General features: G+C 37.8%; 5 protein-coding genes across 10 annotated transcripts; 3 read left to right on the forward strand and 2 right to left on the reverse strand.

Annotated features, from left to right (window-relative positions):
- Window positions 1-19,423: 19,423 nt before the first annotated feature.
- Window positions 19,424-90,169, forward strand: Fam169a (family with sequence similarity 169 member A). Of its 4 annotated transcripts, none has more exons than XM_046427025.2 (14): window positions 19,424-19,608; window positions 33,611-33,723; window positions 39,768-39,902; window positions 41,865-41,964; window positions 42,285-42,370; window positions 46,032-46,203; window positions 65,352-65,531; window positions 73,268-73,396; window positions 73,899-74,011; window positions 76,972-77,011; window positions 77,498-77,648; window positions 81,098-81,254; window positions 84,738-84,941; window positions 85,928-90,169. In XM_046427025.2, exons 3-14 carry the CDS (start codon window positions 39,771-39,773, stop codon window positions 86,474-86,476), a joined length of 2,013 nt encoding a protein of 670 aa, XP_046282981.1. In that variant the 5' UTR covers window positions 19,424-19,608; window positions 33,611-33,723; window positions 39,768-39,770; the 3' UTR covers window positions 86,477-90,169. The 4 variants fall into 4 exon arrangements, with proteins under 4 accessions (XP_046282981.1, XP_046282988.1, XP_058430086.1 ...); XM_046427032.2 differs by lacking the exon at window positions 19,424-19,608 and adding an exon at window positions 19,872-20,053; XM_058574103.1 differs by lacking the exon at window positions 19,424-19,608 and adding an exon at window positions 20,128-20,152.
- A 73-nt stretch (window positions 90,170-90,242) lies between these two features.
- On the reverse strand, window positions 90,243-98,119 carry Nsa2 (NSA2 ribosome biogenesis factor). Its single transcript, XM_046427059.2, has 6 exons — window positions 97,972-98,119; window positions 96,157-96,344; window positions 95,913-96,063; window positions 94,431-94,610; window positions 91,699-91,891; window positions 90,243-90,915 (listed from the first exon to the last, which is right to left on the reverse strand). The coding sequence occupies exons 1-6, from the start codon at window positions 97,972-97,974 to the stop codon at window positions 90,848-90,850; spliced, it is 783 nt and encodes a 260-aa protein (XP_046283015.1). The 5' UTR covers window positions 97,975-98,119; the 3' UTR covers window positions 90,243-90,847.
- A 74-nt stretch (window positions 98,120-98,193) lies between these two features.
- Window positions 98,194-158,872, forward strand: Gfm2 (GTP dependent ribosome recycling factor mitochondrial 2). 3 transcript variants are annotated; one of them, XM_046427005.2, is made up of 22 exons: window positions 98,194-98,390; window positions 102,916-102,997; window positions 104,849-104,933; window positions 108,602-108,659; window positions 109,527-109,624; window positions 111,510-111,635; window positions 112,579-112,667; window positions 117,280-117,368; window positions 119,092-119,152; window positions 119,401-119,580; window positions 122,838-122,918; window positions 124,162-124,310; window positions 125,695-125,835; window positions 125,918-126,017; window positions 127,288-127,477; window positions 132,364-132,440; window positions 134,631-134,769; window positions 137,006-137,185; window positions 137,488-137,603; window positions 141,860-142,042; window positions 142,987-143,143; window positions 158,521-158,872. In XM_046427005.2, the coding sequence occupies exons 2-21, from the start codon at window positions 102,935-102,937 to the stop codon at window positions 143,113-143,115; spliced, it is 2,334 nt and encodes a 777-aa protein (XP_046282961.1). In that variant the 5' UTR covers window positions 98,194-98,390; window positions 102,916-102,934; the 3' UTR covers window positions 143,116-143,143; window positions 158,521-158,872. The 3 variants fall into 3 exon arrangements, with proteins under 3 accessions (XP_046282961.1, XP_058430081.1, XP_046282969.1); XM_058574098.1 differs by lacking the exon at window positions 158,521-158,872 and having other exon boundaries at window positions 142,987-143,604; XM_046427013.2 differs by lacking the exons at window positions 98,194-98,390; window positions 102,916-102,997; window positions 104,849-104,933; window positions 158,521-158,872 and having other exon boundaries at window positions 108,609-108,659; window positions 109,527-109,759; window positions 142,987-143,604.
- On the reverse strand, window positions 143,385-168,728 carry Hexb (hexosaminidase subunit beta). Its single transcript, XM_046427050.2, is given in 15 exon segments — window positions 143,385-143,524; window positions 143,526-143,565; window positions 143,867-143,971; window positions 144,116-144,206; window positions 145,078-145,252; window positions 147,870-147,942; window positions 149,143-149,229; window positions 149,916-150,096; window positions 152,381-152,510; window positions 155,052-155,153; window positions 158,723-158,833; window positions 159,099-159,145; window positions 160,929-160,994; window positions 164,385-164,530; window positions 168,399-168,728. Coding segments are annotated over 15 exon segments (1,632 nt in total). The 5' UTR covers window positions 168,656-168,728; the 3' UTR covers window positions 143,385-143,503.
- A 57,855-nt stretch (window positions 168,729-226,583) lies between these two features.
- Window positions 226,584-238,849, forward strand: Enc1 (ectodermal-neural cortex 1). Its single transcript, XM_046427065.2, has 3 exons — window positions 226,584-226,720; window positions 230,178-231,980; window positions 236,238-238,849. Exon 2 carries the CDS (start codon window positions 230,191-230,193, stop codon window positions 231,958-231,960), a length of 1,770 nt encoding a protein of 589 aa, XP_046283021.1. The 5' UTR covers window positions 226,584-226,720; window positions 230,178-230,190; the 3' UTR covers window positions 231,961-231,980; window positions 236,238-238,849.
- The last annotated feature ends 49,509 nt before the right edge of the window (window positions 238,850-288,358 follow it).

Consider the following 288,358-nt stretch of genomic DNA (forward strand, 5'->3'; position numbering starts at 1 on the left):
GAGTCTCAAGCATGCTAGATCAGGACTTTACACTGAGCTACACCCCCAGCCCTAAGCACTATTTTGAGTTATATATACTTGTATGTGTATGTGTATGTGCAAGCACACACATACTTTGATAATGTATCTTCATTCTACTCATAAGGAAATTGAGAAAGTAAGAATAAGCAAGCCATGGACCAGGAAAACATATCCTCTCCCCCAACACACAGAATTCTGGCAAAATAATACATAGAATACTATGAACTCAATAGAAAAATGGGTAAGGTATATGAAAAGAAGAGGAAACTCAAGTGGCCAATAAACATTAAAAAAATGGGAAATCTTACTGCTAATCACAGAAATAAAAAGTGAAATGATAATGAGATAGTATTTCTTTTGCATCTCTCAAATATTTAAGTCTGACAATATCAAGTGTTGGTAAGAATGCAGAACAACTATCACATTGGTGGTGGCTGTATTAATTGCCACAACCACTTTGAGGAGCAATTTGCCCTTCTCTAGTAATGTTGAATGGACTCACACTTTATGTTTCAGTAATCCCACTCCTAAACATACACCTAGAAAACATGAGCTTGTGAGTACAAGGACACCTGGACAAGAATGCCCATAGAGCCTGTTTATGATGGATAGCTAACGGGTAATTTGTACTAATAGAAGACAAATTATAATTGATTCACATGTTAGGATAATTTATAATAATGGCAAAAATTAATGATGGGTAATTTTTCAACCTGCCAACCTTTGCCTCTATGTTCCCACCCATCCTCCATCCCACTCCCTATGGCCCTTGGGTTTCCTGGACGAATTGTATATGGTCTTACTGTAAATACGCCAATGTAATTAATTATGTGTCTGTTTGCTAAATTACAGTTATTTTCATTCCTGTTCCTAAGATTACCCAATATCACTCTCTCTTTTTAATTTGAGAGCTACTATATGATTCAATCACATATTTATACACAATTGCTTGGTTTTCTTCTCCAGAGGACTAATTCCACTAAACCATGGCCCATGGTTTATTGCTACATCTATATCACTGCGTGACATTTTACTGTGATCTCCATAGAGAAAAAACAGTTTTGGAAGCTGGGCGTGGTGGTTCATGCCTATAACTTCAGCAGTTCAAGGAGGCTGAGGCAAGAGGATTGCGAGTTCAAACCCAGCCTCAGCAACTGTAAGGCTAAGCTACTCAGTGAGAACCTGTCTCTAAATAAAATACAAAATAGAGCTGGGGATGTAGCTCAGTGGTTGAGCGCTCCTGAGTTCAATACCTGGTACCAAAAAAAAAAAAAAAAAAAAGAAAAGAAAAGAAAGAAACAGAAGGAGAGAATAAACAGTTTTTGCACAACCCCAGTTTTGAAAGACAATTAGAGTTTGCCTAGCAGATCCTGGCAGTTAACACCTAACCAGCCTGAGCAATGAAAATATCTAAAAGCACAGAGATGTGAAACCACTGGACTTGTGTAAGGACAACTGAGCCATTTGTAAAGCTCTCAATGACTGCAGCAGGGTTAAAGCAACAGGAGGGAGTCAACCTGGGAGGGGTGGTCTCAATCTCTGGGTAGTGGGGGAGGGAGAACTGACCTTTGATTCCCTCTCAGCATGGTTACACTCTTGCTTTTACATTGCTCCCCTACTGTCTTTTTGCTATCACCCTGAGGAGAGTCAAGTTGACATATCAATCTTAAATAATAATAATAATACTGAAAGGACTCCAGTTTGTAGAAAAGTGTGCAGGAAGAGCATGCTTTCTCTGGCTCCCCCTATTGCAGGCCCTTCTGAAAAATGGCCAGAGTGGCTGAAAAGGCTGCCAGAGATGGAGGTAAGTAGAGGCCTGAGCATAGGGGTTTGTACAGCAGGTGAAAAGCTCGCACCTAACGTGGAATGTGATGCAGAGGAAGCAAAAGGTGCTATTCAAGGTGCACTTCAATTTATGAACAAAACAGCATGTTTGAGAGCAAACACACAGCCCCCCAATAGACATATATGTTCATGTATAGCTAATAGACACACTGTGTATTTAGAGATTATATAGAAATATTTTCAAACCTACACATAAACAATTGCTTAGATCACTCCTCTGAGCTGAGTGTATATATATTATATATGTGTGTGTGTATATATATGTATATATATGTGTGTGTGTGTGTGTGTGTGCATATATATATATATATATATATACAGACATGCATACCTACAATATAATATATGTATATACAAACACACATGCATATATGAATATATATATGTACAGTCTGGTGAGTATGTATATACAAAAATGTGATATACATGCATGTGTATACATATGTGTGTTTGCCTATAATATACATATATATGCTGTTATAGAGAGAAATCACCACAGAGAAACAGAGAGATAAAAACCCTGAATGGATACTTCCCCAAACTAAATCTGATACAAGAGTGCACATTAATTTTATAATATAAAAAACAGCCAGATTTAGTAGCATGGAAGGCCAAGGCAGGAGAATTGCAAGATCAAAGACATCCTTAGCAATTTAGCAAGTTAGCAAGACTCTATCTCAAAATAAAAAATAAAAAGGACTAGGGAAGTGGCTTGGTGGTAAAGTGCTTCTGGATTCAGTCCCTTGTACCAACAAAAAAAAAAAAAAACCAAAAAACTCAGAAGCATAAAAATTTAGGGACTGTTATGCAGATTCAGGCTTAATAAATTCTGTAATCTTAATGAAATGTCCAATGTTTTATGGAAATCTGGGAGCCATGGCAGCAGTCTAGGACTGAGAATGGCAGCCAGGGGCTGGCCTGCAGGAAGGTGGAGCGGGGTACAAGCTGGAGATCAGGCTGGAGTTCCTTTCAGTAAATCCAGGAGAAAATACTGTTTGGATTGTATGCACTCTTTCTTTGCTGAGCCTTTGCGCAAACCTGGAATCTGCCCACTGCCTCAACTTCTTCACCTACTGAAATATTGCTCATCCTTCAAGGCTGAGTCTGAATCCTGGTTTCTCCATAAAGCCTCCCCATTCCTGGCCTCTGCTAGAGTTAGCTTCTCAGTGTTCCCAAACCACTTTGTTTCAGGGATGGCATTTCTTTTTGACCTGTTCTATCCTTTGTCAATTACATTTCTTAACTGGACTGAACAACTTTGAGGGTAAAAGCCCCTTTTTAAAAAAATCTCACAATTTTAGCACAAGACTACTCTTTCATGGTATATATAGATTCTTTTTCTTTCTTTCTTTCTTTTTTTTTTTGTACCAGAGATTGAACCCAGGGGCGCTTAACCACTGAGCCACATGCCCAACCCTTTTTTTCAGGGTCTCACTGAGTTGCTTAGGGCCTGGCTAAATTGCTGAAGATGGCTTTAAATTTGCAATCCTTCTGCCTCAGCCTCCAGAGTTGCTGAGATTATAGGTGTGTGCCACGGCGTCCAGTTTATAGATTCGTAATAAATGAACACTGAATGAAAATCATTCAGAGAATCTCATTGTGGGATAGATAGCTTTTTAGAGCTATAATTGCTGAAAATAGTGGGGTAGGCATGTAGTCCCAGCTACTACTTAAGAAGCTGGGGTGGGAAGGTTGGTTGAGTCCAGTAGTTCCAAGGCCAGCCTGGGCAACGTTGGGAGAATCTGTCTCAAAACAAACAAACAAAAATAAACCCAACAAAACAAAAAACCAAACAAACAGAAACCTGTAATTCATTTTTCCCCTCTGTTGATATCACTTGTCATAAATCTATAACTTTTCCCTAATTTCATCATGCTTAATTTTTTAAAAAATGACTGCCTGCCCAAAACAAAGACAAAAACAAAAACAAAAAAACAATCAAAAAACTTATTTTCCTAAATAGTCTTATTTGATGTTCTGTACTACTTTGGGGGATTTCAACTTAATCTGCTTATAAGAATCACCTAGAGAATTAAAAACAAAACAAAACAAAAACAATTCTCACAGCCACTTCCAGAGATGTTCACTCAATTGGTTTGAAGTGGAACCCAGCTGTACTTATTTTTATTGGTAAAGTTCCTCAGGTGTTGTTAGCAGGCAGCTAGGATAGAAGATTTACTGATGGAGTTCACTGACTTACGCCCCAGGGGCATTTCCTTTGATCTTTCTTTTAACAGGAAGATCAAGATTTCCTAGGGATTCATTGGTAATCAATCTCTTTTGGCCATCTGGCTGCCTCCCTGGGTCTTCCTCAATTCCACCAAAATTCTAGCAATATATAAATGTCTCCACCACCCCCCCACACACACACACACCGAGAATTTTACCCTTCACTTTCATCACTTTTTAAAAAACTATCCTTAAAGTTTTACAAATAATAATTTTTTTGTAATTTTGCCTTTATGGCTTACTATAAACAATCTTTCCAAATTTACTGTTTAATATTAAATATATATTTATATTATACATATAAACACACATATTGAATGATGAAAATCATTCAAAGAATCTTATTGTGGGATAGATAGCTTTTATTACATATTGCAAATATATAAGGGCGCACACACACACACACACACACACAAGAAATTGACAGCTGATATATAGAAGCATAAACCCAAATGGCCAATTAACATACGAAAATATTCTTAATCTCATGGTAATTAGAGAAATACACACTAAAATAAAAGTAAAAGTGTATCTTGCATCTTTTGTCAGAAGTCTGACAAAGGACCATGAAAGCTATGGGAATGTTCAAACACTGCTGATTTGAGGATAAGTTGGTACGATCACTGTTGAGAACAAGTTGGCAGCACTGAGTGTATTAGTTAGCCACTGCCATAATAATGGTGTGTAAAAATCATGCCAAGGAAGCAAAGATTTCTTAAATAGGACACAAGAGGGGGGAAAGAAAAGGAATGAAAGAAAACTTAATGAAAGAAAGCTCTAATAAATTAAACATCATTAAGTATTCATTAACGCCATTAAAGAAATGAAAAGACTCTTCAGACTAGTGAAAACATGAACAATACTATATTGTACATAGGACTTGTATCCAGATAAAGAACTTCTACAAATCAATAAGAAAAAGATAAAAAGAAAAGAAAAATGTGAACAGGTGCTTCAAAAAAGAGGATACTCAAATGTCTAATAAGTATATAAAAAAGATATGCTATTAAATACAAAAATAAAAGTAAAGGATTAAAAAAGATACTATACAAACAACAAAAGGGAACAAGAATGGCTTAAATGTCAAAGTAGACTTTCATATAAAAACATTACTAGAGGGGCTGGGGTTGTAGCTCAGTGGTAGAGCACTTCCCTAGCACATTTGAGGCACTGGGTTCGATTCTCAGCACCACATAAAAATAAATAATAAAGGTATTGTGTCTACAATAATCTACAACTAATTTTTTTAATTAAAAAAATTACTAGAGATAAACAGACAATTTTTAATGATAAAATGGTCAATCAGTCAGAAAACTATAACAGCTATATACATACATCCCTAAAACGGAATCCTAAAATATAAGAAACAAAACCTGACAGAATTGAGTAAAGAAATAGACAAGACAACGACCATGGATTTAAATCTTCCACATTCAATAATCCAACAACAGAAAAATACACATTATTCTCACGTGCACATGCAACATTCTAAGATAGACTATGTTTTACGCCATGAAACTCATTTCAATAAATTTTAAAAGATCAAAATCATGCAAACTATATTCTCTGATGACAATGGAATGAAATTAGAAAAATAATGTACAAAAATTCTGAAAATTTGTGAATATATAAAAATTAAACAGGCTCCTAAATAAATAAGGAGAGAGACATTACTATTGTTCTTACAGAAATGAAATGGACTATGAAGGGATACTATGAATAATTGTACACCAATAAGTTAGATAAACAGATATTTTTAATGATAAAATGGTTCATTGTTCAGAAAGACACAATTATATACCCCTAAAACTAAGTCCCAAGATACAAGAAGCAAAACCTGTTAAAACAGAAAAATTTCTAAAAACACACAAACCAGCAATAAATAAAATAAAGATCTATCAACAACTAAAAACATATTTTTAAAAAACTAGTAATCAAAACTACTTGCAAAATAGCCCAGGCACAGATGACTCTACCTCTGAATTCTGCCCTGCTTAAAGAAAAATTAACACTAGATCTTAAACTAGTGTTAATTTAAACTGCCAAAAAACAGAAGAGGGAATACTTCTAGAATCATTCTCTGAGGCCAGTTTTGCTCTGATAACAAAGCCAAAGACACCACAAGGAAAGAAAGCTTTATAAAATAGGTGCAAAAATGCTCAGCAAATACTGGAAAACCAGTATTTCTCTCTGTACTGGGGAATGAACACAGGGTACTTTAAGAGTGAGCTATATCCCCAGACCTTTGTATTTTTTCCTTTGAGGTAGGGTCTCACTTAGTTGCTCAGGACTTCATTAACTTACTGAGGCTGGCTTTGAACATTTGATCCTCCTGCCTCAGCCTCCTGAGTCACTGGGATTACAGATGTGTACCACCACACCCTGCTGGAAAAACAAATTTCTGTATCATATAAAAAGCATCATATGGGGGCTGGGGATATAGCTCAGTTGGTAGAGTGCTTGCCTCATATGCACAAGGCCCTGGGTTCAATCCCCAGCACCAAAAAAAAAAAAAAAAAGAGCATTATACACTGTGATCAAGTGGAATTTATCCCACAAGTACAAGGTTAGTTTAGACACTTAAGTTAATATCGTTTATGAATAGAGTAAAAGAAAACTACAAAATAATAGACAGAAAAATCCTTGACAAAATCCAACACACTTTCATGATTAAAAACACACAACAAATGTTATAGGAGGGAACTTACTTAGCCTACTAAAAGAATCTGTTAAAAACCCAGAGCTAACATCATAGTGAAAAACTGAAAGCTTTTCCCCTAAAATCAGGAACAAAATAAAGATGTTTGCTCTCATCATTTCTATTAAACTTTGTACTAGATATTCTAGTCAGAGCAAATAGGCATAAAAAAGAAAAGGAATCAAAATTGCAAAGGAGAGCCAGGTGCACACCTATAATCCCTGTGACTCAGGAGGCTGAAGGAGGAAGATTGCAAGTTCAAAATCAGCTTCACCAATTTAGCAAATCTGTAAGCAAAATAAAATATAAAAAGAGCTGGGCTGGGCGTGGTGGCACACACCTGTAATCCTAGCAACTTGGGAGTCTGAGGCAGGAGGACCATGAGTTCAAAGCCATCCTCAGCAGATTAGTGAGGCACTTAGCAACTCCGCAAGACCCTGTCTCTAAACAAAATATAAAAAGGGCTGGGGATGAGGCTCAGTGGTTAAGTACCCCTGATTCAATTCCTGGTACCAAAAAAAAAAAGATTGCAAAGAAGGAAATAAAATTTATATTGGCAAGTGCAATGACCTTGTACATAGAAAATTCTAAGGAACAACACACACAAATTTTTTCTGAGGTAATAAATAATCAAAAATTTGAAATAAGAGATCAATATTTGCCAAATATGGTGGTGCACATTTGTTATGCCAGGGACTAGGGAGGCTGAGGCAGGAGGATCCCAAGTTCAAAGCCAGCGTCAGCAAAAGTGAGGCACTAAGCAACTCAGTAAGTCCCTTCTCTAAATAAAATACAAAATAGGATTGAGGATATTGCTCAGTGGTTGAGTGCCTCTGGGTTCAATCCCTGGCACAAAAAAAAAAAAAAAAACACAAAGAAAAGAGAAATCAATATTCAAAAATCAGTTGCGTTTTTATAGACCAGCAGCAATAAACACTCTGACAATTAGACTTAGAAAACAATGTCACATACAATAGCCTCAAAAGGATCAAAAGACTTAGAAATAACCTGAAGGAATTTGCACACTAAAAACTATAAAACTTAAAAAATAAGTAAAATGCAGATTTTTCATATGTATTCTAGATCTCTTGGTTTGGAATCTTTAGAGGGAGAAGATATAAAATTCTGAATTTTAATTATTAATACATACTAATTATAGAAATTAATGGGTTTATTGTGACATTTCAGTATCACACTTTCAACACATCAAGACTCTGAATTTTCCCCCCCCAGTACTGGGGAATGAACCCAGTGTTAAGTGATCTACCACTGAGCTACATCTACAGTACTTTCTGCAATTTTATTTTGAGACAGAGCCTTGCTAAGTTGCAATGGCTGGCTCCTAACTTGTGAACCTCTTGCCTCAGCCTCCTAAGTAGCTGGGATTTACAGGAGTGTGGCAGGAGTCTGAATTTTTAATACTGAAGTTTGCAATGTGTCTGGAGAGGCCATGGAGGCAGGCCCCTCAACGAAAGCCTCTTTCCACTCCATCCCCCACCCCAGCTCTAATCAGTTCTCTGGGAGCATTTTCAGAACAAGGACAGGCTGAAAAATTGAAAGGCATTGTGCATTGTTTCAGCCTTGGTGTGGGGGAACCCTTGACAGGACAGGCCTTTCTCAGTGGGGTGTGTTTTGTTTTCCTTGAAAGTTCATTTCTGTTCTTGTCTATCCTTTTTGCGCCTTTCCAGTATAAAATGATTCAAATGTGTTGCTTGATGTTTTTTCTCCCCACTAGTCATCCTTGTAGAGCTGGAGAATTCAGTTTCACGAGTTTTTGTGTGTCTGATTTTGTAATTGAAGTCAGAGTAAATGAGTCTTTGCTTTGTTTTTTATTGATTATAGCATCTATTGCTTCTGTATGCAGATTTTTTACTTTGAAAGCATGTTATATTAGCTACAGGACAAATTTGTCTGTTAATCTAATCCTTTGTTTGGGAAACTAAGTGACTTGAAGGAGGTCAGCCAGTAATGTCGCTCCCTTCTGCATTGCAATATTTTTTAAGTTAGTAAATGAAGCTGGTGCAGGGAATGTTGCCCAAAGCTTGGTTCTTGTCCCTGATGCCAATTCAATAATGAGGACACGGTTTTGAGAAAAAGGAAAAAGACGGTTTATTGCTTGACTAACAAAGGAGAAGCACAAGGGATTCCTGTCTCAGAGGTTGTGATTCTGCCCATCAGGGGGAACGGGATTTTTAAAGAGTGATTCAAAGGCAACATTCCACGTGTTCTCTGTCCTGAGTTGTAATTCACATGGTCATTTCTGAGATCTTCTGGTGCTATCCCCAAGCCCGAATTACTTTTTCCTGTAGTGGGTATGTGTTCAAAGACAGATAACTCTGCCTAGGATGCCAAAGAAAGGTAATCTTGTTTCCTCTGGGATTAGGGAGAGGGAGAGATTAGGGAGGAGGAGAAAGTGAGAGAAAACAACATGCCCTTTTTAACAAAAGTCTCAGTGGAAGGGCTATATTTAAAGTATAGGGCTGAGGATATAGCTCAGTTGGTAGAGTGCTTGCTTTACATGCACAAGGCCCTGGGTTCAATTCCCAGCACCACAAAACAAACAAAAAAATAAAGTATAAAGTAGCCCACTGTTTCAGGGGCATTAGAGGGATAGGGAGAAGGATGAATGGGGGAGGGGTGGGATTATAATGTCTTTCAAACATTAGTAAACACAGGTGTTTATAGTACATATGCTTTGGTTAAAGGGGTACTTGTATAAAACTTTCTATAACAATGTTATAGCACATTTTTTTCCAGGTTGATATCTAGTTTCCTTTAAATATAATAAGTAATCATTGCATATTATGCGTTACATACCATAAGTTTCTTAAATTAAAAAAATTACAATTTTTCTTATTAAAAAAAGTATAACAGTGACCCAGCTATCCCATTCCTTGGTCTATATCCCAAAAACTTAAAATCAGCATACTATAGTAATGCAGCCACATCAATGTTCGTAACAGGCCAATTCACAATGGCTAAACTGTGGAAGCAACCTAGATGCCCTTCAATAAGTGAATGGATATAGAAACGTGATATATATATATATATATATATATATATATATATATATATATATATACATATACATATATGTATATATATATATATACATACACACAATGGACTATTACTCAGCATTAAAAGAGAATAAAATTATGGCATTTTGCAGGTAAATGGATGGAGTTAGAGAATATCATGCTAAGCAAAGTAAGCCAACCCCTAAAAACCAAGCCTAATGTTCTCTCTAATAAGTGGATGCTGTTCCATAATGGGGGAGGGGGGGAAATGAAGGAACTTTGGGCAAAGGGAGGAAGGATAGGGAGAGTGCATGGGGGCAGGAATGATGGTAGAATGAGATAGACATCATTACCTTAGGTACATGTATGACTGCACATATGGCATGATGCTACATTGTGTACAACCAGAGAATGTAAAGTTGTGCTGCATTGTGTACAATGAATCAAAATGAATTCTGCTGTCACATATACTTAATTAAAATAAATAAATTAATTTTTTAAAAAATATTTATTTTTTAGTTTTAGGTGGACACAATTTTATGTGGTGCTGAGAATCGAACCCAGTGCCTCACGCATGCTAGGCAAGCGCACTACCACTTGAGCTACATCCCCAGCCCTTAATTTTTTAAAAAAGTATAACAGTGGTCCACTTTGCCTTTAGAATATAGCCCTTGCTATTAGATATAGAAATAACAAACCCCAAAATAGTGAGGCCTGGGAAAAGAGTGTGAGAAAGAAAGCCATACAATGAGGGCATTGATCCTCTCCCAATACATTCTTTCCCAGTGATACAGTGATAAACCAAATCCTGGGGAGGAGTCCATCAAACCTAGAAGGGCAGTCTCTGGGAAGAGGCCAAAGCATTGATCCTTCCCTAAACAAATTCTTTCTGGATATCAACCACTGATCCCAGGCCCTCCATCTAGTCTTGAATAAAAGGCTGAGATGATCCCAGAAGTTTGTATGGGGCCAGTACTTACATGCTAACACTTGCTGCTTATTTTGAAAGGGACTTGTTTTATTCTCTTCCTTTTGAAGCCAGATTTTTTTTGGGGGGGGAGGGCAGTTCTGGGGATTGAACCTTGTGCATGTGAAGCAAGGACTCTACCAACTGAGCTATATCCCTAGCACTTGAAGTCAGATTTAAAGGCAGGTTGTCAGTGTAGCCAGGTAAAACGGGTCTGATGGAGAAAATGGAGTCCAATTACAGTCCAGGAAATTGGAAACAGCCCCTGGGAGAATGGAATATAATACCTCTCCCCAAAACTTTGTTAATGAAGCAACTCCTGAGCAGACTGGGAGCTGCTAATCTATACCCCCTGGGCTGCGGAGCATTCATTCCACCTAGGCCCCTCCAGCCCACCTGCTCACCCCCTGGCCATTCCACCAACATTCCCCAGTCATTAAGCAGGATGAGGGGAAATGAACCAGATAAAGGAGAAGAATGCAAGAGACTAAGGGAAACTTTACATGTAAAAAAGGACAGGACTTCCTCATCCCAGGATTCTGCCTGTGGGTCCCCTTCTTCCACCTGGGGGAAGTCTGGTTTACTAGCCTTTAATAAAGCTTCTTTTTTTTAATATTTATTTTTTAGTTTTCGGCAGACACAACATCTTTGTTTGTATGTGGTGCTGAGGATCGAACCTGGGCCGCACGCATGCCAGGAAAGCGCACTACTGCTTGAGCCACATCCCCAGCCCAAGCTTCTTATTTTCTACTCCACACTTGCCTTAGTGTGCTTCCCTGGTGTTATACTTCAAAACTTGAGGAAGCAGGACAAGGTACTGCACTGTTCCCCTCCCTAACCTGGGAGTGGGGAACAAGACAACCTTGAGTTATCCGTTCTCCATAGGAAGGAGATGTCACCAGAACAAGGAAATGACTCTGTCCCAAATTAACAAGTTAATTTCAACACACCATCAGGGTACACCTGGGACACCCTGCCAGAGCACACCTGAAATGTAGACTTTGAAGAGCTTCTTTAAAAGCCCTCAGGTTTTTCTGATGGGTAGAATCACGGCCTCTAGGACAGGAGTCCCCTGTGTTTCTCCTTTGCTAGCAAAACAATAAAACTTCTTTTTCCCTTTTCTCAAAATCCTATCTTCTTATTGGATTGATGTTGTGGACAAGGACTGAGATTTCAATAACAAAAGGACAATATAGAAAAAGGAGAAAAATCTAATAAACAAAATACCATCATCCACCCAGCAACTCACTACCCTATCTTGCTTGTTTCTAATCCATCTCCAACTTCTGATGTTAAGATTTTTATATAAATCTTTGTGATCTAAATATTCTGTGAATATATCTGCATAATTAAGCATAATTTTAAAGGCAAAAGTGGAATCATTATTTTTAAATGGATGCCTTTTCTACTTAACATTTTCCCATGTCATTCTTCAGAAATATGATTTAAAGACTGTATAACATTCTATGATATGGATGTTCCAACATTTATTTAACAACTGTCTTATCATTTGGTTTTCCCTTCCTTTCCTTGCCATGAATGTTTTCTCATTACAAACAATATTGAAATAGTCTTGCAGGCAAATCTTTGTGTTTATCCTTAATTAGTTCTTTGGACAAATTCTAAAAGGAGCATTTTACTCCATTGAGGACTTTGTCCCTCTTCATGTATTCCTTCATTGGGCCCTTTTAGATTTTGCTTGGGTCTGTGTTTTCTCCTCCTTCCTCTCTAAGCAAGGTCCTCAATGGACCTTCAGTTACCATCCCTGTACTGATGACTCCCTTTCTGTATGCTTTAGTCTGGCATCACCCTTGAGTGAGGTCCTAAAGACTTCACTATATTGGATGTCCCACCCAGATGTCCCATAAGTACATAAAATTCTACATAAACAAAAGGGAATTCATGAATTTAACTCCCCTCCCATTCTCCTTCTAAAGGGATTCTTATTTCAATAAATAACAACACTATGTATCCAGTGGCTGGAGCCAGAAATGTAGCAGGCTTCCCTGTTACATTGAACATCCTGCCAAGTCCTTGATTTGACCTTCTACTTTTGAGCTCTTTACTTTTCTCCATCCTCACTGTCACTTCTAGACCACACTGCCATTTCTTTGCTAACATACAAATGTGGTCCTATCACTCTGAAATTTAAATTCCTTAAATGGCTCCCTATTGTCTTGGACTTATGTCCATGTTCCTTACCATGGCCTACCAGGACTTTTTAAAAAAAGATAACTGGTCTTACTGGTCATGGTTGCTCACTCCTGTAATCCCAGTAGCTCAGGAGGCTGAGGCAAGAGGATTTCGAGTTCAAAGCCAGCCTCAGCAAAAGCAAGGCACTAAGCAACTCAGTGAGACCATGTCTCTAAATAAAATACAAAATAGGGGTGGGGATGTGGCTCAGTGCTCAAGTGCCCCTGAGTTCAATCCCTGGTACTGAGAAACTGATGTGACTCCATTTTTGAGAAACCAGCTTCTACCTCAAGGCCTGTCCTAAGGAACGGGCATGACTCTTGTCCTGGGAAAAACCCACAGAGCACTCCTAAGCACATACCCACCCTGCTGAGTTGTTTGTCTGTAAATAACAGGAGAGATCTGCTGTGCCAGGTGTCACTGAATCAGTTAAGCTAGGTGAGGACCCATAGCAACCCCCTAGCAACCTCCAATCAGCATAAGACAGGGAAAATACCTGGGATGTCAAATGACCCCCCAGTAGTTTATGGTGGTTGATAACATGTTTGGAAACCATGTAGTTTAGCACGTACACCCCTTGTGGCCTAAACCAATCAGTTCAAAGGAATCCCCCTCTTGAACTAACCAATCACCCCTACCCAACTTGTTTCCGCCAGTGAATGTGCTAATCAATGTTAAGAGTTGTTGTTTGATTTTCCTGTGGTATGGGATGATTTGCTGTGTGATGTATGATGCATAGAGTATCCCCCCAAAACCTATAAAATCTCACTGAATAAAGGACCAGGACTCACTCCCTGGGACCCTTGTGAATCCAGGCTGGAACTTGCAATAAAGACTCTTGTGTGATTGCATCGGATTTGGCTCCTGGAGGTCTATTGGGGTCCCCCAAATCTGTCATTACAGTACCAAAAAAAAAAAAAAAAACAGATAGATAATTGGTCTCGCCTGTTTCTCCAGCTTCATTTCTTGACATCCCACACTCTGCTATAAGCCATTATTCCACCGGCCAAGTTCTTATTGGCTCTACCCATCCTGTTCATCACATTATCCTAGCACAGGATCTATCCATCTAGCATAGTGTCTGGCATAACAGACATTTCAAAAGACGTGTGTTTAAAAAAGCAGAAATATTGTATGGCAATGTTTTAATATACTTTCTAGAAGCTGGATATGCAATGATTGAGAAACTGTATAGTTAAGCCAATAATCCAGTCTCTAAAAGTGTAGAGTAATTCAGAACAAGAGTCAAATTCCTTCTCCACAAACTTAGGTCAAATTCTTTACCTCTCTAAATCTGTTTCCTCACCTGTGAAATGAGGATAATATACTCTACCTTAAATTAGACATTTTGAAGATCAACTAAGATCCCTAACCTAAGTGCAATAATTAGAACCTCTGGTATAAAAGTGTTTGATAAATGTAGTCCAGTGATCATGACAATGGTGATCAGGCTACATCACCTCCATACAGGGGTTCTGCTTTACATACCAAACTGTTACAGGGTACATAGCTTTTTCAATAAGACTTGCAGTTTGCTATTAGCAATTTTTAAAATGCCTCTGGTTGCATGCAATAAGATAGGTGAAATTTTTTATTTCTTTGATTAATAGCAGTATACCTAATATAATATATTCAAGGTATTTGCACATTTTGACTTTCTTTTGAAAAAAGTTCCAGTGATATCTTTGTGCACTTAACATTTTTTCTTCTGACAAGATTCCTTTGAATAAATTTACAGGAGTGATATGATAGGTAATATATTTGCATTTTCATCACTTTTCACATGTATTGCCAGGTTTCTGTCTATAATATAGACTACGTAATTTTAGAATCCAGTCTACATTCTGATTCTTTGTCTTGCTTTTAATTAAAACATGAAAGGTGTAGCTGGGTGCAGTGGTACATACCTGTAATCCCAGTGGCTTGGGAGTCTGAGGCAGGAGGATCATGAGTTCAAAGCCAGGCTCAGCAATTTAGTGAGGTCCTAAGCAACTCAGTGAGACTCTGTCTCTAAATAAAATGTAAAAAAAGGGTAGGCTGGGGTACTGGGTCAGTGACAGAGCACATGCCTACTATGTCTGAGGCACTGGGTTCAATTCCCAGCACCACATATAAATAAATGAATAAAATAAAGGTCCATCAACATCTAAAAAATATTTTTTAAAAAATGGGGGGCTGGGGATGTGGCTCAAGCAGTAGCGTGCTTGCCTGGCATGCGTGCGGCCTGGGTTCGATCCTCAGCACCACATACAAACAAAGATGTTGTGTCCACTGAAAACTAAAAATAAATATTAAAATTTCAAAAAAAAGGGGGGGGGGCTGGGGATGTGGCTCAGTGGTTCAGTGCCTCTGGGTTTAATCCCCAGTACCAAAATAAATAAATAAAGGTATAATTACATTTTTTTTTGGTTTATTCTTTATCTACTTGGTATGGTGATGACTTATAGTAACTTGTTCTGGACTCTTGCAGTCATTTGAAATCCTTTCTCCCAGTAATATTGGAGACTAACTGAAGCAATGTCTGAGATGAATAATGTGAAATGCACTATTCGAAGAACTAGAAGATATTCTTTTCATAGACAGGGATCTGTATGTCTTCATCAAACCCCTAGGTAGGTGAGGCAAAGGGCAGTTGTCTAACATAAGAGCAAAACCAAAGGATACTATGTGTGTAGGACATAGATAACTACAGAAGGGTGCTTTTTTCCCCCCTTAGCTATATGAAGAAACAGTTTTAAACTTTGAATATTAGCTAGGATTGCAATTGCTGGCAAGCAACAAATAGGACAGCAGCTCCATGATATCATTATTGTCCCAGGTTCCCATCTCTGGCCTCCAGCATGCTTAGTAGATAAATTTCATTCTCAGGATCACAAAATGGTCACTCTGCTCCCAGACCCGGTAGGAAGGAGGAGAAAGTACAAAAGGCAGTTATATGCCACTTGAGTCCTTCCATCCATCCTTCCTTCTTTCTTTCCTTTCTTTCCAGGAAAGCAAAAACTTTCTTGGAATCCATTCTAATCACCCTTTGCTTACATCTCATTGGCTAAAATGACCATATTGCTATCACAGTTGCAAGAGGAGCCTGGGGAGGAAAACAGTCTCTAAGTGGGGCACATTGCCACACTGAATGAAATTGAGTGTCTTAAAAAAGGGGAGAAGAGATAACTAGATAATTTGTAGTATATATAGTGGATGTAAATCTGAATGTAATTTTTTATTAGTAACGTGGAACGTACCATGTTCTTTCTCTTCAACCCCAACTAAACTTATCAAGGACTCTGTCCTTAAACTTTCTTCAAAGGCAAAAGAAATAAATGCAGCTGGGCTTCTCAAACCTGTTATTTTTCTTGTTCTTCAGATTCTTCTTCTCCCATGCATAGTATTACTCAGGAATTTGAAATCTGAAGATATTAATAATTTACAGAGAAAACCAAGTCAGAAAACTGCTTTGAATCCTGAAAGTATTACTGTTTCCTTATACAATAGGGGAAGATATAAAGCATTCTTCTTTTAATGCCAGGAGAAATGATTGTTTTCTCAGTTTCTCATTACCACCACTGAGAGTATTATTAGTTCATTAGTTGGTTGATTGGCAAATAACATAGATCTAGAAGTCTCTGGGCTGCCTCAGTCATCAAAACTTTCTTAATGTGATTTTAAGAATTTATTTTTATTTATTTATTTATTTATTAAAAGCATACTATCATTTTATTTTTTTAAAATTTTATTGTGTGTTTTTAACATTGTAGGAAACTAGAGGGTTTTTTTTTTTTAAGAGAGAGAGAGAGAGAATTTTTTAATATTTATTTTTTAGTTCTCGGTGTATCTTTGTATGTGGTGCTGAGGATTGAACCCGAGCCACAAGCATGCCAGCAGGAGCACGCTACCGCTTGAGCCACAACCACAGCCCGATTTTAAGAATTTAAAACATATATAAAGGATCCCAATTCTACCTTATTATGTTTCAAAATAATAAGTAAATAAATAAATAAATAAATAGGCTGAGGATGTAGCTCAGTGGTTAAAAGTGCCTCTGGGTTCAATTCCCAGATTCCTCCCCCTCAAAAAAATTAACCATGATTTTAGTTATCAGGAATTCCTCATCCCCAGTACAACTAAAGGGCTCTTTTTTGAATTATCTGTAAAACATCAAAATCCAGTGTTGTGACAAACTTCTCTTATTTAAGATGGTTCCATTCTTAAACATATAATAAAAATGCAATGAAAATTCTTAACATGTTTCCTTCTGCTTACACCATAACAATTAAAGCAAGCATATGCAAAAACAAACAAAAAAGCAATAACCTTTTTCATCCTTTACAAACTTTTCAGATGAAAGTCTCAAAGCATTTTTCATAATATTTAGGAGCTGGGGATGTGGCTCAAGCGGTAGTGCACTCGCCTGGCATGCGTGCGGCCCAGGTTCGAGCCTCAGCACCACATACAAACAAGAATGTTGTGTCCGCTGAAACACTAAAAAATAAATATTAAAAAATTCATTCTCTCTCTTAAGAAAAGAATTTAGGTAGTGATTTACAGCATGTATTCAGCTGATAAAGACCCATTTTTTAGCCCCCCCCCAACTAAGATTTAATATATCTCAGCCAAAGAGGGAAGTAAACGGTGACTTTTTTTTTTTTTTAAACTCTTAAAGCAGAGTCATGTTACAAGCAGAGAAAAGAGGATTCAGACAGTGTCTTAATGGAAGCTGCTGGGTCCTTGATCCACATAGGCAAGAGACAGAACTTCTTGAGTAGGTCTAAACAGGATGGTTGCTCTAGGAAAGGGGCTGGGTTTAGCTACCCTGACATGTGCTGTTGGACCCACTCTTTTGTCTAGCTGGGTGAACTAGTTCTGAGTCCTACTAGAGGGACCAGACATTTGGGAGCAAGGTCTGCAGGGGACAAATTAACAAAGGTTTCTAAAAGAATGGCTAAAAGCCAACCACATATTGGCATTTCAAACTTTATAAACAAGGCACATTGGCTAGCTTTACACTAAGACCTGAGGTTTCAAAACCCACAGGGAATAGTTTACCTGCCAAAAAACCATTATCTTTCCAAAATGGCAATTGTTTGGGATTACCCAGTGAACTCCTTACATACAGCTTTAGAAATATGTTCAGAAATTATGTAACTTCATTCTTCCATGATTAGCTGTGGATAGAACTATTCAAAATTCTTGTTCAATTATGTCTAGCTCATTGTTACGCTACACTAAAAATGGTAAATGTTTGATGTGTAACATTCAAGATCTCTAATTAAATATTACACTTTAAACACAATAGCTATAAGGTTGATTCTTACGTGCAACTAGGGGCAGAAAGCCCATTTATAACAACAACAACAACAAAATTGGAGACAAATATGTCAAAAAGTATTTTTGAGGTATTTATTGATCTTACTGATTAGTAAATTTGTGAAACTTTGGCGTTGTGATTGCTAAATATATCCTGAGAATGATAAGCCATTTAAAACTTTTATATGGATGAACTGAAAATAACTCCATGGCCCTTGGACGATTAATTTTTTTTCCCCAGAGTTTATGTGTAAGAAGTCTTAAGATTATTCAAATAGAATACTTTTTCTCAGCACATTTATTAAGTGTAGTTAAACCATGCGTTCATTGCTTAAAGAAAATTGACCATGCTTTCAATGCTTGCCAGCTTATTTTTCCTCAGTGGGAGTGTAATTAGCAAAAAGGCCCTGGACCTCGTTGTGAAGTGAGGTGGGAGGATTAGGGGAGTAAAGGAAAGAGTGGAGCCCTTTCTCCAGTCTAAGTTTCGTTTTATATTCAGTAGATTCTGAAATAGGAAAGGTCAACGTCGAAATTGATGGCTCCTTATCTCAAGATGAAGCCAGGGGTGTAGGACTTCTCCAGATTGTGACTGGAGTCCATGATATATTTACTCTCTCTCTTGAGAGTTGCTAGGTGGCAGTGGGATGTGTAGGAGGGAGGTGGTGGGGCGGAGGTCCGCGTTCCCGGGCCCGAATCAGGCCCAGATGGCCGCGCCCACCCTGAGGAAATTTCTCGAGGTCCCGCTCGGGGCTGGAGACGAACTCTGGCAGGGCTGTGCAAACGGGATTCTACAAAGGCTGACAATAAAGAAATACGCAAATTCAGCACCGTATCGCCCGCGGCTTATCGCATCTATTTTTATATAAGAGCCAAGGTCATTCTTTAACGCCAGGCCGTAGCCCTGAGGGGTAGCGCTGCCAGGTGACTGCGCCCGACGCGGGGAGGGGGTCACCTACTCGTTCCCCGGCCGGTCTGGCGCACACCTGCCGGGCGGGCGCCTGACAGCGGGCCCGGAGGGAGGCAGGGCGGCGTCCCCGGCGCCAAGGAGGGGCCTCGTCGCGCGGGCTGACGGGGGGGATTCGCGGTGGGCGCGGCTGCAAGGGCTGGAGGCGCTGCGGCGCGAGTGCGTCACGCCGGCGGAGGGCACGGTGGGCTGCGGCCGACCCGCGACGAGGAGCCCGGCGTCGCGGGCTACGGGCGGAAGGCGCCATCCCCGCCCTGGCAGCGCGGCCGGGAATCGTCCGGGGGTCGCCAGCGAGTAGCCGCAGGCTCCATTCATTCGCGCGGCTCCGCCTCCTTGCTCGGGCACCGGCGGCTCGCAGGACGCGTCAGAGGTGAGTGCGCTACCCGTTCCGGACGGGGGCCGCGAGCGAGGCCGAGTCTCCCGCGCCAACCCCACGTCCCCGTCCGCACCCGACCCCGCGCCCCCCGGGCGGCGACTCAGGCCGCGAGCTGCGGGCGCCTCGCGGACTCGGCCCGGCGCAGGCCCGCGCGGCCGCCCCGGCCTGGGGCGCTCGTCCAGCTAGTGGCTGCCGGCGGGGGCCCGCAGGGGCGCGTGGGGCCCGCAGGGGCGCGTGGCGCCCCCAGGTGCGCCGGCGTCCGCGTCGACGCCACCATTTTGTGTGAGGGAATGCCTCCCTCGCCTGCCTTCGCTCGGCGGCTGTCGCATTCCGTGTCGCAGCTGCTGCTGGCGGAGCCCCCTCCCCTCCTACGCTCCCCACCTGGAACCCGTGCGTTTTCGCTGACTGCCTGGGCCGGGTGGAACGCAGAGCTGGTGAGGTGCGGAGCTTAGGCGTGTGGTCTCGGGGTCTGCCGCGCAGGTGGCCTCCCAGGATGCTCTGACCACCCCCTTACCTTTAACTACTCTGCCCTACCGAGGTATTGTATGGAATCTGCCCCCTCTGGAATTCGGGTCACTGCAATCTTGTACTAATTTCGTTCTCAGCGGTCCGGCCCGTTATGCAGTTTTTGCAGAGGCCTGTACCTCTGGAAATGGAAGGATGAAACCTTGAGCCCTGGATGGTTTATGGCCCAGGGGTCTGGATTAGATTTGATCCCAGTATTGTCCTTGGGGAGAAATGATGAGACATTTCATCATTTCAGCTTCAAGAGGTTGGTTTGGGTATATTACCAGTAGATTCTAAGATAACCACCTGATGCAGGCCCCCTCCCCCTCTGGGAAATCCTTTCGAAGCCCAAATTTAAACGCTTCTTGTGGATGTTTGAGGGGGTTGGGAAGTGCTGAACGGGCTCCTAGAGGAAAAGTTTGGTGGTGCTCCCAACTGTTACACGATCGTCATTGTCAAGATTTCTGAGAATTTGGTAATTCTTGTTTTGGTTCGTTGTTTCCTTGTGAACGTATTACTTAAGTACTTAGTGGATTATGTCTTCCCCATTGATATTTTATCTCTGCATCACAGACTGGGATTAACATTTGGAATGGAGGCTGTTGCGTAATACCTAGATTTGAGCTCTGGAAGGAATTGTCCAAAATGAATTTGGATTTGGTGTACCATGTTTTTATTAAATATATATATATTTTTTTGCGCATTGTAGGATGTAAAGGTAATCTTGGCGAACTCTGTTATTTTACAATGAAGTATTTACAAGAGGAAAGACTTTTAATGACTAATGTAGGATGGACCACACTCATTTGTATTTTTTTTTTTTAAACCTTGTTTGGGGTTGGAGTCAAGGAATGAGAAGCACCTGGAAAAGCCCATTTGTAATAAGACTTTCAGTACAAACAGAGATAACAGTCTTTCACAGGAAGCTTGTAGTTGTTATAGTGTATTGTTTTTAAAATATATGAGCTCATCAGTTTGGGAACTTAGAAATAGCTTATTTGAGTATCGACATGGATTTTCCACGTGAATGATCATAAATTAGGATGTTTTGCCCATGGATTTTAGATTTTCAAAGGTTTCCTGTTAGTCTGACCTTCGAAATAGTATTCAAATTGTTACAAGTAGTATCATTTCTTTAATAAATATATATTTTAAAAATATGTATTATTGTATATTGTTATTATTTAATAAGTATATATTAGAAAACTCTGAGTTGGAGAAAACAAAATATTTAATAATTGAATGCTTTTGAGTAAAATTATCACATTACTCCCCTTATAAAATTATCTTAACCTTTTTTTTTTTCCTGTTCACTCAGGCACCCTCCCATTAATTCTGTCTACAAACAAGTGATTGCATATCCTTTATCATACATGGCATAATAAATACCATGCTTCCTATTAATGATATGTTTGCTCCATAGGGAGGATTACTGACTGTGGAAGGGTCCTTGACATTTAGTGATGTCTTGATTTAGGGAATTTAAATAAGCAAAGACTACCTGCTCCAGATTCCCAGTGATCTGTCTGGACCTACTGTAGGTCCTTGGGGAATGGGTTGTTCTGGCAAAGGCAGCTTGGAGTCAAACACAACTCTTACACTTTCACAGTGATTCTGTTACTATGGAAGTCAGAGAGGTTCATTGACTTGGAACAATTGTATTTCATTGACTTGGAATTTGGAAATGATGTTGGTGTGCTTATTATTTTTAAAGTAGGTTGAGATTTTCAGCATTATTTTACTACTTGAGAAATTGGAAGAAAAAAAAATCTAATATATTTCTCCATAAGCTCCTACCTATATAGTTCTTCAAGTCTTGATATGTTCAGTCCTCTGCCTAAAAATACAAAAAAGATTTACTTTAAAAAAAAGTAATTTGAGTATAAAATAATTAAATATTCAGGTGGAGGTTGAGAAATCTGTCAGTGATTCTGTAGAAAGGATTGTTGGTTGGGTAGGAAGTTAAATGAGTATTCATATTCTGTCTTTTTCTTTTATGAAAGTGAAAAAAAGGAATGGAGTGATGATTATTGTGTTCTCTTCACACACCATTAGGCTTCTGCTTTGTTTATCTGGCCTTGAAATTTAAATTCTAAATTTGGTATGCCTCATTGGTAGAGGGATATTTCACAGTTCCTTCAAAGACAACAACTTAATGTAGAATTCCATGAAGGGAAATATGTGCTTTAAAGATACTCAGGGAAAAACTGACGACTTACTAAAGACATAAAATAATCATCAGACAGATGGAGTTTTAGAGCTGGTATATGAGGGCAGGGGTTGTGGCTCAATGGTAGAGTGCTCGCCTCCCATGTGTGAGGCCCTGGGTTCGATCCTCAGCACCACATAAAAATAAATAAGTAAAATAGAGCTGGTATATGATACCTTAAGGTTAATGTACTGTAAATAAAGGATCTTTTATTCATCTAGCTTAAGGTATTACAAAATTTGTGACTACCTGGGTTTCATTCACATGGACTTTTTTTTTTTTTTGTACTGGGGATTCACAAATGCCGGGCAAGTGCTGAGCTACATCCTCAGCCTCTGTATGTTTTTTTTTTTTTTTTAATAGTTTTTTAGTTGTAGATGGAGACAGTACCTTTATTTTATTTATTTTGATATGGTGCTGAGAATCGAACTCAGTGCCTCACTTGCTAGGCAAGCGCTCTACCACTGAGCTACAACCCCAGTCCATGTACATTTTTTTAAGACTCATTTTGTTTAGTTTTATGCTAAGCCAAAGGTTGTATTTATTTATTCAACAAACATATGTTATAGGACACAAAGAAATAGGCCTTTCTATCATGGCTGTTGTTTAGAGAAGTAGTGTGGATTAAAATGTTAGAGATTTTCTTAAAATTGAAATGTACAAAGAATTTTGAAAAAATGAATGGGAACAAATCAGTTTTGTAAATTTCATTTTTAAAAAAAGTGTCAAGTTGTATGTTGTTGTACTTTGTTACTTGTGAGGTATGAAAAGAGTTTAATTTGGAAAATTCATTCTAGTAAGATTTTTTTCTTTTTTGGTATTGGGGATTGAACCCAGGGGCACTCAACCACTGAGCCACATCCCCAGCCCTTTTTTGTATTTTATTTACGGACAGGGTTTCCTGAGTTGCTTAGGGCCTAGCTAAATAGCTGAGGCTGGCTCTGAATCTCTACCTGCTCCCTTAGCCTCCTGAACCACTGGGATTACAGGTGGGCACCACTGCACCGGCCTCAAGTAAGATTTTAACGTGAGCCAGACACTCTTGGTCTGGGGATCAAATCCTGAATGTGCTAGGTAATCTAGAAATTTGCTCTTATATGTGGGACATGCATTCAACACTCTCTCCTGTGAATGAACTTATCAAAGTGATATGGACATGGAGAAAATGGGTGCATTAATTCTGTCTGAATGAGTCCGGAAGTTACAAAATAACAGTTGAATTTGGTCTTGAACAATAGAAGAATGAGAATTTTCCAGAAGTTTTTGGAGGTGTGGGACATGATGGTCCCAGCAAACACCAGCAAACACCGCAGCAGTTACAACTGGTTTCCTTCCACAGCATTGAGGTTAGTTGAACTGACCCATGTCCAATGGTGGGTTGGAGCCTGCTTGTGAATAGATGTGTGTGACCTTATGAGTTTTGCTCAGCGATGATGGGAACGACTGATGGATTTTAGAAGAGTTGACAGGATTTTTTCTTTTTTAAAAAAATCATTCCAACAGCAATTGAAAGGCTAGATTGTAATGAAGAAACCAGTTAGGAATTCTTGTGATCTCTGTAAGGCTCTGAAACAAGGCAGTGGCAGTGATAACAGGAGGGGCTAGTTCTAAGAGACATTTGCTGAAGTAGGAAGGCAGCATATTTGATGGAAAGGGCTGTGCTTAGGTGTCAGAAAAATTGGTTTCAAATCAGGGCATCAGGGTCCTGCTACTTTATGGTTGTATAAATGTGGGACAGTTAGCTATGCTTTTTTGAGACTTGACTTTAGCTATAAAATGAGTGTGAGACATCCCTTGTAAGCATTTTCTAAAAAACTTTCTTTTATACTTGCAGATGGACAGAATGCCTTTATTTTATTTGTTTATTTTTATGTGGTGCTAAGTATTGAACTCAGTGCCGTACACATGCTAGGCAAGCGCTCTGTTACTGAGCTACAGCCCCTATCCCCCACCCCACTTTTCTTTTCCTTTTTCCTCTTTTTCACATATGAGAGAAAATATGTGACTCTTGACTTCTGAGTTTGGCTTATTTTGCTTAACATAATGTTCTCAAATTCCATACATTTTCCTGCATATGACATAATTACATTTTTCTTATTACTGAATAAAACTCCATTGCGTACATACACCACATTTTCTTTCATCCATTTGTTCTTGGACACCTAGGCTGATTCTATAATTTGGCTGTTTCGAATTGTGCTATTATAAACATGGATATGTATCACTGTAGTATGAATACTAATTCAGTAGAATAAATACTGAGGAGTAGTATAGCTGGGTCATATGGTGGTTCCATGTCTTTTGAGGAACCTCCATACTGATTTCCATAGTGGCTGTACTAATTTACAGTCCCTCCAACAGTGCAAAAGTGTTCCTTTTGTCTCTACAGTCTATCATTTATTATTGTTTGTATTTTTTTTTTTTTTTTGGGGGGGGGGGTTATTGGGCATTGAACTCAGTGGCCAAGTGTCTCTGAGCCACATCCCAGCCCTATTTTTTTGTATTTTATTTAAAGACAGGGTCTCTCTGAGTTGCTTAGCACCTTGCTGAGTTGCTGAGGCTGACTTTGAACTTGTGTTCCTCCTTCCTCAGCCTTCCCAGCTGCTGGGATTACAGGCATGCACCACAGTGTCCAGCAATAGGCAATAGCTTATTTCTTTTATGCACGGAGTATTATTATTTATCCATTAACTGAAGGACATTTTAAGCAACTATGAGTAAAGCTTCTATAGATAACTTGTTCTTTGGCTCTTTTAATGAACAAACTTTATTTTGATTCAGGGTATGCTGTCTTTTATATGAAAGTATGGCTAATGAGCTACTCTTAGCAGTGAAGTGGACATTTGGACTGCTTATCAATACACATTCTTTTACATAATTCACTTTGGAAACATGGTCTATATGTTTTTATCATGTAGTGGCTAGAGATGTGGTTTCATGGTGTTTCAATGGTTTATCTGTAATTCTGAAATCCAAAAAGTTCTCGAAATTGTAAGCAACAAGTGATCCTCCTCCCAAGCCACTGGGATTATAGGCATGAGCCAGGATTCGTGGCTATTGTTTATATTTTTAATGATTGCCGTTCTGACTAGATTGAGATGAAATCTCAGTGTAGTTCTGATTTGCATTTCCCTAATTGCTAATGATGTTGGACATTTGCTGGTTATTTGTATTTCTTCTTTTAAGAAGTGCCTGTTTAGTTCAGTTGCTCATTTATTAATTGGATTTTTAAAAAAAGTGTTTTGAGTTCTTTATATATTCTGGATATTAGTCCTCTATCAGAAGATCAAGTATATTGAAATGATTAGAAATAACATAATAACTCACTGCCTGACATCTGTGATCTGTATGTAATAATAATGTCATCAAATTTTGTTTATGGTGATGATAAATGGTTATGGTCATAAAGGAAAGGAATGATTGAGTGTAGGATGATTCCAACAGGTCTTAGCATACAGTAGGGTCAATATATGTTTAGTTAACATAGATTGTGGAAAGGGGAAGAAGAATTAAGTTTAGAGAGGGAGAGATTCAACTTTGACATTATTTAGCATTTTCTGAGGAAGAATCTAGGTAGAAGTATGGAGTGAGCTGTTGCAAATAGAATAACTTCTGCCTGATTTATCTTTCTGGGTCTCAGTTTTCTCATGTGTAAAAGAATAGTTAGAATCTATCTGAAAATGTTATTGACAGAATTAAATGTGATGACATATCTAAAGGAGAAGCTAGTATTATCTGACATTAGGCTAGTTCTTAGAATCTAGTTCAGTGGTTCTCATCTATTTTTCTCCCTTTTATTAAAAAAATATTTTTTAGTTGTCAATGGATCTTTATTTTATTTATTTATATGTGGTGTTGAGAATCTAACCCAGTGCCTCACACATGCTAGGTATGCGCTGTACCACTGAGCCACAACCCCAGCCTCTTTTTCTCCCTTTTGTTATCTCCTCACTACCACCCCATGCACAACATTTTGTTGAGGTACATTTCTAAGTAGTATTTTACTTTCTCATTTTAAAAATTAAGCTTTTGATGTGCATGAGAATGAAGTGTGGGGATATAGCTCAGTTGGTAGAGTGCTTGCCTTGCATGCACAAGGCCCTGGGTTCATTCCCCAGCACCACCACCAAAAAAAAAAAAATAAAAATAAAAAAAATTAAGAAAACCTTTAGTCATTGCTATTGTTTATGTAATGTAGGGGAAATGTACTTTATTTGAAAAATTGAAATAATTCATGTTAGTCCCTTAATATGTATCCTCAGATAAACAGCCAATCTTATGTTAGATTTGGTACTGTTTTTTTTTTTTCACTATTTCTATTCACGAATGGAAAATATACGCAAAGTAGCAAAAAGCACTGAAATTTTGGGTGTTTTAATATTTGGCTTTGGAACATATAAAAATATTGACATTAATTTCATGAGAGAAGAAATTAAAACAATTCTGGAAAAATTTTGTCTGGACATACTAACTTTTTGTATCAGAGTGGCTTTTAAGAGTGGGGGAAAAAGCACATTTTATTTTATAATATGATTCATATAGTTTTATAGTTTCATGTACAAGTGACCTCAGTTGAAGTCTAGGGATTCTTGATTCTTGGTCCTGCTTTTCAGAACTGTCTCATATTGGCTTGGATGGAGTCAAGAGAAGTTCTTGTGCTTTTGAGAATACTGATCCTAGTTGGAAACAAACCAGCTATAACCAATAGTATTTCTTGACTAGCTACTGGTTGGTCCATGTTTTTATGTAGTGTGATTCATTTGTGGGTGAAATCAGTTGTTGGGAAGTGCTAGTTCTCTTATGTTTTAAAGATTGGTAGAATATACTTTTTTTCATTTGCATATTAATTCTTCAGATATTTGAAGGGTAGCTTTCTTGCTACCCTTCAGCAAGAATTGTTTTTCCCAATTTCTGTTCTTCATCTATAGTGCCATGGTTTAGAGCTTCTTGGCCACCTTGGTGTTTTCCATTGGAGGCATTCCAGTTTTTCAGTGTTGAGTTCTCTCCTAATGTATCCTTGAGAAGGGGGTAAATACTGCAGAACTGGATCATCATAACACTGATAATGAAGCTCAATTCTGTATTTATTTTTCCTTAATTTAAAAAAAATTTGGTTATGTTTCATAATGAATCTAGTATCACTAGATATCAAGGTCTTCTTATTTGTATCCTTTAGTAGTGGACAATTAAAAGACCAAATAAGGTCCTATGATGGATGCCTGTAATCCCAGCGACTCAGAAGGCCGAGATAAGGATTGTATTTTCAAGATGAACCTCAACAACATATTGAGGCCCTAAGGAGTTAGTGAGACCCTGTCTCAAAATAAAACATTAGGGCTAGGGATATAGCTCAGCTGGTAGAGTGCTTGCCTAGCATGCATAAAGCCCTGGGTTCCAGTTCCCAGCACCACAAAAAACAAACAAACAAACAAAAAAAGCAATAAAAAAGGACTGGGAGGGGAGCATGGGGCAGAGGCTTGGGGAGCTGAGGCAGGAGGATTGTGAGTTCAAACCCATCCTCAGGAATTTAACAAGGCCCTAGGCAATTTAGGTAGCTCCTGTCTCTAAATAAAATATAAAAAGGGCTGGGTATGTGGTTCAGTGGTTAAGCACTCTCCTGTTCAATCCCTAGTTACACCACCCCCAAAACAAAAACAAAAACAAAAAAGCAAACCAAAAAGAAGCTACAAGAATTATAGTGAATTCTATTGTTTTCCTTAGCTCTTTTTATTTTTTTGTTTTTTGGGGGGGGGCTACTGGGGATTGAACTCTGAGGCACTTGACCACTGAGCCACAACCTCAGCCCTATTTTGTATTTTATTTTAGAGATAGGGTCTTGCAGAGTTGCTTAGTGCCTCACAGTTGCTGAGGCTGGCTTTGAACTCGTAATCCTCAGCCTCCTGAGCTGCTGGGATTATAGGTGTGCACCACTGTGCTGGCTCTTTAGCTCTATTTTGAAGTAACTTGTTACGTATTTGGTAGGCATTTTGCTTTCTCAGATTTTATGTTCCCCTTCGTTTTTTAAGTTTAAGGGTTAAGATACTTGGCCTTGTTTTTGGTTGCCAGCTTGGGAGGTGGAGGTAGGAAGATTGCCAAGTTCAAAGTCAGCCAGCCTCAGCAACTCAAGGCCCTAAGCAATTTAGTGAGACTCTTTCACAAAATAAAAAAAGGGTGGAAATGGGGCTCAATGGTTAAGCATCCTTGGGTCAATCCCTGGTACAAAATAAATAAATAAATAAATAAATAAATAAAAATAAAAAAACCCCTCAGGAAATGTATCTAGTGATTAGACTGATCAACAGTAGAAAGTCTGAAGAAATTATTGCAAGGTTTTAAAAATCTTAACTCCTCAGGAGTTAGATTGGTTGTCTTCTATAATAATTGTATTTCACTTAGATACATTATGGTTCATATGACTTTTGGTTTTTACGGGGGAACCTGCACATCAGGTTAAAACCTACTGGAGATAGGTTTCTTAGGTTCGGAGCCTGCCTCTGCCCCTTAGGCAGGGTGCTTAAGTGCTCATCATCTGGAAAATGAGCATAGGAATGCCTGTCTCATAGGATTGTTTTGAGGAATAAGTGAGATATGTAGGATGTTCAACCCTATACAAGGTAAGCAATCAGTAAATGGTGGTTCTCTTATCATCAGAACATACCTTCTGAGTTTAAAAAAAATCCTTACAAATGAAATTTTGGCCCTTTGTAAATTAAGACCTTTCTTCCCAGCTTCGGTCTCTAAATAAGCTATAAGTGCTTTGAAGGAATGTAATCAAGTGTAGAACTCTGTTATTAATTAGAAAGGAAATCAAAGATCATTCCTACTTTTTACACGTGTGGAAAAAATGGTTTTGCTTTCCTGGAGTTTGAGCTTTGTAGAATAGACAAAAATGAATCACAGTTTTGTGTGTTAAGTATTGGTACATGATAAGTATATTAAAAGAAGTGTAGTCCACCCTCTTTTTCTATGGGTTCTGCATCTGCCCATTCAACCAAACTCCAGTCAGCAATATTTTGGGAAAAAATTTTGTCTATTGAACATGTACAGACTTTTTTCTTGTCATTTCCTAAACAGTATAATAAAACGACTATTTACATAGCTTTTAAATTGTATTCAGTATTTTATAATTTTTGTGGTGCTGGGAATTGAACCCAGGACCTCACAAGTGCTAGGCAAGCGCTTTGCCACTGAGCTACACCCTGGTTCTTTATTTGGTATTACAAGTAATCTAGGGATGATTTAAAGTGTATCAGAGGATGTACATAATTATAAGCAAATACCGTGCCATTTTATGTAAGGGACATAAGCATCTGATATTTGGGATGGGATTGGGTCTGTGAACTAATTGACTGGACACTGAGGGATAAGTAAGTGTGGAGGGTCCTTAATGCCATTCAGTTCTTTCTGTCCATCTATGCTATACATGACTGCTACATAAATTGTCTTAAAGCATACTCTTGAATGTTTCTTCCCTTCTCAAGTTCCATTAACAGCCTTTTGCTCGTATAGCAAATAAAACCCAGATTTTTTTTTTGGTACCTGGGATTGAACCTAGGGGTATTCAATCACTGAGCCACATCCCTAGCCCTTTTTAAAAAATATTTCATTTTTAGATGGGGGCTCACTAAATTGTTTAGGGCCTTGCTGAGTTGCTAAGGCTGACTTCAAACTTGCTATCCTCCTGCCTCAGCCTCCCAATCTGCTTGGATTACAGGTGTGCTCCACTATGCCCCAAAAGCCCAGACTCTTTTAGTCTGGTATTCTTGATCTGCTGTCTTCTGTCCTCAATTTATTTTCCTTTTATTTCTGCTACTATTTGTCTTTTTGTAAATCCAATGACTAACCATTCTCAGTATGCTTTCTGGGTTTCATTTAGCATCTTCCCTCCTTCTCTCCTTTTAAAGGGCTTCCCCACTGTTGAAAAGCCATCTGTTGCTATTTATCTAACAGAAAATCTTTGTTCATATGTAGCAGCTCTTCTCCTAGTACCAGAATGGTTTATTTATTACAAAATTTTATTTGTTCATTCGTTCATTCATTCATTTTTCTCAGCATATATGTTTGGAATTTAGGAAATCTAGCTCTCCTTTTGTTTTGTACCAAGGATTGAACCTAGGGGCACTTTACCACTGGGCTACAACCCCATTCCCAGCCCTTTTTATTTTTATTTTGTGACAGGTCTTGCTAAGTTGTTTAAGGCTTCACTAAGTTACTGAGGCTGGCCTCCAACTTGTAATCCTCCTGCCTCAGCCTCTGAGTTGCTGGGATTACAGGTGTGTACAGAGTTGGAGAGGTTTGGAAAGGAAAGAGAAATGACAAAGCTGTGCTTCAGAGATTGCTGTTTTTCCAAATTGGTGTTGTACTCTGCAGATAGTAGTAACCCTGGTTGCATTTCTTAGTTAATGTGTTAAGTAGCTTTGTATTGTTGTGACAAAATGCCTGAGATAATCAACTTAAAAAGAAGAAAGGTTTATTTTGACACACAGATTCAGTGGTTTCATTCCATGGTTGCTGGCTCCCTTGCTTTTCACTTGAGGTGGTATATCATGGTGAGAACTAGCAGAACAAAGCTGCTCACCTCATGTGAGGTTAGGAAGCAAAGAGAGAGGAAGGAGTTGGGCTCTAATGCCCTCTTCAAGAACTGCTTCAAGTGACTTAACTTCCTCTCAAATAGGCCATACCTTTCAATTCCAGCACTGCCCCCATATCACCATAGGCTGGCAACCAAGCCTTTAACACTTGGGCTTTTGGGGGAAATTATCCACACCATAACAGTTACCCAGTAGAAATGGTAGAAATGAGGAATGCAGTCCAGTGGTGGTGATTGTGACTAAACAGATTCTATCTTTTTTTTTTTTTTGGTTTGAGGGATTGAACCATTGAGCCACATCCCCAGCCCTATTTTATATTTGTTAGAGACAGGGTCTCACTGAGTTGCTTAGTGCCTCGCTTTTGCTAAGGTTGGCTTTGAACTCGATCCTTCTGTCTCAGCCTCCCAAGCTATTGGTATTATAGGCATTTGTCATCATGCCCAGCTCTTTTTTTTTTTTTGAGGCAAGATCTCACCACATTGCCTGGGCTGGTTTTAAACTCCTGGGCTCAAGGGATCCTTCTGTCTCAGCCTCCTGAATAGCTAGGACTATAGGCAATGAGTGCTATCATGCCCATCACAAATGCAAACTTTTTTAAAAATATTTTTTTAGTTGTTGATTTTTAAATTTTGTTTATTTATATATGCGGTGTTGAGAATTGAACCCACTGCCTCACACATGCCAGGCAAGTGCACTACTGCTGAGCCACAGCCCCTAGCCGCAAACACTTTTAATATATATTAGCAATTAGTTGCAGTTTACTTCTTTCTCAATCTGAAATCTTAGCTTCTACTTAAAAAAATTTTTTTATTCGTTCTTTTTAGTTATACATCACAGTAGAATGTATTTTGACATACATACAGGGAGTATAATTTCCTGTTTTTGTGATTGTACATGATATGGAGTTATACTGATCGTATATTCATTTATGAACATAGGAATGTTATGTTCGATTTATTTTATTGTCTTTCCCATTCCTGTCTCCCCTCCTTTCCCTCCACTCCCCACCCCCATTGTGAGTCAGCATCTGCATATCAGAGAGAACTTTCAGTCTTTGGTGTTTTGGGATTGGCTTATTTCACTTAGCATGATAGTCTCCAGTTCCATCCATTTACTGGCAAATTCCTTAATTTTAATCTTCATGGCTGAGTAATATTCGACTGCATATATGTACCACATTTTCTTTATCATTTGTCTGTTGAAGGGCACCTAGGTTGGTATCATAGCTTAGCTATTGCCTCCACTTGTTCTTGTATTGTCCAGTAATTTGCCCACAATCACAAAACTAGTAATCCTGTCAATTTGGCTCAAGAGCACACAACCTTTTTTTTTTTTTAATTTTTTATTGTTGGCTGTTCAAAACATTACATAGTTCTTGATATATCATATTTCACACTTTGATTCAAGTGGGTTATGAGCTCCCATTTTTACCCCATATACAGATTGCAGAATTACATCAGTTACACATCCATTGATTTACATATTGCCATACTAGTGTCTGTTGTGTTCTGCTGCCTTTCCTATCCTCTACTACCCCCCCTCCCCTCCCCTCCCCTCTTCTCTCTCTGCCCCCTCTACTGACATTCATTTGTCCCCCTTGTATTATTTTTCCCTTTCCCCTCACTTCCTCTTGTATGTAATTTTGTATAACCCTGAGGGTCTCCTTCCATTTCCATGCAATTTCCCTTCTCTCTCCCTTTCCCTCCCACCTTTCATCCCTGTTTAATATTAATCTTCTTCTCATGCTCTTCGACCCTACTCTGTTCTTAGTTACTCTCCTTATATCAAAGAAGACATTTGGCATTTGTTTTTTAGGGATGAGCACACAACCTTTTATTTTTATTTTTTTTTACTTTGAAAATAATATAATTTATAAAAGTTATTTTGTAAATCACATTTGCTTACAAATTTCAGAATGTTAATTATGACAAGTTTCAAAGACTTTTTAAAAAGCTGTTAAAACTGAGTAAATAAGACATTTTCTTAACAGTTGATATTTTGGGCACTAATTATTTTAGAAGGAAGGCTCTTTGTGAGGGCTTGTAGTTCATCATGAAGAGCACACACACCCTTAATGAGCATTTTATACTACCTTCACACCTACAAAATCCTATGTCATACGTCTCTGGATTTTGTTTTTGAAGCTCTATAACATCAAATGCTCAGTACATATATATTTAAATGGTTTCTTATCTTAAAGTGTTTATCTGGACACGAAGAGAGAATTAAAGCTTTAGTTAGAAAAATCACCTGCAAATGCCCTTTGAGAAATATTAAGCAATCTTTAGCCATCCTAGGGCTTCTAAAAAGCTATGCTTTTAGTTGTACCATTGTATCAACAGAATAGATATTGGAGTTAAATACTAGCTCCACTGCTTACTAGTTTTGTACAAGTTATTCAACTGCTTTGTGTCTTAGTTTCCTTGTCTGACAAGCGAAAATAATTAAATTACCCACCTCATGGAATTGCAATAAAAATTATATCAAGGAATTCATATCAAATGTTTACAGTCTGACACATAGTCCACTATTGGATTAGTGATTATTACTTCAAAAGATGGTTTTGCTTCCTACTTGAATAAAAGAAGCAACCTTTTTTTTTTGAACCTTGTGTAACTTTCCCATCTTTTACCTACAAACTTATAGACAGTTCTCAGCTATATATAATTAAATCTTTTTCCCTTCACAGAGAGCAGAAAGAGATTGCTGAACGAGGTTGAGACCTTCCTGAAATTTGGATAGTTGTAGCAGTCTGTTCAGTTACTTCATTTTGGTCATACTCAACCTCAGCTCAGAGTGGAGGTGAGTGGTTGGATGAACCTAAGATTTGGGGCCTTTTATCTGATAAGAGGGCTAGATGAATAAGAGGTAAGTAAGATGAAGAGATGAATTGATATATTGTAGGGCCTACATTATAGAAGAAAATGTTAGGGGGGGGAAAGGAGAGGAATTATAGTAAAGGTTCAGAAACAGGCTTTCTGTATAAAGCTTGAGTGTTGCTGATTGTGTTGCCTGAATACCTAGCTTGTCCCCCACAGTGGAGTAATAGTCCTTAGAGGTAGGATCACGGCTTGAATTGGTCAAGATCATTATATTTTTTCCAAGAATCCTTTCAGCTCTCCAATATTCACACGTTTGTTTTGGATCTGTTCCTCCCCTTAAATAATCCCAGACAATAACCTAGGGAATTGTGCAGGAATTTAAGAACTGAACATATAAATAGATTTCTCTTTTTAGAATACAGTTGACAACTAGTAATCAACAAAAAAATAAGGAAAAAATAAAAAAAAATAGCAATTTATTTCCCAACTCTTTTTCATGTTATTTTTAGAGCATTCTTTTTTTTTCAAATAGTTATAATTCCTGGGCAAAAGGGGTGAAATTATTAAAAGATGGATACAATCAGCTGGTGCTAGTGGTGCTGTCAAGTTCTTATATAAGAGGTCTGCTTATTACGTTTTTATACAGGTTAACCAGGATTTAATGAGCATACCATTTGCTTAATTTATAAATTAATTTGGACACTTTTTACACTTCGTTGTCCATTCTGTGTCAATTTTTTGATGAATTAGGTGGCTTAAGGCTATATTAAGCTTTCTCAGCTATGTAGAATGTAGTTAGGCCTTTTGGTTTATCTCAGGGGCAGAGTATACAGTACTTGACAAAATTTGATCTGACAGCTTTATAGTTACATAACCTAGAAGAGAAGTTTAAAAACAACAAAAAGAGGAAGAATTGGGAATTTATCTTGGCAGCGGTATCTAGAGAGAGATCTAGACTTTATACCCTTCCCTTGCCTCTCTAAACTAGGGCAAAACCATCATAAGTCTAATAATTTACATAGTCTTAAGTTCACCAAGATTTAAAGAACCAATTATCCTAAAGAGGTGAAAAGGTCTTTAGGATAATCCTGTCCAGTTGCATCACCTTACCAATGAGAATACAGAAGCCTAAAGAGTAAGGAGGGTAAGTAATTTGACTGCAGTCATAAAGCTGGTTAGTGGCAGAGCAGACCCAGGACCAAGGTCACAGAATTCTAGTTCTAGTGTTCTTTCAGGTAATATGTGAATAGAAGATCTGTTAATAAGATAATTATTAGAATATTTTACAAAAATAAATTTTATATAACCATAACAAAATACAATAATGTTTGATTTTGCATATTGAATAAAAATATTTATATTAGAAAATGTATCTGACTACCTAGGTTCATATTCTTGCTTCACTAGTGGTATGATATGGGTCAACTTTCTTAAACTCTAAAGCTGAATTTCTTCATCAATATAATAGAGCTAATCAAAGTATTTTGTTATATGTTAAATGTAAAAATCTCCTTAAAGCGTGGCATATGGACAATTCTCAGTAAATGTTTCCTGATGTTGCTACTGATACATAATCATTTCTAGTTCTTTCAACATTTCTTTAAATTTAATAAAATTTAGCATTGAGAATGACTGGTAAAGAAAATAATGGTGGATATAAGGACAGATTTACCTTTTTTCCTTCTAAAATATTTTAGAAGGTAGGAGGTAGGTGTGTGTGGGGGTGGATTTAGACTTGAAATTAGGGAAATATTTTTTTGTATTAAGAACTTAGGATGGATTTTTTTTTTTAAGAGGGAAAAAGAGAGAGAATTTTTTTAATATTTATTTTTTAGTTTTCGGTGGACACAACATCTTTGTATGTGGTGCTGAGGATCGAACCCGAGCCGCACGCATGCTAGGTGAGCGTGCTACCGCTTGAGCCACATCCCCAGCCCGGATTTTTTTTTTTTTTTTTTTTGTACTAGGGATTGAACCTGGGGTACTTTGCCACTGAGCTATACACCTACCCTTGTTTCTTTAAAAATTTTTTGAGTGAATGATCTGTGTTGCTTAGGGACTTGCTAAACTTTTGGGGCTGGCCTTGAGCTTGTGATCCTCTTGTTTCAGCCTCCCGAATTGCTGGATTACAGGTGTGCACCACTGTGCCCTGTGATATGGTTGTTTTTATGTATTCATAACTTTTGTTTTTTCCCCCAGTGCTCTTCTGTATGAGAATTGAGGGTATCTAAATTCCAGACTCAAGAAATAAGTTATTTTTCTGTCTAAAAACAAGTTATTTTTCTACTTTAAAACCTTAATCTAGGGCTGGGATTATAGCTCAATGCTACTAGCACATGTATGGCATTGATTCAATCCCCAGCACCACATTAAAAATATAAATAAATAAAACAAAGGTATTGTGTCCATCTGCAAACAACTAATATATATTAATATATATAATAAACGATTAATCTACAAAGATTTAAGAATGAAGGATAATGAGTTGTGTTTTCACACTTGAGTCACGGTTCACTTACTTTTGACCTGTGGGAAAGTGGAGGGAGAGAGCTGACTTGTGATGAGCAACCCCATAGGGACAGGGCATTGTTTTCTAAAGTGTGCTGTTACTCACATTATGTAGTGGTTTAGGAGGTGTTTATAAATGGTATTTGAGTGACCATTTAAGTTATGATTAGGTCTTTTAATGCCAGTTAGGAAAGTTTATAATATATCAAATTGGTTGTCATAGGTCTTAATATTTAAGGAGCATACAATGTTTCCAAAAAAAGCAAATTGAAACTCTGATACACAATATCACATAGATGGACCTTGAAAGTGTTATGCCAAGTGAAAAAAGTGTGTCCTTTTCACTTTTTGTATGATTCCACTTGAAAGGTTCTTAGAATAGTCAGATTCATAGAAGCAGGTTATCAGAGGCTAAAGAGAGGGAGGAATGGGAAGTTACTGTTTAATGAGCACAGATTTTCTATGTGAGGTAATAAAAAAGTTCTGGAAATGGATAGTTCACTTACTTTTGAACTTACTTTTGGTGGTTGCAAACATTGTGAATGTACTTTCTGTGAATGAATTGAACACTTTAAATTGGCTAAAATGATACATTTTGTTATGTATACTTTACCACAAGGGAGACAGCATTATGATGAGATGTATATGTGTGTATAGATTATTAAAATAAGTGGTTAAGAAGAATATTAAATAGTGACATAGGCACTTGGCAATAGAAAAAGGTTGAGGTAGTACGGAAATTATCGAAGTTTGGGCAGCACTGGGATAGAGATCAGTGGACTGGGGAGACCTGTAGCCTATGTCTCCAGTCTTCCCCTTGCCATGAACTAGGAAGGTGGGCCTATACATGACTTACATACACCATATTAGTGAGAAGCCAAGACCTCTGAGATTGCTTGGTATCCTGAAGTTCTCTGATTTTTGAGTTATGTCATTGAGTTCTTTATTCAGAATTCCTATTTTACCCATATCATAGAATTTTGTCCTTTTTAATAAAATTTAAGAAAGAAATGCATATTTAGAACTTTAAATGTGGCATTAGCATTTAATCTCTTAAGAACCATAATATTAAAGCAAAACATGAAAAAGAGAAAAATCATGTAAACTTGTTTGATTGCACTTTTTTTTAAAAAAAACTTTGTTTATTAATTTATTTTTCATGTTGTGCTGAGGATGGAACCCGTGCCTCACATATGCTAGGCAAGTGCTCTGCTGCTAAGCTACAGACCCAGCCCCCTTGATTGCACACTTGTTACAGTGGGTCCATCTTGTATTTCTTGCTTAGGCTGCCATATTGTTATTGATTTTTTTTTTTAAATTTATTTTTTAGTTTTAGGTGGACACAGTATCTTCATTTTTTATTTTTATGTGTTGCTGAGGATCTAACCCAGTGCCTCATGCAAGCTAGGCGAGCACTCTACCACTAAGCCACAACCCCAGCCCCCCCATATTTTTTTTTAAAATATATATTTAGTTGTAGATGGACACAATATTTTTATTTTATTTATTTTTATGTGGTGCTGAGGATTGGACCCAGTGCCTTACGCATGAGAGGCAAGCACTCTACCACTGAGCTACAACCCAAGCCCATGCCATATTGTTTTTATGTGGTGTAATCAACTTTGCTTTTTAGACTTTGGTCTGCAAATATTAATTTACAGTTCACCCTTTAGATTATAATCACTCTTAGCAAATGAAAATCTTAAATGTGTTTAAAATTTAAAATTTAAAATTTTTAAGTAAAATTTTTAATTTTAAACATGTACCTTATTTTGGTAGGTGTTATTCAAGTGAATCTTGTGAATTGTTTTAATATTAATCCTCTTGTGCTTTATGTAGTCAATATCGCATATTAAATGCCTCAGTATTTTACTAGGATATTTGGATCTTTGTTATAAATATTTAGGCAGTTGGATATTTGATATTTGGAATCCCATCTATAAGAGGGGAGAAACACATAATAACATTCTCTTAACTAGGGTCCTAAACAGTGCTTCTTTTTATCTGCTATTGGCCATTTGTTCTGTGTTTATGCTTTCATCTAAAATTTCAGTCAATTGCTGGATCTGACTCTGGAACATAATGTGTTTCCTTAGTTTGCTTTCACATATTGAATTTATTTTTAACCTTCTTTTTAGTTGTAGATGGACACAATACCTTTATTTTATTTATTTAGTTTTATGTGTGCTGAGGATTGAACCCAGTCAAGACTGAGGTACAACCCCAGCCCCACATGTTGAATTTATGATTCAGATATGAAAGAGTTGCCCAGGCTAACACTTAAGTTTCTTTTACCACGGACCTACTATTTCATTTTGTGTCCTTTCCGAACTGTAACATCTTACCTTATCCACGCTTCTGCCATGCTCCTGCTCTCTCTTGAAATTCATTGGTGTTTTCCTTTTCCCTCTTCTTAAAATTTGGCTAGAAATCTTGTTTCATAGGGATTTCCACAATCATTTCATAAATTTTTTTGTTTGTTTCCCCTAAAAGGGAAAATTTAGACATTTACATTTATTAACAGCTGGACTGAATTTGGGTATTTTGACTTTACGTTTTTATATCAAGGTAATTTAGCAAATGGTTTCCAATTTAGTATATTTGCAAATAGTAATGATAATTCCTTCTTCCCTGCTGCCCCACCCTATCCCATTCCATCAATCAGTACTAATTGCTTTCCCTGGTTGCATTGGCCAATACCTACATAATGTTCTGTAGTGGCAGGGGGGTCTGTATTTTTCTTAAATTTATAATTTTCTTTATCGTAGTGCAAAAGCCTATAGTGTTTCCTCATAAAACTAAACTATAAAACATTCCAAAATGAAATAAAAGAATAACAGGTTGGTTTTGTGTGTGCATGTTTTTACACATATTTATGAGATATAATTTTCATACAATATTTATCCACTGCACTGTACAATATAATTAATTTTTTAGTACATTTATGGGGTTGATTTTTTAAAAAATATATATTTTAGTAGATGAAAACAGTATTTTTATTTTATTTTTATGTGGTGCTAAGAATTGAACCTAGTACCTCACACATGCTAGGCATGTGCTCTAATAACTGAACTATAACCCCAGCTGTGAGTTTTTTAAAGTAAGTTTGTAGGTTGTGTAACTATCACCACAGTCTAGTTGTGGAGCATTTGCATCATTCCAAAAAGTTTCCATGTGTCCTTTTACATTGACTTATGTTGAGGGGTATATGAGGATATATTTACATGGATATTTTTGTGTGTATCTGCATATTGTATGTTTTATACCTGTGTAAATCATTTATTTTTATCATTTAAGGTAGTGTCCAATAATTTCTCTTTCATTGCCTGCTTTTAGTTAAAAGGAATAACATTAGAAAGTTTTCTTTTTGACATACATGGTTAAGTCATGTGTATCTTGTTATAGTGAAATAGGAGGGTTTTGTTACAATAAAATGTGGCAGTATTACAATAGAATTTGTAAAGGAAAGTCGCATTTTATATTCTGAAATGTGTTGTTCCATGTTGTTTGTTAAAGAGGATGGCATTCCCTGTGGATTTACTGAATAATTGCAGTCATGAGGAATTGGAAAACGCTGCTGAAGATTACATGTCAGATTTAAGGTGTGGGGACCCTGAAAATCCAGAGTATTTTTCTTTTCTCAATATTACGGTAAGGCATTTTGCAGTGATGTTTTTTTAAATCAGTCTTTTCAGTCCAGTTTTTACATGAACTCAATATCCTTTTTAAAAAGATCATTTAAGAGTTTTAACCATTCAGTTTTGTCCAGTAAAATGTATTAATATTGGTTGATTAATAGAGCATCATGATCAATTTTGGCTTTTTTTTTTTTCCTTTGATACTAGACACTGAACCCAGGAGTGCCCAGCCACTGAGCTACATCTCCAGCCTTTTTATATTTTATTTTGAAACAGGGTGTTGCTAAGTTGTTTAAAGCCTCACTTAGTTCCTGAGGCTTGCCTCAAACTTGGGATTCTTCCACCTTAGCCCTCCTAAATTGCTGGGATTACAGGTATACACTACTCAAGTCCAGTGATGATCAGTTTTTTTGGTACCGGGGATTAAATCTTTGGGTGCTTAACCACTGAGCCAGAACCCCAGCCCTTTTTTTATGTTTTATTTAGTGACAGGGTCTTGCTGAGTTGCTTAGTGCCTCATTAAGTTGATGAGGCTGGCTTTAACTTGAGATCCTCCTGCCTCAGCCTCCCTAGCCATTGGGATTACAGGTATGCGCCACTGTGCCTGGCTATGATCAGTTTTTAAGACAAAATCCTCAGGTTTTCACAGGTTATTGCTTAATGTTTTTCTTTTGATCTTTAAAATCAATTGTAAGAAGTTTATCAATTTTGCTTAGACTGGTTATCATATTGGAGCTGACTCAATTAAATTTACTTTAGATTTAGAATTTGTGAGTTTAGACATTTGTTTATAATTAAAAGAATCAGCAAAGTCAGCAGTGGTGATAAATACCTGTAATTCTAGCGAATAAGGAGGCTGAGGCAAGAGATCACAAGTCCAAGGCCAGCATTAGTAGAAGAGAGACCCAGTCTCAAAGTTGTAGATAAAATTCCCAGTACAATAAAACAAAAGAAGACTGAAAAAAAAAAATCAGGAAAATACTACATTACATTATTGTGTAATGAATCTTTTCTTCCTCTTTTGAAAAATAGTAAAATCAGATTTTCTTGTCAGTAAGCCATGGTACATTATGACACAAAGATCATTAGACTTTGAATCATTTGAATTCCATTGTGAACTGAGGTAAGCAGATTCCTTTAATCTCTGCACCCCAGTTTTTCCTTCTGGAAATAATGTTGATTTAAAGGATTTGTAATTCTTCACTACCATCATAATGATCAACATTGAGATATTGACTTTAAGTGAAGAATTAGTGTTAGATTAATGCAAACAGAAAAAATGTAATTATATGTAACTTGCTGAAAAATGAATTACCAAACTGGTTTATTTTACTAGAAAATGAAATGTATCCCCCTGATGTAGTCTATTTTGATTTTTATCTTGATTTTCAGTGACTTTTGGGGGCCTGTTGTATATGGCTTTTGTTTTTATTCAGTGATATGACTAGAGCCTAGTAATATTTATTGAAATAAATTTTTGTTTTTATTCCCCCAAGACAATATAATTCTTTCAAAAGGTATTGATTTTACTTTTTTTTTTTTTTTAAATAAGAGACTAGGAGGGGCTGGGGCTGTGACCCAGTGGTAGAGCGCTCGCCTAGCATGCATGAGGCACTGGGTTCGATCCTCAGCACTACATAAATGTAAAATAAAGATATTGTGTCCACTTAAAACTAAAAAAATAATGTTAAAAAAAATAAGAGACTAGGAATATTGTCTTCTGTCAAATGAAATTATATAATTAAAATTAATATAAGAAAAGTTTGATACTTTGATAAACACTTTGGTGTTTTTGTCATGTATTTTCCTAACAGACTTTAAAAAAAAATTCTTTTCAGTTATACATGACAGTAAAAGATATTTTAATGAATTATACATACATGGAATACAACTTCCCATTTTTCTGGTTGTGCATCTTGTGGAATTACATTGGTTAACAAACTCTTCACTAATCTTCTCTCAATTGTCATTTCAGATACCTATTAGCCTGTCAAACGTAGGCTTTGTACCTCTTTATGGTGGAAATCAGACCCAGAAAATTCTTGCTCTTTTTGCACCTGAAGATTCACTCACAGGTCACTCTTTTGCTTCATTTTTGTAAATCGAGGAGTTTTTCAACAAACTATTAGAAATTTATAAATATGATAGTGTCATGAAGGAATTTGTTTTTGAAAACTTGTTTCAAATTTTAATTTTAGAAAAATGTAACTCTTAATTTCTTATAATTAAATAAGTGTTTAATGGATGAAATAAAATAAATGGCATAAATTCGACCGTATTATGTTATAAAGTAGAATGTATGGTTCTATTTAAGAGTATAAACCTTATCAGATAATAATATTATAGACTTTAACACTTAAAAATTAAATGTTCATGATTGTTTATTCTGTTTTAGCTGTGGCACTTTACCTTGCTGATCAGTGGTGGGCTATTGATGATATTGTGAAAACATCTCTCCCTTCTAGAGAGGGTCTTAAGCAGGTAATGATCCTGTAAATCAATATTTTCTGTAAACAGTGCTTGTTTTTGAAGTTATGGAACTCTTTCCCATTTTAATATAATCTGGTTATATTAAGACCTTAGTTTTATTTTATGATCAAACCAGCACTCAGGTTGGGTTTCTTCTATTTTATGTGATTCTGAAAATTTTTGTGAATTGGGTTAGGGAGACTGAATACCTGTGGGTTAGTTGAGCTGTGGCATTCTTTATCCACTTTAGCTTCTGATTTTCTTATTTGGAAGAGGAAAGCCTAATTCTTTTCGTGTGGTTACTTAACTTCTCTGCCTCTAGGAGACACTGACCAGGAAACTTTTTCTATTAGTTGGGCCTCCTCTAGTGACCTGTTTCGGGTTCTGAACAGTGGAGTAACCAGGCTCTGGTGAGAACAAGCTTCAAAAGCCTCTGTGGGGTGTGGAGTATAGGCCAGCCAGAAGCCATCCACTGCAGTGTTTGTTACAGAAGGAACCCTGGCTTGCATGCTGGTGTTGAAAAGGTTTAAGAGACATTTCAGGTACTATGGTTTTTAGAAGATAACTAGGGCAGGAGGGGAAAGTCCACAGACACCAGTTGTAAAATATTTGAGGAATCAAGGTCAAAGATTGTAGACATGTTTGGTGGCTGGAAGAGTGCCATTTACAATGAAAGAGAATAGGCCCCTTCACTGGCTAAGGTACATCAGACCCTTCTTACTTAAGGAGAATACTGACTTTATAGGTAAGTACTACTATTCAATAATAGGTACAGAGATCCTTGTTAATTATGCCTAAGAGGAAGAGAGTTTTGCTGAGAGGAATGAAGTTAACATATACAAATATGTATCCTGATAATTCTTCCTTTAGAAGGTTTTTAGGATAGGCCAAGTGTCTAAAAACTTGTCAAATCTGGAAGGTGTCAGCTATTTCTGTTTACTTTTGTGGGATCATTGGACTATTCAGAAGTAACAAGGAAAGCATGAAAGCATGTCAAGAAACTTCAAAATCTGGGAAAAGAAAGCAAGAATCTTGCAGGTTACTGAGGTGTTCTCATTTCTTCCTTTTGGGTTTAAAAGTTGTTTTTTTTTTTTTCTTTTCTTTTCAATATTGTGGATTGAACCCAGGGGTACAGTACTACTTTACTACATTCCCAACCCTTTTTATTTATTTATTTAGAATTTTGAGATAAGGTCTTTCGAAGTTGCCTGGGCTAGCCTTGAACTTGTGACCCTCCTGCCTTGGCATCCTGCTTAGCTGGGATCATAGACATGCACCGCTGCATCTGGCTTGAGATTACAGCTTTGAAAGTGATCACGCTTGTGATTGTAGGAGGAGTATAATACAGTCAGCATTTATCCTTTTGGATATTAATTTTTGAATTTGCCTTGAAATTTCAGAGCAATAGGCACCTCTCACAAAAGCTGGGAGAATGTGTATACCTGGGCATCTGCCAGTCTGATAAAGAACTTTGAACCAAAAATGAAGGGAAGGAGGGAATTCATAACCTGCATAAAGCCATCAGATGGAAGGAGTAGATAGTAATAGAGGAGAATAATTTCTTCTCAGGAATAGCCCTGATAGATAGAGGAAATGTACATGTTAAGAAAGGTATATAAAAACTTGACTGAAGTTTGACATATTATACAGGAATGTTAAAGGCTGGAGAAGGGGAAATCTTAACGCAGACCATGTAGCCTCTCCTACACAAGTAAAGAAACTATGAAACCTTCAGGTATGAATTGGATTCCTACAGTAGGTTTCCTCTAACCTAATTACTTTATGACAGCAGCATCTTTTGAGAAAGTAGGAACATGAGTGAAGTAGCACTGCTGCTGTTGCCAAATCCTGACCACTATGGAAAAATAGGTTGGTAAAGTCACAGGAGGGCATAATCGTTGTTTTTAATGAACTCATGACCTCAAGTAAATGACTTTACTTGAAAACTAGGAACCTCATTTCCCTCTGTTTCATATATTGTGGTAAAATTAAATGGGATAATAAAGATCATAACTCTGTTCCTAAAACTAAGTGCTCATTTATATGAAAAGGAAGTCTTCAGTTACATACTGCAAAAGTTTGTCCCTTTTTCTCTCCTGGTCACCATTGCTGGGAGGAAGACATAGGTGGCATACTTATCAATTCTGCCTGTCACAGCACCCGATAGGGGATCTAACCTTTGAAAGGTAGCATTAAGAAACACAGAGAAGGAGCTAACATGATGAAATTAAACAGGAAAATATGTAAAGAAATACTTTAGTTTTAAAAAAATAAGCTATATATACACACCATGAATACCAGATTGAAACAGCAGCTCATGTGAAAAAGACTTTGGCTTTAGTTAATTAGTAAAATGAAGCTAGCAGAAACCTTAAATCCTATTGCCTCATTGGCATCTTCAGTATTTATTTCTACAGTTCCTGTGTGCCAAACATGAAGAGAGATTTAGGGATATGGAGCACTTCCAAGAGAGGACTAGAATGGCAGAAGTACCACACATTGTATTAGATTAGCTTTTTCCTTTAGTTGTTCCATTGCGTAGCTTTGGTGTGAAATTTAGGGGAATATCATGGCCATCTTTAAATATTGGTGGTCTGTATGGCTGCAGAATAACAAAGTATAGTCTTTGGGAGCTAGATTTCAGCTTAGTATGGGAAAGAATTTTGATCAGAGCTGGGCAAGGAAAGAACAGGTTGCTGACTATGTTAGTGTTAGTCAATGCTGTCATTTCTTGTTGTTTGGTATGGGAGCTCTCCTGCCAGGGATATTTTTGAAAGTAGTGTGTGCATATGGTTAATCCTTTCTTCTCTTCAATTGACTAATCAGAGGATGAACTTGTTCTTATTTAAGGAGACTTAAGGGAAAATAGACTTTATGTAGAGAACTCTTTTGTTTTTAGCATGAAGTTCTATGAGGGGTGGTGAGAAACTGACTCCTTTATGTTAGAAGGTTGTTGGTATTATTGGGATACCTGTGACCATGTGGTCCTGTGTGTATGAGGTGAGGCTGTTTCCATTCTGTCTTTGCCCCAAGAATGTTTCACTGGACGTTTTTGGTGTTAGTGTCCTCACTCATCTGGTCTAGGAGAGGGACATGGGGAGTGGTATGGAATATTCTTACAGTTACAGTAAGAAGAACTGTTAAATGAACATTCACCTGGAAAAGGTGGGACAGATGTCTTTCCCAAGAGCTTAATTATGGCTTCCTTCATCAAATGAGGTAATTGTTCTTAAAATCTTTAGGGAATAACACTCCCCCCCCCCTTTTTTTTCGTTTTTCCTCATTTTTATGTGGAGGATGGAATGGGGTAAAAGGGTTGAAGCAGGATATATTGGGGGAGGGGGCTGCAGTTAGGGCTGGGAGACCGTGGATCTGCGTGGCTGGAAGCATAAAGACAACACTGAGCCCTGAAAGAGATGCTGGGTGTTTGGTGTGTTGGGAACCTGTTTTGCCTGTTTTAGAATTTGCTAAGAGGCTGTATTCCATGCATAAAATGTGTTTATGAAAATAGATTGTCTCATCTCTGTGATATAAAATGTTTTATAAATTATTTTAAATGTATTTGAGGTGCTCTGGATACCAGTGTGAGATGTGGGAGCAGGAGCAAGGTGACTAGCCGTACTAATGGCTGCATATTGTAACTGCTGTGCCTGCTGTTTGACTTTCTTTGTAGGTGAGCACTCTTGGGGAGAGAGTGGTTCTATATGTTCTGAATCGAATTATTTATAGAAAACAGGAAATGGAGAGAAATGAGATCCCATTCCTGTGTCATAGCAGTACTGATTATGCTAAGATTCTGTGGAAGAAAGGAGAGGCCATTGGGTTTTATTCTGTTAAGCCTACAGGTGAGTCTTTATAAGTTATTTAAATGTATATAATGGAAATCTCCATTTTAGAACCCTACTGTGTCAGTACTGTTAAATTAGTTTCTACAGTGTGAATTGAGGTGATTTTATTTAGTATTTATTTCTTGGGAGTGCTTTGATTCTACTATCCCATGAAAGTGAAAGTTATTGGAAAAGTCTTTTGGAAAAATAAATAAATAAAAATAAACATTTGGTAAAGGAGGGACAGTTTTTCCACATACACAGAGAAAGGGGTGTAGTTGAGCCTCAAATTTTTCTTTCTTACCCTTGCACTTCCTTTCTTTCACAGGTGGTTTTTTACTTTGATTTCTGCTGCTGTGACTATTACTGGCTCCTTCTAAAACCCCTGGGACCTAACTAAATGCATTGTTCATTTCTGCTTAGAATGATTCATTCAGTCTGACATATTACTGAACACCCTAATTGTCAAGAGAAACATAGGGTTTTAAAATATATAGAGGATATAAACAGCTTCAAAGTTGTCAGTCTCCTAAAACCCAGCTCTTCCCTGCTATTGAAAGCCTAGTGTGGCTTCACACTTGTTCATTCAGTTCCCTCCAGCCCCTGAGCAGGAAGGTTGAGTCTGTTTCCTCTATGTGCATGTACACCCATGCTTTCTTACCTCCAAGTCACCCAATCTGCCTTGTTCTGTCTGCACCTTGATCAAAAGACTGTTTGCAGAGATCAGTTGTTAGTTTCTTTCTTTGTTTCATTACCAATATTCCAAATAGAGCTCTTCTGGTCAGATCCAGTCTAAAGATCATACTGAATTAACTGCTGAGTTGAAGGACAGTTGTGACTAATACCTTAATCCCATAATCGCTACACATGTGTGACTAGAGTTAACATTTAAAGCAAGGCCACTTTTTTCCAATAATAAACTATTGTGATTATAATTTTAAATGTTCTTTGCTTTATAGTAAATACTTTGAGTCTCTTTTATATGTTATATTATTCTTGTGTACCTTTGAAATAAAACCAAGGATTTGTGGAACTTCAAAATAATATTGAGTATGCACGAGGAAACAAGAATGTTGAATGGAAGTATAGTGCTCTTTTGGATAAAAGGCATCGGTTTAAATATTTTAATGGTTAGAGTTGAGGTGTCATTTAATTGCTTTATGTTTTATTTTATGTGAGGTAATTCCTATGGGAATTGGAGGGTTTTTTTTTTTTTTTTTTTTTCCTCCTTTGCCCCTAATAGTGGCTCTAGGAGTTTCCTACCTGAAATCAGCTAATAGACATTTGGAACACAGATTAGTTTATACCCTTTTTTATTGAGAACTTGCTTTCTATGCAAAACACACAATTAACTAGTATTTCTGATCAGTATTTGACTCCAGAAGTGTGTTTCTCTTTGTTTCATGTGAATATTGGGCTCCTTCTCTTTTGGGATCTGACCTCTGTTCCATGTTATGATAGTTTACTCCATTTTATATCCTGGAGCTTCCAAGCATTTTCCATGCTTTCTTCTAATTGCCTTATATTCTTAGTTTTGTCTCTCTGGACCAGGTAACAATAGAATTAGGTATGCTTGTATTAGTCTTTGAATCATTTTCCTAAGACTGATTTGTTTTCTATTTGTTGCCAAATGTACATTGTATTCATTAAGTCATATACTACTGGTACAAAGGAAAGTAACAACGAGATTCCCCTCCTTAAATAGACAACTAAAATGACTTTCTAAAAGATAACCTAAGTCAGGCGTGGTGGCACATGCCTGTAATCCCAGTGACTCAGGAGGCCGAGACGGGGGATCGAGTGTTCAAACTCAGTGTCCGCAACTTAGCAAGGCCATAAGCAACTCAACAAAACCCTGTCTCTAATAAAATATAAAAAAAGATGTGGATCATTGGTTAAGAAATTGTCTTTTTATAAAAATCAAGATTTAACATGTAGAACACTTGATTAGTTTCCAATAGATTTTGGGTTTAGTTGTATTGCTGCTATTTTGTAAGTTGTTATAGTCTATTTGCCTTTCAGTTTTATCCTTTAAGATATCTGGATTGACCAGGCTCTGAAGTTCTTTGAATTTGCAGTTAGAAGTTGGAATATCTATGGGCAGAAATCCATGGACTCAGGGCTGCCTTTAAATGAAAAAGCTGAATTTAAAAGAAATATAGTTCAGACCTTAAAGTTGAAAAGACTGTGTTGGGAAAGGGTGAGTTATTTCCTGTAGTCTTGTGAAGAGAAGGCTCATCAAGAATAAATGAAGAGCTGGGCATGGTGGTGCACGCCTATAATCCCAGCTTCAGGAGGCTGAGACAGGAGGATCTCAAGTTCTAAAGCCAATCCCAGCAAAAGCAAGGTGCTAAGCAACTCAGTGAGACTGTGTCTCTAAATAAAATACAAAGTAAGGCTGGCGATGTGGCTCAGTGGCTGAGTGCTCCTGAGTGCAATCCCTGGTTACCTGTGCCCCCCCGCCCCCCCCCCCCCAAAAAAAAAAAAAAGGAAATGAAGAGTGGAAGAGTGTTTCATCATCTAAGCTCCAGGGCTTGACTGTGAGGCCATTCTAGGGTGAAGGTTACTTCTCAGTGGGCAAAGTTATGAGAACAGCCTTAAAGCTTTTCACCTACTCAGATTAACATTTAGAGTCAAGTGCTTTCTTTAACTCATTTCATTTTCTTATATTTTATTCTCAGTAGTTAAAACTCAGAAGTTAGGGCATTCTCTTGGTTTTACTTCCTATATGTAGACTGACCAAAGTCTAGATTCCCAGACATTAAAAAAGAAAAAGAAGTAAAATAGGTCTGTAGTGGGAACCCAGTCTGTGTCAAACTGGGATATATACATTGTTTTTTGAGTAACATTTCCATGGCTAAGTTAATTATTAAGCCTAATAATAAGCAGCAGTTTTTCATGTACTTTACATAATCTTCTATGTCCATTGGCACAGCCCTTACAGACCACTTGGATAGTATTTGTTTTCTTTCTGTATCTGTCATTATTACTTATTGGGATAGATCACATCTTCACAGCGTCTATAGTTATCAGTGCCCTCTGTTAAGTTTGGTTTTGATTATGCTTGTCTTGTTTTTAAGCCTCTAACAACAGATCATGAATAGCAGTAAAAGGTATTTATCGAGCTCTGGACTAGGCACTTGGGAATTAATTTCTTTCATAGCTGCACTATAGCATACATCCACATCACAAAGGAATTCTTTTTCTCTTCTCATGCTATCTTGTGGGAGGGGTTCTTATCTTGGTAAATGGAATTATTTAATTTTTATAATATTGTGCTTTTACCTTTTTTCAAAGGGCCCAATACATACCAAGTTGCTCCAGCATTTACCATGGTATTAGAATACTCATAGTGCTTTCTCCTCAGAGATTAACCATCAGACCATCTTCATTTTCTTTCTTAATGGCTGACAGTGTGTCTTTGGAAATTCTAAAAGGACCAATTCCTCTTTCTTTCTGGTTATCAGCAATAGATTTTAATATGTAGTTTACTCTGGTTTTACTGCAGGGTCTCTCGTGTGCCCTTTAGAGTGCTCTGAATAAAGTTACTGTGATGTAAAAGCTACAGTGCCATAGACTCCCATCATCATCTTAATGATTGTGAATTTTTTAAAAGCACATGTTCTGTTTCCTTACCTTCCAGTTTCCGGAGCAAATTCAAAACAGGCGGGCATTTATTTCAGTGTTAAATCCAACACCACTGATTTCTTTTGTCTTAGAATAGGTGTTTATAGGGGTTTCTTCATGAGGTTTAGTACTCTTACTTTGAAAGTTTAATTTTAAACCATGCGTTATCAAAGTAAGCATATTTGCAATTTATCATATTAAAACTTACATTATATTTTAAAATCCTAAATTCTTAGAAACCTTATTTTCCCACTAACACCAGTCTAGCTATATGCACAGACCTTATATTTAATAGGTAATGATATTAGCAATAATGATAATATTTCAGGGCATAGATGTTGCCACTATGTAAATGGTCTTAATTTCTTGATGTTTCACAGTTTGACATTTTTGTTCATAAATAATAATTTTGTCAGTCTCTTGTTTTAGTTTTTTAAGTATGATTCCATTGTATATCTGTAAGTACCATATTTTTTAAGGTACAATTCCAAATTTTTGGAAGTCATCTATTTATAAAATAATGTACCTAAGGAGCAAGAAGAAATTTAATTTAGAATTAACTAGAAAGAGTAAGAATTGCTCAAGAGAATAAGAGAAGTTAAACTATTTTTCTTTATTTGGTACCAGGGATTGAGCCAGGGGCACTTAACCACTGAGTCACATCCCCAGCCCCTATTTTTATTTTTTATTTTGAGACAGGATCTTGCTTAGTTACTTAGGGCCTCGCTAAGTTGCTGAGGCTGGCTTTGAATTTCAGCCTCCTGCTTTAGCCTCTCAAATTGCTGGGATTATAGTTGTGTGCCACCACACCTGGCTACAGAGGCTATTTCTTTTTTTAAAAAATATTTATTTTATTTATTTATTTTTAATTGTAGGTGAACACAATATCTTTACTTCATTTTTATGTGATGCTGAGGATCGAACCCAGGACCTCACGTGTGCTAGGCAAGCACTCTACCACTGAGCCACAACCCCAGCCCCAGAGGCTATTTCTTAAGTTAGAAAATTTTATATCCTTCTTTTGAGGATTCAGAAGGAAAATAGTGTATCTCTATTTTAAATGTTGGTATCAACATTTAAGTGGAAATTTAGAAAAATAAATATGGAAAAATAGGCTAAGAAAGATGATTACATATAGTGGATCTATGAATATTTAGCTTTCTTTTTTCAAATATAAATATATTTGAGGTTGGTGTTGTGGCTCAGTGAGGGAGCATGTGTGAGGCACTGGGTTTGATCCTCAGCACCACAACTAAAAATATTAGTATATTAGTATATTAGTATATGTTTTAGTATTTTTAGTTGTAGATAGACATTATTTTATATGTCTATATTTGGAAACTTAATTCTATTAAAAGAATTATTATTCCACGTTTAAAAAAAATTATGGTTTGGTGGACAAGTTTGTTTACTTAATAATATTATTAAAGGAATTATTATTACACATTTTAAAAAAAATTATGGCTTGATTTTATTTCTATTTTATTGCATAATTCCCAACCAGCTTTTTATCATTGTGAGGATTATTATTAACTTTAATTTTTAATTAGTAGACTGTAACCTGTAATTATATCACTGAAATATATTATGGTTGTTTTGTTTTCAGTCAGTTGTAGGGCTCACAGACTAAAATTATATTTCTTTCTTTTTTTTAAACAAAACAACAAGCAGATTGGTCAAAAATAGCAGTTTACCAAGTTTACTCTTTTGTTTTTAGAGATAAATATATTAGTAATATCTTCCAAGTTTAAAAATGTTTCTTATAATAGAGGATCCTTTTAAAAGGACAGACACCCCCCTAACATTAAGAAAAATATTGCTTCCAAATGAAGAGCAACAAAACATATTTTCTACATTTCAAGTCAAAATCTGTGATTGACTTGAAATGTAGAAAACAAAACAAAAAACAAAACTGCAGACTAATTTAAGCTTGTAACTTTTTTTGGGGGGGGCGGGGGTACCGTTGCAGGGATTGAACTCAGGAACACTCGACCAGTGAGCCACATCCCCAGCCTTATTTTGTATTTTATTTAGATACAAGGTCTCACTGAGTTGCTTATTAATGCCTCACTATTTCCTGAGGCTGACTTTGAACTCAAGATCCTTCTGTCTCACCTCCTGAGTCCCTGGGATTACAGGCATGCGCCACTGCCTTCGGCTTAATGTATTTTTAAGATAATAATTTTTACAAGGATTCATTCATGATTAAAAACATTCCACTGCAAAATATTAGTAAAGTCTTCAGGAAGCTAGACCAAACACTTGTTCTCTGACTTCATATCTTCCCCAGATGCCTACAAGATTTTATTTAAACAGTTTTGAGGGACAGTAAGTTTTCCTGTCTCTGTTTAGATATATTACAAATTTGTATTTAGGTTATCTTTTATATTTTTTCCAATTTTATTTATTTATTTACTTTTGGTACCAGGATTGAACCCAGGGACACTTAACCACTGATCCACATCTTTTTTAAAATATTTTTTTTAGAGATAGGGTTTTGCTGAGTTGCTTATGGCCTCGCCAAGTTGCTGAGGCTGGGTTTGAACACTCGATCCTCCTGTCTAGGTCTCCTGAGTATTTTTCATGGGTATTAACTTTCGCTGGGATTACAGGTGTGTGCCACCCACGCCTGACTTAGGTTACCTTTTAGAAAGTCATTTTAGTTGTCTATTTAAGGGGAGGAATCTCATTCTTACTTTCCTTTGTACCAGTAGTATATAACTTAATGAATACAATGTACATTTGGCAACAAATGGAAAACAAATCTGTTTAGGAAAATTAGATTACTACCTTTCCTGAACCAGTACGTTCCCTGGTATTCACAGTAACCATAGATGCTAAAGCCACAGGTAACATTTGTCTTGGACTTGTCTTTGGCATAGCACTGAAGAGTTAAAAGAAGGCACTTAATGAAAAGTAATTGGAAATGCTCCTGCTTGCAAAATCACACACTTTGTAATCTTTCCATTTGGGGGTTTGTTATGTAATAAAAATTTGTCTGCAACAATAGTTTACAAAAGGATAAAAATTGCAGAAAAAGGTTTCTTATGCCAAAGAAAGAGTAAAAGAATTCTAGATCAATGTTAATATTTTTAGCTCATGCATGATACCATTCAAAATTCATTCACATGAGGGACAGAACTTTGTATTCAAAGTTTCCATCCAAGTTGCATTTATAACTGGGAGTTGAGACACATATCTTAGTCATATTCTGTTGATAATAATACCATACTGCAGAATGAGTAAATTTTAAAGAAAAGATGTTTTTTTTTTTTGGCTCACAGTTCTGTTCCAGGGGTTACATCAGGTGATGGAATAATCCCAAGGTGGCACAGGCATCACATGGTGAGAAACAGGGAGCATGAGAGACTTATCCTGACTGGCTTTTTTGTTTGTTTTTTAAGCAGACGCAACTCTCAACCCATTAATCCATTCATGAGGATAGAGCCCTGATCACCTCTTAAAGGGTCCATCTGGTTCCACCTCTTAGTATCTCATGGGTATTGAGTTTTGGATGAGACACATCATCCTCAAACCATTGCAACCTCCTTTTTTTTTTTTTTTTTTTTTTTAACAAACTCTTCTCAGAAGAGTTTTATAGTTAAAATTTATATGCTGGCCCAGTAGTAGAGCTTATGCCTTGCATGTATGAGGCCCTGGGTTCAATCCCCAGTACCACAGAATCAAATCAAAATCAAATCAAAACAAATAAAAAAAAATTGGGTGGCATGTTGAAGAACTTTGATTGGCAGGGCATTGGGTCAAGATATGGCTATAGTGATGATGCTTTGGTTAAAGCTGAGGATTGGTTCTTCATAGAACCAAGTCTTAAAATTCACTAGGAACATTAAAAGACACAGAACAGTGAAAGCAGTACTGAGCAAGAAGAGCAGTGGTGGAGGCATCACAATTCCTGATTTCAAAATAATAGTAATACAAAAAAAATTAAAACAATATAAAAATGTTAAAATATATAAATACAGTAACAGAGCTATAGTAACAAAAACAGCATGGTATTGACAGCAAAACAGACATAAAGACCAATGAGGGATAGAATAGAAGACAGAGACCCACATGCTTACAGTCATCTGATACTCAACAAAGGTGCCAGAAATATATGTTGGAGAAAATATAGCCCTTTAAACAAATGGTTCTGGGAAAACTTGATATCCATGTGTTAGAAGAATTAAACTAAACCTTATCTTTGACCCTGTACAGAAGTCAAATCAAAGTGGATCAAAGTACCTAGTAATTGAGCCAGAAACTATTGAAATGCTAGAAGAAAACAGGGCCAACATTCCCATCATATTGACTCAGGCACCAACTTCCTTAACAAGACATCTAAACCTCAAGAAATAAAAACAAGAATCAGTAAGTGGGGTGATATCATATTAAAAAGATTATGCAAAGGAAATAGTTTAGAGCATAAAGGGAGAGTCTACAGAGTATAAGGAAAATCTTTGCCAGCTGTTCCTCTCATAGGAGATTAATATCCAGAATACATGAAGAACTCAACACCAAAACAAACAAACAAAACAAAACAAAACCTCCTCATCTAATTAATAAATGGGTAAAAGAGATAAAGAGACATTTTCTCAAAAGAAGAAATAAAAACAGCCAACAAATACATGAAAAAATGTTCAACATCCTTAGCAGTCGTGAAATGCAAATGAATACTGCATTGAGATTTCATCTCCAGTTAGAGTGACAGTGATAAAAATACAAATAGTAAATGCTGGCACGGATGTCGGATGGGAGGGAAAAGTAATACTCATACATTGTTGTTGGGACTACAAATTAGTAGGATCACTTTTTTTTTTTTTTAAAAGAGAGAGACTTTTTTTTTTTTTAATATTTATTTTTCAGTTTTCGGCAGACACAACATCTTTGTTTGTATGTGGTGCTGAGGATCGAACCTGGGTCGCATGCATGCCAGGCGAGCGCGCTACCGCTTGAGCCACATCCCCAGCCCCATAGTAGGATCACTTTGGAAAGCAGTTTATAGATTCTTCAGAAGACTAGGAATAGAACCACTGTATGACCCAGCTATCCTACTTCTTAGTGTTTATCCAAAAGAACTAAAATTAGCATACTTCTGTGATACAGGCACATCAGTGTTTGTAGCAGCACAACTAATAATAGCCAAGTTATGGCACCATCCTAGGTGTCTGTCTAGATGAATGGATAAAGAAAATGTGGCATATATACACAAGAGAGTTTATCCATAAAGAATAATGAAAGTAAGACATTTGCTGGGAAATGTGGACCTAGCAAACATCGTGCTAAGTGAAATAATCCTGATTCATTTAAGGGTCAAATGTCTTCTCATGTGGAAGCTAGAGAAAAATAAGGAGAAAAATGCATGTGTGTGTGGGGGGGTATACTGTGAATATAGGTGAGAGATCAGTACTAGAGGAAGGGTATTATGGGGGGAGGTAGGAGGGTCAGGAGAAGGAAGGAATTGTGGAATGAAATTGACCAAATTATTCTGTTGTACATATATGAATATTCCATAGTGAATTCCATCTTTGTGTATCTGTAAAACACCACTTTTAAAAACAATATATTTGAAGGAAAACCAGTAGAGGAGAGAAGTAAACAGGGGGAGGTTGGAGGGTAGGAAAAGAAGAAGTACTAGAGACTGAAATGGAGCAAATTACATTCCATGCAGGTATGATCATGTCAAAATGAGCCCCACATTATATATAACTATAAAATAAGCAAAAAAAAAAAAAAAAAGGATGGTGTTTTGAACACATGCACCATCCTCTGTTCCCATTTTCATTACCACTAAAGAGACAACAAAAACATAAAGGAATATTCATTGAGGGCTGTGTTACTTTACTTGAAGGAATTATCAAACTGAACTCTGTAGTGCAGTGTATTTTCATGGTTCTTTATTGCCCTTTGTTATCAATGCCTTTAAATTCTATTAAAAGGAGTTTACATGGACATCTTGAAACATGATTCTGAGACTCTTCAAAAATAGAACATAAACAACATAAATCCAAAATGGCATAGTGAAAAAGAGGGTAGGTGTAACAGCAAATATTATAGTCTGGGAAAAGGTTAAACTTGTGGAAATGGAATGCTGAAATCTGAATCTGGAAGTCCGGAAGCAACCAAACTTAAAAAGGTTTCTGCAACAAAAAAAGGACATTAGTGGAAAATTTGTTGAAATTCAAATAAAGTCCATAGTAAATGGTTTAATATCAGCTTTCTGGTTTTGATAATAGTATTTGGCTATGGAAGATGTTAATATTAGGGGAAGTTTGGTAACAGAGGTCTTTGTAATAGTTTTGTAATTTTTGTGAGTTTAAAATTATCTTAAATATATTTTCAAAAAGTTAATATTGACAATATGCAAAAATTGACATCCTTTGTAATCATTGAAACTTAAGATGGAAATGTTAGATGTGTGAATATGTGATATTTCAAAATTATTTTAATGGTTACATGACCAAAAAACTTTTTTTTTTTTTGAGAAATTTGACAAGGTTAAGAAGAAAATAAAAGTCTAAAAATATTAAGTGCTTCTGTTGGGAAAGGCCCCAGGGCCAGATTAGCCTGCCTTGGTGCTCATGGTCAGTACGCCCCACTATACATTTCATGAAAATGAAAACAATATATATTAAAAGGATGTTCATTGACCTCTTGGATATTAAAATTTAATGCAAAAATCAGGTGCACTGGTGCAAGCCTGTAATCACACCAGCTTGGGAAGCTGAGGAAAGGAGGATAGGGAGTTCAAAGCAGCCCCAGCAATGGTGATGTGCTAAGCAACTCAATGAGACCCTGTTTCTAAATAAAATACAAAATAGGGCTAGGGATGTGGCTTAGGGGTTGAGTACCCCTGAGTTCAAATCTTGTTATCAAAAAAAAAAAAAAAAAAATCAGTACAAGGAAGATAAAATTGAGCAATTAAGTAGAACGGAGAGCAAAACAACAATAAAGCCCTAAATGACGGATCATACAAAAGAAAAAAATAGAGGAACAATGTGAATAATAGATGTTTGAAGAAGAGAACAGAGAAACTAAAAGAAATTACCAATGAAATAATTTAAGAAAATTTCTCAGCACTATAGATCATTAGAACATTTCCAGATTGAGCATCCATCATGATGAAGAGCAGTAGACCTATACTAAGATTATTATAAAATTTCCAAAGATTTGGGATAAAGAAAAGACAGTGGGTTTCCAGAGAGTGAAAGATTTATATGAAAGATCTAAAATCATAATAATAATAATTTCTCAAGTGCAGCACTTTAAGATATTGAGAAAAAATATTTCTAGGGTAATTCTGTGCCTCAAGTTTCAGTGAAGTGTGAAAGTAAAAAATTTCTAGTTGACCTTCTCAATAATTTAGCCTTCATGCATTTTTCTTTTAGAAATGAGTAGAGTTTGTGCTCTACCAAAATAAGAAAGCAATAAAGAAAAATAGAAAGATTAGGAAACTAAGGAGAGAAAAGGGACCCCCAGATCCAGAGCTGTGTCATAATTCTGGACCTATTGTTTCCATTGTGGCCAAATGCAGCTTTACATGGCAAATGCAGAAAGGAAGAAACAACTACAACACATGGCTTAGTTGTCTAAAGTATTTACATAGATATGACTAACTAAAATTAGAAATTACTATTTTGGAATGACTGTATAGGGGCATGTATAGGAGGTATGTTTATGGTAGAGCTGAGATCAGGGTCTGTGAATCTATTTAAGAGTTAAGTTCTCTTCCATACTGGGAAGTCAGTTGATTTTGCTTAAAATGAAAGAAGTAGCAGCAAGTCATTGGGAGGGGTTGATGTAAATAAGAGAAAGACCAGGTAAGTATCTGGAGGATACGAAGTATATTTAGGAATCTGGATCAGAGAGGGGGTTGGGTCACAGAACAGCTTTTTTTCCTAAAAAGTGTTCTAGGGCTATTGTACCTGTGTAACTTTAATTAAAATAAGACCTAAATATTTTCTTTTTAAAATTTGTTCTTTTTAGTTATACATGACAGTAGAATCTGTTTTGATATTTATGCAAGTATGGAAAACCAAAATCTTTCAAAAGATGGAACTATACCCAGAGTCTAATCAATGTCTACCACAAAACTAGCTGAACTTTAATAATAATCTTCAGCCATCCCATTAATTACGAGGACTGTTAAAAGGGCTATGCTGACTAGAAAACAATGAAAGTCTTATATTGTTATTAATAATAAAAATCTCACTTTTGAGATGGCCTTAATATTCTCTTTGAGTGCATAATTCTTGCTTTCCTAATTTTTACGACATTTTGCCTTGTCAGGAAATGTATAAATATATACATTCATATAAGCTGACACCACACTTTAATGTAGACAAGCTGAGAGAAACAAACAAAATCCCCAAAACCAAAATTAGCATTTTGGAAATTCACTTGATTATTTGGCTTCAACTGAACCATTTGGATCTACTCTGAAGACCCATACTTTGGGGAAGCACAATTCAAACAACTACTGTAAGGTTAATTCACTAAAGGGATTTGTAATTGGAACTACGGGGTGTACTTGTTCATTTTTTGCCAGTTTTTAAAAATATGTTTTTAGTTGTCAGCAGATTATCTGTCTATCTATCTGTCTATCTATGTATCTATGTATCTATCTATCTATCTATTTGAGGTGCTGGGGATTGAACCCAGGGCTTCACACATGCCAGGCAGGTGCTTTACCACTGAACAGCAGCTCCAGCCCCATACGTTTTTTAAATAGTTTTTTTGTAGTTGGGCACAACACCTCCATTTTATTATTTTTATGTGGTGCTGAGGATCGAATCCAGCGCCTTGCACATGCAAGGCAAGCACTCTACCACGGAGCCACAACCCCATCCCCAACCCCTTATTTGCTTTTTGTAGTCTCCATTTGAAATACCAAATATAATGGAAGTGCTTTTCCCCCTCCTCATCTGAGAGTCAGTTTTCCTTATGACTTTTGGTCTTTTTTGAGGGAGATTTCCCGTCTTCCTATATTTTTAGACACATTACTTACTTTCTGTTTACTAAAATTAAGATTTCTGGTCTATTTTAAGATTATTTTTATATTGAATGATAAAGACTGATGATACAGCTAAAGGCAAAATGTAGCTGAAGTTTTTTGGTGGTTATATGTTAGGGACTTAGCATCTTCCCAGGTCATAGTCATTTTCCTAGGGAATAGAGCAAGCCAAGTGGGAGTCTGGGGCTCCTGAAATGTGCTGTTAGAAATGAGATAGGTTTTTTATTCAGGTAAAGATCTAGCTATCTAAAAAGCATACTTCCTTTAAGGGCTTTGTTTATTGAGGAGATAGTATTGAGACACAAAGATGACCAACTGGTATGGGTTCATCCCTCAAAGTACCAAATATCTAGTGAGCGAGGCAGAAAACTTTAGTCAGTAAACATCTAATTACAGTCCAGTTTGTTAAGTGGTGTGTTTGAGGTGTCAATAATAGCATTCATTGAAGAGTTAATTCTAGCTGGAGAAATGTGTCACTGAGAAAATGATATTTAAAAGTGTCTTTGGAGGGATAACTATCCCTAGTTAGAGAAGATAGAAAGGGAAAGAATAGTCTTATTAAATAAACACTTACAGGCTATTTCTATATAAAGTCATGAAAGTTTAGGGTGTATCTGGGCTACACCCTGAATAAGCTGTGAGACTGAAAAGTAAGGGAGGTATAGATGAAGATTTCATTGTGTACAGTCCTAAATGCTCTAAGATGTTTGGCATTTTATTGGCCAGCAACCTCTCAAAGAATTTTATATATGGAGAAACATGATGGAATATTTTAGGGACATAATTTGTGTAGGCCTTGGATGATGAGTTGAAAAATTGTCTTTGGAAGTCAAGGCTGTCATTAGCTGTAGGAATAGAGATGGAAACAGATTTTTCAATGGACAGTGCAGTGACTCCATTGCCTGTGTGTGGGGAGGGAGTGGTGGAGCAGGGTTATCTAGTTGATTTGGCGTGGGTACCTAGGTATTGGCCATTGACTAAGACTGGGAGTACAAAAGGAGGAGCAGTTTTGGTGATAGTCTGACATGGAAAGGTCAGTGTTCCTGTGGGACATGCAAGTAGACATACATACTTGGAAATGTAAACTGGTGGATGTGGGAGAGGCATGCATATGTATGTGGACCCCAGAACTCAGTATAATATTTTCAGTGTGGATGAGCTCAGTCAAAACTATTGTTTAAAGGGCTGGGACTGTAGCTCAGTGGTAGAGCACCTGCCTCACATGTGTGAGGCACTGGGTTCGATCCTCAGCATCACAAAAAATAAATAAATAAAGATATTGTGTCCATCTACAACTAAAAAAAAAATATATTAAAAAAACACTATTGTTTAAAGAGTGTGTAAGTGTGAATATTGATGTAGGGATGTCAGTTACTGAAAACAGCCTAAGGTTAGCAGACATAACCAGGAAATGGGCTGGCAAAAAGGTACTCCCCTCAGATGTGATCATTGATTTTCTGAAAGTTTAAAAGGAAATGTTAATCTGCTGACAGAGAAAAGTCACCTCAGGCTGACAGGAAGTTAGGAGAGAGAGCTAAGAGGGAGAAATTGAGAGATAGTAAAAATTTCATAAACTCTGTCCTTAGGAAATTTTAGATTTTAGAGGTGATAGCAATGAATGCACAAGCCGATGATATTCTGTCAGGTGCTATGAAGAAAAGTCTAGTGGATTAAAAGATTAGATTGTGTATGAGTGGATATCATTTTTAAAATAATGGCTAGGGAAGCCTTTCTGAAGGAAGGAAGTGACAGAATAATGAAATGTGTGAAATTTCAGAAGAGACTTGCAGGCAAGAACTAATGAAGAAGCCCTGAGGCAGAGATAAGTTTGGAGTGCTTCAGTAATAGGGAGAAGGCTGGTGTGGTTAGAGTACAGGGAATGAATGACAGGGAGTTGGAGAGAGTCAGGAGCTGTATCCTGAAAGGTCTCTAGGCCAAAGAAGGAGTTTGAAAACTGTCCTGTGGATGATGGGAAACCATGAAGAGTTCTAAGAATGGGGGTGGAATTATCTTATAATCCCAGCCCCCAAAAGGTCCCTGGTTGGGGGCTGGGGTTATGGCTCAGTTGTAGAGGCACTGGGTTCAATCCTTAGCACCACACAAAAATAAATAAATAAGGGTATTGTGTCCAACTGCAACTAAATATATATATTTATTAAACAAGGTCCCTGGCTGCTGTGTGGGAAACCAGGTGAAGGCATGCAGAGATACGGCAGGGTTGAAAATTCTGTTGGTTGTTGTGGAAACCCTTAGTGAATGGTGATGGTGAGCTTGGGCAAAAGGAGTTAGGATAGGAGTATTGTTATTACTGCCTCAGACTTTCTGATAGATGTACATGGACTGGAAAGGAGTCAAGGATGGGTTCTAAACTTTTTGCTCTGGGTAACTAGGCAAATGGTGGTGAGGTTTTCTGAGAAATTGGTGAACTGGTGGAGGAACTGTTTTTAGAACAGTCTATGAAAAATCTGACTAAAGGGTTTATTGGAGTCATGTGTATAAATTGCTATTTTGTTTTATTAACATTTATGATGGCTTTTGAGACATTCATATATGGCACCATTTGCCCATTTAAGGTGTATGATTCAATTTTTTTAGTGCATTTACACAATCGTGCAACTGCTACCACAACCAATTCTAGGTAGTTTTCATCACCCCAAAAGAAACTTTGTACTATTTAGAACATTTCAAATAAATGAAATAATATAATATGAGCCTAGTTGGGTCTGAATTCTTTTACTTAGCATAATGTTTTCAAGTCTCATTTGCATTGCAGCATGTATCAGCACTTCATTCCTTTTCATGATTAAATAATATTCTCTTATATGATTCAACAGTTTTGTCTTTCATTAGTTGATTAACTTTGATTTTAAAGCTATTTTGAATGATGCTGCTATGATGTTTAAGGATGTGTACATGTCTTCATTTCTCATTCTATTTTCAGTTACTATCTAATTCCAGAGCATTTTCTTTCTTCCTTTTTTTTTTTTTTTAAATCCTTAATGGGGATCCAATCCAGAATCACGGGCCGCATTCACTCACTCACTCACTCATTTATTTATTTATTTATTTGGTGCTGGGGATCGAACCAGGGCCTTGTGCTTACATGGCAAGCACTCTGCCAACTGAGCTATATCCCCAGCCCCCAGAACATTTTCATTACTTGAAAAAAAGAAAAAAAGAGAATCCTTGTGTTCATTAGCAGTCATTCCCTTTTCTCGTACACACAGTCCCTGGAAATAGCTAATCTAGTTGTTGTCTTTGAGTTGTAAGAGTTCTTTAAGTATTTGGAATACAGTTATTCTGATATGTAATTTGGAAGTAATTTTTCCCATTCTGTGGGTTGTGTTTTTATTTTCTGGATGGTTTTCTTTGAACCATTTAAGTTTTTCATCTTGATATGGTCCATTGTATCTACTTTTTCTTTTGTCATTTGTACTTTTAGTGTTCTGAGAAGACTTTGTCTAACTCAAGATGATGAAGGCTTACACCTTTGCTTTCTTCTAAGATATTTATAGTTTAGCTCATTAATTTAAATTTATGGTCTGTTTGCTGTTATGATTTGTATATGGTACAAGGAAGGGTCTAACATCATTCTTTTGAGTTTGTGAACATTCAGTCGTTCTGGCACTGTTCATTGGAAAGACTTCCCCCTATAAAATTGTCTTGTTCCTCTATAGGAATATTAATTGACCATGAAAGAGTGTTTGTTTCTGTACCCTCACTTCTGTTCTGTTGAACCCTGTATCTATATTCCTACCATCAGTGCACTGTCTTGATGACCATAGATTTATAGTATGTTTTGAAATTGGGAAGTTTTTTGCCATAATTGTTCTGGTATTTAGGATCTTTTTTATGTCCATGTGAATTTTTGGATTAGCAAGTTAGTTTTGCAAAGAAATCTAGCTCAGAGTTTAAACCTATAGGTCAGTTTGGGAAATTTATTTTTTATTTTTTAATTTTTTTTTTTTTAGTTGTAGATGGACACATTACCTTTATTTTTTACTTATTTCTTTTTATATGGTGCTGAGGCATGAACCCAGTGCTTTATGCGTGCTAGGCAAGCACTCCACCACTGAGCTACAACCCTAGCCCAGTTTGGGAAATTTTGACATTTTAATGTCAAAATTTCTTTTCAGCTCCATGTACATAGAATCACTTTTCTTTTACTTAGGTGTTTTTGATTTCTTTTAACAATGTTTGTAGTTTTTTAGTTTTCATAGTTTATTAATGGATTCCTTAATATTTTTGCTCAAACAAAATTATATCATGTACATGTAGGTAGTAAGAGTGACCATCCTTGTCTCATTCCTGATTAGGCAGAAATATCTAGTCTTTTACTATTTACTATGATGTTAGCAGTATATTTTTTGTAGGTTATTGTTATCATGGTTATTGGGCTTTGTCATGTTTTTTTCTCTGGCTGTAGAAATGTTCATGTGACTTTTGATTTCTTTACATTTATCCTGCATTGTAGAAGTTAAAGATAGACATTAGTGTTTGCATAAATGGCAGAAACCTTGGGAATGGATAAGATTACCCATAGAGAGCATTTGTAGAGAGGAGCTCAAAGATGGAATTTTGAGGAATACAAATATTCAGTTTATCATATGTGCTATGAAATTTGATTTAAGTTAATAATTTCAATGAAATCTTCACCTGGTGCCACAGGTTGTGGGTTTTTTTTTTTTTTTTAAACTAGGTAATTATGCTTTCTGCAACTGTTGATATTTCTGGTAACATGTACATTGAACCCTGGAGAGGTTTAAGTATTTAAAGTATAGGCAAGTAAAGAGAACCAGAATGCTATTTTTAAGATGAACATGTATGTGATGAGTTGATAGTAGTAAGAACTTTAAACTTCATGAACACTATTCCATAAGTGAGCATTTTAGATTGAAGAATTTACCTTTTCTCACCTAGAAGTAATATTACTGTGAAATAAGACAACTTATAGGAAAGTTCCTTCATGTAATTAGTATTCTCTTGTAAGAAACTCAAGGCATACACAATTAACAATTATAGATCTTTGGGTTTTGTATTGAAAACCAGGTAGATAGTGCCTTTTCTTATTTGTCCTTCTTGTGTACTTTGAACTTGAACTGCTACTAATAATAATGTCTCTTTTGCTATGAGAAAACTCTGTTTTCAAGGCATTAAAAACTAGTAATGGTCATTTAAGCGTGTTGATGGAACTACTTTTAGGTTAATGTGAGATATTTAGTCTCCTAGAAACATTCTAAGTCCATGTTGGTAATTAAGATCTAAGTATATTATAAAATATTCATTATGTATTCTAAATTTATTTATTGTTTATTTAGTTTAAAAAATTTTTTTTAGTTGTAGATGGACATAGTACCTTTATTTTATTTGTTTATTTTTTTATGGAGTGCCAGGGATCGAATCCAGGGCCACACGCATCCCAGGCAAGCGCTCTACCAATGAGCCACAACCCCAGTCCTCTAAATTTACATTAATTGATTGTCTTGGAGATTGTTATAAGAAGTTATTGAAATTCTCCAATTAAATCATAAATCATAAATTAAATCATAAATAATTCAATATTATTTGGTTGAACTGTAAAGTCTTGTTTTATCAGTCAACTCATCAAATGATATGATTGGTAGAAGTCAGTGAGATATTATCTGACATTTTGCTTCTTATTGGAATTACATTGTTAGAATTTTCCAAAATACTATGAATTAGTTTATTTGAGGCAAGAGGGAGAATATTGATTTTTTAATTATGAATTCTAAAAGTAATGGAAAGTGGGAAACCCTGTCATCTGTCCTCAACTTGGCAGACTGTCTTCATGCATATTAAAGGAGTTCAGATATCCATTTGGGGTGGTAAGAACCCAAATATATATACCAGGATTCTTAAAAGAAATCAGCCATACTTTACAATAGAGACATACTTGGAGACCACAAATTATTTCCTGACATATAAAATGTATTTAGAAATATATTCACAGAAAAAGTTTGCCTACTTAGCCATTTCTAATGTCCCCAATTAGTCAGAGTTCTTAAAAGTTTGAGAACTGAATACTTTCTATCATTAACAAATAGATCAAATGAGATGATACTCATTAGGGAGAAAGTGAAGGGCAATGTTGAATGTTCAGGTTCTAAGGTTTGAAGTAAATACTTAAGGTTACAAAATCATCAAATACTGTTTTGAATTTGAAATTTTGATATTTGAGTTTGAAAGTTGTATGTCTATAGACAATGATAGTACATATAGTACATATAGTCAAGTATACTGTTGACTATATGTATACTGTTTACATGTCAGTAAACAGTATTTGTCCTATGTTACATAATGCTGTTGGCAAAGAAAATACATAGTTCTCCTTGTATGTATGCATTGTGATAAGTAGTAAAAGCTGGAAAACACGTTATAAAATTCATAACCTTCTTGATGTAGAAAAAAATAAATGTTTTTGGGAAGATTGTTAACTCAGTTTCACTAAATATATATGTACTTTTTAATGTGAAAAATTGTTGGGTTTCTGTTCTTACTACCACAGGAAGCATATGTGCCTCATTTCTTACCCAAAGTTACCAACTGCCAGTTCTTGATACAATGTTCATAAGAAAGAAATTCAGAGGCAAAGATTTTGGGCTTCATATGCTGGAGGACTTCGTAGATTCCTTCACAGAAGATGCACTTGGTTTGCGGTATCCACTGTCTTCTCTCATGTATACAGGTCAGTGGAGTAAGTTGAAAAGGGTGAGCTGGTCTTATTGTCACTTCCAGCTTGTTTCTCCTGAATTGTTATATAAGTGTATATTAGCAATATTAAATAAATTTGGAATTTTTTACTCTTTTAATTTTATAAATGTGCCTTGATCTCAGATATATGACTTTCGGGGATTATGGTGGCTCATACCATAAAATTCACCCTGTTAACATGTACAATTCAGTGATTGTTCACGGCTGTGCAGCTTTAAGTACTAACTCTAGAACATTCTCATCACCCCAAAAGAAACCTTGTACCAATTAGAAGCCATGCTGTATTCCCCTCAACCCCCTTTTTTTAACATCCCATGATAGGCAACCTCTTATCTATTTTCTGTCTCTGGATTTAGCCATTCTAGAGATTTCATATAAATGAAATCACGTAGTATATGACCTTTTGTATTTGGCTTTTTCTTAGTATAATGCTTTCAGAGTTCATCCATGTTGTAGCCTGAATTAATACTTCATTTCTTTTTATGGCTGAATAATATTCCATTGTATAGATATACAACATTTTGATCCAGAATGATTGCAGTATTTTGTATTTCCATAAACAGTATGTGAGTGTTTTAGTCAGCTTTTTCATCACTGTGACCAAAAGACCTGACAAGAACAATTTTAAGGAGGAAAAGTTAATTTGGGGGTTCATGGTTTTAAAAGATTGTCAATCCATAGAAGGCTGACTCCATTCTTCATGGCCTGAGGTGAGGCAGAACATCATGGTGGAAGGGTGTGGTGGAGGGAAGCGCCTGGGAACATGACACCTGGAAGTAGAGAGAGAGAGATACTGACAGAGACAGACATAGACAGAGAGATATCACTTGCTCTGCTCAACTAGGACAAAATATATACCTTAAAGGCACACAACCTATCTACCTTCCATTACCACTCCAGTTAATCCCTGTCTGGTGATTAATTCACTGATTGGATTAATGCTCTCATGCCCCAATCATTTCACCTCTAAATTTTCTTACATTGTCCCATATATGAGCTTTTGGGGAATATTTCATATCCACATCATAACAATAGGATTGCGTACATTCTCTACCCTCTTGCCAACATTTGTTATCTGTTTTTATTACAGTCAGCCTAGTGAATATGAAATGGCATTTTATTGTTTTGATTTATGTTGAGCATCTTTTCATGTTAGCATTGACCATTTATATGTCATTTTTGGAGAAATGTTTATTGAGATCTTTTGACCATTTTTTTTCCCATTGGGTTATTTGTCTGTGGTATCTTTAAAAAAAAAATTTTTTTTAGGTGTAGTTTGACACAATACTTTTATTTTATTTATTTTTATGTGGTGCTGAGGATTGAACCTCAAACCTGCAAGGCAAGCGCTCTACCACTGAGCTACAGCCCTAGCCCCTGTCTGTGGTAACTTTTTAATGAACAAAAACAAAATTCCAGACATAAAAAGGTATAAAGAGAGCTGGGGTTTGGCTCAGTGGCAGAGTGCTTGCCTCACATATTATGAGGCACTGGGTTCAATCCTGAACACCACGTAAAATAAATAAATAAAGGTACTGTGTCCATCAAAACTAAAAAAAAAATTAAAAAAGTATAAAGAATGAGGTAACAAGTACTCATACACCTTTCAGCATGTACCTTTCATGAGAAATGCATTGTTGCTACTACACTTGAAGCCTCTTGTTCACTCAGTTGAACACATTCCCTTTCGTGAGACAGGTGCTATTCTCAGTTTAGCATTTACTTTTTCCATGCATTTCTTAGACCTTTAATACATATGTGTGTATTATCAGACAATATATTATATTGTTTTACGTATTTTAAGACTTTATATAAATATATATTCTGTGAATTCTTCTGAAATTTACTTCCTTATTCATTGTGGAAGTCATTAATGTGGATTCATTATAACTGTAATAATTTTCAATATTGTTTAGTTTATATTGAATAAATATACCATTTGGTGATGTTTTAAAAACCATTAGGTGATTTAAGCCCATACAGCTCCTTTTTTTTTTTTAATGATGTAAGATTTAATCCTGGAAAATAATTAATTTAGAAATATAAAATATTATTTATTACTGATTTTTGTCAGTCCAACATCCGATGTTTATTTCCACTGAAGACCTTTTTATTCCAAGTCCTCCCTCCCACTCTAATATCAAAAGTGATCCAAAAAGCTGGATGTTACCTGCCCATTTTGAATCATTTTCTCTCTAGCTCCATTCGGGGGAGTAATATGGGCATTGCATGCCCTAGGATAATTCTGAATTAGATTATTTTAATTACCCCTTTACTGAATTTGGGAGAGGAATGCAAAGACATCCCCTGCAGGTAGATTACCTTCTTAGTATTAGTCTTTTCTATGATTTTGTAATGACAAGAAGAATGAATTATAGATGAGTATTTGCTGATTTCTGTCTTTGTGAAGTCTTGATGAGCTTGAGCTCTTCATTTTTCCTTCAGTTTAAATAAGAGAGTTTCTCACAGTGTTTTATTGATATCATCTATATAATTTTGTAAGAATTTGAAATCTGAAAATAATTAAAAGTATAAATTTTATTGGCACATTTTAATTATACAGAAGAGTAGTATTCATCGTGACATATTTGTACATATTCATAACATAATTTGGTCATTTTCATTCCCCATTGTCTCCCTTTTCCCTTCCCTTCTCCTCCTTCCTTGTCCTCTCTATGTCTTCTTTTTGGTCTTCCTTCTAATACTCCTATTTTAATCTATGTGGTCCCTGCATCACTATATTTCTCTTTCTGACTCTGTTGGAAGAAACAGCGCTTACTACATTTGAAAAGGTAGATTTCATTCAATTTTTAAACTTTATTAGTAGTTCCTTGATGTTGCAGTTATGTCCAGTAGTTCTTTGGTGATTTCCAGTTGCTTCCAGTAATACTTTTGGATGTTTTAGGAATATTGAAGTATTTTACATTGCAAGTTTTTTTTTTTTGTACCAGGGTGCTTAACCCCTGGGGCCACATCCCCAGCCCTTTTTTGTATTTTATTTGGGGACAGGGTCTCACTGAGTTGCTAAGTGCCTTGCTAAGTTGCTGAGGCTGGCTTTGAACTAAGATCTCCTGCCTTTGCTTCCTGAGTCACTGGGATTACAGGTGTGTTGTGCCTGGCTACATTGCAGGTTTTTAAAGAAAGAGATAAATTTGTTCACTCTCCAAATAGGTAGTGAGTGCCAGGTGTGGGAGGGGGAGTTGATCTAGAGTAGATGATCACCTTCGTATATGAAATTGGTTTGCATAGTACTGTAGATACATGAAATAAATAGGCCAAGATTTTCTACAACTTAGTTAATGTATGATTTTTAAAAAATTTGGAACTATTTCTGCTGCCAAATAGAGTCTCTGACTTTTCACCAATTAAAAGAAGTTTTGTGGGCTGGGGAGGCTCAAGCGGTAGCGCGCTCGCCTGGCATGCGTGCGGCCTGGGTTCGATCCTCAGCACCACATACAAACAAAGATGTTGTGTCTGCCAAAAACTAAAAAAAAAAGAAATAAACATTAAAAAAAGAGATTCTCTCTCTCTCTCTCTCTTTCTCTCTCTCTCTCTCTCTCAAAAAAAAAAGAAGTTTTGTAAATACTTATTGAGATTATTACTAATTGAACATCCCTAATCTGAAAATCTAGAATCTGAATTACTCTAATATTTGAAATTTTTAAAGAATTGATATAATGCCACAAGGTGAAAATTCTACACCATGAAATTGTTTCATGCACAAAATTATCTAAAATATTGTGTAAAATTACCTTCAGGTTATGTGCATAAGGAGTGTATATAAAACATAAATGAATTTTGCATTTTGACTTGGGTCATATCCAAGATATCTCATTATGTATATGAAATATTTCTACCTCTTTGTTCTCCCAATATCTGAAATTGGAATCACTCTGGTCCCTAGCATTTTGGAAAAAGGATACTCAACTTGTAACTTAAATTTTTCCTTGAGTGACATAATGCAAATTGAAATAGCTGTCAAGAACAACAACAAAACAAGGTAAAAATACTTTGAATAAATCTAAGGGTTATTAAGATTAGAATGTTACATATCCAAAATCTACCTTAGTTCATCTTATCCTATTTTTATTTTATTTTTTTGTCCTGTCAGTTTTTTAAAATATTTTTTATTCTAATTAGTTAAACAAGACAGTAGAATGCATTTTGACACATCATACATAAATGGAGTATAACTTCTCATTCATCTGGTTTTACAAGACACAGATCATATAATCATGTATACACATATGGTAATAGTGTCCGATTCATTCTGCTGTCATTCCTACCTCTTTGCCCCCTCCTCTCCCTTCATTTCCCTCTGTCTAGTCTAAAATACCTCTATTCTCCCCCCCACCCCATTTTGAATTAGCATCTGCATATCAGAGAAAACCTTTGGCCTTTGGTTCTTTAGGATTGGCTTATCCTATTTTTAATTTAACAATAATTTTTATATTTATGTTAATTTGTTAAAATTTTTTGTTTTAAATATTTATTTTGGTCACATTTTATAACTTAATAACTGAATTATTTCCACTAAATAGGAAGTACAGTCAGAAAATGTAAGATATGAACGGTATTTCAGTAAGAAGTTTACCATTTTGTCCTCTCAATCATCATTTCTGCTCCTGAGGCAAATAATATTGCCAGTTTCTTATGCATCTTTGCAGACATACTTCTGTGTTTATAAACTGTGTACCTGCATAAATGTTAGACTTCATACAGCAAACCTTATTTAAGCAACCTTATTAAGCAAATACATTATTTACATAATGTATTTTATTTCATATGAGTGATAAAGGGCGTCCTCTCTCTAGAGAATGGGGAGTGGGGCTGAAATCTCCAAGCTTATTTCTATCATGGCTTTACTTTCTGGTGACCAGTCTCCACCAAGAGTTGCTGTTTTGGAACAGAAAACACTCTTAACACCCAGGAAATTCCAAGGAATTTAGGAGCTCTCTGTCAGAAACAGAGGTCAGAGACCAAATATTAGATCAAAGGATTCTCTGGTCACCTTTATTCACAAGGGTGTTAGGAGCTGTGTTTCAGGAACCAGGGCAGAAACCAAAAGGTTTTTTTTTTTTTTTTTTAAATTTTTTTCAATATTTATTTTTTAGTTGTAGTTAGACAAAATACCTTTATTTTTTATTTTTTTTTTGAGAGAGAGAGAATTTTTTAATATTTATTTTTTAGTTTTTGGTGGACACAACATCTTTATTTTACTTTCAAAAGGTTTTCTTAATAATCACATCACTCAGGAAATTACAAGAGTTTTAGGGGCTTTGTATCAAAAGACTGGAGTCAGATATTATAATTTGTTTCGTATGTTGCTTGTTTCTATACTGTGCTATGGTTAACTGCCCCCCCCCAAAAAAAAAACCCCCAAAACAAAAACAACAACAAAAACAAAAAAACAAAACCAAAAAGAAACCCAGGGGATAGAAATCAGAGGTTGCTTTCTTCCTTATCGTATATGTCCATCAGTAACCATCGTTGTCTTCCTTACCCTAGGTGACTGAGCAGTTACAGCTTGATATCCCTAATCAGAAAACCTGAAATTTGAAATGCTCTAAAATCTGAAATTTGCTGAGCATTGACATGATGCCACAAGTGGAAAATTCCACATCCAATTTCATGTGATGGATTGTAGTCAAGATATAGTTCACTAAGAATATTGAATAAAATTGCCTTCAGGCTAAGTATATAGGATAGGCATGAAACATAAACAAGTGTTGTGTTTAGACTTGGGTCCCAACCCCAAGATATCTCAGTGTGCGTGTGCAAATGTTCCAAAATATGAAGCAAAGCCTGGAATCCAGAATACTTCTGTCTGAAGCATTGCAGATAAGGGGTATTAGATCTGTAATACCCAGAACATTGCCAGTGAGTGTGTACAGGTGTATGTGTGAGCTTCCCTCACTCAAAAGTCCGTTGCCCCATAGAAACCTCTCTTGTAACAATCTATGGGCACCCTCTTTGTGGCTTGAAAAGAGGAACAGGAAAATGCCCAGTTACATGTTAAGCTGAACTTGGGGAGGCCTACAAATATGAATTTCCACTAGATGTTTATAACTTATTCATATAATAGAATAGTATACTAGGGTCCATTCATCCAAGTATACAGATTTTTAAAATATTAAGATTTTGCCTAGTTGTTTTAGTTTATTTTTAGAGAACTAAATACAAGTTGAGCATCCTTAATCTGAAATAAATAATGCTCTGACATCTAAAACTTTTTTGAGTAGCTTTGGGCTCTAGAAGTTTTGAATTTGGAATTTTTAGTTGAGGGATGCTTAACCAGATCAAATATTTTAAATTGCAGATAGCTCTGAAATCTGGAACATGTCAAGCATTTTAGATTAGGGATACTCAATCTGTTCAACATCTGTTGTAGACGCCATTGATTTTCTCTTTGAAGCCTTCCCTCCCTCTTTCTCCTTTTCTTCCAAGAGGTAATTGTACTCCTGAAGTTGGTATGTATCCTTTCTGCTCATGGTTTCATATTTATGTTCAAATATTGTTTTTTTTTTTTTTTCAACCAAGAGATTTTATTGGCGGGCTGCCCGAAGAAAAGGAGAGGCAAAGAACAGAGAGAGGAGAGGAGGAGGGCAGAGAGAAAGAAGGGAAGAGTCAAATATTGTTTATTGTAATTTTATTTTTTAGTTATAGTTGGACACAATACCTTTATTTATTTATTTATTTATTTATTCATTATGTGGTGCTGAGGATCGAACCCAGGACCTCACACGTGCTAGGCGAGCGCTCTACCACTGAGCCACAATCCCAGCCCCATTTATTGTACTTTTTAAATTTTTTTTTTTTTTTTTTTTGGTGGTGCTGGGGATTTAACCCAGGGCCTTGTGCTTGCGAGACAAACACTCTACCAACTGAGCTATATCTTCAGCCTCTTTTGAATTTTTTTCCTCCCAAGTTTTTTTGTTGTGTTAAATATATGTGTAAAATAAAATTTAACATTTCTTTCCTCCCTCTTTCTTTTGGTACTGGGGATTTAACCCAGGGGTGCTTAACCACGGAAACCATATTCCCAGACTTTTTTATATTTTATTTTGAGACAGGGTTTTACTAAGTTGCTTAGGGCCTTGCTAAATTGCTGAGGCTGGCTTTGAACTGCCTCACTCTGCAGTTTTCTCTTCCTTGTGGTTATTGTGTATATTGTTGTTTTGAACATTTGTTTACAAATATCTGAGTTTCTGTTTTCAGTTCTTTTGGATATATATACCTGAGAATGAAATTTCTAGGTCATATGTTTAACTTTCCGAGGAATTGCTGAACTGTTTTCCATAGTGGCTTTAACATTTTTGTTTCTTTAGTTTTTTTTTTTTTTCTTTGTGGTACTGAGGATTGAACCCAGGGACTCATGCATGCAAGGCAAGCAGTCTACCTCTCAACTATATCCCCAGTCCCTTTTTCGTGTGTTTTTAAACTTTATATAAATGATAACATTTTGACATATGCTGATTGTTGTTTTAGATTCATCAGTGTGTTAAAACTTGAGATTTTATAGATTTTTCTGGAGATTTTATAGGATTTCTCCTTATATATGAGACTGTTTCATACTTTTCTTGAGTTGCTTTGGTCATGTTTTGATATCAGGGTTATTCTAGCACTGTTTAGCAAGCTTATCTTTGATCTTCTGTTTTTCAAAACAATTGATATTTGAGATTTCTAGAAAATTCTAAATATGTTTTTCAGCTTGCAAGCAATACTTTGAAAAATATCCAGGAGACCACGAACTTATTTGGGAAGTAGAGGGTGTTGGACACTGGTACCAGCGAATACCAGTCACCAGAGCATTACAGAGAGAAACACTTAAAATTACAGGTGAGAGTGTTTTCAGCTTGAACACAGTTCAGTTTAAAAAGAAGTGTCTTATAATGGTGGTGTCTTACAGTCCATAGTAATGGTATGTTACAAGATCTTTCTAGTAACAAACCTTCTTGTCTGAATTTTTATTATACATTGACTTTCAAGTCACCAGTAATGAAGATACCTAGAAGAGCCCAGCTGAATGTAACAGCCCAGTAGGAATTGATGGGTACAAAAATGAACACAGATTACTGAAGCAGCATAGAATAGGCTTCTGGGGGCCAAAGTAGTGTGTCATCACAAGCATCTCTCCCTAGCACCATTAAAATGTGAGGTAACTGAGAGTCTTCATAATAATAATTCATTATAAGGTGCTGTAGAGGAAACATTTGCATCTAAATTTTTAGTACCTTTCTGTTCAGATTGCTTTTAAGAGTGTTTATGAAAATCAGTACAAACAGTATTATATAAAACCAAATATTGATTGGGTTATAATTCAGAAACTTTCTGCACACAGTGGGTTCTCAGAATGAAGCCAAAAGATTTGTGTCTGGAGAATATGGTCTTGCAACTGTTCCAGAGTATGAAGTGGGAACTGAGGAAAATCAATCCAGTGAGATGCAGCTAACTGTAGGTACATTGTATGTTCATTAAAGGAAGTAATAGTGATATTTCCATTTCTTTAAAGCAGATTAAGTTTACATTTAGTGTGGGTTTTTTTTTTTTTTTTTTTTTTTTATACCAGGGATTAAACCCAGGGATGCTTAACCACTGAGCCACATCTCCAGTCCTTTTTAAAAAATATTTTTTATTTAGAGACAGGGTCTCACTGAGTTGCTAAGTGCCTTGCTGAGTTGCTTAGGCTGGCATTGAACTCGAGATCCTCCTATCTCAGCCTCCTGAGCTGTTGGGATTATAGGCGGGTGCGTCCAGCTGTATTTAAGTTTTAAATGTTATAGTTAATTTCTAGAAACTTAGATATTTCATCTTCATTAGTTTTCTTGGCACCTTCTGTGTATTGTTTATTAAGTACTTACTTTGCTTTGAAAAACACTGCTAATCATGTTAATACTAATTTTACAAACTAATTAAAGGAAATCTAGAATAAATAAAAATAATATGGAAGACAATAATAGTACAATCCTGCTGCTCAGTTATAGCACTGTTATAATGTATACTTATTAGTATACATTATCAGCATGTATTTATATATATTTTTATAAATATATTTATTCTCTTAAATAATTCTAGTTGCTTTGTTAATATAATATTATAAGCATTTTCCATGGCTTTACTGTTTTAAAACATGAAATAGCACACTATATTCTTTTATGTAATATAATAGCATTTTTAATTTCCTTAACATAGAACATTTAAGTTTTTAACTTTTTAATTGGTTCAGGAGCAAAAACATTTATACATGAATCTTTGTGCAGATGTAATTATTTCCCTGCATATAGGAATTTCTAGAAGTGGAAATAATAGTAGGTTAAAGATTATGTAGGTTTTTTTTTTTTTTGCAAGTTTGAGGCTATATGTGCTAGGTCTTTGTAGAAGGGATATACTTTACAAATGTTAGGTATGCTGCAAGTAGAACAGGTTTCATTACTGAATTCACAGGACTTAGCAGATTCTTGTCTAGAACTGATGTTTTTGGTACTGCAGAAGAAGTTCCTGTTCTTTTCTGTTATAGTCCAAATTCCTCAGATACACAAAGGTCCATTTAGTATTTGCCAAATATAATAAAATCAAAGAAAGTGGAGTCTTCCCTTTCCATAAATATATTGGAGGAAATTATTTATTTTAATATTAAGTTAAGCAATTTTAAATGTGTCATTTGAATGAGAATACATTGTAGTGATACTTTGTCTAAGGTTGAAAGCATAAGTTTTCTTTCACTTTAGAAATTCCGATTCTTCATATTAGTTTAAGGCTTAAATAGTTCAAGGAAAATATTTGTATCTCTTTAGCTTTATATTTAAATCTCTTTTTATCAGTAACCACACGGGGATGTAGTTATTTACTACATGATTTATTCTGTAGGTGATGATGGTGTTTTTATTTGCTTTTCCTTATTTAGATACATAAAATACTAAATGAATTGCTTGTATATCTTTTCTTATCTTTTATTTATTCATCTTTATCTTTTCTAGTTGAACTATAGACTTTTTGAAGACAAGATTTTTTATCATACCATTTGTCTCAGTTATTCCTTTGTGTTCTATAAATATACTAAATATCTTTAGACACAAATAATTTTACATATTTGTGGGGTACAGTGTGTATACATGTATACAATGTGTTATGATCAAATTATATCCATATGCATCACTTTAGTCATGTGTCCTTTCTATGTGTTGGTAAGATTCAGATTCCTTTCACCTAGCTATTTTGAAACATATTATTAATTACTGTCAACCATAGTTTAAATAGAGCTTCTGAAGTCTGCATGCCTCCTATATGTTAGGATTTCAATAAGTGTAACATGGAGGAATGAATGGATGATGGTTAATAATGGAGTAGGTGTACTTGGGCATATAAAGATATGGTTCTTGTATACATGGGAAATAATAATCCATTGTTGGAAACAGGTAAGTAAACAAATATATTACAGGACAAAAATTGTCTTAATTATTTGAGCAAGTGATTAGAGGTATATATCAGGGGAAGTCTTTAAAAGAACATATGGGAGTTCAGTGCTAAAAGTTCTTATGGCATTTTGGAAGATATCATGTAAAAAAAAAGAAACCACATAGATGTGAAAGAAAATGGCATGTTTAATATAAAAGAGATGTTTGTTACTGAAAAGTTTGCAAGTCTGTATTCTGTGCAGTGACAAACCATTAAAGTTTTAAAATTACTATTTTAAGCAAAGCTGTGACATAGTTTGTAATTTGGGAACCATCATTCTGTCATTGTGGTAGAAAAAATTAGAATATTATTAGAACAAGGTATACCAGTGAGGAGGCTGTTGGAATAGTTCATATTAAAGATAATTAAGGCCCATATTAAAATAATGGATAGGGTAGTTCTGAGATATTCAGCCACAATTGACAGGCTTTATGATTGATTGATTGATTGAATGAGGGATATGAAGAAGGTAGTCCTGCTTCATAGGTTTCTGGCTACAATGATTGAATTGCTATTACCATTAGCCTCCATAGGGAGTAATGTTGGGAAAAGATAAGATTCATTTTGGGATAGGCTGTATGTGAAATTGGATGGGCTGTCCACACAGGAGGTAATTCCTTTGGAAATAGAGTTTTGGAAATCAGGGTAGAAGATGGGGAGCTTAAGTTGTATATTAAGATTCATTAGCAAATAAATGTTAAGATAAAGATAGGTAAAAAAGTGAGGAGAGCAGGTGGCTGAGGACAGAATACTGGGAAACTCCACCTATAACTTATTAGATACTTAGGTTCATAATAAACTGAGGCTATAACATAACATTTTCACTTTCAAAGTAACTTTAATGAAAAGTGCTAGTTGAAAAAGTTAAATTTTTTTTTCTTTCAAACTGAATGAAAATAAATCCATAGGGAGAAAAAATAATTTCAAATGTTAGATTTTAATCTATATCTCTATTTTAGATTGATTCTCTAAAGGAGAGCTTTGCAAGCACGTCTGAAGGTAAGAAATTCATCTGATTCATCATAAGTGTTTGAGATACTGAGGATCAGGCATGTGTGGGACTAGAAGTGAAGACTTACACAGCTCTAAGATCCACATCTGGGTCCTGAAGCCATCGCTGCCCCCGGTTTTGCTGTGTATGAGCACTGAGGATGCTGTTACACCTCTCTCTCCCTTTTTTTCTTACGTGTGAAATAGGGACTGTAATGTATGACAGTATCTCCCAAAATCATTTGGAGAGTATGTAAGAGAATATGCAAAAACTGCTTTCAAAAGTGAGGGTAATGTGAAAATGTGAAGAATAAATATTCACTAAGTTATTTTAGATAAAAACACCTTGTTTTCTTAGCTTTGTTAGGAAAGGGTAAACTTGTGCAGCAGTGGGAATGTATGTAAACTATCATAGTTCTTAAACTTTTGTGTATTTTAATAGATAATCCTTCTGCACAGCCCCAGTTGAGTACAGTTTTCCTATTTTTAACTCAGGTCATGAAAAAACACCTGTTTCTACTCGTACTCGAAGCAGTCATCTAAAGCGGCCAAAGATTGGAAAGCGGTTTCAGGATTCTGACTTTAGTGGTTCTCAAGGGGAAGATGAAAAAACTGCCCAGACCTCACTGACAGCTTCAGTAAATAAGTAAAGAATTGTTTATTTTACTTCCATTATTATTATTTTATTTTTTTCTTTTACTTCAGGTGGGGACTATTTCGTTGTGAGCATATGCCTTTGGTGTGGGAGTTTATCTTTGGATTCTTCTACAGGATTATTGATTATGCTTCCCAGAGGTGTTTCCTTGACAGTGTGATAAGAACAATTGCTAGTAACAGAGAATAAACTCTATTGAATAATCTTTCATGTATGAAAATAAAGAATATTTTAGTCATTATATTATCCCAGCTGTGTCATTATCACCATTTTGAATTCAATGGTGTAGTTTTTAGTAATGATTGAAGCTTAGTCAACTTTTAAAAACCCTCAATTTTCTTTTTTCAGGGGGTCGGGGTGCGGAGGGTACTAAGTGTTGAACTCAGGGGCACTCAACCACTGAACCACATCCCCAGCCTTATTTTGTATTTTTATTTAGAGACAGGGTCTCACTGAGTTGCTTAGTGCCTCACAGTTGCTGAGGCTAGCTTTGAACTCGTGATCCTCCTGTCTCAGACTCCTGAGCTACTGGGATTACAGGCATGCCTGGCTAAAACCCCTTAATTTTACTTTATAATTCATCCATTTTATTGGGCTATTGGATCTAATTTCTAAGTGATAACCATAAATAATGCAGTCAGTTCTTCACAAACTTAGTAGTCAACTGAATCAACAGAACACTTTGGTGGAAATGCTGTTCTCTGCCTTCCTTGTGTCTTATTAAGATTTTAAATTTTATAATAAAATTAGACTTCAGCTTGAATAGATCTATCAACCATTCTGGAGTCAACCATTTAGTTATTTCATAGCTTTGGTCTTTTTGCTGTCAGATTGTTTTGTTAGATAGAGGATTCTGTAGTTGTGTTAATTTCATTATGTAAAGAACTGGAAATTTGCGTAATTAAGTATTTAAAGGTGTTATTTTAGTAAAGAATCTACAATGTTAAAAGCAATATTTGAATCTAGTAATTAGTGAAAAGAATAAGACTTTAGACAACCCCAGTGTTTTGGCACTGAGCAGTGTTTTGATGTAGTACCCTTTTAGAAGGGAATATAATAGTGCATTTTAAATTGAATATCAGTTATTGAGTAATTTGTTTGCTTTTCATAAACAGAACAATAACAGTAAGAATAAACACTCAAATGCTACTTTAGGCATAGTGAGGAGTACAACATCATCTTTGCCCTTGAAGAATTTACTGCCTCTTGGTAAAGACAGACATGTACATAGCTAGGAGCACTACAGGCTGGATTGTGATAGAGCAATAATAAAACTGAAGAACGCAGGGGATGCAGAGAAAAAAGGGAGTATGTTCAGTTGAGGGAATGAAGAGATTTGGCATTTGAAGTGAGGGTTTCAAAGATAAAAAGACAATCAGCAAAGTTGGGAAAGAAGACTTTCTAATCTAAAAGTTCACCAACTATGATCTGTAAGCCAAATTGCCCCTGGATTTTTAATTTTTATTTATTTATTTATTTTTAAACTACTGTAATTTTCTTTCATTGCTGGGAATCAAACCCAGGACTTTGCACATGCTAGGCAAGTGCTTTACTGCTAAGTTATACCCCCCAGCTCTGCCACCTGTTTTCGTCCTATTGTGTTTTTGTAAATTTTTTATTGTAAGATATCCATGCTCATTAGGTTTATGCATCTTTTATTTTGATTGTTTTTTGGATTACGATTGCAGAGCTGAGAAATTGGAACAGAGACCATATGGCTCACAAAGATTAAGGGAAAAGTTACTGATCCCCTGATACAGACCAGTGCTGCCCAATAGAACTTTCTGCAACGGGTGGCGATGTTCTCTAGGTAGTGTACCACGAAGTGTGGTTAGTGCAACTGAAGAATTGGATTTTTAAATTTCGTTTAATATTAATTAATTTAAATTTAAAAATAGTGACTTGTCTTATGGCTACTATACTAGTACAGATCCAGACTAAATGCACAAAATTAGGAGCACTGTTGAGTAGGATAACTGATACATAAGGTGAATGATAGCATCTGTTTAGTAGGAAATAAAAAATAATGCTCTGGTAACCTTAGGCCTTGAGAGGAGGAGATACACTTTATTCAAAGAGCTTGTAAAGAGCCCTCCAAGTTTTGCTTTTTCTTTTCTTTCCTTTTTCTTTTTTTGTAATAGAGATTGAACCCAGGGTCACTTAACCACTGAATCATATCCCCAGCCCTTTTTAAAATATTTTATTTAGAGATAGGGTCTTGCTGATTTGCTGAGAGTGGCTTTGAACTCAAGATCCTCCTGCCTCAGCCTCCCAAACTGTCAGGATTACAGGCCTGTGTCCCCAAGTCTAGCTACCCTTCAAGTTTTCTGACCTGCTCTGTCACAAGTAAAAATAGGTATATTAGAAAGACAACTCTGAGAGCTTTGATGAAGAATGCTGCAGGTCCAAAGTTGAGTTGAGAAGTTACAGTGATCAACAGAGAATTCGGGCTTAAAGCAGAGCCTTGAAAATGGGAATAGAAAGTGATATTCTGGAAAATCATTTTGGAGTTAGTATTAAACCATTATAACTTTTTATCCATGCTGATATGTTTGAGTATGACAGGGATGTTATTAATAATTGGGCTTGGGTTGTTGGTCAGTGGAGCATTTGTTAAGCATGCAGGAGGCTCTGGGTTGGATCCCCATCACCACAAAAATATATAATAATAATGCCAGTATCCATAATTTTGGACTGTTCAGATAAACTTGGGATACATGTTCATTCTAATAGAAGGAAGAGCTGATAATATACAGGTAGAATAAAAGATAGGTCTAATTCACATGATTGAGAAGAACAACAATGTGGGGAAGAGAACAAATTTATGAGAAAATGAAGAGATTAGTTTTCTCCCTGCAAGTTTTTCCATTTGTTGGTTGGAGGATACTGTTTGAATCTCTGAAATGTTACTTTGTTAAGAAAGGATTCCCCGGGGGTCCCAGTGGCTCAGGAGGCTGAAACAGGAGGATCAGAAGTTCAAAGCCAGCTTTAGGAATGGCAAAGCCAGCTTCAGCAACGGCGAGGCGCTAAGCAACACAAGAGACCCTGTTTCTAAATAAAATACAAAATAAGACTGAGGATGTGGCTCAGTGGTTGAGTGCCCCCGAGTTCAATACACAGTATCCCCCCCCCCTACCAAAAAAGAGAAAGGATTCCTGAAGTTTTTTTTTTGGAGGGGGTGGTACTAGGGATTGAACTCAGGGGTACTCACCCACTGAGCCATATCCACAGCCCTATTTTGTATTTTATTTAGAGACAGGGTCTCACTGAGTTGCTTAGTGCCTCCCGTTGCTGAGGCTGGCTTTGAACTCGTGATCTTCCTGTCTCAGCCTCCCAAGCTGCTGGGATTAGAGGCATGCACCACCATGCCCAGCAGATTCCTGAAGTTTTATACTGATCCTTAAGAGAACAAGGAAGAATGGTTTTCTTTTGTGTTCTAGATTACAGTCTACTACACGCCCCTCCGAGAGCTCAGAAGAATTCCTGGAAGAAGAACCTGAGCAGAGAGTGAGTGAATTTGAGGATGAAAGTCGTGATAAAGATACACGTCCTGCACCTGAAACCCAGCTACGAATAGAAAAGCAAGATGGTGAAAAGGTATGAGGTCACTTGTGAAATAAGATGAATGAATGTAAAGTAAGATTTTCTTAATCATGTATTGGTAGAATAATATAATGATATATTTTAAATAAGTTACGGTTAGTGTTAAGAAGCAGATAATAAATAAGGGCACCCAGGTGCTACAGTTGGGAGAGAGAATAAAGTTATAAGAGTAATTTATTTCAAGCTGAGTTTATAGAAATTTGAGTTGTATCACATATGTAGGAATAATCAAGTACTAAGATGCTTCAGTGTACTTCAAAGAAAGGAAGGAAGGGCTTGGGATGTAGCTCAGTGGTAGAATGCCTGTGGGCTCAATCCTCAGTACTACAAAAAATAAATAGATAATAACATGTAAATTGATTTGTGGAATTAAATACACTGAAGAAGTACACAATTGATGTGACCTTACAGACCAGTTAGAATGCTTTTAGGTCCAAAATGCTCTTAGTTGCATCCCTATTTTGGATAGAAGTATAGGAATCAGTTATCCAAAATAAAAAAATATTTAACCATGATTGATCTTACAGATTCCTATAAAAAGAACCTTTTCCCCCCTAAAACTGGAGAAAACAGGCAAAGCCTTTATAACTAGTTTAACTATTTATCTGCTTAATTTCTGTTGTTCTTCAAATATTCTTATCCTCTTTTTTCCTCCTATTTCTGTTCTCTTCTTTTTCCAATAGCTTCAATCCTTTCCTCTCTACAGATTCCTTATTTCATATGTATTGGAGTTTCTCAAAAAATCTTTTAAATTGTTTTCCAAATCTGTACATCAGGTGAATAACTACATAACTGATTTTATTTTATTTTATTTTTTTAAGATATTGTATCCACCTATAACTTTTATTTTTTTTAAAGAGAGAGAGAGAATTTTTAAATATTTATTTATTATTTTTTTTTAGTTTTTGGCGGACACATCTTTGTTTGTATGTGGTGCTGAGGATCAAACCCAGGCCGAACGCATGCCAGGCGAGCGCGCTATGGCTTGAGCCACATCCCCAGCCTTATTTTCTTTTTTTAAGACACACCAATTTAGCTACTACTTCTTCATAAAACTGTATTTTGTTCATTTATTTATTTTCAAAACTATATTTTTAAATAGCATTTTTATTGTATGAAATTGAGAAAATAAATAAAAATACATATGGAAAAATAAAGAAAAGCACTTTTGAAAAACCCAAGATTTGTATGCATCTAAATGATGATAGAAATAGATATTTTGTTTTCTTCTCCTCCTTTAAACTCTAGAATAAACTGTTGTATCTACAATCTACTGTACCTCATATAACCTTCATTCACTCAGCAAGACATTGAGCACATGCTCAATGTCATCAGTCCTTTTTAATGCAGATGGCTTCCCTTACCTGGATTAACTACTTTCCCCACCTAGAAGTTCTCTGGTTCCTTGTCTTTATAACACTCATTTTTTTTTTTTTAAATCTCTGCAGTTTTGTTTGTAGTTATGTATGTATGTGTGTATGTATGTATGAATGACTCCTTTTTACTTTTGTCCTTATTATGGACATTCTAGAAAACTCAGAAAGATTTAGAAAACTTTTTGGTTCATGGTTTCTCTTTTGAAAGTACATTCAATCTAATGACTTAAACTGTTATCTTTATGGGGATGGTCAGTAACTCTAGATTTTCAATATTTATTCAGATTCTGGTCCCATAATGTCACTTGCCTACTGAATATTTCTATTTAGACAGATATCTTCTGTCATCTTAAATTAAACCCAAATCTCTCTCTCTTTTTTTTAATTTTTTTGTAGGAGGGGATATTAGAGGTTTTGCCCAGGGGTGCTTTACCACTGAGCTACATCCCAGCCCTTTTTATTTTTTATTTTGAGACAGGGTATCTTTAAGTTGTTCAGGTCCTCACTAAATGCTGAGGCTGGCCTCCAATTTGCTATCCTGCTTTCGCCCTGTGTAGCTTGGCTTATGGGTATGTGCCACTGCACCAAGCTCTAGTCCTTTTTTTTTTTAAAATTATTATTACTGTATTGAACCTGTTTTTCCTGGTTTTTATCTTTCATTCTGTTTTCAAACTTAAAACTTAATGGACTGGCCTTTTCATTTCTTACTTTCAGTTACCACAGTTTATTTTTTTAAGCATTTGATTTATCTAATTTTCTTCCTTTTAACATTCTCCCACTGTGGTTGGTCCTTTTATTAGTTTATTGTAATTACCTTATGTGTGCATCTGATTCTGTGTACCACCTGGATAATAATAAAATATATATTAATTATAGAAAAACTTTTACTTTAAGCTGGTCATGGTGGTGCCTGCCTATATAATCCCAGCTGCTCAGGAGGCTGAGGCAGAAGGATCATGAGTTCATAGCCAGCCTCAGCAATTTATCGAGGCCCTAATCAACTCAATGAGACTCTGTCTCTAAATATTTGAAAAAACGGGCTGGGGATGTGGGGATGTGGCTTAGTGTTTAAGTGCCCCTGGGGTCAGTCCCTGTTACCTGGTAGTAAAAAGAAAGAAAAGAAAACTTTAGAAAAAAAAAAATTTAAAATATTTTTTTAGTTATCAATAGACCTTTATTTTTATTTATTTATATGTGGTGCTGAAGAGTGAACCCAGTGCCTCATACCTGCTAGGCAAGCGCTCTGCCACTGAGCTGTAACTTCAGTCTTAGAAAAAAAAAAATTTATAGAAAAGATAAGTCTCTGACTTCAACATCTCTTTAGAGAACTTTCCTTAATATGCTTTCAGAAATCTTGTATTCTATTTCTGAATACTCAAATGTATTTGTTTTCTAATTTTTAATATGGTAATAAAATTTCTTCTAATTATTAGACTTGTCACTAGAATTAATTTGAAATATTTATCATTAAATAGAAATAAACTGATAAACACTGGAAGAAGAATTTCAGAAATTGGAGCATTTGTGTTATCAGATCACCTTCCCATATTTTAATGTGATGCAAGGAGCCAGATTGTTCAGAAATGATCCTGGGTTGACTAACAATGAGCTAGCTGAGAATGGGGTTCTCTTTTTTTCCCAGTAAGAAGCAGCACCCAAACTCCACTTTCTAGGAGACTTTCACTGGCAAGATAAAATAATTTCCAACAGGTCCCAAAGATTCCAGGTGATGAACCTTAAAAAGTCTAGGCTCCCTTTGGTGCCTTTTTACTGAAAAAGTTCCTCTCATGATTGTCAGGCAAGAAAGAAGAGCAGGAAAGTTCAGGGTCTTTTCACCAAATTTTAGACCCATACTCCTGCCCCATCTCCATTAGAACACTGGGAGTATGAGCTATTTATGGGTTCTTTGTTGACCTTTCCTCATTAGTTTCCATTTTCCTCCAGTAAGACTATTACTGAAAGAGGGTCAAATAATAGTTCTGATACCATATAATGTTTTAACTCCATCATGAGTCCTGAAGGATGATAGGAACTGAGAAGGGATGAATCTTGCATACCAAAAAATTTGTTATAAGGTCTCTGCTTTTCCCTCCTGCTGTAGGACTCTGAATTAGAGCCTATGAATGGTGAGATAATGGATGATACTCTTAAGACTTCACTTACAACGGAAGAAGAGGACTCCATTAGTGAAGGTTTAGAAGAAGAATTAAAAGCACAGTCTTGTAATTCCAGTGAAGACACTGTAAATCTTGTTCCACTGGTGGTAGAATCCTCAAAACCTCACGAGGCTGTTGCACCAGATAAGGTAAGACAGAAATAACCCCATTTTTTTTTTTTAAAATCATTTAAAGTGTGCTATTATAAATGCCATTGACGATAGAGGGGATTGCATACTATATTTTCCTCCAGTTTAACTTGTACAGTATCTGCCTTCTGATTTCAATCCCTAGCAACTGCCCCCGGCCCAAAAGGCATATCTGCTTTATGATAATGAAATGAATTTTTACTTTATTTACTTAGGGAATGCTTAGAAAAGTGGATAAACATGATTTATCAAATGTCAAGTATCCCACCTCCTTTCATAGTCTATGACCAATATAATTTTAATTAATGAGGCAGAATAGATTAGTGGGAAAAAAACCATGGTGTAGTATTTGAAAAGAAATTTCTTTTACTTTTAAATATTCTAACTTAAGGCTAAAATATTATATTACACTGATTTACTAGTCTGTCAACTAAATTGCTGAATAAAACTTACATTGCCCTTACCTAATGAAACCATAATCAGATTTAGTGGAGTAGCATAGTGTTAAGCAGTTCTTGGTTCTGGCTCCAGTACCACCAGGAGACTAAACTCTTGGAGGTAATTCATGGTTTTGCAGAATCTTGGTATAAAATTTTAAAATGTCAGGCTGGGGTTGTTGATCAGTGGTAGAGCACTTGCCTTGCATGCGTCAAGCCCTGGGTTTGATCCTCAGCACCATATGAAAAAAAAAAAAAAACAAATAAAAATAAAGATATTAAAAAAACTTTTAAAAGTCATAAGTACTCTTTGAGGTAAAATAATTATTATATCTAATAGTGTATTAAAATTACTATGAAACAATTTTTGAATAAATTGTATTTGGAATATGCAGATGATTAACAAAAATAATGTATATTGAATTCTTTTAAGTTGTAGTTCATTACAGATTAATGTGAAAATAATTCATTTTAGAACTATATTGCAAAAGATTTGCAACTATATTGAACTATATTGCAAAACACAAAAACCAAATTTTGTGTTTTCAGACTCCACATATAACTGATACAGAAATGTTGATAGACCAAGGCCCATCTGATGACAAAGGGCACACCGAAGAGAAACTGTCTCCAGTTTCAAGAAAGAAAGCACATTTTGGAAGTTCAGACAAGGTTGACAGTATCTCAAATGAAGACCGATCTGACAGTGGTTTTCCAAACTCCGTGATAGCTGAATTTTCTGAAGAACCGGTATCTGAGAATTTATCACCCAACACTACTTCCTCACTTGAAGACCAGGGTGAGGAGGGGGTGCCTGAGCCCCAGGACACATCTACTGCTCTTTCTCAGAGTTCTTTGATAGAGGTTGAACTTGAGGATGTGCCATTTTCACAGAATGCAGGACAGAAGAACCAGTCAGAGGAGCAGTCTGAAGCATCTTCTGAGCAACTGGATCAGTTTACACAATCAGCAGAAAAAGCTGTGGATAGCAGCTCAGAGGAGATAGAAGTGGAAGTGCCTGTAGTAGATAGGCGGAATTTAAGAAGAAAGGCCAAAGGGCATAAAGGACCTGGTAAGAAGAAAGCCAAGCTGACCTGAATGAAGAAGAAATGTGTATGATAAATCCTCTTTGTAACATAATTGTTGTTTTTAAAACAGTGATTAATAAACAGCATGGGGCACAGGACAAAAATTTCTAAAATTTCAATTTGAACTGGAATTTATGATGCAGTTTTTCTCTCCCTTTAGGACCTGTGGTTCAACATTCTTTTTAATTTTTTCAGACTATTTTGTGTAAATAGAATTTTTTATTTTTATTAACCATATTTCAATTTTGGGAAACCAGATCATACTATATTTTTCTTTAGCAGGTGGGATACTTGACCATTGATATTTCAAAAAAATATAAATTTAAAAAGTGAGTAGTCGGCTTTCCATTACTTGTAAGGATCACAGAAATCTTTTATACTAAGGGTTTTAATAGTAAAACTTGGTGAAGGGTCTAGAAGTTTTATCTTGGATATCAAAACTAATTCCCAGTTTTTAAAAAGTTGGCACACCTAAACAAAAATGGCAGTAAATTAGAGTAAGTAAAACCTTAAGTAAATTACAGCCCAGAAATAGAAACTTATGTCACAGGTTTATCAAGATATTTTGGTTCTGTCCTTTTAATCTTAGTTGGGATGCAGTTTCTTCCTTTGACTTCAATGTTTGCAGAAAGCTACATACAAAATATACTTTTGACTCTGATAGTAACAGAATTGCTAGGGATTTAACTCGCATGTGGGGAAATTTTTAAAATTCCATTTGAAGTAGTAGTTCGTTGTAATTTTTTTATTACCTTTAATCAGGGAAACATCCTAACTATAGAATTTAGGGATACAGTTTAATTTGGGCTATCTAGTCTTTATTTTTTATTTTTTAGTTGTAGATGGACACAATATCATTTTTATGTGGTGCTGAGGACCGAACCCACGGCCTCGCACGTGCTAGGTGATTGCTCTATCGCTGAGCCACAACCCCAGCCCCTATCTAGTCTCAATCTAAGATAAATGACCAAAAACTATACGTTTGTTCCTACTCAATTAATAGCTATACTTCAGAAGATCCTTTTCTGAGCTTTATCCTTAATTCAGTAACCCTATTTTTCCATCAGCTTTCATCTGGTCCTCTCTCATTGTGATTCTTCAGTCAAAAGATCTGCCTGCCTGTCAGTTTATGCCCTTGGTATCCATTTTTGTGTAGAACTGGAACTGTACCCACAATCTCAGGCCTAGATGGCAGGAGAAAAGCTGCCTTGGGAGCTGTAGGTACAATAGCTTAAATCAAATTGAAGGGTTCAGTTGTCCCTTTGGTCTTGCTCACTTTTAGATTTGTTCTGAGTATTGGTTGCAAGCCTGCTTTTGTATGTACTTTGTGGTGCCACAGCAAAGTCATTTATTTGCTTAGAAAAATTTGGAGGGAAAAAAATCCCTAAACTTAAGTTTTTGTATGGCAATTTGTTTTAAAATAAATAAAATAGTTACTCTTAGAATTGAAAGAGAATCTCAAAATAGATCCCACTTTTTGAAAGTATTATGTGAACTTCAATTTGCACTTTATGTTGAGAATATTTTGAGATCCTTTCAGTTTGTTCTTGACAGCTTGTTGATTCCTGTGTGAAACATGTTATGACTTTCTGTCATGATTTGAGGTGCTATGGATTTATGTTGAAAGTTTATTCAGTCTTAAGTCAGGTGGTCTGATGATGTCATGTCATTAAATTTTATTTTGGAATATTGATATTTTAGAAAGATCAATTAGTTAAATTCTTAAGCAGGCAAAACAGTAAGCCCTTCCTATTCACATAAGATCTTGAACACTTGTGTTCTCTATTTTCTATAATTATTGGTCAGAGGAAATTAGATAATTTTATTCTAAGTGAAAATGAAAGTACTTTGGTCATTTGTTTTCTCAGCATATAAGTGTGACTAATGCTAGTGAACCTATCCAATATTCATGCTATTTTACAGTTTAAGAAACTTGTTAATATCACAACTAGGAAGGTAACTTAGATACTGTTAAGATCCAGAAAATTCATAGTTTCCATCTTTCATTTCTTAAAATAGACTTAAACTTTTAGATAATTTACTGATTTACTAATTTTTTTTTGCTCATTGCTGTCTTTACTTTCTTTAAAACTGGTATAGTTTTAAAAGAAGATTGTACTCACAACTCTTGGTGTGTGAAGTCTCTTATTCATGTATGATCACTGGGGACTAACAGTGTAAACTTAACACTTGTTCAAAACTTTGCTCAGCACATGAGAAAATGTTATTATATCTATGGTAGTTAGAAAATGTTATTTTTGGGTTATAGATCATAGAGCAAAAAGTTAGATCACATGGAGAAACCTAACTTTTCTTGTTTAGTAATTTATGTTGATATATACAGTTTATAACAATTTATCCTGAATAGAGATTCTAAATAAACTTAATCAGATACTTGTAGTTTTTGTAACACATTAGAAAAACTTTCAAAATTACAGTAGACTATAATGTGATTTCAACCAGCTAGTCTAGTTGTTGAGTGTTCAGTCACTTTCTACATAGTCCTTTGTGAACTGCTATTTTCTATTCAGATGTCTGCCAAGAAAGGAATCGACTTTTGTGTATATACGTATATATTTCCTTGTGTAATATAAAGCAGATGGTTATTAGCAAAATTTTAGTTCTTTCAAGTATAAATTATTCAATTGCTAGACCTCACAGAAATTAGTATATTTAAAAATTAACAAAGCTCCTCTACAACTTTTAAAGGTGAGAGGCTCTATTACGATTTTTTTATAAAATCAAACAGCATGACTTAAAATGTGTTTATATTCATGGTGTTTCCATACAGTGCAGAGATGGTAAAGATAACATCTAGTTATTAATGGTTTGCTTTTAGCAGATTACTGTAACACTATTTAAAATGGTTTTAGTGACTTTATAAAAAGTGTCTTGAAGGTTTATGATTGAGTCTTTACCTAATATCTAAATTATCTGCTCTTATGTTCCACTTTATCCTTGGGGGTTATCTTCTAAGGTTAGGTCACACCAGCAAACTGCAAGATTTTAATGTAAATAAAGAATTTATACTGACACTACTCATCTGTGTAACAATATTTTAGAAACAGATTTCTGCCTTGTATGTCCACTAGTAGCAACATGGTGTTTCAGATGTGATCCAGTCTTTTCACAGGTGATTTATTACAAATGTTATGCTTGTTTTCATACTGAGTATCAAACCTCTTTTTTACAAGATAATTTGTTTAATTTGGGTCTAAAAATTGAGCAAACGTCCTTTCTGTAGTATTCAGTTATTACCTAAAGTTAATTTTTTCCCTCTTCTAGAACTTAATTCACACATTACCCATTTTTATTAGTGGCAAAATCATTTGTTAAATTCTAATTTAAGAAGGGTTCAGCTTCTATCAAATGATTCTATTGTACTGAACCATCATTTACATGGAACTTTTCCTATGTGTTCTAGAACTTCGATTACGTTTATAGAACTTAGGAAAAATGAAACATTATTCAGAATAGCAAGTCTTACAGAATACTTGTTTTTTTTTTTAAAGTTTGAAAATAGTTATTAATATATTTTGTGATTGTTTTCTGGTCTGTTTTAAAATTCTTTCACTTTACCCCTACTTTCATTCATGAAAATGTGTTTAGATACTGAATTTGTTTAGATATTCAGTTATTTTGTTAAAGAAATAATCACTATTGGCTGTACTTTGCAGACTTAAAAATAAAACAGAATTTAAAATGTTGTGGTGATTAATGTAGTATATAGACACCCTAAAGCTTAGAGTCATGACCATGTAATTCAAACCACGGAATTGAATTAGAACCCTAAAACATGACCTTTTTATTTACATTAACCAATTAATTGCAAATAATTTTCTCTTTGGGGCATTAATGAAAACTAAGTGGAATTATCCAAAATTTTTAGTACCATTCTGAAAGCACAAGCATATATACAGAATATAGAAAATGCTAACATAAAAAAGTATGTTAATTTACTTACTGAACAAGATCACTGAAAAGATTTATCTAAGAGGTCTGAATTTTTTCTACATTGTATAGCCTGTTTTTCTCTTAGATATTTTTTCAGTTATACTGGTGGTTTTTTCCGAAATGACAGATCTGCATTGCTGAATATCCACTCTTTAATGCAGATACTGGTATTTATGGGTTTGCTTTTTCAATTGTTGAATCTTAAAAACATGTAAACCCTTAACATAAACCCCCAAATAAAGAACAACCTGCAAACTCCCTCATTTTAATGTTTTTTTTTTTTTTTAAACAGTTTAATATATAGTTCTTAATGACTGCAGATACGTAAGGCTGTTTGGTAGTATTCAGAACCATCACTGTGCAGTAATGGTGGTTTTCCTGATTGATTTGTAGTCTTATAATAATTCCAAGGAGTGTAAAACTGTTGTCAAACAAGTAAGACCGCATTTATGCATCCGTCATTTTCAGGATTATTGGTAACCTGGGCATATTTCCCTGATGGGGAGAAAAAAAAAAGATGTGAGAAATGTTAGCTAATAAAAATTAAATATAATTTCACTTCGTGGTGCTGGGGATCAAACCCAGGGCCTTGTATATGCTGGGCAATTGCTCTAACACTGAGTTATATCCTAGCCCCCAAATTTAAAAAAATATAAAATTAAACTCTTAATTATAATATTCCTAAAATATGTCTAATAACCACTTTTATTAAATATGAACAGAATAAGATTTTTAAGTCATTCAAGACCAAGCTGTGTTCTGAATATAATTTTCTTACAAAATATTTTTTTAGTTGTCAATGGATATTTCATTCATTCATCCATCCATCTATCATCCATCTATTTATTTATTTATAAATAGTAATTGGCTCTATTCTATTAGTTCATTGCATTAATACGCCTCTACTTTTCTGACTCTTCCTTAAAAATGCACCATGTTGAGATTAGTTGCCAACATGAATTATGAACCAATTACAAGAATTTCAGGTATATTCTTCCCTTTTGAAGAACATCACAGTTTAAAGGTACTTTAAGCACTAAAAAGAGTTTAAAATTGCTGCATGACAAATTACCCCTTATTTAAATGAAACCAATAAGCTCAATTTTAAAAAGTGCAGCATAACTTGCTCTATAAAGTAGTGTTCCTAAAGATTTACATAAAGTTTTAGCTCACATAGCTCTTCCACATTAAAAATGTGTGCTGTGTACTATCAACTTGAAATGTATTTCTATTAGGACTGTAGAACACCAATAGCTCCATATTAAAAAATTGACTTACCCCAAATCACTTTGCCTCCTTGTGTTACAAGGCCCAACTCGCTGACATTCACCTCAATGACTGTACCTTTGGTAATAACACCCAAAGTTGTATACAGTGGGGATGACGGATTCTTTTTCACACCAAGTATTGGTAGGCAAAACGTGGCTTTCAGTTCAGGATGTGTTACATGGGCCTTCTTGAAACGTAAGCCCTAGTAAGCAAACATAAGCTATGAGTCCAAAATGTTAATGAGTAGTAGTCCTTTTTACTTATCTTTTGCACCATCAAAGAATCATTGGTTCAAGCAAAGGGGAAGAAGGGTGCATGGGGGCAGGAAAGATGGTGGAATGAGATGGACATCATTACCCTAGGTACATGTATGACTGCACATATGGTGTGATGCTACATCATGTACAATCATAGAAAAAGTTTTGCTGCAATTGTGTACAATGAATCAAAATGCATTCTGCTGTCATATATAACTAATTAAAATAAATAAATTAATCATTGGTTCAATAAATGTCAAATCTTTCAACCTTTCAAATAAAATACTATTATTTCTAATGACTAAAAAATTAACAGGATAAATGTGAAGAAAAATCCTACATATATACTCCTGCAAAGTTTTTACTATGTAACAGTTACCTAGAAAAATACTCCTATTTTGACTTTGTCTAGTCATCTGCACTTATTGAAAATTTGGTACATGCCAAGCACAATGCTAGAGCTGATGATACATGATAACCTTACCATATGCCCCTCCTTTCTTTCTGTTAAATGATGAAACAAGGGTCAGCAATCTTAATGACTCCTTTCCTGATTAAATGAGCTGGGCGTGGTGGAGGAGGCCTGTAATCCCAGTGGCTCAGGAGGCTGAGACAGGAGGATCCCAAGTTCAAAGCTAGCCTCAGCAAAAGCAAGGCACTAAGCAACTCAGTGAGACTCTGTCTCTAAATAAAATACTAAAAGGGCTGGGGATGTGGTTCAGGGGTCGAGTGCCCCTGAGTTCAATCCCAGTACAAAAAAAAGAAACCTGATCAAATGATGGAAAGGGAGATAAATGAAATCAATCAAATGTAAATGTCCCAATTGTAAGTCTCCATATACTTTAGCTACCATGCATGATACAAAAAGGGGTGGACTGTCAGTTTTCTTCAATGATAACAGTTACAAGAGTGGAGAGCACCCAGAGAGGCTTTGTTACAAATATGGAACCACCCAGCCATCTAGATAGGATCTTTTGGAGTGTAGTACTTATGTCACCATACTTTGTAGTCTTTATTTTTACCTATATGGTGGGAAGGGATGATATTAAATCAGGTTCTTAGTAATAGATTCTTTAAATATACTTATAAGAACAGCCTGACTAGTACAGTGTCTCCCTACTGAACTCATGTTACCAAAACATTCAGAAAATTTTTAATATGAAATTGAAAACAAGGGTAGTTGATGATATAATCCAAAAGTAGATGAATAAAGTAACAGTAAACATTTTAGGCTTTTCAAGTCATATAGTCTCTTGCAACTCTTCAAGGGTAGGGTGGGTATGCAATGTATACACAAACAGGCGTGACTGTGTTCCATTAAGACTTAGTTTAGGGCTGGGGATATAGCTCAGTTGGTAGAATGCTTGCCTTGCATGCACAAGGCCTTGGGTTTAATTCCCAGCACCACAAAACAAAATAAACAAAAAAAACCCAGTAAGACTTAATTTACATAAACAGACTGCCAGTATTTTATTTAATCCATTAAACAATCACCCTGAGCAAGAATTAATACTAGCTTTCTGATTCCTTGTTTTAAGCAGGCTGGTTTTCAAGGCATTTTACAAAAATATATTCAATTATATTTTTCCTGAAGCAGGGGTGGGCAGATGATGATTAGTTTGGGGGCATATTAACATCACTGACATCATAATAAAGCTACTTTTATAGCTATATTATATGGTAGTATTCAGAAACTACTACTAATGGTAGTCGTAGTTTGTAGTCTTGATTGATTTGTAGTCTTATAATAATTTTAAGGAGTGTAAAACTGTTGTAAAACCAGTAAGACCGCATTTAGGCATCCATCACTTTCAGGATTATTGGTAACTTGGGCATATTTCCCTGAAGAGGGAGGAAAAAAAAGAAGTAAGAAATATTAGCTAATAAAAATTAAATTAAATTTTACTTCGTGGTGCTGGGGATGCCAAGCACAATGTATTTTTTTTTTTTTGATCTCTTTTTGCAGTGCTGGGGAACATGCTACCAAGTGCTCTACTACTGAGCCTCACCCCTACCTACTCCTCTTCTCTTTTTATAATGATTACATACTGAATGCTTTCAAAAGCATTATTATATTTCCCTTACTAAACCAGAAGTGACTCAAAACTGTCCTCAAATTTTCTAACTGATCTTAAAGATGTGTTTGAGGCCTAGCAGTGTCAGACATATAATAATCACTTATTGAATGAGTAGAGTGTAACTGTGTGGATAGAGAAAGTTCTAATATATCATGTTTCAAGGAATTCAATAAAGATATCTATTATGAAAATTCTTTTTCACTTGAAATCTCCATTTATGAAGTTAAAGACAAGATTGTTGATTATAGTGGAAAAAGTGCTAAGTAACCACTCTCAGAGTAACAAAAATAGCATAAAAACATCTTTTAACCTGTTTTTCAAACAAATTTTAGGAATTTCAGGAAGTTGTAATATACTTTATCCAGTTTAACAAGGACTAATGACTACACCCTTGCAAAGGACTTACCATTGGCCTAATGAATCTTTCATATTTAGGTGGTTTTCTTGTAAAGCCATCTCCAACAAAGCAGACTTTAGTAACCATCCTCTTCCAGGCCTTCTTTTTTCTCTTTCCTGTTCGAATCACTTTTAATACTTCTGTTTCTCCCTGGGCACGAACCTTGGGAAGGGGGACTTCCCATTTTCCCTAATGATATACCGGAGTTAAAATTTGTATTGTAAGTAAAAGATTATAGCTTAAATATGTTTTTAGTTGTTCAGAGCTGTAGATTCACTTTTTTCCTTAACCATTCGTCTATGGTTCAGTTGTTTTTTAAGTCTGTATTCATGGGTATGTTAAATAATTGGTTTGTTTAAGCTAAAAATCTTAATGCCCTGTTATGGGTAAAAAATACCATCTGTAATAAAGTAGTGACTTCTATAGAGCCTATATGCATTACTAGTAGTTTGTAAAACTGGAAGACTGTTTCCACTTAATGTATCTTTACATTTCTACTGCAAATGGATATTTAGATTGTACAATTCTAGTGAGATAAAAGTCCTTCACTAGATGTTTTATATCTCCTTAGAATACAAATTTATGTGCATGTGTATAAACATACATATACATTAACATGCACACACTAAATATATAAAAAATTATATAACACACACTGTAGCAGTATAAGGCAGCGTAAAGAATTTTGGACTTATTTCTGAGACATGGACAGGTTCTAGGAGCAGCTCTACCATTTTATAGTTAAGTGACCATGAAGAATGATTTATCATCTTTTGGAATCCAGTTTCTTTATCTATAAAATGAAAAACTTTAAGCAGATAACCACTAAAGTTTCTTTCACTGTTAAAGTCATGCCATTCTAGTTTTGGATATTTATAAATCCAAAAAAAAAAAAAAAATAAGGCAGTAAGAATTAAAAAATCAAGTCTGGAGACTACAAACTCTTCTAATACAGATACTGCATATTCTTGGGTTTCTGTCAACACATTTCACATTTAAAAATATCTATGCCCCCTTTCACAGAATTTTATGTTTCTATGGCAAAAGTAATCTGAATTTTTATTGAAATCAAATTATTTAGGGAATTTGTAATTATTTTCCATTTGAACCTGTGCTGGCACTGCAGAGCAATAAAACCAAAAGTAGTTGTGTTTACTCTACAGGAGCATAGCATTAGGAGCTTTCAAGTACAGGAAGTCATTAAATATTGAATTTTAGATTTACTCATTATTTGCTTAATTTTTTAACACGAAAGATATGACATTGTAATACATTTTAAAAAATCATTAATATCTAAAAGCCGGTGATAAATCAATTTTTAAATATAAAATGAAATTTACAAAATTTTTAAAGACTTTTAATATCTAAATAATGGTAATCATACTTTCCCTTCATGTTTCAAATTAAACTGAAAAAATAAACTAAGAACTTCAAATTTAAGTAATTCTCCTGAACAAAAAAGAAATAGAGACTTAAATATTTATTGCTTACCGCCTTTTCTTTTCGCTTTTGTTTAATCATGTTGGAAAGTACTTTTGCTCTAGTCTGTCCTTCTCTGTCCAGGAGATAGGCAGGCACTGCTCCCTGTGGAGTCTTTTCATCATTCTTTTGTTTGGTGTTTCTCTTTTCATGCATCTTAATACTATCAAGAAAGAAATATATTCAAAATTATCTGTTTAATGACTATTATCCAAAGAATATTAACTTGTAATAAGAAATAAATGGGTTCACTTACGTCTTTTTCATTTGTATTTTCTCAGCATGGCGCTGTTTATGGTAGAGCTTAGCCTTCAGGCCAATCATTTTTTTTGCCTTCTTTGAACGTTCATGAGCCTCTCGACTTTCCTTCTTTCTCTTTTTCTCATGGTAATCCAAACGGTATCCATAACGTTTACGGTGTAATTCAATGTATTCATTTTGTGGCTATAAGTATGCAAGAAAAGTTAATTTTTTAAAGTAATGACAAGATTACTCCAAAATTATTTTACAGTACATAAAGTACACATGATGTCATATCATCCAAATGTTCTTGTGTAAGTGACTCTGGTATTATTAAGTTTATCTACATGATGTAAGTTAAATAAATTTATCTTAGATGATAAGAAGTAGAATTTACATCTGTAATAATCTCAGTGACAATTACTGTTCACTGAAGGGAACTGTCCAAAACACACTGGACCACTAAAAAGATGAGCTGACAACATGATTTTCTATTGGTTTTTCTCTGACATAGGTAATCTGTGAATTCAATAACATTACCATTATTTTGTACTTTTTATTTTAAAAATTTGGTCCATTAACACCATAAACTTGCCCTTTTTAGGTGTAGGTGTACAGTTCCAGGTTTTGAGCAATTATTCAGTTCTGTAATCACTGTAATAAAGATAACGAATTTTTTTCATCACCCTCAAAAGTTCCCTTTGTATTACTTTGAAATCAATCCCCTTTCCTAACCCCCAATCTGATATCTATTTCTAGCGTTTTGCCTTTCCTGGAACAGAGTGCTAATGGATACAAGGAATTTGATTTCAGTCCCCCTTCACCCTCTTTTCCTCTCTCCCCACTTTCTCTTTACTGATCTTCCTTTCACACCTTTATTTATTTATTTTTGATTGGTATTTTCTACATATACATAAAGGGGAAATTCCTGAATCTGGCCTCTTTCAATCAGAATAAGAATTTTGGGATTCATTCACCTTGTATCAGTTTTTCAAACTCTTTTATTGCTAAATACTATTCCATTGTATGAATGAAACACCATTTGTTTATTCAATGACCAGATGATGGATGTTCGAATTGTTCACAATTTTTGCTAATCAGGAATAGTTTAATAAACAGTTATATGCTGGTCTTGTGTGACATCTGTCGACTGCTAGACTGTTTACCAAAGTTGCTTGGGAGTTATATATGGGCTCAATTTTGCATTTTAAACAACAGTTGTTTTAAACACATAGCCAGAGTCCATCTGGATTTTAAGACTGAAAAAATAATGATGCAAAGCCAATTCCAGCTCAGAGAACAAATTTAAGTTAACAAAGTATTGTTTTCAACTGCTATCACATAAACTTTGCATAAACAGGGAAGGATGAGGAATTTCATTTTAAACAGAGATGCAGTCGAAAGAGAAATGATTTGGCAGTTAAACCCAGCTCCGTAGTTCATTCGCCATCTAGCCTTTGACAAGGACCCATCGGTTTCCTCAGCAACAAAATGGGATGGCGCGATTAATACCTACCGTGGAGTTTTAACACAAGGCTCAACCACATTCCTAATGGGCTCTGGCACTGGTGACCACACATGTGTTGAAACCAGGAATTTAACAGAATGAAATCTATTTCTCTCCAAGACTCGTATTCTGGCCAATACTTCACTATTTCTCAAAGGTAAAGTTTCTTTCCCTGGAGCTTACTCCGCCGAGGCTACCCCTCTTCCCTTAAAGCAGCATTACGTCTCCGCCTGCCACTTCTCCCTCCCCGCTCCATTACCGTGGGCTCCGAGGCTCCACTTACTCAAATGCCTTATGCCGCGAGCGCCAGAGACAACTTCTTACCATGATGATAGCCGCAGAGCTGCCGGGTGCAGTCTCCGGGGTGAGTAGAAGCTCTCAATCTTCGGGTACCCAAGACCCAAAAGCCTACTCCGCGCAGTGCGGAACCGGAAAGAGCTACCCTTCAAAACTGCCGAGTGAAGAGTACGCGTGGCGTAACCGTTCCGAGCCTCTCTTCACTTTAAACAAGAAGGGCGGAACTTGCTGGTAGGAGGTATTTGGTTGATGCACCGCCGGAAGTGCCGAAGAGAAGCTGCCTGAGGAGTCCGTAAGATAGGAATCTAGGTTCTCTGGTTGGTAAGAGGGTGGACGCTGAGTTGGTTGAAACGTGGGGCCATTGCAGACTTCAAAGTAGTCGGTGCCTCTTGCTCCTTACAACCTTTCGAAAAGAAGCTGGCCTCTAGTGCACGACTGAGTGCAAGGTGGGTACCGCCCCGAGAGACTACGTGTGTCTGTGACCCTGCCCGGCGCTGGGCACTGCTGACCTTCCAGGCTGCTTCTGACGGAGCCAGCCACAGAGATGGACGGCAGGGCTTCTTGCCCACTGCTCCTAGATTTCTCCTCATTTATGGACATTTTTTCCTCTATTCTTCAGCGAGGATGACTGATGTTTCCTCCTATCATTATAATGTATGTACAATTAAGGATATAGAAGATAGAAGAATGAAAGTTTATTGTATGGGAAAGTAAAATTATTGGAGTTTATCAACTGCCAGAAAAGAAATAGACTATTAGTTTTCTGGAATTTCAGGACTAATTCCAGAATTTTCTGAGACCTTTTGGTGCATTGGAGGAAGACCTGGGTGGACTGGCTTTGCAGTGCCCCTTCAGTAACACCAGGGAAATAATTCACAAGAAAGTACATTTAAGAACGTTGTTAGTTTTACCTTTTTATTTTGCACCGAAGTTCTCTTAATTACCCTATAGTTTGAAACCTTTTTCATTTATTGGAGGAAAAATAACTGTATCAAAGGAGAGTATTCATTTCATTAAAACAGTGCTTTGGATGTAAGGCTCCATCTTCTTAATGGAATCTTACTTTAAAACAGACCTAATACTAAGTAGCTTAAGTGTATTTTCACGTGCAATAAATTATTTAATCCTCTACTTTGAATATGCTCCCCTTCCCATTGCCTTCCTTACCTACTTTAGGTCTTTGCTTAAATGTCATCATTTTAGTAAGAACTTTCTTGACCTTACAGTTGTGCCCCAGTTCCCTTATCTTGCTTAATTCCACCTATCACCATAGAAAATACTGTGTATTTTATTTATTCTCTTGTTTATCTGCATCCCTTGAGTACAGTAGGGGCAGTATGAAGACACAGCTTATTTGCTTTTGTTCATTGCTTTAACCCCAACACCTAGAAGGCAAAGATAGACAGTTCTTATTGAATAAGAATTCTTAGGCCAAATCCTGTGGTGTGCTTTGTGAAATACTGAAGTGCAGAGATTTTAAGTGATTTATCCAAGATTTCAGAAGACTTGGGACTCCAGCAATATCTCTGATTCTAAATCTAGTTTCAATCTTTTTTTTTTTTTTTGGTAAGACTTTTGTAGTGTAACAATGTGGAAAAATGCATATACTGTATATGAACATTTCAGTGGGTTTTTAAAACCCGAACATATTAGTGTAGGCGGCACCCAGATCAAGAAATTACTTTAACTTGTGTCCCAGAGCCTACCTCTTCCTTCTTTCTGGTTATTAGCACTCCCAAGAGTAAACACTATCCTGACTTCTAACATAATGGATTAGTTTTACCTATATATTCTTGACAAAATTGAAACCAGATGGGATAAGTTTTTATAGATTTTTTTCCTCTAACATTTGAAATTTATCCTTATTGTTTTCTGTTGTTATAGTTCTTTTATTAGATTGTGGAAAATTTAATCAGTTGGTTTAAATTAATATATGTTTTCATTTATAATTTCCTAAATCATTAATTACCTTTTTCTTTCTGAATCAGGAGGAGAAAGTAAGTGAAGTTTTAAAAGGTTGAGCAATTAGCACTCCTTGATTTGTATAAAATAGGGAAGGCAAAGATATGGCTATGTTGTTTATCATTTGTTCTTACTTTCATCTATTATTGTGGGATAAAAATGGGCCAAACAAATCAATGCTAGCAAAATGTTCTCTTAAAAAACTATTTCCTGGGGCTGGGGTTGGAGCTCAGTGGTAGAGCGCTTCCCTAGCTCTTGTGAAGCACTGGGTTCGATTTTGAGCACCACATAAAAATACATAAATGAAGGGCTGGGATGTGGCTCAGTGGTCAAGTGCCCTGAGTTCAAAATGAATGAATGAATGAATGAATGAATGAAATAAAGGTATTTGCCTGTCTATAACTAAAAATATTTTTAAAAAACAGTATTTCCTGTATATGTGTCAGTAATCAAATTGGATTTCATCACTATTTTGTTAAGTCTACCAAAAGTATATAGTAGATACCCAGTCTTGAAATTGTGGTGATCAAAAGCATATAATGATATTGATGTATGGTTGGAAAAGATGAGTATTTTAATGGCCTTTGCAAAAAATTGTGGACATCTTTGATACTATTTCAGACTTTGACAAATGATAGTTTCATAAAGATTAGTTACAATATAGAATCAAATTATATTAGTGAATCTTTTGTGCTCTTTTGTATTTGTGTCTGTTGTATTTTAGAATAGATCTTTTATTCAAGCATGATTTTGGAAACAATGTATTGATTGGGAAATCTCTATTTACTGAGTTATGAAACCTTCCAAATACACATATCATTAAGTCATATCAAAAAAATCAATTCATTAGTATCACCATTGATTTCTTCATGAATATCTTTTAAGTTAGGCTGTCAAGCCTACAGTGACAGATGCCAGTTTTTCAAGGTTCTGATATCATTTGAAAGCTTGAACTTGATCACTGGCAGTGAATACTATTAATTGCTTTCTTTGAAGTGAATTATCATTTTAAAGAAAAAGTCTACAAAATATCCAAGTTTGAATAACATATGTTTTTGAATAAATGGTGTTCAATGAAAAAAAATTAGCAAATGCAGCTTGCAACTGCATTTTATGCATCCTATTTGATTTCCCTATCAAATAGGTACCCTTGAGTGTGTTTTCAAGGGTTGAGATATAATAAAATTAAGAATTTTTACTGCCTCATTAAGGATATTCTTAATTGAAACTTTTATTTTTATTTATTTATTTTTTTAAAGAGAGAGATAGAATTTTTAATATTTATTTTTTTTAGTTTTCAGTGGATACAACATCTTTATTTTATTTTTATGCGGTGCTGAGGATCAAACCCAGAACCCTGCGCATGCCAGGCGAGTGCACTATTGCTACTTTTTTAAAAAGCCGATTGTTTCATGGTGAAGAATATAATGACTAGTAGTATATTTTGCTGCCAGTGCCTAGATTCATACCAAGGTGTCCCTGTTTTACCCATTTCATAACCAGTGCAAATGTCAACACTGTGAAAAGACCAATCTTTTTCTTTTTTTACTTTTATTTTATTTATTTATTTTATGTGGTGCTGAGGATCGAACCCAGTGCCTCCCACATGCTAGGCAAGTGCTCTGTCACTGAGCTATAGCCCCAGCTCCCTGAAAGACCAGTCTTTTGGCATTATAATGAAAATAGTTTTGACCTTTGAAAAGTCTTAGGAATCTTAGGGGTTCCTAAATTGCAGGATTTTGTGATACTGGGATTTGGACCTGGGGCCTCAAGCATGCTAGACAAGCTCTCTACCACTGAGCTACATCCCAGCCCTTTTTGAAAAAAGGAAAAACGTATATAATTTGTTCTAATTAGTCCAGCCCTTTTTAATGTTGAATTTTTGATAGGGTCTTGCTGAGTTACCAAGGCTGGTCTTGAGCTTGTGATCCTACTACCTCAGCCTCTCATAGCTGGGATTACAGGAGTGTGCCACTGTACCCAGTGAATAGTTTGGGAATCATTGATTTGCAAGGTTTCTCAGCTTTGACACAATTGACATTTTTGGAGCATATAATTCTTAAGTCAAAGGAGACTGCCCTGCTGATTGTAGGATATTTAGCAGCATCTATCTACTGGAATAATAGGCCTCTACCCACTAGATTCCAGTAGTGCCTCCTAGTCTTTGGAAAGCAAAATAATTGCCAGTTTCTCCTAGGCAGGGGTGGGTACAAATTATTTTTATACTTCATTCTGTATATTTACATAAAAATGTACTTTGGTTGGTATGGTGTTTTTGCAATTTCAATAAATGGATTTCAATAATATCTCCATATCTTTCCTTAAGAATTAAAGTGTGTGAAAAAATAAAGATCATTTTAAGTTTAAGAATCTTATTTCTCTGGCTGGAGTTGTGGCTCAGCGGTAGAGCGCTCATCTAGCACGTGTGAGGCCCTGTGTTCAATCCTTAGCACCACATAAAAATAAATAAATGAAGGGCTGGGATAAATAAAATAAAGGTATTGTGCCCAACCACTTCTAAAAAATAAATGTTTAAAGAAATCTTATTTTTCTATAATGAGGGTGGGAGGAATGGAGGAACTTTGGGAGGAATGGAGGAACTCTGGCTAGGGCAAAGGAGAGGGAGGGGTCATGGGAGTAGGAAAGGTGGTGGAATGAGATGGACATCATTACCGAAGTACATGTATGAAGACAACAATGGTGTGACTCTACTTTGTGTACAATCAGGGAAATGAAAAATTGTTCTCCATTTGTGTACTATGAACTGAAATGTATTCTGCTGTCATGTATAACAAATCAGAACAAATAAGTAAATAAATAAAAATTAAAAAAAAGAATCTTCTCATATTTAGTCAGAATTTTAATTTTTGAATGATACATTGAGTTTTTGATACCTAAAATCATTCCTGTTTTCTAAGAGTAATACATTTTTACCTTATATAAGACTTATATGTCTTACAGACTTGTAATATATAAATTTAGTTTTATGATTTTGTATATTTTTTTCAGAGAATAACAGAGGATCAAGATGTTGGCCTACTTGAGGATATTTGCAGTGAATCATCAGAAAATATCCAGTTTGCACATTAATGTAAGCTTTTCTTATAAAATTAAATGTGACAATCTCAGTTATTTTACTCCTAAAGGCCCAGTATATCTCATTAGTTTTTTTAAAATTTTTTATACCTTTGTTTTATTTATTTATTTATTTTTTATGTGGTGCTGAGGATCGAACCCAGCACCTCGCACATGCTAGGTGAGTGCTCTACAGCTGAGCCACAACCCCCGCCCCAGTCTTAGTCTTTAAGCTCTGATTTAACTTCTGAATTCCCTTCAAAATACTATAAATTATTTTGTAAACTGACGGATCTTTAATATACTTTAGAAATGTTAATCCTCAAATGAAACTATACTCTTTATTAAACTAGATAAGAGACTGAAATTTGTCTGACTTATTTCTCTTCCAGCAGTGACTAAACAGGAAGTATAGGAGAACCTTTAACATAGAAGAAGCTTCCTTATCATTAGACTATAAATTAATTTTTGCTACTTTAAAATCATCTGTGCAGCATTTTGAAAATAAATCCATATTTGTACACTTTTGATGTCAGTAAGTGGCTCAAGGAGATGCACAGTTTTCTTCAGTATTTTTATTGACTATACTTTCAGATTATGTATCTTGAGACATGTAGTTGCTGAATCTTCTTATCCCAGTTATTATGCAGTAGAAATTTAAATAGTATTGAGTTTGTGCTCTGAAATATTTTCTTAGGATAAAAGTGTATTATTACCGGAAACTCAATAAATAATATAGAAGGCACAGGTATTCATTCCACAGTAGCATAAAAAGCAGATTATGTGCTGGACTTGGTGATGCACACCTGTGTTCCCAGACTGAGGCAGGATGATCTCAAGTTCAAAGCCAGCCTCAGCAACTGTGAGGTGCTAAGCAACTCAGTGAGATCCTGTCTCTAAATAAAATACAAAATAGGGCTGATTTTGTGATACTGGGATTTGGACCTGGGGCCTCAAGCATGCTAGACAAGCTTGGCTCAGTGATTGAGTGCCCCTGAGTTCAATCCCTGGTACAAAAAAAAAAAAAAAGCCCCAAATCATTACACATTCTAATAGTTCCAAATATATTGGCAGCTGTTAAGTCTGTCTCTAGTAGTCTAGGGGTGCATTAGGGTGGAGAATATCCATGTTGACTTGAGAACATTCCAAGAAGAGAAGGGAAACAAATGCTTTCTTGGTCTTATGTAGATCTGTTCCAACTCAGGGATTTTCCGTTGCAGTGCTGCCCTGGGGAAACTTGAAAACATGCTACTGCCCAGTTACCCCAACTCTCCTTTCCTTTCTGTACCCAGTGTTTTCTAGGTGATTCTCATGTGTAATTGCTATTTTAAATCCTAAAAACAGCAAATGGTTTTGAAGTTCATGACTCTCCACAAACTCCTAGCAGCTGTAGAAGAGAACCAATATTTATCCAGGGGAAGATAGATAACCTTTTAAAGTCTTTTTAACTCCCTTATGTAAACATAAGTATCCTGGTTTTCAAACTGTAGCTATCAGAATTACCCAGAGTGCTTGTTGAAACCAGATTGCTGTATCCTGTACACAAGAGTTAGATTTTCTTGTCTGAAAGAGCCTGAGAGTTTGCATTCCAGATAAGTTCCTACTTCATGCCAATGATGTAGGTCTAGGAGAACCATTGTTTTAAGGTCAGCTAAAAAGAGTAAATCAGTTTTAATTTATTCCTTATTCTTTTTTGTAGTATAAGTTTGGGTCATTACTTTTTAAAATAATTGGAATTAATAAATTGGCACTATAAGGTGATGCAAAATATTTTCTGACAAAGCATAGTTACAAGGTTAAACCACTGTAATAATAATTTGTAATGCTAAAATAAAATTAATATCAAGTTTCTTTTTCTTCTTACTAGAATATGTGCTGCTGTAAAAGAAGAGCAAGTTTAAAAAAATCAGAACTGCATGTACTTTTTGGAAGAAATTACAGTTCCTTACCAGGTACAAATGTTAGAATTCTCATTTTACCTCAGCTGCTTGCTTTCTCTGTTCTGTTTCTGATTATCTTTCACTTTCTTTTGTTTGTAAAAATCTCCCTTTTTAGGGGTCTCCAATTATTATTTACTTTTCGGCTATTTTCCTGAGATTATGAGGAATAGGAGTATTCTGATAGATGAGAGGAAGGGTTACCAGCAAAGTTGTGCTCCTCAACTGCTGGATGTGATGATGAGCTGAGCAAAGGGAGGGTTGGTGGCTTTAATAGCTAGCAGATAAGTTTAGCATGTGAGCCTACTGTAGAGTGCCTTTGCCACAAAATATTTATTTTCTAGTTCATTTCTGGTTTTTATGCAAAGATGTTTTCTGTCAGAAGAGGCTTGTAGGTTCTTAGAAGTAGTTCTTATTAAATATTTATCTAGAATAGCTTAGACATATGGCTATTAGAAGCTGGAAAGCTGAGGAGGTAATTAACTCCTAATGTCCTTCCTATGTTTGAAATAAGCAAACAAGGTAGACTCCATATCACTAGTATAGTGTTGCTGTTCTCATTACCTCTTTGTTAGGTGAGAATAGAGTAAAAATACTGATTTGTTGTTGACTTACAAGGACATGTAAGTGTAATGGCTACATTATTTGTGTGTATAAAAGATTTAGCAGAATAGATTTTCTTTTGATCTTCAGACTGCGATGAGATTTGAAAAATAATATAAATTCTTATAGAAATTTGGAAGAAATGGTTTAAATAGCAGGAAGATACAGATTAAATTTACACATTTGACTGTGTTGTTGCTTTAATATTACTTACTAAGCTATCATAAGTATGAAATTGGTCATTATGTACTTTGTTTTTATATGTAAAATGCTACTTGGCTTTTTAGAAGTATTAGATTACTACAGCTTCTGTTCAGTGATATCTCCTAAGCCATCTTTAAAGGTATGATTCCTCAAGATCAGGATGCCCTCTCTCACCACTTCTATTCAACATAGTTCTTTGAAACACTAGCCAGAGCAATTAGACGAAAGAAATTAAAGGCATAAATACAGGAAAAGAAGAACTTAAATTAGCACTATTTGCCGATGACATGATCCTATACCTAGCAGATCCAAAAAATTCAACCAAGAAACTTCTAGAACTAGTAAATGAATTCAGCAAAGTGGCAGGATATAAAATCACTACCAATAAATCAAAGGCATTCCTGTATATCAGTGACAAATTCTCTGAAATAGAAATGAGGACAACTACTCCATTCACAGTATCCTCAAAAAAAATAAAGTACCTTGGAATCAACTTAACAAAAGAGGTGAAAGAGCTATACAATGAAAACTACAGAACCCTGAAGAAAGAAATAGAAGAAGACCTTAGAAGATGGAAGGATTTACCTTGCTCATGGATTGGTAGAATTAATATTATTAAGATGGCCATATTACCAAAAGCACTTTATAGATTCAATGCAATTCCCATCAAAATCCCAATGACATTCCTTGCAGAAATAGAAAAAGCAATCATGAAATTCATCTGGAAAAACAAGAGACCCAGAATAGCTAAAGTAATTATAAGCAGGAAGAGTGAAATTGGTGGTATTGCGATTCCAGATTTTAAACTATACTATAGAGCAATAGTAACAAAAACAGCATGGTACTGGCACCAAAACAGGCTGGTAGACCAATGGTACAAAATAGAGGACACAGAGACAAATCCACAAAATTACAACTACCTTATATTAGACAAAGGTGCTAAAACCATGCAATGGAGAAAGGATAGCATCTTCAACAAATGGTGCTGGGAGAACTGGAAATCCATATGCAACAAAATGAAATTGAATCCCTCTCTCTCACCATGCACAAAAGTCAACTCAAAATGGATCAAGGAGCTAGGAATCAGACCAGAGACTCTGCATCTAATAGAAGATAAAGTTGGCCCTAATCTTCATCACGTGGGGGCAGGCCCCAAATTTCTTAATAAGACACCTACAGCACAAGAGTTAAAACCAAGAATCAACAAATGGGACGAATTCAAACTAAAAAGTTTTTTCTCAGCAAGAGAAATAATACGTGAGGTGAATAGGGAGCCTATATCCTGGGAACAAATTTTTACCCCTCAAACATAAGATAGAGCTCTAATCTCAGGAGTATACAAAAAACTCAAAAAGTTAAACAACAAAAAAGCAAATAACCCAATCAACAAATGGGCCAAGGACTTGAACAGAAACTTCTTAGAAGAGGATATACAATCAATCAACAAATACATGAAAAAATGCTCACCATCTCTAGCAATCAGAGAAATGCAAATAAAAGCTACTCTAAGATACCATCTCACTCCAATAAGAATGGCAGCCATTATGAAGTCAAACAACAATAAGTGCTGGCGAGGATGCAGGGGAAAAAGGTACACTCATACATTGCTGGTGGGACTGCAAATTGGTGCAGCCAATTTGGAAAGCAGTATGGAGATTCCTTGGAAAGCTGGGAATGGAACCACTATTTGACCCAGCTATTCCCCTTCTCAGACTATACGCAAAAGACCTAAGAAGAGTATACTACAGGGACACAGCCACGTCAATGTTTATAGCAGCACAATTCACAATAGCTAGAATGTGGAACCAACCTAGATGCCCTTCAATAGATGAATGGATTAAAAAATGTGGCATTTATACACAATGGAATATTACTCAGCACTAAAAAATAACAAGATAATGGCATTTGCAGGCAAATGGATAGCATTTGAGCAGATTATGCTAAGTGAAGTTAGCCAATCCCTAAAAAACAAATGCCAAATGTCTTCTCTGATATAAAGGGGGTGACTCAAAATGGGATAGGGAGGAAGAACATGAGAAGAAGACTACCACTAAATAGGGAAGAGAGGTGGGAAGGAAAAAGAGGGAGAAGGGGAGTTGCACGGAAGATGGAAGGAGAACCTCATTGTTATACAGAATACATATATGATGTTGTAATGAGAAAAAGAAAAAAAAAGTGTGTCACATTAGATTGGATAGAGAGAAAGGATGGGAGAGGAGGGGGGAATAGGGAGGATAGGAAGGCAGCAGAATAGAATTGACAATATGATTGATGTATGTACATTCCATGTATGTATTATATGTCAAAATACATTCTGCTGTCATGTATGACTAAAAAAAAAGTAAATCATATGGGTAAAAAAAAAGTTATGGTTCCTAAGATTATTGAAGTAAGTAAGGTTCCTCATTGTACAAACATTAATTATCACCTCACATGAGAATCACTCTGGCCTTTTCAAGCCTTAGGAAATGCATCTAGGATTGGGCATTTAAAATTTTTTTTGATTCAGGATCTACTAGTCCCTTACTGTTACCATTATGAACACTAATTCCAGTTTTACAATTCTATAAATAGAGGTTTAGTAGGTGACAAAGAGTAAATCTGTATTTTTTTAAGAATATGATCTAGAAACTGATGTTTAAAAACTTTTACCTTAAAAAAAAAACAACAAAAACCTTTTACCTTGTACAATTATAAATTACCATAGCTTTTTCTTTACCAGTTGTAGGAATGTAAATTTTAGTTAATTGAATTTTATTTGGCTTGAATTTTACTTTATTTACAGTCACAGTATTTACTTTATTTAAAAATTTTTATTTGTAAATTCAAAGAAAATTTGATTTTTAACAATTCAATTTTAATCTTCTTTTCATTAGGCTTAATAGGAAATGATATCAAATCTCTTCATTCAGTCATTAATCCTCCTATAGCTAAGTAAGTACTATAATTGCTTTTTTTTCTATAAGCTCTTGAGAAAAGTTACAAGTTTTCTTTGATGGGCATTATTCATACACACTATAATTTCTGTGACTTTCTACCCTAGCTAGCTATAAGTAGTTGATATATATCTTATAAATTATTTTCTTGCCAGGTGTGGTGGTGCATGTCTATAATCCAAGCAGCTCGAGAAACTGAGGGTAGGAGGATTTCAAGTTCAAAGCTAGCCCCAGCAACTTAGCAAGGCTCTGAGCAACTTAATGAGACTCTGTATTAAAATAAATAATAAATAAAAAAGGAATGGGGATATGGCTCAGTGTTTAAGCAAACCTGGGTTAAATCCCTAGTTACCCACCCACCCCAAAAAAAGTGATTTTTTTTTTCTCAATTTAAAATTTTTTGTGTAACAACAGTACACTTTTCATAGAAATGAGCATAAGGTATTCTCAAGGTTATAGCTGGCCCTTTTGTTATTTAGCTGTTTTACCAAATAATGTTGTAGAATATACACTAAATCTGTTTTCCATTTTTCTAGTTTTTCTGTAATTATATGTAATTATATAAATAATAACCCACTTTGCTAGGCTTGATGATGCATTGTAATCTTAGCAACTCAGGAGGGCCGAGGCAGGGAGAATCACAAGTATGAGGCCAGCCTCTGCAACTTATACCTTCTCACAAACTAAAAAATTAGAAAGTGCCAGAGGTATAGCTCTGTTGTAAAATTCCTCTGGGTTCAATCCCAGTACCAAGAAAAAAAAAAGAACCAACCAACTTTGAATTTTGCATAGCATAGATATTTTGATTTTACAGTTTTATTAATGTACACTTCATAATGCCTTTTTTATTATTCTTTTTAAACAGAATCCGTAATATTGGAATTATGGCTCATATTGATGCAGGCAAAACTACCACAACAGAAAGAATATTGTACTATTCTGGATATACAAGATCACTGGGAGGTTAGAATGGATTCCTCCTCTCCCCATCCCCATTAGCCAAAGCATCAATGGAAAATATTTTGATTAAGAAGTCAACATAGAGAACTTGAGTATGGTATGGAGTCACTGATGCCTAAACCACAACATGAAGATAAGGTAGTTGCAATACCCACTAAAGGGTCTTTTTAGATTCAGTTAAACATTCAGACTCACAAGACTGTTTTGAGTCCCATCTAGTACTGATCTACTTAAAAGGATATAAGACAGAAACTGTAGCTTACCAACAACATGAGTATTTCTTTCTATGAGAGCTACCGTAGTTTAGAAAACTCGTGCTCTATAAGAATGAATATCTCTTGTTACAACTCCATAGGCAATTTCCAGGTTGGAGATAAGGGACATGCCATACGCCCTTGGGCAAGCTCAAGTTATTTATCTCCAAGTAATAGTTCTTCTCAATTCACATTTAGTTTACCAGTCAGAAGTTATTTTTTTACTGTTTCGCCTAGTAAGTGGACATCCTTCTATTATCTGGTTTCTAGAAGGAAAGAACTGGAAAGTTAACCAAAGATTCTCATATATAAAAAGAAAGGATTTTGTTTATTGTTAACCAATAATAGTAGTATTCACTTAAATGTAGAATTTATTTTGTAATTGTAACGTGGAAATTGTGGTTCTTGGCTACGCATGGATCTTCATGTAGATTTTTTGTTTGTTTGTTTGTTTGGTTTTTAAATAATGATTCCCTAACCCCTCTCTGGAACATTCAGAAGGTCTAGTTTATGATATGCACCACATTGGGAACTATTTCTCTAGACCCTTGGCATTGGCTGAGACTTAATATTTATGGAGGACTCAAGAACTCCAGGATTTGAATGTTCTTGATGATAGGTTGCTAAATGTGCAACCATTCGAATTTCTCATAGAATTTCTCTTATGTAAATGAACATATGACAGAAAAAGTGGAACCTTGCTAGGTTTCCTCCATTGTGTCATAAAACTTTTAGTAATCCTTCCCTCATATCCTCAGACTACTTACCTGTAGTAAGGGTTGATTTTCAAATCGTCATTTTTAAAAAAATATTTATTGATTTTTAAGTTTTAGGTGGACACAATATCTTTATTTTACATTTATGTGGTGCTGAGGATCAAACCCAGTCCTCGTGCATGCTATGTGAGCACTCTACCACTGAGCCACAACCCCAGCCCCCGTCATTTTTTTAATTGTAAAAAAGTTTCAACAATTTTTGGGTGTACAGTTCATAAAATTTTAACCATTTTTTTAAAAATATTTTTTGTAGTTGTAGTTGGACAGAATGCCTTTATTTTATTTGTTTATTTTTATGTGGTGCTAAGGATCGAACCCAGTGCCTCACGCATGCTAGGCAAGCGCTCTGCCACTGAGCTACAGCCCCAGCCCAAGTTTTAACCATTTTAAAGTGTACAGTTTAGTATAGATTATGTAGATTAAGTATTTCTTCTCCAAAATGTTTGAAATACCAGAAGTATTTCAGAGGTTTTTTTTTTTTTTTTTTTTTTTTAACTTTGAAATATTTGCGGGGCTGGGGATTGGCTCAAGTGGTAGCGCGCTCGCCTGGCATACGTGCGGCCTGGGTTCGATCCTCAGCACCACATACAAACAAAGATGTTGTGCCCGCCGAAAACTTAAAAAAAAAAAAATAAATGTTAAAAAAAAAAAACTTCTAAAAAAAAAAAGAAATATTTGCATGGACTCTCTTTTTAAAAAAGCTTTTTCTAGAATGAGGATTTACATAGAGAAAGATGAAGAGCTCTATATTAGTAAGCCAAATATTTGGGAAAAGATTTTTTCTTAAAGCAAATTAAACTGTGTAATTAAAACTAAACTTATCATTAAAACTGAACTATGACTTTTTTTTCTGTTTAGATGTTGATGATGGAGACACAGTGACAGATTTCATGGCTCAGGAGAGAGAAAGAGGCATTACTATTCAGTCAGCTGCTGTTACGTTTGATTGGAAGGGGTATAGAATCAATCTGATTGATACACCAGGTATGGTACTGTTTTTACCAGTACAGAGATATTGCATCATTTGGGTTTTTTGGTGTTGAGGTTTTTGTTTTTGTTTTTATTGTGGTAAGAAACATAAAATTTACTATTTGAATCATTTTAAAATATATAGTTTAGTAATGTTATGTATATTCACATAGCTGTGAAAAAATGTCCAGAACTATTTTATCTTACAGAACCAAAACCTGGCACCCATTAAACAATTTCTCCCCTTTATCTGTGACTTGACTACTTTAGTTAGTTCAAATAAGTGGAATCATATAGTATTTGTCCTTTTGTGCTGGATTTATTTCACTTAGCATACAGTCCTCAAGGATCATCCATGTTGTAGCATGCAACAGGATTTCCTTCCTTTGTAAGATGATGTAGTATTCCAGGGTATGTGTAGTTGTCCCTCAGTATTCATGAGGAATTGACTGTAGGACCCCTGCAGATGCCCAAATCTGCAGATATTTAAATCCCTTATATAAATTGCATAAATTTGCATATATCCTAAATATATCCTCTCATGTACTTATAGCTAATAATATTGTAAATACTTAATAAGTAAGTAGTTGTTATACTGTGTTGCTTAGGAAATAATGACAAGGAAAGAAGTCTGTACATGTTCAGTACAACAGTTTTTTCTTTCAGAATATTTTCAGTCCATGATTCATTGAATCTACAGATGCATGTGTATGTACATATATACATATGCATATATATATGTACACACACATATGTTTGCGGACGTATATATGTGTATACAGACTTATTGGTATATGTATATAGGCATATATATTGGTATGTATCATTTTTATTTTGAGACAGGGACTTGCTATGTTGCTTAGGGCCTCATTAAGTTGGGATTGTAGATATGCACCCCCATGCCTTGCTATTTTTGTTTTTTAAAAAGAGTTTTAAATAATTCTCATTTTTTTCTTAGGTCATGTGGACTTCACATTGGAGGTTGAGCGCTGCCTTAGAGTGTTGGATGGTGCAGTCGCTGTATTTGATGCCTCTGCTGGTGTAGAGGTAAAAAATATTGCCAAAATGAAGATAGAATACCATGATGTAAAAAAATGTCGACTGTATTGGAATTAGTTAACTATAACCTTTTATTCGATGTGTTCATATAAATCAAAGGAAGTTGGAATTTCATATTGAAATGTGATCTGTATGTGATCTTGGATCTTTCATAGTGAAAGGAGAGTTTACTGTAGGAAATATAATTAAGTGTCAAGAACTGTGAAGGGCAAGTGGGGCACATGCCTGTAGGCCCAGCTCCTTGGGAAACTGAGGCAGGAGGTTTGCAGATTCTAGGACAGCCTGGGTAATTTAGTGATGTTCTATCTCAAGAGGAAATTTAAAAAAGGGTCTCGGAATGTAGCTCAGTAGAAGAGTGCTTGTTTACCTTGTTTGAGGCCCTGAGTTCAAATCCTGTTATTGGGGGAAAAAAACTGGGAAGGTCCTGAGGTTCCTGTTACTTTCAAGCTAACAAGTTAGCCTGCCCTAGTTTCATGACTGGCTGAAGACAAAAGATTCATGAGTGGTAGAAAAAGGATGTTTTTAGTTACAGAAGTAGGAACAGCCAGGGTATCATCATTTTCTTGTGCTGATTTCTCAAGTACCAGTTTCTAGGGAGTGACATGAAAGGAGTTAGGTGGCAGCTGCACATGTAATGGGTTAAGAGGATTCCTGTGCTTAGAGAACAGAAATATTTTATATAATGTACAACAAGTAGTCCTACCCTTTGCTTTGCAGGGAGACATTATTTTTCAAGATTATAAGCAAAACTGCCTTTTGCTATAGAGGGAGACACTATCTACATCTTTCTCAAGATTGTTTTCTATACAAACATTTTTGAAAATGTAGTCCAGAACAAGGGGAATCAGTGTCTTTTCTAACGTAACGTGAGAGACCCATTGATAATTGTTTCTCAACAGTTAACTTAAAGGTTCTTGGGCTGAGGATGTAGCTCAGTGGTAAAGCCCTTGCCTAGCATGCATGAAGCCTTGATTTCAGTCACCAGTATTGCATAAATAAATAAGTTCTTGAATTAATTTTGAAAATGGATTTATAATAAATAATATATTGCTAGTGGGATGAGTTATATCCTCTTTATAGCTGGTACCTCCTTCATCTTATAATGTCAAGGTCAGCTTCATGTTAAATGTACAACCCACATTAGTTCTTTTTACCTTAAAATTATTAATTGTAATATTATTTTTATTAAGTGGTCAGAATTAACATTCCTTAAAAACAGGACACATCAACACAGTATAATGCACTCAGAAGCATATAGCATTACCTGCATAGTATTCTTGCAAGAAAGAAAAATTGACCTGTATCTAAGCATGAAATCTAAATGAAAAGACATTCTGGGGGTTGCGGGGGAACAATTGGCCAGAACATTTTGAAATTTGGGGAAGAAAAAAAAAAACAATGCAAGCATTACAAATGTTTGGGACAGTGGTAGGGGGAGATGAGATTAAAGGTTCTAAAAAGCCGAGAAAATGTAATTTATGATTCTTCATTGGATCTTGGATATAAAAAAAAGTTCCAGAGAACATCATTACCATTGGGATGGTCAGAGAAATTTGAACATGGATTAAAGGTATTAGGTAAAAATGTATCAAATTTAAAATTTTCTAAATGTGATCCATAATTGATTATTTAGGAGAAAGTCCTTATTCTTTGGAAATGTATGCTTGAACTATTTAGGGTTGATGTGTCACAGTATCTGCAACTTACTCTCGTGATCCAAGCCTCATACATACCTGATATTAATTTGGGTCTTTGGGAAGGTAGATGCCCAGATATATGGGAAATTTTTGGAGGAAATGCCTATGAAGATCAAGAGAGAAGAATAAAGGACAAGCACTGAAACCACAGTGCAGGTCTGACATCTATAAAGGAAGCTGGAGGAAGAATTGGACAGGAAGAATCTCAGACTGCCACATGGTTCCATAAAAGATTGATCAGGCCAATGTGAAGTCCTTGAGCCAAAGTTACTTGGTGTAGAGGATTACTGTGTATAGCGGGAATAGGTGTATATTAATACCTGTGCTGTGCTCAAGGCTTATCTGGGAATAGCTTGGCCTTGGCAGGAATTTGGCATTAGATCCAGAAGGTCAACAGTTTGGGCCATCAGTCAGTTGTGTTCCTTATATTGTAGGTGATCTGAAGTGCATTTGCATAGGTACTACATGCATAAACACATGTGCACACATGTTGATAAAGACAGAAAAAGTAAATATGGCAAAATTTTAGTATTTGGGGAATCTAGAAGTACATGCAAATTTATTCTTTCCACTTTTCTATAGATTTGAAATTTTTCAAAATGAAAAGCTAGGGGGAAATAATACAATTACTAAAATCCTCATCTGAGACCCCTGGCAGAGGTATTTACTTGCTATAAAGACTGTTTAGCCAAATCTGTAACTTTTAGAAGAAAAAAAAAATATCTCCTCAATCTTAGTGTAGGTAACAGTTTCTTAGATCATATAAGAAGCATAAATCATAAAAGGAGAAACTTGATTCATTTAACCTTATCAAAGTTACATCTGCACATTTAATAGCAAAAATAAAAAAAGAACAAGCCTTGACTATGAGAAAATTTGTAATGTAAGTATTATATAAATGTTAAATTTCCTGATTGCAAAATACAGTGTTGTTTATATAGAAGAATATTTTTGTTTGGGGGAAATATGTACCAAAAATTTTATAATAGCAGCCTGGTCAAAATAGAGAGACCGTGTCTCAAAAAATAAATATGTAAAAATATAAAGAGTGATAGCAAACGTGCAAGAGTGTGGAGCAGTTAGAACCCTTATGTTGTTGATAGGATTGTAGTTAGTACCACCACTTTGGAAAACTATATGGTAGTTTCTTTTATTTATTTATTTATTTATTTATTTTTTAAATTTTTTATTGTTGGTTGTTCAAAACATTACATAGTTCTTGATATATCATATTTCACACTTTGATTCAAGTGGGTTATGAACTCCCATTTTTACCCCATATACAAATTGCAGAATCACATCAGTTACACATCCATTGATTTACATATTGCCATACTAGTGTCTGTTGTATTCTGCTGCCTTTCCTATCCTCTACTATCCCCCCTCCCCTCCCCTCCCCTCTTCTCTCTCTACCCCCTCTACTGTCATTCATTTCTCCCCCTTGTATTATTTTCCCCTTTCCCCTCACTTCCTCTTGTATGAAATTTTGTATAACCCTGAGGGTCTCCTTCCATTTCCATGCAATTTCCCTTCTCTCTCCCTTTCCCTCCCACCTCTCATCCCAGTTTATGGTAGTTTCTTTTAAAGTTAAGTATATACCTACCTTAAAACCCAGCAGTTCTATATCTTATTCAAATGAAAACATTTGTGCACCAAAGACTTATTCAGAATGTTTATAGCAGCTAAATTCATAAAAGCTCCAAACCAGAAACAGCCCCAGTGCATATCCACAGGTGGATAGAAAATATAAACTGGTATGTTCATATAAAACAATGAGCCAGTGTATCTAAAAAGGTGAATGAATATCACAAGCATTGTGTTCAATGTTTGCTTCATGTCTGTTCATTGTGTTCTGTGTTCAAGAATAGGCAGAATGAATCTGCGGTGACAGGAATCAGAACAGGTTGTTTATGGAGAAGAAGAGGCATGAGAAAAATTTCTGATGAAAGCATGTTCTCTATCTTGATTGGGGTACTACTTACATGAATGTCTCTCTGTATCAAAACTCTTTGAGCTATATACTTAAAAGTTTATATATTTTATTGTATGTAAATTTTACCTGAACAAACAAGTTGGCTTCAATTATAACTAGTATCAGCACATTCAGCTTTTTATGTTTTGCTTAAAAGCTTTCGGATTCCACAGGCACAGATGTTTTAATAGACTCATTCTATATTTATATTGTCAATATATATAAAAATTAAAATAGTAGAAAAGCATATAAGAATTACACCTTTTAAATACAGGTATTGGTTTCTTTATTCCTCTTAAATCTTCCTCAGTTTACATGAACATTCAAATACTAATGAAATATGTGGTTTTTAATCATAGTAGCAATTATATTTGTTCTTTTTACCTCACATCAGTTGTCTGAATTAAGGCTAAATTTCCTGTATCACACATCAGAAAACCAACATCCAAACAGTTTAATATTGTGAAATGTACTAGGAAAGATGAAGCCAAACAAAATATAGATTTTCCCATTCTTACCTTTATCCTCTTTCCATGACTTGATACCTTCCAGGTGTTAATTCTCTTTGTATGGAGCCTAGTTCACCCAAAATATTCTCAAACCATTCGAAACACATACTTTATCACATTCCCAGCTATGTTAATTTAATAGCAAAGGAGTGACCTTAGCATTATAAGTACAAAGGTATTAATTGTTTCTTTAATTAATTTATTTTAATTATGTATATATGACACTGCATTTTGATTCATTGTACACAATTGCAAATATTTTACATTTCTATGGTTAACAATGGTACTAATTCTGTGTTAGAGTTAGGTGCAGTCCATGTTACCATAGGTTTTTGTATCTACTCATTGCATGTCTACTAACAGTTATTTTTGTCTTTTGTGGGCATGTGTATATTTGTTTTACCTCTTCTTCTTTGCTTTAGGCCCAAACTCTCACAGTGTGGAGGCAAGCTGATAAACACAAGATACCTCGAATTTGTTTTTTAAACAAGATGGACAAAACTGGAGCAAGGTATATAAAATGTGTTTCTTTGGCTTATCAATGTGAGAATATAATTGGAACTTTTCATGGACTACAGACTTAAGTTTAGGATTGGCAGTTCTTTCCTATAGGGTATAATTAGTCTTTAGAATACTAATTTATTCCCATAAAAATAACTTCAAAACAGCATAAGTTTGAATAACAGTTTAGAGAGCTGATAGGAGGTAAATCATCTGTGTTTAATGTAGAGAGGCTGAATTGTATTTCCTAGGATCCTAATAAAGTGGTGTTTCGCTGATTCATTTTAGAACTGTACAGAGTAGTGCCTGTATTGCTGAAGGTGACCATGCTCCCTATTGTTGCTAGAGGTAGAGAGTAGAGAATTGTTTCCTGCAGTTGCCTATCATAGTGGCATTCTTCCTTGTCTCCTGATTTTCTTTAGCTACTAGGTATCAAGTTCTGAATAAAAGGAATTGGGAGGGGAGAATATATACTTGCTGTAAGACTTGCATATAATGTAAAAGTGAGTTAATGCTGAGATGTACTGGTTATGCTCATTGACTTATAGAGTGGTGATTTATCATTCAAAATGGATACATTGTTCTGAGCATGCATTTTAGAGAATCAAGAACATATGAAGGATTTGGAAAAAATGTAAAAGAGAAATCAAGAGATTTTTGTTGTTTTTTGCAGTGCTGGGGTTAAACACTGGGCCTTGCACATGCTAGGCAAGTGCTCTATCACTGAGCCACATCTCCAGCTCTGACAATCAAGAGTATTAAGAATTTTGGGGAAAATATGATAGGGAGATATCCTGATCTATTGTGGGAGAATGGAAAATAAAAATGTAAACTCTCCTTCCCCTAAGACAATCATATGCTTTGTGTTAATATAACTCTTCACTAATTCTAAGGCTATTTGTTTAAAGGACTCTTGATTAGTAATAGCACAGCAACTTTTAAAATGTGCTAGGCTTAGGTTCTGACCCTTCCTATTTGGTATTCCTTCTTGTAGATGGAAGTTTACTGACTTTGTTGAAGTTGTTTAGTGAATGACAGTGCCTATGGTGATGGGGAGGGAAACACCTGATTAGTAGGCTGGTTCTCAAAGACATTGGTGCCCGAGTGGTCTGCATGTTTGTATAAATAAGCTTGTGTTTCAAAGATGGTGTTTGTGCCATAGTAGCCAACTGTAGTGTTAGCATAGAAATGAGTAGTGGAGCATATGCTATGAAAATGCCTAAGATAGGGCTGGGGAAATATCTCAGTGGTACTTGTCTAGCATGTATGAGGCCCTGAGTTCAATCCACAGTACTGCAAAAGCAGAGAAAGAATGCCTAAGGTCAAAGTAAAGAAAAATCAGTCAGTTTGGGTCTTGGAAGAAAGCTGGTAACCTGTTGTGGTAGCAAACACAACAGTTATAGAAGAAATAATCATCAATTCAAGTGAAATCTTGCATTGAATCTTGAGATTATTACTTGTGTGACTTTAATTCATTTAACTTTAATCTCAAAGTTTAATTATGTGATGTTCATGGTAATAATACCCTAAACTCCTGTGTAATAGGATTATGTAGATATTCAGTCACTGTTATCTGAAATTGATATTGAAATTTATTCAAGTTACTGTACTGTAGCAAATTGTTAAATACTGAACATTACGGAAAATAAAGGGGTTATTTGAAAGAACATTCGTAAGCCTGTTTTAAGAATTTTTGACTATATTTTTAACCATGATTATTTTACTTTCTACAGTTTTAACTATGCAGTTGAAAGTATCAAAGAGAAGTTAAAGGCAAAGCCTTTGCTTTTACAGGTAAATTGATTAGTAACATCAGCTCCTTCTTGAGTTTCCTTAGCAATTTATTTGTTGCTATATATATATATATTTAAGCTCTTTAAAATTCTTTTTATAAAAAGTTGGTATATAAATAAAAATGGTTATAGATTATGGTAAGAATGATGATTAGCAGTTTGGTCACAGTGGTGTAATTAGATAAATTTTAACACCAGTGCAGTTAAGTGAGTGACCATTAATAATGCTAGTCTCATTCTGTCTTATAGTTACCAATTGGTGAGGCTAAAACTTTCAAAGGAGTGGTGGATATAGTAAATAAAGAAAAACTTCTGTGGAATTCTAATTCAGATGATGGAAAAGACTTCGAGAGAAAACCCCTTTTGGAAACGAGTGATACTGAATTGTTTAAGAAGACAATTGAAGCAAGGAATACCTTAATTGAACAAGTAAAATAAATATTTCAAGTTTAAAATTATATAAGTATTTAGAAACTTTTGAACATTTTATTTATTGTGAAATTTTATGTAAAATTACGTTTGGGATATGTAAAGTATAATGAATAATAAAAGAAACACCAATATGTTTACCACCCCCATGCATAAGTAGAGTGTTAGCAATATCTTTGAATTTGTGTGCCACTTCCTGTTCATATCTTTTTCCTACTAATCTTCCTGTTCCTGTAGCCAACATACATACATACATGTGTATATACACACACACATATACACACACACACATATAACATTTATATATTTTTATCTTGATCCTGGGGAACCCAGAGCCTTGTGCATGCTAAGCATGCACATACCAGTGAGCTGTATCCCCCATCCCCCAATGTATTATTTTAGAATTTATCTTTATTTTCTTTATAGTTTACTGTAAATATATATAATACATATATATTACACGTATATATCTTATGTATATATTTTATATATGGTATATATATTATATATTGTAGTATATGATATATACATCTCTAAAGAACTTAGTTTTGCATATTGTGAAGAGTAATGATACTATTTGTATTTTATTGCATTGTTTCATGTTATGGAGATCCATCCATGTTCTTATGTGTAGTTCATTAACTTTTAGTCTTGTATAGTGTTTCAATATGTGATTATATCAGAGTTTGTTGTCTTTTCTCCTGTGAATGGACTTCAAGGTTTTTGTTTTTTTGCTCTTAGAAACAGCATTGCTGTGAACTTCTTTATATTTCCTATGCATGTGTGCAAGAGTATCTTGAGGGTTGAACTTTAGAAGCAGAATTGCTGGGTCAAAGTATTTGCCTATCTTTTATTTTACCAGATGTCAATTATTTAGAAAAATTTAAAACCATCAATTTTATACTTAGTGTAGCTCTGGACCTCATCTGTCTTCAAATTTGATAGAAAATATCAAGATAGTTAATACTTGCAATATTTTATTATTTTGTTAGCGTATAGGGCAATAAGTAAAACAAACCTTAGACTCACTGATTTTTTTTTTTTTGGTACTGGGAATTGAACCCAGGAATGCTTAACCACTGAGCCATATCCCCAGCCCTTTTTATTTTTTACATTGAGACAGAATCTCCCTGAGTTGCTTAGGGCTGCAGTAAGTTGCTGAGGCTGACCTTGAACTTGTAATCCTTCTGCCTTAGCCTCCTCAGTTGCTAGGATTATAAGCATGTGCCACCAACGCCCAGCAGACTCAGTGAATCTTAGAGTAGAGAAAAATATGAGTTTGAGTCCTTTTATTTTTCACTTCTAAATTGAATTGGTCCAAATTCTGTCAACATTTTTTTTTTTGGTTGTAGTGGACACAAAACCATTATTTTATTTATTAATTTATTTTTATATGGCGCTGAGGATTGAACCTAGAGCCTCACACTTAATCATCAACTCAATCGATATTTTTATTAGAGGCTAACAGTTATTGAAGGCCTGTTTTAGGCTTGGTTAAGTGTTTATTATGCTATTTTCTTTAATCCTTACAGCAGCCTTTTATTGTGTCTCCATTTTACATGTGAGGAAGCAGAGCCTTAGAATGCTTAAATGAGTTGTTACACAGCTAATAACATGGCAGAACTAGAATTCAAACTCAGGTCTGTCTCAGTTCAGAGCTAGAGCTCTTCCCACTTGTTGTACTGTTTCTCTAGGTTAGCAGGGCATAGAAAGAACAAAAGTGGAATTAACATTAATCAGTAACTAGATGCATGATTGGTTCCTCATTAACTTTTTTTTTTTAATCTTAAAAGTACATAAGAATAAAGAAGGCTGTTGTAATCTAGTGGAGGAGCCAGTAAACACTTGTATATACTATCCCATCTTCTAGGATATGATAGTATATAATGGAATAAAGATTATCAGTAGCTGTTAATAGGTGCTAATTACAAGAAATACATAAGTGTTTAAAATTTAGAGAACAAAACCCTCTCACGTTTACTAAGATGCTGATAATAATTTTAAAAAAACGGGATAGGGTTGTGGCTCAGCAGTAGAGTGCTCGCCTAGCACATATGAGGTGATGGGTTTGATCCTCAGCACCACATAAAAATAAATAAATAAAGGTATTGTGAACTACAACTTAAAAAAAGTACACATAAAAAATAATTTAAAAAAACCTCTGAAAATTCGTGTTGGCAAGGATGTAGAGAAATTATGACCTTGTGTATTATTAGCAGGAACATAATATGCAATTGCTATGCGTAACCACACGGAGGTTCCTCACAAAATTGGAAATAAAATTACTATGTGATCCAGACATTTCATTTTAGGTATGTACCCCAAAGAAGTGGAAGCATGATCTTGTGGAGATATTTATACACCCATGTTCCTAGCAGTGTTATTCACAGTAACCAAAAGGTAGAAGCAACCCAAGTATCCATTGGTAGATGAATAGATGGACCAAATTCAGCATATACATGCAGTGGAATATTACTGAATCTTAAAAAGGAAGGAAATTCTGGTACAACATGAATAAATCTTGAAGACACTATGCTAAGTGAAATAAAACAGTAATGAAAAGACAAATACTGTATGATTCCACTTTTATGAGGTATCTAGAGTCAATTCAGAGACAGAAAATAGAATGGTCATTATTACCAAGGTCTCAGGGAGGGGGAAACGGGAAGTTGATTAACACCTGTAGAGTTTTTAGTTTTGCAAGTTAAAAGGTTAGGAGATTGTACTATTACCAACTTTCAAAACTATTATCAGCTAAATTATCATATTTCTTATAGGTACATGGTTATGAAAAGAACATGAACTAGATAATTTTATTTTTACTATTGAAGTATTGCCAACACCTCTCAACGTAAATATTTCCTTATCTGGTGATCATTCAGAATGCTGGAGGGACAACAACAAATGAAATTTTCTGTGAACTTAAACTCTCAAATTTATCTAAAAGACAAGTATTGCATTGTATATAAATTGTGCCTTTTACTTCTTTTGCATACTCTTAGTAGGTAGCGCTTTATTGAGATGCTTTATCAGACTCTGACTTTCTTTGAATTTAGGAAATACATCTTCAATTTCAAATTTACTTTTCTTTGAAAGAAAAACCATCTCTTTAAAAGATATGAAGAGGTATTTGGCCTCTGTAAGGTAGATCATGTAGCTGTCTCAAAACATTTTAATAATGAGTATTTGTGGTATTTAGATAAGTTTCTTATGTGAAAATTAATGCAAGTTATAAAACTTTAACCCTTTCTTTATAGGTTGCAGATTTGGATGATGAATTTGCTGACTTGGTTTTAGGAGAATTTAGTGAAAATTTTGATTTGCTACCAGCTGAAAAGGTATTTATATTGTTCTATTACTTTGACAAAGTTTTTCTAATTGGATGTAGTTTGATTTCTTTGTCTTAGGTGTTTTGTTTTTTTTTAATTTTGCATACTGTTAGAAAATCCTCTTTTAAAAAAAAGGTAAATCGCTCTGAATATAGGTACTTAGACAATGCCAACAATGTACTGTTTCCAGATATATTTTGCAAAATTAGATTAAATCTTCTTTACTTATGTAGTTAGGATCAGTTAATTGTTAACCTTCCTCCATGAATTGACAAATTTTTTACTTTGCTTTATGAAACACAGAAGTGTCAAATGAATGTTGCTTCCAAGTGGTAATCTGTAAAATGAGACCAAAGATGAGCCCAACAGATTCACTTAAACTGAGGCATACTTTTAAGTCATGTGAAGTTAAAGATAGGAAAAAAAAGTGATCTCTTTTTGTTTTGAATGAGATACCACAATTTTTGAAAAATTTTATTTTGTATTTGAATGTTTAAACATGATATTTATTATGCTCCTTGTCATATAACATGAAATCTATTTTTAGAGAGCTCACAATCTAAAGTAGAAAATTGTCCTACCAGTTTTCTTGTTATCAACACACTAATCTTTTCTTGATTTTTGAGAATTAAATTTTTTTTTACTTTCTCATTTTCCTTTGGATTTAAAAAAAAAAATTGTAGTTGTAGATGGACAGCATACCTTTATTTTATTTGTTTATTTTTATGTGGTGATGAGGATCAAACCCAGTGCCTCAGACATGCTAGGCAAGTGCTCTGTCACTGAGCTACAGCCCCAGCCCCTGGATTTTGTTTAATTTGGACCTTAATTTGGAAAAATTCTAACTCACATTTATATATTTTTATTTCTGACCAGTCCTCTGTTAGACTATCAAGGTTGAATCACAAGAATATCAATTTGTTTATTTAAGAAATATTTTTACACAACATCTATATCTTAAGCTTTTCTGGTTTCTGGGGACTTAATGGTATTTTATGGGACTTACTGCATGCTTATAAGGGATTTTATATTTTAATGAACAAGAGGCAGGTAATAAATATGCAGCTGGACATGCCAGATCTTTACAATAATTATCATTATAAAGAAAAAGCCATAAATAATGGTGGAAGTATGGTGAAGAGTGCCACCGTTTTACATGGATGGTTTGGGAAGGCCTCTTATTTAGAGAGATTCTGGCAGAATCAGTATATGCTACACAAAGTTAATGCTTGTTTATATTTCTGCTTTGTAGCTACAGACTGCAATACACAGAGTAACAGTGGCTCAGGTGGCTGTGCCTGTTCTTTGTGGAAGTGCCCTGAAAAACAAAGGTGTACAGCCTTTATTAGATGCTATTACTATGTACTTGCCTTCACCTGAAGAGCGCAACTATGAATTTCTGTAAGTAGCAGTCTCATAGATTAAATTCCAAGTCTTGAAAACACAAGTAGACCTCATCAGTGGTGAAGAATATCTTTGAAAATAACATAACATAGAGCCATAGTAACTTTTATGTGAAAGAGACATTTGTCATCATCTCTTCTAACCTTCCATGTTTATAGATGGAGGTAGGTTGTGTCTTTTCACTGTGTATGTGTTTAAGTGTTGACCTTGTCATCTTAGTTTAAAAAAAAAAAAAAGTTTGTTAAATAATCAGTAGATACATTTATATACATCTAGACTTGTGGATTTTTCATAAGCTCAAAATGTTTTGTGGCTATAAGGAAGTCATTGTTTTACTCCTATTGCAATTAATAGCATTATACTTAGGTAATAAATTCTCTAAAATCTGAGCGAGCATTATGCAGATGAGCAGAGAAGTGGGCTTTAATTTGCTAACTAGGACATTCATTAATAACTTTTCTTTTTTTTATTGATTTTATTATTTTTTCATTAATAACTTTTCACATCTGTAAATTTGAAGGGCATAATGGTAAAGTGATTGTGCATGGAATATGTATTGTTGGATTTAAATCCCAGCTCTTCCAAGTTGCTTAACATCTCCATTTATAAAATCAGAGAACAGGATCTACGTCCTAGGGTTCTATCAACTCAGTGAATTAGTGTTAAGCATAAGAACAAACTGGTATATATAGTAAGTACTCTAGATTAGTATTTGTTAAATTGTAAGGAATAGGAGTAAGATTGAAGAACTCCTATAATAGAAATGTTTAATCTATTTTGAGTCATGTAGACTTCTTTGAGACTAATAAAAATGGTCTCACCTCAGAAAGATGTACCTATGTGCAAAATTTGGCAATTTGGGGAAAATTTGGACTTTCTAAAAACCCATCAATAAAGAATTTAAGAACATAATTCTGTAAGAATGTTGGCTATATAAACAAGTTCATGTATGTACTGTAGATATTTATGGTTATGCAGGGAACAAAAAGTGAGGGAGAGTGAAAGCAATAATGGGAAAGAACCCATTTGTTCACCCTGTGTGGGCTTCTTGAGAATGGTATGATGTTCCCAGATATGCTTTTTGAAAGAGAGGTCTTAGCAAATAAATTATTTGCAAATAGAGGTAATATTTGGAAGAGAATTCACTATTTTTAGTTTTGAAGAATTAGTAGTAAGATCTCCATTAAATAATTTAGTCAGTGGAGGAAGAAAGGTACATCACATCATTACTTAATAGACATAGATAGCTCTACTCCAAGACTATGAGGGATCTTTGGAAGACATTAAAATTAAATTTCTGCAGTGATTCTGGTTTGCTCTGTATAGATATGTGGGAAGTATATTTTATAGACCTTTCTGTAATATCCTCTTTCTTTTATAGGCAGTGGTATAAGGGTGACTTATGCGCACTGGCATTTAAAGTTCTTCATGACAAGCAGAGAGGCCCAGTGGTTTTTATGCGTATTTACTCGGGAATGCTAAAGCCCCAGTTGGCCATCCATAATATTAATGGAAACTGCACGTAAGTAGAAGCTTAGGTTATTTTTCAAAACTGTACTCATTTCTTTAAAAGTACTTGACTAACATAAATCATGGTTTTAAAGGGAGAGAATAAGTCGTCTGCTTTTGCCATTTGCTGACCAACATGTAGAAATCCCTTCATTGACTGCTGGTAACATCGCTTTGACTGTTGGGCTTAAACAGGTAAATGACCAAATGATTTCTCTAGAAAATAGTAGTTTAAATATTTAGTTACAAGTATTTTTTAATAGCAAAAAATTCATAAAAAATCTAAATGTCCATTAGTAGAATAATGAATATTGTGGCATATTAATTAACATGGTTGACTATCATTCATTTGATAGAAAAGTAAATTATAGAAGGTAACAGGATGGATTATATACATATAAAGTTCACATCCAAGTAAAATATTCTATTTATGGATACATATATGTCTTAAGGTTGTTTAAATATTGCCTTTTTCCCATTGGGTTTTTACCTGTCTTGATCATACAGAAAATTTAATCTAACTTTATAATTAGATAATAACTAAAACATAATTTGCTAATAAAGGCTCCATGAGGGCAAGGGTTTTTGTTTCTTTTGCTCACATTTCTACCACAGTCTGTAGATCAGTGATTGTGTATAGTAGACATATGAAGAAATTTTTAGGATGAATGGATAAAAATACTTGATTCTGATTATATTTTGGGTGGATTAAAACTAAGGACATTTCCTTTATGTGGATTAAGTCAGGTAGAGTTTTATCATTAAACTTTGTATCTGTCATTTGGATAATATTACTTTTAACATTTGGAACGCTTCATGATTGATTGCAAGTTCAGTATCCTTTAGTAAAAAATTCTCATAGTGTTGATATTAGATTTCTGGTATTAAAGTGTCCTGTGCTCCTTGTTTGTATTTAAAGGAACTCTAAAGGTATTTTTGGAGTATTGTATCAGTAGGACTGTCCTTAATGAGAAGGAAACTGGCTTCGAACTTCATGATATAAAAGGTTAAAAGTGAAATTTTAGTTTTAAAGAGTAACTGGACTCTTAACTATGTAGACACTATCAATTCTAGCTGGTCAATGGTATTCTGGTTAATTTTATACTTAATAGGCAATTTTCTGTAAAAAAAATTCTTACCTGATGTTAAAACACTGTAAGGGACCTCTACTTAACCTCTTTTTTTGTGATTGAAAATGTAGACAGGTACATTTATTTGTTAAAGAAATGGATTTTGGATATGAGGTGTGTGTTTTATTGTTTATTAAAATTTATGACTGCAATATTTTGGATAGAATTCTTATACCAGTTGAGTTTTACTTATGAAAAGTTATAATGAACTTTCTGAATTTATTTCTCCTAAGTTCTGATGAGAAAAGTCAAGATTTTTCTTATTAATGATTCTTCGTGGGAGATGAATGTTTTCCAAGAACCTGTTTCGTTCCAGTTGTTCTGTTTGCTTGCAGACTGCCACTGGAGACACCATTGTCTCATCCAAATCCAGTGCGTTAGCTGCAGCTCGTCAAGCCAAACGGGAGGGAGAAAAGAAGCATGAACAAAACAGGGAAGCAGACAGACTTCTGTTGGCTGGAGTGGAAATTCCAGAACCTGTTTTCTTCTGTACCATAGAACCTCCATCAGTAGCTAAGCAGCCAGGTACATATAGTCTTCGTATATCAATTAACTAGTGTTCTGATGACTTACATAAAATGGTTACAATATACCCTAAGGAAATGTCTTATGTGATTGAATTAAATTTTATTTGTACTTTTTTTCTTTTATCTTGTCCATTTTTTTCTTTTCATATTCTTCCTTACTCTTGTTCTTGTGCTATTTGGGATTTCAAATAATTGGCCTTAGACCTTCCCTTCTAGTATATTAGATTAGATAGTAACTGATTCATAACTAATTCAGTTTCTTGTGTATAAAAGTGCTGTTTTACCTTATGTTCTAATCAATCTGTAGAACCCAGTGAAAATATTAATATTTACAATGGCTAATATTGCTTGGGCTTTTGAGAGTTACGTACTTTATTTGGCATATTAGCTAAAAATTCTTCAGTGGTTTCTTATTACTTATCACACAAACTCCTTAGTGTGAAATATAAAGCTCATGACTCCACCTGTATAATTTCCAGTTAGATTGTCTTAATAATCTCGAAGTTTATTTTTCTCTCTTGTGAAAGATTTGTTAGTCCCTTGGTTAGAGGATTGCTCCACAAATCCCTAGGGCACTCGGGCTCCAGTTTTTCTGCTCCACTGTCTGCATGCATAGTTCCTATGGTGGCTGGTAGAGCCATGGGTATCATTGTGGAGCTTCTGAGAGCAGAAAAGAGTAAGAGGGAGGAACAAGCTATACCCACTTCCCTCTTAAGATTTCTTATATGGAGCTGGGGATGTGGCTCAAGCAGTAGCGCGCTCGCCTGGCATGCGTGCGGCCCTGGTTCGATCCTCAGCACCACGTACAAAGATGTTGTGTCCGCCAAATACTAAAAAATAAATATAAAATTCTCTCTCTCTCTCCCTCTCACTCTCTCTTAAAAAAAAAAAAAAAAAAAAAAAAGATTTCTTATATGTCATTGGCCAACACTGATCTCAAGGGAGACTGATAAAGGTCTTAAGTAGGGAGCCACAGAGTGGAGTGGAAGGCTAGCAGTCTCTGCCGTAGCCTTCTTACCTGGCCTCATTTCCTAAAACTTTCTCCTTTTTGTATCCTCTTTTTCCACTCAAACAAAAATAAAAATAAAGTGAGTGCTTATGTCTTATGCTTCTTTGGTAAAGTAGATCTGATTTCCTAAAGATGTTATGTTCTTTTTGCATTGCTGGGTTTTTTTTTTTTTTTTTTTTTTTTTTGTGGTATTGGGGATTGAATCCAGGGATGCTGTACCACTGAGTCACATCCCCAGCTTTTTTTATTTTTATTTTTTTCTTTTGAAATTTTTTAAAAATAATTTTGAGTAAAAATAATGATGAGTTAGTTCGTAGGAAAAAAATAAGGAATATATTAGGAAGCCAGGTGCAGTTGCGCATGCCTGTAATCCCAGCGGCTCTGGAGGCTGAGGCAGGAGGATTGTGAGTTCAAAGCCACCCTCAGCAACTTAGCGAGGCCCTAAGCAACTCAGTGAGACCCTGTCTTTAAATAAAATATAAAAAAGGGCTGAGGATGTGGCTCAGTGATTAAGTGCCCCTGGTACAAAAAAAAAAAAAAAAGAAAGAAAGAAAGAAAAAGAAAAGAAAAGTGAAGAAAAATTGTGAGATGGCACCCTTATGATTGAAGTTCGTAAACACTGTGTGATCTCATTCTTTAATGTTCATAGGTTCATCTAAAATCCTCTGAGATCATCATGGAAACAGAGAGCAGAATGTGGTTACTAGGGACTGGGCAAGGGTAGAGCAGGGGAGGATGTTGGTCAGAGGGTATAGAATTTTGGTTAGACAGAAGAATAAATTCAAGACATCTATAGTATAGCATAGTGACTGAGTTAATAACAATATATTATATACTTGAAAATTCTAGCCCTTTTTATTTTGAGACAGGGTCTCACTAAGTTGCCTGAACTGGCCTCCCTCAGATCCTTCTGCCTTAGCCTTCTGAGTTGCTGTAAATACAAGAATGTACCATTGTGCTCGGCTATTTTCACATTAGGATGGTAACCCCTGAATGTATCTCCCTGTAAAATGTTTACTTTTTCTCTATGTCTGAAATCAAGTTGTGCTTCTTTATCAAGCTCTCGGTGAATTGCTGTATTAGACTAAGGACAGACCTTCTAGTTTTTTTTCCCTGGACTTATAGGATATAGAAAAATAAAAACTTTATTTCTGGAGGATTCAGTGGGAAAAGAAAGAGAAAATCCTAAGCCATGAAAGGGATTCAGTTCCTCACCTACCCAAGTGTAGTTCACATGAAAAAAATCTAAGTGTAGATTTAAGAAAGCCCCAAGTATAGAAGGAATCTGGGTCTTTTTTGTCCAGGTGGTGAGGAAAAGCGTTTAAATTAAGACAGGTATAGCAGCAACTTTCCTGGTACCTTAAAATGCCCTCAGGCCAGTAGGTGTAGTGTGGACTCTGATGGAGAAGGATCATGTATGAAGAATCCTGCTGGGCTGGGGTTGTGGCTCAGTGGTAGAGCGTTTGCCTAGCGAGGCCCTGGATTCGATTCTCAGCACCACATATAAATAAATTTAAAAAAGGCATTGTGTCCAACTACACCTAAAAAAATAAGTATTAAAAAAAAAAAAAGAATCCTGCCACTTGTTACATCGAAGTGGGCACACCTAGTTATTTCAGGATTGACCTGGTGTTTAAGGGATGGGTTGCCTGAAGAAAGTAACCTATGAATTCTTTTAAATATATATGAAAATAATTTTAAATTTCAAATGTAGTGTAAGGACCAGAACTTAAGTTTCAAGATTGCAGTTAAGTTGCTCCAGCCAATTTTACATCTAAGAACCCAAACCTTTAATTGCTTTAGGAGAAATAGTTTTGTGTCCAAAGAAGGTCTTATCAATGGGCATTGGCTGGAAAGTCCTAGGCCCTGAGAGCCGGGGACTTCCTGGGACTCCCTAACTTTATTTTAAGCAGATATACATGTTCCTTTTCCTGTACTCCTGTTATATTTTCTCAATAGTCTTGTTATAGGACTCAGTACCCTTTGTTATAATACCATGTTTTCATCACAATAAGCCCTCCAGAGGATAAGTCTTTTTAACTCTTTTTGAATGAATTTATTTTATAATAAAGTTTAAAACTACCTTTTCATTCCAAAAACCAGAGTCATACATAGTTATTGAGTATCTGTAGGTATTTAAAATATTATCTAAAATAATGCTTCTTAATCAATGCGTATGTACATCTCTTTGGGGTTCTTGTTAAAATGTAGATTCTGACTCAGTAGGTTTAAAACCTCAGTCTGCATTTTCCTCAGTCTCTAGGAGATGCCAGCGTTGCTGGCCCTTAGGTCCTACTTTCCAGTGTCAAGGGTCTAAAAGCATTTTCTAGATGGGGTGAGGTTGTAGCTCAGTGGTAGAGGTCTTCCCTACCATGTGTGAGGCACTGGGTTTGATTCTCAGCACCACAGAAAAATAAATAAATAAAATAGAGATATTGTGTCCATCTGCAGCTAAAAATTTTAAAAAAGAAATTAACATGATCCACATATGTAACTCAAAATTTCTTACAGCTGAATAAAATATTAGTTTTAATAATATACTTCATTTAATCCAGTATATCAAATACAGATTGAGCTTCCCTAACCTGAGAATCCAAAGTACTCTGAAATCTAACTATTCTGGTTCCAAGTATTTCAGACAAGGGATATTCAATCTGTATTTTTATCATTTCAATATGAAACCAATATTTTTAAAAAGTATTGATATTTTACATTCTCTTTTGTATTAATTTTTATAAACTGGTGTGCATTTTACATTTATTACAGCATCTACCAGTTCAGACTAATAATACAAATGGCTAGTGACTTTTGTTCATATAGTACAGGTCTAGAAGTCCTGTTTTATATACCCAAGAACACTTTGAATGTGTGACTGATAGATTAGCTCATTAATCTGTAGCTTAGTTTTTTTACTTTTTTGGTTTTTTTTTTTTTTTTGTCTCAGCTATACTTTATATCTAAAGAAATAAAGAAAATAAAGTTCTTTTATAAAGAAGAAGTATCAATTGTATTATTGGTTGTATTAAAATATCACTTCATGTTAGATGCCGTGTTTAATGCAGATAGTATATTCCCATTTCTCCTGTGGTTATGATAAATCATCATGGAGGGATCATATCAGTATCTGGTTATTCATGATTTAATTTTGTCTTTTTTTTTTTTTTGCTAGGTTCTTATTATTGCCACTCTTCTGAAGTCATTTTGCATTTTTTTCAGCTCCTAGATTGATCTTTGTAAAATATAATCAGATAATGTCAAGTGTCCCCTGTAAGTGCTTCCAGTGCTTCACAGTGTAAACCCAAACTTCTCACCGTGGTCTGTAAGACCTTTTATGATATGATCCCTGCCACACATCTTCCTTTCATTGATACTACTCTTCATTTTACCCACATATCTTTGGCTGTCAGCCTTCTTGCTGCCTTTTTTTTAACATTAAATCATTCTTTGCACCACCATTCCCTCTATCTAGAATTCTTCTTCTTTTTTTTTTAATATTTATTTAGTTGTAGATGAACATACAGTATCTTTATTTATTTTTATGTGGTGCCGAGAATTGAACTCAGTGCCTCACACATGCGAGGCAAGCACTTTACCATTGAACTACAGCCCTAGCTCCCCCTTTTTTTTTTTACATAAAGATTTTGCTTATAGCTTGCTGATTTGTTTTGTGTCTTTACTTAAATTATCCTGGAGATGCCTTCCCAGATTATCCAGTATCAAATAGCCTTCCCTCACTATTATATCTCTTTGGTTTATTTTCTACAAAACATTTATGGCAGTTTGAAAATTCCCTTGTTCAACAAGTTTCCCCACTAGAACATACAGTAATAATAAAAAAAAATGCAATATAAAGATAACAGTTGTTTATCCCCTAGATTTGGATCGTGCATTGAAATGCCTTCAGCGTGAAGATCCCAGTTTGAAAGTAAGGCTAGATCCTGACTCTGGACAAGTATGTACATTATTACTTAACCCCAGAAGTGCTTCAGTGAGTGTGTGTGCACATGTGTGCATGTGTCTAGAATGTTGGTTGATCTGTGCTCCTGAAAAAAATAGCTTTTTTTTAAATTTGTAATATAAAATTCTGATTATTTATGTTGATTATTAAGCTGAATAAACAAATTCTCCTTAATTCCCTATGTATAAACTGCATTTTTTGACCTTCCATCAAACCGCATTCTGTGAAATTTCGAGTAAAGTTTAACTTTTAGGGCAAAGCCTTGAGCCTCTTACACTAAGAGTTTTTTACTAGGGGGTCTGGAAGGTGCTTTAATGACACTAGCACATGTAAAATGGATGGGAATGTCAGATACAGTCTAATAACTTGGGAGGACATAGGTTCTAAAGTAGGTGCTGATATGGCACTGAAAAGTAGGTGTTCCTGATTCATTAAGAAAAAAATTAAATAACTTTCTGCACCTCTTTTTAGGAGGGCAGGGCAAAATTTATGTGAGGTAATTTCTTTAAATATTATAAATTTGTCTTTAGAAAGAATAAATTGATTTAATCCAGAAAATATGGAATATTTCATGTTCCCTCATGCCAGGTAAAAGAAGTGGTCATTTAAATTGATCCTAAAGACCACAATAACAGTAACTAAAACAGAAAATTTTATTCAAAAAACAGTTTATCTAAAAGATGGTAAATAATTTTTTTTTTTTTTAAATAGCAGATAATGTGCAGTGTATGAAGTAAAGAATTAAAGTCCCCCTCTCTGTCCCTTCATCCCATTTTACACAGGAAATCACTGTGGAAACTTGATGAATGCCTTTCTACTCTTTGTTCCCAAGTATCTCTTTTATAACTGGGCTATATTATTCAGCACAGTATAATTTTTTCCAAATATATATGTACAAATACATATTACTCATTCTGTTTTTATTTATACGCAACTTGCTTTTTTCCTAAGTAATTTGCTTTTTAACTTTGTATTAAAAAATAGCAATTATATACCAAGCAGTCCTTTTTAAAAAAAAAAAAATTTTTTTTGGATTACAGTTTTACTATAATGAAAGGATACAAATTAGAACCAGCCAAAGGAAGAAGACACATGGAGCAAGTCTGGGAGGGTTCTAAATGCAAAGTGTTCTTCATCCTTCATCCTCAGGAACATGTTATCCTTCTGGCTGAGTATTGCCAAACAAAGATGCTCACCCAAGAATTGTGTGTTCAGAATTTTTATTAGAACTTGATACATACTGCCTTTGTGGTTGACCTTTAGTGTCTAGGCCTCCCATAGTTTTGAGCTAATAGTTTAGTCTCTAGTTTTTCTAAAAGGTAGAGTTGTTAGTATGGGTTCATTCCAAAGTCCACATCATAAATCACATTGTTAGACTGTCTGATGGGCTAACCCACGAGATATTTCTATAAGGTAGGACTTTCCAAAGGCTACCTCCCAGTAGCCAAGATCAAAGGCCATGTCTCTCTGGGTGTAGTACACAAATGGCATATGAACAAAAGCAAATACATACACCTTGCAATGTGTTCTTTCTTATTCACAAAAGACTTTCTTTATGTGTAACTTTCGTTGTTGAGAAGAAATGATTACTTCACTGATTTTGATGCCAGTTTGGTTGTTCTAACATGGACCAAAAAAAATATTGATTCAGAAAAGTGAAAGTTTCTCTGTCACACGAAGATTCAAATGAGTTTGGAGGTTTTGACTATTCATAAAACTGTAAGGTACCTAGGATGGTTGGAAAATGTTTTGGGAGAAGGCTGTCTTCTCTGTTCATGTGGTATTGCCCTCAGCCAGTTTCAGCACAGTTGCCTACTTCATTGATTAGAAAAAGAGCTTTACCCTCCTCTTAAAGGCATAGTCCAGGAGTTGTAAATATTATTTGCACTCATGTTCCATTGGCTAGAGCTTAGCTTTGTTGTTGGGAAGTGCGGTTCTAGTTAGATGCAACCAACTCAGATTATAATTGAACTGTCATGGAAGGAGAGAATAACCAAGTGATTTGATTTATTATTCTAGTCAGAAAAGTAAAAAACTTTTGATGTAGGAGCCTGCCCCCCCCCACTAAAGAAATTGCAAAGGAAACTGAGTTTATAATTGATGAAAAATTACTTAAATACATATTAGTATCATACTTTTATATAATATTTTACAATACATATCCTTTTTCCCTTGTCATCCCAGACTATCCTATGTGGTATGGGGGAATTACATATTGAGATTATTCATGACCGGATCAAGAGGGAATATGGCCTAGAGACCTATCTAGGGCCTCTCCAGGTGGCATACCGAGAGACCATCCTAAATTCAGTTCGTGCCACAGGTAAAAAATAAAAGCTTTAGGTCTTGATGCTTTTATTTTCTCCTCTTTCTGTTTAATTGCTTAATATAGGGTTTACAGTCACTACTGTCTTCCACAGTTTTAATGTATATAGATCTTTTCATTTGTTTTAAACAGACTGTCCTGTGTCATTACCATAGACAACATCTACTGGATGAGCCACTCATCAAACTGATGTGCTGTTCAGTGGTCATAGGGCATGATAAGGCAGTGAAATGGGTGGCTTATCCCAATCTTCATCACCAAACAAGTATAAGAATTTGAAGTCAGTGTGTTATTTTTACTCTAAAAGTGAAGGGAAAAGTCAATTCTACTTTAATAAATATGGAAATCTTTTACTGATAGTATTCTTGAGAAAGTATAGTTTTTATATTTTTCGTCTGAAATGTGAGAACTCATGGCTTTTCTACATATAATTTCAGATTAGTTCCTTTAAGCAAAATAACAAAATTATTATTGCTACCCAACCCCAAGGGAAAATAGGTTTGTGAAATAATGTAGAAAAAAGATGTTCAGTATAACCAGGTACTTTTAAGTACCTCAATAATTTGTGAAGGCTGGGCATGGTGGTGCACTCTTGTAATCCCAGCTATTCAGGAGGTTGAGGCAGAAGGATCAAAAGTTCAAGGGCAGCATCAGCAACTTTGTGAAACCCTGTCTCAAAATAAAAAATAAAAAGGGTTAGAGTGCTAAAGCACCTCTGAGTTTAATCTCTAGTTACAATAAATAAATAAATAATGAAATGTCTAGGTGATTGTATTTCACTAAAGTTTAAAAAATTAAACTATAGGAACAAATGATGCAAGAGTTCTGTTTTTGGACTGTATACCTGGAACAAACAAACAATACCCTTAGAATGTCTGACCTAGTCAGAATGTAACAAATTTCCAGAGACCAAAAGGAAGAGGAAACAGATATCGAATCTGTTATCATCTGTAACCCAACAGTGGAGAATCACATCCTGATAGAAAGAGTTAACAATGAAAAATGTCCACAAGAGCATAGAGCAAGGAAACATGGTTGTCTCTGAAGATAGCCACAAAATTTTTGAGAATTTTTAATTATAGGCTTCTGATATGGGTTTTTAGTCTAATTCACAGAATCAATATGACCTAAAAACTCCAAAAGGAATTTAGTGTTAAGTGTTCATTGTTTGGTAGCATCCCAGGGAAAAATCAAAAAAACCTCTCCAGAGAATGGTAGGTCTTCAACCCAGGCTTCAAATTCCCACAGATAAAGGACTATAAACTCAGATTTTCTTTTCTTTTTTTTTTTTTTAAATCATGAAACTGAGAAAAAGCTCAATAAGGAAAAAAAAAAAAAGGACAGTAAAAATAACAAAACGTCAGTCAGACCTGCTAAGACTTTGGATATTGGAATTAACAGATGGGAAATACAAAATTTATTATTTTTTTTGTCAAATAAAAGGGGGTAGGAAGTATTAATAAGGAGCAAGTTACTATCAAAAATAAGCAGGCCGTGGAACATTGTGATATGGGAAGAAGAAATGTTCAAAAAACTAGTGGTGGGAGCATATTACATTATGATTTTGAGCTTGGAGTCACTGTGTTACGTGATTCACATAAATACCTCATAGTTTTTGTTTTAGTTAAATATTTGAGTTTGGTAATAGCTGTTGGCTGTTGAGTTTCGTAATAGCTGTTGATTGAGTTTGGTAATAGCTGTTTTTAGTTTTATAAAAAATATTTTTATTTATTTTTTGGGAAGGAAATCATAAACAATAAGTACATAAAATATTGCTGAAAGAATATATGATATTGAACAGTTTATAGGTAGGCAGTATTAAAAGTTTTCATTAGCTAGCCTTTTGTATTCTTTAATTTTTTTATCATTTCATTATTACTTTTTAATAAATGCTTTTAATTTAAAGAATTTCCATCTCAAAAGATGTTTGGGAAGTTTGAAAATATAATATCATGTGCCTCAACATATTTTCGCACTAAGGCATTATTAGCAGGTGGTTCAGAGCAGGTTTTTAACGGTGGTAAACATGGAAGAAGAGGCTTTGTATCTGGTAGAACTATTTACCCTGATTATTATTTTTTTAATAGTATTTATGGTATTTAGTACCATTATTAAATCTCTCCTACTTTATCTTCTTTGAGACTGTGAGCTTACTGATTGTAATTCTGCCAATTATAACACCTTAGTACCTTTCCAGAACAATTCTCTGAGATCATGTTCAATTTGTTCTTAGATACCTTAGATAGAATTTTAGGAGACAAACGGCATCTTGTGACTGTAGAACTAGAGGCAAGGCCAACTGAAAAGCCATCTGTTGTGCCAGTGATTGAGTATGGTGAAAGTGTCAGTGAAGACCTTTTGAAGGCCTCCCAAGAGGCCATTGAAAATGGAATTCACAGTGCATGCCTTCAAGGTAAGATACTTCAGTGAAGGTAAGCATATAGTATTCCACCTGACCATTTAGTCATCCTTTTTCTTTTTTCTTTCTTTTATTTATTTTTTTCACTGCTCTTTCTGGTGCTGGGGATGTAACCAGGGTCTTGCACATGCTAAGTATATAAGGTACCACTGAATTATACTCCCAGCCTCCTAATCATTGCTTCTGTTAAATTATTTTAGTCTTTTCCTAACTTCACTAGTGTTTTCTGTTTCTTTGCACTTCTGCTCCTCCTCACTACATATTGAATACTAATACAGTTTTCCCTCTTTGTATAGGACCATTGCTTGGATCCCCCATTCAAGATGTGGTAATTACTTTACATTCGCTGGTAATTCATCCTGGTACCTCCACAACTATGATTTCTGCCTGTGTCTCAAGATGTGTACAGAAGGTATAGACTGTCTTAATCCTTTTGCTTTAACTTGATTACTGAGTGTACCACTGATCTGGCAGGCAGCTGTGCTTACAGAACCTGCCCTTCAGTTCTTTCCTCTGAGTCTTAAAGTTAATAGGTGTTGTTATGGAGAATTTTTGGTTTCTAAATCACAAGTTTTATTTGAAAGAGGAGCTTAGAAATTACTAGTAACACAGATTGGAATTAAAATATTCTCTTGATTTTTGGGAAAGAGATAAATTTCCTTAAGTGGCATTCTGTGCTTTTCCATCCCTGATATGAGCCTTTAGAGACAAGCTGGTTGGTAGGTTTGTATAGAGGACAGATGTGGGGTTAATTCAGCCCTGGACGATAATCCAAAGGACACTGAAGATCAATATTGATTCCCTCCAATTTTACAGATCATGTTTATTCTAATAAGATTGCTCTCATCAAGAAATCAGAAAAGTCCTACTGAATAACACATTTAGGATGTGTTCCCTTCTTAAAGCATCAAGCCTGTGGCCTTGGTATGGTTATCTGGAGCAATGTCCTTGAGTGTTACAGATCCTCTTCGTCTTGCCTCAGTGACCCACCAGAGCTGGATCGATAGGAGTGTGGTGTACTGAATGCTGATCTTGTGTGTTTATTCTAAAAGTTGACTGTTTTTCAGACCTCATTTTCTGTGTTTTTTATATTTGGTACTGGGGATTGAACCCAAGGGTGTTTAACCACTGGGCCGTATCCCCAGCCCTTTTTATTTTGAGACAGGGTCTCGCTGAGTTGCTTAGGGCCTCAGCAAGTTGGTGACGCTGGTTTTGACCTTGTGATTTTCTTGCCTCAGGCTCCTAAGCCACTGGGATTACAGGTGTGCACCACTGCACCAGGTTCTCTGTACAGTTTTATTTGCGTCCATACTTATAAACACTCCAAGTTCCTGACTTAAGAAGGCTGAGCTTACTGTTTTTTTTATGAGTTCAAATTTGTAGGGTATTTTTGGTTTGGGGATTGAACCCAGGGCCTCATGCATGCTAATAAGCATATACTTTACCATTGAGTAACACCCCTAGAACCTAAATTCATACTTCTTAAAAAACTTTTTTTTTTTTGACATTTTATATTTTATTCAATTTTGAATGTGTATTCTTATTTTCATTAAGAATGTCAATAGAAATAAGAGGCAACATCATCTGGTTTTCAAGCTTAGTTCTTCACTATTTCAGTCACTTTGCAATCCATTCTAATTCTAGAAAAAACATCCTCCTTAAAATTTGTTCTTAAAAGGCAACAAAATGAACAAATAATGGTTTAGTTATTACAAAGCTTTCTAAGCCATTCTTTTTTAAATATTTATTTATTTATTAGTTTTACTGATTTTATATATTTTTTAAATATACAACAGTGGAATTCTTTACTGTTCTCATTACACATACAGAGTACAATTTTTCATATCTTTGAATATAGTGTATGTTCATATCAATTCATGCCTTAAAAAGCTTTTTGATTTTAAAAAGAAAAAGCTATGCTTAGAAAAGTTAAGACAAAAATTTTTTTTTTTTTTTGGAGGGTGTCACCAGGGATTGAACCCAGCCGTACTTAATCACTGAGTTATATCCCTAGCCCTTTTAAAAATATTTTATTTAGAGATAGGGTCTCACTAAGTTGCTCAGGGCCTTGCCACGTTGCTGAGGCTGGCTCAGCCTCAGCCTCCTGGGCCACTGGATTACAAGTGTGTGCTACTGCACCCGGCAAGACTAAATATTGTTCACTTAAGAGTAAGAAATATCACTTGCAGTCATGATTTTATTGTTGAGAACATTTACCTTCAAGTAAATTTTAAAGTTCTCCTTAAATTAATACTGAAATAACAGTAATTAAAAAGATGCATGTTTCTAAATTAACATTAACTCTATTATATTGTCCTTCAAAATGTAGTATGTCTTTAAAAAAAGAGGTTCAAGTATTTCTGATTAGCCTTTTTATACTGGAAAATGAGAATTAATTTACAGAACATACATTTAGATGTTAATTTATTAACTAGAGAAATCTTTCTACTGAAGTTTTCCTACCTTGTTAATCTTCTAGTAAAGGACTGCTTATGAGAAGTTAATGGTGCTTCATAGTTATTGAGTCATCTATAGTGTGCTTATAGTTCACTGGACATGAGGACACAAATAGGACAATTTTATTATTTTTCCATCTAAAGGAACTTGTGATTTAGTAAGGGAAATAAGTATGCCAGATAGCCAAAGTATTATAATAGGTTGAATACCATAAAAACTGAGGAGAGAATTAAGGAGACTTTTTAGAAAGAACATAGTATCTGAGCAATGTTGATTTGGAAGGATTTGGACACAGAGGGGATTTCAGACAGAGAGAAAAGCATTCCTTTAGGTAATGTAACAGATGAAGGGAGGAGTAGTGCAAACACAGTGTTGGAAAAGTAAAATGAGGTCACTGTAGAGAAACCTTTATATGCTGTATTAAGGAGTTTGAACTCTGTTCTGAGAACAGTTGGGAATAATGTGTTTGAAGATAGAATTATAATTAGAGTACAGAAGGGATCGAAATAAGGAAGAGATTATCTAGGTCAGGAAGTAGATGAGGTGTGAATTAGGATACCAGCAATGGGAAAGGAATTGTTAACAGCTTACTGGGAAAAGGAAGTAGAAGATGCATGTCCAGTGGGGGCTGTGGTGTACACCTGTAATCCTGGTGGCTTGGGAGGCTAAGACAGGAGGATCACAAGTTCAAAGCAAGCTTCAACAACTTAGTGAAGGTGGTAAGCAACTCAGTGAAACCCTGTCTCTAAATAAAATACAAAAAAAGGCCTGGTGATGTGGCTCAGTGGTTAAGTGTCCTGAGTTCAATTCCCAGTACCAAATTTAAAAAAAAAAAAAAAGCATGTCCAGTTGATCAGGAATCTGGTGATGTCATCAGCAGAAATGGACAAGCTGCATACTGTAATCCCAATGGCTCAAGAGGCTGAGGAAGAAGGATCACAAGTTCAAAGCCAAACTCAGCAATTTAGTGAGGCCCTAAGCAACTCAGCAAGACCCTGTCTCTAAGTAAAGTAAAAGAAAGGTCTGGGGATATGGCTCAGCTGTTAAGCACCCTTGGGTTCAATCCCCAGTATCAAAAAACAAAAAACAAACAGGGAGAAGCAGAGGAGTATTTAGAGAAGAAAATGAACTGAGTTTGGGGTACATGGAGAAGCTTCAGACACTGTTCCAAAGCTGGCCATTGGAGCAGACTGTGCACTGGCGAGTATTTTTGTGGAAGCTGTGCAGAAGGTGCTTTTAAGTTCTGCAATTAGGTAATACTGTTAAGGAAAAGACTCTGAAGGAGAAAGAACTGAGAAGAGTTCCATGGGCACAGTATGTCCCCTTTAGTTATAGAGTTGTCTTTAGTTTTAACCTATTTCTTCTTTTCACCTTTTCCTGCTACATCCTTTTATCCTGAAGGACATTTTCTTTATGTGGTACTGAGGCTCAAACACAGTGCCTCAGGTGTGCAAGGCAAGTGCTCTACCACTTAGCTACAGCTACAGCCCCTGAAAGACATTTTCATTTTCCATGTTTTTTCTTTATGTGCTTGTTCTTCTTGACCTTTGAAGTCTTTTTTTTTTTTTTTTTTGGTACCAGGGATTGAACTCAGGGGCACTTGACCACTGAGCCACATTCCCCAGCCCTATTTTGTATTTTATTTAGACAGGTTCTCACTGAGTTGCTTAGGCTGGCTTTGAACTTGAGATCCTCCGGCCTCACTATCCCAAGCCACTGGGATTACAGGCATGCACCACTATGCCTGGGTTGGCCTTTGAAGTCTTAAGATTCTGAACAAAGTGTTATACAAGAAAGGGATCGTTTAAAATGATAATGTTTCTATTATCTGTGTTAAATTTCTTATATTGCTTTTTTAAGCTCTCCTTTATTTGCCCTCCTTGATTGCCCTCTCTGGCATGTGGCTACTAGTATGTATAAGCAAATACTGAAGTCCTTGACTTATAAAACATGATCTCTATGGATAGAGTTAAAGCAGGCAGGTTTGCTAAAGCCCTTGGTTTAAGAGTATAAGCAGTATTTCATTTTTTATGAATCTTCCTTTTTTCTTTTTTTATCATTTGTTATTTTTTTAATTTTTTATTGTTGGTTGTTCAAAACATTACAAATTTCTTGATATATCATATTTCACACTTTGTTTTCCTTTTTTCTTTAGCAAAAACTTGATTTCCAGTTTATGAAAGAGGGGTTAACATTCCTTAATCTCTTTAGGCTCTGAAGAAAGCCGACAAGCAAGTTTTAGAGCCCCTGATGAATCTTGAGGTTACAGTGATTAGAGAATACCTCAGCCCTGTCCTGGCAGATTTAGCACAAAGGAGAGGGAACATTCAGGAAATCCAGACTCGCCAGGACAACAAAGTTGTTATTGCATTTGTTCCCTTAGCAGAAATTATGGTAAGTACTTTAAAAAAATATATAGATGTGTTCACCAAGTAAAAAAAACAGTACTTTGATTTAGAGAATGCTTGTTAAGTTTCAACTATCAGAACTGGATAGGACTGGGGCTGGGGTTGTGGCTCAGTGGTAGAGCGCTTGCCTAGCAGTGTGAGGCACTGGGTTTGATCCTCAGCACCACATAAAAATAAATAAATAAAATAAAGTTAAAAAAAAAAAAAAAAAGAATGCTTTATCTTAAAAAAAAAAAAGAAATGGATAGGACTTTAGAAAGAACCCCTGAATTACTACAGTCCTGGCTTCCCCCAGTTTAAATCTAATCATAGGACCACAAAGGTTGAGATGCGCTCTGGCACCTTTTTTACTTTCTATGCATGCATTTCCTTCTGCCATTGGTTTAAAGCCAACATCATTCACCTGGGTACCAGTAGAACAGTAGGAATGGCAGTCATCTCACCAAATACCAGAGACATAGTTTCTGCTGCCTACCTACATGTGAAGAAAATACTGTTCTCCACAGTATTTTTTAAAATATATATATTTTTATTTCTTAGATGGACACAATACCTTTATTTTAATCTGTTTATTTTTATGTGGTCCCAGGGATTGAACCCATTGCCTCACTCATGCTAGGCAAGCAGTCTACCACTGAGCCACAACCCCAGCCCCTCTCCACAGTATTTTTAAATCCAGTATTTTTCTGAAAAAAGTGCTACGGTTAAGCCTCATCAGCAACATGTCAACTTTCACTTGTGTCAAAAGATAATACAAGGTCTGGGGTTGTGGCTCAGCCTTGCACTGGCAAGGCCCAGGGTTCGTTTCCCAGTACCACATAAAAATAAATAAACAAAATAAAGGTGTTGTGTCCAACTACAACTAAAAAATAAATATTTAAGAAAAAATTTTTTAAAAAAGATAATACAGTAACAAATTATTTTGATTAGGGTTATTCAACTGTGCTTCGAACGCTTACATCAGGCTCAGCTACTTTTGCCATAGAATTATCTACTTATCAAGCCATGAATCCTCAAGACCAACGTACACTGCTCACCCGGAGAAGTGGTTCATCCTAAATGTTTTAGGTCCTTGGAAGGAAATTCAGTAAGACCAGTTTTTATTTTATTTATTGGACAAATCACTGTTTTGGTACATTCAAAAAACTGGGACTGGAGTTGTCCATTCTAACTTAAAAGAGAATATGCTTTGTTTATAGTAAATATACCTGAACCATGTTGTTTGTCTATGAAGTTATATGAAGATTTGTTGTAAGGTTTTTATTCCTTTGTTTAACTTCTCTCACAAGAAAGATGCCAATTTTCTGTACGTAATGTAAAATAAGAGATTCAATCATAAAAATAATTTATTTCAAAAACAGTCCCATAGATCTTAATTTACATGATTTCAAAATCAAGTTGATTGTAGTACAGATTGTTGTGGTCTTTTTCTATCATGTTTACATGGTTACAGCTTGTTCTCATGGTTAACAATATCCAGTAAACAGCGGTTCTGCTTCTATTCCACGTCTGTAGGCAGATAACATGAATAAAATATTTTTGTTAGAAGCTTTTTTCCCAGTTATTAATGCTGTAATTTAGCAATTCTCAATTATTTAATCTACTTTTTAAGATGGCAGATAAGTTACACTAACTTCAAATATATCTTCCTATAATGTATTCTCACCTAAAAATGTTCCTTTACATTAAGTCACCACTTCTTAGTTGACATTGCTGTTTATAGCAAAAACAAAACAACACAACCCCAGAAACTAGTTAACAACAAATAATGAACTTCAAGGTACCCTAGGTGGAAAAATATTTGTCTTACTTGACCATTCTGCAGCGGTGCCTTGTTAGTCTAGCATAAGCATCACCAAGGTCCCTGATATCTCCACGACTCCAGAGTCTTTCACCAACAGCACTTGCCCGAGGCCTGAAATTTAAACCATATGTCTCCCAAAGCAGTTTGAATTCATGTTTTCTTAAGTTACACATTGGAGCAAATTCTTAATTGTTTCCTACTTGCACAGGGAAGGAAAACTAAAGCATCTTAAATCTTTTCACTTAAATTCCTTACCATAATCTTGGAGTAAGGTTAGTTGCATCCACATATTCTCCCCAAAGACATGCTTCTCCACCAAGGATAAGTTTTTTCTGTTTTTCAGTACCTGCATTAAAATCATTGAATTGATATAAGATGAGCAGCTGCAATTCAAAGTAAGTACAGAGGCAATACTCCTCTCCTGTAGGCAGCAGGACCTTTATAGTTATAAAGTGCTTATTAGCATACATAGACTAATGTGGTGGGCTAGTATTAAAGATACTTTTTCATTATGGTTTTATACAAATATTTGGACAGCAGAATCCATCTTTCCCCCATTTTCTACTAATAGTTTCCCAGAAAATACAAGTTGGACTATTTTTTTTTTTTTAATGAGCTATGATCTACCTTCAATTTTTAACTCATGGTATTATAGGGAGAAAAAAACACTGAATACCTAATAATGTTTTTATAGTAATTTTGATCCTTTGATTCTCATTAAATGCAGAGAGTCATATCATTTGTCAGATCTTTAAAATTTAATAGCAAAACCCTTTTTCAAAGGAAACTTTATACTAAAGACTAATGTACAAAGGAGAACTGTTCATGAGGGGGGTCTGAGAGCGTGAAGCTACTGCTCAGACATCCCTTTCCACTCCCTTCCCCTCCCAAGATACCTATTTCCAGGACCCTAGGACTACACATGAATTTCATGGAATAAATATCTTAAAAGGTAATAGTCAAACATCTTCAAATATAGGAAGCAAATGACAAGACTGATCAGTGAAAATGGACATAAAATTTAAGGGTATACTTTTAAGTTTTTATTTAAATAAGTACATGGTTTCTTTTATAAAGTTTAAAATGATACTGAATCTTTTTTAAATGAATAAACAAAATCAAGCATCAAGCATAAAAGGAAGAAAATTAAGTTTTTGTGGGTGGGAGGTTAAGGAAGAAAACTAACAAACCAAGGTAATGATGCTTGTTTCACTTACCTGAGAAATTAAGAGGTTCCACTGTATAGTATTTTCTCCAATCTTGCCCATAACTAATCCAATCCAAGTACCAAGGAGCAGAAAGGATTACAGGGAAGCCAGCTGCTGTGATGAGCCTTAATTCCTCAAAATAATTTAAATCTTTCCACACTTCAATTACTGTACCTGGAATAAGCTATTAAAGTCACGATTGCAATATACATTATTAAGTCTAGTAAATACAATTGATGACAGTTTTAACACATTATGGCTAGGAACATAACTTTATAAGGTTCTCGAAAAACATTTTCTTTCCCCTTTTCCCTAAGATTAGTGCAGTGTACAGCTATTTACTCTTGTGCATTTCCATCACTATTCACATTTCATCAACTGCAAGACTGGATACTTAGTTTTTTAAAAAATAATTTTAGTTATAGATGGACACAATACCTTTATTTTGTTATTTAGTTTTTATATGTAGTGCTGGGGATTGAACCCAGTGCCTCACACATGCTACGCAAGCGCTCTACCGATAAGCCACAACCCCAGCCCTGGATGCTTAATTTTTGCCTATAGAGGACACCTGTGAGTCAGTGAACTGAGATATGCACTGTAGTCCATTTTATACCACACTACTGTTTTACTTATTTGCAAATTCCTAGTTGCCCCAAGAAAAATAAAGAATTCTGACACTCAGAAAGTACTATTTTTTCAAAAGTTCACATCAACAATACTACCTCACAGATTGTTTCTTTTGCTGAAAAGAAACTTTTTAGTTTGATTCCATCCCATTTATTGATTCTTGGTTTTAATTCTTGTGCTATAGGAGTCTTATTAAGGAAGTTGGGGCCTAATCCCACATGATGAAGATCAGGGCCTACTTTTTCTTCTATTAGACACAGAGTCTCCGGTTTAATTCCTAGGTCCTTGACCCATTTTGAGTTAAGTTTTGTGCATGGTGAGAGATAGGGGTTTAATTTCATTTTGTTGCATATGGATTTCCAGTTTTCCCACCACCATTTGTTAAAGAGGCTATCTTTTCTCCAGAGCATGTTTTTGGCACCTTTGTCTAATATAAGATAATTATAATTTTGTGGATTAGTCTTTGTGTCCTCTGTTCTGTACCATTGGTCTCCCTGCCTGCTTTGGTGTCAATAACATGCTGGTTTTTGTTACTATTGCTCTGTAATATAGTTTAAGGTCTGGTACAGCAATACCACCTGCTTCACTCTTCCTGCTTAGAATTGCTTTAGCTATTCTGGGTCTCTTATTTTTCCAGATGAATTCCATGATTGCTTTTTCTATTTCTATGAGGAATGCCGTTGGGATTTTGATTGGAATTGCATTAAATCTGTAGAGTGCTTTTGGTAGTATGGTCATTTTAATAATATTAATTCTGCCTAAGAGCAAGGTAGAGCCTTCCATCTTCTAAGGTCTTCCTTGATTTCTTTCTTTAGGGTTCTGTGGTTTTCATTGTATAGATCTTTCCTCTTTTGTAAAGTTGATTCCCAAGTATCTTTGTTTGTTTGTTTGAGGATATTATGAATGGGGTAGTTTTCTTCATTTCCTTCTCAGAGGATTTGTCACTGATGCCTTTGATTTATGGGTGTTGATTTTATATCCTGCTACTTTGCTGAATAATTCTAGAAGTTTTCTGGTGGATTTTTTTGGGTCTTCTAGGTTTAGAATCATATGGTCAGCAAATAGAGCTAATTTAAGTTCTTGTTTTCTTATATATATCCCTTTAATTTCTTTCGTCTGTCTAATTGCTCTGGCCAGTGTTTCAAGAACTATGTTGAATAGAAGTGGTAAAAGAAGGCATCCCTGTCTTGTTCCAGTTTTTAGAGTGAATGCCTTCAGTTTTTCTCCATTTAGAATGATGTTGGCCTGAGGCTTAGCGTAGATAGCCTTTACAATGTTGAGATACGTTCCTGTTATCCCTAGTTTTTCTAGTGTTTTGAACATAAAGGAGTGTTGTATTTTGTCAAATACTTTTTCTGCATCTGTCGAGATAATCATATGATTCCTATCTTTAAGTCTATTGATGTGATGAATTACATTTATTGATTTCCGTATGTTGAACCAACCTTGCATCCCTGGGATGAATATGTATACTCAGAAAAATGAGAAATTATATCCCATCTATGTATGATATATCAAAGTATGTAAGTACATTCTATTGTCGTGTATAACTAATTAAAACAAATTAAATCATCTCTGAAAAAGTAAAAAAAAAAAAAGAGCACTTCAGATTATAAGTGAAGCACAACCTTTACGGCGGGGCGGGGGGGTAGCTTGACTATTCTAGGCAGGCCCATAATGTTATAGTTAGATAGGATGAATGAGTTCTGCTGCTCTGTTGCACAGCAGGATGACATTAGTTAACATTAGTTAACAATGTTCTGTATTTGCATGTCTCAAAATAAAGACACGATTTTAAATGTACTGAGTATAAAAATGATAAAATTTAAGGTGGATATGATAATTACCCTAATTTGATCATTACACAATGTATTCTTGAGTCAAAATATCACATTGTACCTCATAAATGTGTACCATTACTATATAAAAACAATAAAGACAATATATCCCCCCCCCACACACACACACATAAAAACCCAATACAACTTACTATAAAGCTACCTTAATAGCCATAAAGAGTCATTTGTTTTTATCTGTTCGGCCCTTCTGAATAAAAAGGAACTTAATTCAGAATACTCCAACTTCTGATTAATGAGACAGGGGAAGAGATGAGAAAGAGGAAGCGTTATATCAAACATATCATCAGGATCAGATAGTTTCACAATTCTTACCTGTGCATTATTATCAAAAACTTCTTGCCAGACGATGGGTACTTTGTTTAGGGATGCAATAATATTCAGAAGCCTAGCATTATAAAAAATTTACAAAGTTATTTCAGATTACAAGTTTAATAATATGTTTGAAATGTGTACATTCTCTACCAAGGATTACTTGCAACATTGAAAGATATCTTTCAGTATAACACGGCTATACAAAATCAGCTAAAGTTGCACAATGACCCAAGGACTTCCTTCTTTCTAGCTTATGGCACAAGAATCTAACATAATAGAGGGAATTAATAGCCCTTTGCTATGTATGAGTTAAGTATGCCCCTAAAATACAAAGAAGTGGCCTCAAATTGAATTGGTAGCCAACTTTCAGGAAAGTACAAACAGTACTTTCTGGTAATTTCATGGTATCTTAGAATAAAGGACACCATCATCTAGCCTGTCATATCACCTAAATTATATTCCACTGTTGGCTGACAGTCCACAAATACTGCATTTAGGCAGTACTGCAGGATAAATGGGAATGCATCTTGTAGAAGGCTGGATAGGAAAAGGCTGGAATGTGGCCATGCCAAATAAATGATACAGAGCAAATTACTGCCTGCAACCTGTTCTTGTATGACTCATGAGCAAAGCATGAGTTTTACATTTGTAAAGTATTGTTTTAAAAGAGGATGTGCAACTAAATGTGGCCCATAAAGCCTAAAACGTTAACTCTGGCCGATTCAATTAGTAGTTCAGAGCAACACTGTCCGGTAGAAATGTTGCTGTGATGGAAATATTCTATATTTGCATTTTTTACTGTGGTGTCCACTAACCTGATCTAGCTGTGGAACTCTTGAAATGGGGCTAATATAACTAAAGAACTGAATTTTTTAACTTGAATTTTAGAAACAAACAGCTGCATGTAGCTACAGCTACCATATTGTATAGCATGGGTAAAAAGTAAAAGAGGTATTCTAGGAATTAATAAGAGGGAAATGAATTCCAGGACCTGCATAGTGGTGAAGATTTTGCAGGTAGCCAAGGGCTTTGAGCTGAGTTCTTAACAGATGATTTCATTCCTGTATTTCAACAGTTATTGCAAAATAATTAAGTCACCATGTTAGTGATTTAAAAAAAAAAAAGCAGTGTACGTTACTTCTTTCTTCAGTGGCTGTTCACAACATCTAGACTTTGGCAAAGTGTGGAGACAAAATGAAAAAATAACACATAGTACTAAATAACTTAAATTTTTACAAAAGCATTGATAGCAATAGGCATTCAAATAACTTACTTTAGCATATAGAAAGATTGTAGTTTTGTATAATCTTCACCAAAGCCTTTTTTCTTCATGAAATTTTGGATTTTGGGATTTGATGCCCTTAAACAAAAATGGTGATTAAAATTTCACTAAAGTTTTAATATACCCAATTTATTTATTTATTCATTTATTAATATTAAGTGCTGGGGATTGGCTCCCCAGCCTTTGGAATCCTCCTGCCTCACCCTCCCAAGGAGCTGGGATTATATAGCTACTGATCTATTATTTAAGTGCACATATCCTTAACATCAATGTGCAGGCTTAAAGTTGGTAGGGGAGAAAAGAAGCCTAAAATATTAATTATGAGTTATTTTAATTTTCCATTGCAATTCTTTTTCTAGAAGCTGACTTCCCATAAAAAAACGAAACAAAACAAAAAACACCCCAAGCGTTTTCCCTACTCACTGATTTCCTCTAGCTAGAGCTATTTGCAAAATCTAAGAATATTTGAAAAATCCCTCATTTAATCATTGCCCTCTTAAACTAAAGGTATTCTTATTCACTAGTCTCTTACTATTTAATCTCCATGATCTTTAGCAACTTGATTTCCTTCCTAAGCTTTTACTTTATAGTACTACCCAAATTTTCTTCAAAAATCCATGTCAGGAGTTGTGTTGCCCAGTACATACTCCAGAAAGCAGAGATACTGAATCCCAAATCTTCCCTTTTCATGTGGCGCCCTATACACCTACTTCAAATTCAACACTTAAAAAAAATAAATAAATAAGGATTTAGAATAGCCATACCAACATTCAAAATTCACTTCATCTCCTCCCAAATGAATGAACTGATCTGGAAACACTTTACTGACTTCTGTGAAAATTGAAGTCAAGAATGCATAAGTTGTATTTAGAGTGGGGTTAATAGGCCCAACACCTTGTATACGTTGCTCTGGGCTGTAACATGCAGTCAGGAGGTTTTTCTGACCTAGAAGAGAAGACAGATTCAGTTTTAGAAAAGAGTATTCAATCTCAAAGACCTGGTTTTATGCATCATCGTGATATAGATGTTTCTTCATTTATGATGGTGTTACATCCTGATAAACCCCATTGTAAGTTGAAAATACTGTTAAGTAAAAATTGCATTTAACCCAGCTAACCTACCAAATATCACAACTCAGCTTCATAGTACACTATGAGCATGGGTTGTTTATTCTTGTGGTTACTGAACTGGCCAAGAATTGGGCTCCTTAAGTGCCCTTTCTATTGAAGCAAATCAGTGATCTAGGAAAACTTCAAAATTCAGAGTATGGTTTCTAATGAAAGCACATCACTTGACATCATGGTAAAGCAAAAAATGTTAAGCAGCACTTTAAGTCAGGATCATCTGAACTTTATTTTGTTAAAGCTATAAGAATTTTTCAAAAGAATTTTTTTTTTTTCTTTTTAAACTGGGGATTGAACTCAGGGACACTTGACCACTAGGCCACATTTCTAGCCTTATTTTGAATTTTATTTAGAGACAGGATTTCACTGAGATGCTTAGCACCTCACTTTTGCTGAGGCTGGCTTTGAATTTGCAAGCCTCCTGTCTCAGCCTCCTGAGCTGCTGGGGTTACAGGCGTGCGCCACAGCACCTGGCTAGAGATTTTATACAGAAGAGATAAGCATGTTTACCAAAAGTTACTATGGAAATTTCTATCAAGTAAAACAAGGGAGAATTGTTTCTTGAACGCTCTTTGTCTCTGTTTCCCTTTCCACCTGGTGTCTGAGATTTTATTCACTGCAGATATCAATGATTCCCAAATCTTCAGCTTCTTACAACCCTTTTTCTCAGGCTCCAACCCATATTTCAGATTTCCTGCTTGATACTACTAGAAAGCCTAGCTGCACTTCAAATATGATCTAACAAAAGCCAAATTTTCCATTCCTGTAAGCTTGTAATAGAACCTCTTTGAAATTAAAAGCCCCAATTATTTTTTCTTTTTCCTTTAAATTTCATCATGCTGAGAATAGAGACTGAGAAATTTCTCCTGTCCTGACAAACAGAAGTCGTGGCATATCCTCTGGCTAGCAATTTACCTAGCTAACTCTACTTGCTAGCTTATGTTTCTGTAAATTGTAACCTCTTCTATAGGACCAGGGAAAACAAATTAGCTGCTTTTCTCCAGTTTTGGAAAAATTCATTTTTCCTTTTTAGAATTTTTGTTTATTTCTTATGCAGGAAGACTACTGACTCCAACCAGCAGGGATATGGTTTCTCTAGTTTGGATGACAAGCTCCCTCTCTAGCTTCTGATTGTCACTTCTAGTAAGGAGATAACCAACCTGTATAGTTCATTTTCCTGGAGTCAATCAGTTGCAAAGTTCTGTTAGTTATATTTGTGGAATATTTTTCCATTACATTTCATTTCCATTATCACCCTCCTGGTCTAGAACCTCAGTCTCTTCCCAAGCTGTCACTTTTTACAAAAGTTTTTCCCCAAATATGGCTCCCATCATGTTACTTCTCTGCTCAGAAACTTTACACTGGTGTCCTGATAAAGCTCACATTCCTCAACCAGGGCCTTCTACACTTTCCCAAATATATTTCTCACTATTTCTTATGTTTGGCATAACAACAGTATTTATTGGGCAGTGGTAAATGCCAGGTACTGTAAGTTTTATATTCCACAAAAAAGTTTTATATTTGTTATTTAAACCTCCAAATAATTACATAGTACTTATTTTTAATAGCCCCATTTTACAGAAGGGGAAACAGAAGATGAAATGTTATATAAGTTGCCCAAGGTTTAGCTTCTAAATGCAGAAGCAGAATCCAAACTCAAAACAGTGTAGCAACAGAGCCCAAGTTCTTAATCACTGCCCTCTGTCGCCCTCTACTGTTTGCCACACTCTACTCCCATGAAATTCTTGTTGACATCTCACTCTTTGCATGCCTCTCCTCATGCTATTCCACCAGAAAAATGAATGTATTCTTTGATTTCTCAAAAGCATTTTAAGTGTTTCTTCATCCATGAAACTGTTTTTTCTATTTGCTGTAGTCATTTTTTATGTTTTCTTTTTCCTTCAGTTTTTTTACTTTAGACAGTATCTAGACAAAGTGATTTGTTCACAGTAGATATGTAATAATTACTGAATCATATCTGTCAATAGCACTACCACTGTGCAAACCACAATTAAGAAAAAAATGACCAAACAGCAATCTGTAAATGAGAGATGTGAGACCTGAAATGTTCGCTTTTCACAACTTACAAAACACAAATGCCTTACCTTTTCCCCAAGACTCTGTATGGCCGGGGCTATCAAATTCTGGTATGATTCGAATCCCTCGTAATCGGGCATATTCAATCACCATATGAACATCATTTGGTGTATAAACATGAGACGAAGAATAGCTTCCCTATAATATTCAAGTTAAAATGTTCAAAGTGGATTTAGACTCGGGAATTATTAACAATTCTGTTTGCATTTTGATATTAAGTAGTCCATGAAATGCTGGATGATTCATTTAAAAATAATATAGTGTTAGTTTCAGGAGTAGGAGATCTATAGAAAACAGCAAATTTTTGCTGAATCACACATATTCAAAGGACAACCACCATTTGGGGGCTTTTGTTAAATCATTTTACCAATATGTTCTTGGAACACTTTGGATTAATCCCATATTTACTGATTGCTCTGTCTCCACCAGTATTCTAACTTCATGGAACCATACAACAAAACAGAAACAAAAAGTTTGTCTCCAAGTTGAAACCTCTGAAAACACTACCCTTATCAATTTTAGAATTGAAATTTACCCACTATAACAAAGCCTAGCTTTTTGTCTGTCAAAGCTACTTTAATCCATCTTAACCCATTATCACAGGTGCAGAACACCTATAAATATAGTAATTGACATAATTATATAACATACTATAATTATACAATATTAATATCGAAACTATGATTTCCAGCCTATTTTAGTGCATCTATGTCAATTTCATTGAAATATTCACAGAATTGGAAACTTGGGACTTAATGGGCTAATTACTATGTACTTAGAAAAATTCCGCCCTAGAGTCTGCGTGACCCAATTGTTTTTAAAGAATACCTCAGTCCCATTTGTATCACTTGAAAAATTAGAACTCCATGTTGGTTATAACCAAAGATAAGGTCCATTAAAAGGCATTGCTTAGCACCTTTCTCAAAGCATAGGCCATAAATATTCAACTTGTGAAAAATAGTCTTGAACCTCCACCCCCTATACCAAATTTGTATCTAATCTAGAGTACATCTGATTGTCAGTTTACAGTTAAGTACAGGGGAGAAGTGGGGAAGCAGTCAGCAAAGCCCAGACTGTGGGAAGCTATGGGGCAAACATCTCAAGTTTCTTCAGCCACAATTTATAATGGAAAAAAAAAAAGAGAGAGATAATTAGCAGGTGTATTAATTGGCTACAGTGTCCAGACCTCACCTATATTTCAATGCAAATAAATAAAACTTTTTTTTTTAAATTATAAAAAAGGAGCTGGGGTTGGTAGCACACACCTATGATCTCAGCAACACAGGAATCTAAGGCAGGAGGATCATTAAGTTTCAGGCCAGCCTCAGCAATTTAGTGAGCTCCTGGGTTCAGTCGCCAGTACCTGTCCCCTGCCCCCCTTCCCCAAAGAGGAAAAGATACTTGGGTAAATGTGAACACTGAGTATCTAGATTATTAATTTTTTAGCTGCAGTAGCATATTGTTATATTTTTTTCATAGTACTAGGGACTGAACCAGAGCAATGAGGGGTGCTCTACCACTGAGCTACTCTTGCAGCCCTTTTTATTTTATTTTATTTTACTTTTTATAACCTTTATTTTATTTTTACTGGTGCTGAGGATTGAACCCAATGCCTCATCCATGCCAGGCAAGCGCTCTACCGCGGAGCCATGACCCCAACCCCAGCCCCAGCCCTTTTTGAGACAGAGTCTTGTTAAGTGCTGAGGCTGGCCTCAAACTTGCAATCCTGCCTCAATCTTCCAAATTGCTGGGATTATAGACATGCACCACTGTGCCTGGCTATGATTATGTTTCTTAAAAATACCAGGTCTTTTTTCAAGTGAGAGATGATGTCCAGAAGTGGTGAGACAGTCTGCAGAATACAAGTGACAGATTGCCATGTACATGATTGAAGCCGGGTGATGAAAACAAGGGAATTCAATTACTCTATTTCCGTATATGCTTGAAATGGTCTGTCATAAAGGGGAAACCAAAACAAAAACACAAGTGCTGCTAGCGTTTCAGCCTAGACTACATCATAACATTGGAGAAAGTTTTGGCATTGTGGCCAGAGGACAGAATTTAGAGTACTGCCCCTGTTCCTTCCTAACTGCACTAAACTCATCTTCCTTGGCCTTTGTGTCTGCCTTATTACAAGGCAGAGAACGTCTCTGTGTTGGCTGCTTACTTTGTATTATAGGGGTATTAAACTAGGTGACACCAAATATCTCCCCAATCCCACTTCCTATAATAGTCCAGTCGAATACTTCCAACAGAAACTACCAGTTTTCTATGAAAAGGCATTCATCTCTAAAATTCTCTACTTCATATGGGTTTTCAGAGAGAAAAAGAAATAACCCATTGACACAGTTCCAAACAATTCTGTTTAAAACAAATACACTGTTGGACTACTTGACAAACCTTAACTATTGATATTCGTGAATTATTCATGTTTCCTACATAAAGTTTTTAGAATTTTATTTGTATTGCCCATAGAGATTACTCACATTTACAATAACATAACATTTTCAATAATAATAACAGGAACATAACATCCCCAGCCCCCAAAACATTTTAAACCATAAATATATTTTACACTTAAATGATAATTAATAAGAAAAAACACCTATGTTATAAACTTCTAAAGAAGCTATACCAGAGATTTTTATAAGACATGATACAGTAATATGAATGACTTACTTTATTGCTTAACTGAGGAAAAGTGGTGCTCTGATAAGGGAAAGACTGGTCATCCACTATGTGCCAGTGAAGAACATTAAACTTATTAAAAGCCATGGCATCCTGCAAGCAAAACATGTTACAAATTATATACCACAGATTCAATATACAATATAATGCACAAGATAATTACATATCTACATCTAGGTTTGCTTCCAATAAGTCAGCCTCCTTTGAAGATTTCTTTTTCAGTAAAGAAAGAACATGGAAGAAACATAAAATCTTTATCATACATGGCTTACACAACATTTCAATATTCAAAAAGCCTACACAGACTATTTATTCTTGACAGCTGTAACACTGCTCTATGGGAAGAGAAAAGGCCTATAAAATTCCTGGTACTTAGGGATCTGATGAGAACAGAAAATAGTTCTTGGCTGCTATTGTGTTTGGGAATTGAGCAGAGGGAAATGGGGCATTCATATAAGTATGAAGGCCGATAATCCTATAATTAAATATATTGAAAATATATGATTTTAGATACAGATAAAAGGTGGTCATTGGAATTAATTGTATCAGTACAAACTTGTGGATTTTAATATAGATCAGGGATTAGCAAACTTTACATAAGGGTCAGATGGTAAATATTTCAGCTTTCAAGCCATGTAGTTTCTCTTGCCACTACTCCACTCTGTAGCTGTAGAGTTAAGACAGCATGTAATCAAACATGTGTAGTTGTATTTCTGTAGAACTTTATTTGCAAAGATAGAGGGTTGTGATACTATGATATATATTTTTTGGTTTGGTTCATGGTTTCTGGCTCATAAATCCCTCTCCAAGCAGGCTATAAGAAATCAAAATTTCTCTTCCCCATGGTGAGTATGGAAACTCTACTCTTCCTTGGCCTTTGTGTCTTAGAGACGGCCATAAAGAAATTTTGTGACATACTCTTGTTGATAGTAGGTTTTAAGACCTTCCTCATTCCAAAGGGGTCCTACCCCATATCCTGGAGGGAAATGCTACACAGACAGGCCAAGAAAAATGCTAATGCAGACAGGCCTTAGTAGGTTACCCACCCAATCTGTTAGCATTAGGTCATACCCTTTCTGTCTACTACATTTCAACAGAGTTGTCTCCAAAAAACCCAAAAGGACAGGGTTTGGAGAGCTTCCAGCCTGCTGAACACAAGGAGGTTCCTAGAGGTGGCACAGTGAGAGTGGATCTCTTTCCCTATGTCCTTTGCAGTATCCTTTATAGTAAAGTAAATGCGTTCCCCGATTTCTGTGAGTCATTAATTGAACCCAAGGAGGAGAAGGGATATCTGGTCAGTCAGAAGCACAGGTAAAACAACCTGGAGCTTAGGACCAGAGTCTGAAGAGGAGTCCAGAGAGTGAGCCCTCAACCTGTGCCATCTGACACCATCTCCAGGAGGATATTGTCTGAATTGGATGTGATCAGAGGACACCAGCTATTATCTGTTGCAGAACTGATTGCTTGCCATCCAGTGGGAAGAAATCCCCACATCTCTTAAGGTCACAGAAGTTTTCTGTGTTGATTGTTGTGTGGCAGAAAAAAAAAAAACACAAAAAACACCACCACTTTTGTTCTTCCTGACAAACAGTGGAGAGCTGGATTCAGCCCTTGGGTTGTGGTTTACCAACCTCTGATACAGACAAAGAAGTAGGCACAACACTTAAATCTGGGGTGTCTTGGTAAAAAGTACAAGTTTTTGGTACTTTTACAAATTTAAAATTACTTTAAAAAAAGAAAAGCAAAAGACAAAATTTCTACAGCTTTAGAAACTAAAGCCATCTGTACTGGTGCAAGAAGATAAACTAGTAAAGACAAAGTTAAAAAACTGACTTGTTACATTTATGGGAATTATTGAAAGCAATGGAGAAATTATAGATTGCTCAAAAATGATGTTGGGATTACTGGGTAACCATTTGGAAAATCTAAAATTAAAATATCTATCATTATAATATACTAAAGTAAGTTCTAACTGAATCAAGAATTTAATAGGAACTAAAACACTAAAAGAAAATTTCAAGTTATTTTTATATGTATACCCCTGTCATGGAGAAGGCCTTTCTTGTATACCTCCAAAGGCCAAAACAACTAAACACTGAACGATATTATTTCATAAACGAATTAAAAACCTCTGTAGGCAGAAGATATAATAAACACAGTTTAAAAAACAATGTTAGAAAAATTTCACAATAGTATATGAAAAGTATATAAAAGTATCAATGACACATCTACACATATAACATTGAAAAGGAAGGCATTAGCATTCTAGGAGACAGAATGAACAAGGAAGTCCAAATTAAAACCAGGAGATAAAACTTTATCTGCCAGCAGAGTATGGCACAGATGTGCCTGCTATTGGCCAAGCATATGGTATAGAGAGAATAAGGTCCTTTAAATAGAGAGAATAAGCATACCACATACTTGGCCAATAAGAAGATGAATCAAAAGACAAAATATGCATCTTTAAGCCTAGAAGTTCACTTCTAAGACTTAATCCTCAATAATAATAATAATAATAATAATAATAATAATAATAATAATAATAATAATCTTGACAAGCATACAAATAAATACATATGTCATATATGTAAGAATGTTTATTCTGCAGTTCTGTTTATGATTATAATAAATTCAACCTTGATGTCTCAGCATCAGAGAGCTTAAATATACAAAATGGAATATTCAATTCTTGAAAAGGCTGCTAAAGTACAATCTCATTTCAGTTTCTTAAAAAGTCACATCATAGGGCTGGGGACATAGCTCAGTGATAGAACACTTGCTTAAAATGTGCAAGACCCTGGGTTTGATCCTCAGCACCAGAAAAGTCACATTGAATTAACATTTTTAAAGTCTAGAATAAGAAACATAAAAGTTAATGTTGATATCTTTGGTAAATGAAATTATGGGATGACTACTTGTTCTGCCTATTTTATGCTTATGTATAGTTGGAAATTTTTACACTAAGAATTTATTTCTTTCATAAAAGTGACAATAATGTCTCTGGGAAAAGAATGCCAGGTATTAATATAAATGCAGAAATAATTTTTAGTAGCATGATATATTCATAAATCAAGTGAAGTTGCACAAAACATGAGAGGAAAATCCCTACCCCCACAAACTGGCAGGTATTGGTGGTGATGAACCAATAAAAAGTCTGTGTGAGAAAACTGTTTTCAGCCTTCTTCCTAACTCCCATTATGAGGTTCCATGTTCCTTTGGAATACTTCCCTAGGTATAAAGAAGCACCTAGTTCTCTTTCTATGCCACTTTTTAAAAAGTAGAGGTCACAATATCAAAGAACAGTAATTAGAAGTATGGTAGCCTGTATTTCAAACCAAAAATTTAGCATGATTTGACAAAGGAGGTACACATAGAGGGCCAGTGACAGCAGTCAAACTATTTTGTTTTCTTAACCAACTTCGCTAAATACATGTTGTCTGTGATCCTCCAATGAAAACAGGAGGGTGATCCCTGAAGAGAGCCTTCACTTCACAGCTGAGGAAATACACTACCTAAGGAGGGAGAAGAAAGCCCAGTGTCTTAGAAGAAAACAAATCCTGCTCTCCAACCTGCATGGCAACGTAATTAACCAGCATAAAATCAAAACACCAAGGGGACATATCTCCCAATGGACAGTGGAGAAGAATAAAGTGATTACCTACCAGAGTTTTAAGAATAGTCTTAACGGACAAGTAGTGTCTGGATGTATCAATTAAAATACCTCGATAAGGAAATCTTGGAGAATCAACAATGTTGGATTCATTGATGGTGAACTATGAGAAAATAAAAAATAAAATTTTGATTTAGCTTTAGGATTTGGGTTCAATGAAGATTATATTCACCTATACAAGTACTGGATACAAGATTCATTTACAACAACAAAAAATGAAATTTACATTCACTAAGAACAATTTTGGGAAAAGAAATTTCAGGAAGTTACTGAAGCTAAAAGCTGAACAGGTTACATTTTTCTAACAGTAATTTTTAGTGATATATAATATTACTAAATAATTTTTAGTAATATATAATAATACTTACAGCCCCAAAAGAATCTTCATAAACTAGCTGGCTAAAGGTCTCTAAACCTGAGAAAAGTAAAATTTATTGCATTAACTTATAAAAACAATAAGTTGAGACCAATGTTATACCATCCAAACAGACTCTTAAGCAGGTGAGGCAAATAAAATTAAATATAGTTATACCTATACCCTCTAAAAGGTAGTGTTGCATCTAGGCTCTAACATATTCTCTAAAATCAAGGCTTCCTTATGGTGTTTTATTTATGGCTGCAAAGCTTTCTTCCTGAACATCTTTTACTCAAGTGGATTGTTTCTAGTTCAGGCTAATTCTCTGGCTAGACTTGACTTTATCCAGATTCATTCTAGCTGACCACTACACAGCCAGGGAAAATTTTAAACTTAGTTCAGTCATTTTTGCTATTCCTTCTCAACTGATCCTCCTTAAGTACAAGTTTGGGAAGGATAACTACAAAATTTCCCCTTAAACGACATTCTACTCAATTTCAGTTTAGAGTATATTTCTTTGAAAGTCTGATAGTAAAGAGAAAATAAAGACTCTTTAGGATCTAGTTGTTACATATTCTCTAAAGCTCTTCACATTGTTAAGGATCATGACAAATAACAATAAGGATCTGTTCTCCTGAACAGACCCCAGATAAAGATCCAACTAATAAAAGCTTAAAACCACATACTATTATATATAAAAACTCCAAGCGATTATGATTACAGTAATATTTGTAGTAATATCTATAAATATTTTCATTTTTTATTTTGAAATAGGATTATAATATATGGCTATGGCTATAAAAACACATTAACAATGATTATTTTAGATAACCCGAATCAAATCCAAAGCTTTTTTTATTTTTAATTACTGCAACTTTGGTTGGTTAGCTCATATGAAAAATTTCCTTTTAAAAAAACCTGTTATTAACTGGGTGTGGAGGCACATGCCTATAATCAAAGCTACTGTGAGGCTGAGACAGGAAGATCTCAAGTTTGGGGCCACACTGGGAAACTGAGTGACTGTCTAAAAAGAGAGAAGAAAAGGGGAAGGAAATGTAGCTCAGTGGTGGTGCATCCTGGGTTCAATGCCCAGAGCTGCTTAAAAAAAAAACAAAAAACTTGGTATTTAGAAGACAGTACAGTATCTTTCTTATCTACCTAGAAGAGGAGGTAAAAGAAACTTTGAACAGTAGAAGTAAATGTCCCTAAGCCAAATTTTCAGGTTTGGATCATGAAATTCATAGGAAAAGCTTTCAAGGTTTCTCCTCGCCAACTGCTTGTACCCAACTCTAGAGCACATTTTTCTTTTTACATTGTTCCTATAAACTTGGTTATATTTATCCACAGGAATTTAAAACTGGGGAAGAGTTTGCTTGCTACTGAAGACAGCAAGAAATGATAACTGACACAAAATCCTTTAATCAGAACAGATTGGAGTCATTTATAGCCTTATACACATTACAGTCTCAGGAACATCAATGAACAGCAGCTCCACCGCAGTATAATAACACTCACTTTTTAATTTTTGTGTGTGTGTGTATATGTGTGTGTGTGTGTGTGTACAGACAGTACTAGGGATTAAATCCAGGGCCTTGTGCATGCCAGACAAGTATTCTACCATGAGCTACATCCCTGGCCCAACCCTCATACATTTTTTAAAAGGCCAAATGAGGTTTCTTTGTGCTTTAAGTAGTGAATCTTTCACAGAATTCATTTTGGAACTATTCAATAAAGCATTCTGTAACAGGTCCAAGGCAGCAGTTTTGCTGTGTTTGATTTCACAAAGCATCAACTGAATATGTTTCTTTACTAGAAATTAACAATGAAACGGTGTAGGACTTACCTCTCAATACTCCCCAAACTCTGTTGGCCTTGAGGACAGCCACTGGTTCTTGCACAAGTAAAGAATCTGTGGTGGTGGGGGGTAACTTCTGTTAATCCCTCAATAGTACACAATATATTTGTTAAACATATCATTGATATTTCTGCACCATTCTTTTCTCTGAGCACCAACTTGCTTCTCTAACTGCCTTCCATACATCTCTACTTGGGTGTCCTAAACTTAAGTTCTTAAGCTCTACCTGCCTAAAAGTGAGCTCTTCACTTCACTGTATTTGGCTTGTGCATTTCCATTTCCCTTGGTCCCAGCATCAGCATGCACTCTGTTGAGTTGCTCCAGTCAGGGACTTGGGTGACATCACCATGATACCTCATTTTTCCTTTCAGGAGAGTTATGCTCTCCAATTGTGCCTCCACAGTGTAGGGTCCTAGTTAAGCTAAGGTTTTGGGGTCAAAAATAAAAACATTCCTCAATGCCCACAATTCCTTGATCACTCGAAATTTCTACTCCCCTTAAGGCCAGAAAGTTATCTCCAGTCTTTTCCTGTCAGGTTTTTTCCCATTTGTCCTTAACCCAGCTTCCCTCAATAATATCTGAAATCTGCCTTAAGACTCTTGTTAATTCCCTTTAGCTTAATTCAGCTTTGTCCCCTTCTATAATGGGGCTCTCTTTGGCTGCCTCTGGGCAAAGAGGAGATCATCTCTCAATTTTTGAAATCCCACTCTGCTAAGGTTGACCTAATATTCGTTTCATCTTTCAGAGAGGTCTGGGGAGCCAGTTCAGGGTAAAGCAAAGGAGAGTACACAGCTTAAAAGCTAAAGGGCATAACAAATGTAGACTTTGCCTTAGGGAAGACACTCAGGGCTGGAGGTTAATGATTTGATACTGCATCCTCTGGTCTGGATCATTACCCTCTATCACCCAGACTACTGTCACAAGACAATTGGCTGCAATAGGGAAAAGAACTGTATCAGTCAGGTGACTCTCAACTGAGAGTCTTCTGTCAGCAACCTTTTCCATTAGAGTTGCAAAACACAGGCGGTATTGCTACTGTATTGCTACTCTGAGTACTGCCATACCCTTTCCTCTCTAGATAGCAAATTCTTAATCAGCTACTTTCCCCCACTGACATTGTAACTTCACAGTCTCCTAGAAGTAGTAGACACGTTGGAGTACTTGATGACAATCATTTTCCAAAAGCTGAAGTCTAGATGATATGAAAAAAGGATTCTAATTCAACTCACTGGAAAAATAACACTTATGGTAATTAGAAGGTTTGGTTTTCTTAACACATGGATATACAGCTATAGAATTTCAATTTTTATTCAAAAACCAATTATTAACAATTATCATCTCCCTGATGAGTAGAAGCAATATCTTGACTCTTCAGTTACCTCCTTCTGTACCTGTCTGCATATAAGTATTTTTGTTTTTGGAAGGTTCATATACAAATAATATCCAAAATATTCTCTAAAAATAAATATTACAGATAAGGCTGAAATCCCCTTTGAGATGTCTGTCTAGCTCTTTCTACCTTCCTCAGAGGAAACACTAGTTCTTTTCTTGGGCATGTACATACATGTAAACAAGAAAATGTATTGTTTTATGTGCAAGTTCCTGTGTGTGTTGACATATAAATAGTATCCTCAGGTATATATTATACAACTTCCTTGTTAACTCAGAAGTTTATCTTGGCAGCTCTGCCTGTTATGTTCTTTATAATACTTTTTCTTTATTCTTAACTGTTGAACCTTAAGTGTGGAATGACTTGATAGCCATTCCTCTATTGATAGATATTTAATTTTTTTTGCCTGTAAACTTTTTTTTTATTAGAACTTGATGGTTAGACCTTTAATTTTGTTTATAAATCCTGATTATTACGGATAATCTGCATTGAACATCCTTGATGTATGTAACTATGTCTCTATAGCAAAAACTAGTTCTTAGGGTATGCCTGTTTTTATTTTTAATAGATAGTACTTGTTTGGTTTTATTTATTTATTTATTTATTTTACTTTTTTGCAATGGAGATGGAACCCAAGGCCTTGTGTATGTTAGATGACTACTCTTCACAGTGAGCATCATCCCCAGTACCTAATGCTTTGACACTTGTCATTTCTTTTAATGTTTCCTTACATTCTGGACATTTACTATCTTGTTATTTCAATTTATATGTGTTACTTTTAACATTATCATCAACTGATATAAAGACTTAAAATTAGTTTATTCTTCAGTCTGGAAAAATTCAGTCATCTATCTGAAGAAGCTTCCCTTTCAGATTAAAGAGTCTGCAGAGCTGACTGGAAGATAAGCTATAAGATTCCATTCCATTTCCACAGTCCATTTTCTAGAACTGACAGGCTGTCATTTGTATTGTTGATGTTAATAAGACAGAAAAGTTTCCTTGGCAACACACTGGCCACTTCTGTCTCAATTCAGACTGTGAAAACTACTTCATGTACCCTCTGAGGGCTGAGTACCCACTGAAATCACATGGCTGATGTTGGTAAATTATCCTATTACTCTCTGGAGAATAGTTGTAGAACTAAAAAGAAATGAAGCTGTTTTTTCAAAGGGATGCATTAAGAAATTTCATCTCTACCAGGAAGATGAAGACCTGCACTTAACTGTCTGTGGAAAGAATTCTGAGAGCAAAGAATATCATTCTTTTCTAAAATATTTGCTAATCTTTTTCAAATAAAAATTTTTTTCTAAAATATTTCTATCTTTACATCCAATTCCCCACTGTGGTCTCTCTTGCACTAATCTTATATTACATATATTCTCACATTGCCCCTCACTGATTACTTAGTGCAATTCCACACTATTTCTAGATAGCACATCCCTTAGAAAAAGCATGTCTCATTGTTTATACCTTCCAAACAATTTAGGAAGAGTCCTAAGGAGTAATATTCTAGTAACAACAAAAAACTCATAGGGCAAATGTTGATTATATTGTCATATGAAACAGCTCTAATCACCCCAGCCCCCAATTCTGCTTTATATATGTAAAATCAGATTATAAACAGAGATCATGCCTATAAGCACAGATTGTCTTCAAAGACCAAAATTATTATGAAATTATGTCCAAAAATAAGAGTTATCAGCAAGAAAACTCATCAATACAATGATAGAAAGAACATTATTGAGCCATTAAAAATGAGGTCACAAAAGAATATTTAATGACATCCTAAATGTTTATAATATATTATTTTACAAAAGAATACAATAGCAAATATCCTAAAAGCAGAATCCACATGTACAGAATTACTCCCGTTTTCAAGGCAATGTTTATGTGCTTATATTTACATCTAGGTACATTTAAGTTTTGTACTGCCAAACAAAATACACACACACACACACACACACACACACACCCCTGGTTAATTCTGAGTGCTGCATTTATTGTATATATAGATTTTCTACTGTTTTTATATTACTGTTATAATAGGTACTTACAGGACTCATCTGAAGTCACACTGGGGAAAGCATTACACTCTGACTCAAGGACAACTGAGACAAGAAGTTGATTTAATTGTGCTCCAGTTTTAAAGTTAGTAGGTCGACGCTGCTGCTTGTAGGGACCAAAAATATAGTCATGGTATCTGTGGAAGGTAAAAATTTAAATAAAATATAAAAGCGTTTTAGCCAAATTTTAAGTGCCTATGTGCTCGTGGACACTGTTGTCAATTCTCCAATTTATGCCACCCACTCAGTCCAGCCAGACATTTTTACCCCAAACTGCATATATTTGCCTGGGCCACTTTAAAAAAATCCTGATGCCTAGACCTTCAGAATCAGAATTTCTGAGAATGAAATTGTTACTATTTAGATATGAGGTGTCCCCTAAAAACTCCTTTGTTAAAACAGGAGGTGAAACGATTAGATTATGAGACCTATAACCAAAGCAATCCATCCTTGTTTGAATGGACTAACTTGGTGGTAACCTAGGCAAGGTGGGGCATGGCTGGAGGCAGTGGGTCACTGGGGATGTGACCTTGAAGGAGTCATCTTCCCTCCACCCTCAACCCCTGCTTCCTGGCTGCCAAGAGGTAAGCTTGGTTCCTCCACCAGGCCTTTCAGCCATGATGTTCTACCTCATCTTGGGCCCAGAGCAATGGAGTCATCTGACCATGGACTGAACTTCTGAAACTGTGAACCCCAAAAAGCTTTTCTTCCTCTAAGTTGACTTGTCAGGTATTTTGGTCACAACAAGGGGACCCTTGACTAACTGACTAATTTTTTCTCAGGGTCTCATTAGTTGGTTAGGGCTTGCTAAGTTGTTGAGGCTAGTCTCGAACTTGTGATCCTCCTGCCTCAGCCTCCGGTGTTGCTGGGATTATAGGCATGAGCCACCATACCCTGCTAAAAACCATTTTTTTTCCTTCCATACCAGAGATTGAACTCAGGGACACTTAACCACTGAGCTACATCCTCAGCCCTTTTTTTGTATTTTATTTAGGGACAGGGTCTCACTGAGTCGTTTAGGGCCTCATTAAATTGCTGAAGCTGGCTTTAAACTGATCCTCCTGCCTCAGCCCCACAAGCTGCTGGGATTACAGGTGTGTGCCACTGCGCCTGGATAGAAACCAATTCTTAATAGTTATGGGGCACATATGTGTGTTCCTTTCCAGAAAAAAAAAAAACAAGAAAACTCTTGTGATGCCTGAATCAGTTGCAGTTATGCTAGATATGGCAGAGAAGAAATGGAAAGAATATGGCTCTGTGGTGACTCGGTTGAGCCACTTAGTCAGCTAGCCATAAATTCTTTGCTACCCGTGGACTTCCTATTGTGTAAGTTAAGTTTTCTTGTTGCTTAAGCTAGACTGAGTCTGGGTTCCTGTTACCTTTCAACAAGAGTAATGTAGCTGAATAAGGTAGGTGATAGGTAACTCCAAAATGTTCGCACCCACCAGCCCACAGAGTTCTCACCAGAGCCTTTAAAATGTGCCTTATGTTAGCACATATCCGAAAAAAGAGAATATTAAATAAAAATTTTAAGGTGCTGAAGAATAAAGATCAGATAGGCTTTAGAGCAATGGTTTAAATATTTTATAAATTTTGATAAATCAGAGGTTGTATATGCTAAGCATATGTAAGAACATCTTGTAGCTAGGCTCAGTGGTGCATGCCTATAATCCCAGTGATTAGGAGGCTGGCAAGTTCAAGGCCAACCTCAGCAACTTAGTGAGGTCCTCAGCAACTTAGGGAGATCCTGTCTTAAGATTAAAAAAAAAATTGTTTTTTAAAGGGCTTGGGGATGTAACTTAGTGGTAAAGCACCCCTGGGTTAAATGCCCAGAATCCCACCTGCCCCCCCATCTTGTGCTTTTCCAGAAATGGAAGGATATAGGCATGAGCCACCATACCCTGCTAAAAACCATTTCTGAACCAGTGAGAAAATAGAATGGCTGAACTTTCTCACTGGAAAACCTTGACATACTTAAAAAAAATTAAAACCATAAAACATATAGTTAAAAATAAGATGATAAATTGTATATGTATTTTGCCACAATTAAAAATAAAAAAAAATTAAAAAGAACTTAAAGAAGTTGAGAATAAAGTTAGGGATAAATCACTTGCCTAGCATGTGCAAGGCCCTGGGTTCGATCCCCAACACCACAGAAAGCGAGGAAGGTTAAAGCTGCTGGCCATCTGAGAACTAAATTAGGTGCTAGTTAAGCTTTCAGGAACTCAAGGAGCAAAGATACTTATTCATTTTAAAAATAAGCATGTGGGAAATCCTACTGTAGGTGACATTGCAGGCTTGCACCTAACAGCCAAACTCCCTGCCTGTGAACAGCATCCTATTTCAAAGCAAAGTGTGTGATATAGCTCAAGCTCTTCAGAGATAGGAGCCATGCAATTCTGAAAACTCTAGAATCTGGGCTGTGTGTGTGTTCCTGACCACCTGGAGCTTTCTGAACACCCCAAATCTCCAAATCTTTCCAACCCTATTACGCTTTTACTCTGAGACAAAACCTGCTGCTCCTGAGCTCCTAGAATGCTTGTCTGCATGTTTTCAAGTCTTAGCCATGCTTTATAACTTGCTTCCTGACAATGGCAGGTATAATTATTAGCTGCTTCCTATACAGGTCATGAATTAGTCAGGCAAACTTCACGTAATAACATTTATACCTGTCTTACAATACCAAGCCTTGTTTTCAAACCATCTCACAGCCGATTCAAGTCCTGGTTATTTATCCACCATTAACTTACATCGCTCATGCTTTCTTGCCATACTCCTATCACCATGCAAAATGAAAATCCAGTTTTACAACCTGAACCACAAAGCATGGTAAGGGTATATTTTAGAGATTTCCAATCCTGGTCATGATCTTCTTTTAGATGACCTTCTAGTAAATTTTCATACAATCCTGAATATCCCCCAAGACAAGCAACCACTTTGGTTTTCTATCTTCCCAGTGGCCACAGCATTCCAAACTCTTAGCAGATTCAATACCAAAGACTCATTAGAGCACATCTTCTTCAACAGGGTGCCAACATCCATTTAGTTGTATAAAGCAAAAAGAAAATATGAACTTCCTTGTGGCAGAGAATGTGCCATTTCTTCCATTAACATCTTGGGCCTTTCTGAGCTCCCTTAAGCTGGTTTTATGTCTTCCCACCAGCTGTTTGGTGTCCTGCTGGTGAAATTAACTATACTTTTATCTATTAGGCATAGAGACAGAATCTGGGAGTGGAAGAAGGCAGAATCCTTCAGGACAGTTCCACCTACATAGGTCTCACGATGAAGGGTCAGCAGTTGGCACATTCAAACATATCCCCAAATGCAACCTGTATTTGCAAATTGTGTGGTTAGCAAGCTAGCTCTATGTGCTGCCCTCCCTGGATTGGAGAAAATGGGAGGTTAAATAAATCAAAGATTTGAGGGGATCTGTAAAAGAGGAAGCAGAACAAACACATGACTGGTGTTACCAAACAAAAAGTAAAGCAGATATTGCCGATGCACTGGCCACAAGAACTAGATTAGAACATCTAACATTGTATATGGAAACAGAGTTGAAGAGGAGTTTTCTGCAAGCAGCGGGAGAGACACCCCCCCCACCCTGTACACGAAGTCAACTTTGGGGAATCCCTGGCTTCAAACGGAGCTTGTCTGAGCCCTGCCAAATGCACTCATCTTGCCATAGGACTCCCTTCAACTAAGCTGTCACTTCCCGACAAAAAGCGGTGTCCTCATCCATCTCATCTGACCTTCCAGGGCAAACAGGGCGACTGATTCTGGACAACTTACACGTTCCATTTAGTATCCTGCACTCAAAACAGGGTACCTGAGCACCCCGGGCGTCTCTCAGGAGGCAGAAAAGGGAAGAAAAGCGATTTTCCGTCCCCGCCCTGCCATTTTGCACCCCTGAGACCTAGGTCAGGTCAACTAGAGTGCTCTGGGACGGGGTCCTCGCCTCTCCCGCCCCGGGACCGGATCCCTTCCCCGCGTGGCCGGAGCGCTCACCGCCGAAAGGCCTCTTGCAGCAGGGAGCAGGAGGGACCCGCCGTGGAATTGGGGCCGTGACCGATGGAGAATTCCTTGGGGGCTAGGTGCAGCTGGCGCTTGAAATCCTGTACCGACAGCGGCAGGGGCCACAGCGCGGGTCCGGGCTGGACCAAGGCGCGCGGGGTGTGCGCCAGCAGCAGCAGCAGCAGCAGCCGCAGAAGCCCCGGAAGCCACGGCCTTCCAGAACCGCGCGGCGATAGCTGGCGCTGCTCCATGGCCTCTGGGCTGCAGTCCGCAGCCTCTGCCGAGCCGGAGTCCCGAGATGTGACTTCCCGCCCGGGCCTTGTGGGAAGAAGGCGGCTGGGCGTGAGTCACTGAGTCAGATGACCCGGGCGCGGTTCGCGGGACTCCGCCTCCACGCCCGAGTCAAACCTTCCCTGTGCGCCCCTGGCTGCTCGCCAAGGCCACACCAGAGACTGTATTCCCGGGATGCTTCCCAAGTAGCTGCAGATCCTCAGATGCATAATGGCCAAAGTTGGAGGTGGGCCAAAGGCCAAAGTCGGAAATGGACCAGGTTCGACCCGGTGCCAGGGCTTTCAGACTTGGCGCTCCTTCTGGCCACGCTCTGGCTTCTGTAAAACGGGAGAACTCATACCTCTGGGTCACCTCTTTCTTTCCCCAACCCCAAACACCAGATAATGGAGATGGTAGTTTATTTGCTCCGAAGTCTAGACTTTTGTGTCTAGCAAACTAAAACCACAGATCTACAGCAGATATTCAAGAAACGTTGAAGAGCTGCTAGGAAAGACTTAAAAAAAAACATGATGCGTGCTCAAAGTCAAGTTCTTCCATAAGAGCAAGCCTCAGTGCCATGCTATTTCCTCCTGTTATACTTAACATAAATTTAACTTGCAGTACCCACTCTCACTGCCACGTTTATTATCAATTAAAGACTAACAGCAAAATGTTTCCAAGATTCTGATACTGGTGATTGTAACAGTGGTCCACTTCACCTTTTGAATGTAGCCCTCATTGTGCTGAGGCTTATTTTTAAAAGGACTTTTTGTTTTTTCTCTCTTCTCCGCTTCCCCCTCCCTAACAAGCTTAGGGAGACATTGTTATCTTTTCTTCCCCTGGTTAATTTTCCTTGAACACACCCACCGCAGGAAGCAGATGTCTGCCAGAGGACCTAGGAAGTGAATAGCTTCCAAATTAACAAGTGAATCCTAACGCAATATCAGGGCACCTGGGCCCTCCCTATCAGGGGCCCTCCCTACCAGAACACATCTGGAATGCAACCATTGAAGAGTTTCTTCTGAAACTCTGTTCCTCCTGATGGGCAGAACCACAGCCTCGGGGACAAGAGTATTCTGTGTTACTCCTTTGCTAGCAAAGCAATAAACCTTCATTTTCCTTTTTCTCAAAACCATGTCCTCATTATTAAATTGTCATGAACTGGCATCGGGCTTTCAGAAACAAAATTGGCACCCCACATGGGACCCAAGAGCAGATCCCGCTCCAGCTTTCTTTGGCAGGCCTGGCACTCCAAGAACCACACTTCCATGCTGAGGATGTAAGGTGAACTTTTTTGAAAGCTGACTACTGGAAAGTTAGGAGGTGAGCAAGTATGCCCCTGGTCAAACCAGAGGAGCTATTCCTGTGAGTAAAAGGAAGGGATTGAGAGATGTCCCAGCAGCTGCCCAAGCCCCTTCAGGGAACTCCCACCTTCCTTCCTTGTACTGTTTGGATTGCTCTACATTGGTCTACTTTCAGAAAAAGGGAACTGAACACAGTGAAGTTGGACACCTTGGCCATTTGGTAAGCTCCCCCAGTGTGCACACCAAGACCCTGATTCTACACATCTGTTCTCCTTTATAGGAACATCTGGTCCCTCTTCATGGGAACATCTGTGGCGCTGCTGGTGTAGAAGTCATGGTTAAGTGGGAGTTAGAAACTTGGGGGGAATTTTCCCTCTGTGTTCTGTTTTAAAAGTTCCCGTTAGTCAACCATGGATGGGGGAATCCTCTTGTTATGCTTGAATTCGGGACCCCCAAAAGACCACCAGAGACCAAGATGATGTAAGCAGCAAAGAGGTGTTTATTGTGAGCTAGCTCGGTCCTCACACAGCACACGGCAACTGGAGATGCTGAGAGGCCTCGAGCTCAGGGTTTGCAGCAGTTTTATACACTCTTTGGGGAAGGCAGGGACTTAACATACATCATAGCATCTCTTAGCAAATCATCACACACCTTGGGAAAATCATAAAACAACTCTAAAACATGATTAGCACATTCACTGGCGGGAACAAGTTGGGTAACGATGATTGGTTAGTGCAAGAGGGGGATTCCTTTGAACTGATTGGTTTAAACCACAAGGGGAGTACACTGAACTACATGGTTTCCCAACATGTTATCAACACCATAAACTACTGGGAGGATCATCTGGCATCCTAGATATTTTCCCTGTCTCATGCTGATTGGTGGTTGCTAGGGGGTTGCTATGGGTCCTCACCTAGCCTGACTGAGTCAGGGACACCTGGTTTTGCAGATCTCTCCTGTTATTTGTAGATAAACAACTCAGCAGGGTGGGTATGTGCCTAGGAGTGCTCTGTGGGACAAGGATCATGCCCCCTTCCTTGGACAGGCTTTGCTCCGAGGTAGAGGCTGGTTTCTCACTCTCTGTCTCTGTTTATATTTGTTTCTGGCCCTTTAAGACATGGGCAATATTGTGTTGATCCCATAGATTGTTTCTTGGGAAAGACCTTGGTTGAATGGGCCACCTATAGATATAAACCTGTCTAAGAAAAAGATGATGTTTTACTGTAACAATCTGGTCTTTGAATGGTTTTCTGAATTACTGTACAATCTTGAAGTTAGAGTTGGTCGGTCAGAGATAAAATAAGTGAAAAATTCTGTATGTGCAGGCATGTACACAATTACATAACGAGTCTAAACAGTCAAATACTAAGTTGGAAGCAAAAAGGTGCTGCCTATAATGTGTGAGTATAGCAGGACACCAAAAGAAAGGATTTAAATTTTTTTTTTAATTTTATTTTTTTCAGTCCTTTCAACCAAAGGCTGACAGTCTTGAGTACTGCTTCTCAGCCTGGCCCCAGGCAGCTGCAATTATCCTGCTGTGGTTCAGGTTCACCAGTCCTGGGATAAAGGGGGTGGGCGTGGGGAATCCCAGGAAAGCTGCCCAGTCTATAGAGAAATATGCAAAGAGGACCTGGCCTCTACCCTACTTTCCAGTCACTCTTTGTGCAGGGGAATAAAATTGGAGTTTGGGAACAGGGCTCAGTTCACTGCTTCTGCAGACAAATGAAATCTGTGTGCACTGTCTCTGGGTACAGTTGACAGTGGGAACTCACTTAAATTTGAGGGCATCATGGTGGCGATAAGGGAGATTGGTCGAACAACAATACTGTGTTCCAACCCCTTGAGTGCAAACTGAAAGGAAAAAGATTTAAGGCACAGTTTTTTGTGTATGCCAGACTGTGATCCCTCTCCTGGGATACAAATTGTTGTGTAAGAGGTACAGATAACATCCTTGCCCCAAAGCAACAGCTTCATTTAAAAGTGCCTCCTAGGAAAAGAAAACAGAGCCTGCTCTGCTGGAGGTCCACTAGAAGTGAGTGAGGCCTTTTAGGCCAAAGGGACCCTGAGAAGGTGATCAATGTCATCTTAACCAAAATTTGTTTTAGGAGAAAATAATTTGCCCCAAGGGGAAAAATAACCCCTTATGAGAGAGGCATTAATGGGGATTCATTCTCTTCTGGACAGTTGTTTAAAAGGTGAATTGAGTCCGCTTTGTGCTTTGTCAGATATAAATACTCTGCCTATTCTGCCTGACTCACATTGATGAGTACCAATTTGTGCAAGATTTGAGAGCTATAAAGTATTTATTAAAGTGTGATGTTCATTGCTTTTAGGATTTTTCTTTGTCAGAGAAACAGGTGACTTAAAATTTTGAGAAGGCTTGATTTTCATGAATAACCTTAATATAGGTGTGTGTGTGTGTGTATGTGTGTGTGTGTGTGTGTGTAACTGAAATATATATTGTGTTTATATATATATGTGTGTGTGTGTGTATACATATGCATATATATCTGAAACTAAATGTTTGAGCTTTATCTAAATATTCCGTAAAAGTTTATAAAATGAAAGTTCATATAGGTTTAACCAATAAATGCTGTATTTTATAAACTGCATCTGGGATGAAAGGGTCACATTGCCATTTGAAAAACCAGCTTGTATCTGTCTTCTTTGACTAAGCCTAATTCTGATCATTAACACTGTGTCCTAAATGTATAAGAGATTTAAGGCTATCCTTGATTTTTGCTAGTATGGCTAAACTCTACAAGCCTGCAATTATCTGTGGATTCTGAATTTTACTGTGAAACTTAAACCTAGTTAATATAAGGACATCTGTGTAATTGTGACACTATTAGTTCTTCTTTGTATATTAAATCTATTCATATTCTTCCAGTATATAAGTTTTAAAATGTAAAGCTTAGGAAAACACTTTATCAAGCTGGTATTCCCCAAATTAAAGTTTTGTAATGGTAATTTTAGACTTATAGAAATAGCAGATTTAGTTGGGATTTATTTATATCATTTAATATTCTGTAATTGGACATGTTATCAATAAGATATATGTAAAATTTTGTTACTTTTCACACTGAAATAGGAATTTAAAAGCATTTTTGGAAGGTAATAAGGAGAGTCTGATCTGTTTAAAGGTGACATTATAAATGAAAGCATTTTGCTACTTTTTTCACAAAAAAAAACAAAGTTAAAAGCTCTCTTAGCTTTTATTTGATTCGTGTTTTAGATGTAATGTTGTATTGTGTTATTTATGAAGAGCCCTACCTTACCTAAGATAAGGCTTTGCCTCCTAACTTACTCCATGTTAGAATGGCTCCAAAATAGTCTAGACTTGAGCTGATTTAGAGTTGCTAAGAGCCAAGTATATGATGCATGGCATTTTTGGTCGAAAGGTGATGCCAGCTAGCCATTGAGATGATATGATTATGTTAAGATTTGCATTCATATGGATATTGGACTCCTGCTGTTCACCTAGGCCGGCTACGGGACTCCTGGAGAGTTCCCATTGGTTGGGGAAGTACAGTAGGAGGGAGTTCCGGGGGAGGAGCTCTCTCTGCGGGCCGGGAGGAGGCCGAGTGGGTGGAAAAAATCTGCCCCGGCGGTACCGGACATTGACGGCAGTTTCAAAAAATAAACTTTGTTCCTGCTTGAGTGGCTCTTGATTTTGTGCCCAGCCAGACTGCGGAGAGTTGTGTTCAAAATATCAAATTTTTGTTATAAAGATTACTGTATCTCAAAATAAACAGGAGATATTTAACTATGTAAGTTTTAAGATTATGAAAATTATGTTTCTTGGAAAACAGCTATTATATAAGCTGAGTATGTTTTTACTATTGTTAATTTCATTTTGTATTTTCCTTTTAAACTTTATAATTGTTGCCTGTTAATGTTTTGCAAAGGTACTCTTTCTAATAGAACAGCCTAATTAATTTGAGATAGTAAGCCATTATCTACAGGACAGACAGGATATAAGGCTGACAGTGCTACTATTGATCCCCAATTAAATGGAAGGGGTAACTGTAAAATTAAAAGCTATTACTTCCACTTAAAGACTGGTTAAACTGGTCTGCTGGGTGTTTAAAACCAAAATCTTGTAGATGAAAGTCAGGGAAGTAAAAAAGTCAAGGAAAAAGCAGCCTATATTTGGCCCTTGCCCTCTAGGTCATCCAGAACCAGAGAATGATGGGACCAAGCTTTTGGTAATGTGATGATGAGAATCAATCAGGGCTGAGTTCTGTTTTCCCAGATGTGAAGATTGAACACCTGAGAAATGCTGAGGAGGCAAGTGTAGAAAGCAAGTTTTATTTAAAGGATAGAACAGAGATAAACTTCTCCATAGAGAAGAACTTCTATCCAAAGAAGTGGGGGTGTCCTGCCCCTTTTATACATTTTAGATTTTCTTTGTTCTCATGGCTTCTCTTCTCCCATCCTGCATACATGACCAGTGGCCAAAAAGGTGGGCTAAAAAGTGAAAGTGGAGAGATCCTAGGGCCCAGGAGGCATTAATTAACTACTCCCACAGCTCCCTGCAGGGAGGAACAATTCCCTGGAGGCAGATCACCTTGGTAACAGGTTGGAAGGGGAGGGAGAAGAGCATTTGGTTTCCTTTCCTTTGGAACCAGCCTTCATCTCCCTGATGGGACCCAATTATTTATTATCTACACTGACTGCCTGTGTCCCTGGCTTCATTGCCCCCTCTGAGAATGCAACTCTAGCTGCTGTTAGAGGAAAATGGACCATGACTTCTCTGGCTGTTTCAAGCTGAGATGAGGTGACATGGGGCAAGCAGTTTGGATTTCCCTTTTAGGAATGTTTTGGATCAGTTGAGGGGTACATGGCAAAAGTCTGTTTTGGAAAGAACTGGTTATAAAGTCATCTGGTGGTGGTGGTGGGGGATTGCTTCTATGAGAGAAACAAAAAGACATAAGTACTGGAATGAGATTAACACAAAATAAATGTTGCAGTATCTGGAACATGCCAATGAATGTCATGAAGATGATATAAATCATTAATCTCTCACCAGGAGGTGCAAGAGCTAAGAAATTCTTTCCATCACAAGGCCGGTGAGGACAAGGCCTTTATTTGGGAATATAAATTTTTAACATTGCCAGAGTTATCACAACACTTAGTTTTTATAATGTAAGAATGCCCCCATAAGATGTAATTAAGCTATCTAATGTCATCTGATTTTTACAAAATACCTTTTTGTTGCATAACCTCTGTGCTTAGTAGAGATAACTTTATTTCTGTTGCTTAGAGATAAATAATCATTCTATCAGATACTGATCAAGCCAACCTGTTTAGACGATTAAGAAGATTTGTAGGGCTAGGGATGTGGCTCAAGCGGTAGCGCGCTCGCCTGGCATGCGTGCGGCCCGGGTTCGATCCTCAGCACCACATACACACAAAGATGTTGTGTCCACCGAAAATTAAACAATAAAAATAAATAAAAGTTATTTAAAAAAAAAAAAAAAAAAGATTTGTAGACCTAAAAGACTTTTCACTCTGATAGTCTCTCTTTTCATACTTATCAGGCACTACTGTCTAAGAATCCATCTTTTGTAGCCTCCAGTCTTACTTACTCTTGGTGGGGTTGACACAAGTAGACACCTTAAGTTACATTAAAAGAACTATTGTCTTTCCTTTTAAATGCCCAGGAGTGGCTGTGCTTTGGTTAGAAATGTTTTGCTAGGTGTTTAAGACCAAGCTGGTGGAATTGACCTTGTTCCTATCAATTGTTAAGAGTCAGCTGAGTTCCCTCAGGGGTCACTTTTGGGAACTTGAAAGCAGCCTCTAAGCTCATCTAGTGCCATCTGCCAGGGTAGGTCAGGGTTTTGCTGACCATGTGGCTTCTTGTGGAAGTATCAGGGATGTCTCCCTTCTCCAATGATCCTCCTCTTTTGCATCATGTGCACTGGCCAGCTTTCTATTCTCTAGGGTTTCATGGATCTCCCTGATTGGAAAGTCATGTGGCTCAGAGTTGCAAAGCCCTTAAAGAAGTTCCCTTATTCCCTGGGTTTAAGCTGACTCAAAGGAAAAGAACCAAATATTGTCTATTTTCTTTCTTGGCTCTTTTATTCTTTAACTTTAATCTCTAAGCTTTGGTCTTAAATATCTAGCAAGCCAGTTTTACCAATCTTAAAGTAAAAGTACTGGGTTTTAACTTTAATGTCTATAACTTTATAGTCATTTACCCCTTCTATTTTATTGGGGTTGGTATAAGTACTGAAAGTTAGCCTAACTTCCTGTCTGTCTATAGATGATGGCCTATTATCTCAAATTTGCTCAGGTTGTTATATTAGAAGTTACACTTCTCTGTAAGGCAATAGAGTTAAAGTTTACAAGAAAAATATAAAATGAAATTAACAGGATTAAAGTTTGTATATTAACTATGAACCAAGAAACACTATTTCCATAATTCTAAATTTTTACTTTAAACCTTAGTTTGAAGAACAATAGGTTGGTAAAATGTTCTTCTAAATCTTATATTTTAGAGACTTATATAGTTGGAAGATATGACAAAGAAGCCACTAACAGTTTTATGATTACACTGATGTTTTAATATTAACCAAATTTAGTTTTTAAAGAAAAATTTGGACTGTAATATAGTGTAACACTCTAAAATAACAGTTGTTGTTTAATCAGATTTGTACAAACCCTAATTTCTATAAGACTAGTTTTTCTAAATAATAAAACTTAATAGACACAAGAAATTATCTTGATAGATAAGATCAGATTAATGTTTTAAGAAATCTTTGTTACTTTAACTCATAGAGGATAAAACCTTGGTCTATATCAGTACATTAATATTTGGCCTTAGGAAAAAGCCTTAAATAACTTTGACTGATTATGCTAATTATATATGTAACCAATTTAGTTACACACAAACTTTGAAGTTTACCATCCACAAACTTTTCACAACTTGTTTAGACATCCTGCAACTTTACTTTACCACACAAAATACTTTCTCATCCAGAAACATTTGCTTTTTTCTTCTACTTTTCATACTAAAATATATTTCCATGGCTAGAATCTTATCTCTTTCCTAGCTATTGAAACTTTTTAAAAATTCACATTCTGGAAAAAACCCTTATGAAATTTTTGAATTTAGACAAATTACTTCACTTTAATAAGATGAAATACTTTTATATTTTTATGGTACTTTAATTGAAACACAGCTGAAACTTTCCATTGATGTTAAATCTAATTTACTCATCTTTAACTGTGAAAACCAAGACATCAGACAAGTGTACTTAATAGTACCAGCCATTTCTTCCCCATTGAAGAAAAATCCTAGAAGCAATGGATAATACATTCTACACATTTTTTAGAAACCAACACTATATTAGTTGTCTGACTTCTTAGAAAAACTTGTGAGTTAGTGCTTTTAAAGACATATGTACTCTCATCTGTTTACCTAATTGAGCCCCTTTATTAAGTCACATGAACAGAAAGTATTTGGATCCATTTCTCACTTAAATTATAATCTATGAGCACTCATTTATCTATATGCCAATTTTGATACCATATATATGATCCATGAACACAAGCACATGTAGACACAGCAATACCATACAGAAGTGTGCATATGTACACAAAGCAATCAAGAAACAAAGACCTTGTAGCTGTTAGTAGGTAGATCTCCACTGCACTGTTACCCATGTTTATTAAAGCCTCTATTAGATTTATTTCCAGCATCACCATGTCTATCTACTTAGGATCTTGAAAGAAGAAATTTTTCCAATGTGTTGTAAGCTAACTCTTGAAAATTGGTTCATGAACAAAAACAGAGTGTAAAAACCTCCATACTTAGATGAAATAAGACTGATCAGAAAAATATTTTAATTTAGGTATGCAGAATCAAACATTAATTCACCATAAAACTATGAATTAAAAAATGTAGAATTTAAAAAACAACAGTTCTAAGAAAAAAGAAACATCTGTTATGAGATTAGAGTTCACTTTTTGGCTCAGATTAGAGTGAGTTCAGATATTGAAAGTAGGAGAGAGAAAACCCTGAAATCCTTGAGTAAATATTCTTAAGGTAAAGAAGAGTTGATCATTCCATTTTTCTGTGCGGTAATGTTTAAGGAGGAACTTGTTAAGAAAGCAACAAGGTAAGATAGCCAGCCACAAATAGCCTGGATTTCCTTTTGTCCCAAGTTGGTTCCTTGCTGAGCCTTACAAACCCTGCAAACCCTGCAGGCCTCCACAATTTACATCTTGGTGAGATAGAGATCTGGCTGAAGTTAACTAGAGAAAGCTGTTATTTTGAGGGCCTTTAAACAATCATTTCATTTCCCCAGTTGGTAATCAGGCCAAGTTTGGATGAAGAAAATTTTGAGATATCATCTCCTATTACTTTTGAGGACAAGGCTCCCTTCTGAACAACATGAACATGAACTGAGTGCATGCACCAAGGAACTGTCTCTTTGACTAGCGGATGTCTCCCCAATGCCAGAGCCTTTAGCTCCTGAGCCTCTAGTGGTCAATAGTTTCTGCTCCTCTTTCCATGTGTGACCTCTGGATATAAATGCTGCCTTACTAACTTGGTCATGACCCATGTGCTTTTTCATGGGTGGCCATGAAAAGGATGTAAGCCTTCAGATTATCCACCTTTACCATGTGACTTTTGATTCCCTGGGAGAACATGTGACCCTGTTTGAGAAAGGAATTTTGATCAGTCTTTGTTGAGCCTCCCATTAGCTAATAAAATTTTGGGAGGGGAAATTTGACCTCACTTAGAATGGGGGATCATAGCTGAGTCTAATTTACATTTTTGGCATAATTTGGGTTGTTTTTAAACAAGGTCAAAACCTTGGACTATCTCCTTGCTTTTTACAGAACAGGCTGAGCTATAAAATGGTGTTAAAATTTATATTTTCCTCTGATGGCCATGATTATCTATCAGATACAGAGTTGGTATTGAGACCATGTTTGAGAGCAGAAGAACACTAGGGTTAAAAGCTGGAATAAAGAGTTTATGCTTGATGTAGGCCAAAGGAATCTTCAGAGGGATGTGGGTATAAATCTCTGTTTTTGCAGTCAAAAAAGCTAGCAGAGCACATAGGGACAACCATGGAGAGAATCTATACAGGCTTGTAAAGGCTGTGAACAAAGAGAATCCAAGCACTTCCTTATGAACAATTCCAAGTCCCTCTCTCAACCCTAGAGTCTGAACAGCTAAGGGTCTGATCTGAGGGGAGGGGAGTACTCAAGATGTATGAGCATGGGAGAGTACAGCAAGGCTCATTCGAAGGCATGCATTATTGGCCCTTTTGCTCAATGCAGCTTATTGACCAGTCACTGCAAGATACTCCATTGGGGCATTTGGGAGAGGAGTCAGGAGAAGAAACCTGTGGGGTTCATCTGGGAGTGGCCCAGGCCAGAACTCAGCAGTTGTTCCAACCCTTTGTCCATCTCCATGCATCCAAAGGTAGACCAGGATTAAAAACACTGTGTACTCACACTCAATGATCTCTGAGCCTGGATAGAATAGTGGGAAGTGGCTTTGGCAGAACTCAATATGCCTGGCCCACAGAACAGTGATTTGGAATTGCATAGGCTTGGAATCCTCTCACTCATGTCTTACAGAATGGCAGCTTGCATTAACTGCCCATGGGTGCCCATTATTGTCCTCCAGAAGAAAGAGACAGAAGGACCTCAGAAAGATGTGGGCTGCGTGTGAGGAGCTTACCTTGGTGATGATCTTGGTGGGACCTCCAAATATTCCATTAGTGATGATGCGAACCAATCAGGCTGAGTTCCATTTCCCTAGATGTGAAGGTTGAATACTTGAGAAATGCTGAAGCAAGTGTAGAAAGCAAGTTTTATTTAAAGGATAGAACAGAGATAGACTTCTCCATAGAGAAGGGGACCCAGAGCTTGTATCCAAAGAAGTGGGGGTATCCTGCCCCTTTTATACATTTTAGATTTCCTTTGTTCTCATGGCTTCTCTTCTCCTATCCTACATACATGGCCAGTGGCCAAAAAGGAAAAAGTGAAGGTGAAGAGATCCAAGGGCCCAGGAGGCATTGATTAACAACTCCCTGCAGGGAGGAACAATTCCCTGGAAGCAGGCCACCTTGGTAACAGGTCAGAGGAGGAGGGGGATGGTCTCTGGAGCTTTTGATTTCTTTTCCTGATGAACTGGCCTCCATCTTCCTGATGGGACCCAATTATTTATTATCTACACTAACTGCCTTTTGTCCCCCACTTCAATTCCATCTCCAATTCATGTTGCAATTACCAAATGTGTAATGACAACTTCAATTTGTATATTAATTATCTATTGCTGTGTAACAAATTACTCAAAAAAACCAAAGAACTTGAAACAACAATAAATGAAAAGGTAATAAATATTAAACGGTTTTTGTGGGTTAGGAATTCAGGAGTCTTAGCCGGGTGAGTCTGGGTTAGAGTCTCTTATGAGTTTGAAGTCATCTGAAGGTACTTTTCTTTCTAAAAATTTGTTTTTATAAATAAACATGCTAGAGTTAGAAACCAAGGCTCTGTGCATGCTAAGCATGTGCTCTATCAATCACTGAGCTATAACCCCAACCTAAAGGTTCTTTTCTATTTTTTTTAATGTATATTTTTAGTTGTAGATGAACACAATACCTTTATTTTATTTATTTTTATGTGGTGCTGAGGACCAAACCCAGTGCTTCACACAAGTGAGGCAAGCACTCTACTACTGAGCTGCAACCCCAGCCCGAGGTTCTTTTCTGAAGGTTTGGTTAGCGCTGGACAGTATGCTGCCAAGCTAACATGTGAGTGTTGACAAGACACCTCAGTTGCTTGATGGCTGCTGGCTAACAGCCTCAGTTAACTCACCAACCACATGAGCCTCTCCTAAGAACTTCTTGTGTGTACTCAACATGGCAGCTGGCTTCCCCAGAGCAACTGATGATGATGCGGCGGGGGGGGGGGGGGGGGGACCAAGCATGACACCTTCATGTAACTTAGTTTTGTAAGTGACATACATTGTATCTACCACATTCTGTTCCTTAGAAGCAAATCACAAATCATAGCCCATATTCAAGGGAATTAGGATCCACTCTTTGAAGGGAGGAGTCAAACTATTCACCACAAACTATTTATATTCTTTCCCATATACAAAACACAACCCCTTTCTCTCAAGAACCCTTAAAATCTCATCTCTCTGGAGCATCAGCTTGAAATCCAGAATATCAGCATGTAAATTACATCAGGATGTGGTTGAAACTCATAAGATGTAGTTCCTGAAACAGAGCGTCTCAAACACAATTCTTCTTCATTTGAAAACCTGTAATCTAAAGAGACAAATTATTTGCCCTCCCCTCATCCCACACACTCAAAATACAATTATGGGTTGGGCATAGGATAACCAATGTGGACATTCCTGCTCAAAATCGGAGAGAAGTGGGAGGTACAAACATGTATGTAACAATTAATTTAAGCCAGGTGAATGCTGGGGATTCCTCTATAGAATCCAAGGCCTTGTATTAATCAGTTTTCCATCATTCTGATTAAAATACCTGAGATAATCAACTTATAAGAAGGGAAGGTTTATTTTGGCTCATGGTCTCAGAGGTTTCAAACCGTGATCATTTGGCCCTGTTCTTTGGGCCTGTGGCAGCACAGTATATCATGGCAGGAACACATGGTGGAGGAGATCTGTTCACTTCACGATGGCTGGGATGAAAAGAGAGTGGCAGGAGGGGCCTGGGTTCTAATATCCTCTTCAAGGGCACACTCCCAGTGACTCAACTTCTTTCCACTAGAGCCCACCTCTCAATAGTGCTGCAGGCTGGCAACCAAGCCTCTAACACATGGGCTTTTTGGCACAGGGACTTTAAGATCCAAACTGTAGCATCCTGGAAATAGTTCTCTATGACTCCTGACTCCATGCTCTGTGCAGTCCTGCTTGCTGAGTCAGTCTTCCTTTTCATGAGGATAGACTGTGTTGCAGGTTTCTCAGTCTTGCCACTTGGAGAACTTTAAGGACAAAGACCTCTTTTTAGTCAATAGTGCCCCTGTACCTTTCAGTTCAAGCTGGCAGTGTCTCTGCTGATGTAATTTTATTAAAAATTTTGTTGGCTCCATGTGAATCTCATGTGTGACTCATTCCATTAGACAAAAACCACATCCACAGATCTCTTCAAGATGTTCCATATTGTTTGAGAGGATTTGTCAGGATTATTCCTAAAATATTTAGGTGGAGCTGGGGTGTAATTGAGTGGCGAGGCCCTGGGTTTAATCCTAAGCACCAAAATAATAATAGCAATAATTATAAAATAATAATAATAATTAACTATTTACTATTGAAAGGTCTTTGGTTAGCATCTGGACTACCATCTTAAGTGATTTTGCTTTCCCACCCCACAGGCGGATCTGAGAAAGGTTCACCAGGCCCTGGCCCTCATACCAACCCCACCCGTAACTGCCTGCATTAGGACCCACCGGGCTCTAATCTCTGAGCTTGCCCTATGAAAGTCCTGAACTCCAATCCTGTGGAGTTGTTCTGCCTGTGTCCATCTATGGAGAGATGGCCCTTATCTGTCAGCTCTGACAAATAAACTCTTGAGTGTAACTCTGCCTAGTCTCCAGTCTTTCATTTCTTGCTTGCCCGTCTCCCAGTTCCTAGCTTTCCTTTCAACTATAAATTACTATTTACTAATTTTAATATTTACTATTATTACCTTAATATATACAATATTTAGGTGACTTTTTGCTTGATCAAAAGGTATCCTGGCCAGGTGCAGTGGGTGCACCTGTAATCCCAGTGACTAGGAGGGTGAGGTAGGAGGATTGTAGGTTCACAGGTAGCTTTGGCAAGTTAGTGAGGTCTTCAGTAACTTAGTGAGACCCTGCCTCAAAATAAAAAATAAAAAGGGCTGGGGTTGTGGTTCAGTTGTAAAACACCCCTGGGTTCAACACCCCCATCTGAAAAAAAGGGTATTCTGAGGCACCAGGAATATGTTTCTGAAGTAGTAAAGAATTTCATATGCCCAACTTGGTTTTCATGTTTAGATCTAGCTAGAAATCTCCTTCAACTACCAATTCATTAGGTAGGTGTGTCTACTTTCTGCATGACTTCAGGTTGCTTTGTTGTTAAGCTTTCTGCCATGACATAATAAAGATTTCATTTCCTTCAACTGCCAGTAAGTTTTTCCTTATTTGTGCTCACTACCCCTCCAACCCCCACTCTTTTTGGCAGGGGTTGTGGGGGGACCAGGAAGAATAGAACTCAAGGACACTTAACCACTGAGCTACATCCCTAGCCCTTTTTATTTTATTTTTTTATTGTGAGACAGGGTCTCACTAAATTGCTTCAGGCCTTTCTAAAATGCTGAGGCTGGCTTTGAACCTGTGATCCTCCTGCCTCAGCCTCCTGAGATCCTGGGATTATAGGTGTGCACCACTACACCTGGCTTTTTTACTGTCCTTTAAGTGAGCCTTCTCAAGTCTATGCTTCCACTAAAAGTCTTTTCAATGTATTTCACACTTTCTTTATTCATGTCTTCAGAATCTTTCCAGTTTCTTTTTTTTCAAAGAGAGAAAGAGAGAGAGAGAGAGAGAGAGAGAGAGAGAGAGAGAGAGAGAGAGATAATTTTTTTAATATTTATTTTTTAGTTTTTTTCAGCAGACACAATATCATTGTTTGTATGTGGTGCTGAGGATTGAACCCTGGCTGCATGCATGCCAGGCGAGCGCGCTACCACTTGAGCCACATCCCAGCCCCATCTTTCCAGTTTCTATTCACTACCTGATTCCAAGGTCTCTCCAACAATTTCATTGTTTGTTATGGCAGTACCCTGCTTCCAAGTATCAATTTATCTATTCCAGGTATCATCTAGTGTTGTATAACAGATAACCAAAATTTAAAGTATGTTTTCAATTAAAATGTCAATAGAAAGTACTAAATTTCCCAGCCAAAAAGGGTAACTACATGAGAACATCCTTTCCCCTGCCAATTTTATCTCACAATATCATTCACCTCTTTCAGTAAATGTGTACCTCTTTGATTCTTTGTGAGATTAAATAAAATATCCATGTAATATCTTCTAATAAGAGCCTTTTTATACATTGAAATTGTTTTCTCTAGTGATTCATTTTTTTAATTTATTCTAATTATACAAGCCACTAGAATGCATTTTGACACATCATAAATAAATGGAGTATAACTTCTCATTCTTTTGGTTGTACATGATGTAGAGTCATACCCATTCCTCTAGTGATTCATGAAGGTGATTTTTAAGTTATGGATATTAATCTGTCCTGTATATTGCAAATATTTTCCCAGTCTATCAGTTTTTTTAATCTTTATTTCATGATAATTTATCTTCCAGTGGTTTTAACTTTTCTGAAATCTAATTTGTCAATCTTCCTTCTAGGTGTTGGGATTTGTCCTAATTATGATTCAAAGATGATAAAACTTCTAATATTTTTATAGTTTTGTTTTTGAATTGGATACTTTATTCAGCTAATGTTTATTTTTATGCATAGTTGAGATAAAGCTATCTCAAGTGGTTAGCCAGTCATCAAAATGCTGTATATTGAACAGGCCATTCTTTCTTCATTGATTTAAAACACTTCCTAAACTCTATTCTAAATTTTCATAAAGATGTATAGTTCTGTTTGAAACTCTCTATTCTATTCAGCTACTTTATATACCTCTTCCTGGAGTAATTGCTATGCTGTCAATACCACATTACTTAAGTCCTTATAATTTTGGATTGCTTTGACATCTCTTTTTTCTTTTTCTATGGTAGGGACTGAACCCAGGGCCTTGCACATGCTAATCCTGGACTCTACTACTGAGTTACACACCTAGCCACTGTCTGGATACCTTGTAGGGCATATGTACATTGTTTTTACTTCTAAAGTTTCTTGGTCCTTTAAATAATTTTTTCCTTTCATGTGACTGCCAACATAAAAAGCAAAAACAAAAACAAAAGCAATAAATGAAAAAAACCTTAACTGTTGAACTACTGGTTGGAATTTCATTGACACTGTACATCTATTTGGAGAGAACTGATGTCTTTGAGATATTGAGTTTTCCTACTTATAAATATTTTCTCTTAATTTATACAATTTTTGTATGCTTGACATTAAAACCTTACAATCTACCCTATATAAATCTTTCTTATTTCTTGTTTAGTATATCCCTAGGCTTTTTATTCTATTTATTGCCGCTATTAATAAGTTTCTCTTCCCAGTCGCTATTTCCCCCCTAGAGATCATAAAAGAATGAAGAAGAGCTTTAGGGGTTGATCTAGAAAGATCTTTGCTGCTTATTCCACCGCTCTGACTTCTCCCCCTCATCCAGTCATGGAAATAAACCCACTGAATTCTTTTTTTTTTAATTGATTTTATTTTTTTTTAAATACACAACAGTGGAATGCATTACAATTCTTATTACACATATAGAGCACAATTTTTCATATCTTTGTATATATAAAGTATGTTCACACCAATTCATGTCTTTATATATGTACTTTGTTTTTTTTTGCATTACAATTATTATTACACATATATACCACAATTTTTCATATCTCTGTTTGTATATAAAGTAGATTGACACCCAATTCATGTCTTCATACATGTAATTTGTGCCGCGTCCGGCCAAGGGAGCCGAGTCCGGCGAGGGACGGCGAGGTTAAAAGACACACAGGACACCAAGGTTCTTCATCCAGGAGTCAATAATAATCTTTATTGCTAACACACCTTTTTTATACCCCAAGCAGCAGAAGTGGAAAACTACCCAAAAGCAGGAGGGAGGGGGGAGAAATTTAGTTTCAACATCTATTATTGTCAGGTACCGAAACCTCCCTTAACAATAAGTCCATCAGACCAGAAAAGGTCAAGGCATTCCCGTGGGATACATATGTCTCAGACGGACAAGCAGGAACAGAAAAACCGCAAGTTCGCCATGGCCTTGTGAGCTGGCCACACTGGCATGCAGAACAAACTAGTGGAGGTAGGGCTCCAGGGGCCAAGGTGGACCTGTTGCCAACAATTTGGATAATGATGTCCATCACATTCCATCATCCTTGCTAATTCCCTGTCTCCTCTCATTCCTTCCCTCCCCTCTTCCCTATCTAGAATTCATCTATTCCTCCCACGTTTCCCCTCCCTACCCCACTATGAGTCAGCCTCCTTATATCAGAGAAAACATTGGGCATTTGTTTTTTGGGATTGGCTAACTTCACTTAGCATTATCTTCTCCATGCCATCCCTTTACCTGCAAATGCCATGATTTTATTCTCGTTTATTGCTGAGTAAAATTTTTTTGATCCATTCATCTGCTGAAGGGCATCTAGGTTGACTCCACAGTTTAGCTATTGTGAATTGTGCTACTATAAACATCGATGTGGCTGTGTCCCTGTAGTATGCTCTTTTTAAGTTCTTTAGGTATAGTCCAAGGAGAGAGATAGCTGGATCAAATGGTGGTTCCATTTCCAGATTTCCAAGAAATCTCCATACTGCTTTCCATATTCACTGTACCAATTTGCAATCCCACCAGCAATGTATGAGTGTACCTTTTTCCCCACATCCTCACCAACACTTATTGTTTGTCTTCATAATAGCTGCCATTATGACTGGAGTGAGATGATATCTTAGAGTAGTTTTGATTTGCATTTGTCCGATTGCTAGAGATGATGAGCATTTTTTCGTACATTTATTGATTGATTGTGTATTCTCTTCTGTGAAGTGTCTGTTCAGGTCCTTGGCCCATTTGTTGATTGGGTTATTTGTTTTTTCGGTGCTTAGTTTTTTGAGTTCTCTATATACCCTAGAGATTAGTACTCTGTCTGATGTGTGAGGGGTAAAGATTTGCTCCCAGGATATAGGCTTTCTGTTCACCTCACAGATTGTTTCTTTTGCTGAGAAAAAAAAACTTTTTTGTTTGATTCCACCCCATTTATTGATTCTTGGTTTTAATTTTTGTGCTATAGGATAGGAGTCTTATTAAGGAAGTTGGGGCCTAATCCCACATGATGAAGATTAGGGCCTAGTTTTTCTTTTATTAGACGCAGGGTCTCTGGTTGTATTCCTAGGTCCTTGATCCATTTTGAGTTAAGTTTTGTGCATAGTGAGAGATATGGGTTTAATTTCATTTTGTTGCATATGGATTTCCAGTTTTCCCAGCACCATTTGTTTCTCCAGTGCATGTTTTTGGCACCTTTGTCTAATATAAGATAATTGTAATTTTGTGGGTTAGTTTCTGTGTCCCCTATTCTGTACCGTTGGTCTACAATCTGTTTTGGTGCCACTACCATGCTGTTTTTGTTACTATTAATAACCACCGAATTCTTTGTAAAATATAAACTAGGTCATGTCACTTCCTAGTTGAAAACATTTCAATGGCTTTCCCATTTTCCCTAGAATAAGATACAGAATCCTTAACATGGTCCACACAGTGTGGCAGAAGTTAGCATCTACATCTCTGACCTTTTGCCCTGGATTGCCCTGCTCCAGGTACTCTGATCTTCAGTTCCTGAATCCTTTAAGATTTCTCCTCTCTAGAAGCCTGATCTAAGGTATTAGCAACATAGGGAAGGGCAATTGTTACTCTATGCTGAGAACTTTGACATGTACAAACTGACAAAATCTCTTTTAACCTGAGTCTTTTTGAAAATAGGGCTCAACTTTGGCCTCCTTGCTAGGCCCACATAGTTCATTTGTAGCAAGAATCCTGATGAATCAGTTTAGCAGGAATTCTCCATCCTTGATATCTGATCCAGTTCCTTCTCTCTTATCCTTGGCATCTGAGCACTTTGGCCTGTCTGCACCAAGAATCCCTCTACTCTCCATATTTAATCAGTCTTGGTATCAGATAAAAAAACCTAACCCCTCCCTGATTACCTTAGCTTGCCTTTGGCCAGAATCCTATTAACTTGGCTTATCAAAATTCCCCCTACCCTTGTCTCCTGTTAGCAATTTTCTACTTGCTTATTCTACTGATTTTCTATGAATTTCTAGCTGTCTTTGTGGAATTCACAGTAGACTAATGTGATAGTTTTGACAACTATTGGAATAGTCCTGAATAGTTTTCCTTATCATTTTGATGATATTATTATTGATGATAAAATATTATTCAGAATAATATTTTTCTTTAATATTTTCTTTAATATTTTTCTTTAATAATATTTTTCTTTAACACAATTTAATTTTTTAAAATATATTTTTTAGTTGTTGGTGGACCTTTATTTTATTTATTTATATGTGGTGCTGAGAATCAAACCCAGTGCTTCACACATGCTAGGTGAGCACTTTACCACTGAACCCCAACCCCAGTCCATAACACAACTCATTTAGATAGTATTTGTGGAGTAATTGGCTATGGAGAGTGAGGGAAAGAGGAATTTAGGAAACTTGTTAAATGTCTAGTTCAGACTAACAGGCAGTTTATCAGCATTCAAGGCTTAATTACAGAGAAGAACATACTCCTGCTAGTCGGAGCAGAAATGAATTAACAACAAGTATCAAGAAGCTCATGGATGGACTCTTTGTGAGAGCTGAAGAACTTAACTCTTGGCTAAAATTCTCTGAGCAACTGCTTCAGTCGATTGTATGGATGGCCTTAGGCCTGAGCCTAAGAAACTCCATTTTAAAACTCCAGTTAGAAACCTGCAGTCTCACCAGGCATGTATGGCTCTCAAGCACAAACAAGTCACTTCTCCCCACACTGACAAACTCAGAGTGAAGTCTCTGGCATGTTGCCCTCACTCAGATAAGAGCAAGAAGCAAGAAAATCAAGGTGGGGACCACCAGACCAGATAGTTTAACCTCAGGGCAAATGACATCATGGAGAAATCCAGTGGCAGCTGATAGGGTTTGAAGGGTGGCCAGAAGCTCAAAATTTAGTATAAATGATGGAACAAACGAACAGACATTCAGCCAGGCGACACTGATGCATATAAGCTAGAGAGCCTGATGAGGACCTAGACTGATATCCCAACTCTTCTCATCTACCTGATCCTCTGCGTTGTTCTCACCGCTCTCAAACTCTACAGCAGCCTCTTGATTCTGGTGAGAAAAGGACTTTTCTGAGGCCACGCCCCTACCCCTAAGCGTCTCTCATTGGAGAATTTTCTAAAGGGTCTTCACGCCGGAGGGGGCCGAACTAAATACAAAGTGCCAGCGCTTGTCACGGCCGGTCGTTCTGCCGCCAGCCAAACTGTCAGACTATCATTCCAGAATGTACGGGGAATTTTCTCTGCAGTATTGTAATTGCAAAGTGGTTCTGCCTCCTCTTTCTAAAAATACAATGACAAGTTAAAAAAAAAAGAAAAGAAAAGAAAAGGACTTTTTCCTATAACAGCCTCCTCAGCCAGCCATCACCTCCACTCCAGGAGAAGTCTGCCTTGGTTCCTGATCTGATCACCACAGTCTGAGGTGTGTGCATCTGCTGAACTTAGAGCCTAAGACTTGAGACTTTCGATCTGACACTTGAGCTTAGCATGCAGAGGGAATGTCTGTCATGACCCTGTCATGATTAAGTCTATTTGCAGTGCTTAGAATCAATCTAGAATTGTTTGCTGTGAATTGATTATGTCTATTGCAGCGCCTAGCATTAAGGATTGTCAGTTTCTTGATTAAGAACCTATAAATTGAAATTATATTGAGTGGTTTGAGTGAATAAAGCATTGAAAATGGCAGAAAGGCCTGGACATTCTTTATTTCTCCCCCTCTACTGCATAAGTCGCACGTTTTGCTCATTGCAACATAAATGGAGAAACCTCTGCTACAGTTGCTAACTCTAGAATTATACCACTTTGGCTCCAATCAGCATCGTAAAAAGGCATATCTCATATCCTGTGTTGTCTCCACTTAACTCACTTCCAAATTCAAGCCTCAGATAATTACTTACTGAAGAACATGGAACCCTAGCAGCAAAGGAGCCTGGGGAATGTAGTTTCCAGCTTTGCTACTAGAAGGCAGTGAGATGGACTGAGTCTGAGTGAACCAATTCAGGTCCTCATGGAAGGTGATATAATTAACTGAGATGGGTGAACAGTTTAGGAGCTGGACAGACAAGTGGTCAAAGCAGCTTAACTCTGAACATGTGTGAACTGTCTGTGTCAGGAGGGATCTCCTGATACTGAGTGTGAATCTTCTCTGTTTCTCTGGTCTTATGGCATAAGCAATCCTACAGAATTTGTGAATTCTGTTGCTGAAATCATAAAACCTGATGCTGAGCTCCATTTGGGAAGGGGCTACTAAACTGGGCTTTTCCATCACAGCAAGAAGAGCGTTTGGAATTAAATCTGCTCTGGCAACTGACAAGCGTTTCTCTCTGCTTTGCTAAAATAAACCATAGAAATAATTCCAGCTTCCTATTCTGCTACATAGTGCCACCTGGTGTGAATCCATGCTCTTGTTCTCTAACTCCACCCTCCTCTATTGATGAATAATATTTATATAATTTGGGAATTTATTTGATTTGTCAAGGTAGACCAAGATGTCAAAAAAGGAAAGGGGAAAAACAACAACAACAAAACAAAACTAAATCCACGTAGAAAATTTTTCATCACCACAGGCTGCTGGGATGCCTCAAAATGCAAAGATCCAAAAGCAGCTAAATTCTTAAGGCTTCTAAAACCAAAATCTCCAGACTGGGGGCGAAAGTCATGTTGGGAACTATATGACTCCTACCTCTCCTGAAAAGTTTCCTTCTTTACCTTGTTCCCACCCTCCACAAAATGAATATGAGATGAAGACAGGAACTGAACATGTAACTGAAAAGAGATCTAGATTTAAGATGTCTGCGAACAAGGGAGAATGAAAGGACACTCAGTGAACAGAAATGGCACTAGCAACCCAACCCAGTGCAGGGTGTGCCAAGAGGCCATTGCTGTTGAACCCGTGTGTTCTCCTGCCCTGCCCTCCATGCTGAAGAGGTCCAGAGAGAGATGGAAGTTTGCCTTCTGGGGCAGAGCTACATTTTTGGGTTAGGGGTTGGCACTGATCTGTTCCCTGCCAGGAGTCTTCAGTGTGATCTGTTCCTTTAGAGGTTGAGGGTCCTGCAAGAGAATCTACAAAATGTGAGTTTGATTCTGGGTCATGGACTGAGAGTTCACTTCTCACCGGCATGTGTAGGTAGCAGGCACTGGTTTAAGTGCTGTGTGCAATGTTGGCATCAAGCTGTGTGGTCACAGACCAGAAAACTCAGCTGGAAGTCTCCAGGAGGGTGTGGAAAAGGAATGGCTTTCATTTTGTTGGTATGTGCTGATTAGCTGAAGGCCAGTGGGCTGCCTTGCAGAATTGCCCCATTTGAGCAAGGGCCACATTCATACACAACCCTAAAGGGATTGTGCTATGTGCCACAGACAGGGAGATGAGGGGGGACAAGGTGACCCACTCTGGTGATTCACCATGTCCTGAGGTCAGAGAGGGTTGGGAGCAGGGGATGTTGCATGAGAACAGGCATCATATACATCAGGATGGTGGAGGCCTGGATCGGGTGGCAGCCTGGGCAGGAATACACCTCATAGACCTCCTCAGCCCAAATTACAGCGTGAGTCAGAGAAGCAGGAAGCAAGCAGAACCAACAGCAAAGAAGTGGCCACTTCCTGTTCACAACAAAATACCAAAGATGCCAGACTTTATATGAGCAAGAAAATACCTTCTTAGCAGGCACCAAGGAACCCTCTTTTGAAAGGAGATAGACTCTGAAAACTAGGAAGCATCTCAGTTACCACAGGTCGAGGGGTTTCCAATCTTATCCTGTTTCAGGCTCATCTTGGGAGCTTTGAAGAAATATCTGTGCATGAGTTCTGGCCTAGATCTACTTAAACAGGATTTGGCAGTTGTAAAGCATTTTTTTTTTTTTTTGTACAGCAATCTTTTTTTGTATGGCAACTAAAAAAATCTTTATTGGCTACAATTGACATAATACACTGCATGTATTTAAAGTATACAATCTGGTTTTATGTGTGTACCAGTGGAATCATCACCACAATCAAGAGAATCACGTATGTCACCCCTCCCAATGTTTCTGGGAGCTTTTCACCCTCCTTCTTGCCCTTCTTTCCCCTCCCTGCCCCCGCTACTCCCATCTCACCTCCCACCCAGACAACTACTGCTCTTTCTGTCACCATAGGTTAGTTTTCATTTCCTAGAATTTTTTAGCAATGGGATCAAATAGTGCGTTCTCTTTTGGAGTCTGGTTTCTTTTATTCAGCATAATCACTTTGTGACTCATCTGTGTTGTATTCTTACTTATTGCTGACTAGTGTTCCACTGTGTGAAGTTTGTTCATGCATTTACCCATTGATGGGCATTTGGGTTGCTTTCCATACTCCTAGGGGTTCAGTAAAGGTATGATCACATCTGGGTAAGATGAATGAGGAGATTATTTCTACCGGCCCTGGAGCACTTGGTTAGTGGTACTATTTGATAGTGACATTTCTCATTATAGCTATTTTATCATCAGTGTTGATGTGTACCGCGTTTATCCCGGGGGAATATATTCCAAGACCTCCGAAAAGATGCCAGAAACTGCAGATAGTACTGAACCCTACAAGTGCTATGTTATTTCCTATACATACTTGCCTGTGATAAAGTTGTAAAATCAGACATGGTAAGAGATTAGCAATTACAACTGGTAATAAACTAGAACAATTATAACAACATATTATAATGAAAGTTATATAAAGCTCAAGAATTCTGGAATATTCCATTTAATAGCTTAGGACTACAGTTGACCACAGGTAATGAAACCATGGAAAGCAAGACTTCTGTACCTTCTTAGCCCTTGAAGATGGAAGTGATATGTCTTACACTGTTTCACATCCTTTATGATATTGTATGTGGTAAATTCGTCTTAACTGTGGCTCCTTGCCCGTCACATTCTGCACCCCCTGCTACCTTCTCATTCTCCTTGTCTACAGTATCTTTTCTCCCCAGTGGAGATGTCTCCTTCCACCATCCTATAAGGCCTTGTATTTCCCCTTTTCTCTGTTTATGCCCAAGCTTTGTTGCTTGCTCCCTCTTCTTTCTCAGCCTCTGCGACAACACCCTTCTGCAGCTCTGCTTATTAATATTAAGTCTGTGTGGCACAGTTTAAGAAGAAGCAAACAGATCAATAATATAGAATTGATAGCCTCTATATGAACCTAATTAGAGGTAAGAATTTGATATATACTGGCATCATAGATCAGGGAAGAAGGGAAGTGATGGGGGACAGACAGACATGAGTGGTGGGAACATGAGGTGAAGGGGATAATTCCAGAAACTGGGCCCACTTGCTTCCCCCATATGCTTCCACTTTTACCTGCTACCCCGGCTTATGTCCACAGGACATATTACATTCCTCAGCAAACCACCTGTTATCTCCTGAGAAATGCAGGCCCTGAAATGCTAAAATGCAGATAAGAGGAACACAAGTTATTCTGAGATGGCAGGGGGGCTTTTGTGACACTTATACATACCAGTTCACAGGACCCAAGAAGATAAGGATAATTCCCCCTATTTAATAGGTTCCAATTAGAACTGGTCAGCATGGGCAAAAGTCACCTGGAGTTGTCATGGCAGTGTGGACTTTAAAGTCTGATGTCTTTCTACTGCCAGTCAAAAGTCAAGAGGTGGACCTGGGCAGGACCTTGGGACCCTTAATAAAACTGGAGGTCAGGAGGACATGTGTCCTTCTCTCTTAGGGGATCTACTCTCTCCCTTGAGAGACCTTCTTTTCCCCTTTCTCATTCCTTCTGATAAACTCATGCCTGTTACTTTGAGCAACATGTCTGAAATCTTTCAGGCTTGATCACAAGAATTGAGGTTTGAAGTGAGGATTTGGGGAGTGTCTTCCTGCTGCCACAGTTTCACATAAAGCCAGTGCCTATACCAGAAGAATTGTCAATAAATGGCATAGGAACAATTGATGAGCTCCTTGGGGGTAAAAATCAATTTAGATAATTATTTCAGCCTTCCCAAAATTAATTCTAACTAAGCTCTATCAATGAGCTTAGTTAATAACAACAACAACAACAATAACAACAAAAAACTAGAGAAAATTACAAGTGTATATTCAATCTTTGGTAGTGGGGATGACTGTCTCCCTTTTATTTAGATTTGGATTAGGCTCATAAAGGAAAAAAATATCAACAGTTTAAAAAAAATCTATTAAATTTTGAATATCAAAATATAACTCAAGGGCTGGGGATGTGGCTCAAGTGGTAGCATGCTTGCCTAGCATGCGTGAGGTACTGGGTTCGATTCTCAGCACCATGTTAAAAAAAAGATATTGTGTCCATCTAGAACTAAAAATGAATATTTAAAAAAATAACTCAAATTAAAGCATATTATTGGAACCTTAAAAACATTGTGGTGAATATGGTCATTGAGGGCCTAATGTATTTATTATGTAAAGTGCTCACACACATCAATAAATATTCTATAGAAAAATTGGCATAGGACATGTGTCCCAATAAAGAAATATAATTGGTAGAGGAACATTCAGATATAAGTTCAGCCTTCTGTGCTGCACTCAAATATGTGTGCAATTTAAAAAAACAATAAGTACAATCCTTTATAGATTAAATTACTCAAGATGAAAGACAATTAGACACATAATGAATTACACTGCAGCTACTTATGTGCCAGCATGGCTTCTGTATATTTGTATCTCACTGGGTACTCTGCTCATAGCAGGAGACCGCTAGGGACTAAGAAAAGCTAGCCTTTTAACAAGCCAGTTATATACCAGGTGCTTCACACAGAGCACCTCAAACTCTCCTGATAACCTGCAAGATACCTTGAGCTGTTTTTTTTTTTTTACAGATGGAAAAACTGAGGCTTCCTGAGACACTGCTAGGATGTTTGAGGGTCAGGATTTGAACTCCACTTGACCTAACTGCACCCCCTTTCCTCTTCCCACCCGGCTAGGCTGCCATTCCTAAGTGGCTACATGGCAAAGAAAGCAGCAGCTTTTATTATTGCAGAATCCAGAAGGACTGTTTTCCCTGAGGACTGCCCCTCTATCCTGAGGAAATATGACCAAGAAGTTGTAAGAAAGCAGAATGAGGACTGGAAAAGGAAAGCAGAGAAGTTAGCTTCGAAGGCAAATCCTGGCCGGGTAGATGAGGGGACATCCGTTTGGAAATAGAATTGATCTAACTGGAAAACATGATTGGAGGAAAAGTAGCAATCTTGGGGATGGAGTGGGGTCTGGGGAGCAAAACAAAACAAAACAAAACCCCACAAAAAAACTAGCTACTGGTAAGAAACACGTAGCTATAGTTCTCCCTGGAAGCACTCCCCTCTTTCCTCTGCCCCCAGGTGAATGTTCCCTGTGTCCATCAGGCAATGCAGCCTCCAAATGGATTACAAGGCTGGCTATTGAAAGCCAGGCTCCATCACATCCAGAAGCAAGAGGGCAGGTGGTCTGTCTCCTGGAGTCCTTTATCCTTTTCTAATCTCACCCCTTGTGCATGGTAGATATTATATAACCTGTATGGTAATTTATGTTAATATAATCCATTATAAACAGTGTGATGGGATGGTGGCAGTTAGCATTTGAGGAGCCATAATCAGGAATCCACACTTTGGGGATGATTAGTGAGCTTTTGAAGTGCCTAATCAAGAAGATACACTGCATTTGAATATATATATATATATATATATTTTTTTTTTTGAAATTTAGCAACAGAGGGTTGGTTAACTAGCACAATGATTGAAGATGCTGGTAAAGTTCAAGTGGAAATCTGTGGCTGATCAGACAGGTTATGGCAGACATGCTGCCCTCACATAAGCAATCATGGGAAACCAGATGGCCCAGCCCAGTACTTTGGAGCAGCACTTGACCTCTAGACATTCACTTGGCCTCTGTGTCCTGACCCAGTGAGAAAATAGCTAATCCTACCATCAGAATATTGTTCCTCCTTGGAATGAACCTCTTAAAGGGCTGTTGGAAAGCCTGAAGAGAGACGGGACCTTTCTCAAACACAGAAGAATGAACCGTATAATTTGTGTACCTGTTTGTTAATAAACCTTGGCACATTTGGAAGAATTTGGTTTCACACTCCCTTTTGTTGTAAGATATGTAGCCTGGAAGCAAGGTTGTAGGGAAGAAGATTACAGACCTACTGTCTTTAATGCCAGCATTTACAAGAATAACAAAAACAGCAAAATAAATAAAATTACTGAACACTTGCTGGTAGACATTTTGGTTTAGATGGGTTTACAATGTGGCCCTTTTGGCCAAAGAACATATTTTTTTTCCTATGGGAAATTGATGTGACTCCATTTTTGAAAACAGCTTCTACCTCAAAGCCTGTCCAAGGAAGGGGGCGTGACCCTTGTCCTTGGAAAAACCCACAGAGCACTCCTAGGCACATACCCACCCTGCTGAGTTGTTTGTCTGCAAATAACAGGAGAGATCTGCTGTGCCAGGTGTCCCTGACTCAGTCAGGCTAGGTGAGGACCCATAGCAACCACCAATCAGCATGAGACAGGGAAAATACCTGGGATGCCAGATGACCCCCCAGTAGTTTATGGTGATTGATAACATGTTGGGAAACCATGTAGTTTAGCATATACACCCCTCGTGGCTTAAACCAATCAGTTCAAAGGAATCCTCCTCTTGTACTAACCAATCAGCCTCTGTAACAACACCCTTCTGCAGCTCTGCTTATTGTAGTCCGTGTGGCACAGTTTAAGAAGAAGCAAACAGATCAACTTGTTCCTAGCCAACTTGTTCACTCCAGTGAATGTGCTAATCAATGTTAAGAGTTGTTCTTTGACTTTCCTGAGGTTTGAAATGATTTGCTGTGTGATGTTGTGATGTATAGAGTATTCCTTCAAAACCTATAAAATCTCACTGAACAAAGGACCAGGACTCACTCCCTGGGACCACTGCTTCAGGAACAGTTGTGAGTCCAGGCTGGAGCTTGCAATAAAGACTCTTGTGTGATTGCATGGGATTCGGCTCCTGGAGGTCTACTGGGGGTCCCATGAATCTGGCATTACACCTACACATATGTATGAAACAAAAAGACAGAGCTACTAACTCAGGAACTTCAGTGAAGTGAAGCTAAAAAAGATTCTAGTCCCCCCTGGAATCCCTACTACTTCTGCTCAGCTGGTTGATTGACAGGTGAAAAGAACTAGCCTCAGTGAGGTGCCTTCTAATTAGCAGCAGTGACTGTGGTTGCCAGGGCCAGCTCTGCTAATGCCCCTAAGGCTGCTGCTCTGCAGAACAGGCAGGACCCATTAGGGCTTTGAGTGTAGGGGGCAAATGAAGGGAGGGGCACCCTTATTGGGGTAGGGGTGGGGGAAGAGGCACCTGCTCTTGTTGAATCTGGTCCTGATGTCTTTATGAGGACAAGACTTCTCTAAGTGAGAATGTTGCCAGCCTGGAGACAATAGAAATCAGGCCTCCAATCACAGCCAAAGGCCATTTTCGATGTCACTGCCAACTTGACCTACTATTATGAAAATTGCTCCAATTAAGTGCATACACATTTGCATGTGAAATAACAACTAAGAGCTTGCCTAAGAGGCAATTTTTGCAAATGAAGCTGGGAATTACAAAAATAGGATGTTTTGTCCTTTGTAGGGATTATTTGTGACCCAATGAGATGACAGCCCCCTCCTCAAGCTTTGCCTTGTGGCCTGCAGTAAATTATTTGTCCCTTGAATGCTTCCTAAGGCTAGAAGAGGAGCCCCTTGAAATAAAGGGGCTTCAATCACCAGTTTCAACAATTCTCCTGTCTCCAAGTAATAAAACATCTGGAAAATTGGGCTAAATGGATAAAACAGTTCTCTGTAATAAGTATCTGGCATCCGTACAACTCTGCATAATGCATTTTTTTAATGACCAGATGTGGTACTTCTGTGTTATGAAGAACAGAGGCATGTTTAGTCATGCTTTTTATTGCATTTAAAATGCAAGGTATATTTTCATAGCTCCCCAGAGAAAGGCTATCCCATTGATTGAGAATTGTTGATGTGTTGGTTTACAAACTTGAAAAGTAAGCTAACCACTCAGAAAATTGCAGATATAATTTAAACCGTCATTAAACTGGACACAAGAAGGGAACTGGCTTCAGAAAAAGCATTTGGTCTATAAATTTGTCCTTCTCTCCTAGTGAATTTGTTCCACAGAGTCTTTGATCTTGCAGTCGTTTATGTTCTTATCTGTCTTCTGTGATATTTATGGCTTTATGCAGAAATGATTTCATCAAACTTGCTATTCACTTCTTCCCAATTTCTCATTAAGAAAGCTTAGCTGGTAACCCACCTGTGCATTCTCCATTTATAGTCCTTTATGGGGTTCCAACAAGATGTTTTTAACATGTGTGTGTTGGGGGAGGGGAAAGGGAGATGCCTAGAATGTTGTCCACTGGGCTACATTTTAAAAATCTCCCCTGTATATATATATATAAGCATATATACACACACATAGTGTGCTTGTGTGTATATATGCTTACACATATACTATCATTTTTTAAATTTTCTTTTTTTAAATATACTTACATATGTAAAGTTCGAAAAACAGCAAATTGCAAAAAGAATTTAAAAATCCTCTGTAAATCTATCCAGTTATAAGCCCTGTTTTCATATGTACTTTTCATTTTATAAAACTGCAGCCACATCTTCCTAAGTAATAGCCATGCCACTTGCTCTTATAACCTTGAATACTGTGAATATTTTTCCTTTTCTGAAATAGTCCATTAAGGTCTGCGTTTGGATGGATTCATTTTTATGGAACCCCTTTCTTAGTTTGGGACGTTTTAAATATTCATGATGCTAGTCTATGATAAATAAACATCTTGATGCAAGCGTCTTTTTGTAGATCTCTGATTCTTTCCAAAGAGTCGAATCACTGGATCAAAGGGTACGAGTGCTTTCTTTCAAATCTTTATTTCCATGCATGCTGCCCAGGGTGTTCTTCAGGGAGTGTGTAATGATGTATGTCGTACCCTCCCACAGCAGGAGTGTGAGTGTCCTGTTTTCCTGTACGCATGCTGGGTCCCCTCATTAGGAACAGTTCCACAGAAAATGTATAATCCTCTGCCTGCTATGAGTTCCATTGTTTCCCTAGTTTGATATTAGCCTTTTAACCTGGACAATGAGCTGGAAAGTTCTGTTTTGCCATAGTTTCTTTTCTTCCTTTCTTCCTCCCTCTGTCCTTGTTTAGAAGTTTTAAACATTCATTTCTTCAAATCTTTTCCTTTATGGAGTCCTCTTTTGCTTTTAAACTCTCCCAACTTGTAAACAGATGACTTATTTTCGTTTTTCTTGAATTTGTTTTTTTCTGCTTCATTTTTTATACTTAACACAAATCCGTTCAGAACTGACTTGGGCATATTGCAAGAAGTGGGAGAATCTAATTTATTCTCTTCCAAATGGTTAACAGATTGTTTCAGCACCATTTATTCAATATTCCATTTTCAAATAATCTATCTTTCAAAAATTAAAAGCAGAGGTGCTTGTATTCTTGGTCTAGGTCTTTCTTAAATATGCTGTTGTCACAGATTGTTCTCTGACATTCTTTCAGTTTTTTCCTTGGTGAACTTCAGTTGTCTGAAAATTGGATTTATCTGTTTCTCTATGGTGAACCTCAACTCTGCCTGACTCTCAGCACTTCTGGGTAGAAACGAATTCTTGAGTTTTTCTTCTATTTTATCCCTTATATTTCATAAAACAAATATCTAACGTGTGAGCATCTGAAGTCTTAGGCCTGAGATAAAGCGGGCAGCCCACAATTAGAAATGGGTCATTTTCTAGTTGTGCAGTAGACTCTGGTCTATGATAGATGCCTATGTGAGTTCCTGGGCTTCAGTTTACTCCACTGTAAATTGACAAAGAATCTATGACCTTGAAGTATGTATGTTAAAAAATACTTATCTTGCCAGGTGCAGTGGCGCACGCCTGTAATCCCAGCGGCTCGGGAGATGGAGGCGGGAGGATCATGAATTCAAAGCCATCCTCAGCAAAAAGCAAGGCCCTAAGCAACTCAGTAAGACCCTGTCTCCAAATAAAATACAAAAAAGGGCTGGGGATGTGGCTCAGTGGTTAAGTGCCCCTGAGTTTAATCCCCAGTACCCCCTGATCCCCCCGCAAAGTACTTATCTCAGCCTGGTGTGATAGCGTGCGCCTGTAATATCAGCTACTTAGGAGGCAGAGGCAGGAGGAGCCTAGGGGGCTGAGGCTAGCCTAGATAACCTAGTCTCAAAAAAAAAAAAAAAAGAATTATCTCCTTAAATATTTCAGATCAATTTAAGGAGTTAAAAAAATCTGAAAAAATGTGGTAGTGGGGAAGGAAAATTACTTAAGCAGCCTTCAGAAAGCCTGAGCTGGACTTCTTGTCTTGCCATTTTAATAATTGTGTAGCCTTAGGGAAATGCTTTAAATTCTGCCAGCTCTTATTTCCTCTGAAGTAAAATGAGGTTTATTTCTGTTCTAGGACCAAATCCTTCCCAAAATTGAAATATAGCTGGTTAATAAAATTCTCAAAAGTTGTTTAACTTCAATGATAATCAAATATACATAAATTAATACATATAATTATGATTTTTTACCTATAAATCAGCCAATGTTTTAAAAATGCTTTCTCCATGCTGGTGAGGGTGTGGTCAAATGGACACTTTAAAAGTGTAGGTTGGTACCATCCATTCTCTTGGGAAGCCACTTTGCAACCAAGCACCTTAAACACACATCCCTTTTGCACTAGAATTCCGACCCCAGCAATTGATCCTAAAAAAAAATTCACCTTAGATATAGACAAAGATTTATACATTAAGATATTCATCAGAGTGATTGTTAGGAGGAAAATCTCAGCAATAGAGAGAATGATTAGGTTGGTAGAATTTATAGTGGCATAAATAATTTACATCTTTGTTTAAATGACACAGACATGGAAACCCAAACAAGTTGGGCAAAGAAATATTTCAATTATTAGAAATAAGTGAAGTATACTGTGCAGCATTTTGAATGATTCCAAAATAAAGACATGTAAATGTCTGAGGAGATGGAGATACCAATTACCCTGATCTAATCATCACAGATTATTCGATACATTACCTGTATTGAAATATTACACTGGGCTGGGGTTGTGGCTCAGTGGTAGAGTACTCACCTAGCATGTGGGAGATGCTGGATTCGATCCTCAGCACCACATAAAAATAAATAAATAAGATAAAGGTATTGTGTCCAACTACAACTAAAAACTAAAAACAAAAAACAAAAAACAAAAAAAAAAGAAAGAAAAAGAAATATTATACTGTTCCCTATAATTAGGTGTCAATTGAACAGACATATTTTTATAATTGAACATACATATTTAAAAAATGTCATTTAGTCAGAATAGCTTAATATCCTGAGAAAATATTCATGTTATAATATGAGGTGACAAAAAAACAGAAAAATTATCTAATTGGTATTATCATGCCTGTACAAAAATAACATGCATAGCACAAAGACTAAAAGAAAAGCTTAAAATCATGTTTTTCTTCAGTGTAGGGAGGATTTCTTTCCTTCTATTTTCCAACTTTCTGCAATGAACACATAAGTTTTATAGTTAAATGTAAATATATTTTAAAAAATTAATAATTTGTTCTTTGAACAAAAACCATGATTATGGAAATAATATTTGTTTTTCTCATAATCACAGAGTTGTCAAGAGGACTAACAAGCCTTTGTAACTATGAAGCACTTTCTATGTGTAAGAACATGTACATAATGCTAAAAGATCCTGATTAATTCAGAGTAAATGTACCAGGAAAGCTCTTCTTTTTTTTTTATTTTATATTTTTAATTTTTTATTGTGGGTTGTTCAAAACATTACAAATTTCTTGAAGGAAAGCTCTTCTTATGAAAAATGTCTAAAAATGTAAAATGAACTATCCATTCATAATGTGAATGATCTTTCAATTTGTTTTTTGGTTTCAATTTTTATGTAATGGATTTCTTTTAAGTAGAACTCAGCTTCAAAATATATCATGCTGCTCAGAACAAAGAGAGAAGAGACTTCTTTTAAAATATGTATGTTCACTTGACACCTATTTATAGGGAACAGTGTAATATTTCAATACAGGTAATGTATTGAATAATCTGTGATGATTAGATCAGGTAGTTGGTATCTCCATCTCCTCAGACATTTACATGTCTTTGTTTTGGAAGCATTCAAACTCTTCTCTGCTGGCTGTTTTGAAGTAATCAGAAGATTTCCTGTGAGAGAAGGGGACATGAGATATCAGTTGGTTTGTCTAGTGTCTCCTCCTTTTCCGGATTTTCATCCTAGGTACCCTTGTTGATTTCACCTATTCTCATTTTCAGAGGATAACTCTTGGGGCTAAATTGCTGATGCTGGATTTAAACTTGCCATTCTCCTGCCTTAGCCTCCCAAGTATCCTGGATTATAGGTACTAGCACTACCCCGCTGGAATCATAAGGGTAACTGGCTTTTGCTATCGCTCTGGGCTTATCATCTTAGGAGCCAGGAAGGGGATTTCTCTGTGGCCTGCAGTCAACACCAACACTGAGCTGTGGCTGAGTCTGCTGCTGTCGTGTATGAAGGGTGGAGGCCTTGCAGATGTGGTTTCTTGCCTCCATTTTCCCTCTACCAAGGCAAAGCAGGTGTGCCTGGCTGCCTTTCATTTACCACACTCTTCCTTTCTTCAGCTGACCTTTTTCTTCCAGTCTATGCCTTATCATTTTTAGTCTGGCCATAATTGCTTCTCTGACTTACTTTGGTTCTTCTCAAACTTCACTAGAAGTTTCTTTGATGGGATCTGTGAGTTCTAAAACAATTTAAAAGTTTTTAAGAGGTTTCTTCAGTGATTTTGCCAGTTAGAAAGGTAAATGCCTTTTGGTGCAGTAATTCAAAATGGAAAGGCATTTTCTTGGAATGTGAGTTTTGTCTCAGGGTTGAGTTCAGTCACTGGTAGGAATAGTAGACATAGACAGGATAGCTTAAGGGAGCAAGTTCTCCTCTTCCCCACCTACCAAGATTTCTGGAAGTGGGCTGTTGCTGGCTTGATATAGTGAGGTAATGATGTCATTGTTTGTGTCTCTGTGGTTTTCTTGTCTTGTCCTTTAGAGCTAAAGGCTGGAAGTCACAGACTCAAGCCTCTTGGTCTGCATTTGAAGCAGGAAGAAGCAAAGAAATGGCATAATCACTTGGGTTCCTTTTAGCAGAAAAGCAAATAATTTCCCAGACACCTCCATAGGCTGCTTTTCACATTTCCATGACACAGATGGACTCATATGGTCATTCCTAGCTAGGTTGGGAAATCACTTACAGGGTAAAGAGAACAGGATTGCTATGATTGATTTAGACCAATCACAATGCATTACTTAGGTCTGAACAGATTGTTGGGAATAAAATCACGGTTTGGATATTGAGGAAGAAGGCTGTTGGGCATGAGATGCAGGGACCTCTGTATCATACCCTCTTCCTCTTGCTTCCTTTCCTTTGTTTCCAACAATCAGGATCTCTCTTTTCCCTTTGCTTCTTGCTGAGTCAATGTAATTTCCTTTTGCCTTTGAGCTCTTCACCTCCTTTTTGATTCTATCCATTATAGATAGAATTTGTCCCCTCAATCTTTTCCTCTTCCCCTGCCCCTTGGAGTGGAAAATAACATTATTTTTTAAGCAAAGAGTTATGTTTGACTTCCAAGGTATATGATATTTATTAAATTTTAAGTTTTAAATTTTATTCAGCCTCATACAAGTTCAGTATCCTAGGTTGAGGAAGAACATTCATGCTCAGGTGATAATAACTCAGTAACAGATTTGGTTGAAGGCCTTTAGTGTTAAGTGTTGGCCACTTAAAAAGATCAGAGGGAAAGAATTTAGCAAAACCTTTGATTTATCCCAGAGCAGGATGAGCTGGGTTTATTCCCCAGCCCTTGCCTTTTCACCTCTTTTATTGGACACCCACCCCACTCTTTCTCCATACTCTATTAAGTAACATCCTGTCCTCTTTATACCTTCTTTTTTTTTCTTTCTACTTTCAAGTCTCCTGTTGATCTGAACTTGATTGTTCGCCTGGTGATTTCTTTGAATTCAGCATTGCCTGTGGCATTTCATCATTTCTGTAATTTTCCTGAGGCATACAAATTCCAGGGTCAGCTCTTCACCTACCCTGCTCTGGGCTTTGTGTACTTTCTAGCATGTCCCTAACATTAATGTGATCATGGTCAACTGGGCATTGCATGTTCTGTCCTCGGGTTTGCTATGAATGTTATGAGGCCTTAGGCAGGTGACTTAATTTTTCTGAAAAATTAATACTGTATTTGGAAATCATTTTGAAATTTAATATTTTAAAAATACATTGGGTTCTACTGTTTTAAAAGTCCCTTTCCCCACTAAAGCTTTAAAATGTGTTACACAGAAATATTAAAATAAAAGTTAACGTTAAGCAGGAAAAAGAAGCTGCATTTTGCAATAAAAAGAGCTTGGAGCAGAAGCTCCCATCTTCCCCTGGCACAGACATACCCAAAGTTGACCAAACTGTGAGCTTGTAGGGCACAGTCACCAAGGCTGCCCTTACTTATGATGCTAGCTGCAAACCACCCTCAGGTTCAGTAATTGACCAGAAGGACTTATAGAACGTAGTGAAAGCTATTTTATTCATGCTTATGGTTTACAGATGAAAATCAGATCAGCCAGAGGAAGAGACCCAAAAGGCAGTCTGGGAGGGTTCTGAAATGAAGCCTCTATTATCCCCAGACCACATTAGGCCCTGCCATGGGATAATATATGACATCACATAAGAGGTATTACCAACCAGAGAAGCTCACCTGAGCCTTCATGTTCAGAAGTTTTATTGGGCTCCGATTACATAGGCATGATTGACTGATGGCCCATCTGGTTTGTCTCAGCCTGCAGGTAGACTGATATTATGTGGCCCAAAGCCCCTACTCCAAGTCACGTGGTTGGTCTCCCTAAAATTAAAGGATGTAGACCATCTTACCCTAAAATCTGGTGGGTCCAGGCCCTGCTCTAAACAAAGACAGAAGTCAAGGGAAGACACTAACCTTTCTAGGCAAGGTCACATTTTTTACACCACAGGTGATGTCCTTGTTGACATCAGTGGTGGCTCACCAGAAGATTGCTCTCTGCAGGAGGACATCCTGGAGAAGGCAATTGGGTAGTGGGTACCAGCATTCAAATACAGTTGCTTTAAGGCTATTTTTCTTTTTTCCAGTAATGTCCTCACAGTGCTGGGAGGCACATGTGTGAAGCTCCCAGTGCTGTGGCCTCCCTGTAGCTCACAGACACCAGAATGCCAGCAGGGCCAGAGCTCTGGAACCCTTAGTATTTTGAGAAGCCAGTGCCCTGGAGCTCAGAAGCAGTTGACATTTCTGGAAGCTGATGACCTGCCATCAACTAGGCAAAAATCTGTGAACACCTGCACTGGAGACTTGGGAGAGTAAAGTCTTAGGGGTTTCAGATAGAATGAGCTTGAGGCAGGAACTGGGCAGGAAAAGCTAAACTTTACATACACAGCAGGGTGAGATCGCCCTGGGGGGTAGAGACACCCCACAACTTGGGAGGCTGAGTTGACAACAGTTGTAGCAAACGGAGTGCGTAGGACATAGAGGTTTGTTAGACAACACGATGACTCAAATCACTGGCACCAAATTCAAAAAAGGAAAGTATGCCTTTATTAAGTTAAAGATTTGTTGTCCTTCCAAAAAGATTTTGATGAATAATTACTATCTATTCACTTATTTAACAAGTATGGATTCATGATTGGCTATGTACCATATCACATTTTAAGAGCTGAAAATTCAGCAAAGAACAAAATCCACAAAGTCACTCCCCTGGTGGAGCCTGCTTCTTAAGGGGAAAGATAAATAACAAATAAACACTCAACATTGAGATGGCAATAAGTGCTCTGGAGAAAAATAAAGCAGGGTGAAGGGATGGAGAATGGGGAGGTTATCTAGACTGGCATGCTTAGCATGAGATATTTGAACAGAGATCTAAATAAAAGGAGGGCCCTAGCCATGTGGTGATTTATGGAAAAGTGTTCCAGGCAGAAAGAAAGTTAAATGCAAAGGTCCTGAGGTGGAGGGTGTGTGGTATTGAGAATGAAAAAGGCAACAAGCATGGTTGCCACTGAGATGCACTGGTGTGACTGGAGCAGAGAGGGGCCACATAAATGGAGCCTTGTGGGTCATGGAAAGAAGATGACAGCCGTTGGAGGATATGAAATGTTAGCTTATGAGACTGAGATAAACCACATTTCTCTCTCTCTCTCTCTCTCTCTCTCACACACACACACACCACTGTGCCCATCCACAGCTTGGAGGCTCCATGTTATCTCCTGCTCCTGTTGTGTTGACCAGGGTCACTGTGGAAGAGCCTTACCAGGAGCCAACAAACTGATTCACAATAGAAAGGTTAGATTGACCACTAAAGGAATGAAATCTGGAAGGCACTAGGGATAGGAGCTGCAGAAAGGGGCAGCTCTTAAGTTGAGGGACACTTTGGGGAGAGATTTTAGAATGTTTCACTGTGGGCCATAACACACAGTCCTCTTTTGCTGCTTCTCCAAGAGACTTCTCATATTAAGTTGCAGGGCTTTTGCAGAGTTGGATTTGTGTTTCTTTTGGATGCAGCACTGCTGAGACCAGCCCCAACGTAGCCCAACTTTATTCAGGTTTCATTTCTGTTTCTAGTGTCCTTGACATGATTAATGAATTAGCTATTGAATAGCCTTTTCTAGTCAACTCTAAATATTTTCTTTTTCCTTGAAGACTTTTTTTTTTCCAAATCATCTGTTTCACTTGAGAATGTTTATGTGACTGTCATCGTTCAACAGGTAACTTGAGCTGGAATCTCAGATTTGTTCTTGTCACATGAGCTCAGGCATGCCACCTGATCTAAGCACTGGTAGGCTTATCTATAAATGGAAATAATTTTTAAGAGAATTCTACATAGAATTTTTGAGGATTAAATGTCAACTTGATTGTCATGCATGTGAAAAATAACACAAAGGACAATCATTATTTTAACTGGTTACTTTTAATTATGAATTTGGATAACAACATGTTCACTCAATATATGTGAAAGAAATTTAAGAAATTAAAATTAATGATCCTGTACAATATCAATTTAACTGGGTATAATTTTTACAGGCAGATCCACTTGATCAGAAAAGATGAAATGTGTACATCAGAGTGAAACTAATTTTATCAAATTGCTAAATTCCCTTTTTTATCCTATATTAATGAGAAAATACAAAGAAAATGTTACCTCTTTTTCATATTTCAGAGTTTGTAGTATTGAGAATAAGTATCTCTTATTTATAATAAAACAATTTCTCCCAAACTACAAAATATATACCAAGCTATCTAATGTTTATTAAAATTGCAACTTAAAAATAAATACCAGGAAGATATATATGCTCACAGAAACTTCCTATTATGTAAAGTTTTAGAAAATAACACCTGAAACAGCAAGAATAATCATTGTTACAACATTGACTTTGTCGTGGAAAGGGGATTTGGCTTCCTAAAAAAAATAACACACTGTGTTTTTTTTTTTTCCATTGCTTCAAGTCATTTGCATTGAATGATAGTGCAGTATCTAATTGTGTGATTTACATGACTGATTACTGACTAGTTAAAACCGGCTTTCTTAGACAATAATGAATGTGAATTTTTATAAGTTCTGAGAGATCAACAATCATAGTTTAAAATTCTATTCCAAGTTAGAGAAAAATAATGTTTTAACACTTAAGGGTTGTGCTGATTAATTTTAATTGTCAACTTGATTGGATTAATAGATGCCCAAGATTAAGAGGCTTCTGAGAATCTCAGTGAGAATGTTTCTAGGAATGATTGGCATGTGGGATAGCAAACCAATGTGGAAACCCATTCTAAGCACAGTCCAATAGGTTGAGGTCTTTGATAGAATAAAAAGTTGGAAGAATAAGGAAGCAGCAGACACAATCTTCATTCTTTTTGAGTGGGTTCTTTGATTTTTGCTGTGATCACTGAGAGCATCAGACTGTAGCTCCTTCATTCTTCAAAAATAGACTCTAAACAGTGACTCTCCAGTGAGCTGGCAGGCCATTCGTTCTGAACTGGGATTATATCATTGATTCCTCTTGTTCTGAGGCTTCAGCTTCTTAAACTGAGCAGCCACTGGTTCTTCCAGCTTTCCAAACTGTAGATAGCCATTGTGGAACTAGATAGTTTCTGATCATATAAGCCAACCTAATCTAATAAGGCCCCCTTTTTCAATCACACACACACACACACACACACACACACACACATATATATATATATATCCTGTTGGTTCTGTTTCTCTAGAGAACTCTGACTAATACAAATTTTGGTACCAGAAGTGGGGTCATTGCTGTGACTGGCCTGACCATGTGGTTTAGAAGCTTTTGGAGTTTTTTGGAGTTTGCCAGAGGAATTTTGAAAAGTTTAGAGATGCAAGTTGGAAAAGCTTTAGAGTGTTCTCAGTGGAGCTTAATGTGTGATTCTGGTGGGAGTTTAGAAGACCAGAATGCCAATAAGGCAGTAAAGACTGGGCTCATGAGGTTTCAGAGCAGGTGTAGCAGTATTGGAGATTGAACTAGAGGCCATTTGTGTTATGTTCTAGCTAAGAAGTTGTCTACATTTTGCTGGTGTCCTGAGACTTTTTGTAAGACTGAATTTAAATGTGACAAATGAATTAATCTGGCAGAGGAAATTTCAAGGCTGCACAGCATTCAGGCAATGGTGTGAATTTTCCTGGCAGCTTTTAGCCAAGTTTACTGTGATAATCAGGAGCAGAAAGCAGAACAGAAAGATTTGAAAAACTTGAGGTTTGTCCAGAAAACTGTGAATAAAACTTGGGCTAAGGAAGCTGTGATTGTTAAAGAGAGTACAACTACCAAAGAAATGCTAAATACTTTAACAGAAACAATAGGAGAAATGGCTTGAGGAATTGACAAGACTACACCTATCTCAGGCTCAAGGAAGTAAAAGTAAAAATTCCTTTGAGAAGAGACCAGGGGCTGGGGATGTAGGGCATTTTCCTAGTATGTGTGAGGACCTGAGTTTGATCCCCAGCACTGAGAGTGAGGTTGGGGGAACTCAGTGGGGCACACTGCTTCCTAGGGGGACCTAGGAAGTTGTTTCACCATGCTCAGTCATCCAGGCACTCAAAGTATGCAGCGGCTATGGTCCCTGGAAGAATGGTTACTGCTTGAGATGGTGGCAGACCTTGGCAGCAACCATGTGGGGTTAGGGGGTCATGTAGGCTTCCACTGAGATTTCAAAGCAAGCCTTGGGAAACCAGGCATTGTGTAGTAAGGACGAAGTCCCTGCAGACAGTTCCTGAGATGCTGATGCATGGCGATATGAGAAGGAAACTGAAGCTGCAATGGAGACCTCCAAGTTTTAAGAGATGCCAGTATCAAGAAATGTCTCCTGAGGAAAGCTTCAGGAAGTGAGCAGAAACAAGCTAAGAAAGAGACCATGCAGGCTGCAGTCAGCAAGTTCATAGTGGCAGAGCTATGCAAGCACTTTGGAGAGAATATCATGATGCTATGAGCCCCAGATGCTGGATGTGGAACTTCAGGACTTGTTCGCACAGCTGGACTTCAGTCTTACTCTGGCCCCATCCCTTATTTCCATGACCCTATTTCTCTCTTGTGGAATAGAAGTGTTTATTCTGTGCCTTTATATACTGGATGCTTGTAACTTGCTTTTGATTTTTATAAGAGTTCCCACTGAGAATTTGCCGTGAGTCTCAGATGAGTCTTTGGACTTGGACTTCTGGGCAATACTAAAACTGTTGGAAATGGACTAAATGTATTTTTTATTGTTAGGTGGGCTGGGGTGAAATGTTACGCTTTTTTTAGTTGTTGATGGACTTTATTTTATTTATATGTGGTGCTGAGAATTGAACCCAGTGCTTTGCACATGCAAGGCAACCACTCTACCACTGAGCCCCAGCCCCAGTCCCAGCCCCGAAATGTTATGGTTTATATATGAGGTGTCCCTCAAAAGCGCATGTGTGAGACAATGCAAGAGTTTTAAAGGTGAAATGATTGGGTTATGAGAACCTTGACTAAATCAGTGCATTAATCCCCCGATAAGGATTAATTGGGTGGTAAACTGTAGGTCGGTAGATGTGGCTAGAGGAGGTGGGTCATTAAGGACGTGCCTTTGGGGTATGTATTTTGTCCCTGTTAACTGAGAGCTCTCTTCACTTCCTGATTGTCATGACCCAAGTTTCTTTTCCTCCAAACACACTTCCATCATGATATTCTGCCTCCCTTGGGCACAGAGCAAGATAGTTGCTATCTTTGGACTGAGACCTCTGAAACTATTCCTTCTCTAAAATCATTCTTGTCAGGTCTTTTGGTCACTGTGGCAAAAAATATGACTAAAACGAGAGTTCTCTCCTTGTTGAACTAGGTATCCATTAGAACATCCTCAAAAACTCAGTGTTATCACAGTCTGTATTAATGGCAGCCATGTTATTTGTATCCATATCTTAACAAATACTGGATTCTGTTGCTTTGGGGAAAGGGCACTTGGAACCAGAATGGGGCTTTCTCTATGTTTTACCTAATCTCAACTCTCCCTGAGAGGACTTACCACCTTCATGCCCTGGTCACCATTCGTGTGTGTGTGTGTGTGTGTGTCCATGTGTGCACATATGTGTGTAGGGGATATAGGTCCATCAGTGAGCCAGAAACCAGCTTCAGATCCCACAGAGTCAATAGCACTGAATTATTTCTCCACTTGCCCAAAGAACCCATTGCTCCCAAACTGGTAGGTTGTATAGATCCTGCTTCTCTGCTCTCTCTCAGTGCAGACCCTCACCATTTCTTTCATTAGAGTCAAAGCTTGACCCATGGCTCAGATCCCCTCTAGCTTATACCCACACCACAGTCAGAGTGTTCTTTCTAAACACATCTTTCATTATGTCTTTCTAGTCTTACTTTTCAGAGGCTCCTGTGGCTTCATGCTTTTAGTACCTTGCAGAGATACATTCTTTTGTGTTCCTTCCTCCTCTCCTCCCACTCAACTCCTCTCTTTTATACCCAGCTCACAAATCACCTTTCCCCTGGAAGCCTTTCTTCCCCTTCCCAGAGAGTCCATTATTTTTATAATGTAACCAGTGTTTCTATTCATATGTAGGATTCCCTTACAGATGAAGTTTACCTCTTTTTCAAGGAGTCATAGTCCTAGGAGTTTGAAGGACCTTCATTTAACTCAGGAAAATATCTTTGTGTGATTCTATGGTTACAGCTAGCTTCCGTGATACTGTATCTTGTAAGATCACTATACTCAGAGGCTGGATGTAGACCAGGAGCACATGGGAGCTTGTTAGAAATGCAGTATTTCTGTCCCTACCCAAGTCCTCCTGCAACAGAATCTATAGCTTCACAAGTTCCCCAGGGGTTTTGTATGCATAGGAAAGTTTGAGATGTGCTGGTGTGAAGAAACACCTGCTAACTCTTGGCAACAAAGGTTTTTAATGAGCTACATGCCGGAGACATGGTGGCTTCTCACACTCAAGTGAGCTGCTGCTTCTGGATCCACGTGCATGTGCCTGAGTGACGCAAAGGAGTGAGGGCAGCTTTCCAGGGAGGGCTGGGTGGACTGTCTATACCCAGGGGCCACTCAAGCTGGCATCCATAGGTTAAATACCACTTTATATTTTAGATGTTTGGAAATTGAGATGTTTGGCATGTGTGTGTTTGTGGAGGGAAACTGAATGTGTGTGTCTGTGTGTGTGTGTGTGTGTGTGTAGAGGGGAGGCTTATCACTGGTTTAGGATATAAAGACTAGAAAATGACCCTACTATTTTCTGAGCTCTTTGAAGGAATGTCTTACTGATCACTATAATCAGACACACAGTAGGCATTCAGTAAGTATGTGTTATTGGGTTTCAGCTTACGTTGTCTTCATTGTGCCTTCTCATCCTTCTCAGGTCAACCTAATGTATAATCTCACTCAGTTTAATAGAAGCAACTCAGTCACAACTGACCTATAATTTCAGGAACTTTATCAGGGATTGAAGGCGTCACATTTAGCCAAAATTAGCTACAACATCAATGTCACCATCACAACAATTCCCACGGAATTGGTACTTGGTACAATGTAAATTCACATCTGTATATTTAAACAGGGAGAAAAATGTATTGAATGTTTTTAATTGTGGCCCTGTCAAATAGATCATTGGAAGTCCTGATTCCTTGGCCTGTAAATTTGGCCTTTCTTGCTTGTAATTCAGTTTTTCATATACTTTGACAGGCATTAGTTGTTTCAGGTAGGAAAGGAATATTACATTCATCTTGCCCAGAAGAAGTTGCCCACTTCATTTATAGTTTTCACATAGCATCTAGTGTTTTAATATTCACTAAGTCATCCAGGAGTGGGACTATAAACTGAGTGACAACTGCTCTTTGTTAGTTTTTTTCTTTCTTTCTTTCTTTTTTTTTTTGAATTTTAGCAAGAACTGATCATTATTTTGTAAAAATTTTATAAAAACTTTACTGATGTAATGTGAATCATGGTACTTGAATGGCCAGTATAGCACCTGGTTTCAGTCTCCACTTGCATATTCAACGCATCTATATGGTGCCATAAGATTCCTTTATAACATCTTTTAGGGAAGTTGTGCTGGGACATTCACTTCTTTTTTTTCCTGCAATCAGTCTTTCTCTCTCTCTCTCTTTCTGCATTCACATATTTGAGTGCATATAATTTTATTATAGTTTTCCATTTGTTTCTCCTTTTTTATGGTTAAGGAATTTTACTGAGTCTTGAAGTTATATCTGACAGGTTATGTATCTATTAATTCCATTCCAGTAAAGCAAAGAGGGCATTAAAAACAATTGAGGGCTCAGGGGCAGAGCACTTGTCTAGCAAGCCCAAGGACCTGGGTTCAATCACCTGCAGCTAAAAACAAAACAAAACAGAACAGAACCGAACCTACAAAAATGACTGATATAAAAAGGGACATTGCATCATTAGTGTAGATGTGGATAGGTCCCTGGGGCTGGGACTAAACCTCAGAGGAAGAAGGCTGAGTATTGTGTTCCTGCAGAAAGGGTCCTTTGCAACCTAGAAGAGCTTCCAGCAGGGAACAGAGCCGCCAGATGGCACAGGGGACTCAACGGGCAGGGAGGTTGGGTGACCGAGGCATCAGGTGGTTACCTGCTGGAGATGGGAAGCGGTGATGCTGTTGTGGGCATATGTGAAATGCTATTGATAGGTGGCCTCTAGCCCTGATTTTTTTTGGTTCCTCAAAATCACTTTGGAACTTTGACATAACCCTGGGGAAAAGTTGGCGTGAGGGGAACAAGAGATGGAATCTTTTTGTTTTTCCCTCACAATTTTTAAAATCAGATTTATTTCTGTGTTAGCATATCATTTTTGATACTTCTATGTATGAAACATTTAAAAATTTTTTGAGTGATAACATATAGCCAGAAAAGCACATACTTAAATTGTCAAGTGGATAGTTCAATGAATTTACATAAAGTGAACACAACCATGTAACCATTACCTACATTAAGAAATAGAATGCCACTTGTATTCTGGAAGCTTCCTCATGTCCCTTTCAGTGGTCACCCTCTGAATGATAGCCTACTGTACTGACTTTAACACCATAGATAGTTCTGTCCTTTTCAAACTCCATGGATTTTTTTTTGGGGGGGGGTCTGGCTTCTCATAAAAGTCTATTTGTGAGTTTTGGGTAACAGTTTTTTTGTGCATTTTCATTTCTTTATAGTCTTCTACTGAATGCATATACCACGATTTATGTATTGGTTCTATAGTTGATGGACATTTGGATTGTGTTTAATTTTGAGCAAAAATAAATAGGGCTGTTGGGAACACTCTTGTACATGAGACAAGTATGTTCCCTTTCCTCCTTCCTCTTTCCCTTTTGTCCTCGCCCCTTCACTAGATTGGCTAGGAACAGAAGAGGCTTTAAAAATCTGGAGGAAAAAATAGGCTACAACAGGATATGATGACATAACTTGTGACCCAATGGAAAAGAAACAATTAGATTTGTTAACGTGCACCATGTTCAGAAATGACAAATGTAATTGTTAATAATAGGCATTCTGTTTTTATTCCTAACTTTTTAGGTAACACTTCTTCTTTCTTTCTTTATTCGGATTAGTTATACATAACAGTAGAATGTGCTTTGACATATCATATACAAATGGAGAACTTCTCATTCTTCTGGTTGTAAGTAATGTAGAATCACACCAATCATGTAATCATATATGTACATAGGGTAATACTGTCTGATTCATTCTACTCCTTTTCTTCCCCCCATACCCCCTTCTCTCACTTCAGTCCCCTCTGCCTAATCCAAAGTAACTTTATTTTTCCCCAGCCACGCTCCCCCATTGTGAATTAGCATCTGCATTATCAGAGAAAACATTTGGCCTTTGGTTCTTTGGGATTGGTTTATCTGGCTTAGCATGATATTCTCTAGCTCCATCCATTTATCAGCAAATGCCATCATTTCATTCTTCTTTAGGGCTGAGTAATATTCCATTGAATTTATCCACTCATCTGTTGAAGGACACCTATGTTTGTTCCGTAATTTAGCTATTATGAGTTGAGCTGCCATAAACATTGATGTGGCAGTGTCTTTGGGGTGAGATGAAATCTTAGAGTAGTTTTGATTTGTATTTCTCTAATTGCTAGAGATGTTGAACATTTTTTTCATATGTTTGTTGATCAATTGTATTTTTTCTTCTGTGGAGTGTCTGTTCAGCTTCTTAATCCATTATTAAGTTTCCACCAAGCCAGCAGATTAAGGGCTAATAGAAGGAAGTAAGTTCTGTTCTAGAAAAACAAAGTTATAGCTTTTATACTTTGAAGTTTGTGATTCTTTTTTATTTATTTATTTATTTATTTTTAATTTTTTATTGTTGGTTGTTCAAAACATTACAAATTTCTTGATATATCATATTTCACACTTTGATTCAAGTGGGTTATGAACTCCCATTTTTACCCCATATACAGATTGTGAAGTTTGTGATTCTTAATTATGTACTATCCAACTATTAATACCTCTATCAATGTAAAAAAAGACCTTTTTTTTTTTTTTTTTTTTTTTTAGGAATGTCCACCAACATGAGAGCTGCTAGAATATTAGTATCTATGGACTAAGAAAATCTATTAAGGTAAAATGGAATGGTGTATCTAGGAGCTGCTTGCTTGCTGGTCAAGTGGATCAGTAGGCCTCCAAAGTAGGAGAACACAGCTTCTGAATAAGAGAGCCTGGCATCTGGATTCTGCAATTTGCTAACTCTGGGTTCCTGGGCAAGTTCAAAAGCACACAGTAGTAACACAATAACTATTTATAAAATGAGTAAGTGAATGGTTTAGCAAAATAGAGATAATGACAGTATCCACCTCAGAAGTTTGTTGAGAGGATTCAACACACTATAAGCCATGGTGTGACTGTAAATGTACATTATTATGTATAGATGATCTATGTCTGTGTATTACTCTAACACAAACAGATTCATCAGTTTAGTTTCTGTGTAGACTCTTCACCCCAGAGTTAAGTATTAGACAAAACAAAAGACTTTTAGAATATATCCTAGTCTGTCTGGTATAAGGGTAGCTGTCCGTAGAACTGAGCACAGACCAAGAGGATTCGTTCTGGCACTTTAGAATGAAGGGCCCACTTCTTACTGTGGATGGTTGCTACCTGGATGATAGGTTGTACTTCCTTTGCCTAAGTCTGATCATGTCTAGCAACCAAGGAATATAGACCAGTTAATCACCTGGAAAAGAAATCAATTAGCTTGCTTCTGACTTGCTCTTTGGGCGACTTAACACTTCTTGTCTTGAGCGGAATGGCACAGGGATGCCAGTCAGTTCATATTTGAAATTGTCTTGGCTTCAAAGAAGACCAAGTTATTTGCATTTTTTTTTCATTAGATGTCAATGATTGTTCTTGTTTAGAGATTTGGGGACATTTTCTTTTTAAGTGATGTTTCTGAATGTGATCCTATCAATGAAATTCTGATTAAGCCAAAAAATGTGGAAATGCAGTTTTCCAGATAACTTAAGGCAAACCATTTGGGTTCAGTCCAAGTTGAACATGTATTAAAAATGCATTATTAGGTCTTCTTGCCTTAGCAAGCATAAAGTAATAAGCATAGTTTTGATACTTCTTTGTGAGGTAAGAGGAAAGAGCCATTCATTCATTTGCTAAACCATTCACTTACTCATTTCATAAGTATTTATTGTGTTACTAGTGTGTGCTGGGCTAGGGAGGACACTGTGTCAAAGAAGGGAAGCTACTGGTGGCCAACAAAGTCTGTGTTCACTTGGCAACAAAACTGCTTGGCAAATACATGATTCTAGGCAAGATGTTTACTTCTCAAACTCATTTCTCATTAGCAAAACGGAGCCCAATAAGGATACTAGCTTCCTTTCCATGGATATTTGAGGGTTACAAAGCATAAAAGCACTCTAGAAACTGAATTTCTCTAAGAGTGGTTATGGTATTCAATGCCTGAGAAACCTGTATTGCTTTTAGAAAATTATTTCAAATGGCCCAAACATTAGATCATTGTAAGGGATGCAGCCATTTCCCTGTTGACTTTCTATTACATGAAAAAAAAAATAACCTTTATATTTTTAGATGACTTTAAAAAATTATTAACATTAACTGAAGTTCTAAAGACATGTGGATGCACAATAGTAGAGGGGCAGGAACCCTCCCCAGCTCCAGCCCATTCTGCAGGGGGCCCATGGGGAACAGTTTCTGTTTTCTGTTCTTCAGCTTCATCTCACATCAACATCGCCCTCTTACTGCTAACTCTTATTTACCAGCTTGAGATAGTACGTATTGATTTGTTGCTTAGGTAGATATCATTTGCTTTTAAAAGAAAGGTCCAACAGGGACATATTCTCTTGTGTTTAGCATCTGTTTTCTGAAAGTTGCGTATAGGGAACATGTTTTCTTAATCATTCTAGTGGGTTGGCTTCTAGACCATTGAAGTTTTACTCTGTTTGATTCTTCAAGGAGTGAAAAGCACCACAACATGCTCAAGGAGGCCCATGCCGACTTGCTGACAATGTCCCTCCCATCTGTAAACCATTGTCCAATAAAAAGATTTCAAATTTTAGCATAATCTGTGTATCTTGGGGTTTTAAACACAATGTCACAGTTGCTGGAGACAGCCCAAAAGTTAAAAGCTTCCTTTATTTTCCATTGCGTGTTCTCTCCAGGAGGACACACAGAACTCCCCTGGGCCTTTGGTTAGCAGACACTGACATGGGAAGAAGATGTTTCTCTATTTGGGGCTTGATCATGACTGTGGAGACAGTGTTTCATTCCATAGTTAAGAAAGTCGGTCTGAACTAAATTTAAGAGAGCAACTCGATTAGGACATTCTTTTGCTTGTGAAGTGTTGTACCAATCTCCAGTGGGTACAGTGTGCCAGGATGAAAGAATTGGTAAGATGTTTAATCAACAATGGTGAAATGGAGAAGTGGATTTTTAAAGAACTACATAATTTTAGTCAATCAATTCCAGCTTCTCATTTGTCACACCTTCATCAGACCTGTCAACATGAAGCAAAATGAACCAAGTAATCCATTTCTTCTCTTTAGTACACCCACAGAGTGTGTGCCAGGCATACAAAGCTGGCATTCCAAAGGATAGAAAAGCAGGCACCTTAGCTAATTGGGAAAATGGAGGAAGCACTGTAGTTCAATGGTTAAGGACTCAGCTCAGGAATGAAACCACCATTTGACCCAGCTATCCCACTCCTTGGTCTATACTCAAAGGACTTAAAAACAGCATACTACAGGGACACAGCCACATCAACATTTATAGCAGCACAATTCACAAGAGATAAACTGTGGAACCCACCTAGATGCCCCTCAGTAGATGAATGGATAAAGAAAATGTGGCATATATACACAATGGAATATTACTCAGTGATAAAAGAGAATAAAATCATGTCGTTTGCAGGGAAATGATGCAGTTGGAGAATATAATGCTAAGTGAAGTTAGCCAATCCCCAAAAAAACAAATGCCGAATGTTTTCTCTGATATAAGGAGGCTGATTCATAGTGGGGTTGGGAGGGGGAACATGGGAGGATTAGATGAACTCTAGATAGGGCAGAGGGGTGGGAGGGAAGGGAGGGGGCATGGGGATAAAAAAGATGGTGGACTGAGATGGATATCATTACCCTAAGCACATGTATGAAGACACGGATGGTGTGAATATACTTTATATACAACCAGAAATATGAGAAATTGTGCTATATATGTATAATATGAATTATAAGGAGGAAGGAATTGAGACCCACACATGTGATTAAATGTTCCCTGAAAGACTATAGTTAATACTGTAAAAAAAAAAAAAAAAGAACTCACATTTTGTGGGGGTGAAAACCACTTATGTTCTGTATTTACATAATGGGAATTTAGTGTTTTAGGGTTGTTGTGGGAATTAAATAAAATGGGCATATAAAGTCTTAGTACATGATGAGACTATATAACTATCAAGGTCTAGTTGTCATTAACACCCAGCGGCTTTCAGAACAACTTATATCAGCATTGTGTGCAGAAGGGGCAGCAACATTGGGATGACTGGGAATTGCTCTTTGTGCCAAGGAGACATGACCTAGACATAGGGCAGAGGATCATTGTAAGACTGGCCATCCACTGCAGACCGGCCAGACCCAGATTACATTTCCCATTGCTCATTTAGATGTAGAATTCTGAGGACAATGAAAAAAAAAAAGAGTAGGTTTTTCAAAACAGAAAGATTTGCACACCATTGTTCACTCTTCTTAGTTGATTCTTCATTGTAGCCAGAAGAGGGCACTGTTACCTCACCCAAAATCTGCACTATTGTCGCAAGAGCTCTGCATTTGTGTCCCATTCCTGGCTTTGTTGGGTGACAGTTTCATTTCTTAGGTGACTAGCACAGAAAAAGAAAAAGGAAAAAAAAAATAAAAGCAAACTTTAGTCTGTAATAGGAATATGCAAAAAAAATTGTGATGTGACATGACAAATGGTTTATATTCTGTTAAGCCATGGAAAATTACATATGGAATTTCAAAAATAGACAAACTTGACAGAGAAAATATATTCAGATGAAATTGATGGAGGTTCTGCCTGGAAAATCATTGTCTGAAAATAAGAACATACCGTGGTATTTCTGCTCATTTTCAGCATCACGAGTGTCTCAGAAAAGGTATAAAAGGAATTGATGGAATTTGGGGGACCCTGGGCTGTTTCCTCCTACTGTGGCAAACCTGGGAACCTCTTGAAAACAGAAGCCTTTGTTAAGAACAAGGAGTGAGCCACGTTGAGCCCTGCTTCTTCTGCCCATGAATTCTGCCTTTTCCTTTCTTGGCCAGTGGGACTATGAGCCACTTAACCATTTTTAACAAGCCAATTTTTAATGAGGCAATAATGGGTTTATTTATAATCCGTGCATGAAAAATGGCCATTGAAGAGGACCAGTTCACAGCCCAGGCGGTCTGGGTTCCCAAGGCTCTCTTGGAGACTAACAGCCTAATAAGAGTGACAGAAATTGAGCTCTTTCTATGTTTATATTCTTTTCCCTTTCATTCCTCTCAAATTTCCCTATATATGATTTCTTTCCATAGTTTCAGAGTTAGAAGGAAACACGTTCAAAATGCAAATACAAGTACACGGATGGCAAGCCAAGCCTACATGCTGTAAAATCACAGTGGAAGGCTGGAAAAAGCCTTGTGGAACTGAGAAATATTTCCTGCACCAAGTATTAATGAGTGACTAACTGGCTGAATAAGTGAATCTATGAATAAAACTACAACTTCACAGATAATTGTGGATATGAAAACTGGCAAAACTATTTGAATACACTTAACTTTTAAAAGATCCCATTTCCTCCTGTTATTTAAGTATATCCAAATATCATCAGATAAGGAAATAGCCAATTTTCCACCTTTGATAGGGGAATTTACAGAAAACTTTAAAGTTACTCATAAGGCTCGGAGAAACTTATGCTTGCGTGTATGACTCTATATCCTTTGCTTATGTTGTATTTTCAACATCATGAGGAGAAACACTTGTGGGAATCTTAAAACGTCACGTTTATCAGCATCCCCTCTTTCATTCTTTCTTCATTAAGTTAATGTTAATTTGCAGCCTCCTGATTTCAGTCCCATCTGAGGCTGCATTGAGGAAAGTTTGTGCTCATAGACTGCCATAAAAGTCTTTTAATAGTTGTTCAAAGGTACAAGCTCTTGGACCACAAAGGTCCCTTCTTCTGGTCCCTTCTTCATGCCCAGACCTGCTCAGAGACTTGGCATCTTGCCTTGGAAGCAGAGCATACAGGCCAAACAAAACCTTCATTTTCATTGCTTGGAACAACGGTCAATTCTTGAATGTAATTACTTACAACAAATTAAGAGTTTAGATCCAGGAGCCTTGGGGCACTCAAAAGATTAGGGAAAAATAGTTCAAGATTCCCCCAGGCTATACAAGGCCACACCCACAGAGGCCTGGTGTGATTCTGATAGGTGCGGGTGAGCTTTTATCACGCACACCCTGCAAGATCATCAGAACAGGAGTGGCGCCTATATTTCATATATATGCTCTGTTTGGGTAGGACTGCCCTCTTCTAAATATAGCTAGCTGCTTTCTTTTTAAACATGTGGTTTCTTAAATACTTTTCCCTTTATAGCAGTTTTGTTTTTTAAGGTAATAAAGAGTGAAGAACTATTTTTCCACCATCAATTTCAGACCCATTCAATATCAGACCCGTTCAAAATGAGAAGACAGTATCCATAAAAGATGGAGGCAAAGGCAGACCCCATGACTTTGAGCTTGTATGATGCAAGCTGTTAGCTTCCTGGGTGTGCAGGCAGAGGAGAGACTCACAGAACACCTCTAGGAGATGAACGTATCCTCTCACCCAGTGCTACTAAACAGAAGTAGAATAAGAATTTGATAAGAATTTTAGATCTTTAGGAAAGTTACTGGAAATATATATAGGTTCAGGAATACCATTCTTCTTAAACAGTTTACTAAGGAATCATAAAAGAAAGCATTATAGAGGGCTTACCACAAGCCAAGTACTACTGTTCATAATTTATATATTTAATCTGCAAAACAACCCTCTTTCCAGGTACCCCCACATTGTTATTACCCCCCATTGTAGCTTAAGGTATCAAGAATTTACAGTACTTACCCCCAGACACCCAGCTAGTAAATATGGAAACTGGAATTCAAGCTCAGTTCTAGAGTTTCTTCCCTCAACCACTTAACCACTAAAAATAAAATACCATGCAGGCGAAGAAAAACTGGAACTTAAATACTTGGTGTCATTATCTCCAAGTGGTAGGTTAGGGTTTTTCTTTTGCTTTTCTGTAATTTTCCAAACCTCTACATGCATTTGCTTTTGTAATCAGAAAAATAATAAATGCTGTTTTAAAATCCTGCCCCTAAAATTTAAAACCCACAACAGGGTGTGAAGAGCATTGTCTTAAAGGGTCCTGGAGTAGAAATAACAACCAGTCTAGATCACTTGATTTACTAATGACCACACTTTATAGAGTAACACCAGGGAAAAGTGACTCAAATGTGTTCCTCTGCAGTCCCGTTAGCAGCCAACAAACTGTCTACCCTTTGAAATGTCACTTGAGGCTGTAGAAAGTGAGGGGGTCTCAAAGGAAGAATGAATTTCCCAACTATAACAACCTTTAATAGAGGGGGGCAATGTGAACAGTGGAGCTTAATACTTGAAAAACAAAGAATTTCACACAAAACTTTCCATTAACCATCATAATAGAAAAATCAGTTGTATTCATATATAGCAGCAATGAGCAACTGGAATTTGAAATGCAAAAGCATACTGGAATCAAATTTAATTCTGAAAGTACCCATAAGTTGGCACCTATAATGGACGTAGGAAGCAACTGAAGTTTTAAAACATGACCAAATCAATGTGGATGCAATCTTAAAGAATTACTTTCTACCTTTGTCACAACAGATTATCAACACAAACACAATAATCTTTAAAAACCATAAATGCAGAAGATGGCACATCAAAATTAAGAACATTTACTGTTAATTTAGACCTTTTGTTCTTCCCGAGTGGAAAAAAACTTGATTACTGACTTATAAAATGCAGATAACTTCTTATATTGATGACCTTTCCCTTCTCTTTGCCTCACTGATAAATAGCCAGGTAGATAAATACTCCTCACCCTCTGCTTTCTTTTGAAAATAAGAGAATTGCTGATACCATTTCCTAGGTTTTTGTGTCTGATAGGGTGAAGTGTTGATCTGAGCTCTGTGCTGAGCCCCCTCAGGTCCTCCTTCAAGAATGAAGGACAGAGTGATTTTTCTAGCAGGTAAGGATAATGGTGACAGAAGGCTTGGCTGTTAGTCTTCAGAAAAGCTTCTGCAAAAAAAGTGCCACTCTGCCCAAGGCCAGTGGTCCCTTCCCTGGGCAGCCTGCTTTCAGAAACTGGTTAATACAGCCCTTATGAAAGTTTAGCTTCTCACCTCTCTGATGAGACAGGGGACAACTCCGCAGGGTAATTTCAGCTCCAGAGGTCCTTGTGGGGCTGGCTGAAGCCTTGGCAAGTTATATCCCAGTTCAACTTCTCCCTCTACTCATATTCTTTCCCTCCCTCTCAGAGGTGTTGATTCTGGAATATGTGTGGCCAGGAGATGTCATTCCTGGCTGGGGATCCACTTCCCCAAATGAATCTGACATGATGGAAGTCCTAGGAGTACAAATCTTTGGTCATCTGGACAAGGTGATGCATACTTGGAATCCCAGTGAGTCTGGAGGCTGAGGCATGAGGATCACAAGTTTGAGGCCACCCTCGGAAACTGAGCCAGGCCCAAGGCAACTTAGCAAGACTCTATCTCAAAATAAAAAATAAAAAGGGCTGTGGATGTAGCTCAGTGGTAGAGTGTGCCTGGGTTTGATTCCCAGTACAAAAAAACAAAAACAAATAAACAAACAAAAAACCTTGGGCAGACACTGGCCCTATGCCACGCTGAGTCTACCAGACATGGCTGTGAACCCTATCAAGCAAATAGCACAAAGAAAGCTGGGCCATCTTCCTCAGAAGAAGTGGATCAAAGAACAAAGAGGACACTTTTGGATTACCAGCAGGGAACATGTTGGAAATTTGGGTGGGGCTTTGGGCGGTGGCAGGAGGCAGGATGGCAGCTGCTTGGCCCACTATTTGGTCTAATCCCCTGAGCTGTCCTGGTCCCTGGTACCGTGATCACACTGTGTTAATTAAATCATTCTCATTAATTCAGCCTGGGTGTAAATTAGGAAGGAATGAAGATAAATTAGGTTTGAAGGCAGCTAATACATTTAACCCCATGCTGCTTATTTTGCAGCCTAACAAAATAACGTTGTTAAAGGAGATAACAAGGCCAAAGCCTTGGGCACAGCTTCCTAATAGTATTAAAAAATGAGACCTTGGTTTGGTGTCACAAGCAGAGGCAAAGACAGGTTCCCAGGGGCCTTCAGACTGGCCTGATATCTTGAGTGAAGTGCTGGCTATTGTACAATACAGAATGGGCTGAATTTCCTGAGTTGTCTGTGACTTAGCTATCTATGACTATTGTCCAGTTTAATCACAGTCCTGTTCAAGCTTTCTTCCTGTACAGGTACAAGACTTACTCACCTTTTCTTCGTGTGAATAGAGTGATAAGAATTATCTTTAGGACTGGCTTGGAGATGCTGTAAAAATTATATTTTGAGTTACTATTGTCATAATTATACTAACTTGCATATCACTTTTAGCCACAAAATAAACATTAATCCAGTGGCCCAAAGACTCTTCATACATTGGTTCAAGCAAGTTGGTGCATAGTTAGTAGAAGGTCATCAGCAACACACATGCTTTCCTAAAAACTAAGTTTAGTTCCTGTGTCTTTCAGCAGGAAGTTGTTTCCAGTTTTTACAACCTACATTAACTAATTAACTATTCTTCTGTTGCTAACCTCCCTGAGTCAGATGAAACAAATGTATATGGTCACTGAATACATTTCAGGATTTTCCAGTCTGTAACTCCCACCCCCCCTCTTTCTTGACACATAAACAATGGCAACATTAGGTAGAAAAGACACTGTAAAAGGGTTGATGCTTGATGACACAATGGTCAGATATTTCATTCCTCTCTCAGCCCTGTCTGCTTAGCAGAAACAGATTACCTGTCTCTAGCGTGGTGGCTTCTGGTGTGATAGTTCCTGGGGCAAAACCCCTAGACAACCTACTGAGCTACATATGTACACCATTTCATGACAGGATCATCCAGGACAGTTCTGGGTAGATTTGGTAAGTGAATGGAGTAAAAAGGGCGTTATCTCTCCTTAATGAGAAAAAGTGTTAACCTCTTAAAACATTTCCCTCGCTGGAAGACATTAACACATGGTCTTCAACACCAATATTTGCCTTTGACATACAGTCCAGACAAAGGCCTGATGGAGGTATCTAGAAGGTACAAGGGAATCTGCTTCTATCGGCTCCACCCATACCTTACCACAAGCTATAAAATACATACAATAGCTACACATTCCCGCCTCCCATCTTTTCCGCACCTTTTTCTGGTGTCTACAGTGTTTGTCTTTGGTCTTTGCTGAGTTTGTCTTTGCCTCTTTAAGTAACTAAGCTATATGCCTGCTGGTACTCCTCTCTCCACCTCTACTCTCCCAGACCCTCTGCACCTGGTTCCCACCTTGAATGAATCACCTTTCTGGCTTTGTCAAGCACCCTTGAACCAATATTCTGCATTAAAAATTAAAATAGGAAGCAGATTTTTAAAGGCTCTTAGTGAGGCTGATGAGTTAATGCTAACAAAGGACTTCAGAGGGCACTGTCTTTCTTTGTTTTCAAGGAGAGAAATTTCACAGCAAGAATTACCAGGAGGTAAGGAAGATAAGTGGAACTAGAAAAAAAGAACTAGGAGTCTTGGTTTCAGCAGTTTGTGGTCTCTGGAAGCGCTGTTTGGAGCCTCCTTAGCCAGTTTAAACCATTTCTGTGCTTAGTATCTTAAAGAAAACTGGGGACAGACACTGGGGGTTGATGGAAGGACAGAGTAAACTCAGTGGTGGAGCCCTGGCACTGGAACTGCAGGCTGGGCTACTGCTGAGTGGTTGAATGACCTGGAGCCAGGTAATTCACATTTCCCCGACAACAGGTGATAAACTTTATCCCAAATACCGAATAAAAATCAAACAAACGTTTTAGCTCTCAGAGGAAAGACAACCACTTAGTACAAAGGTGAGAAATGGGATTCATGAATACAGATCTCCATGTGAGATTATTTTTCGTAAATTCTTCCTTTCTGCCGGCCACTCAGGATATTAAACGTGTGCGTGCTGGGCCACATTTTTACTGACTTCTAAACATCACAATACCATAAACAACAACAACAACAACAACAACAACAACAAAATCACCACCACCACCAAAAAAACCAGGAAGGGCCAGGTCTGAGAGGAAGGGCCAGGTCTGAGAGAGTGATTGAGACTTTATCGCTATGGAGAAAGGCGGCGTGGCCGCTCCTTTGAGTTCGCTTTGAATCAAGCGGTCGCGGCTATTGGTTGCGAAGCACGTGGTACGCGCCGGCCGGACAGCACCAAGGCTGCTGCTGCTTCTGCCGGGTATCGGGCAGAGTCCGGCCGAGGGCTCCACCCGTCGGGAACGGGGAGGGAGAACGCAGGGAAACTCTTCAATCTCCAGTCTAGCTGGCCCCTTGCCAGCGAGAAACCCTACGTTCCGTCTTGCCCTACCTGTAGTGTCCCCAGTGTCCCGATTTGTGCCCCTTCCCTTGCCACTGACCGCTCCTCGGGTGTCTATCCCAGCGCACTGGCTATGTGCCCCCAGATCGCGTGCTGTGGACACCCAGCTCACCCATGGCCACCCTTTCTTGAACAACTCGTGGGCTCTGGAGCCACGGAGACCACAGCCCCGGGCGGCGTTCTGCTACCTTGGGTCCCTCCCTCAGCTCCGGGGCTATTCATAAATTAGGCTGGCCTAGAGAGGCGCAGACACTTCAACCCGGGAAAACTTATTTTACTCGCGGTCCCTAAGGGTTGCAGCTGCCAGTGGCTGAGATCGTCCGCCCGCTTTGTCTCACTGCACTCTCAGCACCCCTCCCCCGCTTGCTCCACCGATTAACTCCCCCTACACGCTCTTCACCAGCTCCTCTCCTCCTGCTTCTCAACCTCCTCCCTGTTCTTCTGGGGCTGCGTTGCTGCGCTTCCTCCCTCCCTTAGTGTCAGTCTCTTTGCATACGCGCCCCCTCCCCTCCCCTCCCTGCCGCGCCTCTTATAGCCCGGCGCGCGGCTGCGGGGCGCAGACTGCTCCGGCAGCCAGAGTAGAGGTGGCGTGGCTGTGGCGCTGCGGAGACCGGGTTCAGACGCCAGGCGGCCGCCGGCGCTCACAGCGCTTCCTAGCTCCCTCCCCCAGAGTCCACAGCCCGCCTTCTTCCGCGGCGCCTGCAGCCGCAGGCTCGCTCTCCCCTCTCGAGACGCGTTCGGGGAGACGCTCTGCGGGTCCCGCGCGCACGGTCCACGGCTAGGAGACCGTGAAACCAAGGCGAACCGCCAGCGGTTAGCCGGCCCCCTGAGCCTGTGCTTCAGGCGCGGTCCCCTCTCCCGCCGGCGCCCCATGCGCCCTTCTTTCACCCGGGCTGTCGCCACTGCTTCCCGGGACTGAGTCGCCCGCTTCGTCGTCTCCACGCCCGAGACCGAGGCAAGAACCCAGCCAGTTGTTTGCGGAGGCCAGTCACCACTGCTGTAAGTTTTCCCCACTGTCCCGGACCTGTTGCTAGCGGGTGGGTTTCAGTGGCCGCTGGGTTGCGGGGGTGCGTTCCCAAGGGTGAGCGTGCGCGGGGCCGCCCTGAGTTCCCATTTAGGCCGGTGGGAAGCTGTTCTCCGGGTGGAGACCTGGGTGTCCGCCCCTGTCCTAGCACTGGAAGCGGGAGCTGGACTTAACTGGAGAGCCGACCCGCCTGCCCTCCGCCGCGCAATGCCCGGGCAAGCCGCGGGAGGAGCCGGGGCCGAGTCGCGGATGTTATCAGCTTGGCTCCCTGCAGCGTTCAGGGTTCAGCGCTTGGGGTCGTTGGCCCACGTTGCACGCTACCCGGCTCTCAGGAGAATTGGGGCCACGCTCAGACACTCCTCCTGCGGGCACTTCATTGCGGCCAAACGTCTATGGGAAATGAATGAAAACTGGTTTCTGAAAATCTATCATGCAAGCATTTGGCTTCCAGTGTAACATTATTTTCAAAGGATAGGAATTGGTGGGCTGGGTGGAGATGAAACATTGAACTTGTTCGACATGCTATGTGGTGTCATCCTCACCGGCAAGGCCAGCGTGTTAAATAGAGTTGCAACTGCTATAGGGGATTATATGATAAAACATATATTTTTGTTAACAATGGAACATCACAAAAACTTTTGTTATCAATAATGTAAATGCTTGAGAACATCTGCCTATTTCTGCTTTGATAGGTTTGAGATCAGTTTTAAACCTGGAGAGACGTTAGAGGGGCTAAGTATTAGATGCAGAGCTCCTGTGTGAGCATAGAGTGAACTGAAGTTATTGTAACTGGAAGCCCTTTTGATGTTCACAGTAATAGCAGCCCTTTTCTCTGTCTTCTTTGTAGATGCAGGTTAAGTATATGTGTGCATTTTCTTGGCCACTTCTTTGGCATGCAAATATTATGTCTCTGGGGGCTTAAAAAGTGCCAGAAGAATGATTCATTTCATGTTGAAGGTGTGTTTAGTGACTGTATAAATGATTTCCCCTGATATTTTGATGTTTGAATAATTCTAAACCAGAAAGCAAATGGTTTCTCTTGGGTCTTCAACTGTACCTTTTATTTCAATCATACATTGCTGCAAGAATGTTAGATTTTGACAGTGACATGTTTTTTCAATTGGATGGTATCCAAGATGACAGGGTAGTTTCTTCCTCCTGGCTTTCTGGGCCAACCTGGAAAATACAGCAGCATAATAAACACAGGATGCAAAGAGATGCCCATCCTGTATCCTAAAGTCTTCTAGACAAACTGTTTTCTTAAGTGTACACCTGGTTCTGAAATGTTTTACACCACCCCGGATGTCATGTTCAGGGCCCAGCAGGATTCCCAACTCAGTGTCCAAAGCATGAATGCTTGTGGACCTGCTTACAGGGAGCCTGGAAGCAGCTTCATAGGAATATTTAGAAAATCTTTTGAAGTTTGGGTTCAGACATATCTGAACATTTCAGAATCCTGGGACATTCACAGAGGATCTATCGGTCATTCTCCAGAGCCCTGAGCATTCCTAAAAATGGACTAGAAGGTAGAGGCTTAGCTTGAGTTTGGAGTGATGCTTGGCTGCTCTCCATTTTTCATATCCCTAGTCATTTCTTGGGTGTTTTCAGTCTTCCTAACACTGGAGTTCTAGGACTTTGTTACTTTCTTCCACTAAGCCATGTTTACTCACAATGAAAGGTAACATTCCAAATATTAAGGCAAACAAGTTACATCACCTAATAATATGTGGTCTGAGTGTCAAAGCCATAGGGCACCTGCCTTTGTTGTTTTTCTGTGCTGTCTCGCAGCTGGCCATGGAAGAGCAGTTTAGTATTTTAGTCCGTGAATCTGGTAAATCATTCATTCATGTGTATTTGTTAACAATTCCTGGAATATAAATTAAAAAATAAATATCTGAATGGTTGAAGGAAAAACAGACTGCTTCAGCTGTGCTGTAAGGACTGGCTGTTCTGTTTGGAAGAGAGATACTGTAACCAACCTCACAGTTTACCCTCTGGGGATAAACAACTTCCTCAGGAATCCTTGGACAGGCAGGTTCTTAAAGGGCTTTCTTTATTCCTTTGAAGTAACAGAGGGGTAATGTAAAAAGCACAAGGGTGGGGGAGTTCAGTTTTCAAAGATGGATAATAGGAATTTAACATATCTTTACCCAACATTTCCCGTATGGCAGAAAGTCAAAAGACAGCATTAGATTCTGTATTAATTTAAATGTAGATACCGAGGAAAGCACTTTAGTTAGTAAATAAATTTAGGTGGCCCTAAATGAATGAGAGCTGGCAAAATACATATCCACTTAATGGTGTATGTGCCTGCGCGTGTGCATGTGCGCTCGTGCCCACACATAGGAACCTGTGTATTTTTATTTAAATTTAAATAATAGTACATGCATTTTGAACTCCCTATATGCAGGTGCCAGCAATTGCAGGTACATAATAGTCCTGGTGAGGTACTGTTTAATCATAAGAGGAGGTGGATGCCTCCTTTGTTCTTGTGACTGGTTTTCCAAGAGTTGGTACAGAGTAGGAAGAACAGAAAAACAGCATGAGTATATGCTACTCAAGATTTTTTTTGGTGCCAAATCTTCCTTTTGAAAACTGTCTAGTGCATAAAAGTTGGGTGATGATTGTGGCCAGAATCTATTCTGTGCTTTCAGTAAAGCTTGTTGATCAATATATGGTTGTGTATGTTGGTACACTTAGAACCTCTGTAGCAGTAGAACTGTCTGGCTAGAAATAAATTATTGTTTGTATATTTTTGTAGTACTAGGAATCGAACCCAGGGCCTCCACATGTTAGGCAAGTGCTCTACCATTGAGCTACATGCCCAGCATTTGTTAACATTTAAATTGTAGAAGTTGGGCATTTACTGTATATGCAGTTTGGATCTTACCAAAGGAATTCTTAATGGAATTAATTAGTAGTTTTTTTTTTTTTTAAACACATGGTTTTATGTTGCATAGGGCATTACAGCTGGTGCCTGTCCTGGCTTTACGAGAGCAGGAGGCTTGGCATTTTAAGTGGCCTTCAGTGAATCAGCTGGACTGGCACAGGAGCTGAGAATGAGACCTGCTCCCCTTGGCTTTGCTGACTTACATTCTCAAGGACTTCAATATCCTCCGAGTTGGCAATCAGGTTTTCCAAGATGAACCTGCTTGTAGGCAGTGAATTTTTTTTTTTTTAAACAGTGTATAGTTTAAACAGCTCAAGAGGATGAAACAGCTCAATAGGATGACAGTGAATTCCTTTCCTTTTCTTCCAGGTAGTTGTCTCTGGCTTTGTTTTGGAATGGCTATACCTTTATTCAGAATGGCAGCAGGCTTAACAACAAAGTGTTGTTTTCTTTGTCCAAAACAATTGTTGCTTTTGGTCTGCTGCTGGGAACATCAGGAACATGTTGTTCAATGATTTTGTTTTGTTTTGTTTTGTTTTTAGGAGTGGAAACAAAATGTCAGTCAGCGTTCATGAGAACCGCAAGTCCAGGGCCAGCAGCGGCTCCATTAACATCTATCTGTTTCATAAGTCTTCCTATGCTGACAGTGTCCTCACTCACCTGAACCTTTTACGTCAGCAGCGTCTCTTTACCGATGTCCTTCTCCATGCAGGAAACAGGACTTTTCCTTGTCACCGGGCAGTGCTGGCTGCGTGTAGCCGCTACTTTGAGGCCATGTTCAGTGGTGGCCTGAAAGAGAGCCAGGATAGTGAGGTCAACTTTGACAATTCCATCCACCCAGAAGTCTTGGAGCTGCTTCTTGACTATGCATACTCCTCCCGGGTGATCATCAATGAAGAAAATGCAGAATCGCTCCTGGAAGCTGGCGATATGCTGGAGTTTCAAGATATCCGGGATGCATGTGCTGAATTCCTGGAAAAGAACCTGCATCCCACCAACTGCCTGGGCATGCTGCTGCTGTCCGATGCGCACCAGTGCACCAAGCTGTATGAACTATCCTGGAGAATGTGTCTCAGCAACTTCCAGACCATCAGGAAGAATGAAGATTTCCTTCAGCTGCCCCAGGACATGGTAGTACAGCTCTTGTCCAGCGAAGAGCTCGAGACTGAAGATGAAAGGCTCGTATATGAGTCTGCAATTAACTGGATCAGTTACGACCTGAAAAAGCGCTATTGCTACCTCCCAGAGCTGTTGCAGACGGTGAGGCTGGCACTCCTGCCAGCCATCTACCTCATGGAGAACGTAGCCATGGAAGAACTCATCACCAAGCAGAGAAAGAGTAAGGAGATCGTGGAAGAGGCCATCCGGTGCAAACTGAAAATCCTGCAGAATGATGGCGTGGTGACCAGCCTCTGTGCCCGGCCTCGGAAAACTGGCCATGCCCTCTTCCTCCTGGGAGGACAGACTTTCATGTGTGACAAGCTGTATCTGGTAGATCAGAAAGCCAAACAAATCATTCCCAAGGCCGACATTCCCAGCCCTAGAAAAGAGTTCAGTGCATGTGCGATTGGCTGCAAAGTGTACATTACTGGAGGGCGGGGGTCTGAAAATGGTGTCTCAAAAGATGTCTGGGTTTATGATACCCTGCATGAGGAGTGGTCCAAAGCTGCCCCTATGCTGGTGGCCAGGTTTGGCCATGGCTCTGCTGAACTGAAGCACTGCCTGTATGTGGTTGGGGGGCACACAGCTGCAACTGGCTGCCTCCCAGCCTCCCCCTCAGTCTCTCTAAAGCAAGTCGAACACTATGACCCCACAACCAACAAATGGACCATGGTAGCACCACTTCGAGAAGGCGTTAGCAATGCCGCCGTAGTGAGTGCCAAGCTCAAATTGTTTGCTTTCGGAGGTACCAGCGTCAGTCATGACAAGCTCCCCAAGGTTCAGTGTTATGATCAGTGTGAAAATAGGTGGACGGTACCGGCCACCTGTCCCCAGCCCTGGCGTTACACAGCAGCAGCTGTGCTGGGGAACCAGATTTTTATAATGGGAGGAGACACAGAGTTCTCCGCCTGCTCTGCTTATAAATTCAATAGTGAAACTTACCAGTGGACCAAGGTGGGAGACGTGACGGCAAAGCGCATGAGCTGCCATGCTGTGGCCTCCGGAAACAAACTCTATGTGGTTGGAGGATACTTTGGCATTCAGCGATGCAAGACTTTGGACTGTTACGATCCAACTTTAGATGTGTGGAACAGCATAACCACAGTCCCTTACTCACTGATTCCTACTGCGTTTGTCAGCACCTGGAAACATCTACCTTCTTAAACATCCTAAATAAGCATGAGGTAAGACAAAAGTTCAGCTGGAGACGTGTGCATTTAATTAGGTTAGTTGTCTAAGTTCAGAGTATGGAGTCAGATACAATCCATGTAACCTATATTGAAGTACTATAGAAACTATTAAAATGAAAGATTTTGCACCTCCAGAACTTAAACACCTGTGTTGATCACAGCTTTGACTCCCTGTAACATCAGTCAGTGGTTCTCAGCCTTCGTTGAGCCTCTGAATCTTCTAAAGAACTTTTCACAAACTGTGGGTCCCAGAAACATTGTTTCATCTGGTCTGGGGTGAGACCTAGGCATCAGTACTTTTAGAAAGTTTTCTCCTTTGCTAATATTCCACCAGGTTGGGAACACTTGACCTCTGTTAATAATGCCAGCTAGTGTTCACTGAGGCCTTGCTTTGTGCTGTGTGTTTCAAATGAATCATCCCATTTGATCCCACAGCAACCCTATGGGATATTATTACTAGCCTCAGGAAAAAACCTGATGCCTGCAGAAGCTAAGTAAGTTGCCCAAAGTCTAATAAGTGGAAGCATTGGTCAAGAAAATCCAGGGCCTGGAGTTGTAGCTCAGTGCTTGAGCGCTTGCCTCACATGTGTGAAGCACTGGGTTTGATCCTCAGCACCACATAAAAATAAATAAATAAAGATACCATCTACAACTAAAAAAAATGTTAAAAAAAGAAAAAAGAAATTAACCTAGGCAGTCTGACTTCAGAGCACAAGTGTTTGTATATTATGACAAACTGCCATTTAATAAACCTGAGCTTCACGTTAGTGTCATCCTAGAAGATACTTGGTTGATATTCAAATTCCACTCCCTCAAACCCATTCTGGACTGAAAAGGGTTAAAGAAAATGCATTTCTCAAATTTGTTCCTTGTTTATTCTCTCCAGAATTATTTATTGGCATATTTAAAACTTTTCCTCAAAGTATAGCCCCCCACTTGAGGGTATGTATTAACTTCATAAGGGCATCTAGGTTTGTCCTTGTGAAAGGTTGGTTGCACCTACATTGTACAATTATGTTTGATGTGCAGATACACCCAGCTACCTAAATTGCCCCAACTATATCTTTTCAGAGTTAATCAGTCAGGCTGACCCTATTGTTGAGGCTAACAAAAGTTTTGTTCTGTGTCATATATCTGAGTACATAATGGTTGTCTTGTGTACTTAAGAGTATATTATTCTCTTGGCTCCAATAATTAATAGGCCCACACAGCTCAATGTTCGAAAAGCTCATGGTTGCTCTGCAGCTAAGCATTCTTAGGGTTGGCCCCAGGAATGGCTTTATGCATGTGTATGCACAAAGCACACAGAACTTGTTGATTTGTTTTGGTGATTCATGGGCTTATTACTAATAACAAGAGGGGAAGATAACCGATTTGGAGAAACTACAAGGAAAACGTAACTCATTACTTTGCAGTTTTTGGCTCTGTTTTCTCTAGCATGTTCTGTACCTTTGAAGGGGACTTCAAAGGGAAAAAAGGGAATCTAACGTTAGTTGTAAGCTAAACAAGGAGGGGTTTCATATTGTTTTTTTTCTTTCCCCATTTCTTATAGTTCACTTACAAACACCATTAAAATTGGCCTCACTTTCACATTTTATCTTTCTATTTTTTTTTTTCCCCCAATTCTTCAGTTATCTCCTCCAGCCTATTACAGTTAACAGGGCTCCTGGTAATGCTTTGTTTCTCTGAAATGAAAGTCTTTGAAAGGAGCAGGAACAATCAGAAAGCTCCTCTGGGCAGCACTGGGGCTAATAGCATCCCATACCAAACTGGTTTTTGTAGGCTTGCTGGCATCTCAGTAATCCTGAACAAACAAATGCTTTGCAAGAGGTTATTTCATTTGAGATATGAATGCATGACTCAACCCTCAAGCAGGTTTAAAGAACCTCCTAGGCAAAAGCATCAATTAACAGCCCTAAACTAGGTGTTAGTCCAGAACTGGCTGTATTTGTACAAAATTCCCTGTAGTTGTGGAGGTAATTAGTGGACTGGCTAGCATCCTTAGAGCAAGGTATGGAAATTGAGGCAGAAAGAAAGACCACATGTGGTTCTAGTCCTAGTTTTAAGTTCTAGATCTTTGTGGACTTAAGATTGCTTCTCTGTCAAATCAGTGGTTTGAGACTATAATTCCCTAAGATCTGTCCCAGTTCAAACTTGGATGAGTTGACAACAGGGATACCCAGGTCAGTGCCTGGCAGATATTAAGTGTTCTGTACTCTTAGTTTTCTTTTTTCTCTTCAATTTAGACCTTGCTCTGTGATCCAGCAGTGGAGTCAGCTTCGTGTGTGTGGTGTGTGTGTGTGTGTGTGTGTGTGTGTGTGTGTTGGGAAAATCAGGTTTCTTTGACCGTTATCTGTTTCTGATCTTTATCCTTCATATTTCTTTCCTCCTTTTTCAGCCCAGAGTGAATATGTTGGCAAACATTTGAACTCAGTCTGTCCTGGGTATCCAAACTTAAGCACATGCTTCCGGGCCCTGGAAAACAGAGCAAATAAAATTCAGGGTTATACGTGAAACAACATCCTCTTCACCCTTGGTGCCACCAGTGAGACAAGCACATAAAAACTGAATTTGACAGGGCCAGGTTTGCTGCTTTTACAGGGTGTCAGAAGTGCCTGATCAAAGCCACTCTTTCAGTTTCCGACAGGGAGAATGTAGACTTAAATTTCTAAAGTTTATTACCCACAAGATAGTGTTAAAATGTTTTAGCTGGATGGAGTAGACTTAAAGGAGTGCTCAGTAGGTATCCCGCGGAAACTGCTGAAGCCCTCATCCCTCTGCTCTCCAAATGTAGGTGCTAAGTGAATTAATCCAGTGTTAACAAAAACCTTCCCTAGTCTAAAAGCTCATCCACCAAGGAGGTTTTAACTGTCTCCTGCTGCTTTGTCAGTGGGTGGGAGGGACAAAAAGGAAATTACTTTGATTATCCTCTATTTTCATGGTGCCTCCTGGCCCCAACCTGACAGCACTTGAACTTCCATTTGCTTTGTTTCTTCTCTCTTAGATTTTCATGGAGGGTGGGCTGGGTATTGGGGGGAGAGACTTTTTCTATTTTTCTGTGCTAGTATTCAATGTCTTGAAATTTTGTATTATTACAAGATACATTCTTTTGGTTTAATGTGGATATACAGGTTAAAAGGAGGTGGGGTAGGGGTATGACACTGTAGCCTAAGGAATGCCTTGAAGGCTTGGATCACTGTTAGGAAACAGCCAAAAGAAACAACTATTAGATGAATCAGACTTCTGAACACACAAAAAGCAAAGCGAGAAGGATTTAATGCAGTTAATGAGCAGTCCCTCCAGAATTCCCTTTGTCTGTACTTAAGAGTTATAGTAATAGGGATACAGATTCCTAAACTAGTCTGGTTTATGAACAGATAGGGTGAGTCTTTTAGGAAGCCCTTTGCAAAACTTCCCTGTATGAAATAAGAATGAAATAAATGGGCAGGATGAGTAGTGAGAGGAGATGCTAGCTCCTATGAAATATGCAGACTTCATGGTTTTGGTAGTTTGAGATTATATTCATACTTGATGTTGGTGGATTCTCTTCATAATAGAACCCACATTCTGTGCTGCCATCTTCTGAGTGTAGACTAATGAACTTCAAGAATAAACTCCAGCCTTGGGCTGTCGAGACCTGGTACGTTGTCATGTGAAAGGAAGTGAGACTGATGTTTGCCATAATGAATAGTGGGGATGCATTTAAATAAGAGGATTAATATGTCTGTCTTCTATATGGTGAATAAATTTAATTTGGAATCCTTTATGGTAAATGGGCCAAGGAGGGTTTGCATTGGAATCTCCTTCTGATACCCAAGTGATCACTTTACAGTGGCTTTTTTTAATCAGAAATTTTACAAATATTGGAAACAGGATGGCAACTTAGATATCTATCTATCTATCTATCTATCTATTGGATATCTATCTATCTATGTACCTATGTATCTCCATCATATCATCTATCTATTGGATAGATAGATAGATAATAGCACAGAAGTGAGGGTCCTATATTGGATACTGTCAGGCCAGCCATTTGAGGGTGCATGCATACACACATACACCTCAAGGCAAGTACTTTCTGATATCTTTGCACAGTTCCTACTGAACATACAGTTAAGAAGCAACATTGCCCAGCTCTGTCCCAAGTTTAATTTTAAAAAATTTCATGGCTACTAACCAAAATCATGAAACTATAGCATCACACAGATCTCTCATGCCTTTTTTGTTTGTTTTCTTTTCCTCCTATTTTAGCTCCCTCCATCACTCAGTGAGACAATAGGAGATTTCTACTTTGGAGCTTCGAAGTTTAATGAAGAGAAAGAACAAAAGGAGGAGAAGTTGCTGTAAGACTCGAATAACATCCGCTGCACCTTGTCAATGCTCTAACTGGACATGAAGGAAAGGGGTGAGGGAGGGGGTGGGATTCTCAGTGCAAGTAGCACATGGTTTAAATATGAATGACTGAACCTGTGATCTAGTCCTTGTCCTGTAATTGTGGATTAATGTCAGCGTTAATCAGCCCCTGAAAGGGAGAGAAAAGCTGGACCTTTTCCCTTGCTGTACCACATTCAGCATTTGATTCCATGGGCTCCGCCATTTATGTGTAAAATTTGAAATGGTTGTCACCTCTCTCTGAGGAGTGAGCTTGAAGCCTCCACACTGGCAGCTGTTGGTGATTCAAAGCTTCAGCCTGGCCAGGAGGGAAGCTGGCTGAGCTGGCTCAAGAATGAGGACCGCTGCACTGGACTCTCCGTTAATCTCCAAGGGGTTGTTCCTTCCCCCAGGAACATTTCTGAACAATGGGGACATTGTTGGTAGCTGTTTGGTAGATGTTCTTTTCTATTTATAAGTGACTTTAAACTTTCCCTTGGCTGTTAAGAAGTTTGTTATAGATTTAGCTATTTATTGTTTGATGCCTGCATGCTGAAACAATGCTTACAGTTGTCTTCACGTGTATGGATGTGTGAATAGTTGTATGTTTTGCACATTTTGTGGCTGTTGGGATGTGCTTTGCTGCACAAAAATGAAAAACTTTTTGAGTTTTGATTTGGAGTATAACTGGAGGGTGGGTAGGGGTGGGCTGGACTTTTAAAATGTTAAAGACAGGGAAGGATTATAAGATGGAAACATCCCAGAGGTAGAGAAATCATAAGGTCACTTTTCTTAGATTCACCACCTTTTTCTGGGGTTTCACAGTGGGGGGGGTATGGTCAAGCTGGTGGCTGATGAGATGAAGGAGGAGTCCTTCTTTCTGCCTTTCTCCTTCCCATCTGATTTACCCAACGTCAGTCTCAGCTGCTGGAATTTGGAAAGGACCAAATTGTTTTGCAGTTTTTTTTTTTTTTTCTTTGTGTAATATCCTGCAGTCCTGGAAAATTCTATGGAATAGTTCTGTATATAGGGTACAGGTAAAGACATTGTCCAAAGTTTATTTATTTATCTATTTATTACCCTATAAGAATGCTTTGTTGTGTAACCACAGTTAATGGGAACAACCTAAAATGTCACAATGTATATTAATTCACTGACCACATTTGCTTGATCTGGACTTATTGTTCTCTGTTCTTGCTGTAGAATTTAGCAAATGCTAGAAGTTCTTCAGAAAACATTCACATTGGTACAGTGTACACATTAGTGCCCACCCTTAGGTAAATGTTGAAAAAAAACTCTTTGGTATACAAAAGTGACACATTTGGTCACAAAACACCAAAGAATTGTAAGCAGTGGCCCTGTGGAGAGGTTTTCCAGGCTGGTTGGGAATCAGTTGTGAATACCTTCTTTGCTTGTTGGAGTGCTTGTTTAATAAACACGTGCTGTGGTAGCTCTTAGTGCTAGATTTGAGTAGGTGCTTCTTCAGAGGTGTCTGGGGAAGACCAGAGTTTGCAGCTCGGTCTGCTTTGGTCCATGTTTCTCACACTGCTGTATTTTAGAAAATAGGGTTTAAGGCTGATAACAACCTTTTACATTGTGTGTTTGCATTGTCTAATGACAGAAAAATCCTTAACATTTCTCTCCACCTCGGTACTTCAGACTAATTGTACATGTCCGTCCTTGCCATGAATAAGTGGGCTCTAGTTGGACCAAAATAAAATAAATGAGCTGTTGGAATAAAAGAATCACATTACTGTCCAGCAGCTAGTCCTGGTTCCTAGATGTGTTCTAAGCGATGCAAATGTCTAATTGTACTCTGGCGGCATAGTCGGTGTTGATCTGTTGTAGCAGTTACAGCTCTGTAGTTTATGATGCAAATCTGTCCAGAGATGTATGTGTCACTGCATGACTTCTGAAAGCAGGAAGAATTTTCTGCAGCTGTTTCAAAGTTGGGGCCTGTCCTTGAATCCTCCATTAATTACTGTGTGTGAGCCAGAGGGAGCCACCGTAAGGGTGGGCCCCCAGCCTGCAGGGAACTTTCTGGACTCCTGCTCTTTGAATTGATGTAGGCATTTGTGCTCGCTACTTGACCATTCTCACCCTGTGAAACGTCCCACACTTTGAAGCAAATACAATTCACAGCACAGTACATACAAAAACCTTGGCATAAGACAGAGAAGGTTCTTCTCATTTTGTGAGCTGGTTGCTGTAGAAACAGATAACAAAGGGCAGCCTTCCACTTCTGGTATAATTGTGTAGCCCCTTTTCTCTGGACTTGACACCTGTCTGAATAAGAGTGATTAGAGCTGCATAATATCCCTCTCTTGGCTATTGAATATGTGGTTCACGTACAGAACTCTGTATAAGTTAGTAAAATGTTCGTGTTCATATGTACTTGTTTGCTACTACTACATTTTTGAGGTTTTGTAAAACATTTTTTTTTTCACAATGTGAAACTGAAGGTCAATAAATTATTAGAGATTTTCTCTTCATTGTGTGTGTGTGTGTCTTGTCATTATTTGAATATAACATGATATTAGGCATTGAAAACTGGAGCCTTTTTTATTTACTCACGGATGGACATTTCAAATATTTTTTGAATGTGATTTATCTCACTGTTTTGTCACGTGTTTATTAAAGTAGCTCCATGCATGAAATAAAACCTTTGGCTGTTAGAATCTCTTCAAGCAAAGGAAAAGCCCTCATTTATGTGTTTATCATAGCTTGGGATATAAAAAGTCACAGGCTATGTAAGATTGAGATCGAATACTTTATATTAGATGGATTTTGGTTTTTGTATTCTTTGTGTGGGTTATACTTTGATAGAGAGGGGGCTGGAGTTCTCTTTACTGACATCCCCTTTAGAAACCATTTAAAGTAAATATAAGTGTATGCATATTTTTTTTTTCTCTGTAGTGGTGCAGGAGAGCCCAAGTGCAACCCCTTAGGCACATTTAGCAGCTTTCAAGTTGACAGATGAAGCCTCCTGCCCCACCCTCATGGTGGCTTCATGTCACACTGAGATGCTTCTTTATCACTTGGGTTGGACTCCTTATTTTAGTGTGCAGAGCAATGTTCAGTGTGATCTTTTCTAGCCAGAAAATAAATACTACCTAATTGGAACTCTAGGAGACCTCACAAGTAGGCACAATACAATTACAGTCTTTGGACTTTGACCAAGATGCCCGAGCAGATGCCTCGGGCTTGACAGAAGGATCATTGGGTTCCTTGCTGGGTGAGGCTGGTGTACAGCCAAGCCTCTGGGAACAAGTGTCTGAGCCCTCAGATTCCAGGAGCTCAATGCTCATGACCCATGGAAACCCTGTGGATGACACCATACGTATGACACCAAATGACAAAGAAGAAAGGCGAGTTGGCAGGAGTCTACGGGTGGGACTTGGGCTCTCAAGGTCTTGATGTTAATCCTCAGGAGGGTGGAGAATGGTTGCTGTGGAGATGACTGGACAGACCTTTCATTCTCTGGGCTTCCTTTTCTTTATCATCTTAGATGGAACGTTAAATAAGATATTTCAGATTCTTAATTTTTCACTCTATTCATACATTTAGAGTGGCTCACATGAGTTTGGATGACCTTAAGTTGCATGTCATAGGAATCTGGCCACAGTGGTGAAACCATTTGGAAGTTAGCAACTCAGTGCTGGGGCAGCATCCACCATAGGCTATTAGGGACCTGGGCTCTTCTGTTTGCTTTTCATTCTGGGCTTGATCCTTTAGTTCTCATGTTCTCAGGATGCTGTGAGCTGTATGTCACAGTATCACATCTGCCTTCCAGGTGACCAGAATGGGGACAATGGGGAAAGGCATATACCATATACATATACTTTCTTTTTCTTGGGATAATAATAATTTACCCAATAGGATCACCTGGAAGGCTTACACTTATCTCTTCTTGGCCAGAGGTAGGTCACATAAACTTCCCAAGATGGAAGGGAGGCTGGGGAAAGGAGCACATTGCCATTGCACATGATTATGTGATTCTATTTGGAAAAAAGGAAGAACAGATAATGGATAGATAGAGTGTCGAAGATGGGATTGCCTACTTTAGTGGATAATCAGTTACTGTAAACAGTAGCCCTGTTTATTGAGTAATTATGTTCAACTGGGGATATTGTTAAGGATGTACTTAACAATAATCTCATTAAAGCCTCACAACAAATTTAGGAAGTACAGAGATGTTTCTTAACATATCTGCCAGTATCTTGATTTTAGCAGTATTTTATAATATAATAAATTTAAAAGAGAAAGCATCAAGTTCCTGCCTAGCACATAGTAGGTCCTCAGTAGTTTTCAGTTGTCATTTAAAACACTGTTGGGAAAAGTACATAAAGACAAATCTGAGTGCTTATTCTGTACCAGGAGCTGTATAAAGGGTTTGCATATCCACCTCCTTGATTCATTCTCCCAGTAAGCAACCCTACAAGAGCAGGAGTTGTTATTACCCCCATGTTGTAGATGAAGAAACAGGTTTGGAGAGATTATACAATTTGCCCAAGGAGTGGTGGAGCTGGATTTCAAGGCATGCTCTCTGGGCTGTCCTCCAGGCCCAGGAATGTGGAGAGAGGTGATTCAGCCTGCTGAGCCTGACTGTGGGAAACTGGGGCTGCCTGGGTCCATCCTCTTTGGAAGACTCCATTCTGAGACTCGGTGGCACGGACCTAGGAGGCCTGCAGCTGGTGGGCTTGCCCTGATGTGACTGAAGGCGCACAGGGAAGGAAATCTCTGCTGAGACTAGAAATGTTCCTTGACAGCTGGTTTCCAAAAATGAGTTGTAGAACATTTAAATGGGGCCCCTGGGTGTTTGTCACACTTGATAATTCACTTGAGTTTTATGCTGATATTTTTTTGTATTTTTCTCTTTGTAAAATGTCCATTGATGATCATCGAGTCTACAAATGTATCATGGACAAACTATACATTAAAAAAAAAAAAAAGTCTGACCCACAATTGACAGGAAGCAGCCCAGGAAACCAACCTATTATCTATAGTTATCAGCCTAAGAAACCAGCGTGCTATCTGTGAATCAGACTCGTTGGAAGTCAGACTACTGTCTCTAGCAATTGTTCCAGAAAGCCAAACAATAGCCTCTGTACAAATTAGCTTCAAACCACCAGGACTTGATTAATAACTGATAACTTTCCTAGGTTTTGTCCTTGCTTCCTACCTAGGCACAACCAGAAAAAGCTAAATACATACTCCTCAGCAGTCACCATTGGATGCCCTGCTTCTACTTGGCCCGCCTGCAGCTTCCCCATGCCAACAGCCGCCAGTCAACCTGAAGCCTTCCCTCCCCACAATAAAGCTACCCCTTGTCCTTTGAGTCTCTGCCAACACTCGAATGACAGTGGTGGACTCCCTTGCTATATAGCAAGCTCTGAATAAATAGCCTGCGCTTGTTCTCAGTTGGTTGGTCTTTATTTCCACAGACAAATGTTTATTCAATAAAATAATTAAATATTTCAATAGAAAAGCCCACAAAGATGAAGTGAGGGCCAAATTGTGGGTTCCAGGCAGGATGCGGCGGGTGGGGGAGGTTCAAAAGATTGCTGTTATCATCCTGAACATCTAAGTAAATGAAATGTACCAAATACATACAACACGAGAAAAAATGGATTTTGAGTTAATGGGGTTGAGATGAGGGCATCTGTTTTGGCAAAAGGAGAGCTGTTGCTTTGTTTGGGAATATTTTGAGTAAAGTGCAAACACTTAGATATGTTTTACAGCCATATTCATGGTGCACATGAATGTATGAATAAATGCAAAAACTTAGCAGCTAATTCCTGGTCTTGCCTGTCGCAAATCTTAAGTGCTTCGCCTGTCTGACACATACTCAGACTAAGCCATCTGTCCTGCATTTGAATTTAATCACAGACAATGAATTTTAAAGCTCTGTTATTTATCAGACAATGGGCAACTAGGTGCAAGACCTAACTTTGAGAGGGACAAATGTACATTGAGGCATGACTATGAATAAAAAGCAATTTGATTAAGTAAATTATAAATCTACAATAATCTTGTCCAGCTCTGTTTACCGCCCAGCTTGCTTTGTGAGTCTGGGGGAAACCAAATGAGACAAAGTTTCTCTCTTTCTCTCTGGTCCTGTTTCCTTGGCAACCATAATCTTTATCTTTGCAAAGATGAGGGAGTGCAGGGAGGAGAGGCAGTTGGAATTTCAGCAAGTCTCTCACTAATCCTTTTCTTGTGTTATCAGATGATTTGTTTTATTATAAAAAAGTTATTTTACACCCACTTTTTAGATAGTGTTGGGAGGTTTATTGGATATCCTGGAGAGGCTGGGAGTTTTTGTTTGTTTGTTTGTTTTACAGGAGATAGGTGAATATTGTAATTACAAAGAAGATGAAATCAGCCTCTTCTTACATACAAAGCAGGCACCTGCAAAGTGGGAACTGAAATGTCTCTTTCTCTCTCTGAGGTTCTAATACATACTCCAGCTCTAAATTACAAATGCCCCTGCCCACTCAACCACCCACATACACTCTGGCAGAGGATTTGCTGCCAGGAGAACCATTTTGAGAAAAGGAGTCTTGGAATTTTGAAATAACCAATACCTTCTGAAGGGTGGGGAGGGAGAAAGAGGAAAAGCAGAAGTTCCCTTGGGTGTGTGGGGGGTGAGTCTGGCCAGTGGTGGCCCTCTTCACATCCTTTTCTGGTGCTTCCTGAGAGTCCACTTATTCCAGAGATGGGGAGGAGTGGGGGGGTCAACACTTGCTCAAAATGAGAACACCTGAGCTACATTTTGAGGTCTGTTAATCATTTACACATTCATCACAATCTGGCTAGTCTGGGGGGGTGGGGACTTGGGAGTGGAGCTCCCTCAGACACTATGGCAGACCTAGGAGAACAATAGGAATGAAGTAGGTGAGGAAGGAGAAGGAGAAAGGCACATTTTCACTTAAGAATATTAAGGCTAGGGAGGATGAGGAGAAGAATAGGCAGAGCACAGAGGATTTTTAGAGCAGTGTGAAACCATCCTGAATGATACTAGAATGACGGATACATGTCAATATTTTGTAAAAACCCATAAAAGGTATTCTATCAAGAGTAAAAGCTAATATAAACTATGGACTTTGGGTGATAATGATGTGTCAGTGTAGATTGTAACACATGTGTGACTGTGAAGCCAGATGTCAACAGAAGGAGAAGTCATAGACGGGGTATGGGGGTATTGGGAACTCTGTACTTTGGCTCAATTTTGCTGTGAACTAAACTATTTAAAAAAAAATTTAAATACCAACCCCCAAAAGACCAAACACAAACAACAACAACAACAACAACAACAAAAAACCCCCACAAAAACATTGAAAACAAAAGTAGTCTTTTAGGGATGTCAGATAAATTTTCTAACCTACTAAGGCATACTGTGTGTGTATTTTAAAATGTTACCTTGCGTGGACTCCATATACTGAAAAGATGGAAAACTCTTCCTCCCTGCGATTTTTGTAAAATACCTAGTTGGTCATCCTCCTAAATCCTTGGAATCTCTGGAGTGATCTAGGAGATTCTAATGAGCTGACTGGTGGCATTCCCTAGGTAGCTTCAGGATGAAAATTGGTCACCAGAAAGACTAAGGCAGGATTAGAGGGTTGGGACGTTTAGTTCCATTCCTCAACCTCCAAGGGTGAGAGGGGCTGACAGTTAAGCTGATCATGAATGACCAGTGATGTAGTTGATCATGCCTACATAATGAAGCCTCCATATAAACCCCAAATGAATGGGTTTGGAAGAGTTTCCAGACAGTGGAACAAATGGAGATCCTTAGAGGGTGATGTATCCAGGGAGGGTACAAGAACTTCACACCCCTTTTTGCATGCTTTGCCCCATGCATCTCTTCCATTTGTATTCTTTGTAATACCCTTTCTAAGAAACTGGTAAACCTAAGTCAAGTGTTTCCTGGAGTTCTGAGATCCTCTCTAACAAATCACTGAAACCAAGAAGGGAAGAGGTGGTGGGAACCTCCAATTTATAGCCAGTTAGAGAGAAGCACAAGCCCCAACTTGTGCTTGAGACTGGTATCTGAAGTGGGGGGCAGACTGGTGGGACTGAGCCACTAGCCTGTGGCATCTGATGCTCTCCCTAGGTAGACAGTGTCAGAACTGAATTGATTTGCAGGCCACCCAGCTGGTGTCTGCTGGGGAATCAATCTGCAGGTTTACTTGGTTGCTGTGTAGGGAAAATCCCACACACGATAGATGCCAGAAATGCTGGGGGACAAAGCATTTCAGTTTTCTCCTAGTTTTAACACTCCTATTTCTGCATTCCTAGTCTCAGGACCCAGAATCAGGGCACCACCAGAGGAGGCACAAGAAATGGAGTCATGGCTGGGGGTGTAATTCAATGGTACAGCACTTGCATAGCATGCACAATACTTTGGGTTTGGTCTCCAGCACCACCACCATCAAACCAAACCAAACCACCACCACCACCACCACCAACAACAACAACAAAACACACACATACACACACAAAAAAAAGAAAGAAAGAAAGAAAGAAAAAAGAAAAAGAAAAGAAAAGGAAACAGATCATGATGGCTAACCAGGAGCCCAACCACAAATTATTACATCACCGCTAGAAGGATAAGTGTTTCACATTCCATGGAACCAACTTACAACTCACCCTGTCAGAACCAACTCACAACTTAATGCCTGTATACTTTGGCAGATACCTATACATAAATATCTGCACTCACAGTATAAGTGCTGATCTGGAAATTTTTATTTCTGGAGTATTTTTTTCTTCCACAGTATTTAGTGTTGGAAATTTAGTTACTGCAATATATTTTTATTTCCCTTTTCAGGTATTTCCTTGAGGCAGAAAGCTAACTTCATAAATGATGTCTCTAAAAAAGAAGAAGAAGCAGGAAGGAATAATAACCACAGAGAGAAATGTGGAAATATTCAAAGAGATGAACCAAACTGGGAAGAACAATGGCTCTTTCAAAGAGTTCTACTAGAGTTGATTAGAGATAGCTGGAGGGAAAGAGAGCATTTCTCTTGGATGAGAGTAGTTTGGCCTTGCTGGCCTGTGCATGGCTCCCCCAACTTTCCATGCAGAGGCACCTTTCAGTCTTGGGATCCCTGGGGGTGAACAGCATTAGGGTGGGGGTGGGGTACAGAGAGAGGCACAATGACAGGATATAGATGTTGCTGGGGCCTTAGCTTCTAGCAAGCCGCATAGGAGGATGGTTATGGGGGGGAGATGGCCTGTACAGTCCCTGGTGGCACTCACAGCTTCTCCTTCCTCCCTAAAGCCATCGCCAAAGGCAGAGGACTCTGGAGTCCTGAGGTCCCTGGTTAGCACTGCTAGTGCTCCATCACTCTGTAAGTGACTCAGGACTGGGTGGTGAGCTGTCATGAGCAGATTCTTGCTACCTCTGAAAACAAGAGGAAGGTTCCGCCCTTCCCTTTGCATCTCTGAGGCTGCTTGTAGGTATTAGCTGAGAACCAGAGCAGAAAGGAGCACCCTTGATGTGGGAGGGGTGGCTGCAATTGCACAAATTGACAAAGGGCCAGGCATCAGCCCTCAGCACAGAGCAGGAATCGGGGAGAAAAATCTGTCCATCTCCCCCCTTTGAGTTTAGCCTACACACGGACTCTTGTTCACAGGTGGGTCTGGAAAGGTGTTAGAGTCTTTGATGGGCAAAATATCACTCTTTGTAAATTATGGTACTGGATAGAACCTGCAAGGAAAGACAAAGCATAGGTCTTTGCTTTCCCTGCTACTAAGAGGGAAGCATCAGTGTTTAGAAAAGGGCTTTCTGTCCTTCAACCTCCTTCATAGAGGGCAGACCTGTGTGGTAGTCTGAAAGCTCTCCCTAATTTCCCTGGTTTTCTGTCCTTCATTCTTCATGTTTCTCTTTCTAAATCTCTTGTTCACCTAACTGTGTTTTGGCATGTGTCCTTGGAGGACACAAACTCTGGAGGGCTATAATTGAAGACCAAGATTGAAACACCCCTTCCCTATCATCTCACCCTTTTAGCCCTGAGGTGTCCTGGTGGGCAAGGCAGGTATAGGGTAGGTAAGGGAAGGTTTTAGAGGAGATTAGATGGCCCCAGTGATCCAGCTTTGAACATGTCACTTCTGTTTCTTCATTTTCTTTTTTATATTTGGGGAGATGACTAAATGTTTTGAAAAACTTCTTCGCATTTGGCACAATCTGCCTGAGCGTAGTGATATGATTGCTCTGTTCACAACTAAGCTGCAATTTTAGGCAGAATTTTCAGAGCATCTCAGCATCTAACAACTCATAAAAACCTGGCAGTAATTTCAGGATGCATAACATCTGCTTATTTAATTTTGTTACAAGTCACCTGGGCAAAAACTCTTCCTAACTCTGCCCCATAAATGAGCTCATATCCAATTAGAACAGCAGCCCCAGTCATCCTGTGGCAGTCTATAACAAAGCCTTGAAGGTAACGACACTTCTCCATGTTAACAAAGCAAAACCATTATTTTTCTTTGTAGCTCGGATGGGCTATTTGCTAATGTCTTACCAGCTCTAATAGCTTATTCTCTGAGGAGGAAGTAGTCTTGGATTCTTTGAGAATCAACTACTCTTTCTATCTGGGGGTTTTATATAAAAGGATTTGGGAGCCATTTAAAGTGTGTTTTAAAATAACATGGTTCTGTAATGGCATCACGGCCCAGCATGTTCTGATGGTTTTAAAAGCCTGCCTATTGCATCTCTATTCAAGGTGTGCCAAAGGAGACCTTTGAGCATTGTTAGAGATAGATACAGAGCACACTGATTTCCCACTTTCCCCCTCTCCCATCCTCCCTGCCCCCCACATACTATAATATTACCCAGGAAAAATTTTGTTGATTGAATGGATCTGCAAGGACCTTCCTGCCTTGGAGCCTCAGAAATTCACACTGGTCTCCTTCAGTTTATTAAACATCCTGACCCCCAGCAAAGGTCTTTTTTAAGGTGAGCTTTCTCTTTGTCTTATTAAATTTTTGAGATGCCCCAAGGACAATGCCTTGGAAAAGACTACAAACTGGCACCACTCTCTGGATGCCATCCCAGGACCTGAGGAGTCTGAACCATGGGCATTGGAGGCCACAGCTGTTGACCTGCCTGATGGTCCCTTCGCCAAACTCAGAGAGGGTGGGAAATAACTGAAAACGGTCTGAATGGGGCCCAACCTGGCCACAGGTAGATTCTCATCTCCAGCCAAGTTCTCCTTTGGTGCTCCAAGCTATCTTTCTCCGAAGCGTCTCTTTGCCCCAAAGACAAAGCTCTCCAGACATCATGGGATCAAAGCTGACTACCAGTTCTGGGTTTATAGTTGCCCTTCAATCCTGATGCTCAGCCTGTGCTTGATTTTCTGTGGGGGACAATTAAGCCTTATTAAAAAGCTGACACATTGTTTACAGCCTTTAGCTTGTCTCTGTGGTTCACTTATGAGTCTTAAGGAAGGAGAAGCAGCCATATTAGTCACAGAAGAAAAAAAAAGTTTGGGGCCTTTTAATCTCATGATTTTATCTCCTGAGCTATTAACATGAGTTCCATTAAGCATCCCTTCTGTTGAAATGTGAAAAGGAGGCGAAGTTAAACCTAATCAATCTGTTGTCCTTCATTTAGTTGAAGTACTATTGAAGAGCTAAAATAGAATCTTGGACAGCCACATGTTACAAATTCACCCTTAGAATTTAACTGAAGAAGAAATGAAAGATAATGAAGAATACGTTATTTCAACCCTGAAATAGTTGAAGTGGTTTCATGTTTCCTTATGGTAAATATTTCAATATTCTTTTACCAAAATAAAATATCTAAGTAACTTGGGCTGTTTCCTTTATAATGTAGTGCATAAAACTATATTAATTTAAATAGTAACAAGTACTCAACTTGCTATTTTACCTTAATCATGGCTCCAGGTGGGAATATTTCCCTGGGAATTTGAAGAAATAATTTTTGGAGGTGACGTTTGGGTCTCTATGTGCCACCTATAGTGGGAGAGTGTACAAAAATGCACTAAAAGTCTAAGTGAAAAATGAAGAGAATATGCTACCTTGTTACTGGGAGGTAATATTTAAGGCTGCTTAGCTTTTTAAAAATAAAGATCAAGGTAAATCCAGTGGCTTGGGAGGCTGAGATAGGAGGATCGCTAGTTCAAAGCCAGCCTCAGCAAAGAAGAGGTGCTAAGCCATTCAGTGAGACCCTGTCTCCAATAAAATACAAAATTGGGCTGGGAATGTGGTTCAGTGGTTGTGTGCCCCTGAGTTCAATCCCTGGTTACTGCCCCCCCCCCCCCAAGGATCCAGATTTAAGTGAGTTTGTTAGGAAAACATTGCAGAAAAGATATTCCATCCCTCACATTCTTCCCTATTTTGGACCAAGACAGAACTAGAAATAAACTACTTAAATAACTAGTTTCTGTAAGGTCTATCTGCTTCTCTTTTATTTGGGGAAAACAAAATTTAATCTTCATTACTAATAAATACATTGTCTAGTATGGCACTCTGTGTTAGCTTTCTTTTACTGTAACAATACCTGAGACAATCAACTTATACAGTTTACAGCATAAAAAAATTCTTGTATTTAAAAGCTGATAAATAGGACTTAGGATGTGGTTCAGTGGTGGCTAGCATATAGGAGGCCTTAGGTAAAATTCCCAATAATGAAAAAAAAAAAAGAAATAAAAGCTGATAAATAAGAACTATTTGAAATTTAGAATACATTCTCGGAGAAGGTTTGATCCTTGATGGATGAAGTTCCCATGATGGTTCTGAAAGTCTTGTGGTCCAAATGTAAGTGATCCATTAAAAAATAAATTATACAACCTGGGTTTCTGTACACAGGTGGATTTGGTCATGTGTGGAACAAGGAGGGCCAATCATACCATGTTTATTAATCAATAAATTGCCTTTTTTTCTTAATAGGCCTTGCAATTCTTTAAAGTGAACATTTCCCTAATAATGTTTTGTTTTCTTCTAGAAGGAGGTTAAATATCAAGACATGAGGACATCTTGACCAAGGTCATATTTCATTCAATCATAAGATATATCTAAGCAGAAATTGCCTTTGTTTTTTGCTGTTTCACATACTCTATTGGCCTCCTCAATCCATGCTGCCTAATACACTGTATTTCACTTCCAACTGCCTTCTTTGGTTCCTTTGACAGTTGAGACCAGGGAGTCCAAACATATTAGATTGGATGGAATCAGCAATGTGTTCTCAGGTCTTTGGCTGTGGACAGAACTTCTCAAAACAATCTCCTATAAGCATCATTTAATTGAAGTAGAGTCTGTTGCCAAATTGCTCAAACCTCCAAGCCACTTTTGTTGATATCATTGGAATGCATTTGATACCATCGTTATGATTTACAGACTTGGCATTAGTGAATTTCTTATAGTGATGTGCCAAAATCTGCAGCAGTCGGGGCTGTCCTGGGGATGTAAGGTGTCTGGTGAATTGCTGATGCATTGAACAGCAAGCAGGTCTGTGACAGGATAATATGCCAAGTACATGGAAGGACAGGTGATCTGTTTATCTCAGTAAGAAAATAAACATGCAGGCTAACTGATTTTCCTTACAAAACTTTTATGTCTTTAAAAGCAACATCAATATTTTTATAAAGTCCATCTCTGAACTATAAGTGACAGTGATGAACAAGTAATTGTGCCCTTTATTCTTGACTCTACTTTTCAGCCTTGAATTGGGTGACAGTGGAATAGAGTCACACACATTTGTTTATTGATGAAAGCTGAGTGTTGAAAATATTTCTTAATCTGATGCTCTCTTTCTTGGGAATGAGAGCTTCTTTTTTCTATTGAGGCTCTTCTTTTTCTATTCTTATGTCCTAAGACATGAGAATAAGGCAAAAGGACACCTGACTTTTTATTTTTCTAGCTTGCAATTACGTAAACCTGTGTTACTGGAAGCAGGATGTATTCACCTATCTAGTGTCTTTAATCTGGAATGTCTCTGTACTTGAGAACCATTTTTGCTTTGACCCTTACCATGCTTCTGGGAGGACCTACAGGTGGGAACTCTGACCAGCACCCCAGTATCCCAGGTGAAGGAGTTAAGGAGAAGATGCTGAGGGACAGCCTGAAGGCAGCATGCCAGCACCAAGGAGTTGGGTTCAAATTCTCAGACTCTCAGCTGCACTGAACATCCAATGGCCAATGTAGTTGGTGACTTTGTGACACATTCAGGTATAGCAACAGTCAATTGAATAGAGTCACAAAACCAGGTAAATAGTCCTCATTCCAACTTTATTGAGAATAAAAGAACACTTTTCTTGCATGAGGAGAAATTAAAGTAACTGCAAAGGATTTAGAACCACTGGATTCAGGCAGCCTGGTTAGAAAGTTGGAATTTAGTATTTATTGGCCATACTTTTGGATTCATCACCTTTATGTCACTTGGGCCATTAAGCATTCTGCCACATATAGACACATAGAGCACATGCACCAGGCACACATGAGCATGTATACCCCTGCTCCTCCCAACATGCTCTTTAGCTCCACAATGGCTTGTGGATTTTTTTTTTTCAGTTTACTATTCAAGGAGAATTATAATATCATGACGTTAAGAATAAAATTAAAATATATCATCTAAAAATTTCAAAGAACAAAATGTCTGGTATGACTGAGCCATTTTCTTAGGCACTTGGTGTCTCTCAAAAAGAGCTAAAGATAATGTGCACATTTCGATGTGAGGCCTCGGCAGTGTGTTCTAGTACAGCTCTCTGCTGTGGCTCTGCTGGCTGCATCACATACAGCAATTACTTCCCCAGGGATCGGTTGCATGTGGGTGGATACTCTGGAAAAAAGTGCTGATGTGCTATGAAGCAGTACAAGACCATTTATTTTATCTAAGTTCTTGCAAAACAGTTACATAAGGTATTATTTTGAGTCTTGGTTAATTTCAGCATCTAACAAAAGCAAAGTTCTTACCCTAAGGGAAAGAATCTTAAGGAAGGGAGACCCTGAAGAGTTTACCTGGTGCAGCGGTTCTCACGCCCGTGAGAACTGGTGTCTCTTTTTTATTGCAATTATTTTGTAATTTACTGTCCTACATTAAAATTGCTAGGTACTATTACATCCAATGTCCACAACCATTATAATTGTTTCAACTGGGTTGCTCATCAGGTTCCCCAGGAAACAGAACCTGAGATGGCTTTAGGGGACATCATCTCAGGACTAACCCTCGCAGGAGGGAGCTGGAGGCAGGGGCAGAGGCAGAAGCTGGTTGTGCTGCCCTGCCATCCCACCAATGACTCAGCAGATCCCCAGGGAATTCTGGAGCAGGAGGTCTCAGAGAATTGTGTGTAATTGGAGTCTTACGATCCCCCAGTGAGCAGTCTGAGGATGAAGGCTGTTCCTAGGAAGGAGTCCTGGGGCAGGACCTTGGAAGGGGCAGCTGTCCTGAGACAGGAGCAAATGACTGGGAGGAGGAGGTGGCCCTCCTCCGAGGACTGTATGTGGCTGGCACTCCCAGAAGCTGGGGAAGGTCAGAAGCAGGGATCTGAGTGGGGCACCAGGACTCAGCACAACTGTGATAGAAAGGAAAAGCAAAAGGAAGGTAACTTATAGTAAAAATAAAATTGTTAGCATGACTAAAATCTTCACAAAGATCTTGTGAAAATAGTCCAATACAACTCTTTCTAACAAATTAGTTTGGGTTTAAGAGATGCAAGGCAACACTCAGCTGAATGTTGTCAACACTTTAAACTGGACAGTTAGAAATGAGGGCTAAGTAAATACATTTCTGTCTATGTATGACTTGACAGTTACATAGAGTGATGACCCCATCGTTGGAGATGCACCAATAACAATGATGGTCACTGTTGGTAAAATAACCAATAAACCAAGGTATTTACACAAAGTGGTTGCATTCTTGAAAAAGGCAATGTATATTAGATCTGTGAAAAAATACTTGGTGTTAAATGGAGTTAGAGATCAGGCTCAGATAATCAAATCAGGTTTTTCACTTACATGATTGGTTGGACATTTGAAATTTGGGCAGAATATGAGAAAATTCTGTCACACACCAATAATAATAATAATAATAATAATAATAATAATAATTATTATTATTATTATTCCCACAAATTTCTACACTTTTCCAGGAGACAATATTCCTCTTTTGAGAACTGAACTAGTCAACTCTCTGCTTCTAGTTTAAGTCCTTTTCTAAAGATAATGGATTTCTCAATTTTTTTTTTTTTTTAAGAAAGAAATGTGCTAACTTTCTTTAGGTTCCTATTTTAACACAGTGGTTCAGACTAAAGAACCTACATGGCCACCTGATCAAGAATGAAGTCATATCTGGAATCTCACAGTCTTGACTACTGGCTTCCCTAGTTTTCCCATAAAGCCTGGGGATGTAGCTCTCAAGTGTTTGATTCCCGTGACATTTGTCAAATCCACAATGGGATTTTTCAATGACTAACTCACAGACTTACCTCAGAGTGGACCTTGACACCTCAAGTTCCTTTTATTTTATAGGATTTTGATTATCTACTATCTGCTTGCCTGCTTCTTCTGATGGTAACATTTACTCAATTTACCCTCGTTGAGCAATCTGCATTCGGAAGAGTGGCTGCTAAAGAGATAGTGTATTCTCCCTGCACACCTGAACAACCTGCAGACAAATGAGTCACACATGGTTGAATTTCAATAGAGACTCCTGGGTGGAAATAAATTCTATCAGAGCTGCTTAAAATAAGCTGGGGGAAATTGTTTGTTTCTTATGAGCTTTGTTTGAACCCCACTTGTGGGACAGATTCTGTGTATTCATTTTCTCCTACCCCAAACACAGTGGGCTCGCTCCAGCAAACACACACAGGGAAAGTCACCCACCAAAAAGGAACTATGAGCAGTGTCAGGCCAAGAACCAAGGAAATGGAATTAGAGAAAGGGAGCGATTTCTGAAATGATTTAAAGTACAAGATGACAGTAATGCCAGTTCAGAAACTGACAAGGGAAGACTCTAATGTGAATTATTTTATATAGAATGTTTCATGCTAATTCAGAGGTTAGGATTTGATCTTAAAGTGCTGACTTGGGCGAAACTACTGACACCAGTGACGGGTCAGTCTGCATAAGAAATTGTAGGACTTGGGGAATGATTGCTTGAGCTGTGGGTCGAGATAGAGTTGGAGGTAGGAAGCGTCAGGAAATGATCTGGGGACAGATCATTGCTTGTTTGCTTGAGCAATCATTAGAGTAATTTGCATTCAGAAGAGTCCATGCTAAGGAATGAATGTGCTATATCTGTGCACCTAACTAGCATACAGACGAGTGTTAGTCTTTGTTTATGAATATTTTCCATTACCATTCATTTCCCAACATGTGGCAAACATTTCTTTCTATTTTGCTCTGTCTCCTCTTCAACAGGCTGCCATAAACAGCTGGCACATTTTTTAATGTTTTCTATGACTTTTCTGATGTACTGGGTTTCTTCCTGTGATTAGAATGAAACATTGTTGAACTACTAAACACAATTGTTTGCTGTTACTGAGATGCCCAAGAGGGTTTTTAAAAAAATAACCAATCAGATTGCTGATTCCACTTCAGAAAACCAGCATCGTAGGAATTTTCTAACAAATGTACATTGACATAAGTGTCGCTCTATACACTGTGGTCACAGTGTGATAAAACTCTAAATTGTAGTATTATACTTTTGTAGACGTCACTATTCTACATTCCATCAGAAAGAGTGGTGCTCAAAAGTGTGGGCACATAAATACTTAGACAAAATCTTGTTATTTGATATGGACAGTCTTATTAATTTTGATTTAGTCTCAGTTTTATGCAACTTTCCTGAATTTTTGAAAAAATAAGAGCAACTCTGAATATTTGAGCTTTGAGCGAGGCTTTTTCAAATGTGTCTTGGAGAAGCAGGGCCGTCACACTTGGTGGTGCGGTTATGCATGACACACTTGCTCATGGAGGCCTTTACAAGAGCCAACAGTAAAACCTGGACATCTTCAAGGTCAGCACTACCTTCAGATGCTTTACACATTCCCTCTCTGTACCTGTGAGTTCAGCATCTGCAGATTCAACCCATTGCAGATCAAAAATATTTAGAAATAAACTCTAGTACTGAACTTATACAAACTTTTTTTCTTCTCATTATTCCCTAAATGATACAGTATAACAACTGTTTATATATCATATTGTGTTAGCCTTCCATTATTGAGGTAATCAATTTAAGAACACAAAATGTTTATTTTGGCTGACAGGTTTGGATTTCAGTTTATGGTCAAGGGTCCCATTGCTTTGGGCCTGTAGCAAGGCAGCTCATCATGGTGGGGAGTACATGGTGGAGAAAAGCTGCTGTCTTCATGTGACCAGGAAGCAAAGAGGAAGAGTATGGGGTAGGGCCCTAAAACCCCCAGAGACCTGACTTCCTGCCACCAAGCCTCACCTTCGGGTTCTTCAGGAAGATTGGTAGGTGCCCTGAATGTCCCACTGAAGAAAACTGGTGAGGTGAATAATGGCATATCCAGTTGATGGCATGTTGTACCAAAGATTGTGTACAAGAGCTGGGTCAGGATGCGGGAACTCTGAGGAAAGACTAACTAAAAATAAAACAACACTCAGAGTTATATGTGAGGGTTTCAATCAATGATATTAAAACAAAGAAGAAACCCAAAAATATATAAGGAAAAAGGCTGAAAAGGAATATAACCAAACGTAAATCATGGTTTTATTTGGAAGGTGATGCATTTATTTTTCTCCTATTTTTCTAAATTTATTTGAAAAAACAAAACCTACTTCTAAAATTATAGTATAGTTGGATATTGACTGTCCCCAAAGCTGGTGTGGTAAGATCTTAGTACCCACGGTGGTGCTATTGAGAGGTGGTGGAACATATAAGAGGTGGGACCTAGTGGCAGGAAGTTAGGTCACTGGGAGTGCTGCCCTCAGAGGAGATAGTGAAATTCTAGCCCCTTATTCTTTTGCTTCCTGGTCATGAGGTCAATGTTTTGCTCCACCATGTGTTTCTCATTGATACCCAGCATCTCCATCCAGAGGCCTAAAAGCAGTGGGTCTGCCTGACCATGAGCTTAAACCGCTAAAACCACGAGCCAAAGTAAACCTTTTCTCATATTATAAATTGATTCTCTCAGGTATTTGTTATAGTAGAGGAAAGCTTACCTACACAAATTATAGACCTAAAAATTATCGGTAAATTATATTAGGTTTATAGGATGTGATAAGTGAATGAATTATGAAGATCCTATTCTAGGGTCAGATGAAAAGCCCTACTATGAAGGGAAATAAGTGAAGTTTCCAAAAATTCTAGCTGTTGACATAGTTTAAGCGGAGTGATTACAATAAAATGTGAGGTACAAAACTGACATTTATCACTAGATAAATTTGTCACATTTGTCACTTTGTATGATTTTCAGTTGTTTGAAATGGTTCCATTTACCAAATATCATTGAGTCACCAAAAAGACAGTGATGTGTGACCTCAGTTTGACTTAGTTCTACCTACCAGCCCCTCCTCTGACCTGCTCATGCATCCCCTTCTCTTTGCTTGGAAAGCCAGGCATCTGGATATTTCCACAGACTGGATGTTAGTAAAAGCCACTCCTGGACCATTCTGAGTATTAATTTCAAGTGATCTATTATTGCCTATCTACATAAAAGCCCAGTTTCATTGAACCTGATATTTCTTGTTCTCTTAAAATTGTGCCTATAGCTATCAGTGACATCAGCAATTACAGCTAGAAAATTTATGGAAATCTTAGCAACTGAGTTGAGGATTTTCAAAGTTTGGAGGGAGAAACAGATTAAAAGATAATGCTTTGGGAAACTCCTTTTGCAGTGCTTCACTGGAGAAAAAAATTTGGCTTTGCCCTTCCCCCTTCACCTAGCTAACAAAGTCTACTTATCTTTCAGGTCTCAAATTAAGCATCATAGATTCTGCCTTCCACTACTGAATTAGAATAGACTCTGCACTCTGCATGCCACCCTGTCCTTCTCCTTTCCAGGACTTTGTAGTGAGTACTTATTTTAAACATTTCTTTCCTGCCGGACTCTGAACTCTATGAGAGCAGAGACCTTATCTATCTTATTTATCATCATGTCCCCAGTACCAAGAACAGGGGCCTGGCATGCACTCAGTGCTGAATAAATATTTGTTTAATGAATGAATTTTCCGGTGTGATCTACTAAGGCAGAGAAAGAACCACTGGCACAACACCAAATAGTGATGGAATTGGAAACAAAATTACTAAAAGCTCCATTATTTTCCTTTCTACTACTTTGAGAATAGCAGACATTTTGAACCCCTTGATAAGTAGAGTCTAAATATTCCTTGGATAACTTCATCCACTTGAGCAGTGCTTTTATATAAATAACATTTAGCACAATCTAAGAAATGCAGGGAAGACGTTCTGTGATTTGGCTTGTCAGTGACTCCTGAGCCCCCTAAGTCTGTCTTTCCTGAAGTTCACATTAAATTACTCCATTTAACACACCTGCTACTCTGCCACTTCTACTTTTTTTGCCTTTTGTAAAAGCAGAATTCTTGGAATTTATCTTACAGACACAAATCACCTGGTAATTCTTTGCACTTAGTTGGTAGCTATTGAGCATGTAACTACAGAGCTGAACAATTACCATATACTGTAATCACACAAAGATTTTAATCTTTCAAATTAGATCTCACCTCGACACTGAGAAAAAAAAGGAAATTTACAGAATAATTAGCTCATGGGTTACTTGGCTCTTCCAGTCAGTGTCAGGAAGTCCTTTGCATGAGTGGTCTTAAGGTACCATTTGTTTTTTATTAAGTGCCTTTCATTAAAACTACCCTGCATTCTTTCAATGGAGGAAACTGGAGGAAATCTTTTCACAAGCTGAGGCAGCCCTTCTTCTGTGATGAGCCTTGGGCAGAGGGATAAGTAGATGGACTTTTCAGTACAACAGGGAGACAAGCCATACTTTATTTTATGGGGATTGAACTGGGATTGAACTCAGGGACCCTCAACCACTGAGCCACATCCCCAGCCCTGTTTTGTATTTTATTTAGAGACAGGGTCTCACTGAGTTGCTTAGTACCTCACTGTTGCTGAGGCTGGCTTTGAACCTGCAATCCTCCTGTCTCAGCCCCCGGAGCCACTGGAATTACAGGTGTGCACCACCTTGCTTGGCGACAAGCCACATTTTAAAAGTGAGATGCAAAAAAAAAAAAAAAAAAGGAAAAATAAATGAAACTGAAAGGAATGATGGAAGAAAGGAAGGGAGAGAGGGAAAGAAGGAAGAAAGGAAGGGAAAGAAGCTGAGTTCATACTTGTTCTTTATGAACTGGTTTCTCAGAAACTTTGGGGAAAGAAGATTTTGAGTTTCTGAGCTACCTAACTTCACACCCAAACTAGAGCCGGCCTCACTTTGCTCACTGGAGGGTATTGTGCCTATATCTTCACCTCCACCTTCTGTGTAGACAGGCTCACACTTTGAAGACTGCCATGGTGGTACTGATTCCACCATGCCAATCTGCTGGAGGACTCTCTGCCAGTCTGGTTGTCACACATGACCAGTACGTCACTTTCCCAAATCTACCTTTAGCAGAGAGTAGAGAAAGGGAGGGAGACACACCCACACCCACACTCACACACAGACACCCCCACACACTGTGAAGCCACCTCATGGGAGTCCCTGGCTGGAGTATATGCTCAGAAAATGGGAATTTCTCTTCCCCTTTAGTAGCAGAGACCAAGGGTATGAGGGCCATAAGTTGAGTAGAGCAATGTGTGGGGTGGAGGGGTCTTTATGTCTGTTGAGTCAATTGTCTCTGATAAATGTGGCATTATCAGGGGTTTGGCCTACAAAAAATGAGCAAATGGTTAAGAGAGGGGAGTGGCAAAGAGAGGAGCTCTTGCTGGGTATCGGCTGAAAGCTGGAGACTGGAGGAAAGTGAGCTGGAAACTGAGCTGTAGGGGGGCAGCATTGCTGGTGATGGTTTAGGGAAGACTAGGAGAAATTTCTTCTTCAGACGTAAAAAATTAATCATTGAACAGTGACTTTGCAACCTTATTAGAAGCTATAAACTATCCTTTTTCACTATGATACAAAAAATCATCACAATGAAATTAAATTGCCAATCAGAAAGAGTTCTTGTGAACTTGTCATGTGACTGGTCTTCGAGATGGTAGTACAGAGATGCAGACATAAGATAAAGCCCAGGACTTGTTTCCATGGGTCTCATTAGGGACAAAGGCAGCCCACAGAAAGCAGAGAGAGAACAATTAATTGCTAGGCAGTTTGATATTAAAACAATCCAATAGGGTTTAGAGAAGGGAGGGAGCACTGTGGGCAGATAATTCTTAAAGACCCTGATAATAGAGCCCTTCTGAGTTTCCATGACTGCTAATGCATTTCTTTATATTATCATGAGCTCCATTATCATCATGAGTAAAATTATAGTACTGCTAATAGAGATCCATAATAATAAATTCTTTTCTATGGTTATAGACTCTTTTCATCCTTAGTTACACTCCAAAGTAGGATATATGCCAAGTACTTTAAATCCTGGCTTCATATTCAGAGTCAAGTTCAATACCTTGTCTCCAGGTTTTTATTGTGCCAGTAGCAGAGCCAGAGGGAAAATAAAACAAAGTCTCCACATGTGATCACTGCCTGAGATGAAATAATGTGAAGACTGACATCAGATCTGAAGAGGGAGGTTAACCTAGAGAAGTGCCCAAATGCCCGTGGAGATGAGAACAACCAAAGAAGTGATAGATGCATTTCTTGGATGTGGAACTGACCCAGAATTTCTATCTGTAGACCTGCAAATGATAGGAAGCTATCTGGACCAGAAATGGAAGCATTAGAAGTCAGGGCGGGTTGAGATTAAGGTATATACATGAGTTTAGATCTCGGCAAAGATCAGTTTTAAGAATGTTTTAGAGATAGTGTCAGGCAAGCCAGCTGAGGAAAGGGCTCTAGGAACTCAGTAGAAGTTCAAGGGCTGAGGATGACTTTTAGACCTGAGGTCTTGGGGATAAATCACAGAAGAGAAATTCAGGAAACAAAAATATGCTTTTTTTTTTTTTCCCAAAGAAGAAATTTAACTAGAACAATATGAGACAGTAAAGGCAGGAAATGTTAGTGTGTTCTAAAAGTGGCAGAGAAGATAAATAAGGGAGAAATGCAAATTTAAGGTCAGTCACCATCATAAGAAATAGAATTTTTAGTATCTGGGAATTACAGAAGTTAAATATCAAGATATAAAAAAATGCAACTAAGCTGGGCATGATGGTGCACGCCTGTAATCCCAGCAGCTTGGGAGGCTGAGACAGGAGAATAGCAAGTTCAAAGCCAGCTTCAACGGTGGTGAGGCAATAAGCCACTCAGTGAGACCCTGTCTCTAAACAAAATACAAAATAGGGCTGGGGACGTGGCTCAGTGGTCAAGTGCCCCCGCACCTAAGTTCAGTCCCTGACCCCCCCCCCAAAAAAAAAAAAAAAAAAAGAAAAAGCAACTAAGCCTGGAATAGTGCCAAAATTAAATGGGCTATAAATTTTAGCCAAACTATTCAGAAATTATAGGGCAGAACACATTTCAAGACCTAGAAATGCCCATTTTTGCCAGTCTTGCTTTTGTACAGACAGGTCATGATAGCCAGTTTGACCAAAAGATACTGTTCTTAGTTTTCCCAGACCTCTGGGTTCAGAAGAAGATAGAGATTCAGATCTTGAATTCATTCTTTCAACATTTTATCTTCTCATTTAGCAAACATTTATTGAGTGCCTACTTTGTGTCAGTCTACATGCTGGCTGTTGGGGATATGAAGTTAAGACACACATGGTCAATGCCCTTGAGGAGCCCTCAGTCAAGCAAATAAAACAGATGGCTTGGAAAACATGTAATTGCAAAATAATGTCATGATATATTATAATAAGAGAAAGTTCATAGGCAATTGCATTGCCTTTTGTAAAAGGACCCCCATTTTATTTCTGAAGTGATATGTTGCTTACCCTGCTGAAGAGATTTATCCAAATCCTTTACATTGCTCTGTGGGGACTCTCAGAGCAATGACAGGCTACATCAGATTCACTTGTCATTGTGCAGAGGAAGCACAGATGTGACAGGGAGATATGAAGCTTGCTTCTGAAGGACATTTTTTGTTGGAGAAGCTTTCATTTTTACAGCATTCAACATAGTTCAATATTGAGCATCAGTGCTGTAAGAATACCAGCATTATTCCTTATCTAGCAGAGCAGTCCTTGCCAGATGGCCTTGCTGTTTTGCACAATGACACGGGTCATCGTCAGACACAAAAGCAAACTACTCAATTGAAAAGTCAAAGATTCAGTCAATCAATAGGTTATCTTGTTAAATTGATATAAATAAGAAATGTTATTAATTTTGGAATGGAAAAGACTTCTTTTATCCCCTGGAGTATTAACTAAATTGAAAGTGTCTGAGGGCATAATATGGGCAACCAAATACACTTTTTAGAGTTTTGTTTGAGAAGGGCAAAGACAATACTTGTAAGCATTCTGGATGAGGTAGGAAAGCTATATATACTTTGTAAAATATACATGGGGGAATGGGAGTCCATCTGTAGCATGAATTGATGATAAAGCAAGAAGTTCTTTATTATGGGGTATGTCTCAACTTGTGGTTGATGCCTCTAGCTAACTGGTTACTTTCTACATATTCTTCTGTAGTATGAAGACTATGCCACTAATAAGACCCAAATTAGGAATGCTCTAAGTATTCTATGAACTACAGATACTTGAATTCATACAAAATAATATTAAGAACTACTATGATTTAGACATGAAGTTTTCCCAAAAGCTCATGTATGCAAAAATGCAAGAAAGTTTAGAGGTGAAATGATTGGATTTTGAGAGCCATGACCTAAGCAGTGCATAAATCCACTTGAAAAGATTAACTGGGTGGTAACTATAGGTAGGTAGGGAGTGGCTAGAGGAATTAGGTCACTGAGGGGTGTGCCTTTGGGTTTTATATTTTGTCTTTGGTGAGCAGAGTTCTCTCTCTGCTTCCCGATTGCATGTCCTGACTATCCTCCTCATCCATTCCCTTCCGCCCTGCTGATGTGCCTCATCTCTGGCCCAGAGCTTCTATTGACTGAGACCCAGAAACTGGGAGCCCCAAATCAACTTTTCCTCCTCCGTGCTCTTCTTGTCAGTTCTTTTGGTCACAGTGATGGAAAAGCTGAATAAAATAAGAACTAAAACAAGTTTTCAGGTAAATCAACAGTAAAAATACAGGATTTGCACATAGGGATGTTATAAGGGAGGTACAAAGACAGGGCTGTTATAAGGGAAGTACAAAGACATTTTACAGGTCCAACGTCGTTCTCATGTTGTTGCTATTGTCACCTTCTCCTGCATGTGGCTAGGTGTGGTCAGTGATTCGAAGCATCCCTCCCCAATTCGCCTCCACCCAGGAGACATTTTGAAAGCTAGTTGTTCCCGGATCTTTGATGTGAGCCTGTAGAAGTGGATTCCATTACACCACTACATGAAGCTCATGTATATATATAAATAAAAAAAATGTTTGTTTACTCAGTTTTTATTTTATGGGAGTGGCTGAGGGGGTGGTAGTGATGGAGATTATTGAAGGAAGAGGTGAAACACTCTCAAATGACACCTCAGCCCTACCCTTCTCCTATGATCCAAACTTGGGAGAAATGGAATGGTGTTGCTCCCTCTCTCTTGAGAATCTCCGTGCTCATTACATATTAAGGAAACTGCTTGCTCCACTTTAATTCGGTATTTCTCACACTTACCTTGGAAACCAACTTCTCCCATCCCCAATTTATTTTCTTGCCAGACTCCTATCAATGTTCCATGGAAGTTGAGCATCTTAAAACTCATTTGCTTGGGTACTCTTTTGCAAATACTTAAGTTAATGTCTGAAATTTTTCAGCTTGGATTTAAAGATTATTCTTTGTTAATAGAAGGTAGAAAATATATCCAGCATATTTGTTATTTTGAAATGATGAGAACTGACAGTGATTAAAATAAATTTTATGATAGATTTGATAAGATGGACCTTAAGTATCTTCCCTGAATGGTTTGAATCAGAAAGAATTCCAGTAAAATTTTTATCTGTGGGTTTATCTTTAAAAAGTTGGTGATTCTAGGAACTTTAAATGATCAGTGTCATTAATCAAAACTGCATTGATTACTCTGAATTTATAACCTTCCCCAAAGGTCAACTTCATTCTCATGGAAAACAAAAACAAAAACAAAACAACACAAAAAACAAGATGACAGGGAACGACAGGAAGCCCAAGGGTTTGAGATGCCTTAATGAATCATTGGCCCACTAGATAAAGATTTGGGATAGGTGAAGGGTATGGCTTTCTTTTTCAAAGGCAATTAGTTATCAGGCATTTTTGGAAAAAAGGCCATGTACAAGTTGAGGATCTAGCAACTGAGTCTCTTCAAACAATCCACTTTGCTGGGCATGGTGGCACACACCTGTAATCCCAGTGATTCAGGAGGCTGAGGCAAGAGGATTGTGAATTCAAAGCCAGCCTCAGTAACTTAAAGAGGCCCAATGCAACTTAGTGAGACCCTGTCTCAAGAAAATTAAAAGGCCTGGGTATGTGGCTCAGTGGTTAAGCACCTCTGAGTCTCATGCTCGATACCCACACAACAACAACAACAACATCAATTATTCACTTAACATATTATTCACTTAACTGGTACATGTCCCTTCTGGATCCCAGAAGATCTAGTACTTCTGTTTGAAGACCTGGCCTTAGAGTTCACTTCTGGGCACTGTTGCCACGACCTGGAGCAGTGACATCTGAACTGGCCTCTTGCCTGAGTCTCTTTTTGCCTCTTCCACTTATTTGCTTCCATACCTCCCAAAGCCCCCTCTCTCTAGGCTGAAACACTCTCAGCCAGGTGGGAGAGCCCTGCCGTCCATGGCCTAGGCTGACCTCCGCTCTCTTCCCCTCCTCCCAGCCCCAATTCCACCAGCTCTTTGCTTCAGCCTCAGAGATCCATAGACTTTTTCCAGAATGTATTTTGCTCTTGCTACACACCTCTGTTTTCTCTGGAAATACTGTTCTTCAGAGGTCTGCCTCTCTTTCCTAGTTGGGAACTGACCCCTCTGGGATGGCTTCTCCTTCCAAACCTCTGTCTCTGTCCCTCTGTCCATGAGCATTACCTGCTCATATGCTTGTCTTCTTAATTAGTTCCAAGTCCTGAGCAGCCAGAACTGTGCTGTGTCCCTTCCCAGTTCCTAGCACATGGTGATTAAGTGTTGGTTGGCTGATCCACTTACCTAGTTTATAAACTCATTTTGAATATGAGAGGCACGTGGAATGTCCAAGGAGAATTGCTCTACCCCTAGAAGGGAAGAGGGGTGGGGTCTGCTGGAAGTAGTTTGACTCTGGCATGAGCCACAGCTTGGGGAACCAAAGGAACAGGACATCTGTGCTCCCTCACTGTGATGGCAGTGGTATGTGGGTGACTTGCAAGCTGGCCTATGTTGGTGGAACAGCTGTGAAATTTGCAGGGCCGCCTTCAGCTATACAAAGGCAAATAAGTATCTCTTTTTGTTAAAGAACAGGGGGACCCAATACCCAAAAAACAAAACAAAACAAAAAAACCCAAAAGTCTGCATACCCCAAGTATTTTAGGTACAGGAAAACCTTCATTTCCCCTAAAGGGTCTAACAAAGAATTTCAGTCCCTGTTGTCAGTAATGTCTTTGTGGCAGGTCCCTAATCTTCCTTTTCAAGTTTCTTTCAAAGGATGGTTAAGAAGTCTTTAATTAACTATTAAAATGAGTGTTCTAACATGGAGGACAAGATTTAGAAAATCCCTTTAATTACTGGAACCAGATTTTCTCCTGATTTGTAAATACCAGTTTACTTCTTAACCAAATTTGGCTTTAATTAAATTGGGGGCAGGGGGTTAGGGAGGGTGGTGAGTGCTAGAAAATGCCTTAATTTGCATCTGCCCCAATTTTAATGAAGTTGGCTTAAGAGTGAGGGTGAGATGCTCCTATAGTTTATTGTTGAAACTGGAAAATCAAGCAAAATAGGATTTGCTTTCCATACAGGAACTCATGGAAATTGGACACACCCTTGCCACCTCCAATTTATTCAAATGCTGTAGCCCTGAGATCACCACAGGTCCCTCAGCACCATGAGTTTATAAACCAGTATCGTATCCCCACACCCCCCTTCTGTAGTGACATTAATGAGGCAAAACTAGGCTGATGGTTCTAATGACAAGGAAAGAAAAACCAGAGCTTGCTGTACCATTCTCTCAACTCAATGTTTAATATTCAGGATGGTGCACAGTTTGTTGAGAAAATAAGGTCCATGTTTTGTCATTCCCCTTATGGATTTCAGTCAACACATGGAGGTGTTTGAAATGATCTGCTAATCCGGTTTCCTTTCCTTGAACCATCTGGTTCAAATTCTGTCTACCTGCTTGAAGTGCTCCAGTTTTGTCTGCATGCACATATAAGGAAGTCACAACTCATTAACAGTTTAGGGAAAATCCCTGTGGAAATACACAACTTTACCATTGTGGTAGGGTTCCTCTTGGGAGCAAATTAGGCAGGTCTTTGATGTAAACCAAAGAAACTTGAGGGTTTTTGGAAAACCTGAGTGGTCTGGGGGAAAAAAATAATGGACTAATTTTAAAGCTTTTCTTTTAAATGAGAACAAAGTCACTGCTCAATGATAAGCGATCAAGTGCAGTGATGAGCAGAGTGTGGTCTTAGGGGCTTTATGATGGGACCCCTGATCTGATTTCCCATTTAATCCTCAGGTATAACTTTATCATTGGCAAAGCCAATAAACCTACCTACTCAAGATTCTTGTTGACACACTCTTTTCCAGCCTCCCTTGAAGCTAGGCATATATATCCATGTCACATGGTTTTAGCTGAAGAGTTATAAGTCAAAACTTGCTAGGCTTCTGGGAAACATGTATCTTTCCTGATAGAAGACAAAGGCATCACTGGACCCACCTCCATTCCCTTATTCTCAGGCCCAAAGAAAAAGATTGGATGTAGATGTGTTATCTAGAGCAGAGGCAATTATCTTAGGACCATAAGGAAAAGGCTATAAAAGTTGCAAACGTTAGACTGACTTTGATGAGGTCCTGAACTGAAACCTGCAGGTGTCTCCCTCTAGATTTCTTTCCTTTTTATTTAAGCCACTTTGTTGGTTACTTGCAGCTGAGAGCAATCCTTTAACTAACCTAAATCCTCTATATAGTTTGCCCTCTATATTTTTGGATTCTGCATTCACGGATTCAACCAACCTTGGATCAAAAATATCTGGAAAAAATTGCATGTACAAATTTTTTTCTTGTCCTTATTTCTTCAATGGAACAGTTGCTAGTTAAAGGAACAGCTACTTACATGGCATTTATGTTGCATTAGGTATTGTAAATAAACCACATAAGGATGTGTGTAGGTTATATGCAAATATTGTCCCATTTTATATAAGAGATTTGAGTATCTCTTCTGAGGCCTGGGTACCAAGGAACAACTGTACTCGTGTGTGCCTGGAGAAAGATCTTTTTGAATATAGTAACTTCAGTCAAGTTTCCTCCCTATATCATGGCACCTGGGGTTTCCTAGGGGTTGTGTTATCCACGTTGGCATGGGAGGTAGCATTTGGGTGTTAGCATGTGGTGGCTGACTTAGTGCTAGTTGAAGGAATAAACTAAAGAGTTGGAAAAAAAATCAAATTATTCCTTATTAGTGGGGGAAGTGACCTAATAAGCATATTCCGTTCTATATTATATGTTGTAAGCAAACTTTTCATACAGTATTATACTTCCTCTCCTATCACAGGCCCATTCTCCAATCCAGAGACCCCTGTCTCCTCTATTTTTCTCCTATTTCTTAAGAACTTAGGAGTCTCCTAATAAGGTTCATGCAATTGTTGGTTTGCTTATTTATTATCATGACTGAACTTTGACGCCCATTCACACCCCTTTTCCAGTTCCTTCCACCTCCTTCTTTTTCCTAAACACTTTGCAGCCCAGGTTTCCTCATACAGAATTTTGGTTCAAAGGTGCAACAGAATCATCAGAAGTTACATGCAGATTTATAGTGTCTGACATTTTAGCCAAGAATAGGAAAATATTTGGTGACAAGGAAACCAAGAAGAGAATTCAGAAGAGCAGACACAGATATTGTGTTTTCTGATAGAAAATGACATATAGGGCTGGGATTGTGACTCAGTGGTAGAGTGCTTGCCTCGCATGCATGAGGCCCTGGGTTCAATCCTCAGCACCACGTAAAAATAAATAAATAAAAAGTAAAAATATTGTGTCCATCTACAACTAAAGAGAGAGAGAGAGAGAGAGAGAGAGAGAGAGAGAGAGAGAGAGAGAGAAAATGGCTATAATAACTAAAAAAAAAAAAAGCTGTCATAACCATTTTTACTTTTCCTGAACTAGATTTTGCTGAGAGAAGAAAGAAATGGAGGAAGGAAAGTATGTTTCCCATTGATAATATGTAGAACAGAATAGAAAATAAGACTACAAAAATCTGACTATGTTCATTTTTGGTTCCCCCACCACCACCAGATGTGCTGTTCAAGGATAAAGAATCTTTTCAAGAGGTGTTTTTCCTCTGACATGAAAAAAATCTCAAAACTAGAGATCCCCAGTCTAGTGAGTCAAAGGCCTGCTGCACCAAAATCTCCTTTGGGCCTAGGGCTCCTTGGCAGGAAGTGGCTGATTTCCTCTTTCAGTGGGCAGCCCTCCCAGGGCAGAGCAGGTTTGAGGGAGGAGAGGCAGCACTTTGACCACTTGACTCATAATTTAAATACAGAAGGATGGACAGGAGCTGAGATCCTGTCCTCTGACCTGTGGGTTTGGGAAAATGTGTAGCCTCTTTTTTACAAATATCAAGTTAATCCTGATGCTGAATGGGAGTGGGAGGTTGCAGGGACATTCTGCAGAGCCTATGCCCAGGAGATGATGTTCCCTGAAATGCATGTTCCCTAAAATGCATTTTGATGTTTTCTGAGATTTTAATAAGATCTCCCTGAATTGCACTTTCCTTGGCCAAATAAATTTGGGGCAACACTGACTTAAATAAATTTAAACAATCCCTTCCCTACGAGGTTCTCCAAATGGACTTGATGGCAAACTTACTTTTTTGTTTTTCCTTTGGGTGGAAGAATGAAATGTTTGTCAAATAGTAGCACACTGTTCTGCCTAACAAGGAAGGGAAATGGAACCAAGAAAGTCTGGCTGTGTCCATCTTCCTTCCCCACTCAGTCTTCACCAATTGCAAAGATACTAACAGCTAACTGTAATTGGTTACTTACACTTAACGTGTTCCTAACCCGGTTCTCCAGCCTGGAAGTGACCATTCATTTAGTATCTGAAGACTCTTAAGATGTTGGATGGGAAGAATGTGATCTTGCTCACAAAGAATTTGGAGACCAAGTATATTTGTTCCTGCCCCTGCTTACTGGCAATGCTGAATTTACCTTTTTGAAGGAGAAAAGCTTCAGAGAATATGGTACTATTTACACAGGCACAGGAAATTATTGGCAAAACTGCAGCTGTATTTTTCATCGCCTCACGAATTACGTACTTCATTCATGTAGAAAGATGCCTGCTTCCTCTTCTTTGTTTTGTCTTGAAACAAAACCTTGACTAATTCCTTTGTTGGGAGAGAAAAGAATTTGAAAATGTTTGTTCCTTTTTTTTTAATTTTTTATTGTGGGTTGTTCAAAACATTACAAATTTCTTGACATATCATATTCCACACTTTGATTCAAGTGGGTTATGAACTCCCACCTTCACCCCATACACAGATTGCAGAATCACATCAGTTACACATCCATTGATTTACATATTGCCATACCAGTGTCTGTTGTGCTCCGCTGCCTTTCCCATCCTCCCCCCTCCCCCCTCCCCACCTCTCCCCTCCCCTCCCCTCCTCTCTCTCTACCCCCTCCACTGTATAACCCTGAGGGTCTCCTTCCATTACCATGCAATTTCCCTTCTCTCTCCCTTTCCCTCCCACCTCTCATCCCTGTTAAACGTTAATCTTCTTCTCCTGCTCTTCGTCCCTACTCTGATCTTAGTTACTCTCCTTATATCAAAGAAGACATTTGGCATTTGTTTTTTAGGGATTGGCTAGCTTCACTTAGCATAATCTGCTCTAATGCCATCCATTTCCCTGTAAATTCTATGATTTTGTCATTTTTTAATGCAGAGTAATACTCCATTGTGTATAAATGCCACATTTTTTTTATCCATTCGTCTATTGAAGGGCATCTGGGTTGGTTCCACAGTCTTGCTATTGTGAACTGTGCTGCTATGAACATCGATGTAGCAGTGTCCCTGTAGCATGCTCTTTTTAGGTCTTTAGGGAATAGACCAAGAAGGGGAATAGCTGGGTCAAATGGTGGCTCCATTCCCAGCTTTCCAAGAAATCTCCATACTGCTTTCCAAATTGGCTGCACCAATCTGCAGTCCCACCAGCAATGTACAAGTGTACCCTTTTCCCCACATCCTCGCCAGCACTTGTTGTTGTTTGACTTCCTAATGGCTGCCAATCTTACTGGAGTGAGATGGTATCTTAGGGTGGTTTTGATTTGCATTTCTCTGACAGCTAGAGATGTTGAGCATTTTTTCATGTACTTGTTGATTGACTGTATGTCCTCCTCTGTGAAGTGTCTGTTCAGGTCCTTGGCCCATTTGTTGATTGGGTTGTTTGTTCTCTTATTTTCTAATTTTTTGAGTTCTTTGTATACTCTGGATATTAGGGCTCTATCTGAAGTGTGAGGAGTAAAGATTTGTTCCCAGGGTGTAGGCTCCCTATTTACCTCTCTTATTGTTTCTTTTGCTGAGAAAAAACTTTTTAGTTTGAGTAAGTCCCATTTGTTGATTCTAGTTATTAACTTTTGTGCTATGGGTGTCCTATTGAGGAATTTGGAGCCCGACCCCACCGACTGTAGATCGTAGCCAACTTTTTCTTCTATCAGACAGCGTGTCTCTGATTTGATATCAAGCTCCTTGATCCATTTTGAATTCACTTTTGTGCATGGCGAGAGAAAGGGATTCAGTTTCATTTTGTTGCATATGGATTTCCAGTTTTCCCAGCACCATTTGTTGAAGATGCTATCCTTCCTCCATTGCATGCTTTTAGCCCCTTTATCAAATATAAGATAGTTGTAGTTTTGTGGATTGGTTTCTGTGTCCTCTATTCTGTACCATTGGTCCACCCGCCTGTTTTGGTACCAGTACCATGCTGTTTTTGTTACTATTGCTCTATAGTATAGTTTGAAGTCTGGTATCGCTATACCGCCTGATTCACACTTCCTGCTTAGCATTGTTTTTGCTATTCTGGGTCTTTTATTTTTCCATATGAATTTCATGATTGCTTTCTCTATTTCTACAAGAAATGCCGTTGGGATTTTGATTGGCATTGCATTAAACCTAAAGAGAACTTTTGGTAATATCGCCATTTTGATGATGTTAGTTCTGCCTATCCATGAACAGGGTATATTTTTCCATCTTCTAAGATCTTCTTCTATTTCTCTCTTTAGGGTTCTGTAGTTTTTATTGTATAAGTCTTTCACCTCTTTTGTTAGGTTGATTCCCAAGTATTTTATTTTTTTTGAAGATATTTTGAATGGAGTGGTTGTCCTCATTTCCATTTCAGAGGATTTGTCACTGATATACAGGAATGCCTTTGATTTATGCGTGTTGATTTTATATCCTGCCACTTTGCTGAATTCATTTATTAGCTCTAATAGTTTCTTTGTAGAGCCTTTTGGGTCTGCTAGGTATAGAATCATATCATCTGCAAATAGTGATAATTTAAGTTCTTCTTTTCCTATTTTTATGCCTTTAATTTCTTTCGTTTGTCTAATTGCTCCGGCCAGTGTGTCGAGAGCTATGTTGAACAGAAGTGGAGAGAGAGGGCATCCCTGTCTTGTTCCAGATTTTAGAGGGAATGCCTTCAGTTTTTCTCCATTCAGAATGATGGTAGCCTGAGGCTTAGCATAGATTGCTTTTACAATATTGAGGTATGTTCCTGTTATCCCTAGTTTTTCTAGAGTTTTGAACATAAAGGGATGCTGTACTTTGTCAAATGCTTTTTCCGCATCTATCAAGATGATCATATGGTTCTTATTTTTAAGTCTATTGATGTGGTGAATAATATTTATTGATTTCCGTATATTGAACCAGCCTTGCATCCCAGGGATGAATCCTACTTGATCATGGTGTACAATTTTTTTTATATGTTTTTGTATCCGATTCGCCAGAATTTTGTTGAGGATTTTTGCATCTAGGTTCATTAGAGATATTGGTCTGTAGTTTTCTTTCTTTGAAGTGTCTTTGTCTGGTTTAGGTATCAGGGTGATGTTGGCCTCATAGAATGAATTTGGAAGTTCTCCCTCTTTTTCTATTTCCTGAAGTAGCTTGAAAAGTATTGGTATTAGTTCTTCTTTAAAGGTTTTGTAAAATTCTGCTGTATACCCATCCGGTCCTGGGCTTTTCTTAGTTGGTAGTCTTTTTATGGTTTCTTCTATTTCCTCAATTGATATTGGTCTGTTTAGGTTTTCTATATCCTCCTGACTCAATCTGGGCAGATCATATGACTTAAGAAACTTATCTATGCCTTCACTATCTTCTAATTTATTGGAGTATAAGGATTCAAAATCGTTTTTGATTATCTTCTGTATTTCTGAAGTGTCTGTTGTGATATTGCCTTTTTCATCCCGTATGCTAGTAATTTGAGTTCTCTCTCTTCTTCTCTTCGCTAGCATGGCTAAGGGTCTGTCGATTTTGTTTATTTTTTCAAAGAACCAACTTTTAGTTTTGTCAATTTTTTCAATTGTTTCGATTTCATTAATTTCAGCTCTGATTTTAATTATTTCTTGCCTTCTACTTCTTTTGCTGTTGTTTTGCTCTTCTTTTTCAAGGATTTTGAGATGAAGTATGAGATCATTTATTTGTTGGTTTTTTCTTTTTTTAAGGAATGAACTCCAAGCAATGAATTTTCCTCTTAGAACTGCTTTCAATGTGTCCCATAGATTCCGATATGTTGTGTCTGTGTTTTCATTTATCTCTAAGAATTTTTTAATTTCCTCCTTGATGTCTTCTATAACCCATTGATCATTCAGTAACCTATTGTTCATTCTCCAAGTGATGTATGCTTTTTCCTTCCTTCTTTTATCATTGATTTTCAGTTCCATTCCATTATGATCAGATAGGATGCATGGTATTATCTCTACTCCTTTATATTGTCTAAGAGTTTCCCTGTGACATAATATATGATCTATTTTTGAGAAGGATCCATGTGCTGCTGAGAAAAAAGTGTAACTGCTTGATGTTGGGTGGTATACTCTATATATGTCAATTAGGTCTAGGTTATTAATAGTGTTATTGAGTTCTATAGTTTCCTTATTCAACTTTTGTTTGGAAGATCTGTCCAGTGGCGAGAGAGGTGTGTTGAAGTCTCCCATGATTATGGTGTGGTGGTCTATTAGACTCTTGAACTTGAGAAGAGTTTGTTTGACAAACATAGCTGCACCATTGTTTGGGGCATAAATATTTATGATTGTTATGTCTTGTTGGTGTATGGTTCCCTTAAGCAGTATGTAGTGTCCCTCTTTATCCCTTTTGATTAACTTTGGCTTGAAATCTATTTTATTTGATATGAGTATGGACACTCCTGCTTGTTTCCGAAGTCCATATGAGTGATATGATTTTTCCCAACCTTTCACCTTCAGCCTATGTATGTCTTTTCCTATCAAATGCGTCTCCTGTAGGCAGCATATTGTTGGGTCTTGTTTTGTGATCCATTCTACTAGCCTGTGTCTCTTAATTGGTGAGTTTAAGCCATTAACATTTAGGGTTATTATTGAGATATGGGTTGTTCTTCCAGCCATATTTGTTTATTTCTGTTACTAAACATGGTTTGTTTTCCTCTTTGATTATTCCCCCCCCTTTACTGTCCTACCTCCCACTGTTGGTTTTCATTGTTATTTTCCATTTCCTCTTCCTGTAATGCTTTGGCGAGGATGTTTTGAAGAGATGGTTTTCTAGCTTCGAATTCTTTAAACTTTTGTTTATTGTGGAAGGTTTTAATTTCATCTTCCATCCTGAAGCTTAATTTCGCTGGATACACAATTCTTGGTTGGAACCCATTTTCTTTCAGTGTTTGAAATATGTTATTCCAGGATCTTCTAGCTTTCAGAGTCTGTGTTGAAAGATCAGCTGTTATCCTGATTGGCTTACCCCTAAATGTAATCTGCTTCCTTTCTCTTGTAGCTTTTAAAATTCTCTCCTTATTCTGTATGTTGGGCATCTTCATTATAATGTGTCTAGGTGTGGATCTCTTATGATTTTGCACATTCGGCGTCCTGTAGGCTTCTAGGATTTGGGATTCTGTCTCATTCTTCAAGTCTGGGAAGTTTTCTCATATTATTTCATTGAATAGACTGCTCATTCCTTTGGTTTGGAGCTCTGTACCTTCCTGTATCCCAATGACTCTTAAGTTTGGTCTCTTAATGTTATCCCATATTTCTTGGATGTTCTGCTCATGGTTTCTTAACAGTCTTGCTGAGCTGTCTATGTTCTTTTCCAGTTGAAATACTTTGTCTTCATTGTCTGATGTTCTATCTTCTAAGTGTTCTACTCTGCTGGTAGTATTCTCCATTGAGTTTTTAAGTTGGTTTATTGCTTCCTGAATTTCTAGGATTTCTGTTTGTTTGTTTTTCATAACCTCTATCTCCCTGTATAGTTGATCCTTTGCTTCCTGGATTTGTTTGCGTAGTTCATTGTCGAAGTGATCTTTCATTGTCTGATTTTGCTGTTTAATGTCTTCCTTGATACTCCAGATCATCTGAAGCATGTATATCCTGAATTCTTTATCTGACATTCCATCTGCTGCAGCTGTTACCTCTTCTAAAGTTGCGTTGACCTCCATTGCTTGTGGTCCTTTCTTTCCTTGTCTTTTCATACTGCTTGCATATCTTTCCTGCAGGCGCGGGTGGCGGCTCTGCTCTCTCCTTATTCCAATTGGGGTGTCGTGGCTACCACGCCGGCAGGTCACTGGGCCTGTTCTGGGCACTGGCGGCGGCTCTGTTCTGCCCCTACTCCAATTGGGGTGACGAGTGTACAACGCCGGCAGGCCACCGGGCCTGATCCGCCGGTCGTTTGCAGGTTTGCCTACCCTGCAGGCGCGGGCGGCGGCTCTACTCTGCCCCTACTCCAAATGGGGTGACGTGTCTGTCGTACCGGCAGGCCACTGGGCCTGTCCCGCTGGTCGGTCGCAGATCTGCCCACCTTTCGGGCACGGGTGGAGGCTCTGCTCTGCCCCTACTCCAATTGGGGTGTCGTGACTACCCCGCCTGCAGGACGCTGGGCCTGTTCCTGGCACGGGCGGCGACTCTGCTCTGCCCCTACTCCAATTAGGGTGGTGTGTGTACCACGCCGGCAGGCTCCTGGGCCTGATCCGCCGGTCTGTCGCAGGTCTGCCTACCTTGGAGGCGCGGGTGGCGGATCTGCCCTGCCCCTCCTACCACGCCTGCGGACCCCTGGGCCTGATCTACAGGTTGGTCACAGGTCTGCTCACCCTGCGGGCAAGGATGGCAGTTCCGCTCCGCCCCCACTCCAATTGGGGTCACGTGGCCACCACACCGGCAGGGCCTGATCCGGGCGTGGGAGAAGGATCTGCTCTGCCCCTACTCCAGTTGGGGTGACGTGTGTACCACACTGGCAGGCCACTGGGCCTGACCTGCCAGGCTGTCACAGGTCTGTTTACCTTGCAAGCGCGAACAGCGGCTCTGCCCTGCCCCTCCTACCACGCCCATGTACCACTGGGTCGTGGGTCTGCCGACCTTGCGGGTGCGGGTGGCGGCTCCGCTCAGCCCCCTCTCCAATTGGGGTCACGGGGTCACCACGCTGGCGAGCCGCTGGGCCTGCTCCGGGCTCTGGCGGCGGCCCGGTTCCTCCCCTCTGGCTTGACGACAAATTGAGGAGACTCGGGTGTCTGTGCCTCACCCCCCCTACCAGGAGACCAACTGTTTCTGTCGCCGCTGGTATTGATGAAGTTCTCTCCTCCGCCGCTTTCTGATGACATCAGATCTCTGCCATGTTGGTATCCTATGCGAATGGCAGCATTTCGTTCCCCTTGCCGGGCAACCAAAGCAACAGGTGAGTCCTGACCAGCCCTCAGCAGGACCCGGACCGAGAAGCAGTTTCCGCGGGCTCCTAGCCCCGGGCCAGGGAAGTTCCGGGAGCCGGAACTCGGCTGCTCCGTGCTCGGTGTAAGCTCCTATAAGGGTAGGCTCCAAGAAGCAGTCCCCGTGGGCTCAGTTCCGGGAGCCGGAATTCGGCCGCTTAGTGCTTGGTGTATGCTCTGATAGGAGCAGGGTCCAAGAAGCAGCCTCCGCAGGCTCCGCAGCCCTGGGCCAGGGCGGTTCCGGGAGCCGGAACTCGGCCGCCCCGCGCTCGGTGTTTGCTCCGATAAGATCAGGTTCTAAGAAGCACCCAGGCACTGAACCCTAGCAATCTGTCTGCAAGCCACAGGCGAATGGCAGCCTGAAATTACCTGTTCTATGGCTGAATGAGCTGCGGTCAGTCGAAAACAGGGATGGTGACGTCAGCTTTCCAACATGGTGGCTGCTGGCCTCCTCTGTGGTCTGACCGGTGTGGAGAACCGAGATGGACCGCTTCCTTCCCCCGTCTCGAACTCAGAATTCAGCCCTGAGTACGGTGCTTGCACGGCTGGCAGAAACTGCAGCGCTGTATCCCTGCGTCGCTATCTCCTCGTTTCCCAGCGCGCGCTGCAGACTCTAGCCGCGGGGCGATTTGCTGAATAAGCAGTGTTACCCTCCATGCGACAAACCTCTCGCGTTTGAGTCCCCGTAGCCGATCCTCGTGCGATGGAAATCCTTCCTCCAGGTTCCGAAGCACCCCACTATTGCTGGAAATTCCTAACAAGATATCCTTTAGCCGTCCTGACTTGTCATACTCCCACACAGTGAAGCAGCACACGGGGGCAATGCACTCCCCTCGCCGCCATCTTCCAATTTTCATGTTTGTTCCTTTTTAAAGAGAAATTACTTTTTTCTTTGCCATCTGGGATAATTCATGTGTAAGATTTCTATTCTCTTCAATATCCTTAAAACATTATATAATGCTGAGAGTTTGCAAATTGACTCCCCCACTCCAGAACTTTCTTTTTGAGTCCAAAACCAATATATAGAGTCATTCACTGAATAGGTACTCCGTGATGATCCAGAAGTATCACCAATTCATCATTGTTGCTGGGTCTTAGTAAACATGCCCCAGAGTATGGCATATTTCTATGCAGAATACTTTGAACCAAGGAAAGGGGCTCAGAAGCAAGATTTTTCTGACTTTTTTCTGCTCTCCTTTCTCCCCGCAAGGCAGGCCATAGAAACTAGAATTTCTCATCCCCACTGTGGGTCATGGAAGCTAGTAACCCTCTTCCCCAAAGCCAGACACAAAGCCTATAAATATTACCCTCCCCTCTGCCACCTCTCTGTCACAGAGCTGACCATAAAGAAATTCTCTACCTGCCTTGTCTGATAGTAAGTCATGAAACCCTCTATCCAGCATGGTCCTGACCCATACCCAGGAGTAAGGACTGCTGCATGGAGAGGTCAAGAAGAAGCCACACAGAGAGGCCTTGCTTGGTACCCCCTCAGTCTGTCACCATGAGGTCAGACCCTTTGGTGTAATTACATCTCCACATGACTATTCATTCTTCTTGGAATCTAAAATAAAAATAAATAGTTTCCTCTGGGTTTTGGGTCTTCAATTCTGAAGATTCCTGTGTCATGTTGAACTTTGGTTAAAGACATCGGTTATGCTTCTCTTTTGTTGACCTGTCTTTTATTGCAAGAATCTGTCTGGGCTGTGACACTGATATTAGGTGAGGAGATGTGTCATACCTTATTGTTCCCACGGTGTTAATTCAGACCCGTGTTCTCCTCTTCCTGAATCTTCCATACTGACTAATCATAATACTGTCCATCCACTAACCCAGGCCAAAACCTCTGAGTCATCCTTATCTTTCTCACTGTCTGAATTTTTTGTATGTAATTTTCGGGTCTATTTCAAAATGGCTCACAGAAACGTCTCCTTCTTCTCCATTGTCTTTGCCTTAATTGGCCAGCTCTTGCCTTGCTTGTCCTGACCCACTCATCTCCCTTACTACTCCCTCCCTTCTCTGTGTACCATGCTCCAAACTAGCCTCTCCCCATTAATTGCCAGAACAACCTTTCAAAACAAATTAGGTCAAGTTGCTCCCTTACTTAAAAACCTTCATAAGCTCCCTGTTGCTGATGGGGTATAATTCAGACTCCTCTGTAAGGCTCACTGACTTTCAGGTTCTGACTTTTTCAAACTTTCTTGTATCATCTGCTGGCTCTCAGTGTGTGTTCTACTCACACTGATTTCTGGAAAGTTCCCCAAACCCACTGTGTTGTTTCATTTGTCTCTGCTTTGGACTTACTATATCCTTTTCTTCAAACATCCTGTTTCTTCTTTGCCCAATCACCTTGGAAGCGTGAGTCCTCTCCACCCTCCAAAGGTTCCCTGAAGTGAACTGACAATAGATAGACAGGAGAAAAGGGACCTGAATATATTAAGGGCCCAAGGGCTTCACAGAGTGGTTATCACCAGATAACCCAATGAGATTCAGAAACTCATATTCTCTCCTTCACAGGGGAGAGGGAAATGGGGGAATGTAGGTTTTTTTTCTAGGTGGTAGTAAATGATTTTCAGGGGAACTGAATAGGCCCAAAGAACAGACAGTGGTTTGTAAACAACTCTCTCTCAAAGTTGCTTGTGCTGAAGAGCAGACAATAGCTTGTGACCAAGTCTGTCTAGGAGAGGAGACAGTCCCCAGTCTTCCTTCCTGTGACATGAGTTTAATTGTCCTTGGTGAATGAAACCTCAGGAGGGCAAGAAAGACAGTCATGTTCATTTTGCTGGATCTAGTCCTTCTCAAGGAAAAACTGGCCCCTTCCTGAGCTTGGGGGTAGGGGAGAAACAAGGGAAAAGATTAGAGAGATCTTGATTCCAAGGCCAGCTCTTTTTCTTTAATCCAAAGTGCTCAGAATGTCCAAGCATCATACTTTGGGGTATCCTTTTTTGAGCCCCCAAAAACCTCGATCCTGTGTCTGAAACTCCCATCAAGGGCTTCCTGGAGCTCCTCAATCAGAAATGGCTAGTTTGGAGCATCTTTGGGTCTCTACTACCCCTGCATCAAAATCCTTGATTTTTACCTGTATAGTATTGTGAGAAATGGTAAGTGTTTGTTGTTTTGGGGTGGATTATTATGCATCAAAAAGCAAATTGATTGAGTCTGACATATACAGGTGCTCAGTAAATGTTCAATTTGATAAGTAGGTTTTTTATCCTTGAGGATACTTTATTTTCATCTCCAGGATGAAGGAGAAAAGAAAATGTTTTGTGACTAAGTTGCCTCACTTAGAAGTTGGCTAATGAACGAAAGATCACCAGAGATTTAGTCATTCTCTCTTTGCCATAATGGAACTTTCTGTGGGCAGATGGCAGTGGGCTGCCTGGTTTGCCAGGATCATTTCAGCACAAGTATTTTGGATACTCTGACCTCTACCCTCACAGAACTGGGACCGGATGTCATCTGGCTGGCATCTCACTTCCTGTAACCAGCAGAGAATCTGAAACTTTAAAACAATCAAATAGTGGCTGGGGGTCTGGTTCAGTGGTATTTGCCTAGAGTGTACAGGCTGTAGGCACGATCCCTAGCACTGCCAAAAATAAAAAAGTTTAAAAAAAGAAAATAGAAAAGATTGATTGAATAAGCATCAAATTATCTGGTACAAAGCCCGCCACAGAATGCACATCCTCTAAGCGTGAGTTTTCTTCTCTTGCCGTTTTTCAAAAGTGCAAAAAGATACAAAGCTATTTAAAAAAATGTGTAAAGCAGAGGATTTTTAGGACAATGAAATTACTTTGATATTATAATGATAAAACATACATATCATTACACATTTGTCCAAATCCATAGAATGTACAGCACCAAGAGCAAACCGTGGACTCTGAGTAACGATAATGTGTCAGTGTAGGTGCATCAATTGTAACAAAGACACCACTCTGGTAGTGGATGTTAGTAATGGGGAGGCTATGCATGTGTGAGGACCAGAACACGTGGGAAATCTCTATACCTTCCACTCAATTTGATTGTGAACCTGAAACTGCTTTTTAAAAATAATCTATTTCTTGGGAACAAAATTGACCAAATCACGTTGTTCTACTGTGTGCATGTATGAATATGTAACAAGGAGTCCCATTATTATTTATAATTATGATGCACAGGTGAAGAATGTAAAAATCATTTTTTGGACAAAACGTAGTTATTTAGGAAAACAATCTGTGCATAGGATGTGGGAAAAGGAAGGTTGCCAAGGTGTGTGGGAGGTTCTGTGCGTGTGTACATTCTAAAGCAAACGACCCCTCCTTCTCTACCATTCCTCTTCCTCTTGCTTCCCTGTCCTCTCCCACTTCACTGGCTCCTGCCTCTTGACCTATGGACAAGCACAAGGTCTCTCACTCCACAGAACCCTCCTTGATTCTGCTCCTGGTCCATCCAGTCTACCTCCACCACATCCTCTCCGCCTGGGCTCCCTGATACTTGTTCCTGTCCTAGCCCCTGCAATCTGCCTCTTGTCCCAGATAATCCACTCACAAGTGCTCCTGCCATAGTCAACTCTGACCTCCTCATGGGCAAATTGATGGAAAGTTCTGTCCTCTTCTAATTTGCCTGTGTTGCCCTTGAAATTCTGCTGTTTTCTCTGGAAGTCTCACCTCTCAGCTGCTGTAACGTCACTCGGTTCTGTCCCTCTTCCTGCCACAACAACACTTCCCTCTCACATTTCTTCCTCTTTTTACTTAAATACTGATACCAAAGTCCTACCTATTGTTTGAAACCCACCCCAATTTCTACCTCTTCCACAAAATCAAATGCCATCTCTAGATTCATTCTTCGTAATTATTCTGTTTCTTCATCTCCAAGATGGAGATAATAAGAGAATCTTTTTCATAGGATTGTTATGGGAATTCCATGTAAGGAATTTGGCACAGGGCTGTCCATTGAGGAAGATCTTAATCTATGTGGGTCATTATAATATTTTTCCAGACGAATCAATATCTTTACCATCATACATATGAATGGTTATTTCTCCCAAGATGGCTGGGGAGGGAGGGAAGGTAGTTGATTTACTCATAGTTTTATTCTTTCTTTCTTTCTTTTTCTTAAAATGTTTTATTATTACATTATAATTATACATAATAGTGGGATTCATTTTGACATAATATATTTGCTCCATTTTAGTAAAGTTTTATTGTTTTCAGTTGCTGTCACATTTCCTGTGCTTTTTTTCTCTCATTCATGATGGAGAATTCTGTGTCATTCAGTACAATTCAGTTCATGCAATTCAGTGCAGTCCAGTGAAGTCACATGAAGCTGTCTGTTGAGCTTAAGGCTTAGGAACTCCCTCAAAGAGCTTGAAGCTGAGCTAGCATGGGTAGGTATTGTCACACCTCTATACCAGCTGGTACTCAGGTTCGATGACTGCAATATGACTGGTCTGGTATTTGGGTTGGTTTAAGGAATAATTCAATGTGTGGCCATAGTTACATAACTTGACATTATGCCAGTCTAAATCTCTGGGGCAACTGGGTGTTACTCATGGTGCTGAGATTATTCAGGTATGTCTTGTGTCCTGGCAGCACCTGCTTCTTCATGGGGACAAGGCTGGGTCTGTTGTCTAGACTTCTACAACCACTAGATTTTCCCTTCCAGGAAGTTTGCAAAATGTGTCCCTAGATGTCTCTTAGCAACAAAAGAGAGTTTGAACTGGGTGACCTCTTAAGTCCCTTCTGACCTTGAAACTCTGTGAAGGTGTGATAGCAGCCCAGAGCTGGAGGTCTAAGTTCCAGGCGGCGACATTGATGCGGGCCTCTTTGGCTCATTAGTGTTAATCAGTAAACTGGTTGCTAAGACAATATTTGAGAGGTGGATTCTGGTGGATTAAGGTGGAGATGGGGTAGAAGAAAGTGTTCTTTGAGAACAGTAGTTAAACTGAACATAAAATAGGCCCCACTCATGCCCCACCCTCTCCTGAAAGCTCTTAGTTCCCCAGCATGCTCACGTGGCATACTTGCTGGAAAATATGCTCTGGACTTCAACCACGACAAATCTCTCACTATATGGGGTTTCTCTTATTTTAAAAATGATATATATTTATTTTGTAGCCATTAAGGAGATTTTAATCAACTACTTGAGATGGGTAACCTTATCCTACACATTTTGGGGGAAATGTCCCATTTCACATAGAAACTAGTTCCATGCTGAAGACAATGTATGGCTTTTAAGAATGCAGCAGGTTATTAGCCTGAAAGTGAAAGTTTCTATGGACTGCAGTTTAAGCCTGCTGGGCAGAGAATGGTTGGGACTCCCTCTCTTCAGTACAAATCCCTTAGAAGAATCTTAGAGATGACCTGTACTAGGGTACGTTTGTACAGTGATGCTTTTCACAAAATTACTGGGGCTCCAAATCCATTGCTACTTGAGTCATTTCATAGTTGATTTCTAGAAGAGTCAATCAAGTACAAAAGATGGAGTAGCAGACTTTCCTTGGAGGGTAGGTGGGTTAGCTTCTCATTCTTCCTTGGAATATAAATACTTCCTCTGTGTCTCCAACTCTGATTCACACCTTGAATTCAGGCCAAAGGCATTGAAGGATGACTGCAAGTATGGTGAGTGCATAGTTTCCCAAAATTTCATGCAAATTTTGTGATGTATAATTTTCTAGAGAATGAGCCCATTGCTTTAAACACCTTTATATTATCTCAAATTCTAAGAATTATTAGTTTATCCACATTTCTGCCACATAGACTTTGGGAGGAATTATTTGGAACACACACAGATCCTATTAGAGAAAGTGGGGATGAGCAGATCATTTGGCTTTGGGCCTCAAGCTCAAGGGTAGGCACAAATTTTGATGTTTTTTTTTTTTTTTTTTTTTTGTCCCAGGATTGAACCTAGGTGCTTAACCCCAGCCTTTTAAAAAAAATCTATCTTATTTAGAGACAGGGTCTTGCTAAGGTGCCTAGGGCCTTGCTAAATTGCTGAGGCTGGCTTTGAACTTGCGATCCTCCTGCCTCAGCCTCCCGAGCTGCTGGGATTATAAATGTGTGCCACTGCACTTTGCCAAATTTTGATGTTTTTAGCGGCAAACTTGTTCTGAGAAAGTTTCAAGGTCTTAACACTAATATTGTTTTTAAATCAAATTGATCAACCTGCCTCCCACATTAGCAAAATCTGTGTGTGAGCAGACTGACTCAGGGTCAACATCTTCAAAACTGGAAGGCCTTGATTTCATAGAGGCTCTGGGAGTGCTTGGGCATGGTCTGGTTCCAGCAGAGAATCTGGAGTAAAAACCTAGGAAAACTTTTCTTCCTTCAGTAGTGTTTTAGTCAGCTTTTTCACTGCTGTGACCCAAAAGGCTTGGAAAAAGCAACTTGGAGGAGGAAAAAGGTTATTTTAGTTCACGTTTTCAAAAGTTCAGTCTATGGTCAGCTGCCTCCATAGCGCTAGGTCTGAGGTGAGGCAGAGCATCATGGCGGATGGGTGTGATGGATGAAAGTAGCTCAGAGCAAGGCAACCAGGAAGCAGACTGAGAGCTCTACTCACCAGGGACAAAATATAAACCCCAAACGTAAACCCCCAGGGCTCTACTTCCTCCAGCTATATCCTCCCTGCTTATAGTTACCACTGTGTTAATTCGCATCAGTGGATTAGTCCACTGATATACTGATTTGAATTAACTCAGTGGTAACATGAGATTTTTGTGGGACAACTCATATCTAGACTGTAACAAGTAGCATGGAAAGGAAAAATCTGTGCAGACCTCACCTGAAATGTCAGCCACTCAGAGTATTGGGCTCAGTAAAATGAATCAGCAACATCCCACCCTTGTGACCAGAGGCTCAACAGAGCTCCAGGCAAAGCATCATGGCACCCATAGTTTTACACAAGACATCCACTTTTAATTTTCATTTTAAGCAGATTTAAGATGGGACAAAAAAATGGGGTTTAGCTGATAGGCCTTCAATATGCTGAACAATATGACAGACAGACAGTGCGTGTTGGAAAGTATGAGGTATAACATTGTGCAGTCACTCCTGGGGTTAACAAGCAACAAAGATTAAGAGTGAAATTATGGCATTTGCCAGTAAATGGTTGGAGTTGGAGAATACCACACTAAGCGAAATAAGCCAGTCCCACAAAACCGAAGGCCGAATGTTCTCTCTAATATGTGAATGCTAATTCACAATAAGGTAGGAGGTACTAGGGAAGAATAGTGTTACCTTAGATTAGGTAGAGGGAAATGATGGGAGAGGAAGCAGGGATAGGAAACACAGTAGAATGAAACAGACATTATTACTGTGTGTATGTATATGTGACTATATGACCAATATGATTCTGCAACATGTACACTCAGAAAAAAAATTATAACCCATCTATGTATGATATATAAAAGTGCATAAATGCATTCTACTGTCATATATAACTAATCAAAACAAATAAAAAAATTAAAAATAACATAAAAAAAACTATGTGGGTAGAAATAAGGGCTCTGAAGCAGGTGGTGCACAGCAAGAGGCATTGCCATCAACAACCTGAGAAACCCAAAGGAGATCACATCCAGACCAGTTATGGTTGACACCAGGAAAGCATTTACTGCTGGTTTTGTGCTAATGAGAAATTAAAACTGAGATCAAAAGAAGTTGTATATCTTTTATGCTATTTTAAACACACACACACGCACACATACAGACACACACATACACACACACACCTACAAATAAAACTGTACATAATTCTAATAGAATGAGTTCTTTTGTTCCTAACAGTCTTTTGTTGTTCTCATAAGGTCATGAGTTAAAGGACTCTTGGGTCATATTTTATCAAGGTACCTGATTTGGTAGACTTTCCAAGATTCTGAAAGAGTATTAGAGATCAGAGTGGGAAAATCCAGGATTCATAGTCCCTTTGCAGAATTGGCTTTAACCAGGCAATTTCTACCTGGCTTTACCCAGAGTTTGAGAATTGTGGCTACCTTGTTGAATGTTTCTGAGTACAGAAATCCAATTTCTTTGTATTACTACCTTTTTGAGTTTTGGTCCTTTTGGTTTGAGAGATTAGGAGGGGATTCTATTTTTAATAATTGTGGAGCAGTGCATTTTTCAAGTAATAATAATAATAGATTATGGTTATTGGCTTCTTATAACCTAGGCACTGTTTTAATGGATTTACATGTATTAAATCAGTGTCTCCTGACCACCACCTCATGAAATAGATACCATACTTATCCCAATTTCACTGGTGAAGAAGCTGAGGTTCTAAGAGACTGATGGTAACATCTGGTGAACATCAGAACTGGGATTGAAACACAGGCACTCTGGTGCCCTCACACACACACTTCAAAGCTCCCAGACGTCCCATGAGACTCTTGTGATAATGGGTTTGGTCTCAGTGGTCTCTGGGCGGCACTTATGTGGGCTCTTTGTTGCTCCCTGATGAAGAAGATGAGAAGATTGGGGAAGGCTGGTCTTATTCCCAGCATGAGTATGCCTCTGATTGGCTCCTGGGGAATCTGTATTGGGCACACAGTGCTGGACAAATGATACAGAATCAATGTCCAGTGATGTTCTGACTTAACTTTCCCCTTGTATGATAAATATTCCCAGACAAGATAATTTTCATGGTATCAAAACAAAGTAGAAGTCAGAAAATGTGAATGTAGTAAAAAATCCTGTCAACAGTAGTTTGGTAGGACAGGAAATGTGATTTAGTGTACAGCCTATTCCTTTCATATGAAAGATTCATTTTATAGATTACTTGAAATAATCCATTACTTAAAGTAGATTTTTTTTTGAAATACTCTATTGAGAGACTCTCAAATGCAGCCATTTCAATTTGCTCCCCTCCAGCCAAACAAATGAACACAAAACACCAAGGCACACAAACCCCAAAACAATGACACAGCCTCAGAGGTGGGGAGGGGGGCGGGGAGAGTAAGCAAATGGCTTCCTAATCTATCTAATAAGCTTTGAGGCTTAAGCAAATATCTACTCCTTGTGAAGCCAGCCTTGCCACAACCTAAGTAAACACGTTCCTCTGATGTTGACATTGCTCTTCAGTCCAGGGGCTGCAAAGTGGACCCCAGCTGAGGGCCCAAGGATGGCCTTTCCAACCACTCTGGTCAAAGCTCAGTATAGCTGAGGACTGAGTGGATAGGTGGGGGGTGAACAGCAGGCTCAGGCTGACACTGAACTGATGGCCTACTGGAATCCAATGTCCTGAGGCTTTGTTTCCTGCTCAGGGATATTTTCTTAGAGCCGGAAATGCCCTCTCAATCTCCCTGGCTTTCTTCTACTTTCACCCCTGTACCCTAAAACCTGGGTCATTCTCTGGTCCTCTGTGGGACTGAAACCGTGCAAGAATCTGGCCCAGCCTTCACTGCTAGCCTGACTTCTCTCAGTTTCTGCGTTTGGCCCAGTGGAAAGAGAGAGAAATATTAAAAGCAGATTGAATGACACTGAAATGACTACAAGATCACTTAAAAAAAATCAAGAAAATTGTTTTTCTGGAAATCATTTTTATAACAAACCATATTTTGAATTTAAGTTTTAAATTTAATATTATCTATTGCTCAAAAAATAAGTCATGGTCATTAACACACATTTGGAATAAAGGTAGAAATATGTTAATGATGATTTTCTCCTTTGGAAAGCTGTGGCTTATCACAAGTGCCTTCCTGTGTATCATCTCCTGTCCTCTCTTTTGAAGTGACCTTCAAAACAAGCAGGGCAGTATTATTATCATCCCCACTTCCCAGGAACCTCAAAGGTTGTGAACTTGCTGAAGTCCAAAACCAGTTAGGAGTGAATGGAGACCCAAATTCTGATTTTTTTATTGCCAAATCTAGTATTCTTTTTGTTGTAGTACTGTGTCTAAATACTTCATAAAAAAGTTGCTTTTCTAATTGTTTCCTAAACTTCTTTGCACCCCAGAAAAGTCAAAGGTTTGCTCTATTCCAGTTTGCAATGTTGCAGAATATTCAGAGGGTGGGATGGGCGGGAGAGCCTTAGGTTTGCCCAGTGAGTGCCATGCCTCTTAGTCCAGAAGGGGGCTGGACAGCTCCCAGCAGTCTTGGATTAGTGAAAAGGGAAGCGGAGTAGAGTCATTCCAACATGTAGTTCCCAAGAGACTAAGCCAGAGACTTAAGTAATGGAAACGAATTATGTGATTCCATTATATTAGTCACTTAAAGGTAAGTAATTATAGTCATCTTCGTCCTTTGTAATCTTCTTAACCTTGTGGTATTTCCTGACTCTGACATACTTTGGTGTGATTATATCTATCAGCTCGGACTATGACTAATTTTTTTGAGCTATTTTGTCTGCTTGTTGTTCTTATTTGTGATGGGGAACTATCTCTGTAAATCTCACTGAAAAGACCAATTATTATCATTACTTTTATAGATGTGGCTTAACATAGGGCTGGAGCATAGTTAATGCCCAATAAATGGTAGTTATAATAATTAAAAATCAAGGTTTGCCCAGGCACCTGCTGAGCAGGTGGTTTTTGAAGCACGATAGTTACATCACAACTTAGGAAATGTGTGATTGCTTTTCAAAAGTGGTCACATCAGAAACCCAAGGAAAGGTAGCAAAATAAATGGTTTGCCTTAGCATCTTTTTATTTATTCCTTTTATTTCTTTAATGAAAAAGACAGATGAGGGCTTCCCCAAGTTAATATTCACTTCATAAACAACCACACTTTTGGAATAACAATATGAGTGTATTCGATGGGTTGGAAGAGCTTTGATAGTCTTTTAATCACCATCTGGTATTGAGGAAACCCTTCCCAAAAGATATTCTAAGCTGGCACATGCCTGCTCCAGCCTTGTTCAATGGCAGAGATCAGAGATTTATCTCCAGAGTCCTGATCCACCCAGTTGGTCCCAAACCATTGGGACCAAACTTGGCAGAAAATGAACCATACAATCCTTATGAGCAAGGAGGCTGGAGGTGGTCTTGAGTGCCCATGAAGTGGCAGCCTTCCCAACTCCTGTTGTATATGTTCAGTACGTCTGATTTCAACTCCATTCCCCAATCTTGAAACTACCTAGAAACTCACAAAACCAGGCAAGCTTAGTCTAGAAGGAGGCCGGACAGCTGCATTTTAAGCACAGGGTGGTGGGAATAGTTCTTCCACAGTGTAGAAAATAAGAAGGAACATTGTAGAGAACAATAATAAAAGAGACTAAAGTGGGTCCATCTTATCATTACAGGCTCATCATCCTCAACAAGGTCAGTGATGAAGTATTTCCCCAAACAAGCAAACAACTTTTCTTTAAGTTCTAAACAATTGACTTTTAATAATTAAAACAAGCTTCTCTGTCAACTTCAAGCAGGTACATTTTATTATTACCCTTTAATACACATTTTACTTTTAATGGGATTAATTCTGAGGACTTCTAGTCATACAGTTGGCCTCCAACCTAGGCTGACTGAGATCCATGTTTGTAACGATATAGGGTCCCTTGAGCTCATTTCAGATGCAAGTTTGTGTCACCATCTCTATGTACCAGATAGTCTTGCATTCAAACAAAGGATTCAAAATAAAAATGATAGCACAGTGGTAGTCAACATGAAGAAACATGGCTACTTGAAGTTTTTATGCATAGTTAAAAATTTAAGTGGTAAAAAAATGTGAACTGTGAGGTTTATTGTAACAGACCAATATTTAGGTGTTTTTTATTTTCTCAAAAAAATGCATGAATGTAAATTAGAAAATATTTATGCAGGGCTGGGAGTGTAGGTCAGTGGTAGAGCACTTGCCTACATTTGTGAGGCCCTGGGTTCGATCCCCAGCACTATAAAAAAAGAAAGTATTCATGAATTAATTTTTCCATGCATATACTTTCAGAGGTATTTTAAGACATTATTATTGTCATTTATAGGTATGATTATACACAGGCAGTTAAATAAAAAAATTTTTACTGCCTGTGTTTCTTAATTTTTTTTCCCAGTACTGGGCATTGAACTCAGGGCCTCACACACGCTTGGCAAGTGCTATGCCACTGAGCTATGTGCTCTCAGTCCTCAATGTCTGTGTTTGTTTTTTGGCTATTAGTAGTGAGTTTATTTCATGATTATTACTAAAAAATAATTTTGTCCCATAGAGGGGAGGGTTTTAGAAAAATAATTTACTGGAGATGCCAAATGCTCTGGATGCAACACTGAAGCCAAGTTCATCATGCTTCTTGAATACTGTAATTTCCTTTTGCCCAGAAGACTCATCCCAGTGTAGGGGAGTAGGAGTGTTTCTCTTCTCATTGTTAGGCTCATGACTGAGGCCCATTGTGTTAGTCAGCTTTCTGTAATTATAACAAAATACCTAAGATAAACAACTTATAAAGAGAAAAAGTTTATTTTGACTCACAGTTTGAGAGTTGGGTGATCTTGCTGGTTTGGGCCTGTGGGGAGGCAGTATATCATGGTGGGAGTATGTGGCAGAAAAAACTACCCATCTTATAACCAGGAAGCAGTATGTGTATGTACATGTTCGTGTGTGTGTGTGTGTGTGTGTATTTTCCAAACAGGGGAAGGCAAAGGGCCAGGGTCCTACTGTCCCTTCAAGGGCCTGCTGCCAATGACCTAAGGAACTTCCACTGGGTTCTACTACTTAAACATTCTACCACCTCCCAATAGTACTTACTCCAGGGGCCATACTTATATCATAGACCTTCCGGGGACATTCAACATCCAAATCATAGCACCCTTATAACAAAAGACAGAATAACAAGGGAAAAGCATACAAATTCATTTAATTTAGGTTTTCAGTGGCATGAGAGCCTTCAAAAATGAAGAACCAAAGAGAGAGAACATGCATTATTTTA

Source organism: Marmota monax, unplaced genomic scaffold, assembly GCF_021218885.2.
Source record: "Marmota monax isolate L192 unplaced genomic scaffold, Marmota_monax_Labrador192_F-V1.1 WCK01_AAM20220418_F8-fsc00018, whole genome shotgun sequence".
NCBI lineage: Eukaryota > Metazoa > Chordata > Mammalia > Rodentia > Sciuridae > Marmota > Marmota monax.

What these genes read in the sequence shown, in the direction of transcription:
- Enc1 (XM_046427065.2), top strand. Translation starts at nt 230,191, where the DNA reads ATGTCAGTCAGCGTTCATGAGAACCGCAAGTCCAGGGCCAGCAGCGGC.
- Fam169a (XM_046427025.2), top strand. Translation starts at nt 39,771, where the DNA reads ATGGCATTCCCTGTGGATTTACTGAATAATTGCAGTCATGAGGAATTG. An exon ending in TTTCTTTTCTCAATATTACG is followed by an intron (nt 39,903 to 41,864) that starts GTAAGGCATTTT and finishes TTGTCATTTCAG; the next exon opens with ATACCTATTAGCCTGTCAAA. An exon ending in AGAAACACTTAAAATTACAG is followed by an intron (nt 73,397 to 73,898) that starts GTGAGAGTGTTT and finishes TTCTGCACACAG; the next exon opens with TGGGTTCTCAGAATGAAGCC.
- Gfm2 (XM_046427005.2), top strand. Translation starts at nt 102,935, where the DNA reads ATGTTGGCCTACTTGAGGATATTTGCAGTGAATCATCAGAAAATATCC. An exon ending in TATCCAGTTTGCACATTAAT is followed by an intron (nt 102,998 to 104,848) that starts GTAAGCTTTTCT and finishes TCTTCTTACTAG; the next exon opens with AATATGTGCTGCTGTAAAAG. An exon ending in TCTCAAGATGTGTACAGAAG is followed by an intron (nt 137,604 to 141,859) that starts GTATAGACTGTC and finishes TAATCTCTTTAG; the next exon opens with GCTCTGAAGAAAGCCGACAA.
- Nsa2 (XM_046427059.2), bottom strand. An exon ending in AAAATACAAATGAAAAAGAC is followed by an intron (nt 96,064 to 96,156) that starts GTAAGTGAACCC and finishes CTTTCTTGATAG; the next exon opens with TATTAAGATGCATGAAAAGA. An exon ending in AGGAGGCAAAGTGATTTGGG is followed by an intron (nt 90,916 to 91,698) that starts GTAAGTCAATTT and finishes TCTCCCCATCAG; the next exon opens with GGAAATATGCCCAGGTTACC.